General features: G+C 44.4%; 2 protein-coding genes across 4 annotated transcripts; one reads left to right on the forward strand and one right to left on the reverse strand.

The window, feature by feature from the left end:
- The first annotated feature begins 602 nt into the window (after window positions 1–602).
- On the forward strand, window positions 603–54,360 carry WASHC1 (WASH complex subunit 1). 3 transcript variants are annotated; one of them, XM_077468968.1, is made up of 11 exons: window positions 603–694; window positions 10,171–10,327; window positions 23,915–24,026; window positions 32,386–32,532; window positions 33,588–33,724; window positions 34,985–35,120; window positions 39,265–39,469; window positions 40,458–40,619; window positions 40,817–40,975; window positions 49,259–49,327; window positions 53,862–54,360. In XM_077468968.1, the coding sequence occupies exons 2-11, from the start codon at window positions 10,188–10,190 to the stop codon at window positions 53,999–54,001; spliced, it is 1,407 nt and encodes a 468-aa protein (XP_077325094.1). In that variant the 5' UTR covers window positions 603–694; window positions 10,171–10,187; the 3' UTR covers window positions 54,002–54,360. The 3 variants fall into 3 exon arrangements, with proteins under 3 accessions (XP_077325094.1, XP_077325095.1, XP_077325096.1); XM_077468969.1 differs by having other exon boundaries at window positions 624–694; window positions 10,174–10,327; XM_077468970.1 differs by having other exon boundaries at window positions 690–710.
- Window positions 54,361–71,068: 16,708 nt separating this feature from the next.
- On the reverse strand, window positions 71,069–232,199 carry DDX11 (DEAD/H-box helicase 11). The gene is made up of 27 exons (XM_077468971.1): window positions 231,975–232,199; window positions 212,453–212,623; window positions 205,822–206,046; window positions 183,096–183,182; window positions 181,375–181,520; window positions 175,276–175,318; window positions 173,014–173,121; window positions 160,825–160,912; window positions 155,713–155,912; window positions 152,758–152,910; window positions 139,502–139,548; window positions 135,985–136,064; window positions 120,692–120,736; window positions 119,760–119,827; window positions 117,807–117,845; window positions 114,853–114,973; window positions 110,793–110,924; window positions 105,553–105,665; window positions 98,702–98,774; window positions 91,267–91,370; window positions 86,653–86,802; window positions 84,966–85,034; window positions 82,620–82,720; window positions 77,602–77,686; window positions 76,853–76,928; window positions 74,581–74,735; window positions 71,069–71,200 (listed from the first exon to the last, which is right to left on the reverse strand). Exons 2-27 carry the CDS (start codon window positions 212,591–212,593, stop codon window positions 71,159–71,161), a joined length of 2,691 nt encoding a protein of 896 aa, XP_077325097.1. The 5' UTR covers window positions 212,594–212,623; window positions 231,975–232,199; the 3' UTR covers window positions 71,069–71,158.
- Between the last annotated feature and the right edge of the window lie 47,069 nt (window positions 232,200–279,268).

Here is a 279,268-nt window from a genome sequence, read left to right on the forward strand (position 1 = left end):
TTGCTAAGCTGCATTATGTTCAGTTTTTGCGTTTGGGTTTATTACCGCTTTAAATACTATCAACAGAAAGTTCTATCTGTTAAAAAAAAATATATATAAAATTAATTTTGGTTTTGTGTTGTAGGAAACAGAAACCTGCACAGAAAACTGAAAAAAATAAATGGTTAACTTTTTTTTTTTTCGTTTTTTGGTTGACCCGATGGACATTGCCTTTTTTTTTTGCCAAATTGTGAAACTAGTTTTAGTCATCACACTTATTACATGTTCTATAAATTCCTTTTCTGACAGATGAACATCCAACAGCCCCCCTCTCACATTATTTATAATAAACACTCAACTCATTACAATGTATTCATTAGCTTTACACATCACTTATTTTTATTATTATTCTTCCCAATATATCATCACATGGTATTTACCAACATCACCTAATGTAACATAATATATATTCCTAATACGTTTATATGTTTCGCTATATGCACAGTGCTGGCAGCCATAACATAAGCTGATCTATCCTCTATGCTCAGTGTGACATGACAGACAGCACAGGAGGGGAGGGGTAATCCTCCATTATGGAGGGGGGGGGGTCACATGAGGGATATCACGTGACCAGGAGGAGGCGAGTACAGCCAGGCAGGACGAGGAGGCTGTCATGTGACAGTCACATGACAGCCAGGAAGCAGAGCTGGAGGAGGTGAGTTTTGTATGAGGTGTGTGTTCATGATTTGTGTTGATATGTGTGTTATCATAGTGAGAATCCCTGGCTGCTTTTTGGAAACGCACACATACAGACTTAAACCCAATACATCAGACCCAATAAATCTGGAAGAGGCCACATTGTGTCTACTGAGGGTCACACTTACCTAATTTCCCTTGGGGCTCATTTACAGTGGCAGGATTGTGCAACTCGTGACAAAGAAAAATAGCTTTTTTTTTCTATTGTTTTAGCTCACACCAGTACCTTGCATTAGGGCTCATTCTACATCCACCTCGGAGCTGCCCATAGTTGTGGATGCAGGCACAGCGGCTAGACACAGTCACATGTCAAGATCTGACATATGGGCAGGAGTGGCTGCAAGGATCCTAATACAGAGCCTGTGTGTTTGGAGCTATGCACCTGTTCTTGTTACATACATAGTAGGTGAGGTTGAAAAAAGACACAAGTCCATCAAGTCCAACCTATGTGTGCGATTATATGTCAGTATTACATTGTATGTTGCAGTCGTTCAGGTGTTTATCTAATAGTTTCTTGAAACTATCAATGCCCCTCGCTGAGACCACTGCCTGTGGAAGGGAATTCCACATCCTTGCCGCTCTTACAGTAAAGAACCCTCTACGTAGTTTAAGGTTAAGGTGTCTGTCTGCATGTAAATTTTTTACATTTACTAAAGGCAATTAGACCGGGCACTTTGCAAAATGCAGTTGCACTCTGCAAACGCAGTCGCTCCAGAGTTTAGTAAATTGGGTATACTTTGCAAAGTGAAACTTTACCTAATCACATGAAAGGAAAATGGGAAAAAAAGAAAGCATTTTTGCTTGCACATGATTGGATGATGGAAGTAAGCGGAGCTTCTGCTCATTTACTAAGCTCTGGAGCAATGCATCCATATCTAATGACTGGTAAGCTGCAATATGTAAAATTTTTGCTTTTGGGATTAAAGCGGTTGTATGCTTAAAGCGGAGGTCCACCCTAAAGTGGACCTTCCGCTCATCGGAACCCTCCCCCCCTCCGGTGCCACAATCGGCACCTTTCAGGGGGGAGGGGGGTGCAGTTACCTGGATAATCCAGGTAACTGCACCCACTTCCGGGATAGCTCTCTGCGGAAAGGGGCGTAACTTACGCCCCTTTCCGCAAGTGCCCGCCCCTTCCCGCAAGTGCCCCGCTGCCTGCTGGGAAACACACAGATCCCAGAGGCAGCGGGGACCGTCCTCATTGCGCAGCGCGGCTCGCGCGTGCGCAGTAGGGAACCGGGAAATGAAGCCGAAAGGCTCCATTTCCTGATTCCCATACCCAAGATGGCGGCGGCAGCACTCGAGTGTTGATCTAGAGATCGGCTTCGGGTGCCGACATCGCGGGCGCGCTGGACAGGTAAGTGTCACTATTTTAAAAGTCAGCAGCTGCAGTATTTGTAGCTGCTGGCTTTTAAAAAAAAAACAAAAAAACGCGGAGTCCCGGTGGACTCCCGCTTTAACCAAAAAAAAAAAAACACCTGTAAGGCAAAGGCATAATGAGCTAGTATGTGTTGCATACTAGCTCATTATGAAATACTTACCTTAGAAAGAAACGCCCATACCGCTGAGGGAGCTGACATATTCCCTCGGCATTTCTTCCAGGTTTGCGGCTCCATTACTGTGAGTGGCCAGAGCTGCGATTACATCACTCCCGCTCATGCGCGGGAGTCCTCCGTTCTGGCAAGGAGCTCTGATTTTCCGGCAGCATCTGCCGGACCTTCAGGGCACACACGCTGCTGACGTCAGCGGCTACATGCAGGGTGAATATCTCCTAAACTGTACAGATTTAGGAGATATTAATTTTACCTACAGGTAAGTCTTATTATAGGCTTACCTGTAGGTAAAAATGTGCATGAGGAGGATACAACCACTTTAATACCGCTTTGCGCTGCCTGCATGCAGCTCTGAGGTGGATGAAGACACAACAAAAAAACAGCTCAGCACAGAGGACTCTCAGCACCTGTCTAAATGAGCATTTCATTTATGCTGGAAAAAAACGAACAAAAAAAAAAACAAACCACATTTTGCGTTTCTGTGCAGTTTTGCCATTGCTGGGCCTCATTTGAAAAGTGCAACTTGCCTGGCTTCACCAACAAGATAAGCCTGCTGTGACTGAGTTCCAGAATTCCTTATCTCTGTACTTGCAATGAAGCCAGAGCATCAGCCTGGGAACCATCATTCTCAAAGAAGAGTTTTAGCAGTGGCAGCCCACAAACTTTTTCCCTTGACTGAGTCACTTTGAGAAGACCCTGCGGGGTCTCTAATATACAAGCATTACTCCCCTGCAGCAGAAGAATTAGTATACTCATCTCACCGGTGGCCCATATTCCCTACATTTCCTCCATTCAAGTGCTACAGCCCCGTTAAAGTATAACGAAACGAAAAACTTTTTTTTTCCCATTTTGGCTAGGGAAGGTTACAACCCCTGTACAGTTTGTTTACACCATGTATGTCCTATAGAGGAGGTTTTACTTCCTGTCCCATAGCCAAAACAGGAAGTGAGAGGACCCATTGGGAGATTTATCCTCTGTTCTTGTTCCGATTTTGGGACAACCCAAAATTAGGGATTTTCTTTTACTTTCACCATAGCCAGCAGCACTGATCAGTGTATTCTGACTGTGGGGAAGGCTCCCTACTGTCATAATACAATTAAAGGGGTTGTAAAATCTCAAGGTTTTTCACCTTAATGCATTAAGGTGAAAAACCTTCTGTGCTGCAGCTGCCCCCCAGAGCCCTTCCTTGTTCGTACCTAAACCCGATCATTCCAACAATGAGCACAAGCCCAGCAGCTCCAGCCACTGTCTCTGTCCTCGTTGCATAGATTGATAGCAGCGGGAGCTATTGGCTCCTGCTGCTGTCAATCAAATCCAGTAACACAAGAGTAGGGGAGCGGGACCAGGTCCTGCTGTCTGTGTCAATGGACGCAGCAGCGAGACTCGTGAGCGCACCTGCACAGATGCCCCCATGGAAAGCAGCTGTCTGTGGGGGCACTCGATGAAGAGGAGGAGCGCTGCTGGGGTACCCCAGAAGAGGAGGATTGGGGCAATGGTTTTGCACAGAGAAGGAAAGTACTGTATAACATGTTTGTTATTTAAAAAAAAAAAAAAAAAAAAAAAAAAGCGAACCTTTACAATCACTTTAACTTAGAAAAGAGTTATTCCTCCAACCGCAGGACAGCTGGGGCCATGGGGGCAACTATAGTGACCGCAGACTTTGGAGCCCAGATACACAAGGGGGCTCAGCTACCTCACTATAGGACAGAGGGTGCAGTGGGCCTTCGCAGGGGGACCAGGCATCTAACATTCCTGTAAGTGTCAGATGCACAGCTACATTAGCTGAAATATCTTCTGCAACAGAGTCACAGTGAGCTGGTTGTGGTAAATCTTTTACATTTTTTTTTTTTTTTTTTTTTGAGTATTCTTCCCACTTACCACCAATGTAGGGAATGCTTCCCACTTATCCCAAATGTAAGGATCATTCTTCCCATTGCCCCCCCCCCCCCAAAATGTATGGAGCATTCTTCCCATTGGCCCCCCAAATGTATGAGGCATTCTTCCCATTGACCTCCCCCCCCCCAAATGTATGGAGCATTCTTCCCTTTGATCTCCCCCCCCCCCAATGTATGGAGCATTCTTCCCATTGAGCCCCCCCCCCAAATGTATGGAGCATTCTTCCCATTGCCTCCCTCCCCCAAATGTATGGAGCATTCTTCCCATTGCCCCCCCCCCCCCAAATGTATGGAGCATTCCTCCCATTGCCCCCCCAAATGTATGGAGCATTCTTCCCATTGCCCGCACCCCCCCAAATGTATGGAGCATTCTTCCCATTCCCCCCCCAAATGTATGGAGCATTCTTCCCATTGCCCTCCCCCCCCCCCCAAATGTATGGAGCATTCTTCCCATTGCCCTCCCCCCCCCTAAATGTATGGAGCATTCTTCCCATTGCCCTCCCCCCCCCCCAAATGTATGGAGCATTCTTCCCATTGCCCTCCCCCCCCAAATGTATGGAGCATTCTTCCCATTGCCCTCCCCCCCCCAAATGTATGGAGCATTCTTCCCATTGCCCTCCCCCCCCCAAATGTATGGAGCATTCTTCCCATTGCCCTCCCCCCCAAATGTATGGAGCATTCTTCCCATTGCCCTCCCCCCCCCAAATGTATGGAGCATTCTTCCCATTGCCCTCCCCCCCAAATGTATGGAGCATTCTTCCCATTGCCCCCCCCAAATGTATGGAGCATTCTTCCCATTGCCCCCCCAAATGTATGGAGCATTCTTCCCATTGCCCCCCCCAAATGTATGGAGCATTCTTCCCATTGCCCCCCCCAAATGTATGGAGCATTCTTCCCATTGCCCCCCCCAAATGTATGGAGCATTCTTCCCATTGCCCCCCCCAAATGTATGGAGCATTCTTCCCATTGCCCCCCCCAAATGTATGGAGCATTCTTCCCATTGCCCCCCCAAATGTATGGAGCATTCTTCCCATTGCCCCCCCCAAATGTATGGAGCATTCTTCCCATTGCCCCCCCCAAATGTATGGAGCATTCTTCCCATTGAGCTCCCCCCCCAAATGTATGGAGCATTCTTCCCATTGCCTCCCTCCCAAATGTATGGAGCATTCCTCCCATTGCCCCCCCCCCCCAATGTATGGAGCATTCTTCCCATTGCCCCCCCCCCCCCAATGTATGGAGCATTCTTCCCATTGCCCCCCCCCCCAATGTATGGAGCATTCTTCCCATTGCCCCCCCCCCCCAATGTATGGAGCATTCTTCCCATTGCCCCCCCCAATGTATGGAGCATTCTTCCCATTGGCCCCCCAGATGTAAGGAGCATTCTTCCTATTGGCCCCCCCAAATGTAAGGAGCATTCTTCCCATTGCCCCCCCCCCCCCAAAATGTTAGGAGCATTTTTTCCAGGGACCCCAATGTAAAAAAGCACTATTTCCACTGATCACCAATGTAAGGAGCATTCTTCACACTAATCACCATTGTAAATAAAGCAAATTCCTCTTACAGAATAATCTGTATTATGAGTTCCCCACTTACGTTAGAGTCCACTATAAGAGCCACCCTTGCGTTAGGGTCCCAATCATATTCCCCATCAGAGTCCTCCCTTCCATCAGGGTCCCCATCAGTGGAGACGGACTGATCTGTATCCTCAATCAGTGCACATCTGCTGCAGACTGGATAAAATCTTGTAGTGAGCTTGAGGTGGCCTTCGGGCCATAGTTTGGAAACCTCCAAAGTAAAGGATGCACCCTTTGTATCACTGTTGTGATGTTGTTGTGCCGCTTTTGCATTTGTGTATTATGGGTTATAGTTCCTCAGTTAAAAGACTCTCTGCTATCATTCACAGGGGTGATTAATAGGGATGGGCCAAACGTACATGGGTTCAGTTAGGCGTGGCTGTCAAGTTCAACAATTAAGTCTGAATTCCAATGAAGTCAATAATAGCGAAAACTTTAAAATCTAGTCCATTTTTAAGGCTAATAGATAGGGAATTTGGTAAACATCTGTCTTCGGGAGTCCCAAATATTAAGTTATAGTGTAGCGCTATAAAAAAGAAAAGTAACCTATTTATAACTACTTAGTGATATAACAATATTATATAAGTGTCAAAATTAAATGACATTCAATGATGCTTCTCAGACTGCACCACACTTGCATAGATTCGTGAAAAAAATACAGTGAATGTGAAAAAGTCCAAAAAAATCAATAAATGATATACAAAGAAAGTCTATTATTCGATTTAAATTGAATCCAATCCACACGTGAGAGGGAAAGAACCATCCACCTTCTTCTTATGAAGACCACATGCAGGCACCCTGTGGCATTTCCATCACCAAATAGGATGTAAGCTTACCAAATTAAATGGATCCAAACGAATATACATTCGAAGGATCAATCAGGCTTTTGAACACTCTTGTATAGAGCTATCCAACATAAAAGACTCTCCAGGGAATTTTCAACCAGGTACTCAAACGATGGGAAAATCTTCCGCTTTAAACTCCAACGCACATTGTAGAACTCATACAGGAAGAAAATGAGGGCCACAATAGTGTAAATCCGTTTAAAATTTTTTTTAATAAAATAAGTAATGAACTTACATGTATCCAATGAATTAAGCGCTTATATCATAAAAATAGAGCTGCAGTAGGATCTGTCTTCGGGAGGCTGAGCAATGCCCTGGGGGACACTTGCCAAGGAAAAAAAAACCTTTTTTTTAAAAAAAAAAATTGTTTTGTAGGGTGCAGCCCTTTTAATGGTACTTAAAGTGGTATTAAACGTTGCTTTATTATTAATATATAAATAGGCCCCTAAGTGGTTGATGCTATAGTGTGCTATGCATTTAGCACATTATGACACGTGCCTGACAAACAAAACCCCTCCAGTGCTGAGCTGCCACCCCTCCCTGCGCTTCCATCTTTGCCTTCCTCCTTGCTCTCCAGTCACTTGAATGGTCAAGCCGCGATGATGTCACTCCCGTGCATGCTCCAGGTCACCATTGCAGCACAGCGCACTCTGCAATAAAGGCACAGCCTGTGAATGCAGAGGTAACTACATGTGCAAGTGATGTTATTGTCCATAGCCGACATCACTCTCTACTCAAGGGCACCGCTTTAGATCATTACCAAGATGCCTACAGGTAAAAAGTATCAGCTTAAAGGAGTTGTAATGGCAGAAGGCATTCAGATAAAAAAAAAAAAAAACTATGTAGCAGCCATTCCAGAACCCCCTAATACTTACCTGAGCCCCCTATCTGTCCAGCCATGTTTAGGAATCCCTCTGCCATCTGGAACTTTCCATCATGATGGACTGAGACACAGCAGTGGCATTATTGGCTCCCACTGCCGTCAATCATAGCCAGCCAATCAGGGGAGAGAGGGGGTGGGGCTGAACGGCAGCTCCTTGTCTGAATGGACACACGGAGCTGCAGCTTGACTCAGGTGCCCCCATAGCAAGCTGCTTGCTGTGGGCACTCAACAGCAGGGAGGGGCCAGGAGCAGCAAAGAGGGACACGAGAAGAGAAGGATCCGGACTGATCTGTGCCAAACCTACTGCACAGAATAGGTAAGTATAACATGTTTGTTATTTAAAGTGATTGTAAAGTCTTGTTCTTTGTTTTTTAAAGGTGGGGCAAAGTGAAAAAGTGGAGGTAAAAATGCATTATTCCTTTAAAAAAATGGCAGATTCCCCAAACCCGCCTGTGAAATGACAAATCTACCTGATTTATACAGTGTACTTCAGCAAAACTGATTTAATTAGAACTTTTAATATATGGACACTTACCTGTCCAGGGTAGCCCGCGATGTCGACACCCCAGACAATCTTCAGATCAAATGTGTCAGCCCACTGAAATGAAGCCAGCCTTGGTTCTACTGGCCGCAGTGGGGTTTAATGCAGCGATGTGATGCGCTGAAAAAGGCTTTTTGCCCTGTTTTGTGTTAGAACTGTGCTGGGCAAGGGTGTCCAGCACAGTCCTAGCACAACAGGTATGAACTCTTCCTTTAAATGGCCCTTTGTATAGGAAGAGGTTAGAGAGATTTTGATTATGGGACCCTCTGATTAACCTTCTCCCCCCTGGGATATATTGCCTCTTTTCCTTTATGTTTACACTACCCATCTCCCCCACTTTTCCTCCCAATAATCAGTTCTTCTCATTAAGAGTAGTTCTGCAGCACTGATTACCTCCTCATAATTGCATATAATTACTGCCATCTCATATGGTGATTGCACCTATTTATAGGGCACGTGGAGGTTGCTCCAAGTCCTCTACTCCTGTCTCGCCGAGCTTTGAAGACGTGTTACTTAACCCAAACCTGTACAAAGAGAACTGTGTAACATGCTATAAAATGCTAAATGCCTGGCTGTCTGATCACAATTCATTCAGAATCACTTGCCTACAAAAAGCAAACCGATAAAGTCAAATCTCTCAGTTACTTGTTCCAGGTCATTGTCCCATAAAAGACTAAAGCTGAACTTCTGTGACAAAAACTTTCATTCAAATATACACTATATTGTCAAAAGTATTGGGATGCCTGCCTTTACACACACATGAACTTTAATGACTTCCCAGTATTAGTCTGTAGGGATCAATATTGAGTTGGCCCACCCTTTGCAGCTATAACAGCTTCAACTCTTCTGGGAAGGCTGTCCACAAGGTTTAGGAGTATGTCTATGGGAATGTTTGCCCATTCTTCCAGAAGTGCATTTGTGAGGTCAGGTGCTGATTTTAGATGAGATGGCCTGGCTCACAGTCTGCACTCTAATTCATCCCAAAGATGTTCTATCAGGGTTGAGGTCAGGACTTTGTGCAGGCCAGTCAAGTTCCTCCACCCTAAACTTGCTCATCCATGTCTTTATGGACCTTGCTTTGTGCACTGGTGAGCAGTCATGTTGGAACCGGAAGGGGACATCCTGAAACTGTTCCTTCAAACTTGGGACCATGAAATTGTCCAAAATTTCTTGTTAGGCTGATGCCTTAAGAGTTCCCTTCGCTGGAACTAAGGGACCAAGCCCAACCCCACACCACAACCCCCCCTCCACCAAATGATTTGGACCAGTGCACAAAGCAAGGTCCATAAAGACATGGATGAGCGAGTTTGGGGTGGAGGAACTTGACTGACCTGCATAGAGTCCTGACCTCAATACGATAGAACACCTTTGGGATGAATTGGAGTGGAGACTGCGAGCCAGGCCTTCTCATGCAACATCAGTGCCTGACCTCACAAATGCGCTTGTGGAAGAATGATCAAACATTCCCATAGACACACTCCTATACCTTGTGGACAGCCTTCCCAGAAGGGTTGAAGCTGTTATAGCTGCAAAGGGTGAGTCAACGCAATATTGAACCCTACAGACTAAGACTGGGATGCCGTTAAAGTTTTATGTGCGTGTAAAGGCAGGCGTCGCACAACTTTTGACAATATAGTGTATTCTTCAATAGTCAGGTTATGACCACTTTGTGTGTTTACCAAATACCTTTCTTGCAAAACTGTGTCATCTTTGTGTGGCACAGAGCAGAGTGGTGGGAAGCACCCGTCAGGCACATTCTCTACAGGCTGCCTGCAGAAAACTATATGAGGGGGTGGATACAAGACCAGTCACCCTGCATACAGAGAGAGAGCACAGGAGGCTGGTCTTTATTAGATGAAGCTCCCATAATAGAGGCAACGTTTAGGAGTTGTTTTGTGATGGATTGGTGCACAGATATGGAATAAATAACAGGATACCAAGATTTATGTAAGAATACGTATGGCTTTTATATTTAGCCAATCTTTGTTTACCCTGGACTTCTGTTTAAAATTCACTGCATCAATATGACAGCCGAGCACCATAATTTTCAGGAGGAGGTCGGTGATGGCAGCATGCATGTATTTCTTGTATTTCTTTGTTTGGGTCTTGCTTTATATTTAACAAGATGTGTTCTCTTGTGTTTCCAGCAGGAGGCGCTGTCACCATGCCTCAGAGGCTCTCTGTGGAGAAGCAGGCCTACTCTGTGCCTCTAATCCAGCCAGACCTGCGGAGGGAAGAAACCATACAACAAATTACAGACACCCTGCAACACCTACAGACCGTGTCCAATGACATCTTCAACAGGTACGGTATTGCAGAGCCCCCCACCCACCCTGGAGTTATAGAGGATGGGTGGAGACCACTGTGGTTCTTCTGCACTGCTCCATACAATTACAAGGCATTATTCAAAGCAGAGCTGCAGTCAAGTAGCTACATACCATTGAAATACATATACTGCAAATAAACTATTTTAACTGGCAAAAAAAAGATTTGTAATTCTGTTTTAACTAGTCCTGAGATCCAGGTGTAAGCAACCCAACCAGGTCCTTCTTCTCCCAGGCAGACTACACAGCAATTGAGCAACACAGCCAGGCCTGTGACTGGATAGTGAAGGAGCAGCAATGCATTCATGAGGTCACCTCTCCCTTCCTATAAGCTTGTTGCCTGTGTTAGATTACTTGCACTGTGCAAAGTTAGAGAACCTGATGAATTCAGACTACTGACAAATCCCCTTTCCTGGTCTAAGTGCTGCTGTACAGAGTATTACAGGAGGGCAATCACGACATACCCCTCACACTCCTCTCCTGCATATACAGCAGACAGCTGGTATACGCTCTGCACTTCTCTTCTACACATACTGCCCACCCTTATACAGTGGAGCAAAAAAGTATTTAGTCAGCAGCCAATTGTGCTAAATGCTTAAGTTCTCCCACTTTAAAAAAAAAAAAAAAAAAAAGGTGAGAGAGGCCTGTAATTGTCATCGTAGGTATACCTCAACTATGAGAGGCAAAATGTGGAAACAAATCCAGACAATCACATCTGATGTCTGATTTTATTTACTATTTATTTTTTTTCACTCGGGACTGTGAGAGCCACCCAGAACGTGCGAAAGCCGCGAGAGCGGCCGAGAGGCTCCCAATAGGCAGGGGATTGGCGTATAACACGCACCCACGATTTTCCCCTGATTTTAAGGGGGAAAAGGTGCATATTATACGCCGATAAATATGGTATATATCCTTTGTTGGCAATGACAGAGGTCAAACGTTTTCTGTAAGTCTTCACAAGGTTGTCACACACTGTTGCTGGTATGTTGGCCCATTCTTCCATGCAGATCTCCTCTACAGCAGTGATGTTTTGGGGCTGTTGCTGGGCAACACAGACTTTAACTCCCTCCAAAGGTTTTCTATGGGGTTGAGATCTGGAGACTGGCTAGGCCACTCCAGGACCTTGAAATGCTTCTTACGAAGCCACTCCTTTGTTGCCCAGCCACGTTCCATCTTCAATGCCCTTGCTGATGGGAGGAGGTTTGCACTCAAAATCTCACGATACATGACCTCATTCATTCTTTCATGTACACGGATCAGTCGCCCTGTTCCCTTTGCAGCGAAACAGCCCCAAAACATGATGTTGCCACCTCCATGCTTCACAGTAGGTATGGTGTTCTTTAGTTGCAACTCCAGCATTCTCTCTCCTCCAAACAAGAGGAGTGGTGTTTCTAAAAAACAGTTCTACTTTGGTTTCATCTGACCATATGACATTCTCCCAATCCTCTTCTGGATCATCCAAATGCATTCAAGCAAACCTCAGACAGGCCCGGACATGTACTGGCTTAAGCAGGGGGACATGTCTGGCACTGCAGGATCTGAGTCCCTGGCAGCGTAGTGTGTTACTGATGGTAGCCTTTGTTACATTGGTCCCAGCTCTCTGCAGGTCATTCGCTAGGTCCCCCTTGTAGTTATGGGATTTTTGCTCACCGTTCTTGTGATAATTTTGACCCCATGGGGTGAGATCTTACGTGGAGTCCCAGATCGAGGGAGATTATCAGTGGTCTTGTATGTCTTCCATTTTCTAATTATTGCTCCCACAGTTGATTTCTTCAAACCAAGCTGCTGGCCTATTGCAGATTTAGTCTTCCCAGCCTGGTGCAGGTCTACATTTTGTTTCTGGTTTCCTTTGACAGCTCAACTCTTCACCATAGTGGAGTTTGGAGTGTGACTGTTTGAGGTTGTGGACAGGTGTCTTTTATACTGATAACAAGTTCAAACAGGTGACATTAATACAGTTAATGAGTGGAGGACAGAGGAGTCACTTAAAGAAGAAGATACAGGTCTGTGAGCCAGAAATCTTGTTTGTAGGTGACCAAATACTTATTTTCCACCATAATTTGCAAATAAATTATTTAAAAAATCAGACAATGTGATCTGGATTTTTTCCACATTTTGTGTCTCAAAGTTGAGGTGTACCCATGATGACAATTACAGGCCTCTCATCTTTTTAAGTGGGAGAACTATACTATACACATATCCTTCACACTTCCTCTTCCATGCATAATGTCCTTTTAGCATACCCTCTGACCTCCTCCTACTGTACATAATGCTCCATGTCATATGCTCTGTACTTTTCTGCACATACCACCCATCCTTATATTTTCTCCACACTACTCTTCTGCATATACTGCCTGCTGGTATACCCTCTGCACTCCCCCTCCTGTACATAATGTTATCTATCATACTTGCATCTTCTCACCTGTACATAACGCTCCATGCCATACCCGCCACATCCCTCTCCTGCATATACTGCCTGTTGGTATACCCTCTGCTCTCATCTCCTGCATATACTGCCTGTTGGTATACCCTCTGCTCTCATCTCCTGCATATACTGCCTGCTGGTATATCCTCTGCACTCCTCCCCTGCATATACTGCCTGCTGGTATACCCTCTGCACTCCTCTCCCTGCATATACTGCCTGCTGGTATACCCTCTGCACTCCTCTCCCTGCATATACTGCCTGCTGGTATACCCTCTGCACTCCTCTCCCGCATATACTGCCTGCTGGTATACCCTCTGCACTCCTCTACTGCATATACTGCCTATCATGTCCTCCACACCCCTCCCCTGCATATACTGCCGGTTATCATACTTCTAACATATTCATTTTTGTATGCCTTTTTAGCTGAGCATTCCTGTCTTGATGTGATAGTCTTCCCATGCTCTGTGCTCTGGTTTTAATATAGAACCCCACATAGTTAGTTTTAGTGTCAGGTCCTGCCTATTGTTGAGATTCAGATCAGCTCTAATGATCATTAGTGCTTGTTGCCACACCTCAAGAGGTCTCAATTGCTGCAAGTGGTGCTGAAAACTACTGCCTTGCTTGCGTTTTATCTAGCTGCTTAAGGCACAGGGGAACTGCAGTCTGTTCTCCCTTCCTGTCCTGATAAGGTCACACATCCTCAGTTCCTGCACTTATACCTTCTCCAGATATGCTAATAATTTCTTATCTCAGGCTGTAATTAGCATTAATTAGCAAAATATGTCCTCTGCAGAGCTGAGGATGGATTACCAGGGAGTCGGGGAGGGTGAAATGCAGACACAATGTTCCCTCGATCGGGGGCTGTCACTGTCAGATGTGCGAAGCTTATTGTACAGAGTGCTTAAAAATATTTTACAACTATTAAGACAAATTTATACACTACGAGAACATTTCCTGGCAGTGAACAATCATGTGGCTCTTTCTGTATTCCTTGGTGCCTGTATTATGCAACTCTGTTTATTTGCTGTTAAAAAGAAAAAGAAGGAAAAAAAAAAAAGCTAACAAAATGGGAATTTGGTTGCTCACCGTGTGTCATAAACAATAGCTTTTTTATTTATTTTTTGTAAAATTCTTGTTTTCACTGTATTTTTACTTTGTGTGTAGCTAGGAAGTGGCTGCAAAGGGGATCAGCAGCCCTGAGATGTAACAATTTGGCAATGGCTACAGGACATTTCTGGGGCATGCTTCCTCATGGTGACCCTAGTGGACCATACCTGTGTAATGTGTTGAAATGGCCACTATAATTGGAATTGTCTCTATTGGAAGCCAGTGTGGCACAGGAGCACATTTGGGCAGGGACAGAGCACTGTCATCCTGTAACAGGAAATGACTGAACAAGGATCTTCATAGCAGGATCAAAAGGGATTATTGTACTAAAAGCTGCAGATGTAAGAATTAGACATACACTGTGTGCACAATTATTAGGCAAGTTATATTCTTGAGGATTCATTTCATTATTGAACGACTACAGTGCTCTTGGTCAGTCCAAAATGTTAATAAACCTCAAACCTGAATATTTAAGAAAGTAAAAGTGAGGTTTTGTCTTTCTTAGGAGAATATCTGTGTGCACAATTATTCAGCAACTATTCGTATGCATAATTATTATGCAACTAAATGAAAAAAAAAGAATTCCCATCTCAATTGTTTATTTTCATCTGTTAAAGTGAGAATAATAAACAAGTAATTAAAAATGTACAAATAAACATTTCTGGCACTTCTTAAATAATCAGTGACCAGTATAGGCACCCTTCTTTTCAATTAGGCAGCTTTCACACTGAGGCAGGTTTCTGGTGCCCATTCTTTGTAATGAATGCTTTCACACTGGGGCGGTGCACTTGCAGGATGTTGGGAAAAGTCCTGCAAGCAACATCATTGGGGAGGCTTGGGTGCGCTATAAATGGCCCTCCCTAAACGCCCGTGCCTATTGAAATGAATGGGCGGCGCTTCCAAAGCGCCTTAAAAGCACAAAACTGGTGTTTTTATTTTTTATTTTTCTTAGGTCCTGTTGGGCTGTTTTAGCAGCACTGCAGTATGAAAGGCGTCTAACAGTTATAAGCATTCCATTCATGGAGTCTGTCACTTTCTTTATCTGTTGGCGATCAACTTTTTATGCAGCAGCAAACACAGCCTCCTAGACACTGTTGAGAGAAGTGTACGGATTTCCTTTACTGTAAATCTCCCTTTTAAGAAGGGCCAACAAGTTCTCAAAAGGGTTTAGGTCAGGTGAGGAAGGGGGCCATGTCATCATTCTTTCATTATTCTTTCAGCTTTAAAGGGGTTGTAAAGGTTCGTTGTGTGTGGACTTTTTATTTTTATTTTTTATTTTTTTTAACCTACCTCCTCTGTGCAAGGGTTTTACACAGAGTGGCCCCATTCATCCTCTTTTAGGGACCCGCATTCTAAAAGGGCGCCTATGCGGATTCGGCCCCACCACTTGCTCTTATGTCACTGGGAGCCAATGGCTGTGCTGCTATTTATCCAATGAGGACCCTAGACCGCAGCTGGAGCTGCTGTGCTCGTCCCCGTCGATGGACCAATTGGGTTCAGGTAAGTAAAAGAGAAAAACTGCCAGGGCATTACAAAGGCCAAAAGGCATTACTAGGTACTCATAATGGCCTTTTCTGGTATTAAACGCAGTTTTCCACTCTTCGCCTTCCTTAATCCTCACAAGATTGTATGCCCCTCTCAAATCAAGCTTTGTGAAAACCATTGCTCCCTTGAAGCGGTCACAAAGAAGAAACCAGCACCAACAGGAGATGAGGATTTGTGGATGAAACCTAGAGAAAGTGCTTCTGCAACATACTCCTCCAAGACCGACAAAGGATAAACCCGGCCACGAGGGGGTATGGCACCAGGTTGAAGGTAAGTTGTGCATTAATACGACCGATGTGGAGACAAACTACTGGCTTGATCTTTGTCAAAGACATTGCTAAAATTGCGGTACTCCTCCAGCAGGGAGGAGAGTTAAGAGGTGCACAGGACCTTGGCTACCTTCTGGAAGCATGTCTTACTGCATTGTGGCAACCAGGAGAGAATCTTGGCACAGAGCCAATTAAAAGAGGGGTTGTGGCTCTGTAATCAAGGATAACCAATAACCAGCCAAAACTTAGGCGAGGAAATAACTTGTAATTGAATTATCTCATGGTGAAGAGCCCCTACGGCTATGGACAACGAAATAGTCTCATGAATCACATGGGCAGGCTGTAGAGGTCTCCTGTCAAGAGCCTCAATGGCAAGTGGAGTATCTCGCAGTTGCAGTGGAATCAAGTGCTTTGATACAAAGGCAGCATCAATGAACAGGCAGCCCCAGAGTCGATTTAGAGCCTGTATCTCGACGGACAACTCAGCCCAAGAAAGGGTAACCGAAACCAGGGGCTTATCCTTCTGGATAACTGGGGATGAAACAACGCCACCTAAGGTCTGTCCGTGGCAGGACCTCGAAGTTCAGGCGTTCCCTGGACGGGTAGAACAAGACTTAAAAAAGTGACCTGCCTGGCCACAATAAAGGCACAATCTCTCCCTCCTAAGGATTCTCTCATCCACAGAGAGACGTGTGAAGCCCAAGTGGATGGGTTCACCTTCACTGACCGACTCAGTACCAGGAGGCATGGGAGGTGAGCTATCTTGGGCTGCTATCTCATCCTTGATGGTATCCGAGAGACCATGAGAAAAAGCAGCCACAAGGGCCTCATTGTTCCAAGCAACCTCTGCTGCCAGGGTACGGAATTCAATGGCGTAATTGGCAACAGTTCTCGTACTCTGATGGACATGAGGCACTTGGCAACAGAAGTGGAGCATGCAGGAACATCAAATACCCTTTTAAAAAAGCCACAATCTCAGGGTAACTCAAGACAACAGGTTTTGCGTCTCCCATAGAGGGGTTGCCCAGGATAAGGCTCTCTCATAAAGCAAAGATATAATGAAACCTAGTTTGCTTCTGTCTGTGGGAAACGCCTGGGGCAGCATCTCAAAGCATCTCAAAGTATATCTCAATCTGGTTGAGAAACCTTCTGCATTGGACTGGATCGTCCCCAAATCACTGGGGAAGCAGAGCGGAACCAGACATACCTCTAATAGAGGTAATACTCGAGGCGGGTGCCTGCACAGAGACTAGAGCAGCAACAGGGACGGCCTACAACACAGGTTGTACTGGAGCAGCCACAGTGGGAGATTCCAGGTGAGCCGTGCCACTTAAGAGTGTTTGTAATGCCATGGCAAACTGATCCATGCGGTGATCCTTCTCATTCAATCTGGAAAAAATATTACCAATAAGTGGATTGACTGCATCTTCTGAATTCATGGCCTTCGTCTGCTGTCAGAAACCATGAATCAGACCGAGACAGAAGTACAGTTAAATCACACTTGTTTAATAATAAAAGTAAATGGAACAAATGTAGTCAAAACGTAGCCAAAGTTCGGTAACCTGAACAGATAGTCAGACAAGTCAGGAAGCCAGAGATCAGCGTAGTGGAACAGCAAGCACGATCTGGAGCCAGAAGGAATGTTAGCCAAGCATGTCTTTAACAGGAATGCAGCAGAGTCTTTGCGATGTTGACCACAAGTTTGCAAGCATGTATGCTACTCTGCACCTGCCTACCGAGGAGTCAGCAACACTTTAAAGTGAACTGCTAACCATCCAGTGGTGTATCGACTTACAGTTGTACAGTCCCGTGCGATGGCAGGAGAGGACAACACACTGCAAGCACTATTTGGGATCGCTGAACGAGGTATATATTTATGGGAATGCTGCCTTTCATTGTGGTTCGCTGATCTATGAACGCAAGTTCTAAGGAGGAGGACACAGATGATTTGCATACAAGGCTCTGATCAAGCTTCCATCTGGTAAGGGCACTACCTTCTTGGTGACGGGCACTTGTGTGCTGTTTTTGAGTGGAATCACTGTGGTGTTCTGGAAAGGATTGCAACTGAGGACCTTTTTATGAACTTTGTTCGTTCCTCTTAAGCAGATGAATTACAATTTCTGTTATTTCATTCATTGAATTTGTATGGAATGTGATCTACAATATTCCATTTACACTTATTCATAATTTTTCTATTTTTGCGTAGTTAGTATATATGGTCTTTTGGCGCAGCTTTTGAAATTTTTCTAGCTTCTTTGAGTGTACATATCCCACTTAGAGCTGCGGCCTTTATCTTAGATTATTTTGTGTTTTTACTATTTATTTTTACTCAAGCGCGGTTTATTTTCCTAAGCAGTAAATATGCAGCATATAAGCATGACTTGTCTGTCACACAGTTCTCCCATAGTAAGTACTCTCACCACATCCATGGGCTGCTGCTATGTCTCCAGAGACCTGTTGCCACTGTAGTGTCACAGTTTGCTGCCTATCACAGGATGCTGCGGAAGTGACGTTGTTGCGTACTGCGCATGCGCGATGCGTTCCAAACACTCGCGCCGTGCGTTCCAACATAGTTTCGGCAATACAGTTCAGCAAAACCATCACATAATGTTACGGAAGTGAAGTTACACACAACACAAACACTGGGCCGTTCGTTACAACACTAATACTTCCCTTGTTACCTAGTAGGTTTTGCATTGCTGGGACTTGTAGTGCCTATCCTGAGCTACATGCTTCAATGTTCAGTGTCCTCATCCCTATCCCCATGCTTCAATGTTCAGTGTCCTCATCCTTATCCCCCAGCTTCAATGTTCAGTGTCCATCCTTATCCCCGTGCTTCAATGTTCAGTGTCCTCATCCTTATCCCCGTGCTTCAATGTTCAGTGTCCTCATCCTTATCCCCGAGCTTCAATGTTCAGTGTCCATCCTTATCCCCGTGCTTCAATGTTCAGTGTCCTCATCCTTATCCCCGAGCTTCAATGTTCAGTGTCCATCCTTATCCCCGTGCTTCAATGTTCAGTGTCCATCCTTATCCCCGTGCTTCAATGTTCAGTGTCCTCATCCTTATCCCCGAGCTTCAATGTTCAGTGTCCATCCTTATCCCCGTGCTTCAATGTTCAGTGTCCTCATCCCTATCCGTGAGCTTCAATGTTCAGTGTCCTCATCCTTATCCCTGTGCTTCAATGTTCAGTGTCCTCATCCCTATCCCCATGCTTCAATGTTCAGTGTCCTCATCCCTATCCGCGAGCTTCAATGTTCACTGTCCTCATCCTTATCCCTGTGCTTCAATGTTCAGTGTCCTCATCCCTATCCCCATGCTTCAATGTTCAGTGTCCTCATCCCTATCCGCAAGCTTCAATGTTCAGTGTCCTCATCCCTATCCCCCTGCTTCAATGTTCAGTGTCCTCATCCTTATCCCCGAGCTTCAATGTTCAGTGTCCTCATCCCTATCCCCCTGCTTCAATGTTCAGTGTCCTCATCCCTATCCGCGAGCTTCAATGTTCAGTGTCCATCCTTATCCCTGTGCTTTAATGTTCAGTGTCCTCATCCCTATCCCCATGCTTCAATGTTCAGTGTCCTCATCCCTATCCGCGAGCTTCAATGTTCAGTGTCCTCATCGAAGCAGGGGGATAAGGATGAGGACACTGAACATTGAAGCTCGCGGATAGGGATGAGGACACTGAACATTGAAGCAGGGGGATAGGGATGAGGACACTGAACATTGAAGCATGTAGCTCAGGATAGGCACTACAAGTCCCAGCAATGCAAAACCTACTAGGTAACAAGGGAAGTATTAGTGTTGTAACGAACGGCCCAGTGTTTGTGTTGTGTGTAACTTCACTTCCGTAACATTATGTGATGGTTACGCTGAACTGTATTGCCGAAACTATGTTGGAACGCACGGCGCAAGTGTTTGGAACGCATCGCGCATGCGCAGTACGCAACAACGTGGCCCGTGTTTGTGTTGTGTGTAACATCACTTCCGTAACATTATGTGATGGTTTTGCTGAACTGTATTGCCGAAACTATGTTGGAACGCACGGCGCGAGTGTTTGGAACGCATCGCGCATGCGCAGTACGCAACAACGTCACTTCCGCAGCATCCTGTGATAGGCAGCAAACTGTGACACTACACCACATGGCATGGCCGCCCTTCCACTTCCTGTCTATATAAAAATAGGCCATACTGAGCGAGCCTGCACCCTCTAGTGGCTGGAGGAGAAACAGCCCACATAACCAAGAAGTACATAGCATGATTAAACAGTACACTGCTCCCAGTGGCCCTGGGAGAACATACAGTCAGCTCTCTTGCTCCCAAAAAAAAAAAAACTTCAAAAAATGCAGACTTGCCATTCCTACTGCAGGACTCTGAACATAACAGGAGTCCAACCTTCACACATCACGGCAAGCTTTGTCATAAAAAGACCTTCAGAGACTGAGTCCCACTCCCCTGGACCTGTAGATCACCCTGCACGAAAGCACCTTGGTCAGAACAAATACTGTACAGGGTTCAATTACGAAGGGTCCAGTGCCAAAAGGGCTGCATTACAGACAAACCTTGAGGAATCTTCTCTTCTTCCAATGAGGCTCTGGTACCATCCATTTTGGCTGACAGCTTTTTAGAATGGATCCAATTGAAGTACGTGATTCTTAATAGAACCATCCAGATCTTCAAATATGCTCCAAGAGCACATATATCACATCAGTGACCACCACCTTACAGACACTGTATCGGAGGGGTATCCCTGTATGGGAGGGGTTTATATTGAGGGGGACTTCCTATCTTTTTGGTGTGCCAGTGTCCACGCATCTATAGGTGGCGTATAACCCAGATAGTAATTGCTATAGCTGTTCTGTGTCCCATGATGCACGATAAAGAAAATATGCAAAGTGGTTGGAGGAAACCGTCAGATTGGCAAAGATGTTTTTATTACAAATTATGTGAGCAGGCTGCAGTTCCTCTTTAAGGCCTTCCTTGTTTCCCCTTGGATCTCAGTCTGGTTCTTTTTGGTGCTTCGGTAGCCACCTTTTGAACTGATTAGGAATATTCCTTTGTATGACCCTACCTATAATATGGCTTTTTTTTTTTTTTTTTTGTGGCTGTCATCTCTTTGGGGAATGCTGAAAGCTAGCAACCTTATTCTGTAAAGAACCTTTTTTAGTGTTGCACAAAGAAAGGGTTTTCTTGAGGTCTAAGGCCTCCTTTCTTCTAAAAGTGATCCCTGCTTTCCATCAGAATATTGTCCTTTCCTTCATACATTTTGCTCTGAAGCATACTAAGGAAATTTTCCTGCAATGCTTGGATTTGGTGCATGCTGTGAGAGTTTACCCCTCTGCTACTGCTTCCTTTAGGAAATCAGATTTCCTGTTTGCTTCCTAAGGGCTTCTTGTAAGGATCTCCATACCACCACCACCCATTGAATTAGAATTAGGATAGAGTTCCTCCTAGAATGTCCTTAAGGCACAATCTACCAAATGTTTCATGGCTTTTTGACATTTTAAATCTGTTTCTCAGATTTTCAAGGCTGCCACCTGGGCTTCTGTCCACACATTTTAAATTCTACCTGGTGGATGTTCAAGCTTCCTCCTGTGGTAGCAGCATATAATCCAGACATAGTGTCCTGTACTGTATTGTACTGTATACAAGGTTTCACAACCTGAAACCAACATATTTAACAGATTTGGTTTTTACCATTTGCTAGGTACCAAACACGAGGTTGATTACATGCAACTGCCTCCTAGGAGGTTTACTGTGACTTGTTAGCCTTCTGGACCTTGTAAATTAGGTAAATGTCTAACTGATATCATCTTGTACATTACTGTAGCCACTTTTTAAAATGATTATCCCGGTACAGATGTGTTAGAAATTCTAGAGATCGTTTTGAAATTTATCTTAGTTCAGCTGCAGGTCGAAAAAACCTAGCATTGCAGATGTGTATTCCTGAACTGCACCCAGACTATTTACGGCAGGGCCTTATTATTTATTTGCAGATCCTAGGTAGTGGAGGTTTGAGATATTTCTGCTTTCTGACAAATGCGTCTAAAGTTGGGCTGTGCTTTTTTTTTTTTTTTTTTTTTTTTTTTTTTTTTTTTTTTACCAAATGTAACCTTCCATGAATGCCTAGCACAGACATGAGATTTAAATCCTGTTTTTGGTACCAATTTTAGAATTTTTAGGAAAATTAGGATGGTAAGTGTCAGGGCTGGGCTCAGCCCTTCTTTCTCTGAGCTGGCCGCTCAGCTGTTGGCTAATTGCCAGCTCCTATCTCTCCACTAAGGATGAGCTCTGGTGTGTTCACACAGCCCACATGCAGAGCCCGCCAGGAAGTGTGCACTGTGCTGCGCTAATCACAGGCAGTGAGACATAGTCCCGATGCAGACAAGAGATCGGGAAATGTCTCGCTGCCTGTGATTAGCACAGCGCAGTGCCGACTTCCTGGCTGGCTCTGCACGTGGGCTATGCAAACACACCAGAGCTCATCCTTGCTCTCCACAGTGACTCACCTGTTGATATCCTGCTGGTCTGTCCAGCCCAGATGATCTCTGCCTTCGCCTTGGTCACAGCTCTAGAAACGCTCTCCTACTGTTAAAGACTTGCTTGCCTGATTTTCCTTCTGGCTCCAGATCCTGCTTGCTGTTCCACTACACTCATCTCTGGCTCCCTGACGTTTTTGGCTTGTCTGACTATCCGTTTCAGTTCCTGAACTCTGGCTAGGTTTTGACTACGTTTACTCTGTTTTTACCTTTTTTTTATTATTATTAACCACTTCAGCCCCGGACCATTTTGCTGGCTTAAGACCAGACCGCTTTTTGCGATTCGGCACTGCGTTGCTTTAACTGACAATTGCGCGGTCGTGCAATGTGGCTCCCAAACAAAATTGGCGTCCTTTTTATCCCACAAATAGAGCTTTCTTTTGGTGGTATTTGATCACCCCTGCGGTTTTTATTTTTTGCGCTATAGACAAAAATAGAGCGACAATTTTGAAAAAAACACATTATCTTTTACTTTTTGTTATAAATATCCCCCAAAAATATATTTAAAAAAAATAAAAAAAATTTCCCTCAGTTTAGGCCGATACGTATTCTTCTACATATTTTTGGCAAAAAATTGCAATAAGCGATTATTGATTGGTTTGCGCAAAAGTTATAGCGTTTACAAATAAGGGGATCGTTTTATGGCATTTTTATTAATAATTTTTTTTTTTTTTTACTAGTAATGGCGGCGATCATCGATTTTTATTGTGACTGTGACATGGCAGACACATCGGACATTTTTGACACATTTTTGGGACCATTGTCATTTATACAGCAATCAATGCTATACAAATGCAGTGATTCCTGTGTAAATGACACTGGCAGTGAAGGGGTTAACCAGTGGGTGGCAGTGTAGGGGTTAAGTGTTCCTAGGGGCATGTTACTAACTGTTGGGGGCTGGGCTTTCTTTTAGTGAACACTGATCTCTGCCCCAATCTCATGGAGCAGAGATCAGCGTCACTTGTTGCTAGGCAGAACTGGGAGATGCTGTTTACAACGGCATCTCCTAGTTCAGCCGCCCCGTGAGACGATCACGGGTATGCCCGCAGCGATCGAGTCTGCGGGACCCGTGACCGGACTAACGGGGGTCCCGACTGGCACACGGGCAGGGCGGCAAGTGGTTAAACAAGTGAGATTTAACTGTACTTCTGTCTCAGTCTGATTCATGGTTTCTGACAGTAAGGGGTTCAGTCATTCTTCCCCATTCACTCAACATAGTTTGGGGCAGAGTTTCTCAACCCTGTCCTCAAGTACCCCAAACAGGCCATGTTTTGGGAATTTCTCTTCGCTAAAATAGCTGTTCAAAATACCAAGCTATTGACTCTGACTCTGATTTAAAGCACCTGTGCAAGATAAAGGAAAACCTGCAAACATGGCCTGTTGTGGGTATTTGAGGACAGGGATGAGAACCACTGGTTTGGGGTATGTCAGACCTCACTATTATCATGGCTTTTGATCTCCATCTGAGAGCTGACATGGAAACCGATGGAATTTTTTTTATTAACATGAATTTTGCAGAAGCAGTCCACATGGCAACATTTGAGGTACATTTTTACCAAATGTAGGAAATAATTAGAAATTAGTCCACTCATCCCTGTTGATGACTGAACTGAAAATGTAAATTGTGTGCATAGTGCAGATATTGCCCAGGTACTGGTGTGTAATTGGGGATTGTCTGCCTTTTCAGGATCCTCCAGAGGGTGGAGACCAACAGAACACAGCTCAGAAACATCAACAATCGAGTCAGCCTGGCACAAGCCAAGATAGAGAAGATCAAAGGCAGCAAAAAGGCTATTAAGGTGAGAGACGATTTAACTGAGCACTGGATCTTCATCTTGCTGCAGTGGCTGCACAAGCTGGGAGAGGCCATGTAATGACATATACGATGACCCATCGTAGTTTGCTACGGAAGTCACATTCCGTCGCCGCCATTTTGCTACACCCCACACTCATCCACAGTAAGGATACACTAAGAAGGGGGGAAAGCAGACATGTTGTTACACCCACCGGAGTTTTGCATTTTAGACGTATTTATAACAGTAACGTGAGTTTATATAGTGAAATACAGGACTTACAACTCCGTCTGACTGCTTAGATGTTGAATTTTAAAAGCAGCGAACTTCTGTCAGATTATCAAACCTGTGAGATGAGCAGGGTTGCCGCTACTATTAAAATTCAAGATCTAAGAAGTCAGATGGAGTAAGTACTGTATTTCACTATATAAACTGACTTTACTGTTATAAATACGTGTAAAATGCAAAACACCGGTGGCCGCTTTCCCCCTTCTTATTGTATCCTTACTGTGGACGAGTGTGGGATGTAGCAAGATGGCGGCGACGGACCATCACGTCCATAGAAAACTGCGATGGGTCGCCAAATATGTCGTTACACCAGTTGGCGCATTTACTGTGGTGGGTGGATGCATTTACAGGTGCATCTTATAAGTACAATTAGAATATCATCAAAAAGTTAATTTATTTCAGTAATTCAATTGAAAAAATGAAACTTCTATATTTTATATAGATTTACACACAGAGTGATATAGTTCAAGCATTTATTTATTTTATTCAAATGCTAACCCTGGTTCCACCCAATGTTTATATGGTTCCTCACACTATATGTAAGAAAGCTGCTGCCTCCACTAGAAAACAACAAGCAGGGGGGGGTTTTAGTGTTGAAGAAAGGACTTGTGGGTGTGGCGTTGCTTTGTGATGTAATGTTGCCAAATAAAATACATAAAAAAATAATATAGCTTATACTATTGTTTTCAAATGTTTAATCTCTTCTTACCTGCTTGCTTTGTATGTTATCGTCCATTTCTGTTTTAATGATGTCACTGGTGCATGCGCCGTTAACCCTAATTTTTCCGCAAGCTTATGCTGCCAGAAAAATGCTGGGTCTATGCCGGGGCTGCGTAATTTCCTAGTGTTGGTGTCAGCCCAAGATCCTGCAATGCTCCTTCCCAATTGAGAAGCTAGGCAGCAGCAGGATCGGTTCCTATTGGCTGGGCACGGTTTCCACAGCTCTGGAAAGAAAACATAGCTTGGTTTTGAGGAATGCACGTGCGGGATTATGGCCACAGATACATAGTGAGGGCGTAAATAAACAACTGTACAGATGCAGAAGGCATGAGTTATAATGGCGGCGAGATACAAGCTGGAGAGTTCACAAAAACGTTATTCTAACAAGAAAGAAGGTTTATTTGTCATACTAAATGCAACACTTTGAAAACAGCAAAAATAAGTTATATATTGCTGTAGTTACACTCTCGGAGTTTACTACTGCTTTAAGATCATGAGGGTGGTAGAATTGCGATCTCGATTCTTTAATGATTATTCGTGCAGCTCTACTTCAGACCATAAAATGGGCATAAAGGTAAGCAAATCATGTGAAAATGAATTCAGTAGATCAGAGTAGATCCCAAATGCACTTACATCAAAGAGATGTTTAAACAGTATAAAACAAGGAATTGAGCTGCTAGCTCCGCCCAGACCTGGGGCAAAGCTACCAGCGTCATTTCGTCACTTCTGGTTAAGGTCCGTAGAATGCATCGTGGCCTGGACTTCCTTGATTTATACTGTTTAAACATCTCTTTGATGTAAGTGCATTTGGGATCTATTCGCAATAAAAAGATTTTACAGTATGAGTATTATGCTATGGGGTCTTGCCTTTTACTATCGCCACATGTGAAACGATGGGGCAAGAGAATTAAAGGAGAGAGGAACACCAATCGGTTGTGAATCAAAGGTCTACTGTTTCATCCGCTGTGAGCTGTGAATGCTGGCTACCCCTGGAGGAGAGCGCTCTCTGGTGAGTGCTGTGAAAGAGGGGGAGCATGAGTTGAGCACCCAGCACAATTTTACCACATTTGAATATTGGATCACCTGTCACTTTATGAATTATTGATGGACTTATGAATGTCAACTTTTGAGGATATATATTCATAATTTTTTTTCGTTTTTTGTAATACATGTTTCTCCAGTCATCTTCCAGGATGGCACACCTGAGAGATGACTGGTCCACCTGACAGGAAACACAATCAACGACAAAGTTAAAAGTCCCCACCCCTCCCTCAGATCCTCAGTTCTTGATTGTGTTTCCCACGAGTGGCAGTGAAACCAAGTTTCTCCAATTTTTTGCTTAAGCTGGAAAGGTCTGGGACTTTTTCCTTCAAATTCCCCCAGCCTCTGAGGCTCTGAGCAGGCAGGGGGTCTGCGATGGTCTCAGGAGGGGCTTGGCTCCTCCAGGGGGTAATCCTTAGCTATTCCAGGAAAACACCTGAAAACAGGCATTAACCTCCCTGGCGGTACGATTATTTCAGATTTTAGGTGCTGAAAGCGGTACAATTATTTTGCATGAAAGTTTGGCGTTTTATATTGTAGGCCTGTAATTCTTAGGAATAACTCTCTTAAATGTGTTCAAACCAGAGTCTAGCAGACATCCCGGGTATGATAAAGTTTGAAAAATGAAATCATAAATTATAATATAATAAATAACTATAAATAATTATACCAAATAATAATTTAACAATAATAAAAATTATTCAATAATGTAATCAAATCAAAAACACTGAAATTTGCTCAGTTGCAGAATTGTCACGGTCATTACTTTTCAATATTTGATGACGGATCTCCGCACAAATCGCTATTGCTCAATTCTGCGAGTGATTCCAATTTATTATCGCTGTTTTCTAGCTGGTCTAAAATCATTTTTGATGTAAAGTGACAGTTTTGGTTGCTATGGACAATCTCCAGTTTCCAGGCATAAAGGAACAGTTTTTATAATATAAAACTGCATGTAGGACACTGGACAGAACACTAGGGACAAAGGGGATGTGAAATTATTACATACAGCAGTGTAATCTGTAAGATTACATTATACTGTATGTATACTGTGTGTTTCACTTTTTGAATTTGGCGCCGATCTCCATCCCCATGCGTCGCAACGCTCGCAGGGAACGGAGATCGGCTCCGTGATAGATCTGGCGGAGGACGAGTTGCTCGTACAGCGGGGGGACATCGCTGGATCCAGGGGAGAAGGTAAGTAATCTCCTCCTGCATTCAGCGATGCGATCCCGAGTCTGGCTCGGGGTTACCGCTTTTGGTACAAAACTACCACCCTGAGCCAGACTCGGGAACACACCGCCAGGGGGGTTAAGACAGGGGAGTTGTCTTAAGTAGCACTGCTCCCCATTTGTACTGTTGCTCCCCCTTACCTGAAGTAGTGTGGGGGACCGCTGGGGCCTGGTTTTACTAGCATCTGTGGTGGAGGGTGGTGAGCATCCTCTTTCCCCACTAAGGGCGGCGGTGGCTTTGCGCTCGGCTGAACGGCGTGCGTTCCATCATTACTGCACATGACCGGAAGTCCGTCGCGGCCGCCTGACGTCATTTCCGGGTGACGGACTTCTAGAAAATGGCGCCGATCACCGGAATGAACACTGGAGAGGTGCAGTGGAGAGCACCCAGACAGCACTATCCTATCCGGAGGCGCAATAGGCACTGAATCCAGCCGCAAAACAGGAGGGGATCCTCAGAACAACGCCTACGTCCACATACAGCGATCCTGCAGGGCAGTGAAGATGCCATGGACAAGGAAGGTGCATCTGAGCAGACAGCCAGTTAGGTCGCTACAGGGGGTGAGTGATCCGGCTGTATAATGAAGGGGCAGGATACTCCTGACTGTTGCAGATCCCCCCTCCCCTTAGGACATGGGTAGTTAACTTTACCTCTTTACTTGTTCCAGGGACCGAATGCTCTGCCCAGGGGTCGGCCAGTAGGTCCAAGGGGAAGGCTACCTCTAAGTCCCGGCGCTGTGGGTATTGTAACGCCAAACTTCCACAAGACCACAGCAAGCCCTTTTGCGATAAGTGCATTTTTAAGCTAGCAGGCAAGGAGACCGCTCAGGTAGTAAAGGAGTGTCGTGCCTTGCAGTCTGAAATGCTAGCAACCCTCCAGTCCTTCCGGACCACATTTGAGAAAAGTCAAGAAGAGGGTCCCTCTGGTAGAGATGCCCCCCTTTCACAGGAAGACCTGCCCACGTCCTATACGGGGTCCCAAGACCAGGTCTCCTATCTGTCAGAAGTGGAGGAAGGTCAGGTTCCAGACTTGAGTTCTGGGGAGGATGATTCGGACCAGGATAGTCAGGAGGAGGCTAAGCCTGGGGGTCTCCTGTTCTCAGCAGACGACATGGAGGGTTTACTAAAGGCCATTTATGCCTCGGAGGATATACAGGTACCCTCTGCCCAGGTATCAGCCCAAGATGGGGTGTATAGGGGCCTGGGAAAGATGCAGGCCAGAACGTTTCCTGTTCACCAGTCCCTGAAGGATATAATCCTCAGGGAATGGAGAGAACCTGAGCGAAAACTTCTTAGGCTAAAGGCCTGGAAGAGGAAATGTCCTTTTAGGGATGAGGAGGAAGAGACATTTTTTAAAACACCTCGCCTAGACCCTGCCCTAGCACAGTTGTCCAAAAGATCCAATCTGTCCTTTGAGGATTCAGGACCAGATGGACAAGAAGTCTGAGACTTTGCTCAGGAGGGCTGGGAGGCGAACGCGGCGGCAATGGCCCCCGTCCTAGCCTTGGCTTGTGTAGCCAGAAATGCAGACACTTGGCTTGGTAGATTAATGGACCACGTCTCGCGTAAAAGAGAGGCTAAAGAAATAGTACACTCTCTAGAGCTAATTAGCAGAGCAGTAGCATATGTGGCGGACGCAGCAGTGGAGACTATCAGAACCACAGCCAAATCTGCAGCACTTCTAAACTCCAAACCAGAGAGTCCTCCAATTTCAGGGAACTTCTGGCAGTAGGCAAAGCGCTAGACTTCTTCCAACAGCAGCTTCAGGGCAGAGAGGTACAGGTCCTCTCGGACAACCTGGTTACTGTATCCTACCTGAACCGCCAGGGAGAGACAAGGTCAGGCAGACTGAGGAAGTTAGCGCAAGAGATCCTAAAAAAGGTGGAAGGGAAGATCCTTTCACTCTCGTCGGTACATATAAAAGGGTCGCTCAACCTTCAGGCAGATTTTCTAAGCAGGCAACCCATCCTTCAGGGAGAATGGGGGTTGAACAAAGAGATTTTTGCCCTGGTGTGCAGGCATTTCAGCAGGCCAGAGGTAGATTTATTTGCTTCCCGGAAAAATGTGAAAGTCTGCAGATTTTTTTCCCCTCTACAATGAACAGGGGGCAGAGGGGGTAGATGTCTTTGTGCAAACGTGGAGTTTCAAGCTAGCATATGCCTTTCCCCCACTAGCACTCATACCCAGGGTACTACAGAAGTTGGCTCAGACAAGGACAGACCTGGTGTTGATAGCACCCTGGTGGCCAAAGAGGGTTTGGTTCCCCACCATTCAGAACTGCTCAGTGGCTCCCCCACTGCTTCTGCCGGTACGATACCTGCTCAGTCAAGGTCCAGTCTTTCACCCCGACCCGGACCGTCTCTCTCTGACAGCATGGCTCTTGAGTGGGAAATCCTCCGTGACAGGGGTTGCTCGCAGAGAGTGATAGATACTCTCCTCCTCGGTAGAAAGGGAGTTACCAGAAAAATGTATGCAAAAGTCTAGAAAGTTTTCTCCCACTGGTTACAGTCTAAGGAGGGGGCTCTCCAGATGATGCCTACCATCCTAGATTTTCTTCAAGAGAGGGTGGACCAGGGGTTGGCAGTTAGCACCCTTAGGGTCCAGGTGGCAGCCCTGTCTGTGTTTTTTGACAGGAGGCTAGGACAGGAAGCCCTGATAAAAAGATTTCTATTGGCCAGGGAAAGGGTAGTCCCAGTCAGGTCGGTCAGGTGCCCTCCGTGGGACCTATCTCACGTGTTAGATGCCCCAATAAAAGGGCCTTTTGAGCCGGTGGCTCAGATTTCTGTTCGATTTTTATCATTTAAGTTAGCCTTCCTTCTGGCCATTACCATGGCCAGAAGGGTTGGTGATATACAAGCTCTTTCGATCAAAGAGCCGTTTCTGCGCATCCTAGAGGATGGGGTAATCCTCAGGATCCCCTTTATTTGCCAAAGGTAGCCTCTGTATTTCACAGAACACAAGAGATTATTCTCCTGTCCTTCTGCCAGAATCCTAAGAACGAGAAAGAGGAAAGGTTCCATCTATTAGATGTCAGGCGCTGTCTCCTCGTGTATTTAGAAAGAGTGAGAGACTTTAAGAGATCCAGTCACTAATCACCTTCTCAGGGAAGAGGAAGGGTCTGCAAGCTTCTAAGCCAACAATAGCTAGATGGATCAGACAGACCATAACTATAGCTTATAGGCTGGCAGGTAAACCGGTGCCAACCCACCTTAAGGCGCACTCAACCAGATCCCTGGCGGCCTCCTGGGCAGAAAGGGCAGGCGCCTCAATCGACCAGATCTGCAGGGCAGCAACATGGACGGGCCATAAGACATTTCTGAGGCACTACAGAGTGGAGCTGTGCCATCCTGGAAGATGACTGGAGAAAATTACCAGTTACACTTACCGGTAACGAGTTTTCTAGGAAATCTTCCAGGACGGCAGGCCTACTTCCCCCTACCCTTTATGTTGGTTTGGTGTATTCACTCCTCACCGAATGTTCCCTCTGAAACTGGTGTGGGTCTATCCTTTGCCATAACTGAGGGTCTGAGGGAGGGGTGGGGACTTTTAACTTTGTTGTTGATTGTGTTTCCTGTCAGGTGGACCAGTCATCTCTCGGGTGTGCCGTCCTGGAAGATTAAGTGTAACTGGTAATTTTCTGGAGCACCTTTAAAGAGCACCTGTCACTTTATTAGGGATGGATTTACCAATGTGCTATATTTGAGTTTATGTATAAATTGTTTCCTGATACAAGTTTTATGAATTAATTTTCACATGATTTGCTTACCTTTTATGCCTATTTTATGGTCTGAAGTATTTCTAACACCAATGAATTTTATCACATATATTAATTGTTTAATTTATGGTTTGAAGCACTTTAATTCAGTATATCAGAAAATTTGACTTTTACATGAGACCAATAAAAAATAGATTTTTAAAATAGAAATGTTGGCTTACTGAAAACTGTCAATGTACATTATCGTATGCACTCAACACTTGGTCGGGGCTCCTTTTGCATGAATTACTGCATCAATGCAGCATGACATGGAGGTAATCAGCCTGTGGCACTGCTGAGGTATTATGGAAGCCCAGGTTGCTTTGATAGCGGCCTTCAGCTCGTCTGCATTGTTGGGTCTGGTCTCTCCCATCTTCCTCTTGACAATACCCCACAGATTCTCTATGGGGTTTAGGTCAGGCGAGTTTGCTGGGCAATCAAGCACAGTGATACCATGATCATTAAACCAGGTATTGGTACTTTTGGCAGTGGGGGCAGGTGCCAAGTTCTGCTGGAAAATGAAGTCAGCATCTCCATAAAGCTGGTCAGGGAAGCATGAAGTGCTCTAGAATTTCCTGGTAGTACCCTTACTTTAGACTTGATAAAACACAGTGGACCAACCCCAGCAGATGACATGGCTCCCAAAACCATCACAGACTGTGGAAAATGTTGCACAGAGTTGCATGAGGTCCAGTGTGAAGTTTACAGTCAGTGATGATTTGGGGAGCTATGTCATCTGCTGGTGTTGGTCCACTGCGTTTTATCAAGTACAAAGTCAGCGCAGCCCTCTACCAGGAAATTCTAGAGCGCTCCATGCTTCCCTCTACTGACCAGCTTTATGGAGATGCTGATTTCCATTTCCAGCAGGACTTGGCACCTGCCCACACTACCCAAACCACCAGGGCTCCCACTGGTCAATGTACTGGCGATCTCAGGCATTAATCAAGTCCTTTCTGTAGATAGTTGGTTCTACAGTCTTCAACTGCCTTAAAACAGATCGAACAGGGGCATATGTTAGCTTATGTCACAGCTGCTTGGATTTCAATTTTGATCAATTCTAACAAGGAGCAAGTGAATTTTTTAATTACAAAAATGTGTTTGAGGACATATTTGGTAAAAGAAAAATGAATGCACAGAGTGAAGTGGTGAATATACTGTTATGAAAAAAAAAAAAAGTTTTTAATAATTACATTTTTGGCTCTCAGCACATTTTGATGAAAAGAACAATCATTACGGCAAATGATACTTGTTGAATTGAACTGAGCCTATTGCCTAATCCACTTGATATTGGCTTCTTTGATCTAAATGGCCCATTTCTCTGCCTGTTCAGGTTTTTTCCAGTGCCAAGTACCCAGCCCCTGACCGCCTTCAGGAATACACATCTATTTTTTCTGGTGCAGAGGATCTGTTTTCTGAAAAAAGACCGCGGCACAAAATCCAGAGCAAGCACCGTCCTTTGGATGAGCAAGCCTTGCAGGTGAGCAATGTCTTTAAAAAAATATTGCCGTTATGTGTAGTAAGGGTAAAGTGGTGAGAGGCTAGGGTGGGCAGCAAGCCACAAAGTGAGCAGTTGGTAAAATTCTGGATCTTGCGCATGGTACACCCAAAAAAAAAACTTTGGCTGGATCTAAGTGGGTGCTAGATTGGGCCCTGTACACTGTCCTTCTTGACCCCCCTGTACACTACTGTGTTGACCTCCCATCCTCTGCCCCCTGACATTTTGCATTATTGCAATCCCACTTCGGACATGCTGGATACTGCCCTGTGTTAAAGACCTGGGGCACCCACAGAAGTATGAGGTGGCTTACATAGTGCATCTTGCCAAATGGTGCTTGCAGTGGGAGGGGCATTGTTAAAAAAGAAGGGGGGAAGCAGCTTGAATATACTCAGTCGTTACACAATGAAAAAGGAAAGCGTTCCATCATGTATCCTTTTTCTGCACATAGCCTACCTTGAAGAAGGAGTATATAATGTACTCAAGAGTACAGTGGTTGGGAGTATCTCATATGAAGCGCAGCGTACAAAGTACAGTGGTCAGGAGTATAAAATGTACAGCATAAATGGTACAGGGCTCAGGAGTGAGTAATGCACAGGATGCAGGGAACATGGGTGGGAAATATACAACAATCACCCTCTCTTTGCCAGGACTAATCTTACGCCTTCAAGCCCAAATCTTATTTAACACAGACCATCCCACCCTCAGAAACCTTCCCCCTTCCTCCCTGAATACCACTGAACAAACGTCAGATGCATCAATTCAGAGTGAGCAGAAGTCCTCATGTCATGTAACCAGGGCTGAGGAAGGAGCTGCTAAGGGAAGCTTGCCTTAGCTCCAAACTCCTGCACTGAAACGCGGCATAAAAAATAAAACCAGGCAGTTAGGGCCGCGGGACAGGGCACATCCCCTGGAGACCCATGAAGGTAGACTTTTTTTCTTAAGATTATACTGTTTCCTGTATATTGTGACATGCCAGGAATTTATTCATATAATGTTATGGAAAGGTCCACTGTAAGCTTTTATGTTTTTTACAGGAGAAGTTGAAGTATTTCCCAGTATATGTCAGCTCCAGGGCTCAGGAGGAAGAGGGAGCAGAGGAAGGACTGGGCAGTCTGCCTCGAAACATTAATTCTGCTAGCTCTCTTTTACTCTTCAACACAACTGAGAATCTGTGAGTGAGGGTGTATTTTATAAAGGGTGATGGTTGAAAATATTTGTAGAAGAATGAATAAAGAGGGGAAACCTGTACATTGTGATAGATACAGAAAATGTTTTAAGATGTACACTGTGTTAGCTTCTAATCCTTTTATTATGAGGCCTAGTATAAATCTTGGTTGAGGAGGACCAAACATTAAGCATCTTGTTTTAGTTTAATAAAGTGAACCAGGCTATAGGCATTTAAGCATTAGAAGGCTGTATGAGTTGCTGCTGGGGAGTAGGGGGAGTTGATCTTAGCTGTTGCGTAAGGGCTGAAAAAGGGAAGCTGAGCTGAGCCGAGTCCCTGCTGATCAGGGGAGCTTGGGGGGGGACTGAGCGTCCTTGTCACTTGTTCTTTCATAAAAGTAAAAGATCATTCAGAGCTTCGGCTCTGTGTAAAGTATCTGCCCTCTGTGTGCACAAGCAGCTGCAGATATTTTACACAGAGCCCCAACTCTGATTTTTTACTATTATAATTAAACAATCGGCGCTGCATTTTCATTTATAACCATGACAGATCGCTCAGAGCTGTGGCTCTCAGTGTGCCTATTAGGGCTACTTGAACACATACACAGCCCAACAAATGGTTCACAGTGCACTGCAATGCTGTGTGAGCTTTCAATATTCATGAATGAGAGATTAGCATTTTGTTGGGCTTTAGTGGTCTGATCTGGCACCCAAAGGAGTCTCAGTTTTAATGTTGGCATTTGAAGCATTTAAACACAGAGGTGGAAGAGTCGTTAGTATATATTTTTTTTTTTTTCCCACAATCTCATCGCAGCCAATTTTATTCATATGTGTTATTAAAGAGACTTTATCTGTCTTTTTTTTTTTTTTGGCAGCTGCTGTTTTATGTAGGAAAATGTAATATTTTTTTTTTTTGGCACAAATGTTAACGTGGATATTTAAGGTGTAAAAGTAGCCCTGATAGAAACAGAGCGCTGCCGGTTGTGTGGCATTTTTTGTGACTAGCAGCGCAGGTCTTTTGAGCAGCCTCTACTGCCAGAGACCAGAGCTGTCAATAACAAATGTATCTTCCTCCTAGCAGCTTAGAAAGGAAGTGAGATTTAAAGAAAAAAACAATTAAAAGCATAATGATAAATCTTCTTCTTTAAAGCGCATTAACAGCTTGACACCGATTCACTTTAAGGCTGCAGCAATGGTGCTAACATCCTACCTTAGTAGATCTATTTGGCTCCTCCTATAATAACCGAAATTCTATCTTTGCTTTCAGCTATAAGAAATATGTCTTTCTGGACCCCCTGGCCGGGGTGGTCACCCGCACTAACCAAGCAACTGAGGGTGAAGATGGGGATCGGCTATTTGATGCACCTTTCTCTATCACCAAGAGAGAACAATTAGAGCGACAGGTAAGTCTAGTGTATAAAGTTCATATGCAACACTAGGGTATGAGTGAATGAAACCCAGATAAAGCAGTGGGGAAACAATGGAAGGCAGAAACCTCACACCAACTTCAGTGTGTGAAGCCACACACACCACACCTCCTGCGCTATATCAAATCTCCTTACCAGAGAGTCGATCATAAAGGGCTTCACTTGGATCACAAACATCTCCAGTATTCAGCAATCGATTCAACCGCTGGGTCAGACAACGTGGTTAAGTTTGCTAAGCTGTAGGGTCCCAGTGACAGGTTTCCGACAGGATATGACAGGAAATCCACATACCATATGCAGCATAAACTCAATAAGTCACAACCCCAGGATAAGAATAAAATGGCTCATGGTGAAGTATGTTTTGGTTGATTTATTACACTTTATTAAAATCTATTTCTTTATCGTACATCTCGGGACACAGAGCCACAGTAATAACTTTATGGGTTATATGGCACCTTCAGGTGATGGACACTGGCACACCCTAAACAGGAAGTTCAATTCACCATATAACCCCTCCCCTTACCGGGAGTACCTCAGTTTTTTCGCCAGTGTCTTAGGTGTTGGTCACAAGTAAAGATGTTGCTGGAATATTCCTTGCAACAAGTGTTCCAGGCCGAATTGAATGGTACTCAGGCCTTGGGTCCGAAGAAACAAGGTTTTACCTGTAACGTTTCTCTTTTTAGAGATCTGGACTCCAGTATCCAGTATTTGTTTTTTTCAGCCATATTACTGGCGGGGTGCTTTTTACAGGCCCAGGGCTGTGGATCTCCCGATAAAAAGGGGGCCCAGTTCCTGAAGGGTTTTTTAACGGAGCCCACCATGAGTGGTGAAGATTGGGTCTGTTACCACAAAACCCTGCAGCTGGATAAGGTAAGGGAGATTCCTGAGGAATTTTTCTAATTCTTGTGGGTTTTTCTCCTTTAAGTAAATGTTGTCATGCCTATATTCACCATCAGGGGCTGTCAAGAACATGTACCTGTTCTATGCTTGTCAGTCTCGCTCTGTGTACAAGTCGCATGCTTCCTCCAGCCCAACGAGCCAGGTAAAGTAGTGGGAACAGGGTTTTTTTTTTCTCCTAGGAATGTCCTCCCCACCTGTATAGCTTTACTCCAGGCAGAGGGAGCATGGCGTCAGATGGCTGTGTGCCGCGCCACTCCAGCCGCCATTATGGGGGTTTGCTTCGGCAGCTCTCTCCTCTACCCCAGCCTTCTTCCATGTGGTCCGGTCAGGATTGGATCCCGCTTGCATGGGAAAACTATCTATTTTAGATTGGGGCGGTGAGTGGCCGAAGCTTAGCGGCATTGGCGTGCTTCAGCGTCCACATCGTGGGCTGTATAGCTATAAAATGCACCCTTTTTTCAGGTGCATACAGCTAAAGGAGGGACACAGAGTGGATGGGTGGTATGTGAGTGGGTGACACAGGCATATTTATTTAAGCATCAGGCTGCACTTAATAGCAGCGGCAGTTGCTGGACTATTGCTCAGCAGTGGATGCATTTTTTGGTAGTACCTCTGCATTTGTGCTCAGCACTATGACCAGAGGAGGTGGTTCAAAAGCCACAAAACCAAGGACATAAAGGGTCCGACAACGCCACAGCAGTGGCTTATATCAATCACTAAGGGGGCACCACAAGTCAGGCAGCCCAGGGAGAGGTAATTCATATCCTAACCTGGGTAGAAAAACATGTGCTATGCATTTTGACAAACTTCATTCCAGGGGTAGAGAACTGGCAGGCAGACTACATAAGTTGCCCGCAGTTGTTCCCGGGGGAATGGTCCCTTCACCCCGACATTTTCCTGACTATATGCCAAAGATGGGGGATCCCGGATGTAGATCTGTTTGCGTCCAGGTTCAACAACAAAGTCGACAACTTTGTGTCAAGAACAAGGGATCCACTCGCATGCGGAACAGATGCGTTGGTGACCCCATGGGATCAGTTCTCACTGATTTATGCATTCCCTCCTATTCTGCTGCTACCTCAACTTCTTCGCAAGATCAAGCGAGAAAGGAAGTCTGTAGTTCTTGTGGCCCAGAAGATCTTGGTATGCAGAAATAGTAAAGATGGCGGTAGGGCCCCATGGACCCTATCACCATGTCTAGACCTGCTATAGCAGGGACCAGTGTTCTATCCTACTTCGTTGGCTTTCAGGCTCAGTGATACCTACCTTGATTAATGCAAGGAAGCCAACTTCCAGAATTAGTTATTAGAGTCTGAAAGGCATATGTTTCTTGTGTGAATCCAGGGGTTGGCATCATAGGAAGTATGTCATAGGTAGAAACTGGCCTTGAGTACTAGCAAGTGCCAGGTCTTGGTCTTATCAGTATTGTTTCAACGTCTGCTTGCTTTGCATTCTTTGGCCTGAAGCTTTATACAGGGGGTAATGTGACTTAATCCACCGGTTGGAGCAACCCTGAAACCCTTGGGACTTGAATTTAGCTCTGTCAGCATTACAGCCTTTTGAGCCGATACGACATATTCCTTTGGTCCTTTTGACAAGGAAACTAGTGTTTCTGGTAGCCATTTCTTCTGCAGGAAGGGTATCAGAGTTGGCGGCTCTTTCTTGTAAAGAGCCATATTTAATCGTTCACAAGGCTAGAGTAGTATTGCATCCTCATCCTAGCTTTCTGCCAAAGGTGGTTTCAGGTTTTCACCTAAACCAGGATTTTGTTTTAGCTTAATTTTTTCCAGAACCCTGTTCTAAGGAAGAAAAGTCTCTACATTGTTTGAATGTAGTGAGAGCAGTCAAGATCTATTTGAAGGCGGCTGCTCAGATTCGGAAAACAGATGTTTTGTTCGTGTTGCCAGCAGGTCCTAGGAAAGGACAAGCAGCATCGAAATCCACTATTGCCAAAAGGATTCGGCAGGTAATTATTCAAGCTTATGGCTTGAAGAGGAAGGTTCCAATTTTTCAGGTCAAGGGAACTCCACCAGGGCTGTTAGTGCTTCGTGGACAGGGCATCACCAAGCCTCCATGGCTCAAGTCTGCAAGACTGCAACATGGTCTTCAGTCCATACATTCACCAGATTCAGAATTCAGGTGGATGTAAGAAGGGATGAGGATATCGCCTTTGGGTGCAGTGTGCTGCAGGCAGCAGTATAGGTGCTTAGGTCTGATTGCACCCTACTTTTGTTTTGTGTCCCCCTCCCCTCAGGTGGCATTGCTCTGGGACATCCCATACAGTGTCCATCACCTGAAGGTGCCATATAACCCATCCAATTATTACCGTGGCTCTGTGTCCCGTGATATACTCCAAGAAAAGGATATTTTGCAGGTACAAGTAAAACTAGCAGGATGTAGAAATCAAATATGCCAAGGCTCGTAGCGTGATTGTGTCACCAACAGACCACCTGTTGCATTTTGGCCAGTAGGTAGTCGTACTTCACCATGCGCCATTTTATTCTTATCCTGTGGGTGACTCTGTGACTTATCAATTTTATGTTGCATATGGTATGTGGATCTCCTGTCATAGCCATTCAGAGACCTGTCTTTGGGACCCTTCAGCTAAGGAGACTTTACCACGTTGCCTAACCCATCAGTTGGATCGATTGCTGAATACTGGAAAAGTTTGCGATCTAAGTGAAGCCCTTTATGATCGACTCTCTGCTAAGGAGATTTGATATAGCACAGTGATGTAGTGTGCGACTTCACACACTGAAGTTGGTGTGAGGTTTCTGCCTTTACATTTTCCATTGTTTCACCACTACTTCATCTGGGTTTCATTTACTCATACCCTAGCGCTGCATATGATCTTTATACTTCCCATATTGCAATCAACAATCTTTATGCTGGCTGTTTTTTCTAAAGTGAAACTGCTTGGTTTTATTATGGTTAATCATCATTATTTGTGAGTGTGGATATTTCCTACAATTTAAGTCTAATGTATACCTTTATTACCTTTTGAATCACTTGCCCTCCCTTTTTGGTTATAAGCTCTTATGAACAGGACCCGCTGAACCTTCTTGTATTGAATTGTATGTATTGTCTCCCTTTATTTTGTAGAAAGTTGCACAAACTGTATTGAAACTTTTTAAATCCTGTATAATAATGCACGTACAATATACAGGTGAGTAGTGTATGAATATTGTGTCAAACATAATTCTTGTTGCTTTGTTCATAGACAGCAGAAAATTACTTCTATGTCCCAGACCTGGGCCAAGTCCCGGAGATTGACGTCCCGTATTACTTGCCAGACCTACCAGGAGTGGCCGATGACCTTATGTACAGTGCTGACCTTGGCCCTGGAATTGCTCCATCAGCTCCAGGAGGTCCTATCCCTGAACTTCCGACCTTCAGCACCGAGGTTGTAGAACCTTCCAAGACAGGTATGGGGAAAATGTACTACATTTCTACACTGCTGTGTACTGCGATAAAGTGCTATTCCACCCTAAACTAAGATCTAAGTTTTCGATTGAGCCTAGAGGGCTGAGTGCCTCCGTGGTTGCCTATATCTCTTGAATTTTGAATTTTTTTGTTGTCTTGTTACTGGTGCTACAACAAATAATGTTCCTACCCACATTTTTTATGTGTGTATGTGTCAACTCTTTTTACTTTTATATTCTCCATAATATAAAGTACAGTCTTAGCAGAGATGCTGGGAGCCCCCTCGTAATAGGTACAGCAGTTGTGCAGACCTGGAAACTCAGTGGAGGGATGTCACCAATAGAGTCCTTGAGAGATTGCCAAGGAGTTTACCTTTTCAACAGCCCTCTTGATGGCAACCATGTGGACAACCTTCTTGATGACCACTGCACATGTCCCCCTGTACACTGTGTTTTATGTTACATACTCTAGAAAGCTGCACTCTGTTACATGTATTACATAACAAACACTGCCTCACTCTCTACAGCTGCTGTATGTTACATATTCCAGGCAGCTGCAGTGGGTACACTGTGATCTGTACATTACACACCGACTGTTTAGGTTCTGCACTTTATATCATTTACATTGTTTTTAGCCCTCTCTTTGGACTACAGAACACTTCCTCTCTGTGTTATAGATAAGTGAAGAAGGAGCATTTCATGTAGTCTTGCCCTAGGGTGACAAGGTTGCTCCTCCTCCATAAATACAGTACGGTGAGTGTTGTACCCTTGGGACAAAGTGTTACTGGCAGGATCATCAGGTGAAAAGTAAAAAAGGAAAAATAACTGAACAAAGAAAATGAATGCAGCCAGAACATCTAAGTACAAGTAAGCTGCAATATATATTTTTGTTCATGGGTTTTGATGAGCCTCAAACAGTATCTTGCTTTCTGTTAGATTGGAAGAAAGGAGAAGCGCAGCAAAATTAAATGTCATTCTAAATTATTTACAGATGGTCAAGACGGACATCTCCTCCCACCGCCACCACCTCCTCCTCCGCCGCCTCCCCCTCCACCACCTGCTCCCCCTTTGTCACCACCTGCTCCACCGCCAATGCAGCCAATCATCAGAACGCCTGCGCACACAGGAGCAGAAAGCGCGAATGACAATCAAGGTAAGGGGTCGCAGACTTCAAATAGAGCCTGTCATGTGCACGCTGCAAAAGCACCTTTATGTATGTTTGCTGATCAGTCAGTCTATCCTCTCACTAGGATTTTTGCAAAAATTCTCATTCCTAGTGATCTGAGTGGTTGCGTTCATACTGGGGATACTTTAGCTGCCTGTTAAACCCTTTCTGTTCTCCTTCACTAGCTGCGGTTCAGGGAGCACCAAGTGAAGTAGTCAAACCATCTGATGGAAGGGCATCGCTGCTGGAGTCTATCCGTCAGGCGGGAGGAATAGGAAAAGCCAATCTGCGTAATGTCAAGGAGAAGAAACTGGAAAAGAAGAAAATGAAGGAGCAGGAACAAGGTTAGCTCTGGATCCAAAGTGACAGCCACTTTCCTAGGGCAGGGCTCGCAGCTTTGTTCTAGTCGGGAGATTAGAGGTGTTGGGTGTAACTGGCAGGCTGGTGCCAGGCGGGTGCCAGACACAGCTTTGGCTCCCACTCTTGGCTGCTTGGATTTGGCAGCAGATTCCTCTCTGTACATGCCTGCCAGTCACTGATAACGCTTGTGGGGCGATGAGGTGTACACAGTGCTGTTTGTCTCAGCTGTGAAATGAAATCACTGCCATTACTTGAGTATCCAGCAAAGGGTGCTAATGGGTGCAGATATATGAGACTTGTGAAGTATACTTACTAATACCGCTGCTTTTTTTTTTTTTTTTTTTTTTTTTTTTTTTTTTATAAATATGGCAGATTTATCAATAAACAGCTGCTGCAGTGCTAATGTGTGTTGCTGCCATTGCTGTTTTTTAAAGTGTATACAGCTAGACATATATGTTTGGTAGTATGTCTAGCTGTATAGAGTTTTTATAGGCAAATTGTTGAAAGTTTCTTACCTAGAAATCCTGCCAGCAACAACACTTCCTGTAGCACTCTGACAACACTAAGCCGCTGCCTTGCAATTAGCAGCCTGCAATGTATACTTAGTTTGTCATTCTGATAGATGTAGGAAGCCCAGCAGCCATCTGATCACACAGCAGGCGAGCTGCTGCAAATTGTGAGACCATGGCTTGGCACTGTCAGCCTGTTACCTCAAGTGCGGTTGTTATTAACGGGACCTCCAGGTAAGAAACTTTGCAACCGACAGAAAACAAATTGCTTAGGAAAACTGTATATAGTGAGATATGATGTCAGCTTCACATATTTAATGGGGAAACTCCAGCCAAAACGGCAACTGTAGGATAAGCTCCCTAATAGTTACAGAAAGAATCTGACAAATGTTTGAACAGTTGTCTGGTTTTTATTGCAATTGCTGTACATATTAAGGACATTTTCTTTCATTGTGATCAGTGAGACAGAAAGTCAGTAGAAGCTCTTTAATGGGTACACCGACCATAATATATACAGTATCTCACAAAAGTGAGTACGCCCCTTCATTTTTGTAAATATTTTATATCTTTTCATGTGACAACACTGAAGAAATGACTGTTTGCTACAATGTAAAGTAGTGAGTGTACAGCTCGTATAACAGTGTAAATTTGCTGTCCTCTCAAAATAACTCAACATACAGCCATTAATGTATAAACCGCTGGCAACAAAAGTGAGTACACCCCTAAGTGAAAACATCCAAATTGGGTCAAATTAGCCATTTTCCCTCCCCAGTGTCATGTGACTCATTAGGGTCTCAGGAGTGAATGGGGAGCAGGTGTGTTAAGTTTGTCGCTCTCATTCTCTCATACTGGTCACTGGAAGTTCAACATGGCACCTCCATAGCAAAGATCTCTCTGAGGATCTGAAAAAAAGAATTGTTGCTCTACATAAAGATGGCCTAGGCTATATGAAGATTGCCAAGACCCTGAAACTGAGCTGCAGCATGGTGGCCAAGACCATACAGCGGTTTAACAGGACAGGTTCCACTCAGAACAGGCCTCGCTATGGTCGACCAAAGTAGTTGAGTGCACATGCTCAGCGTCATATCCAGAGGTTGTTTTTGGGAAATAGATGTATGAGTGCTGCCAGCATTGCTGCAGAGGTTGAAGGGATGGGGGTTATACAAGTAAAAGGCGCAAGAGACTAAAACGGTACATATCCCATAAACATTAGTTGATGTCCTGAGTAAGCATAATATTGTATGCACAACTGGGACACCAAGTCCACAATCTCTATGATTGGGAGGAAGTTCACAATTTAAAAAGAGGAGGGTGGGAGGGATGGGGATAATCCATGCTCAAGGCTGCCATCAGAGAGGAACAGAGACCATGTTCCCAAAAAGCTGAAAAACAAAAAGGGGAGAAGAGGCTCTGGGTGCAGATTTTTAACAAATTTTAATATGTAATAGAAGTATCACAAGAAACTCACATTTATGGAGTCAAAGAAAGGCATATAATGTCTCAAAACGGGGGTGTCCTGAGTGGAGTCAGACCCTTTTATTCTATCTTCCTGTCTGTTTGCGTTCTCTGGTATTCCTTGTACATCGCTGGATGGCGCTCAGGCCGGCTGTGGTGGAGTCTGTCCTCAACACGAGGCTTGAAGCACAAGGAAGTGTCCAGGCGGAGGGGGATGACGTCACCGGAATGCAACGCGTTTCACGAGCGTGCAGGCTGTAGATGAAGTGAACAGCCGCACTCCTTTTTCAAGCTGTTGGAGGAGGATGACTGACTCCACCACAGCCGGCCGAGCACCATCCAGCGGTGTATGAGGAATACCATAGAACGCAAACAGACAGGAGTAGAGAAGGGTGTGACTCCACTGAGTACACCCCCATTTTGGGACATGATTATATGCCTTTCTTTGACTCCATAAATGTGAGTTGCTTGTGATACTTCTATTACATATTAAAATTTGTTTAAAAATCTGCACCCAGAGGCACCTCTTCTCTTTTTGTTTTGAAGGGGTGGGGGGGTCAGCATGTCAGTGCTCAGACCATACGTCACACACTGCATCAAATTGGTCTGCATGGCAGTCGTCCCAGAAGGAAGCCTGTTCTAAAGATGATGCACAAGATTGCTTGTCTTCAGCAAACTCTCCAAAGGGAGGGGATCATGCTTGGCTTCAGTATGTCACAGGTGTATGTCACACATGTTGTCATTCATGGTTCCCTCAATGAACTGTAGCTCCCCAGTGCCGGCAGCACTCATGCAGCCCCAGACCATGCTTGACTGTAGGCAAGACACACTTGTCTTTGTACTCCTCATCTGTTTGCTACCGCACACGCTTGACACCATCTGTACCAAATAAGTTTATCTTGGCCTCATCAGACTTCAGGACATGGTTCCAGTAATCCGTGTCCTTAGGCCGCGTACACACAGGCGGACTGTTCGCCCAACCTTGTCCGCTGAACAGTGTTTGGGCGGACAGTCCGCTCGTGTGTGGGCTTTCAGCGGACAGTTTCAGCGGACAGTTGGACGGACAAAGTCTTTCGGAAATTCCGAAAAACTGTCCGCTGAAACTGTGTTTGAGCGAACAGTCCGCCCGTGTGTGGGCCTGTCCGCTGTACTTTCGAAATGAGCGGACTGTTCCCGCTCGGAAAGTCCGCCCACTTCGAGCGCGTGTACAGGTAGGCGGGGCCCGCGAAGGATACGTCGCGGGCTCCGCCGCCTGGAATGGGCTTAAAGGGGAACCCCAACGCCGAAAAAAATCGGCGTGGGGGTTCCCCCAAGTCCACACCAGACCCTTGTCCGAGCACGCTACCCGGCCGGCCAGGAAAGGGGGGCGAGCGAGCGCGCCCCCCCTCCTGAGCCGTACCAGGCCGCGTGCCCTCAACATGGGGGGGTGCCTTGGGGAAGGGGGGGGCCGCGCGGCCCCCCCACCCCAAAGCACCTTGTCCCCATGTTGATGAGGACAAGGGCCTCTTCCCGACAACCCTGGCCGTTGGTTGTCGGGGTCTGCGGGCGGGGGGCTTATCGGAATCCGGGAGCCCCCTTTAAGAAGGGGGCCCCCGGATACCGGCCCCCCACCCTATGTGAATGAGTATGGGGTACAATGTACCCCTACCCATTCACCTGTGAAATAAAGTACAAATAAAAACACAACACAGGGGAAAAAAATATTTTATTGCACAGCCGGGGGTCTTCCGTCTTCGGGGGTCTTCTCGCCGGACTCCTCCGCTATGTGTGTGTAGCTCTTTTGCTAGCGGAGGAGTCCGGCTTTCTTCCTCCCCGCCGCCGGCCTCTTCTCCCGACTTCGGGGGTCTTGTCCCCCTCTTCGGTTCTTCTGCCGGGCCACCGCGCCTGGTCCGGTGGCCCGGTCTTCTGTCGCCGTCTTCCGTTCTTCTGTCGCCGCCTTCGGTTCTTCTGCCGGGCCACCGCGCCTTCTTGTAGCTCTTTTACAGGCGGTGGCCCGGTCTTCTGTCGCCGTCGCCGCCTTCCGTTCGTGTTCTTCTTCTTCTTCTTCTTCTTCTTCTTCTTCTTCTTCCAGGAGATGTTGACACGTCGCTCCCTCCGGCCGGAATGCCAGAGCCGCCCTGCGTTGCCACTTATATAGTGACAATGGGGCGGGGTCACATGGTATATGTCACATGGGTTGGTCACATGGGTTGATGTCACATTGTGACATCAACCCATGTGACCAACCCATGTGACATATACCATGTGACCCCGCCCCATTGTCACTATATAAGTGGCAACGCAGGGCGGCTCTGGCATTCCGGCCGGAGGGAGCGACGTGTCAACATCTCCTGGAAGAAGAAGAAGAAGAAGAAGAAGAAGAAGAAGAAGAAGAAGAAGAAGAACGGCGACAGAAGACCGGGCCACCGCCTGTAAAAGAGCTACAAGAAGGCGCGGTGGCCCGGCAGAAGAACCGAAGGCGGCGACAGAAGACCGGGCCACCGGACCAGGCGCGGTGGCCCGGCAGAAGAACCGAAGAGGGGGACAAGACCCCCGAAGTCGGGAGAAGAGGCCGGCGGCGGGGAGGAAGAAAGCCGGACTCCTCCGCTAGCAAAAGAGCTACACACACATAGCGGAGGAGTCCGGCGAGAAGACCCCCGAAGACGGAAGACCCCCGGCTGTGCAATAAAATATTTTTTTCCCCTGTGTTGTGTTTTTATTTGTACTTTATTTCACAGGTGAATGGGTAGGGGTACATTGTACCCCATACTCATTCACATAGGGTGGGGGGCCGGTATCCGGGGGCCCCCTTCTTAAAGGGGGCTCCCGGATTCCGATAAGCCCCCCGCCCGCAGACCCCGACAACCAACGGCCAGGGTTGTCGGGAAGAGGCCCTTGTCCTCATCAACATGGGGACAAGGTGCTTTGGGGTGGGGGGGCCGCGCGGCCCCCCCCTTCCCCAAGGCACCCCCCCATGTTGAGGGCACGCGGCCTGGTACGGCTCAGGAGGGGGGGCGCGCTCGCTCGCCCCCCTTTCCTGGCCGGCCGGGTAGCGTGCTCGGACAAGGGTCTGGTGTGGACTTGGGGGAACCCCCACGCCGATTTTTTTCGGCGTTGGGGTTCCCCTTTAAGCCCATTCCAGGCGGCGGAGCCCGCGACGTATCCTTCGCGGGCCCCGCCTACCTGTACACGCGCTCGAAGTGGGCGGATTTGCCTCCTCCTTACGTGGGCGAGTCCGTTCATTTCAAAAGTTGAGCGAACTGTTTGCCCAACCTTGTTCGTCAAACAGTCCGCTCGTGTGTGGGCAAGTCCGCTCATGCAAATTTTGAGCGGACTGTTTGACAAACGGTTTGCCGAACAAGGTTGGGCGAACAGTCCGCGCGTGTGTACGCGGCCTTAGTCTGCTTGTCTTCAGCAAACTGTTTGCTGGCTTTCTTTTGCATCATCTTTAAAAGAGGCTTTCTTCTGGGATGACAGGCATGCAGACGAATTTGATGCAGTGTGCAGCGAATGGTCTGAGCACTGACAGGCTGACCCCACCCCTTCAACCTCTGCAGCAATGCTGGTAGCACTCTTATGTCTATTTCCCAAAGACAATCTCTGGATATTACGCTGAGCGCGTGCACTCAACTTCTTTGATCGACCATCTCTGTCTTTGACCATATGGTTCAATATTGAGTTGGTCCACCCTTTGCAGCTAGAACAGCTTCAGCTCTTCTGGGAAGGCTGCCCACGAGGTTTAGGAGTGTGTATGTGGAAATTTTTGTCTTCCAGAAGTGAATTTGTGAGGTCAGTCACTAATGTTGGACAAGAAGGCCTAGCTCGCAGTCTCCATTCTAATTCGTCCCAAAAGTGTTCTATCTGGTTGAGGTCAGGATTCTGTGCAGGCCAGTCAAGTTCCTCCTCCCCTAACTCGCTCATCCATGTCTTTTGTGGATATTGCTTTGTCCAAATTATTTGGTGGAGGGACGATTATGGTGTGGGGTTCATTTTCAGGTGTTGGGCACTGGTTCCAGTGAGGGGGAACTCTTAAGGCATCAGCATATGAAGACATTTTGGACAATTTAATGCTCCCAGCTTTGTGGGTACAGTTTAGGGATGGTTCCTTCCTGTTTCAACATGGCTGGGCACCAGTGCACAAACCAGGTCCATAAAGACAGTGATGAGTGAGTTTGGGGTGGAGGAACTTAAGTAGCATGCACAAAGTCCTGACCTCAACCTGAAGGAACACCTTGGGGATGGATTAGAGGGAAGACCTATTGGCAAGTGTTTGGCTTTAAAAGGGACTCTGGAAGACAATAAAGCTTGGTTTACACTTCTGCACGTTCCCTCAATGTGCGGCACCTAATGCAACTTGTGTTGGCGCTGTGCCATACATTCTAACCTGAGGGAGGAAGAGGGGGTCGACCTATCGCACCTTGGAATGGTGGCAACGCTGGAAAATATTATAATGGAGGATTTTAACTCAGATATCGACTGGGCAGAAGGAACTGCTCATTTGTCTAAGGCTCGCCATTTACTAAATGTCTTGCAGGATATTTTCATTCAAGATTTCTCCCACTTTATGCCATCCAGTTCTGGGCACCAGTTCTCAAGAAAGATGTGCTGGAACAGGGGAGAGTCCAGAGAAGGGCAACAAAGCTAATAAGGGGACTAGAGGATCTCGGCTAAGACTACAAGCATTGAACTTATTCTCTTGAGAAGGGGATATGATGGCGATGTACAAACACTGTACTGGTGACCCTAGCCTAAGGAAAAGACTTTTCAGTGAAGGGAAGTTTAAAAAGCCATGTGGCCATTCACTGAAATTGTAAGTAAAAGTGGTTTAACAAACTGCATAGTGGGTTCTTTACTGTCAGAGCGGTAAGGATGTGGACTTCTCTTCCGCAGTGGTATCAGCAGGGAGTATCGATAGTTTGAAAAACTATTAGATGTGCACCTTAACGATCACAACATACAGGGATATACAATGTACTTTTGACATAAACACAGGCACACTCACACATCACAGGTTGAACTGGATGGACTGGTGTCTTTTCAACTTTAGACTATATAATTCTGAATGGCATCCCAAAACACCTAGATGACAGAAGTCCTGCAGAGCAACCCATGTATGTTTTCTGGGACATTGAGGTGTATTGTCAGCCCATTCATTTTGAATGGGCAGCCTAACGCAGTGAATGTTAACACATTGAAAAAAACACATCAAATGGGTGGCCATTTCACCCAGAAGTAACATTATTTTTAGATCTTATACTATTGAAGCTAGATAGCTGCCATTGAGGGTTGAAACACACTGTTCTGTTGCAGGGAAATTTGTGCATTTTGGCGCGTTTCCAACGATATCTCAGTGCATGTGTTGCAGCGCACCACCGTGCACAGTATTGCATTACTATGTGCCTTGGTTTGCGGCTTTGCCAAAAAATTATGCATGTCCTTGTTGGACATTTTTGTGTGCTGTCTGTACATTAAAGCGGAGGTCCACCCTAAAGTGGAGCTTCCGCTCATTGGAACCCTACGGCGCCACAATTGGCACCTTTCAGGGGGGAGGGGGGTGCAGGTACCTGTACAGTACAGGTATCTGCACCCACTTCCGGCATAGATATCTGCAGAAGGTACGCCCCTTTCCGCAGAATCTACGCCCCTTTTCGAAAGTCCCCCGCTGTCTGCTGGGAAACACACGGATCCCAGAGACAGCGGGGACCATCCTTATTGGGCAGCGCGACTCGCGCATGCGCAGTAGGGAACCGGGAAATGAAGCCGCATGGCTCCACTTCCTGATTCCCATACCCAAGATGGCGGCGGCAGCACCCGAGAGACGATCGAGAGATCGGCTTCGGGTGCCGACATCACGGGCGCGCTGGGCGGGTAAGTGTCATTATTTTAAAAGTCAGCAGCTGCAGTATTTGTAGCTGCTGGCTTTTAAAAAAAAAAAAAACGGCGGACTCCCGCTTTAATTTTAAACGGGCTGTCTTAACACGCAAAAAGTAATGTTAAAATGCAGTAAGCTAACAAAATGCTCCAGGACACCAAGTTCTGAATAAGGAGGTTACCGTTGCAGGCTCCATAAATATTTTTAAAAGGGCATTTTAGTGTGTTTTTTGCACTGCCAGTGTTATTGCTGGCAAGACTTTCACATATAAATGCTACACTATGGCTGCATCGTCTAAGGTCCTTTATATCTTAAGAATGGGATCTACCCAGAATTCTCATTTGAAGAACTTTATTGGGTTAATTGTAGCTGGAGACCTGCAAGTTCCATATAAACTATGATTTTCTAGAATGATACCATGACTGGGTACAAACATCTCTTCTCTCTTCCAGTGATTGCCACAGGAGGTGGAGGAGATCTCATGTCCGATCTATTTAATAAGCTGGCGCTGAGGAGAAAAGGTGAGATTTCCTAATTTACTGGGTGCAGCGACGTGTACACTAAAGCAGTGGTCATCAACCCTGTCCTCGGCCCACTAACAGGCCAGGTTTGCAAGATAACTGAAATACATCACAGGTGATATCATTTGCTGCTCGGTGATTGGAGTATTCTAGTCTGCATCTCCTCAAGGTAATACATAAAACCTGGCCTGTTAGTGGGCCCTGAGGACAGGGTTGATGACCACTGCACTAAAGTATATGTAAACTCAGTTACCAAAATCTCATATCACCTTTTACCATGTTAATTTAATTTAAAAATATTGGCAAATCTGCAGTTTTCCTTAATAATCCCCGGTTATCCTGACTTTTTTTTTTTCTTCAAATCTTCTTTTTCTTGTTGGGGGAGCATCCCTCTTAAATGTATGTGTTAGCATGCATGCTATATGTGGAACAGTGTAAATCCAGTCTTTATCGTAATTGTTGTACCTGCTTGGTCATGGCTCCAATCCAGTGTTGACTGTTCCCACTATCAATACTCCTGGCTATAAAGCAAAGACATCTGTGCAGTATCAAGCACAGTGCTGTCCCTTCCACAGGAGTCAAGCAATGTACACGTCTGAAACAGGATGGCAGCCTTGGCTGCGCTCTCTGACAGGTACACTTTAGAAAATATAGTTCTCTCTTTTATATACATTTCCCATATGGTTGGCGAAGATGACTTACTGTCTCTAACAAACCAGACGCAGAGCCCTTCTTTCTTGCTTGGGCCTCTCTGTGCAGTGAGATGAGGGTTGAAAGGCTAGGACTTGTGACAAGCTGCCACGATTCATTGCGTTACACTCGGCGCTCCAGGACTTTCCATTCACGTCATGTCTGCTCACGCAGCAAGCGAGAGGGGAAAAGGACACAGGGGGGGCGACAATGTAAGATTGGAGGAGGGCAGCCATCTACCGCGTAAGATAATCTATGATAGACGTGCTTCCAGGCTTTAGCACTGTTGAAGGTGGTACTATAATCCAAGTCTGCTATAAGAACTGTGGCTACAGACCCAAATTTATAGACCCTTTCAGTTTAAGAACTCCATAAAAGCAAATGTAAACCCCAAATGGATGATATTGAGTTTGTCCTGTGCGCTTTTTTTTTTTTTTTTTTTTTCACAAAGTTTGGAGTGTAAGTGACACGCTTTAAGGGTTTACTTATTTAAGGTGCCACATTCGGGACCCATTAAATCCTCCTCAGGCTTTGACAATTCTTCTGAAACTCACACATTTATACACAATTAGGGCCAATTCACACTATGTGCGGTGACAGACGTTTAATGCATGTTAAAACACCTGTCACCACTGGGACATACAGGAAACGGTTGTTTGCTGTGTGTCCCACTCACACTGCAAAGCATCCTAGCACTGCGCTAAAATACAGACATGCTGCATTTTAGCATAACACAGCGTCTTGTTTCACATTGCAATGTCAGGACCACGCAGCATGCTGTTCATGAATGAAGTGTACATTTTATACAGAACACAAAAAAAGGGTGCAAAATGTGATGCGATAAATCATGCACTGCCCCAGCACAGAGAAGCTGGAGCGGTGACTTGCTCCCGCTCTGCGTTGCAGTGTGTATTGCCCCTTAAAAGAAGGAACAATATAACCATACAGGGTTTGGTAAGAAGGGAAAAAATTTAATTGAAAAGCTCCCCAAGCAGATCAGTGCATAGTCAAATAAAACCTTCTTGGAACAGAAGTTATTCACATGTTTCATTCCATCAAATATCCCAAAAGTGATGATTATTCTTTATTCTATAACGGTGGGCAGGGCTTTGCAAAAAATATATTTTTACGCCCTGTCAGCCAGATGCATATCTGGTATATGGTACAAATATAGCCTAACATATGTCCATGTATTCCAAAGTGTATACAGCTGTTCATTGGTGTGCCTGGGCACACCCTAATCACTCCAAGCACATTAGCATTATCGATCTGTGTGCCGACGAGGAGATGGAGTATATCTCCCTCTGACCAGATCTGCCATTAATTAAGTTCTACCATACTCCTTTCACTGTACCGACTCTGCCATAAGTGTGTGTGTGTGTGTGTGTGTGTGTGTGTGTGTATACATATAATATACACACACACACATGCGCGCAGTGTATTTGGCTTTTATGGATTGGGGTTTTTGGATCCAACAAAACAGTATAAGTCAGGGGTCTCGAACTCAAATTACCTGAGGGCCACAAGACAAGTTTTCATATCCCATGGGGGCCACATGCAAACTTTCAAACTTCAAAAACAACAGCACTGGTGTCAGCGGACGCATTATTAACTTCCAGCACTGGTCTCGGCGGAAGAATTATTAACCTCCCACACTCCACAATTAACCCCCCCACCACACACACTTCACAACTACCCCTTCTTCACAAATTTCAACCCCATTCACCCTACTAGGACTTTGCTCAGCCTCGGTGTAATGCCTCACTTAAGCCCCATACACACTATCAGTTTTTCTGCTGACTTTTTTCCTTCAGATTTACCAAAACCATATAATATGAGGTCAAACCTTAGGAGTTTCCATTTGTATGCAATCAGGCAGGCCCTTGTACTACATGGTTTTGGTAAATCTGAAGGAAAAACTCAGCAGAAAAACTGATAGTGTGTATGGGGCTTTACCTCTCCTGGCAGTAATCTGGTGACCTGATCTTCTGCCTCCCGAGTCCTCTCTTCCTGTTAGGTCCTGGCTCAACACAATCCTAGTGGCAGGGCATACAGAGAACCCACCAATTTCCAGGACCAGGCACAACCTCGAGGGAGCACAGCTCTGTACAATCATCAGAGCCTAGATGGACGGGGCGATGGGTGGATCCTTCCGCCGCTCTTCTCTCCTGTGCCATGTCTGTTTTGTTTGCTGCATGGGTGGTGCTGCAGCGGCATGTGGGGGAGAGGACACAGGAGACCAGACCCAGTCGCTGCGCAGTGCACCCCGCATGCCCTCCCAGCATCGGCCCTGCCGGTGAGCCATTTTGTAACCGGTCCATGGGCTGGTACTTTGAGACCCCTGGTATAAGTATACAGGGCTCTGCAGCTGCACTGATGATGGCCAAAAAACCTGAAACAGCTGTATGCAGTTTGAAACAAATGACTATATTAGGCTTCATTTGCACTGTACGCCAGCAGTTTTGGATGTGCATCTGGCTAAAGAAATGATTTGTATGGCTCTTCTTACTGTTCTGAAATGAGAAACGATCCTCTTATCTTTGGAATATTTGATGGAATGAGACATTAATACTTTTAGTTCTGAGAAGGCTTTACTGTGCCATGCTAAGGAGGAGCCATGAAATACAATCATTATTAGTACATCTATGTTTTCTTGACTTAATTACATTGACATTAACTACGACCTTTATTAAAATGCAACTATTATTCTTAACACGGCTGAATAATAGTGGCTTTTGTAAATGGGATATATCAATAGTAATCAGAGCTTAGGAGTGTTACTAGGCTAATTGAGTACAAGATAAAAAGTCTAGATACATGTCTTTATATAGGCAAAAATTTGTTTTTGTATTTTTAAATACTATTATCATGCTTTTTCCTGTGTCAGTACTGCTGATCTCGTCCAGCCTGTTTTTATACACTTAGTCTACATGCAGCGGTGGCTGCACCTCATTGCTGCGGCCTGCACAAGTGTAGTCTCCACTTGTAGCATGTGACAAGGTTACAACACAGGAGCACATTAGGGATGCAAGGACTACACTAAAGTGCTGGTTCAAGCATTTTCTGTTATAGGATAGAAACATTGCCACACTGTAACATGCAGTAACTAAAACAAGAAAGGAAAATCTGCGCTAGTTCCCAATACGTAGTGTTGCAGCGCACACAATACCTTCACACCAGGTATTCTGAAAATTGTATCCTCCTAATAGCAGTGCATATAAAAAAATCAGCTTAAGCCATCATTCAAAGCCAGATATCACCTTATTAAGGTACATCCAGATATATCAAATGTGCTATAACACTGTGCAACATACTCCCAATATATATTATATGCATTAAAAAAAGAGATGCATGTATAAAACATTAATTTCTGTGAAAAGAAAAGTTTTGCGTGAGTCCCAATTCCAAGAGGATAGAACAAATTTCTGAATAGTATGTCAGATGATGATATACCAAACTGCACACCACTTTGTGGAACCCCTGATGGCGTCACATTTTATGAAACGCATTGGGAGGGGCCAGGGCCCAGTATAACACCTCTTACTCCACACATACCCCAGGTTTGTAGCAAATCAGTTCATAGAGCATATACACAGCGGGGTGGGACCTATGCCCCGCAACGGAAACTCCTTTTTGGTCTATCTCTCCAAAAGCTTGACAAAGTTGTAATTGTTTACCCCTACTTACTTTTCCAGTTGCCTTCTCCATTATATAAATAAAAATCAAACAAGATATTATGACCCCTCATAAAGGGGGTGCTTGACCTTTTACTAGTAATAGCCTAGTTGAGCAGAGACCAACTTTAAAAAAAATTGCTCATGGCCTTTGTTTGCTCTCTATCTAGGCATTTCTGGAAAGGGGCCAGCGGCCGGGAATGCAGACTCTCCAGCAGGAGCTTTTGCCCGAATCTCCGACACCATCCCACCCATGCCCCAACCACAAGTGATGCCAGGGGATGGAGATGAAGATGAGTGGGAATCTTGAAAGCAGTTTGTAAATTTTCATTAGTAGATCGAGCCACTGGTGATTAGAGCCAGCACCAACAATGGACCTGGGATCATAACCTACATTTTCTCACTAGAAAACTATACCATAGTGCTAATCATTGGATTACATTTTGTTTGAAGCTTCCAGAAGTGCTGAAATCCAAATGTTGGCTTTTTAAAGGTTTATCATATTAGGGAGGTACAGGAGGATATTTTTTTATAATCTTGAAACATTTGCTATTAAAAACAACCACCAAGGGTCTAGCAAATGTTTTACCTTTACCTGACTGCCTTCCAGAAATGTATAAAAATGCTGTCTATGGTACATCAATAGATGGAATAAATATATGAAGTATATGTGCTTACTGTGAGTGCTGTGATTTCCTTTCTAAGGAGGGTAACTTGGAAGGATGGAGACCTGTCCCCAACAAGTCACCAAAATAAATTGACTATCTCGGTACCAGTTTGAACAGAATACACACAGTTTTTATTAAAAATATCATGTTTTACTTATACAACAATTAAAAGATAAAATGGGTATCCCAATCGATCACAAATAGTTCTACAAGTACATTTGGAAATACATCCTAATAATGTCGCTATTAATGCAATCCATGGAGGAGAACCGAGGTATAGTGGATCCTCACAAATCATGTATTCCTCAACATGTTTCGTGGAATTTTACCGCTTCATCAGGAAAATGTTATGTCTGCAATAAGTTGACGAAATACATATAATGGTCAAGTTTAGCAATTACAAATTGGTAAAAAAATACTATTACTCATTACAACGGGGAAACAAGGGAAAAAAACAAATTGCCGCTTGCCAATGGACCCACATGCAGCCGGAGTCAAAACACCACCAAGGTTCCCCTACGGTGGATGTGGTGGGCAAATACAAGTGGAAGAAGAGTAGAGCTATGATAAAGAATATAGAAAGCACAGTGGATATAAAAAGTCCACACACCCCTGTTAAAATGTCAGATTTCTGTGATGTAAAAAAAAATAGGGCAAAGCTAAATCATTTCAGAAATGTTTGCATCTTTATTGTGACCTATAAACTGTACAACTCAGTTGAAAAACAAACTAAAATCTTTTAGGAAAGGAACTAAAGATTAAAAGAATGTAGTTATATAAGTGTGCACACCCTCTTATAAATATGGATGTAGCCGTGTTCCGAATTAAGCAATCAGTTCACACCTGCCATAATTTAAAGTGCCTCTGATTAACCCCAAATAAATTTCAGCTGTTCTAGTAGGTTTTTCCTTTCCTTTTCTTAGGCCCCTTTCACACGGACGATCCGTTCAGGTCCGCCTGTCAGTTTTTCAGGCGGACCTGAACGGATGCTCCATAGAGGTCTATGGAGCGTCGGATGTCAGCGGTGACAAGTCCGCTGACATCCGACCCGCTCAGATCCGAAAAAGTAATTTTTCCATCCGTCATCAGATCGGGTGATGACGGACACTACGGTCCGTCGTCACCCGATCTCCCATAGGGGAGAGCGGCGCTGTGACAGGTCCGTCCCTGCGCAGTGTGCGGAGACGGACCTGTCATTTTTCTGCTCAGCGGAGAACTCTCTGGCGATCCCTGCTGAGCAAGCGGATATCCACGGGGTGGATCAGCACTGATCCGCCTCATGTGAAAGGACCCGAAGTCGCATCCTACAGCAAAAGCCATGGTCCGCAGAGAGCTTACAAGACATCAGAGGGATCTCATTGTTGGCCACTTGAGGACCATGGCTCTTTTTCAGACTTGGTGTTTACATGTTTAAAACAGTTATTTTTTGCTAGAAAATTACTTAGAACCCCCAAAGATTATATATTTTTTTTTCTAACACAATAGAGAATAAAATGGTGGTCATTGCAATACTTTTTTTTGACACCATATTTGTGCAGCCGTCTTACAAGCGCACTTTTTTTGGAAAAAAAATCACTTTTTTTTAATAAAAAAAATAAGACAGCAGTAAAATTAGCCCAATTTTTTTTATATAGTGAAAGATAATCTAATGCCGAGTAAATTGATACCCAACATGTCACGCTTCAAAATTGCACCCACTCGTGGAATGGCGTCAAACTTTTACCCTCAAAAATCTCCATAAGCGACATTTAAAAAATTCTACAGGTTGCATGTTTTATGTTACAGAGGATATCTATAGCTAGAATTATTGTTCTCGATCTACCGATCGCGGCGATATGTCACATGTTTGACTACCGTTTTCATATGCGTTCGCTTCTGCACACGAGCTCGTCAGGACAGGGTGTTTTTAAAAAAAAATAAAAAATGATTTTACTTGATTTTATTTATTTTTACACTGTTTGTTTTAAAAAAATGGATCGCTTTTATTCCTATTACAAGGAATGTAAACATCCCTTGTAATAGAAAAAAGCATGACAGGTCCTCTTAAATATGAGATCTGGGGTCAAAAAGTCCTCATATTTGGACTTAAATGCAATAATAAAAAAAAAAAAGTCATTTGAAAAAATGACATTGAAAAAATGTTCCTTTTAAGAGGTATGGGCGGAAGTGACATTTTGACATCACTTCCTCCCTCCTATCGTATAGAGACAAGTGGGAGCTATCTTAGCCTCACTCGTCTCCATACCCAGCAGTGTGCAGGACCTGATCTCGCCGCCGAAAATGGTGATCTAGCAGTGAACCTGCCGTGCAGACCACCATTATCGTAAACAGGACCGCCTCCTGTAAAGATGGATATCTCGGTTGTGGCAGCAGCTGCTGCTGTTACCGAGATATCCCTCTTCAAAATACCGACATATATGTACAGGAGGCGGTCCTTAAGTAGTTTAAAAGGTATCAGTCAGGAGAAGAGTACAAAAGAATTTCCAAGGCATTAGCTATACCATGGAACATAGTGAAGACAGTCATCAAGTGGAGAAAATTATGGCACAATAGTGACATTACCAAGAACTCTACATGCCTCCCAAAATTGTTGAAAATACAAGAAAAAAACTGGTCAAGGAGGCTGCCAAAAGGCCCACAGCAAAATTAAAGGAACTGGAATATCTGGCAAGTACTGGCTGAGTGGTACATGTGACCACAATCTCCCATGTTCCTCATATGTCTGGGCTATGGGGTAGAGTGGCACTACAGAACTCTTTTCTTAGGAAAAAAAACATCCAAGCCTTGCTAAATTTTGTGAAAACAAATCTCCCAAAAGCATGTGGGAAAATGTGTTCTGGTCTGATGAAACCGAGCTTGAACTTTTTGGTGCAAAAACACTGCACATCACCAAAATAGCACTACATCCATAGTAAAGCATGGTGGTGGCAGCATCATGCTTTGGGGCTGTTTTTCTTCAGCTGGAACAGGTACCTTAGTCAAGGTAGAGGAAATTATGAACAGTTCCAAATACCGGTCAATATTGGCACAAAATCTTTAGGCTTCTGCTAGAAAGCTGAACATGAAGAGGAACTTCATCTTTCAGCATGAAAAAGAACCAAATCAAATGAATGGCTTCACCAGAAGAAAATTCAAGTTTTGAAATGGCCCAGACCTGAATCCGCTTGAAAATCTGTGATGGTGATCTGAAGAGGGCTGTGCACAGGAGGTGCCCTCGCAAACTGACAGATTCTAAGTGTTTTGGCAAAGAAGAGTGGGCAAATATTGCCAAGTCAACTGTCTCCAGTTTGTCTGCGTACTCCTTCCCAGCTTGGCGCTGCACATATCGAGCTTCAATCTCTTTCTTGGTCAGGGGGATGCGATGCTTTTAAATGCAGCACCGCGCGATGATGAATGTCTGGATGAAGATGGAAAAGACACCAATCACTTGCCACAGCCGCAGTCCCCAGAAAACCACAGTCTGAGTTCACTGGGTTCTGCTTCGGGGAATCTGTGGGGGCTTGTTGCTGTGTCCCTTCAGTTTCCTCAGCTGAGGAAATATTTATATAAAACTTTGTGTATTCTGTCCAAACTGGTACAAAGATAGTCCATTTATTTTCTTTTGGGGACAAGTCTCCATTCTTCCAATTTACTTAACACTTTTTGGATGATGGTACCTTCAAATATGCCTATATAGCATATTTCACATGACAGTCTGTTCGTGCTGCCAGAGGGCTCCCAGAAGGAATAGGTTGCCTCTTGATCTACAATTGCTCAGTGCATTCAAGAAAAGATTACTCGTGTCTAGGCATCCTCCCTTTCTTGTGAAGGCCATTCCACCCAAAACCTTAATGCTTTGTGGGCCTGTAAGCATTAGGCCCTGGTTTCCCAGGTCTATAAAGCTGCCACCTGGACCTCTGAACCCATATTCACCAAGTTTTTTTTACCCAGTGGAAGTGCAAGCCTCGGCGGATGACATCCTTGGCTGGAAAGTCTTCCAGGCGGCCCTGTAGACGTTTTTTCTGTTTATTTATCTTTTATTCTTGTTAAAGAGGTTTTTTTGGTGGGCCAGTTAGCTGTCTTTATTGCTAAAACAAAAACCCTTTGAGCAATCACTATTCCTTTAACCAAAATATAATGCCAAAGTGTTAATGTGTATATTTTTGTTATGTTTGCTGTTGCCGCTTAAATCTTCCAGTGTTCCACACACTTCTAATCATATACACTATTAGTCCTTAGGATTCTATATTGAGCTTGCCCACCCTTTGCAGCTATAACAGCTTCAACCCTTTTGGGAAGACTGTGCCACAAAGTTTAGGAGAAAATGCTTAGCATTTCAGGTCTAGTTCATGTGGTTGCGAAACTACAAGCACCCTACCCCCTCTTTAGCAAGAAACAAAAAAGTTCAAGTTAGACTTACCGGTAATTTGTTTTCCAATAGACTTTCAGGACAGCACCCAAGAGATCATGGCTCTTCCTCCCAAAGTAAACACCTCCTCCATCAAGTCTTTAAAGGAAAGCCTCCACGCAGCATCATCATCATTTTGAGTTTCCTCCAGCTGGAGGAACACCTCCGATGGGCGCCATGATCTCTCGGGTTTGTCCTGGGAGACACTGGTTCTCATCCCTTGTTTTAGTCTTTTTTGCGAGACTGACCCTCCCACCTGAATCCTACCTTGGATGGTGCTGTGGGCTCTCTCTCCCCCTTCTGTGTTCGGAAGAGCCCGTACGTCCGGTTGCGCCTGTCCCTTTTTTTTGTGCTCAGACAGCCACAATGTTCAAAATTCCCATCTGCAGTATGCGCTGCATCGCGGGAGTCGGCTGGCGGCTGCCATTGTTCTGGTGGCCAGGAGAGCCCCTGCCAGTCCTCTGGGGAAGGGGTGGGACTTCCGGGTCGGCGCACGGTGTCATGTCCAGCCGCAAAGCGCAGGGCGAGAGAGGACGGTCATCTGGCACCTTATTTCCGGTTCTGGGTAGACGCAGCAGCATTTTTAAAACCCGTAACCGGCAGTATTCACCTACCACACGTCTGCTAAGCAAAATGGAAAGCGTTGCAGATAAGGGGACAAGCCAAGGAGCCAGCAAGGTGAAGGTAGGAAGCTGGGTCTTTCTGATGTCCTGAGCCATTTCTCCTGTGGGGGAGGGGAGTTGAATCACCCTATTTCTCCCCCCCCCCCCCATTTCTACTGCCTGTAATGCACTCCTGACTATTGCGGCATAAGATGAAGGGGCGGTGTTGGCTTGCTGGGCACAGGGAAGTGTGCGTTTCTTCCTAGGTGCACCTAGGTGTCACTTGCGGTGAATCGCAGATCTTTAAAGCGTGGTTTGTTTTCTTGTCTCTTTTCTGTTTGTCCAGGCTAAAAGTGCTGCCCAACCAGTTAAGAGAAGGTGCCCTGTTTGCAAGGAAAAATTAAGTGAAACATGGGCTAAAACCCTCTGTACACCTTGTAATTCAAACTTGGTTAGGGAAGAGTCCCCATCCATATGTGGCGATTTGGTGACAACCATTAAGGATGAACTCAGGGCCACATTCCAAGCGTTCAGATGTAATTTGACAGAAGATCTGGGAACGTCAGGAGAGCCTAGAATCCTGCAGCCATCCCTGGAGTCCCAAGGAAGCTCTCAGTTGATGATGGGGGGTACAATATCCCAGTACGCTTCTCAAGAGTCCATCTCTATGGCACTAGACAAGTCGGATTCGGAGGCTGCTTCTAAGTATAAACTGTCCTTGGAAGAAGTGGGAGGGCTCCTTTAAAGTGATTCATGCAACTTTAGGAATAGAGGAAGAAAAGAATGAACTCTCCCTGCATGACCGTATGTACGCAGGGCTAGGGGATTCTAGAGGTCGCACATTCCCGGTCCATTCTATAATTTCAGATATGATAAAAAAAAAAAAGAGTGGCTGGAGCCCGAAAAGCCATTTTTTTTTCCAGGGCACACAAAAGGTTTCCTTTTGAGGAAAATCCGGAATTTGTAACAAAGTCCCAAAATTGGACTCTGCTTTTTCTCAAGTCTCAAAGTGTAGGGACTTAGCATTTGAGGATATGGGCACATTGAAGGAGCCCATGGACAAAAGGATGGACCTCTTTCTCAAAAGAGCCTGACAGTCGGTAATGAATAATTTTAAAGCCGGCAATGTCAACGACCTGTGTTGCAAGGAATTTAGGCCACTGGGTTAACACAGGCGCACATTACGGCAGATCTCCAAAACAGGAGATCTTAGACCCCTTTTCTACTTTATCGGCAGCGATTGCCTATATTGCGGATGCCTCAGCAGAGTCAGTTCGCAGGACAGCCAGATCGGCAGCCCTGACTAATTCGGTAAGAAGGGCTTTGTGGCTGAAAACATGGCCATGGGATGCAGCATCTAAAAATAGACTATGTAGTATCCCCTTTGCAGGTAATCTTTTGTTCGGCTCAGAATTAGAATCTATTCTTGACCGGAAAGTGGACAAAAAGAAAGCGTTTCCGGTCAAGAAGAAACAGGTGCAAACCTGTATGTGTTTTTTTCGGATCCAAAAAGGGCAACAGGAAGAGAGAGCACAGAAAAAAAAGGAAGCTTTGGGCTGCACAGAAACCCAAGGGTAGGGGTGGAGTGCTCCTCAGTCCTGCGACCACCGGGAAACCACAATGACTTGCCCCTCAAGGTGGGAGGGAGACTCCAGGAGTTTCTTCCTCAGTGGAGAGCCATCACTCAAAACCTGTTTATTGTGAACATGCTCTCCCAGGGTTACGTAATAGAGTTTACGGAGGACCCTCCGAAAAAGTTTTTGATTACAAACATCCCAAGAGATCCGGTCAAGGCTTTCCCTATGAAGTCCCTGATTCAGGAGCTGAAAAATCCCGACAGGAGAATAAGGTCAGGGTTTTACTCGCATGTTTTCCTGGTTCAGAAGCCTTCAGGAAAGTTCTGCCTCATTTTAAACCTCAAAGTACTGAACAAATCAGTACAGTACAAGAGGTTTCGGATGGATTCCATCTTTTCTGTAAGGAACCTCCTGAATCAAGGGTGCTACATGGCATCAATAGATCTACAGGATGCCTATCTCCACGTTCCTATTTCTGCCAGATAGCAGAAATATCTGAGATTAACACTAAAGGAGGGGAACAAGGTAGTACAGCTACAATTCAGGGCACTCCCGTTCCGTCTGTCGTCATCCCCAAGATTATGGCCGAAGCATTGGCGCCCCAACGCCTAGAGGGAATCTCAGTGATTCCTTATCTGGGCGACCTGCTATTTTTTGCCCAATCCAAGGAGGGTCTGCAGAAAGACCTGGCCAGAGCCTGCACTCACTTAGAGGCGGTGGGATGGATTATAAATCTCCAAAAGTCAAATATGGTTCCTGTTCAGAAAGTGATTTTCCTGGGTTTTCATATCAGCTCTTTGAATCAGAAGATCTTCCTACCAGAGGAAAAAAAGGAAAAGTTGATACAATTAGTGTCTCGGCTACAGTCCAAGAAGCCGTTGTCCATCAGGAAAATTGTCAGTATGGGGAGCCCTGACTTCTTTCATACCGGTGATCCAGTGGGCGAAGCTCCATTTCAGGCCTCTGCAAACTTTTCTGTTGAAGGTTTGGGACCACCAGCAGAGTTTGTTAGATTCTCTGGTAAGGGTCCCCACCACTGCCAGTGAAGATGTGTTCTCACCTTAAAATGACAACCTGTGCATTATAGAGGTAATTTAAAGTGGAAGTAAACCCTCCTATTATTTTCAGCCATGGAAGCTGCCATCTTGGCCTCTGTTTAATCTTCAACTGCCATGATGCTGCACATGTGATCAGTTATGACACCAGCCATTGGATGGTGTGACAGTTTGGTTGAGAGCACAACCAATGTGACAGTTAGCATTTACAGCATGCCGGGAATGTAACTGTTTTTTGGAACTATTAAATTGTTGGGTTTACTTCCGCTTTAAAGCATTTTTCTCCTTCCTGAGGTCCAGAATTTGCTGGCAATATTCACTTCCTAGCATCACTCAAGACAAATGAAAAACCTACTACAGTATACTGCTTTAAAACACATTAAAAAACTCCTAAAACCACATCCACATTATTCAATGCACACAGGAAAACTGGATCACAATAACCCTTTTAGCTCTGTATAAAAGCTTTATTCAGCATAAAAACCTTTAATTCTGGCTACTTCCTGGTCCATGTGTGATGACGTCACTAAGCCCCACCCTGATTTTTGTAAAAATTGTATATGTTATGTGACATGGAAGGGGGTAGTGCTGCACTTATGGCCTAAAGGAGTTGTAAACCTCAGACATGGAAAATGAGCAAAGCATATTCCTCTATAGTGTGTAAAATTTGAATTAAAAGCACTAAGACCCCTTTCACACTGAAGCACTTTACAGGAGCTACATCGCTAAAAATAGCGCATGTAAAGCGCTGCTCCTGTCTCTCCAGTGTGAAAGCCCGAGTGCTTTCACACTGGAGCGGTGAGCTTGCAGGATGTTAAAAAAAAAAAACAACTCCTGCAAGCAGCATCTTTGGAGCGGTATATACTGCCGGCATATACAGCGGTATATACTGCCGGCATAGCGCTGCTGCAGCAGCGATTTGCAGTGTTTTTTTTTACCCTTTCTTGGCTGCTAGCAGGGGGTAAAAGCGCCCCGCTAGCAGCCGAATAGAGGCGCAAAATTAACGGTAAAGCAGCGCTTTACCAGCGCCTGGCATCCAATCACAGTGCCTGTTGTGTCAGCCAATCACATGACGGGTAACGGATCTGAGCACATGATTGGCGCAGAGGCGGTTTAGTGTTAGGAAAGCGAATATTCATCCTATGGCTCTAATCAGGTGCTTCAAAACCGCCCGTGCCCGAAAAGGGGGTGGTAGCAGCGGCCATAGATTCATGCACTGAATGAATCTATCTATTGGTGATAGAGGGGTGGCAGGAGAGAGGGGGCAGCGACCATATGGACGCACCGCCACTGGTTTGGGATCATTGTCTTGCTCAAATGTCCACTCTCATTTCATCTTCATCATTCTGGTAGGTGGCAGCTGATTTTTATCAAGAATGTCTTGGTACATTTTTTCATTTATCCTTCCTTCAATGAATTAACGGTTGCCAGTACTGTGTGCTGAAAATCAGCCCCACACCATGATGTTCCCACCTCCAAACTTCACTGTTGGTATGAGGGTGTTTTTGGGGTGATGTGCAGTGCCATTTGACCTTCAAACATTGTGTGTATTATGGCATCCAAAGAGTTCAATTTTGGTCTCAGCTGACCAGACTATATTTTCCCAATATTTCAGTCTTGTCTAAATGTTGTGAAGCAAACCTGAAACGAGGGTGGACATTTCCGCAAATCTGACCAGATGAGACCAAATTCAAACTCTTTGGATGCCATAATCCACACCATGCTTGGAGGTCAAATGAAGGAGGCTAGCATCAACTCCAGCATCCTCATGCTATGACAGATACAGGGATCCAAAGTATTTTTGCCAGGTGGTGCAATGGCTCAAGGGTTTTCATTTTTGAAAACAATCTCTCAACCTATTCACAAAGAAGAATAATGCTACAAGGAAGGGCTGAAAGCACTGCCTAGCTAAGGAATTTGAATTAAAGGGGTTGTAAACCCTCAAGGTTTTTCACCCTTATTCATTCTATGCATTAGGGTGAAAAACCACCTGTGCTGCAGCAACCCCCCAGCCCTGCCCTTTTCTTACCTGAGCCCAATTATTCCAGCGAAGGGGATGAGCGCAGCAGCTCCAGCCGCTGTCCTGGGTCCTCATTGGTTAGATTAAAAGCAGCAGGAGCCATTGGCAGCAGGATGCGCATATATCTATTTTCCACTTAACGTGATGAAGCAGTTTGCTATGGGGGCACCCGAGCCAAGCTGCAGCTCCGTGTGTCCAGACACAGCCGCGGCCCAACTCAGCCCCCTCTCTCTCCTCATTGGCTCACTGACAGCAGCGGGAGCAAATGGCACTTCGCTGCCGTCTCTGCCAAGTCTCTCAAGCAACATCACTGGATCGGGATGGGGCTCAAGTAAGCATTAGGGGGGCTGCTGCACACAGAAGGCTTTTTATCTTAATGCATAGGATGCATTAAGATAAAAAACCTTCTGCCTTTACAACCACTTTTATTTCTATCACAGCGGATCTAACACACTATGTGATTGCATGGACAGATGGGGGTCAATTAAACGCCCAATATCCTCTACAGCTAATCAAGCACATATCATGCTTGATTAGCTGCTATCCTGGCTACATTAGCCAGAGAATGACGGCTCTGAATCTGGAAATAACATAATACATGTCTCTTCTGGGTTCATTATTGGCTGAGAGAGACAGTAGAATGGATGTTCCCTGTTCTCCTCCTGCTCACAAATTTAATGTGGCCCTTGGCTCACCAAAGATATGAAGTAGCCTGGGAACCATTGCAAGCGCCAGCAGCAAGATGGTCACACATTTAAAGCCCCATTATGTGAGCCGTCCAAATCACTTTTACCTAAAAGCCGATCATGGGCTGTAAAAATCCATACCAAGCTCATGACTGGCTTACTGCCCACAAACCGAGGCGGTTTGTTGTTGAATCTGGAGGCTAGAAGTCCTCCATTCCTGACATATCAGATTGAAGATCTATTTCCCTTGATCCAGGTGGTGGCGGCTGAAGTAGTCCCCTTTCCAGTTGTCCACTACTGGGATGTGGACCACAGAGTTCGCTTGACAGCACATTTCCTTCCATGGGATTATCTGGCTTGCTTCTTTCAAAGCTGCATGACTCCTGGCGCCCCCTTGATAGTTGATGTATGCCTCAGCAAGGGTATTGTCTATCTAGATCAGCCTTTTCTAAACCAGAGTGCAGAGTTAATCGGTGGTTGAGAAATTGCTCTGCACATTACTTTTAGCTGTCACAGAGCAGACATACAGTTCAGTGCTCCACTGATCTCAGTCTAGACTAGGAAGAATACCCCCATTGGGCTTTGATACCATGAACAGGTTTGAAATATAATCATTTGAACTGGTCTTGTAGGGGTACTGGCATAACTACTCCCTGGGACATGTGATGGTTCAGGGCATTCTACAAATCTCACTGTCCTTGGAGAATTCTTGGTTGATTGGAGAGAAGAAAATTGATAAAGTTTTGAACTCATTGCCTTTGAAACCATTGATTAATTCCATTGGTCTGTGACCCTAAGAGGGGCAAACTGTAACAGATGTCCCCTCACTCTTAGGAGTGAGGGTGCCCCTTCATTGGGAGGAAAAAATGGTGGGCTTTGTGGCCCAAGTCTTGGTTGAAAGAAGGGCTGAATTTAGGTTTGGGTAGAGCGGTTGGCTCTGCATTTTGAGGAGGAGCAAGCTACTGAGAATGGGGGTTTTAGAATCTTCCACTGTGGAAGTAAAATCTTCCCTTCTGTGACATCTTTGAATTGGTCAAGTGACTCCCCACATAATGAAATTACTGTGAGAACGTCCCCAAACTTTTTATCTGCATAATCTTTGAAAGAAGGAACAACTTCAACTGGTACAGTGAGATGTTTAGGACTGAGATGGCATGATCAACTACAGGAACAGACTACTTTTTTTTTAGTGAACTCCTTTTTCGCTGAATAAGCAACGTTTTTTGGAGTGAAAATATTTTCTAGGAGTGATCCAATTGGATTAAACATTGTTTTTTTTCATGAACAGGGAATATGTTTATATAATTTGTAGGTCTCGTATTACTTCGGGGTAAGAGAAATGTATTTTTCCAAAGCCTTCTAATACTGCTTCTATATCCTCCCCATTGCCTTCTGTGTCTGCCTCTTCTAGGGCAGGCGTTTCCTCAGATTAGGCGACACGTTCGGACACTGCCATCTTGCTACACCCCACACTCGTCCACAGTAAGGATACAGTGAGAAGATGGCAAGCGGACATCTTGTTACACCTACAGGAGTCTTGCATTTCACACTTATTTTTAACAGTAAACACAGCTTACATAGTGAAATTCTGTATTTTTAAAACCGTAAGACTGTTTTGATGTTGATTTTTTTCAAAGCAGCGGTGTTCTGTCATATTAGCAAACCTATGAGATCAGCCAATGCTTTTAAAATTCAACATCTGAACAGTCAGACGGATTTTAAAATACTGTATTTCACTATACCCCCCATCCAGACACTTTTTTAGGGAAGTCCTTGCATTTTCAGCACGACAATGCTAAACCGAACATTGCATCTATGACAACAGCAGATTGGTGAACCTCTGCCTATCTTTACTTCTGAGACACTTTGGGTATAAAAAGAGCATCTTAGAAAGTCAATCAAGTTACTGACCTGTTGCCAAGTACCATAATTAGTTGCAAAATGTTCTTCCAGCTCTTCCCCCGTAGTACCACTTACTCTGACAGCTTTTTGTTGCCCTGTCCCAACTTTGAGACGTGTTCCTGCCATGAATTTCCAAATAATTATTTTCTTAAAATGATTTCTTTTTTTATTGTGAATAAGATATGGGTTTGAGATCTGAAGACCATTGCATTCTGTTTTTATGTCGATTTTTCAGTGTTCCAACTTTTTTGTAATTGAGGTTCTACATTGCGTTACACAAAGTGCCAAGGTGAGCGTCTGTGCAGAATCCAGTGCACAAAGCAACATTACAGGCCGTTCTCACAATGTGGAGTTAGGGTACAGTTCTGAAGGTTTACCGAGGTTGTGCTAATCTGGATGCACTGCTTTTGTTTTTAGTATTAGAAGGCTGTGAAGGAGATAATTAATTAAAGAATCTGAAGTTAAAATAAACTAGGTAAGCCTAGGGTCATTTCTCTGCATAGGAGAAGAGATCCATCACCTTAGGACACTAGCAAAAAAAACAGAGGACTTGCAGAGTGGGGTAGAGTTATAACTGCCAGTGTCCAGTCACCTGAAGGTGCAAGCCTGCACTAGTCAGTCATAACATTACCACTGATATATAAAGTGAATAACATCAATTATGTTACAATGAAAGTGAGTCGGATACATTAGACAGCAAGTGAAGCGATATTGTCCCTGAAGTTGATGTGTTGAAAGCAAAAAAAATGGGCAAGCGTAAGGATCTAAATTAATTTGACAATGGCCAAATTGTAACGGCTAGACGATGGGGTCAGAGCGTCTCCAAAACGGCAGCTTGTGTGCAATGTTTCTGGTCTACAGTGGTCAGCACCTGCTAAAAGTGGTCCAAGGAAGGAAAACCAGTGAACCAGTGACAGGGTCATAGGCTGCCAAGGTTCATTGATGCATGTAGGAAGTGAAACCTGGCCGTGTAGTCAGATCCAATAGAAATTGCTTAAAAAGGTAATGCTGGTTCCGATAGAAAGGTGTGAGAACACAGTGCATCGCAGTTTGTCACGTATGGAGCTGCTTAGAAGCAGACCTAATAACACAAATTAAATGAACGAAGTAGCTTAATCATACATAAAAATATCAGGACCGGAAAATGTGCACACTTATCAGCATTAAAAAAAAAGACCTGTCAGGGCTTGTTTACACCTGCATTCTTTGAAGAGTGATCCATGGTGGCTCGCTTTCCAAAAAGTGGTGCAGGTGCATTTTTTGTTTTTTTTTTGCAGCCAATTGGCCTTTATAAATGGGAATACTGTGCCTCACAACCCTAAGCATATTGGTTGTGATATAACCCCTGGCCTTAAATAGTGGCTGTTGTGGCATGCATAATCTGCTGTCTTTAAAATGGTTTAAAATGTAGCTCAGTGGCCTATTTTTTTTTTTACCTCCCCCCAGCCACAAATACCAACCAAGCCTAAGAAAAAAAAAAAATTAATATGAAAAGCACAGATAAAAAAAGCGTTTGAAAACCTTGCATGCTACATATTTACTTTTTCACATAAATGTGTAATTTGTTTCTGTTTTAATGTGCATAACAGGAGCAGGAACTGTCAAATTCCCTAGCTATCTCAGCAGCTGCTGGCTCCTTTCTAGGCAGTCGCAAGCTGCTTGGTTACATGGTCATGTGTCATGGGTATGAGGAGTTACCATGGAAAATGACTGTAAGTGTGCTCCCTGCAATGCCTGCTGGGCACCATTGCCATCCAGAACAATATGGCTGCATGCAGCAGCATTTCCAAGGAGTTTTGTCCCATGTGGAAGGAGGGGTCTTTGAGGCAATAGAAGACAAACCTAATAAGTTACTCTTGTAAAAGTAAACAATAGCAGTGTTTAACCTCTTGCTAACAATAATCAGGAGCCAGCAGGATTGACTTCAAATCATGTGACTACTGTAATAGCCAATCACAGTAATCGCATAACCAGGAAGTCCATCCCGCCCCCCAGCTTAAAGAGGACATAAACCCTGATGGGTTCACTTCCTCGTTGTCTCCCTGCAAAGTAGTGATGGGAAGTCCGGATCTTTAAAGTGAATCGGTTCATTTCGAACTGCTCACTGAGATGAACCGATTCAATGAATCGATTCTTCGGTTCACTTGCTGAGTCTACTGACAAGCAAGTGAACCGAAGCTCTGATTCAACCACATTAAATGATTAAAATCAGAAGAGTGATTCACACAGAAGGTTGGCAGGTCCTGGGGAGGTTTACTTTGATTTAGTTGATTGGCGCAGAGCACAAGCCTATTGTTGTCACATTAGCTCAGTGTCATGAATGTTGGTGATACTCAAACAGCTGTGTTAGGCTGGGTTCACACTTGTGCGATGAGGGAACCCTGCGATTCCACTATGGGTTCCTGCATCGCACCCGACTCGCACGACAGTTTACAATGACATATGCGAACTGCTGGGGAATGTCATACAATGTTAATGACACCCCCATTTCAGCTCGAATGTCGCACTGCAAAAGTGTCAGTTTGGACATGAATCGCATTACATGGGTGCCAATGCGATACGATTCTGGTGCGGACCAAAAAAAGGGTCCTGTGTGAGTTTAGTCCAAATGCGATACGATTTCAGCCATACTATCTGTATGGCTGAAATCGCATTGCACGGACAAATTGCATGCGATTTTGCACGATGCAGCAGTGTGAACTGGCCCTGTGCCTAGGTTTCCGCAAATTTGATGGATAGCAATGTTAACTGTGAAGTTGCCCCAGAATGCAGTTCACATGCACACAAACCCCACTTTTTATTTAGGCTCTGTTTCCACTTGTGCAACTTGTCCTGTGACTTGGGACTGCAAAGTTGCATGACAAGAAGTACCCAATTTCCAATGAGTACCATTCATATCTGTGCGACTTCAATTCACAGCGACTTCAAAATAGTCCCTGCACTACTTTGGTCCCATTTTAATGTGACTCGAGGTCCCTAAACCTCCAGAATACACAGGCATTGCTTGAAGTCGCGGCAGAATCGTGCAACTTTCAGGCTTTTTAGGCTAACGCAGCCTGAAAGTTGCACAATTCTGCCGCAATTTTGATGCGACTTTAAAGCAATGCCTGTGTATTCCGGAGGTCTATGGATCTCAAGTTGCATCAAAGTGGGACCAAAGTAATGCAGGGACTACTTTGAAGTCGCACAGATATGAATAATACTCATTCGAAATCATAGAGTACAAAGTCGCAGGACAAGTTGCACAAGTGGAAATGGAGCCTAAATGAAAAGTGGGTTTTTGTGCATGTGAACTGCATTCTGATGTGCCAACTTCACAGTTAACATTGATAGCCATCAGATTTGCCCGTAGCCTTTACAGCGCATGCGCAGTAATGATGATCAGATTTTACTACCACTACCATGGGCGAAGTACCCCTGGTAATAAAATTCAATCATTAAGGCTATTTTCACACTTGTGCGACTTGAAAGTCAAGTGCTTTTGCCATGATTTTTGCCATGACTTGAAGCAATGTCTGTGTAATCTTGAGGTCTCTGCCACAAGTCGCATCAAAGTCGGACAAAAGTAGTACAAAAACTACTTTGAAGTCGCACAGATATGAACTGAACTCGTAGGAAATCATGGGTTATGACTTGTCATGTGACTTTGCAGTCTCAAGTCGCAGGACAAGTCGCACGAGTGTGAAAGGGCCTTAGGCTGTCCGTACCACCTTATCACTGCTGCTACCTCATTGGTTTAGTGTATTGTTTTACTGGTGGTGACTTGTGGTTCTTTCAGTGTACTGGGTTCTAAAAACCGATATGATTCTTTAACTCGGTAACTTGTATGATTCTTAAACTCAGTAACTTGTATGATTATTTAACTCGGTGTCCTGTGTACTCCTGACTCTTATATTAAGTTTGTATCCAGTTCCTGAGTGTCACTGTGCTGTGAGTCAGCTGATTGGTTGCAGGGAGGGGCTGAGGTCTCTCACTCTAGGATCATATTACCAGGCCTGCTCTACTGTGTACTGAGTGCATAGTGAACTGTTTCAAACGAATCAGTTCACTCAGATGAATCGATTCATCCAGTTCACTGAAAAGAATCGATTCAAAAGAACGATTCGTTCATGAACTGGACATCACTACTGCAAAGTTAAACCATAATGGACTACTATGCATCACATAGTAGCCCATTATGTGTCACTTACCTGACACAGGAGCCAGCAAAGTCACTGCTGTCCTCTGTAGCACGGAGCGTCCATCTTCTTCTGGGTGTCGCTGCTCCAGCCACTCACAGTGCCGAAGCAGCGATGACGTCACTCCCGCGCATGCACACGGGAGCTGCCACTAACGGCATATTGCCGTTAGCAGTGGCATGCTCAATGCGCCTGCACGCCGCTGTCTACGATGCATGCGCCTGTCTTTTTGTAAATATCTCCTAAACCATGTAGGGGAGGGGGGTTGGGAGTTACAGTTTAAAAGACAGGAACAGGTTCACTAAGTCTGAACAAAACCATTTATTGTAATAAATAACATATACACGTTTTTGTAGAAAGAGAACAAAATATAAAAACTTGAAATCAGCAGATCAGGATGTCAATGTAGGATTTGTCTTCTTCATCTGGAAGAACTACAAAAGAGACAAATGAGAAAAGTCAGCAAGCTGATTGAGAATCAGTCCTGGCATGCTGTTCTGAATATAGGAATTCTAATACAGTATTTTTTTCATAGAATAAAACATTTTCTCTAGTGGTTCTAAGAAGCAGGGGAACTCAGAACATCTACATTTTATGCTCCATTCACACCAATGCGTTTTTTCACGCTTTTTGCAGAACGCAGGACATTATTTTTAACATGGGTTCCTATGGAACACATTCACATCAATGCATTTTGTGCCTCTTTGGGGCACCTAAAAAGTCCATGTGATCTTTTTTGTAATTTCTGACTAAATTTTGGATGTGGTATCTATACAGTATAAGGTATGCAATGAAAATGAAAAGGTTTCATCTGAAATATTTCAGTGATAGCCAACATTTCCATTATGATCTTTGTGTACCCTCCTTCAAGTGGATGTAAACCAGATTAATGAAATCTGACCTAGGCACGTATATCTGTAGTGTTTTCTTATCTCTCTCCAAAGCTCTCAGTCCTATGCGTTTCTGCTGTTCCTTTCTTCTGTTATCAGCATAATAACTTCTGACAAGTGCTCTGAGTTGGGAGATAAAACCAGCCTGAAATGTGTGTTGTGGAAGGTTGCTATAAATAGATTAGCAGAGAGCTTGTCTAGTCACAGTACAGCTCTGAAAGTATCTTTGTTCTGCCTGGGGGGGGGGGGGGTGTCTTTCCTCGAATCAGCTGTCTCCCAGTGTAAGCCAAGACTGCACTCCTACTGCTGAATGAGGGAGTGAACATTTTAATACGATGTAAGAATTCATATACATGTAAAACTTGTTTCATCCCTGTGTATAAATCTGAGGCTGTTCACTTCACTGGGTATATGTGAGGGTTTACATTCACTTTTTCTTTTTTGCTGAAGCTGACAAGAGCTGGCTAAAGATTTACAAATGTTTATGTAAAATCTGCATGTGTCAACTGGTTGAATGCTTAGAGCCCTTTCACTGCCATGGCCCTTTGTAAACACGAGTTAAAATTTTAATTTAAGGCCTGAAGATTTCTTGAAACCCCCAAACATTATAGATTACAGTACAGGGCACAGACATCTTTAATTCTTGACCATAAGTTATATGCTGCCACCTAGAGGTGAGGACCAAGGTTGTTAAAGCAGAATTCCACCCAAAAGAGGAACCTCTGCTTATCTGACTCCTCCCCCCTCCAATGCCACATTTAGCACGTTTCCAGGGGGCAGCGGGTACCTGTTTTTGACAGGTACCTGTCCCCACTTTCGGGACATCGCTCAGAAGTTCGCCCCCCTCCTCCTCCTTCCCCCCCAGGCCATTCAGAAAGCACACTTCTCCAAATGCTTTACTGCCAGGTTGCCTTACTACGAATGGGGGTGGCAGCATCCAAGAGCTAATAGAAACATCGGGGTTGCGCACATTGCTGAATTTCACGACAGGCAAGTGGCCTAAAAATAAAAGTCAGCAGCTACAGTTTTTTACATAGGCAGGCGGAAGAGTGTAAAAGTGAAAATGATACCCCTCCACAGTTATATTGAAAAGAATAATTCCAGAGCACAGCTGTGTCACAACATAAGTATGACGTCTGCTCTGAGGTCCAACATTCTGGTAAGCCTTGGTCAATACATGCATAAGTATGGTACAATCCACATACAGGATGTGTCAATGGATCACAATCGCCTCGCCCACTTCCAGTGCCACATTAGGTCACCAAAGCTAATAAGGAACAAGAGCACATTTCAACTGTAGAATACCAAAGGCTCATTTATTATTAAAACCTAATCTCCCCGGCATCGGCATTCTAACTGTGGGCGCCCGGCTGTGGCATGCACTGAGTTGCGAATGGGCGGGCAATCTTCTGGGACCTGCGACATGTCCCAGAAGATTGCAGGGAGGGAGAGGGGAGAGGTGATCTTCCTTCCCGGCGCCAGGGAAGGAAGTGGGAACTGGATGCCTATAAAAACAGGGTACCCGCTTCCCCCCAAAAAAAAATTACATGCCAAGTGTGGCATCTCAGGGGATCACCAACACTTAAAACGGAAGTTCCATTTTTGGGTGGAACTCCGCTTTAAGTCCAAAAAAGGCCTCTACCTGTGTGACTGGCATCGTGATGACATCAGCATCCAAAAGCTCCACATAACTATTGGAGTGTTCTTTTTTTCCTCATTGACACTGGTGATCCAATTCATTACTGGAGGCGACTGTGGTCCATTTGCACATCCTGTATGGGAATTGTACCAAACTTATGTGTATATTGACCTATTTGCTCCAGAGTCCAACCTGCAGTGGCAGTAATTCACAGAAAAGGCTTTCTTATGTAGCAGAAATCTTGTGCCAGTTGCACTTTGGATTTATTCTTTAAATATTGCAGTGGAAGATTATTAAGGGTATTGGCTGTGGAGAAGTATCACTACCAATGTTGCACTCTTATGTACATTAGGTAGTCTTAAATCTTCCAGAAATAACAGGATTATAACAGAACCTGCTAGCAGTAGAGAGGTTGTCCATCACCTAAGGAAACTAGCAAAAAACTGGATTGTTGGAGAAGGGAGGGGATATATGGGCCATCCTAACAGTTTCATTTGCCAGCGTCTCCCACCTAAAGGCAGCAGCATATAACTTATAGTCAAGACTTGAAGAAGCCTGGGTCCTGTACGGTACAATTAAGAAAATAGGGATAGTTGCAATATTTGGGTCACATGATGGGGCACATGTTTCTTAAACCTATATCTCCAATTATTTTCTTCTTTTATTCTCACCTGGTGATGCTGCCAGTAACACATTTCCTGTCCTAGAGTGACAACGTTCACTTTACTGCATCTATGGATTAGCAGAATTGTCATCTTAGGACAGGAAGCGTGTTTATGAAACACAGCCCCATCTCCAAAACATAAGGGGAAGGTTTTCTCTACACCACAGAGCTGAACTGCACAAGACTGATAACATTGCTGGAGATAAGACAGCTGAGTCCACATGACAGCACTGAATTTCTGGAGCAATCAAGTGTATTGCTTTTGCACTTATCAAACAGATATGGCCTATTAGTCCCAAAAAACATGGGTTAGGCGAGAAGTTCATTACCATAAAATAAGGTTATATAACCAGTGGCGGCTGAATCACCCCCAGCCAGCCTGAAACCGCGCCCCGAGCCCACCATTTTTTTTTTAAGACAATTAGAGCCTCAGGCTCTAATCACATGCTTAAAAACAAAACATTGAAATCCATGCATCCAGCACCCTGCATGTAGATTAGGGGCCAGACACATGGATTAGCAGCCACCACTGGTTATAACCCCCTCACCACTCAATCCAAAATGAGAAAAAAAAGGGGGGGAGGGTGTTCTATTTTAAAGCAATCATAAACAGTCACAAACCTTGCGTATTGATGCAAATGCAGGCCCAAAAGTTGGTTTGATTTCTGTGCTGTTGCGAATCCACTGGGGTAGCTTGGAGAGGATGGCAGGCTGGGAGTACCTGTGGTCTAGGAGTACAATGCTGGCATAGTCACCGCGGTGCCGAATGGCCCGACCTAAGGGGTAAGGTAACACACTGAATTCCCAAGAAATCTGACAGACTTTTTTCCCTGGCAAGAAAATGTGAGATATTTATCTGATGAAAACGTGGTATTTTATCTCATGATGTGATATTCAGTGGAATGGATACAGCAGAGAAGGATTAGAACCCCTGTCGGTTTTTATTGCTAATAAAGAGGTAAAATGGTTTAAACTGTAGAAATATGCCAACTCACCAAGTCAGTGTGGTCCCAGCAGCATATGTATTAATACACAAGAAAAAAAGGTGACTGGAATACCAGACAGTCAAAGGGAACCTGCTTTCCCAGGACACATGTAGCGTATCAAAAATAAATAAGTCATGAAGTAAACACAAAATATCTCTATCAACGTCAAATATTGACTATAAAAAAAACACACACCCCCTTCTTCCACCAATAAAAGACAACGTTATCACTGGGGAGATTTCCCTTCACTTCCTGTCACATAGCCAAAACAGGAAGTTAGAGGAAATCCCTACAAATTAAACGAATACCTTGGAGACCCCCAGGTCACCAGAACCAGTGTCCCCATTGGAAGATTTTCCCCATATTACTTTTCTTGGGACAATCCAAAATGTGGGATTTTCCTTTACTTTCACTTTCAATGATAAAAGGTAAACAAGACAAGTAGAGAGGGTGAATCTCCCTAATCGGGGCACAGACAGCAATAAAAACCTGACGGGTGTTCAAATCCCTCTCCACTCCAAAAAAAAAAAAAAGTTGTTTGCCTTTAGTTATACTTTAACCACTTCCCGCCCGCCATATAGCAAAATGACTTGCGCAAAGTGGTAAAGTTATCTTGACTGGACGTCATAGGATGTCCAGCAGGATAAACCACAGGGGTGTGCAGCACGGCGATCAGTGGTGTGGTGCATCAGTCTGACACACCACATCTCCGATCCCACTAAAGAGAAAACGTGCTTATTTACAATGTTTTGTAACAGAAACGAAAAAAAAAAATTTTTTTCAAATTTTCTGTCTTTTTATTTGGAGCGCAAAAAAGAAAAACCCCCAAATACCACCCAAAAAAAGCTCTATTTGTGGGAAAAAAATGATAACATTTTTGTTTAGGTATAGTGTTGCATGACCGCGCAATTGTCATTCAAAATACGACAGCGCTGAAAGCTGAAAAGTCGCCTGGGTAGGAAGGGGGAAAGTGCCCGGGGTAAATCAGCCCCAATGATTCTGTGTTTTTCCATATTTAGGTTACTGTTGAGATGAGAAATGATACAAAAAAGGTAGAAACTACTCAAAATCGGCTATTTTATTCTTTACATTCCTTAAATAGCTCATGTCTGGACCACTACTTATTTAACTCATGCATTCTTTTATTTCCTTTAGTGAACTGACACCGTTTTATGAAGTATTTCCTGAGTGTTTTTGCTTTTGCGGTAAACACCTCAAAGGGTGATAGTGAATTGACATTTTCATTATTTCATTGGAAAAAAATGTGTCACATGATCAATTATCTCATGAGATATTCTTTAGTGAATTGGACCCTTTATTACAAAAAAATACCCAATAAAAAGAATTTATCAAAACAGAACTTTTTGCAGTTCTGGAAGAAAACATGTATGGGTGGATTTAAACTGGAACTAGCATCAGATATATTTTTTGAGAAGAAATGTGCGAGTGTAACCATTCCAAATATTTATTTAATTTGTTTTACACAGTGCTCCCCCTGACAATACCTTCAACTGCTTTTTTTTCTCCAGAAAATAAAAATCTCAGCCTAAATAAAATGACAGATTGGAGCTCAAGGACAACTTGTTAATGATAAAAGGTGGTGCTTTCTTAACAAATTATACATTTGCTGTATTATTGTGATATGTCAGCAAAGTATCAGTGCAGCCTTTTAAAAAGGTACCAACAGGACCACATTAATAAGGTAATTAGCAATAAATGTTCAGCCAGCAGAAACCAATTAATGAACATATTTCAATGTTCTGATTACTGTAAACAAAAAGTGCAACCTGCTGGGCAGGCCACGGCATGTGGTACATGTCATCTGGAAATGAGGATCAAAAGCAATATTTCGGTCTTCACAGAAATGTGAAATTCCTAATACAAGTCCACGTGTGTGTGACACTTACCGATGGACTGATTGACAGATTTCATGCACAGGTTCTCCAAGAGGGCTCTCCCTGCAGACACTCCACTTGTCTTGGGCTGAGAAATTGGAAAAATTATGAGACAAGGAAAGAATATCCTTCCCACCTCTCCCCTGTGTAGTATATTCCACCCTCATACTTGGCTATAATCCAAATAAATAACACCGTAAGACCCCTTTCACACTGGGGGTGTTTTGCAGACGCTATAGCGTTAAAAATAGTGCCTGCAAACCGCCCTAAACAGCTGCTCCATTCACTCCAGTGTGAAAGCCCGAGGGCTTTCACTCTGAAGCGGTGCGCTGGCAGGGTGTCAGAAAAAGTCCTGCCAGCAGCTTCTTTAGAGCAGTGAACTCACTGCTCCTCCACATTGACATCAATGGGGCAGCACTGATATACCGCTGGCAAAACATCGCTATGGCATTTTGTGGGCGAATTTAACCCCTTTTCAGCCACTAGTGGGGGCGAATAGCGCCGCTAAAGTAGTGCCAAAAATAGTGCCGCTTTACCGCTGACGCTCTAGGAGGCACAGTGTGAAAAGGCTCTAAGTGCACATGTACAGAGGCAAGTGCTTGTGCCAAAACTGCTTCGTACCCTTACAAGTTAATGGAAATACAGAAGCAGCTTAGCTTAGAATGATGTCAGAAAAAACAAACAGAAGTGAATGCACCTGAAAGTATACTGTATTTGCCCATCTGCACAAACTCTAATCAGGGCAATCTGGCTCTCCTTACCGCAGTCTTATCAAGATAGGCCATTTTTTCCTGGAGCTCCGGTGATCGGATATTTGGGTACGGCATGCCGACCATCACAACACACCTAAGAAAAGGCATATAGATGATTTAGAAAACGGTCATAAGACAACTGCATCCAAAGCCTTTCCCTTTTGGGGAAAGTGACAGGTTCTCTTACTAGCCCACCCCCACCAATACTTTTCCCATGCCCTGTTCTTCTGTTGGCTCCCTATGTATAACTGCTGTGTAAGCTCTGTAAGCTGCATCGTGGACAGTGTCCCAGTTTACAAAGGGTTAATGAACTCCCCCCCCCCCCCCCCCCCTCCTCTGCCAATGTTTAAAAATGTAATCTATGTATATTTCTCAATAACCACAAAGGATATAAATCCACTCTGCATGCACCAAAATAGGATTATTGTACTCATTCTAAAATCCCTTAGAGTCCGCCGTACCAGACACAGAAAGCCCTAAATATTTGAAATATACTGCTACCTATGGGAGGATTGGAAACAAACAAAAAGAAAACTGTAGTCCAGCCCTGGTATAACCCCTCCAACTACCGTAGTGTTGCCCCCTCATCCCTTTAAAACCAAACACATTAATTACACAGGTTCTGTAGCTGATTAAGGTGGTAATTAAACTCACTTGGTGCCCTATCTGCACTAGATTATCCTCAGAACCTGTGTAATTCACATGTGTTTGGGGTTTAAAGGGTCTAAACTACCATCATGCCATTTGTAGCAAAGCAGTGCCATGATCAAACACAGACCCCCATTCCTCAATGGACTCCAAGAAAATCATTTTACAATGAGTACAAATCCTATATTCTTTGTCATCCATGGATAAACACACAAAGTCCTACATTTTCAGGATGTCCAAAAGCAGTCCAATTGAGGAGACTGAAGGGTCGGTTACTCAGAAAACAATCGCCAGCACATTCAACATAAACAACAGAAATTGCAGACTTTGCCTGCAGCTCAAACAGCTGCCTAAATCCTCCACCTGGTGGAACTTGGAGAGCCAAAGCATGAGACCAGGCAGCAGCCATACAAATCTGGCAAACAGTGGCCTGTTTGAGAAGCCAAAGTGCCCTTCTGGTGCCCATTCTGGATGATAACAAGGGGATCAGTTTTCTAAAAGAGAAAATGGATGAGCGATAGACTCACAGAGCCTGAACCACATAGAGGCAAAACATCCAGACAGTATACAATATAAGTTCATTGTGATGAACTGGAGCCGGAAAGAGGGACTGAAGAACAATAGACTCTTTGTAAGTGATCTGACTAGTCAGACATGGTTTAACATAGTAAATTCACAGCCAGAATCGGGTGCGGGACTTGCCAGTGAAAATGGATCTCTAGAAAGGACTTCCATTAGTTGTTTCCTAAGGCCTCATGTACACTGCTGCTGGTAAACGGACATTTAGGGGCAGTTGGGTGTTTTTTTTCAGCTGCCCCTGAACTCTCCTCTATGTTATCTTATCAGTAGATGTACACAGGGTCGTTTATAGTCGTTTATAGGCAGTTGAGTTTAGAAGCATTTTTTGGAAAAAAAATGTGTTCAAGACAGATGTTCAGAGGCATTTGAAACACGGTAACTCGCGTTTAGCCACGTTTTGTTTACAGGCATTTTTAATGGAGATATATTTTTGACTATTTGAAAAAATATATATATTTTTCTAAACGCAAACACGGCTTAATGCGGCAAAACAGATGTTTTTAAATGTTGTTTACTACCTGTCAAGTTAAATCGTTCAGGAGAGGTTGTAAAATGTCCCGTGTACCTTAAAGTAGGAACTACACTTCATCTGAACACCACAAACCAAAAATGCTACTAATTTAATTTATTTAAATTAGGTGACCAGCACACCATCCTGGATGTGACACTTGCGCTCTACCTAGAAGTGCTTGCAGCGTCTGCAAAGGAATGCATGCTCTCCTCTGACGGCTGGACATGGCCACAGCGCCCTCTGGGTGATTTATATTTTGCTTGTTGATGATTTATCTGATGTATGTAGCAAGTATTAAGGGGGCTTCTGCTGTATGGGGAATTGTATCATAAATAAACAGAGTTACACTACTATTCTTGTATTTTATGGTACGTGTTTGAGCCCCTGCAATGGTCGTTTTCTGGGTTGGTGAGGACCAATGATTAAAGCAGCTGATGTATACCAAACCTAAGGCTTCCATATTAGAGACATCTGGTGAGTTTGACACCTTGGGGGAGTGTGGTGCACATGGTGGAATACGGATCTCTTTATTCTCTGGTGGAAGGCACGCTTGGATAACTATAGATTACCTTTAAAACCTCAGATATTTTGAACCGTCCCTAACACCCTGAATGCTTTTACTGCTTTGAACTGTTCTACCTTAACCGTCTGCTACATATTCATTTATAACTAGGGTGTTTGCCACTGGTTTATAATATTACCAAATTATTAATTTATTAGCGCTGTTTTGAATGTTTTTATATTTATACTACCTGTTGTCATATAGGCAGTGCACCTGTTTATATAAACAATTCTTTCAGTTTCTTGTATTCAAACATTCAATGAGCTGTATCCAGACATGCACTGAGCACAAAAACTCTCTCTCTCTCTCTCTCTCTCTCTCTCTCTCTCTCTCTCTCTCTCTCTATCTATCTATCTATCTATCTATCTATCTATCTATCTATCTATCTATCTATCTATCTATATATATATATATATAAAAATGGAGGACATCCTGTGACTGTAGGGCAAAAAAGAAAAAGATACTGCTGGGGAGACCTCCATTAGGTGAGCCCAGAGTTGGGCTTTAACTCCATTTATTTCTTCATAGCCTTCAAACATATGACTTGCTCATCCTTTTACTGGCTACTTGTTTGGTGCAGATCAATAACATCACATAGTGAAGGATGAGGATGTTTATAGCCCTGATGCTTTTATTTTAAAAACCAAGTCTGCAATGGCAGTCTTCATATTGTGACAGGTTCCCTTTAAGACCCACTATAGCTCTTCTCCGACTCCATGCTGCATACCTGTTACCATGACAATGCTAGAAAGATTAGGCGTGAAAGACTTGATTTTCTTTCAACGTCTCAGAACATCACTATAAGCCGGATTGAATGAATCCCAAGAGCCAACGTGCTCATAAATATTATAGCCAGTTCCCTTTTTACCCTTTCCTGTTCTTTAGATAGTTCAGAATAGTTAGTCTCCCTCTCAGTTGCTGTGTTCCATTGGGGGTTTTCCCTTTTATTTCCTTCTTTTCAGCAAGATAAAATGTTTGTAAACCTCAGACATGAAATATGGACAAAGCATATCCCTCTATAGCGTGTACTTGTCTTAAAGCGGAGGTCCACCCTAAAGTGGACCTTCCGCTCATCGGAACCCTCCCCCCCTCCGGCGCCAAAATTGGCACCTTTCAGGGGGGAGGGGGGGTGCAGGTACCTGTACAGTACAGGTATCTGCACCCACTTCCGGGATAGCTCTCTGCGGAAAGGGGCGTAGATTACACCCCTTTCTGAAAGTCCCCCGCTGCCTGCTGGGGAAACACACAGATCCCAGAGGCAGCGGGGACCGTCCCTATTGCGCAGCGTGACTCGCGCATGCGCAGTAGGGAACCTGGAAATGAAGCCGAAAGGCTCCATTTCCTGATTCCCATACCGAAGATGGCGGCGGCAGCACCCGAGAGACGATCAAGAGATCGGCTTCGGGTGCCGACATCACGGGCGCGCTGGACAGGTAAGTGTCACTATTTTAAAAGTCAGCTGCAGTATTTGTAGCTGCTGGCTTTTAAAAAAAAAAAAAAACGCGGAGTCCCGGCAGACTCCCGCTTTAATTAAAAGCACTGTGTCATTTCTTTGTCTCTTTGCTATCCGCACAAGTCACTTCTGACAAGTTTTCCTGACACCAAGAGAAAAATGGTGACAGATGAGGGAACTCCAGCAGATTAAAGCCTAGTACAAATGATGAGATTATTGGACGAATGATCGTTCATTTTTTTTTCGTGCTAGTCTCCATATCGAAAACGAATAGGTTACTAAAGTACCAAAATTCTTGTACGACAGAATAAAAATTGGGAAGTGATGTAATGTATTTGTATTGTATTATCAGACAAAAACTGTACTGATCAACCCCCTGATGCTGGCCGCAGGCAAACATGCGGCCTCTCAGCAGCTGGTCCTTGCGTGAATTTCTGTCAATACAGAGTTACTGGCGCCTAACCGAAAGCTCCTGATCGCTGCTTGCGATTGGGAAATTTTAGCCAATCATGGCAGTCATGTGATCTTAAGCCTAACCTGTCTCCCAGCATCATAAACCTCCTAAAAGGGCCTGTAAAAATCAAACGCTGGTATCATACGAGATAAATTTTCATGTTTGTTCCTTTGGAAAATTTTGGATGAATGCTGTGTACGAACAATCAGATTATCGGACGATCGCGTTGAAAGGAATTTTTTGTATGATGTTCTAATTGTGTGTACTGAGCTTTACAGCCTTAGCTCTGTTTCTGTGTGTGTCTCTTCCCTCCAATCAGCTCTCCTCACTGAGCTTTGCAAAGTGTAACTTCAGCTCTCTGCCCCCTTTTTTCAGAACTCTCAGACAAGCTTATAAATTGTGCACTTTGAATGGATGTAGAGAAAAGAATACTGCAGATAAAGAGGTACAACTTATGTAGGGGGATTTGTTTAATCTGTGTGTATGGCCTGAGGATCGTCCCTTCACTGGGTGTATGTAAGGGTTTATAACCACTTTAAGGTGTGTAAAGACTATGTGGAGAGCAGCACAGCATGTACACTACAACTCCGATTTGCAGCAGAAGCTGGAGTTCAGCTTTATTATCATCTTTCCATATACACCGAAACCTTCATAAATGGAAAACAGGGCAGGCCTGTGTTCATTCCTCCTATGGCAGAGTCCTTTAATGCATCAGAAATGCAGGTAAGGAAACAGTAAAGTGAGATGGGGTCATCTTCTCTATAGAAGAGGTGTCTACAAAAGCAATCAGAAATAGGATCTCGGTTTTTAGCACACATACCTGCCCAGGTCATCAGAAAAGTTGATTCCTTCACTCATCTTCCCTCCGACAACAGAAAATAGAAGGGCGCCAGTTAAGGGCCCTGCAGACTGGCTGGAGATCTAGCAGGATAATATGATAATTAGCAAAAATTCATAATTTGAGGCTGTGCAAGCAAAACAGGTTTTAAAGTTTTCCACAACCATAAGTACTACATAAAACTAAAATTTTATGTAGCACCTAGGGATGAGCTTCGAGTTCGAGTCGAACTCATGTTGGACTCGAACATCGCCTGTTCGGCGACCAGTGAACAATTTGGGCTGTTTGCGGCAAATTCGAAAAGCCGGGGAACACCCTGTACAAGTCTATGGGAGAAATCTAAAGTGCTAATTTTAAAGGCTAATATGCAAGTTACTGTCCTAAAAAGTGTTTGGGGACCCGGGTCCTGCCCCAGGGGACATGTATCAATACAAAAAAAAGTTTTAAAAACTGCGTTTTTTTCGGGAGCAGTGATTTTAATAATGCTTAAAGTGAAACAATAAAAGTGTAATATTCATTTAAATTTCCTATCGGGGGGTGGGGGTGTATAGTATGCATGTAAAGGGGTGCATGTTTCCCGTGCTTAGAACTGTCCCTGCACAAAGTGTCATTTCTGCAGGAAAAAAAGTCATTTAAAATCACTTGCGGCTATAATGAATTGTCGGCTCCCCGTAATACAGAGAACAGTCATTGAAAGTCATTGATAAAAAAAAAAAAAGCGTGGAGTTCCCCCAAATTCAATTACCAGGCCCTTCAGGTCTGGTATGGATATTAACCGGTTCCCGACCAGCGCACGCCGATGTACGGTCGGCAGAATGGCACGGGCAGGCATATTGGCGTACAGGTACGTCCAATCTTCAATGCCGCCCTGCCATCGCTCGCGTGCCGCCGGTGGCGCGCTCGCGTGCCGGTTGGGACCCCCATGAGTCCGGTCGTGGGTCCCGCGGACTCTATCGCCGCGGGCATACCCGCGATCGTCTTACGGGACGGCTGAATGGAGAAATGCCGTTGTAAACAGAATTTCTCCATTCTCCCTAGCAACTAGTGACGCTGACCATCAGTGTTCACTAAATGAAAGCCCAGCTCCCCACAGTTAGTAACACACCCCTAGGAACACTTAACCCCTACACTGCCACCCACTGGTTAACCCCTTCACTGCCAGTGCCATTTACACAGGAATCACTGCATTGATATAGCAGTGATTGCTGTATAAATGACAATGGTCCCAAAAATGTGTCAAAAATGTCCGATGTGTCCGCCGCAATGTCGCAGTCACAATAAAAATCGCTGAGCGCCGCCTTTACTAGTAAAAAAAAAAATAATAATAAAAAATTATTAATAAAAATGCCATAAAACTATCCCTATTTTGTAAACGCTATAACTTTTGCGCAAACCAATCAATAATCACTTATTGCGATTTTTTTTTTACCAAAAATATGTAGAATACGTATCGGCCTAAACTGAGGGGAAAAAATGTTTTTTTTATATATTTTTGGGGGATATTTATTATAACAAAAAGTAAAAAAGAATGCGTTTTTTTCAAAATTGTCGCTCTAATTTTGTTTGTTGTTAGCGCAAAAAATAAAAAAAGCAGAGGTGATCAAATACCACCAAAAGAAAGCTCTATTTGTGGGAAAAAAAGGACGTAAATTTACATAAACGTAAATGTTTGGGAGCCACGTCGCACGGCCGCGCAATTGTCAGTTTAAAGCGACGCAGTGCCGAATCGCAAAAAGTGGTCTGGTCTTTGACCAGCAAAATGGTCTGGTCTGTAAGTGGTTAAGGGGAACCCCGCGTCAAATTAAAAAAAAAAATTAAGTGTGGTTCCCCCTAAATATCCATAGCAGACCTGAAGGGTCTGGTATGGATTTTAAGGGGAACTCCATGGCAAAGTTTAAAAAACAAATGGCGTGGAGTTCCCCCAAATTCAATTACCAGGCCCTTCAGGTCTGGTATGGATATTAAGGGGAACCCTGCGTCAAAGCATTATTAAAATCACTGCTCCCGAAAAAACTTTAATTTTAAAACTTTTTTTTGCATTGATACATGTCCCCTGGGGCAGGACCCAGGTCCCCAAACGCTTTTTAGGACAATAATTTGCATATTAGCCTTTAAAATTAGCACTTTAGATTTTGAACGTTCGAGTCCCATAGACTTAAAGTTTAGGTCTGTTCGCAGGTTCTGGTGCGAACCGAACCGGGGGGGTGTTCGGCTCATCCTTAGTAGCACCTATGCAATTTGGCTGCACTGGCGATCCTGAACTGCCAGGAAGCTTTGAAATCTAAAAACAAGTAATGAAAATAAACCAGTGGCACCCCTTTGCCTTACCTTGATGCAGCGCGAGTACTCGGACAACACTTGTTCTACCTGGTTGGCTTTCTTTGGCTCCTGAAATATCTGAAAAGTGTTCAAATACAAATCAATGGAACCATTCTCTGCATCTTCTAAACTTCACATCTTCTAGAGGAGAAAGTCTGGCCTGCAGGATACTGTATTAAAGCTAAACTCCAGCCAGGAGAAGAGCATCATTATAAAAAGGTATCTACCGTGTGTCAAAAACACTGGCCGTTGTTTCCTTAGGTGCGTTTTTTTTATTCTTCCCCTTCAGGCTCAGGCACACTAGGCATATATAGCCCCTGTGTGTCCAATCCTGCTATTTTCATGCTCCTGGGAGGCACACGTGCAGCATCCAGCCCAGCATCCTGCAGCCCATCAAAGTCTATGATGAAATAACTGGAACAGGAATACGCCCCTGAAGACATAGTGCCCTAAACGCAGGTACCACCCATTATACTGTCAAGCTGCACCATACAGCGCATCGGGAAAGTATTTATAATGCTTCACTTCTTCCTCATTTTGTTATGTTACAGCCTTATTACAAAATAGATTCATTATTTTCCTAAAAATTCTACAAACAATACCCCATAATGACAACCTGAAAGAAGTTTGTGTGAAAAGGAAGTGGTTACTTCAAATAATTTTATGTATTCCCACTTTTGAATGTTATTATAAATGCAACTAAGCAAACAGCAAAAATAAAACACTTCAATAAAAGAGTACCGTATATACTCGAGTATAGGCCGACCCGAATATAAGCCGAGGCCCCCAATTTACCCCCAAAAAAACTGGCAAACTTATTGACTCGTGTATAAGCCGAGGGTGAGACATGCCTGTCCATCCCTGTGTGTGTGTCCGTCCATCCCTGTGTGTCCGTCCATCCCTGTGTGTCCGTCCATCCCTGTGTGTCCGTCCATCCATCCCTGTGTGTGTGTGTGTGTCCATCCATCCATCCATCCCTGTGTGTGTGTGTCTCCATCCATCCATCCATCCCTGTGTGTGTGTGTCTCCATCCATCCCTGTGTGTGTGTGTCTCCATCCGTGTGTGTGTGTGTGTGTGTGTGTGTGTGTGTGTGTGTGTGTGTGTGTGTGTCCAGCCTACCTGTGTCCCGAGCCTTTGTCCCGAGCCTCCGTCCCGTGCCTTGCCTCCTTGCCTCCGTCCCGTGCCGTGCCTTGCCGCCGTGCCTTGCCTCCGTCCCGTCCCGTCCCGTGCCGTGCCTTGCCTTGCCTCCGTCCCGTGCCCTCTTCGTCGGCGCCTCGGCGGCCATTGTAAAATTCAAAAGCTGCGCCGCCGCCTTCGCCTGTGATAGGCGGAACACTGAATTTCCCAGCAGCCTGTGTTCCGCCTATCACGGACATCGTATCATCCTCGTCCGTAGTACGAGGATGATACGATGTCCGTGATAGGCGGAACACAGGCTGCTGGGAAATTCAGTGTTCCGCCTATCACAGGCGAAGGCGGAGCCGGAGGCGCGGCTTTTGAATTATAGAATGGCCGCTGTCTGTCTGCTCGACACGCTGATCGAGCGGGCAGACAGCGATGACTCGAGTATAAGCCGAGGGGGGCACTTTCAGCCTCAAAAAAGAGGCTGAAAATCTCGGCTTATACTCGAGTATATACGGTACATAGATAGAAGAACTGCCTCAGGTTTTGTTACCGCAGTGTCACCCCACAGACCTTTTTCTTGGCCGCCAGCCGTTTCAGCTGCCCAGTCTTCTCCCAGTGATCCAAGACGAGCTTCTGGTAGTCGTAGGAAGGAAAGAAACACACAAGCCCTCCCGGGATGACATTACACAGGTTCACCAAGATCCTTCCAGTCTCATCCATCTGCAGGGATAAAAATACACAGTCTCTAAATGACAAGAGATGATAAAAGCCTTGCTGCTTTCCAGAAGGGAAGGCCTGGACCATACATGAAAGAGATAAGGGGCCACCAGGACTTACAATGTTTGAAAATCATTCTGTTGACCATGGCAAGCCATTCCTTTAGTAATTCTATCGGGAGTAAAACATGAAAATGGACTAGAACCCATGGTAGTTAGCAATACAGACTATTTTCAGACAACATTAAACTCATTAAATTTTGCCTTCGTGACAGAATTGATTCAGGTTTCTTTTAATAGTCTTTTTGTTCCTTAAACAATGAAATACATAAATGAGAGATGGTATATCTGCCAAAGGAATTGCATTTCTGTCCATCCAGTCCTGAGATTTAAAGAGGAGCTGCAGTCTCCTCACATAATTTGTAATAAAAACATCTATGCCATTCTGAAGCTTCCGTCCAACCACTTTGCATATTATTTTATATATACTGTCATTCTGTACTTGCCAAATATGCTGCAGAAATCTCCCTCCACTGAGTCTGGCTGCAACCTTTTTAACTGTGGGCAGCTGAAGCTGCTGCCTGTTCACTTCCTGGATTTACACAGACACACAGCTCCAGCTCTGCAGCTCTCATTGGCCCTCTTATGTCTCATCCCTCTTCCCTTTGTGAGAAAACTCTCACAAGAGTGAGAGAGAGAGCTGTGCATGATGTCATAAGCCTAGCCTTTTTACCAGACAAGAAACAGGAAGTGGGCTGTACAAGGTATTTACTGGCAGAATTTTTTATTTTTAACTATCCAAAGTTAAAACAAGGCAGAAGATTTAATAGATGGAAAGATGAAAAAATGATTGAAGGTCCGCTTTAAAGAGGATTTCCAGGTATGGATATTTTATACATAGTTATATCGGTCCAGTCTGAAGTAGACACCACTACTCCAGTAATCTCTACTTGATCCCAGGTCCCGTGCTCAGCAGCTGGCCTCCTGCATTCTGAACACAGGAAGTCGTCCACTCAGCATGTCCACCATTCATTTTCTGAATGAATGCAAAGCCTACTCTGACTGGACGAGGTGGAAAGCTTGACATCGCCCTCCCACCTTTCCAACTCATCTAGTCACCAAAGAATTCTCTGAATGGAGCCCATGCAAAGTGGACAACCTCTTGTGTTCAGAAATTAAGTGGCCAGTTGTTTAGCAGTGGACTTGGGTTTAAGTAGAGATTACTGGAGTAGAGGTGTCTACTGCAGTGATTTCCAGTTTGCAGGGGTATTGGCTGGGTATGGTATATACTGTAAATTGTTACATTGTTTCAGCCTGAATCAATGTAACTATGTATAAAAATACCCATACTAAAAAATATTCTGACAGTACAGCCATCCCGGTGACTTGCCTTTTTTTTTTATCTACTGCAATTAAAGTGGTAGTAACGTCCAAGAAGAAGGCTACTGAAGCCAGCGAAACGCGTTGACGTCACACCACTACTCAGTCCTGACATGACGCTGTGACCAGCATCTGACTTGAGCTGTCTTCTGAAATAGCAGCTGATAATCGTATCTGTTCATTTACATCAAAGACTAGTAATGTCATTCTGCCTTGCTACTTTGTCTGCCTAAATAATCAAAGAAGTTAATTTGTTGCCAGTTGTTGAAACATTATAAGTCGGCCGGGCGCTTTGGAATGTCCATTGGAAGTGTGGTGAATTGACTAAATAGAAGGCTGTTACAACTAAATGGCACAGATTGAACGGGATCCCCCACTGTGCATCGGCTTTTCTATCGTTACACGGTTGCACATTGTTTGACCTCTCCAGCCCTAAGGGATGGTGAAATGTGGCTATCATAGCAATATTAGCACCAATTGCAGATAGGAATTCAATTCAGACAAATCCTAACTTTGCAGCTATCTACCTCATCCCCCTTCCCACACTCAATATTGATTTAGTCCATTGATTAACTGTTTAGTTATTGGAAGAAATAAGGAATTTTGACCCTGTAATACTCAATAGGTAATCGAATAAGTGGGTTGCAATGGACTAAAGCAATGTGTCCGGACTTGAGTAGTGTTTTATGTTTTATGTATGTCCTGTTTGTCTTCTTGTCTGTGGGCACACAATTAATTATATTAGATTGAGAACCATCACTTTTATGAACTGCACAGGTTTTTTCTATTTTTGATACTTTGATAAAATTCATTAAGTTATTTAAACTGCGATCAATTAATTTAAATCTATTTATTGTCGCCAATAGTAACCCCTTGCTAGCCTGCTCTTAGCGGGCTAACATTCTCTTTTTTCCTACATATGCTTATGGTTACGGCCACAACGCCCTGAATGGGTGAATGATCTAATCTTGGTCATAATTAAGCTTATGTATAATTAGTAACTTGCTTTCTCCTTTCCTTTTTCCTAATATTTCCCCAAAAGTGGTAGTAAACCTTATATATACTCAGTGAAGTGACTGGCCACGAATGATACACAGAGATGAAATAAAAATCCTCCTAAGTTGTACCTGTTTATTTGGGGTCCTCGTTTCTCTACAACTATTTAAACTGCAGACTATCAAGGTTGTCTGAGTGTTCAGAAAGCAGGGGGCGGAGAGCTGATGTCACACACTGCAGAGCTCAGTGAGCACATCTCTGAGAGCTGATTGGAGGGATGGGACACATCCCCCTTCATAAAGCCCACAGGAACCGAGCTGAGGCTGTCAATCACATGCTGTGTACGGGGGCTCGGTCCCCTGCCACCTTTTTACTCTTGGTGTCAAGAAAATTTGTCAGAAGTTATTCATGCTGATAGCAGAGGAATGGGGCAGCAGAAAGAAATGACACTTAGCGCTCTGGACTGAGAAAAGTACGCACTATAGAAGGATCTGCTTTGTTCATATTTCATGTCTGAGGTTTACAACCACTTTAAGCAACACAGATCTAGGCTGGGGCGGGGAGCTGACCTGAGTAATAAAGAGCAGTGAAAGAGCAGCAATAAACTGTTAAGCTTAAAGTGGAGTTCCACCCATTTAAAAGCTAGCTACAAAAGTGTAGCTGCTGACTTTTAATAAATAGACACCTGTCCCCCAGTCCAGCAATTCGGCCACCCGAAGCCCCGCTTCTCTCCCCCGCCGGCATTGCAAGTGTGGGCATCCGTCTGTGTCCTCACAGCTGGGCGCGAGCCGCATGCTATAAATGGCTGGGCAGTCTTCTGGGACCTGTGACACGTCCCAGAAGATTGCAGGGAGGGAGGGGGGAGAGGTGAACTATCTTCCTGCATCGCGGCGCCAAGAGAGGAAGTGGGAGCTGGGTACTCATCCCCCCTTCAAAATGACAAGCCAAATGTGGCATCTCAGAGGGTCACGAGTACTTAAAGCGGAAGTTCCATTTTTGGGTGGAACTCTGCTTTAACTCCCTGCTCTGAATGCTGCTGTGCAGGAGGGTACATTAACAATTGAAAGTTTTTTTTTATAAATATATAATTGCATTCACGGAATAGTTTTATACCTTCTTGGAGTTCAGCTTTGAAGCCAAACTGACCTTACATTTTAAATCAGCTAAATACATTTCAGGTGCATCAAAACAAAGGGTGTGCAAAGTCTGATGTCAGGTACACACGATCGGAGATTCGGCCAGCAAAAGACAGATCAGAGCTTTTCATTGGAAAATGCGACCGTGTGTATGCTCCATCGGACTTTTGCTGGCGGAATTTCGGCCAGCAAAAGATTGAGAGCAGGTTCTCAATTTTTCCGATGGAAAAAGTTTTTATCAGAAATTCCGATCGTCTGTGTCAATTCCGATGCGCCAAATTCCGGCACATGATCGGAAACAATTTGACGCATGCTCGGAAACATTGAACTTAATTTTCGCGGCTCGTCGTAGTGTTGTACGTCACCGTGTTCTCGGCGGTCGTAATTTGGTGTGACCGTGTGTAGGCAACACAAGCTTGAGTGGAATTCCGATCGTGTGTACGCAACATTACAGTTTGTTTTCTTTATAAAGGCAGCCGCAGCGTGAGCAGAAAAGCTTGTGCCCTGCCAACATGCTGTAGAGAAGGACCTTTGCTCTCTGTGTGTGGACGCAGGGGTCCAATACTTTCTTTTCCGAGTCAGAGCTAGAGCTCTCCAATAAGCAAAATTCAAGCTCCCTACTGATTGGAGAGCTCTAGCTCTGCCTCAGGTTGGGTGTCTCAGAACTCTACAGACAAAGCACAGGTTTCCCAGAGAGCAATAAAAATCAGTGTAAAGTGCTCATGCACTGTATAGCAGGGTGTCTCGTTCTCCGACCTTTTACTGCAATCGTCCAGCTCATCTGTATGCTGGTGTGGAAAGGTCCAACTCATCAGGAGGTATTTAATAAAGCACAATGCTTGTGTTACTTTTACTGGCTAATATGTAGTCAATATGTCAACTCTTTTTTTTTTCTCTTATTCATTAAAAGCAGTTTTTCTGCTGTCTCGAGTGTAAATGTTATAAGCTGTGCTTACCATCTCAGGCAAATCCCTTTTCCGATAGGTAAATTCCAACTGCTGATTGGTGGGCCCACTGCAAAGCACTATGGGTAATATGTTCTCAGGCGGGATGACATGTCCTGTTGGGAGGGCACAGAGAAGAGGTCACAACTATAACTTATCTTAGGTGGGGCAGGTGGTTTTCTATGTATAACTGTCACATGTTATCAGCTGAATGGACAGATAAATACTCTCTTTAATATTTTAAGTCGCTAACTCAGAAAAAACATGCAACCAGTGAAAAGAGAGCAAAGAGCCAGAGCAGCTAACTTGTATACTTGTGACAAACAGCATTGATACCATTGGTTTAGCATAGAAGTCAGGCAATCTGTATTTTTAGGAGAGACTGGTAACAGCAGCCTGTAGAACCCTAGTGCAGAGGTATCTACCTACTGGCAGAAAAAGCCTAGAATTTCAGCTTATATGTCACAGGCTGAATGTGCTCTCAGTTTATTTCCATGAAGAATCCATTAAAGCGTGGAGGACTACATAGTGTACAGAAGCAACACGGTTTCAGTTTGGTCTTCACTGTCAGTTTCTCTACATATTTAGAATCCCATTTGGGTTTAACTGGTAATAGGACATATCTTGTTATTAGGGATGCACCGAAATTTCGGCCTCTGAAACATATCGGCCGAAAATGGCCTTTTCGGCAATTTGCCGCAAGAGAAAAAACGCCTCATAATGGAGCCGCTAATGGTGTATCGCCTGGGTGGGGGCAGGGCTCCACCCCGCGCCCCTGGTGCCGCCCATCATGGGGGTGTCCTATAGTGCAGGAGAGCCACCTCCGACGCCTGTTTGATCACAGTGCCGGGAACATCACAGCTTTCATTTCAATAGCTGTGTGTTCCCAGCTGCGAGCCGTCACATACAGCCCCTCCCCCTTGTCCGGGCACTTTGATAGACAGATCACCCGCGGGATTGGATGGGTGATCTGTCTATCAAATTGCCCAAACAAGGGGGAGGGGCTGTATGTGACGGCTGTGATGTTCCTGGCGCTGTGATCAAACAGGCGGTGGAGGTGGCTCTCCTCTCTTCCCTTCACACTCTGGCTGCAATGGGGGACACTCTGGCTGGCTGCATCTGATGGGCACTGGTGAGGCTGCATTGATCTCCTGTACCACGTCCTCTGTCCCTGACCATCTCCTGTACCACGTCCTCTGTCTCTGACCATCTCCTGTACCGCGTCCTCTGTCTCTGACCATCTCCTGTACCACGTCCTGTACCATGTCCCCAGTCTGACCATCTCCTGTACCAAGTCCCCAGTCTGACCATCTCCTGTACCAAGTCCCCAGTCTGACCATCTCCTGTACCAAGTCCCCAGTCTGACCATCTCCTGTACCAAGTCCCCAGTCTGACCATCTCCTGTACCAAGTCCCCAGTCTGACCATCTCCTGTACCAAGTCCCCAGTCTGACCATCTCCTGTACCAAGTCCCCAGTCTGACCATCTCCTGTACCATGTGCCCAGTCTAACCATCTCCTGTACCATGTGCCCAGTCTAACCATCTCCTGTACCATGTTCCCAGTCTCCGATCATCTCCTGTACCACGTCCTCTGTCTCTGACCATCTCCTGTACCACGTCCTCTGTCTCTGACCATCTCCTGTACCATGTCCCCAGTCTGACCATCTCCTGTACCAAGTCCCCAGTCTGACCATCTCCTGTACCAAGTCCCCAGTCTGACCATCTCCTGTACCAAGTCCCCAGTCTGACCATCTCCTGTACCATGTCCCCAGTCTGACCATCTCCTGTACCATGTCCCCAGTCTGACCATCTCCTGTACCAAGTCCCCAGTCTGACCATCTCCTGTACCATGTCCCCAGTCTGACCATCTCCTGTACCAAGTCCCCAGTCTGACCATCTCCTGTACCATGTCCCCAGTCTGACCATCTCCTGTACCATGTCCCCAGTCTGACCATCTCCTGTACCAAGTCCCCAGTCTGACCATCTCCTGTACCAAGTCCCCAGTCTGACCATCTCCTGTACCATGTCCCCAGTCTGACCATCTCCTGTACCAAGTCCCCAGTCTGACCATCTCCTGTACCATGTCCCCAGTCTGACCATCTCCTGTACCATGTCCCCAGTCTGACCATCTCCTGTACCATGTGCCCAGTCTGACCATCTCCTGTACCACGTCCTCTGTCTCTGACCATCTCCTGTACCATGTCCCCAGTCTCTGACCATCTCCTGTACCACGTCCCCAGTCTCTGACCATCTCCTGTACCACGTTCCCAGTCTCTGACCATCTCCTGCACCACGTTCCCAGTCTCTGGCCATCTCCTGCACCACGTTCCCAGTCTCTGACCATCTCCTGCACCACGTTCCCAGTCTCTGACCATCTCCTGCACCAGGTCCCCAGTCTCTGACCATCTCCTGTACCATGTCCTCAGTCTGACCATCAGGGCTGCTGATAGAAACCATGGGGCCCCGTACAGCCTACCTGATGGGGCCCCCTTCTGCCCCAACCTCAACCCCACCTATCCATCCAGCGAAAGGGCTGATATAGGTGGGAAGGGGTTAATGATGCCAAGAGGTGCCCATGTCTTACTTTGTAAACTTACAATCTTTTTTTATTTATGTGCATTATATTAAAATATGCAGCAAAGTCAGTATAACTGGCAGAAGATGCGGGGGGTATGTCAGTAGAACAACGGACAGAGTCCCCTCCATCACAGAAGAGCCCCCTCCATCACAGCAGAGCCCCCTCCAGCAGAGCCCCCTCCATCACAGCAGAGCCCCCTCCATCACAGCAGAGCCCTCTCCATCACAGCAGAGCCCTCTCCATCACAGCAGAGTCCCCTCCATCAGAGCCCCCTCCATCACAGCAGAGTCCCCTCCATCACATCAGAGCCCCTTATATCACATCAGAGCCCCTTGTATCACATCAGAGCCCCTTGTATCACAGCAGAGCCCCCTCCATCACAACAGAGTCCCCTCCATCACAGCAGAGTCCCCTCCATCACATCAGAGCCCCCACCATCACAGCAGAGTCCCCTTATATCACAGCAGAGTCCCCTTATATCACAGCAGAGCCCCCTCCATCACAGCAGAGCCCCCTCCATCACAGCAGAGCCCCCTCCATCACAGCAGAGTCCCCTCCAATCACAGCAGAGTCCCCTCCAATCACAGCAGAGTCCCCTCAGAGCCCCCTCCATCACAGCAGAGCCCCCACCATCACAGCAGAGCCCCCACCATCACAGCAGAGTCCCCTTATATCACAGCAGAGTCCCCTTATATCACAGCAGAGTCCCCTTATATCACAGCAGAGCCCATTATATCACAGCAGAGCCCTTTGTATCACAGCAGAGCCCCCTCCATCACAGCAGAGCCCCCTCCATCACAGCAGAGTCCCCTCCATCACAGCAGAGTCCCCTCCATCACAGCAGAGTCCCCTCCATCACAGCAGAGCCCCCTCCATCACAGCAGAGCACCTCTCAACATCAGTCCCCATTTCAGGTTGGTGGGGGAGGGGGCTTCTCAGGAGGTGTTAGGATCGTTTACATTACAAAACATTTCTGACTGTTCGTGTTGTGTCTGTGCTGGCAGGCCAGATGCAGTGTCAGTGGGCCTGTTTTAATCTGTGCCAACATGAGAGAACTCTCCTGCACAGCAGCATGTCTCTTACCTAAGAAGCTCCCGTCCCGGGCTGCTAATTAGACTTCTCTCCTCCAACCAATGAGAGCAGCGGAGGGGTGTGGTCTTGGGTCTGTGGAGAAGGCAATCTAGAAGCTCTGGACTGGATTACAGAGCTCAGCTGAGGTCCTGGGAGGCACAGATTCCTGGATTCTGTTTCCAGGATTTTGTAATGGAAAGATCCAGTGTGTAGTGTACAATGAGCGCAGGGAGCCACTTGTAAATTAGAAAGCGTTTTTTGGGTTTTCTCCACTGAACTGTCTTTGAAGCTGCACAGGCCCCCCCTGCTGGCCGGGCCCGGTACAACAGGGCTGGCTGTACTGGCTTATCAGCGGCCCTGCTGACCATCTCCTGTACCATGTGCCCAGTCTAACCATCTCCTGTACCATGTTCCCAGTCTCTGATCATCTCCTGTACCACGTCCTCTGTCTCTGACCATCTCCTGTACCATGTCCCCAGTCTCTGACCATCTCCTGTACCACGTTCCCAGTCTCTGACCATCTCCTGCACCACGTTCCCAGTCTCTGACCATCTCCTGCACCACGTTCCCAGTCTCTGACAATCTCCTGCACCATGTCCCCAGTCTCTGACCATCTCCTGTATAAACATTTTTAAAAAAAATATGTTTCCGTATCGGTGCTTCGGTAATGGTTTCGGTTTTCGGCCTAGTGTATTTTTCATTTTCGGTATCAGTTTCGGCACCAAAAAACCCATTCGGTGCACCCCTACTTGTTATTGTGATTAAAAGGGGTTGTAAACCTTCGTTTATTTATTTTTAAAAAACAAACATGTCATACTTACCTCCACTGTGCAGTTATTTTTGAACAAAGTGGCCTGAACTACCTCTTCTGGGGTCCCTCAGCGGTGCTCCTGGCTCCTCCCCGCATCGAGTGTCCACGTTGGAGAAGCGCTCTCCTTGGTGGACACCCATGCGGGCGCTTTCCCGGGTTTTGTATCTGTGTCCATTCACAGTGAATGCAGGACTCAGCCCCGCCCCCCGACACTGCATCATTGGATTTGATCGACAGCAGCGGGAGCTAATGGCTGCACTGCTATCAATCTATCCAATCAGGACACGAGACACGCGGTAGAGCTGGTGTGCTCATTCCCGGCCGGAGAAGGATCGGTGTGGAGTAATTAAAATGGGGGTGGGGGCTGCAGCACCACAGAAGGTTTTCCACCTTAATGCATAGAATGCATTAAGGTGAAAAACCATTAGGGTTTACAACCCCTTTAAGTATAGCCAGTATTTGTGCAGGAGTGAGCTTTGTTTTGAACTCCTGTGTCCAAGATTCAGCCGACAGCAGGCTACATTTTCCACATTTTGTCATGTCACAACCAAAAACGTAAATGTATTTTATTGAGATTTTACGTAATAGACCAACACAAATTGGCACATAATTGTGAACTGGAAGGAAAATTATAGTTTTCAAACTTTTTTCTGAAAAGTGTGACGTGCATTTGTATTCATCTCCCTTTACTCTGGTACCGCTAACTAAAATATAGTGGAACCAATTGCCTTCAGAAGTCATCTAATTAGTAAAAGAGTCCACCTGTGTGTAATTCAATCTCTGTATAAATACAACTGTTAAGTGAAGCCCTCACTTAAGGATTTAAGAGAACCTTAGCAAACAAACAGCATCATGAAGGCCAAGGAACACACCAGACAGGTCAGGGATAAAGTTGTGGAGAAGTTTAAAGCAGAGTTAGGTTCTAAAAAAATATCTCACAGAGCACTGTTCAATCCATCATATGAAAATGGAGAGTATGACCCAACTGCAAACCTACCCAATATATGGCTGTCCACCTAAACTGACATACCGGGCAAGGAGAGCATTAATCAGAGAAGCAGCCAAGAGGTCCATGGTAACTCCGGAGGAGCTGCAGAGATCCACAGCTTAGGTGGGAGAATCTGTCCACAGGACAACTATTAGTCATGCACTCCACAAATCTGGCCTTTATGGAAGACTGGCAAGAAGAAATCCATTGTTAAAAGAAAGCCATAAGAAGTCCCTTTTGCAGTTTGTGAGAAGTCATGGGGAGGACACAGCAAACATGTGGAAGAAGGTGCTGTGGTTAGATGAGACCAAAATTTTACTTTTTGGCCTAAAAGCAAAACGCTATGTGTGGCGGAAAACTAACACTGCACATCACCCTGAACACACCATCATCACCGTGAAACATGGCATCATCATGTTGTGGGGATGCTCTTCTTTAGAAGGGAGACAATTTCATGCTCCCAACTTTGTGGGAACTGTTTGGGGATGGCCCCTTCCTGTTCCAACATGACTGCGCACCAGTGTACAAAACAAAGTCCATAAAGACACGGATGAGCAAGTTTGGGGTGGGGGAACTTGACTGGCCTGCACAAAGTCCTGACCTCAACCCGATAGAATACCTTTGGGATGAATTAGAGAAGACACTGCGAGCCGGGCCATCTTGTCCAACATCATTGCCTTACCTCACAAATGCACTTCTGGTTAAACATTCCCATAGACACTCCTAAACCTCGTAGACAGCCTTCCCAGAAGAGTTGAAGCTGTTATAACTAAGGGGGAGCCCTTTTGACAATATAGTGTAGCTTAACCGCTTGCCGGCCAGCTGCCGTTGTTTTACTGCGGCAGGTCGGCACGATCCCCACGTAGCCATACGTCGGCTCGTGGGATCGGGATAGCAGGCACGTGTGGTGCTGATGCTCGTGGCCAGAAAGGTCACGATGACTGCCGGTCACGAGAGATCGTGGGCACGAGAGGCAGAACACGGAAGTGTGTGTGTAAACACTCAAATCCCTGTTCTGCGAGGAGAGACAGATCGTGTGTTTCTAATAGCTAGGACCCACGATCTGTCATTTTCTCTAGGTCAGTCCCCTCCCCCTACAGTTAGAAACACACCTATGGAAAACAGTTAACCCCTTGATTGCCCCTAGTTAACCCCTTCCCTGCCAGTGCCACTTTTACAATAATCAGTGCCTTTTTATAGCACCGATTGCTGCATAAATGCCAATGGTCCCAAAAATGCGTCAAAAGTGCCCGGTGTCTACCGCAATGTTGCAGTCCCGATAAAAATGGCAGATCGCCGCCATTACTAATAAAAATAAAAATAAATGCTATAAATCTATCCCCTATTTTGTAGACGCTATAACTTTTAAGCAAACCAATCAATATACGCTTATTGCTATTTTTTTATTTACCAAAAATATGTAGAAGAATACATATCGGCCTAAACTGAGAAGAAATTTGGGATATTTATTATAGCAAAAAGTACAAAATAGTGTTTTTTTTTCAACATTGTCACTTTTTTTGTTTATAGCGCAAAAAATAAAAACCGCAGAGACGATCAAATACCACCAAAATAAAGCTCTATTTGTGGGGAAAAAAAAAGATGTCAAGTTTGTTTGGGTACAGCGTTGCACGACTGCGCAATTGTCAGTTAAATCAATGCAGTGCCGCAAAAAAACGGCCCAGTCATTCAGCAGCCAAATCTTCCGGGTCTGAAGTGGTTAATATGATTCTTAGCCAAAGCTGAACTTGAAAGAACTATTGCTCTCTTCCCTATTTCTTTAGTTCGTTACTACAAAAAAACATCTCCTATTCTTCAGAAAGCAGCTTGTGGAAATATTGGCATTAGACATACCTAAATAAAACCATATTGATCTCTAAAAGATGCAGCCCTTCTCATTACCCCCTCAGTTTGTCACAACTTTTATCTAATGTCTATAGGTATATAAAACATCTTCTGATAGAAGGTTCATATAAAATATGGAAAGGCCCAGACTCACCGCAGGAGAACTCCACTATTCGGTCTGGGCTGAGTCCCGCTGATATCAACAGCTGCTGCTTAAAATCCAAAACCTAGAAGACAGATGCAAGGACAGGGATGCATGTGACAGCTGTGTATATACGGAAGTTGTACTCAATAACAATTTGTAGGTTGTCACTAGCTAATTGTTGTTCTGTCACAAAAGACAAGAGGAAATCTGGCTGCAGTACACAAAACACACAAACAAAGCAGAGTACAGGCGCGTGGCATAGCTGTCACCAGCCAGTCAGCATCTGGGGCATCTGTCATTGTGTCTTCAGCAGGATGGTGATACATGCTTGTTTTAATAGTTCTTCTCTCTTTCGGTGTATATTGTGAAAAGTGCAAAAGTACTTAAATATACAAAAATCATTTAACACTGAAATTGATTTTAAACTAATTTAGAAAAACTATAGTAAATTTAGCATTTTTATATATATAGATATGAATGATAATCTAAACGTGCATTTATGACCATTTATTTCTTACATTTGGATGAAGGCTTAAAATTCATCAGTTTCTTTTGCTGTCTGTCAGGTCAGGGAGGTATTCCTTCACTACCTGTCCCAGAAACACAACAGAAAGCAAGAAGAAATCTCTTTAAAGTGAGAGAAACCCTCCCTAAAGTCGGCCAAAGATGGATGGAAAATCAGCTGGTTTAGCAGGGAATCCGCAAATTTCAATTCACCCAAGGGCAAGATGGTTGTACAGAAATCAGGCCTCTCGATCGACTTCTGTTCAACCAATTTTCACTCAATCAGTGCCGCCGGCTATAACCGACAGTCCTGATGAGTGTATTCTAATGGCGGGCAAGCCTCTTTCAGAATACAATAACTCCACATACACCTCAAATGTGTACAATAATGATTGATGTTATTTTTATCAATGTGTAAATACTATTGGAGGTGTATATTTAAAGTCCCATATTTTTTGTTTCTGTTCTGGTTTTAAATGTCCAGCAATAAGGCATTTAAACTCTGTATATAGCCTACTCACTGCCAATGTGGTAAATCAAAGAATATATATAATAATATTTATATAACAAAAAATATTATATATATATATATATATATATATATATATATATATATATATATATATATATATAGTGATCTTGCGGTTTCTGAAAAAAACACAAATACTAAAGCAAAAAATGCACCATAGGTAAGGTATCAGTAACAAAATATTAAAGTGCAAAGTGATATGGTAACCACAAAGAAAAGTGCATAACATGTATAAATGCCCAAAAATGTGCCAAAAATATATATACCGTATTTATCGGCATATAACACGCACCCCAAGTTTTAGGAGGGAATTTTAAGGAAAAAATCCTTTTCCAGGAGTCTTTCAGGAGAGCCACCATAGAGAGACCCTGGCTCCTCCCATCTTAGGAATCACCGCCATCAATCTTAAGATTTAGGCCTCATCCTCCCGCTGGCCCCTCAGTTATTCACGAGTACCTCCGGCCAACTGGGGAGACACAAGAACACGACAAACCAAACATTTTCTCTTACCTGACGGTCTCATGCCATGAGCCCTCCATAAAGTTCAAATCTGGGTGGGAACCGGTACTGTCTTGAAAGACTCCTGGAAAAGGATGTTACCAGTAAGTAACTCAGTTTTTCCCAAAATTGTCTTTCAGGACAGCCACCATAGAGAGGATAAGCGAGCACCTTACCTTAGGGTGGGACTACCGCCTGCAGCACCTTACGACCATAGGCTTGATCCTTAGCAGACAGCAGGTCTAATCTGTAGTGCTTCACAAATGTAGAAAAACTGGACCATGTTGCAGCCCTACAAATCTGCTCAGGAGAAGCATCAGCCCACTCTGCTTGAGAAGTCGCCACTGACCTGGTAGAGAGTGTGCCCTAATCCCCACTGTTGGCTCCACCCCCCCAATCACATAGGCCTAACTAATCACTATCCTCAACCACCTGACAATTGTACACCTTGAGGTTCTGCATCCTTTCTTGGCCCCTGAAAATAACACAAAATAAAAGAGTCAGACTTCCTAAACTGACTTGTACTCTCTAAATATTGCAGGACACACCCTCTAACATCCAAATTATGAAAAATATGTTCCTGTTCCCTCACAGGATTCGAACAAAAAGTAGGTAAAAACAATTTCCTGACCTCTATGAAATTTAGAGGCTAATTTTGGCAAAAATCCGGATCCGTTTTAAACACTATACGGTCCGGAAAAACCTGAAAAAAAAGTGCCCTCACCGAGAGGGCTTCAAGTTCACTTACTCTCCTTGTCGTAGCGATCGCCACCAGAAATACCATCTTGATCAATTTTAACGTGCAGGTTCCCAATGGCTGAAAAGGTCCCCCTGTGACTGCCTGTAAGACTAAAGAAAGATCCCACACAGGGAAAGGGGAGATTATGACTGGCCTCTGTCTACTCAAGGCCTTAAAAAAACCTCCCTATCCATGGATCTGCTGCTACCATAGCTGTTTTTCTAGAAAAACACTTAAGGTGGATACCTGTCCCTTCAGGGTACTAAAGGTTAGACCTTTATCTGCCCCTGCCTGCAGAAATTCCAACTCTGCTACAGAGCTATGTACATCGAAGGAGCTTTCCAAGCACCAACTATTGAAACGCTTCCACACCATCCGGTAGATAGCCTGCGTTTCCTTCTTTCTGCAATTCAGAAGAATGGCCACTAAGCGATCAGAAAACCCCTTGCCCCTCAGTAACGCTTCCTCAGAAGCCATGCTGCGAGGTTCCACCGTTCTACCTGAGGACAACAGATTGGCCCCTGGGAAAGAAGATCCTCCTGGACTGGAAGCATCCAGGGAGATTCTGCAGCCAAACCCTTCAGAATGGAGAACCATGGTCTCCCGGGCCAGTCAGGCGATCAAAATGAGAGTTGTGTCCTCCCCCTGGAATTTCCTTAAAACTGCAGGAATCAGGACAGGAGGGGGGGAAGGCATAACACCTGGAGAACCCCCAGCTCTGAGCCAGTGCATCCACTCCTAACACCCCGTCCCACCTGCTTAGGGAAAAGAAAAGACGCGATTTTGTGTTTTCCCTTGAGGCAAACAGATCCACCTCTGGGGACCCCCATCTTTGGGTGGTCATTTCCAAAGATCTCCTGTTTCAACACCCAGTTGCTTTCCCTCAGAGTTTTCCTTCTGAGGAAATCTGCTACCTGATTCTGTTCCCCTTTCAAATGTAACGCAGGGAGAGACAGAACGTTGGCCTTGGTCCATTTGAGAATGGATTCTGCCAGAATCCAAAGGGTTCTGTTCTTGGTGCCCCCCGTCTGTTGACATAGGCCACCCCGAGGAGTTGTCTGACCGGACTCTCACGTGTTGTCCCTGAAGTTCCCCTTGAAAGGTTCTGAGAGCCAGATCTACCGCTCTCAGTTCCTTCCAATTCGAGGACCTCATCACTTCCATCTTCCCCCAGGTATTCTGTACCATCCGGGAATCTAGATGTGCTCCCCAGCCTGAGCCTCTCGCATCGGTTGTGACAGTCCTGGACACCGGTAAGACCCACTCCAGGCCCTGTGACAGATTTGCCCCCTTCCTTAATCACCAGAGGGACCTATTGACCTGGGATGGAATTGAAACCAGAGAGTCCAAAGACCCCCGACTGTGATCCCAGGCCTTCAAAATGAATAGTTGCAGAGGGCGAAAATGCAACCCCGCCCACTGCATTGCCGGAAGCGTGGATGTCAGTAAGCCCAGGGCCGACATAACCCCTCTTACTGAGACCTGAGAGTTGCCCTGGAGAAGCAACATTGCCCTTCCTATCTTCTGAACTTTCTCAAAGGGAATGAAGACCCTTTGCTCTGTCGAATCCAACACAAAGGCCAGAAAAGGGGACTCTTTGGGACGGAACTAAATTGGATTTCTCCAGATTCAAGAGCCAACCCAGGTTTTCTAGGATGTCTCTTGCTACCCGAAGATCCTGAGCCAACTACTCCGAGGAAGGAGCAAACAGGAGAAGGTCGTCTAGATATGCGACTATCAAGATGCCCTTGAGTCACAGGAATGCCAGTACCTCCACCATAACCTTGGTAAAGATAGAGGACAGACCAAAGGGAAGGGCTTTGAATTGGAGATGAAGTACCCCTTCCACCATTTTTACTGCCAGCCTGAGAAATTTCTGATGGCTCTCCGCTATGGGAATGTGCATGTATGCATTTTGAAAATCTGTTGATGCCATGAAACAATTTGGTGGAAGAAGTGCCTTCACCGAGTACACCAAATCCTTCCGGAATCTCTTGTAGGTGACTAAAACATTTAGAGGCTTTATATTCAGGATAAGCCTGAATTTTCCCGAAGGCTTGCGGACCACAAAGATGTGGGAATAGAAGCCTCTGCCTATTGGGACCCATACCACCACCTCCTGTTCTTCCAACTCCTGTAGGGAGGACAGAAGAGCACAAGATTTTTCTGTGCACTTTGGCATCTCTGTGAAGTCTGAGTGGGGGAGGATCTGAAAACTCCAACCGATAACCTCTTCTTATGATCCCCAGCACAAACTGATTGGAGGTGATCATTTCCCATTGTGGGAGGAAAGCCCCCAACCTTCCTCCCACCGTAACCCTGTCATTGGGTCTTTTTGGGCTGTTCAGGACGGCGAAAAATCGCCCCCCCCATCTGCCTGGAGTTTGCATGTTCTCCCTGCGCCTGCGTGGGTTTCCCCCGGTTTCCTCCCACACTTTAAAGACATGCTGGTAGGTTGATCAGATCCTGTCCAAATTGGCCCTAATATATGTATGAATGTGAATTAGGGACCTTAGGCTGTAAGCTCCTTGAGAGCAGGGACTGATGTGAATGTACTATATGTAAAGTGCTGTGTAAATTGGCGGCACTATATAAGTACCTGCAATAAAAAAAAAAAATAAATGAGGACACCGATAACTGTTTGTTTGTTTTTTTGCACAGAACAGGTTAAGCTTTTCTGTAATTACATCGGCGTTATTTTGTGCGGTCAGTTTACATGCCAATTGTGCTTAGCGGGGTTTTTGGAGTGTTTAGCAGTGAGCACTACAGATCGCCCACCCAGACAGTACTCCAGCTGTTCAGAAATTCTTATCTGGCCTATTAAGAGTTATAAAATGTATCATAATTTAGGGATCATGTGGCCCTCCTCTCCCTGGAGACACCCCCAAACCCCCCCCCCCCCACCTTCCTGATCCTACTATCAGTATGTAATCCCCTGGAAGCAGACTGACATTTTAGGTAATTTGAATGTGGCATTTGCAGCCTTTTCAGTGAATGTATGGCTGATTGACTGTGACTGTATCAGAGCCCGCCACAATCAGGCTCATCAGGTGCTGTGTGATGTGGATAGGAAATTAATTCCTCCCTTCTGTACACTGGGATTTTTTTTTTTTTTACTATTCAGAAAATGGGGCAAGTTCAGCTTAGCGCAAAGATGAAAAACATATGCAGAACTATTTTAGCTGCCAAAAAAATTGCAATGAGGAGCACATACACCTGTGCATTAAAGAGAACCTGTCAGGCAACAGCATTTGCAGCAATCTGAATCTACATTCTTAAAGTGGTATTAAACCCAAAACCAAAAATGTATTATGTTGCAACTTACCAATCATTAATGTGGTGGCTGCATTCGTTTTCTTTTTTCTTTTGATCTGGACAGTAACACATCTCCTGCATTATAGTGCCCCCACTCTGGATGAAGGAGCACAGGGGGGACATCTGAACAGCGCCATTGTCAGTTTGGGGGGGGGGGGGTTAGATGTACTAATTGAAGCTGAACTCCAGCTAACTTTTTTTTTTCTCTTTTGGGATAAAGGTTTTACACAAATAAAAAAAAAAAGCTGATCATTGTAAGAACCGTTGTCAGTGGTAAATGGTTTGTCGCAACACTCTAATACATCTGCAGGACAGCTAATTTTTTTAAAAAACAACAACAACAAACTTACTGGTTGGATCGTTAGATGAAAAAAGAAAGAAAGCCTAAAAAAAGAAAATGAATGCAGCCATCAAAGCTAATAACTGGTAAGCTGCAATATAATAAATGTTTATTGTTGGGTTTAATACTATTTAATACTATTAAATTAGGGTGACCTCAGCTAAATGTGTGTGCTGTTAACCCTTCATTTTTGCAGAGGTTTTCAGCCGCTAGCGGGGCACTTTTAACCCCCGCTAGCGGCTGAAAAAGGGTTAAAACCACCCGCAAAGAAGTGATGCTGCAACTGCGCTACCCATTGATTTCAATGGCCAGGGGCATTCAGCACTGCAAAGATGCGGCTTGCAGGACATTTTTTACCGTCCTGCCAGCGTACAGCTCCAGTGTGAAAGCACTCGGGCTTTCACACTGGAGCAAGAGGAGAAGCTCTTTACAGGCACTATTTTTAGCGCCTGTTCCAACTCCTTTCTATCAATTTGCCTCTCAAACTGCAAGCCTGATATCAACCTGTAGAGTAGCAAGTTTCAATTAGGGCCTGACATTTTGCCAACCATTTACACTTTATACAGAACTTACTGTACTCTGCCCAGGAAGGCTTTTTTATGGAGAAAGAAGCACGACAACTTCACATTATGAAAGATGCAAAGAAAGAGAGAGAACATCTCAAGGTAAGTTGCTATGCAAATCAAATGTTATAGGTGGGCAGCAACACAGGATCTACGGAAAGAGATCTGCCCAGTGGAATTTCCATGAGAGATAAGCAGCTGACCCCATTATATCTCATCTTTTTTTGTTTTTGTCCCTATTCTAAAATAAATATGTAGTCTACTATACAGTCTCTTTGAAATATAAACAGCCTTCCCCATTCTAAAGAGAAGCACTATAATGACAGTAACTTGTAAGGCAGAGACGATGCAGGGACAAGGTGCCTCTCTCACCGGCTGCATGGTGCCTCCAGCGATGATGATAGAACGACACTCCTTTAGGACCTCAGCAAAATGCACAGCAGGGTTTAGCATGAGAAATTTCAGGCTGCTCTGTGCCACAGTACCTGCAGAGACACACACATTTTCCATCACCTAAGGTTATTCAGCCATTCTGTTTACATACCTGCTATCAGACAAAAGGACCAATTTTCTAAAACCTACCAGTAGCACAAGATTTCCCCTTGAGAAAACAAAATTAAGCCATTAACTTTTTTTTCTGGATAGACTGCAGAAGGGTTACAACCCCTGTCAACACTTCACTGCTGATCTCTATAGGACACGTTTTGCTTACTTCCTACCTATGTGATAGATTTCGTGCAAAACAAGAAGTGAGGAAGTTCATCTCTCTGTTTATTTGATGGATACCAGGCAGAACAGAAAGTGAGAGAATTCTCTCCTCTTCCTATTTGATGGGCATCAGACAGATAGAACAGAAAGTGAGGAAATTATCTCCTCTATCTGATGGGTAATAGGCAGAAGAGAAAGTGAGGAAAAATCTCGCCCCTACCTATGTGATGAATACCAAAAACAGCAGGAACTAGGGAAATTTTTCCGTCTATTTGTGGCAATCATCTGGATAAGTACCCAGGGTGCAGACGAGTAGCTTAAGGGCAAGACCACAAACTGGTGATGAAGGGGCTAAAATAAAATGTGGGAATTGCTGATGTTCTGGAAAGATGATGACATGTAGGTAAGCATCTTTTGATATCCACACAAAGTCCCCTCGGAAAAGGGCACAAGTAATAGATTTATCTAGGTCCAATGTGATATTTCTAGGCCGAATGAAGACATTCAGAGCTTTGCGATCCAGAACGAGGTGAATGCCTTCTTTGAGCTTAGGAGCATTCAGTAGATTATAGTAAAACCCCTGAATCCATTCTACAACATAAACTGGGGCAATGACACCTTAAAGTGTTTATTACCCCAGCATTCCTAATATGTGTCTGCTGTACCATGTACTTGTATAAAAAAGTATCCCGATCACTTTGTATTGCTTCCTTTATGTGAAACCCCTGGTGTTCCTGCCAGTCCCTCTGTTAAAAACTGACCACAATATGCAGGAGAACACACAATGGTTAGTTCTCTAGGTATGCTGGGAAACTGATAATTGGCATGTGTGTATGTATTCACCCCCTTTGTCATGAAGCCCATAAAAAGCTCCGGTGTAACTAATTACCTTCAGAAGTCACATAATTAGTGAAATGATGTCCACCTGTGTGCAATTTAAGTGTCACATGATCTGTCATTACATATACACACCTTTTTGAAATGCTCAAGAGGCTGCAACATCTAAGCAAGAGGTACCACTAACCAAACACTGCCATGAAGACCAAGGAACTCTCCAAACAAGTAAGGGACAATGTTGTTGAGAAGTACAAGTCAGGGTTCGGTTATAAAAAAATACTTAACCTAAAACGGGGAGGGGGGGATGGGGGTAACCGGATCCAGTGAGTGACTGATGGTACACGAGAGTCACAAACTGAAGTGCCTACTTCATCTGGGCCCCAGCTAAATGAGGTTAGCAACGTAATGTGGATCAGAGTCCACAATGGACAGTGAGAGTCATCAGGCTGATTGGAGTATCAAGCTCCAGGTAGAGTGGGCAGCAAGAGTATCTAAGACATCCCAGGCGAACCTTGTCAACTCTGTCAGCCATTGGGCACATCCTGGAAGCGTTGAGCTTGGAGGGAGCGACGGGCTTGAGAGCCTTGTTGAGACATCTGAGAAGGCCTGCCATGTGGCTGGGAAGATCTTGGACGAGCGGATGAAGATGGCGTCACCTTTTGAGAGCCAACTGCAGTACCTGAAAGTGCCGCCACAGATAAGGTAGGGAGGAAGCATGGAATTGGCAGCCTTTATGAGAGAATGAGAGCTTAAGGGGGAACTCCCATCTGTACTGGATCCCCTGGGTTTGCAGGATTTGCAGATAAGGCTTTAGATTCCTCTGCTTCGCAATAGTAACCGGGGAGAGGTTGGCAAAGAGTTGGAGGGGGTTACCCTGGAAAGAGAGGTCTTGGTGGTCCCTTGAGCCTCTCTTTAGTGCGGTAAGTTGAACTTGATGACATCCCTGAGAGGGCCCTCAGTTGGTTTAGGAGCCAGGGACCTGTGTATAAGGTCAAATTCCAAGCGCTCATGGGGGATATCAGGTGCAAGCTCCTAAAGAAAAGCAATTGCGGTTCTTTGCAGATCAGTGGTGGTCTCATGGATTCCACAGATGCAGAGGTTATCTCTGGGAGCTCTGTTCTCTGCATCCTCTAGCTTATCCTGCAGACTCTCAAGTTCAAAATTAAATTCATCAACCTCCTCCTCATGTCCCTCCAGCACTGTTGTAGCCAGGTCCATGTATTGCTCCAACTGATTAGTGCTGTGGCCTAGCTCTTTAAGACCTTTAACTAGGTCAGCAGAGAGCTTGTGGGAGGCTGTGGTGATTTCATCCAGCACTATTGAGTGGAACTTGTGAAGCATGACATCAGAGTCTATGTTCAGGGGGCTGACTAGATAAGAAGGGAACTGGTGCAGGCTGTCCTCAGAGTCGCATGAGGTCATCTGACTCCGGAGGCTTGGGCGCCATCTTGCCCTTACCTTTTCATTTTTCTGGAGTGGGGGAAGCTTTCTGATGGGAGCAGTAGCACTGTCGGTTCTGGGGCGTGCAATGTATACCCAGAGGATCCTGGTGGTATCCACCATCTCAGGAGCTGTTTCAGCCGTGTCGGAGAGTGGGCTGTGCCTTATCATCCGAGGAGAGACATTCCATCAGCGCTGAGCGAGGAGACCAAGTGTCCATCTTCCTCGATCCCATGCATGCGCCCCCTATTTATAATGTTTTTTTATATCTATACACAAATGTTTGCCTTTCATTTAAAAAACTGAATAGGTTGTTTTGCAAAGTGACTGTCTACAATCACTTTAATCCAGAAGACACAAGAGGGCCTAATGAAGATCTGCTAATCAGTGCGATGCCACAGGAAGGTTACTTGGAACTCCAGGTTCCAGCCTTGTAATACAAACTCCTGCACCCAAATGTCAGGAATGCAAGCTGTACAAGCATCTGGAAAGGTTAACATATCTCCCAACTCTGGAAAGTGGGGGGATCACCTTAATACAGAGGAAGACTTGTCTAAGGACTCTGCCCCTGTGTCTAGAGTCTAGACATGTTGCAACTGTGTGGTGGTAAGGCATGGTATGAAGCATGGCCTCAAATACTCATAAAATCTGGACAGCAGGCAAGAGTCCGATAGGTGGAGGTAACCAGCACTAATCCAAGTTCCATGTTGATCTTGCAAGCAGAAGCAATAGCTTCATCCATATTGTATGATGAGAAAGCGCACACAATGTGCACCTTTGACATGCCACCCAGTGCCATTAGCACCAAGTGACACAGGATTGAATACCTTCTGCAGTAAAACTGCCAGTGACAGGGAAAAAATGGCACCTAGAACTCAAGTAAATGAGGCAACTCCCTGCATTCAGCCTGACTTGCCAATTCACTAAGTAATGTGAGGTGGATGGAATAACCCCCTTTGCTGGGACACTGTATTCTGACAGTGCCTCCTGCTGCTGTCAGAATACACTAATCAGTAGCTGCAGCAGAGAAAAGTTTTCTAGAGTGCCTGTTCTACAGTATTCTAACAATTGACTTCTGTCAAACAAGTGAGGGCCACACACAGCTCCAAATTCAGCCAGTCTCTGCTGAACTGGCTGAATTTCAATCTAGCTTTGCCCAGCTTTAGTCTTCAGAGAAAGGGCAAGGTTGAGGTAATGCAAATAGCTCTGGACCTGTCTGGATATAGTCTGGAAAGCACCACACAGAGAATCCAGTGTCTGAAGGTCACTTCTGGGCATCCCCTGCAATGGCCAGTCCAGTGGGGTTCTGGTACAGAACTCTAAAATCAAGTAGAGGAAAAGTCAATCCTGATTGCTGCTTAGAGAGAAGAGCTCAGCAGTGATTTAGTAGCAATTTTGACTGAAGAGAATAAAAGTAGTTAAAGGTTTAGACTTTTCTCAGCAGATTTAGAGACAGTACTACAAATGCCAGACTGAGGACGACTGGGTCAGATAGCAGCAATCACAGAGGCAAAGATCCAGCAGTGATGTAGAGAAGAGTATTGATTGAAGAAAAAAAAAAAATCAAAGAATGCAAAAAAACATATCAAAAATAGGTTACTGTTTTACACAGCAGAGCAGAAAAGGCATCTGCCCCCCTATAAGACTAACACAAAACTAAGGCATGCTGGTAGTAGGAGGGACTATCCTTGACAGCAGTATAACTCCAAAATATAGAAGAAAATAAAAAATTTAGACTGGAGTCAGGTTTTAAGATTTCAATTTTGAAAAAGTCCCTTTTAGGTGCCCTGACCTCTGTAAGTGAGTGTTCAGTTCATACAGTCCAGTCTGCTTTCTTGTCAAGGTGCATTGACAATTTCTTTACATCTGTTAATAACTACAATTCCTTCTACAGTTCATTTTAGCATCAACAGTCACCTCCTTGTTGTGGTTTACATACTTGGTAGATTGTAGTTTGTCAAATTAAAATCAGGCACACAGAGCAACATAATATCTTAGGCCGCGTACACACGGGCGGACTGTTCGCCCAACTTTGTTCGTCAAACAATCCGACAAACAGTCCGCTCAAAATTTGCATGAACGGACTTGACCACACACGATGAACGAACAGTCCGCTGAAAGCGTGCGCGATGACGTGAACGGCACGTACGACGGGACGAGAAATACGACGTCCAATACACTGCAATGCCGTGTAAATCCTTTCTGAGCATGCGCGAAACTTAGTTTGTCGAACAAGCCTACACACGAGCGGACTGTCCGCTGAAACCAAGTTTCAGCGGACTGTCTTACGGAAATTCCGAAAAACTTTGTTCGTCAGACTGTCCGCTGAAGCCCACACACGAGCGGACTGTCCGCTGAAACACTGTTCAGCGGACAAAGTTGGGCGAACAGTCCGCCCGTGTGTACGCGGCCTTAGTAGAACGTGCTGCAGTTTCAGATACAACATTAGGTAATGCTGAAACCAAATTGTGATATAAGAGCTACTGGTATAGATAGAAAAGATAAACAGCAGGTAGTTTGGATGCCCTGGTGTTACACTTGTCTGAATCTTTGGGGGAGGGTTTGGTCAGTTTAAATCTAGAAGAAAAAAAAATACTTTTAAAAGGCAATATAAAGTCAGGATGTACCTTGTAGCTGTATTATAACTCGCCCATCTTGGTTAGCATTAGTAAGTGCAGACAGCAAACCTTCAATCTGCATGAGTGGAGATGCAATACGAGGATGTCCGTTCTCACTGCCCTCATCTAGGATTTCTGCAGCTGTCATAAATACACAAAGATAAAATAAATCAATTTAAATCAACATTCAATTGTAAGTATGCCACCTACATCAGTGTGACGAAAAATGTTTTGTTTTCAAAGAAATTGAACGTGACGATTTTATAACAAAAAAATCTCAGTCTCAATCACGAAAAGGTTTTTTTTTTTTTTATAAACGAAATGCTTTAAACTACTTCAGTAGTGAGAAATTAACATCCTGCAACTCCACACTTCAGATCAGCCCCAGTTCATGCAACTTCACACCCCAGATCACTGTACCCCCTGCAAATCTGTTTCACCACTGTATCCCCCCTGCACATCTGCCCCGCCACTATAACCCCCTGCACATCTGCCCCGCCACTATAACCCCCTGCCCCGCCACTATAACCCCCTGCACATCTGCCCCGCCACTATAACCCCCTGCACATCTGCCCCGCCACTATAACCCCCTGCACATCTGCCCCACTACTATAACCCCCTGCACATCTGCCCCAAGACTGTACTACCCTGCACATCTGCCCCACCTCTTTACCCCCTGCTCATCTATCCCACCACTGTAACCCCCTGCACATCTGTCCCATCACCGTACCACCCTGCTCTTCTGTCCCATCACTGTAACTCCTTGCACATCTGCTCTACCACCGTACCCCTCTTCTGTCTCACCGCTGAACCCTCTACTCATCTGTCCTAACACTGAACCTATCTGCTCATTTGTCCCACCTCTGTACCTCCTGCTCATCTGCCCCACCAATGTACCTGCCTGCACATCTGCCCCACCGCCGTACCCCCATGCTCTTCTGTCTCACCTCTGAACCATCTTCTCATCTGTCCTAACACTGAACTTTCTGCTCTTCCACTGCACCACTGTAACCCCCTTTCTCATCTGTCCCACCACTGTACCTCCTGCACATCTGCCCCACCTTTGTTTCCCCTGCTCTTCTACCCCCACCACTGTCACCCCCTGCTCATGTGTTCCACCAATGTACCTTCTTTCTCCTCTGTACAACTTCCCCACCTCTGTACCCCCCCTGCTCCTTTGCCCCACTGCTGTAAGGCCCTGCTCATCTGTCCCACCACTGTAACCCCCTGTACATCTGCCTCATCACTGTAACTTCCTGCACATCTGCTCCACCACCGTACCCCTATGCTCTTCTGTCTCACCGCTGAACCGTCTACTCATCTGTCTACTATACCTCTTGTACATCTGCCCCACCTCTGTGCCCCCTGCTTATCCATCCCAGCAATGCACCTATTTTCCCATCTGCCCCACCTCTGTACCCCTTCTCCTCATCTGTCCCACCACTGTACCCCCCTGCTTTTCTGTCCCACCGCTTAACCCCCCTCTCATCCCTCCCACCACTGTACCTCCTGCACATCTGCCCCACCACTATACCCCCCTTTTCTTCTGTCCCACCACTGTAACCCCCCCTGCTCATCTGCCACATCAATGTACCCGTTTTCTTATCTGCCCCACCACTACTTCCCTGCACAGCTGCTCCACAGCCATATCCCCATGCTCTTCTGTCTCACTACTGAATTACCTTCTCATCTGTCCTAACACTGAACCCATCTGCCCCACCAATGTACCTCCTACATATCTGTCTCACCTCTGTCCCCCCTGCTCTACTGCCCCACCACTGTAACCCCCTGTTCATCTGTTCCGCCAATGCACCTCCTTTCACATCTGCCCCGCTGCTGTACCCCCCCGCTCTTCTGTCCCACTGATGAACCCCCTTCTCATCTGCCCCAACACCGAACCCCCTGATCATCTGCCCCATCACTGTACCCCCCTGCTCTTCTGTTCCACTGCTGAACCCCCTTCTCATCTCTTCTACCACCGTACCTCCCTGCATGTCTACCCCACTTCTGTACCCTTCTTCTCTTCTGTCCCACCTCTGAACCCCTTCTGCTCATCCGCTCCACCGCTGTACCCTCTTCTCATCTATGATATGTGTGATATGCAGAGTGGGGAAAGGAAGCAGAGATGAGACACCTATACCTGTCCTGGCATACTCATGCTGCTGATCCCACCCCTCTTACATCCAGCCCACGTGCTTGTATGTGATGTATGTAATGTCACATACAATCATCTGGAATGGATGCACAATGATGAGCTCAGGTCAGGGGCATTTTCTGAAAGCAGTGGGCCTGTGTGCAGGATCATAAGTTGGGCCCCCGTAGCTGAGAAAAAGTGTGGCGTTCTGCGCCGCAGCAAAAGTTGGGTGTGATTTTCATTGCGCTGAATACTGGCTGTGGCTTAAAGGGACACAGAGTGACGGGGTTAAGTAGTAAGTGACGCAAAGGTTCAGGAATAATTTCAAAAAAATTCCCAGAAGCTCAACAGTAATTTCACAAACTGTCACCTGATTGTGGTTTTCTCAATCACAGTAAAATACCTTCTTTCTGAAATCGGTAGTGGCAACCTAGTGAGTCATCTTCCTCTCAGATGGTGGATTGGGCTAGCAGGATTGTGATCTCCTCCCTATCACAAAAGCTGACAATCGCAGCTATAGCAAAGTTAGAGAACCAAACAATGTTTCCCATCTTTTAACAATGTGCGTGGGGCACAGTGCCTCCCTCTCAGTGCAGGTGTGGCATGGGGAATTCTGAAATTGGAATGCATTAGTGTCTCTCTGACACTTCCCTTCTGATGGGGAGGGAGTCGAGTGCTGGTGTCCTATCAAATATGGTCCCCCATTGGATAGTGTCCGCTGTGAACTGCGCATGCGCAGTACACAGCACACACAGATTCCGAAAATAGCCGAGGATGAACAGCGCCTGCACCGTGAGTCCAGGTTCTATCCCCACCATCCAAGTGGACATAGAGTTAGAATATAAAGAGCCGAGCGAAGCGAGGCCGAGCCCGAAGCGCAGCGAGTGAAACTCGCCCGCGAGGGGCCCTCTAATTTTCCCAATCCTATGTCCGCTTGGTTGGTGGGGCTAACACCTCCGCAGGCGCCGTTCATCTTCGGAGATTTTCCGAAGCTTCGTCTGCCCCATACTGCACATGCGCAGTATGGGGCGGACACTATATGATGGCAGGACACTATCTGCCAGAACACCAGCAAAGAGGCTTTGTGATGTAGCTCAGAAGCCTGTCCAGGCCAAATGCAAAGACCAACACTTTGTATGAACCCCAACAACCAGATTTCAAAGTTCATGAGTTTACAGTGATGAGGCCAGTAGCAAATCACTGAATGGTCGTTGGCCTAACTTTAAACATTGCACTTTTATGATTTAAAGTACCCTGTAGTGCAAATCCCTGGATATTTAAAAATCAAACATATTTAAAACATTGTTAGTATACTGTAATTACCCTTACATTATCTTTATATTAACATTCCTTTGTCTCCACATTGGCTTGCACACTGTAAATCAGAGTGAACATGGCAGAACAGTCAACCAGGCAAGCTCTATTGCAAAACTAGCTATACACAAAATGTCTTCGACATAACTGGTAGGGACTTGCTGTTGCTTCTTGTGCAATTAACCTTATGGACCTAAATGGCAAAAGGGACGGTTGATATCCTCCTTCCTTTTCTGTGAAAAAGAAGATTTTTCCAGCTAGTCAAATGAGAAATCTCTTCAATAAAAACACTTGTCACGCCTGATTGTCATTTAAGAGTCAGCATGGACAATCATATGTTTACAGTAAGCCTAACATGTTTCAGGCCTTGAGAGATGAAGTATTTAAACAGGAATGACTTTCAGCACTGTGGTGGTGCTTACTCAATCTAGTATGCAGGCTGGAGAGGTGAATGGAGGATACATGGGGGGAAAGGTGGTGGGGAAGAGGGGGGGGGGGGCATAGGGCTCTCAGAGTTAAAGTAATGGTATGTGCCAGTAACTCTCAGTGACTACTGCTTATATTCTTGCCTAAAATTATAGTCTGAGCCACAGGCCTACACTTTAAAGCCCTATGACTCACCTCCAGCCTGGCCCTTCTGGTTGAGGTTTTGTAAAAACTGCTGCAAGCCACCTGGCTTTTGGTTCTCTTTGATGGGAATGCCAACTTCCAAGCCTTGAAATTTCTCCATGAAGCCAAATAACTGAATTGAAAAGAAAAATATTAGAAGAGAATATATTAATCATCAATTTAGAAAAAAAAAACTAAAAAACTTACCAGTCTGATGGGCTTAAAAAAAAATGATGATCTAATTTCAACAAATCAAATATGAGAGACTGTCTAAAGTTAACTGTTAAGTGGTGAGAGTCATATTCTTCTCTAGGAGATAGGCAGACGGTGGCATCCAAACCTGACGGACTTGGAGGAAGTGCCAGGTAAATAGAGCTGCACAATCACAACTTTCACTCAGGCGGCATATCATCCATGCAAATTACAAGTGGCCAATACGCAAAATGACAGCAGTTGGCTGAACAAAATCAAGCAATGCTCCAGATTTCAATAATTGGGCTCTTCCTTCATTTATTAAATATGTGATTGCCTATTCAGGACAAACCAACAAAGTTGTTTAAATCCCCTAAACCCGAGCAGCACATATTTATTTTTCTTTGCTCCCCCGGCGATCCAATCAACACCAGAAAATCCCGGTACGTCAAGGCTTGGAAGAACATGCGGCTCACTCCACTTGACAATGCTGTGCCAATCACCACTGTCGCACATGGAGTACATAGTGCCAAGATTTCGCTCAGCAAGAATGACAGAGGTCCAGATGTTGGATTGTGTTGAACAAGGGTGAACAAATATCTACCTTTGTGTCGTTCTTGGAGAAGACAGACTATTGGGCCAAAAATATGTGTTTCCCTCTCAAAATTACTGCATTAATGCGTTTCCAGTGTATTGTTAATACTACAGTATACAAACACATTTAAGACAATTGTGTCCTTCAAGCCTTGTGGTAAAATATTTTAAGGTCCTTTAATGTTTAAACATGACTGTGCCTCTCTTTACAAAGCCAGTCCCATAAAGAGATGGTTTGAACAGTTTGGTGTGGAGGAACTTAAGTGGCCTGCTCAGAGCCCTGACCTCAACTGTACTGAACACCTTTGGTATGAGTCAGAACACCAACTGCGAGTCAGGTACCCCAGGAAGAAGTCATTTTTGACGAAACGACGTAGGGTGAGCGGCGTGCTGACGTTACCGCCATTCCCCGTTGACCAGGAAGGACGGGCAGTGTTAATAGGAGAGAGCCGGCCGGCTCGTGATTGTACTTACGCTTGTAGTCAACTGGAATTTGTGAGTTTGTTTTACTTTTATTTCGTTCGGATTAAAACTTTTATGCGGAATTACGCTATGGGAGCCTTTCTTTCTTGTTTTACCCAATAATTTCGGTGGAATGTGAGACGTTGTAAGAAAGAGACATAAGAGGTGGAGACGCCAGCAGAACCCATCGGAGAGACCAGGAACGATCGTTTTTTTCTTCATGCTTGTATGATCTCCCTAAAAAGAGATCTTGGCAGCTGGTAAGCCTCATTGAAATAGGTGGTGGATAGAACTTTCTCTTTGGGCGCACCTGCTATACATCTGAAGGGTGTTTGTAAAGAGTCACTTCAAGGGACTAATTGCATACCTTCGTGCTTCCCTCCTTTTGGGCTTTTTATGTGTTTCAAGTTTGATGACTTTATACACAAAATTTTTTTGATAATACACATTGTCTAGTATTTAATACTAGAATTTAACATGTCACATTGTGAATATTGTAATGTATAAGTTTTAGCGCAGCTTTATTTTTTGGTGAGTCAGGTAAGTACCCGCACCTCTTTTCATCAAATGCGCTTTTGTCCGAATGGGCAAAGCTTCCTACAGACGTACTCCAGAAGAGTGAAGGCTGTTACAGCTGATAAGGTGGGGGGAGGGGGGAGCAACTTAATTATTTTTTTGGCCAGGTTTTGGAACTGAATGCCCAGCAATCTCCTATAGATATGATGGTGAGGTGTTCATAAGCTTTTGGTAAATTGTTCTTAGAAAAGTTGTTTGGATGGGATTATTTAGGCACCAAACATAATATAATACAAATAATTTTTAGCTTGCACAGTGCAGTACGGGTAAATGCTTTGGTTATGTTTCCCCCCTCTTTTCCACAAAACTTTTAGATTGAATAGTTGAATTTTTTTATATACCATTTTTCATCCTTTTTAGTGTGAAGTTTCAGTGGGTTGCTCTACTCTTATGGTAGGCATCATCACTTTTCGGATCCTAAAACTTTTGTACCAGTCTGGACTCAGTAATGACAGTCTGTATCATTTCCTCTTCACCTTCAATGTAAGTGATTTTAAGTTTTACATTTTTTTTTTTGAGTTGTATACATTACTTGCTCTGCTGTTCTTTGCATCCATTGTATTCATTCACTAAATGCTGTGGGGCGAACCTGGATGGGGAAGTTCCCGTTCTCATCTCTTCTCGTTACGATTATAGATGCTATTAGATTTAGGAACATCTCTTGCAAATTATTATTTTTCTGTAGTTTCTGATTCTCGGATTCGGATTCTTGTTCACACTGTAGAATTCAACATGTTGTTTGTTCCCTACTGAAGACTCTCTGGAGTTAAAACGCGTTGGAGCCTCCATGCTACATATAAACAATGGTTGTTGATTTTTATGATTTTGTCATACAATTACAATATCTAGTGGTCTGGTTTTAAGGATAGGTCACTTTGTATGATATGGTCGTGTTTTTCAACCTTTTGTATCAATAAATTGAAAATGATTTTTATTATATTAGTACGCTTGGTGCCTAAAGAGTCCACATCCAAAAAAACTTCTCAGAATACTCTACATTATTGGGGATGTGGTGTCATTTTCCCAAAGTCTAGCATGAGCTTTTTGTTTTTGGACCATACAGGGTATCTGCACACAAATGTATAGCTATGGGAGCCATTAATACCATGGAATGTCAGAAGTCATACACTGCTCCAGCTCACCTTCCGGCTGATCATACTCCTCACACAGTACCTTTGCACCTAAGTGGAAAACAGAAGACAACAAATCAGGAAGGGGCACAGGTGCAAAGCAGAGAGGAATTTCATTTCTAATTCACATTTCTGTAAAAAAGTTCTTGAAGACGACAAAGATTTATAGCAGTGTGAAAAAAGAATGATGGGACAATAACAGTAATCGGACAGGTGGACACATGTGTATGTGAAGTACACTGACAGGTAAGATAAATGCAGCGGTAGAGAAAATGATCAATAAAGTGTCAAGGACAAGTTGAGTCATATTTAAAAGGCCTTTCAGGGTTAATTGAACATTTCAAATCTACTGTGACGTCAGCCGACAGCAAGCTTTAGCCTGCTGTTGACTGATTCTGGGTCACAGGAGAACACAAGTAAGATAAATTCCTATAACCCACAAGAGAAGCATTGCCAAAAAAGCTTTGGCCATACTTCTATTTTATAAAAGAAACTATAAATGGCACAGAAAGACAACTCCTAAATAAAGGGGTTAAGCCCTTCACGCTACTGCAAGAAAAAGAGCCCGCTGCACAGTGAACTCTTGATATTTACCGCAAAATCACTTTCTGCAAGCCAAAGTCCGCTATCCAGAGAGACCCAGGTTGCTCAATCCAATTTATTTTCTATACTCTCAACGCATAGCTCCCTTCTCCTAGCAACTTCCTACCTATACTCATAAATGTTCATCAAATCTAGGTATAGAGTTGGATGCCAAGGATTGGGTCCAAATTTGGGAGACAACTAAATCCTGCTTCACTAATGACCTCTTGACTTGAAGTAGCACGATTTCAAAGTAGCAAGGTCAGCTCGATTTCAGGTGCAACTTGATAGACATCCGTGTGGCTTCACACACAGATGTCTATTAAAGTCCCATCTGAAATCAGGAAAAGTAGCGCAGGAACTACTTTTGCAACACGGTACACAGCACCACAAAATCGGTGTTGCACCGATTGGAACAGTGCCATTGCTGCCAATAGGCTGCGACTTGTCATATGATTTGATCTCTCAAATCACATGACAAATCGCTCCAATGTGAACCTAGGCTTAAATGTAAAGTTTGGCTCCCTAATAGGGATTCATTAGTGCTCTGTAACATGAGCGCTGGGAGAACACGATTATTGCTAGTGGCTATAGCCGCTGACAATAATCGCATGCTTAAAATCCGACATGCTGGCTGTACCCAAGTCGATCGAAGGATTGACTTGGAGACAATCAGCCTGCCCATAGATGGATCAAATCTCAGCCAATCCCTTCTAAACCAGCTGATGTTCATTACATCTATGGCGGGCTTAAGTGTAATTTCTGTCTGCTGCCTCATTCCTCTGCTACCTGCACGAGTTTTCCTGTCACTAAGAGAAAAGGGTGACAGGCAATGGAGCTCCAGGACACAGACTGTGACTGACAGCCTCAGCTCTGTTCCTGTGGGTAAGGCGGTGTGTGCCTTTCCTCCAATCGGCTCTCAGAGTACCCCTTACTGAGCTCTGCAGAGTGTAGCTTCAGCTCCATGCCCCTGCTTTCTTAAAGCTCAGACAAGCTGTATAAATTCTGGATTTCGAACGGCTGTCAGAGAGAAGACAGCAGATAAACAGGTGCAACTTATGTAGAAGGATATGTTTAGTTTCCACGTAACATCTGATGCCAGTCACTTCATTGGGTATATTTAAGGGTTTTCAACCACTTAAACACTTTTCTGCTTCCAACTAATGCCAACATAGGTATGCAGAGTACTGAATAGACATCTATGGCCAAACCTCAATTATTCACCATCCATCCCTGCACAGCTCAGACTTCACACTATTCTCATCTATCTTTTGGGTACTAATGAGCTAAGGGATGCAGACTAATGAACAAGCTTCCTTTATAAGTGGAAAGAGTTTAAACAGTTGGGGGTCCTGTCAAAATCATTCCTTTAAATGCAATTACCTTGAAGAGGTTGATGTTATCAACCTGACTGTAGAACAGGAAATCGTTGATGGATTTCAGAGTGGTGCCTAAAGAAGGAACATGGCATGTCAATTATGTTCACAAATGAATGCTTTGGTCTTTATGTAAAATAGTGAATTTGCATTACCTCCATAAGATTAACCCTCTCCTTTGTCCTGGAGACCAATGTCATGGGTACAGAAAGTGATGGAAAATCAAACTTATTACAGTTGTCACCAGAACAGGATGTAAGGGGGAAATTTCCAGTGTAGAAACCGGTTACAGTGACAACTGTCTTAAGCCTTGTACACACGATCGGATTTTCGGCAGGGAATTGTGTGATGACAGTTTGCCTAAAATCCGACCCTTAGTACGCTCCTTCAGACAATTGTTGTCCAACTTTCGGCCAACAAATGTTGGATGGCAGGCTAGTACATTTTCGGTGGACAACGGTCTGTTGTCAGATTTTCGTATTGTGTGTACACAAGTCTGTCAGGAATCAATGCTCCCCAAACACGACATTAGCAGAAGGTGCCCAAAGGGTGGCGCTCAAGAGCTGAAATTCCCTGTAGTACATCACTATATTCGTGTATGTTGGTCGTTAGTATGCAAGACAAGTTCCTGGCACATGCCCTTCGGACAAAAGTCTGACACTTGGTTGGCCAACAATCGGATCGTGTATACGAGGCTTAAGAGAGGATTTCTACTCACTTCAGGTTTTGTCTCCAGAACCAAGATAAAAAACAAAAATGCACAGAAGGGGTTTAAACTTTTTCCCACTCTATCTGTTTCAAAAGAGACAGTGTTGTATCCAAAGAGTTCATCTTTAAATACCATATTAGTACATATTTTATAACTATCATAAAGGCTTTTGTCAAAATCTACAAATCTCAAAATATTTCATGACATCCATTTGTTAGTTTCTCACTCACCGTCTTGAGGAACTTTTTGAAAGTTTGGGTTCTGTTTTACGTTACCTGTAAAGGATAGGAGATAATGATAATAGATACATTAACTCAGAAATGTGCATTCAATGTGCTTTTATACGAATAGATAACATGCAGACTGAAATACTGCTGGAACAAGTTAGAGGTCATAAATTAAACACAATTGGCTCCTTCATTCGATCTACTTTTGTCAAATGGAGGCAATGGTGCAGCACTGTATTATATAAAGTCTGAATTGAAATCAAAAGTTCATAAACATTTAGCAGCTAGCACAGTATTGCTGGGGACAATAAACAGTAAGAAGTGGTGCAGCCCCTGACGTCATCCGATGACGAAACGTCAGGCGCTGCACCATTACCACTTGTTACTTTTTATTATCCCCAGCAATACTGTGCTAGCTGCTAAATGTTCTCTGTTAGGGAGAACTCCGGGAGGAGTTGAAACGTGTGACGCGATTACGTGCTGGGACACAGCAGCCATTTTGTTGATTGGAAGCGCTGGTCATTTCTTTATGCCTGTCTTATACTATGAACATGTAAGTTTTATTCTTTGTTGTTAAATAAACATTATTTGGAATGTCTGCACAATGAGGTTTGTTCCATTTATGGTTGAGAATATCATTGCCCTTGTGAAGAGTTCCTATTGACATTTCATTTGGGCTGTTGATGGAATATATCTCTGAAAAGGCATCCATTATCTGATATTGATGCTAATCCTGCTTAGAGAGAGTTGATATTCTTGGAGTGAAGGACTGTTGAGATTGCCATCAGATGATTCTTGATGCTTATACGATATTACCTTAGGGTAAGAGTCAGTGTGATTGAGTGTTGGCGACTGCTTCCACCTATCACTGTTACACAGCTTAAGAACAGCTATTTGAAGTTTATAAACTTTTAATTTCAATTCACACTTTATATATTACAGCGCTGCACTATTACCACTGGTTATTGTCCCCAACAATACTGCGCTAGCTTCTATATGTAAGTTTTTAAGTAACCCAAGCGCAATACATTTGTGTTTTTTTTTTATTACTTTTGTCAAATGCAGCAATTTAGGCAGGGCCACACACTATGTAAAATTTGTACAGCCAACTTTTGGGTGGCTTTCCTATCTATGAAGGAGCAACAGGAATATCCTTAGACCCCTTTCCCACTGAGGTGCTTTTCAGGCGCTTTCACGCTAAAAGAAAGCACCTGAAAAGCTCAAGAAAACCTATTTCCATTAACCGCTTCAGCCCCGGAAGATTTTATCCCCTTCCCGACTTTTTGCGATTCGGCACTGCGACAATTTAACTGACAATTGCGCGGTTGTGCACTATTCGCCAACTAGCGGGGCGGTTTTAAACCCCTGCTAACGGCTGAAAAGGGGTTAAATCCGCCCGCAAAACGCTGCAGGTATCGCAGCACTGCCCCATTGATTTCAATGGGGAGCAGCGGTGGAGGAACGGTGAGTTCACCGCTCCTTCACCGCTCCAAAGAAGCTGCTGGCAGGACTTTTTGTGACGCCCTGCTAGCACACCGCTCCAGTGTAGTGAAAAAAAGGTGACAATTGTAAACACACCTGTCAATTATATATGGTCTCCACTCACTAATTGCCAATTTTCCTAGACAGCTTGACCTATTAACCACTGCAGTTCCTGAAAGTTTTACTCCCTTCATGAACAGACCACTTTTTGCTATTTAATACCGTGCTACTTTAACTGGTATTTGCGCGGTCATGCAACACTGTACTGTAGAATTTTAGATCTTTTTTTTTTAATCACACAAATAGAGCTTTCTTTTGGTGGTATTTGTGCAGTATTTGTGCACAGTGTGAAGTGAAATCAAAGTAAGTAATTTTAGTGCAAGAGAAGAGCCTGTACAACTGTGCAAGACTGATGAGAAGGCTGTAGTTCAGCTTTAAGAATTAATATTCAGATTTTTCCTCAAGTCTAATAAGGGCCATTATACTGCGGGCACAATCTGTCACCAGCTATGTACACTGGACACCGCTGATGACAGATCAGTGTACTGCGCTTCTGCCGGTACCATGTGATCGCTGTGACCAATCACAGCAGATGACAGTTGTAAACAATGGATGACTTCCTTTCATGCCATCCATCATGTACAATTGTGTTGCTAGCGGTGATTGGTCACAGTGATAACATGGTACACACATGGGCAATCACAACCCATCTATCTGTATAATGTGATTAGTTGTAGCCAATCACAGTTAATCACAACAATGCACACTGAAAGAATCAGTTTCATGCAGTAAAAAATGTTGCCTATACACTGGTAGGTTTATTTTAACAGTGAAAGACAGAATAACAACAAAAATATCGAGAAAAACGCATTTAAAAAATAAAATAAAAATTGATTTGCATTTTGAGTGATTTAAGTATTTGATCACCTATCAGTTAGCAAGATTTCTGGCTCCCAGGTGTCGTCTATACAGGTAACCTCTCTCATGCCGGGTTCACACTTATGCAACAAACGCTCCGACATTGGGAGCTCATGTCGCATAACCTGTGAAAATCAATGTTTTCCTATGGGAGCCGTCTTAACTAGTTGGTCCGACTTTGAAAATGCTCCCTGTACTACTTTGGTCTCCGACTTTGATCCTACTTCAGCCCATTGAATATCATTGAAGTCGGATCAAATTCGGATCGCCATCTTGCCTAATCCGACTTTGGCATGCGACTTGTGCTCTGATGATCTTGAGGGGGAATGTCACGCCAAATTTTAAATAAAAAATGGCATGGGTTCCCCCTCCAAGAGCATACCAGGCCCTATATAAAAGTCGATGCACACCGCGCACGTGGTATTACAGCAGGAGAGTGTTGTGTCAACATCGGAAGAAGACCAGAGGGAAGAAGACAGAGAAGACCAGGCCAACGCTGGCAAAAGAGCGGCAAAAGAGCAGAAGATAGCAGAGGAGCCCGGCAGAGGAGGCCAGAGAGCGGGAGAAGAGGCCGGAGAGAGCAGAGAATTCAGAAGAGACCCCCGGAGCTGCCTAATAAATTACTTTAAAAACCGGTGTAATGGGTGGGGGGCCGGGATCTGGGAGCCCTTATTAAAGGGGCTCCCGGAATTCGATAAGCCCCTCCCACCCGCAGACCCCAACAACCAATAGCAGGGTTGTCGGGAAGAGGCCCTTGTCCTCATATCAACATGGAGACAAGGTGCTTTGCGTCCCCCCCCCCCCGCCCCAAAGCACCTACCCCCATGTTGAGGGCATGTGGCCTGGTACAGTTCAGGAGGCGCTCGCTTGTCCTCCACCCCCTTTCCTGACCGGCCGGGCTGCGTGCTCGGATAAGGGTCCGATATGGATTTTGGGGGGATCCCCATGCCGTTTTTTCAGCGTAGGGGGTTCCCCTTGAAATCCATACCAGACCGAAGGACCTGGGACTCTTCTGGGGGTGGGGGGGGGACTATTTTCAAATTGAAGAAACACAAAATAACTGTTACTCTCCCTTGGTCTGGGGCTCCATGCAAGGTCTCACCTCGAGTTTCAATAATCATGAGAACTGTGCGGAATCAGCGCAAAACTACACGGGAGAATCTAGTCAATTATCTCAAGGCAGCCGGGACCATTGTCACCAAGAAAACAATTGTTAACACACTAAGCTATGAAGAACGGAAATCCTGCAGCGCCCGCAAGGTCCCTCTGCTCAAGAAAGCATATGTACAGGCCCATCTGAAGTTTGCTAATGAATATCTGAATGATTCAGTGGAGAACTGGGTGAAAATGTTGTGGTCAGATGAGACCAAAATCGAGCTCTTTGGCATCAACTCAACTCCCCATGTTTGGAGGAGGAATACTGCCTATGACCCCAAGAACATATCCCCACCGTCAAATGTGAAGGTGGGAACTGTTTTTCTGCTAAGGGTACAGGACAATTTTCATTGCATCAAAGGGACGATGGACGGGGCCATGTAACATCAAATTTTGGAACCTCCTTCCCTCAGCCAGGGCACTGAAAGTGGGTCATGGATGGGTATTCCAGCATGACAATGACCCAAAACACACAGCCAAGGCAACAAGGGAGTGGCTCAAGAAGAAGCACATTAGGGTCCTAGAGTGGCCCAGCCAGTCTCCAGACCTTAATCCCATAAAAAATATGTGGAGGGAGCTAAAGGTTCGAGTTACCACACGTTAGCCTCGACACCTTTACCACTTGTCGACCAGCCGTCATCATTATACTGTGGTAGGTTGGCTCTATTGCATGAATCACCATAGCTGTATGTCGGTTTCTGCAACAGATACAGTGGGCATGCGGGCTGTGGCACCGGAGCCGATGTGTGTGACCGGCGGCTGCAATATCCGCCGGCCACATACGATCGCTTCACAGAGAGAAAGAACGGGGATCTGCCAATGTAAACAAACAGATCCCCATTCTGATAGGGGAGTAGAGAGAGAGATAGTCTGTTCCTAGTGATCAGGAACAGCGATCACTCTCCTCCTCCAGTCAGTACATCCCCCCCCCCCCACAGTTAGAAACACTCCCAGGGAACACATTAAGCACCTTGATCGCCACTGTTAACACCTTTCCTGCCAGTGTCATTTATACAGTAATCAGTGCATTTTTATAGCACTGATCGCTGTATAAATGTCACTGGTCCCAAAAAAGTGGTGATCAAATACCACCAAAAGAAAGTTCTATTTGTGGGAAAAAGGACATCAATTTTGTTTGGGTACAACTTCCCACGATGCAGTGCTGTATCGCAAAAAATGGCCTGGTCATTAAGGGGATAAATCCTTCCAGTCCTTAAGTGGTTAAAGTGGTTGGTAACCCACAAAGTTAAATTTACAGTATCCTATCAGTTTATTCATGTAATATGCCTCTGTGTCTGTGCCTTATAAAAAATGCAGCTATATACCTGTTTTCAGAGCACTGCAGCAGCGGGGCCAAGGATCCCACTGCTGATGTCAATCAGGAGGGGAGGAGGAGAGAGGAGGCGGGTCACGTGAGCGCCGATCGGCACTATGAAAACAGGTATATAGCTGCATTTTTTTTATAAAGCAGAGACACAGGGGCACATTACATGAATAAACCGAGAGGATCCTGTAAATTTAACCCCAATTTCAGCAGCAGGAGGGGAGGGGGTGGACACGGAGCTGACAGGCAGGGAGGCGAGGGGGGAGAGGATGGAGGAAAGCACAGAGGAAGACAGAGGAGAGACTGGATGACGGAGGCATATAATGACTCCGGTGTCATGCTCAGCCGCCATGATACACCAGGCAGGATCAGCCAGTTATTTCAGGGGTTACAGGGAGCCAAATGACACAAGACAAGCACTGTGTTGGAACAGGATTTTTTTTTTTTTTTTTTTTAAGGTTAACACACTTTAATGACTTGGAGAAGATCTGCAAAGAGGAGTAGGACAAAATCCTTCCTGAGATGTGTGCAAACCTGGTGGCCAACTACAAGAAAACGTCTGACCTCTGATTAACAAGGGTTTTGCCACCAAGTACTAAGTCATGTTTTGCGAACGGGTCAGATACTTATTTCACTCATTAAAATGCAAATCAATTCATAACTTTTTTGAAATTGTTTTTTTCCACATAAGTGAGGGAAAAAACACAACAAAAAACAAAAAAATAACACTTTTTTTTTTAATTCTTATTTGTTCTTTCCTGGCATTTTCAGGCCTCAAGAAATGAGCTACAGTATCTTAAAAAAAGTGAGTACACCCCCCACATATTTTTAAATATTTTATTCTATCTTTTCATGTGACAACACTGAAGAAATAACACTTTGCTACAATGTAAAGTAGTGAGTGTACAGCTTGTATAACAGTATAAATTTGCTGTCCTCTCAAAATAACTCAACACACAGCCATTAATGTATAAACCGCTGACAACAAAAGTGAATAGCCCCTAGTGCTGTGTTTTGGCCTAGGGCGGCACTTTGCAGGGGGGGTACAGTAAAAAAAAAAGCCGCCCCACCACATGAGAAAAAGCCGAGTCCGGCGGCCGCCTCCCGCACATACGCAGCCCATGGCGGGCGGCTTACTGTAGTGGGTAACTAACAGTATGGTGTGTATGGGCGTGCTTGGCCATGGGGGGGGGGGGGGACTTGTGCCCCCATAAGCGGCCAGTGAATGACTTGGAATGAATGAATGGTTGTGACATTAGGTGGAGGAGAGAGAGGAGCACTAAGGGAACCCCCAGGCCAGGACAGCAGGTAAAATGGAATTATATTACTATTACTTTTGTAATGTGAGTGTGCCAAGCAGCCAATCACATAACAAGTGCTCATAATGGAAATTTATATAGAGATCATGATATTGCAATAAAAAGATCCATGCTACAAACTCATTAAACCATCCACATTTAGCGATAGTTCATGTACTGCAATCGTTGCAGTACATGAGCTTTCACAGAATGTGAACTATTATTGAGTTTGCATTGATTTCAGCGTGCATGGAGCACTTCATTGCAATATCATGATCTACATATAATGAACTTTCACTGAATGTAGACTGTTTAAGGAGTTTGCATGTGCAAAGTTCTCCATGCATGCTGAAATCAATGCAAACTCATTACACAGTCCACATTCAGTGAAAAGTTCATTAATATGCAGATCATGACATTGCAACAAAGTGCTCCTAGCATGCTGAAGTCAATGCAAGCTCAATAAAAGAGGAGTTCAAATATTGTAGCTGCTGACATTTAATATTAGGATGCTTACCTGTCCAGGGTTCCCGCAATGTCGACATCTCAGCCGATTTTTGGATTGGCTCTCGGGTTTTGACACCGCTAATCCATGGCTGGTTCCCTACTGCACATGTGCGAAGCACGCTGCGCCTTCTGAATGGCCCAGCAGCAGAGGAAGGAGAAGGAGGGGCCAAACTTCCGAGGGGCGGGACAGTCTCCCGGAAGTAGAGAAGAGTACCCGTCAAAACTTTTTTTTTTTTAAATTGTTGTTTACAAAAGTGCAACAATGACAAGCATGACAATTACTCCAGCTAGAAGTGACCTATTGAAGTGGCCAAGTTAAACTTGGCTAGGAATATGAAAAATTTAAAAATATAAAAAAAATAAAAATTATGAAAAAAAATAGTCAAGATTTCTTTAGTTCCCACAAAATAAATATAGGCAGTAGCACAGAATTTGGCCAAAAACAGAACAATATGGTAAAGAGCACTTTCAACAGCTCTAGTATGCTATATATTTCCCCACAATTTTTTTTTCTAATGAATGTTTGGGATGATGGTTTTAGTAAAGAAACGCAACAAAGCTTAACAGCTATTTTCAGGTAACAGATCCACATGAAAAAGACACAGCTTGGACTGCTAAGCATCAGGAGACATACAATGACATACACTGTAACCATGTGAAATTTGTATCATTATCTTCACACAAATAGAGCTTTCTTTTGGTGGTATTTAATCACTGCTGGGATTTTTTTTTTTTTTTTTTTTTTTTTTTTAGGAAAAAAATCAGACCACAAATGTTAAAAAAAAAAAAAATACATTCTGTGAGTGAATTTTGTAAATAAGTAATTTTTCTCCTTCACTGGTGCACTGATGGGCACTGATGAGGTGGACCTAATATTCCGCACTTATACGCACTGATAGGCGGCACTGATAGGTAGCACTTAAGGGCCCCGATAGCCGGCACTGGTGGGTACTGATAGGTGGCATGGATAATCGGCACTGATGGACGGCACTAATGAGCACTGGTGGGTGTTAATGGGTGGCACTGATGGTCATCACTGATAGGCGCCGCTGAAAGCCAACACTGACTGGCATCACTAATGGGCACTTATTTCTGGCTGTGGTGGGCACTGATTGTTGGCACTTGTGGGCATTGATTGCTGGCACTGGTGGCGCTCTAATGTAATCAGGGCACTGATCACCAGTGCCCTGATTACATCTCTCACTGTCCCCTGCGAGGAAATGCCGCTGATTGGCTCTCCTCGCCACACACTCGGTCAGTGCGAGGCAAGGAGAGCTGTTTACCGGCACTTTCTTGTTTACATGTGACCGGCTGTGATTAGACATAGCCAATCACCTGATTAAAGAGCCGCGTCAGTGGCTCTTTACAGAGATTGTGGTCGCGCCGTGTCCTAGCAACTCAGCGCACCTGCCCTACACCCGCGCCGTCATATGACATCCACCCAGAACCAGAGCTGCACCATCCCGCTGTTATTTGACCCTGGGCGGGCGACAAGTACTTAAAAAATAGTTTTTTGCAAAAGAAAAGTAACAAACGTGTTCTAACGTAAAATATTATAAAGGCAACGACCTTAAACAACCATTAGCCACCGACGCGTGCAATAAATTACTGCATGAGAAAATGCGGTAGTTACCGAACAATCGAAAAAATACTGCATTCCTTATTTAAAATGATTGTAAAGTCTCGTTTTTTTTTTTTGTTAAAAATAACAAACATGTCATACTTACCTGTCTCGTGTAGTGGTTTTGCACAGAGCAGCCCAGATCCTCCTCTTCTCGTGTCCCTCTTCGGTGCTCCTGGCCCCTCTCTTCCTGTTGAGTGCCCCAACAGCAAAAAGCTTGCTATGGGGGCCAGGGTCGCTGATAGGGGGGGCCACCTGTGCTCTTGTAGGGGGCCCGAGCACACAGGGGGATCCACACAGATGATCTCATCTTCATTTTTATTAACTCAGTTTTATCTTTTAGATTTAGCAGGAATTATGTGTGGTATGTTGTATTTGTGTCTGCTAATAATGATTTTATAATATTTTAGCGAAATATAGCCTTAATATTTTATTGGGGGGACCTGTCAGGTAGTCTGTATGGGGCCCACATGATTTCTATACAGCAGCCCTGATGGGGGCACCGCAGCCCAGTCTGTCATGCGATGTCACTGGATCTAGAGAGACCACAGGTAAGTATTAGGGGGGCTTCTGCACACAGAAGCTATTTTTACTGCTTGAAGGTTACACTTCAGGCTAGCTGGCTATACACCTATAGATTATCTGCAGATTTTCTATGGTTAGATGGAAAAAGTGGGAGATTCCTCCATCCACACAGTTTAGCAAACATGGAGAAATCTGTTGCACTTTTTTCATCTAACCATAGAAAATCTGCAGATAATCTATAGGTGTATGGCCAGCTTTAGAATCACTAACATTTCTAGGTGTTCCCCACAGGAAACTTAATTTTCTGAATTCAGATTAAAGATTCACATAAGCTGGAAAACAGGTAAAATCTGGGTACTTTTTTTTATATCAAATATAAAACTCTAATACAGACATTGCAGGTTTCTACAACACAATATGCAGAAAATGGCAGCTTTTGCATATTTCAGTGAACCAGCTTCCAGAAATCACCATCTGTCGTGTCAACCCCAAATGCATACCGACTAGAGCTGCTCCCCTCTGCAGGATTATAGGATTCCAAATCACATCGCTTCCCCAGTGCTAGGAGCTCCAGTGTACTCTTGCCAGGTATTTGGTGCCAGGTTGCATGGAAGCTAAGTGGGTCTGCTAGTAACAACTGTTTTCAGCTTGCGCTCATATACGGAGGCAATAATAATTTACTAATTAGCAGCAAAGGACCATATGAAGAGGGTACGTTGGAAGATTGAAAAACATATGTATGATTTCTCTGTGTAAAGCTGTAACATAAACCTATTTCATTCATTTAGCGGCTTTCCTTAAAGTAAAATTGTACTTTGTACTTTCCTCCCCCTGTCACCTCCTTACCTACCTAGCAGAGCCCCATGAAAAAAATAAAAACAGCACTTTTAGCTAAGGGGCAGAACATAGAACTCTCTCCTCTGTTTCCTGCAATTAGGTATTTAAAGTTTTTTTTCTTTATAAATAACAAACATGTTATACTTACCTGCTCTGTTGCAGTGGTTTTGCACAGAGCAGCCCAGGTCCTCCTCTTCTTGGGTCCCAGGCCGGAGCTTCTGGCCCCTCCATCCTGTCGAGTGCCCCCACAGCAAGCACCTTGCTATTGGGGGGGGGGCACCTGAGTGGAGCACCAGCTCCGCATGTCTACTCATGGAACCGCGGTTCAGCCCCGCCCCCTCTCTCTCCTCATTGGCTGACTGATTGACAGCAGCGGGAGTCAATGGCGCTGCTGCTGTGTCTCATCCAATCAGGAGGGAGAGTCCCGGATGACCGAGGCACTTGTGGGCATCGCTGGATCGAGATAGGGCTCAGGTATTAGGAGGGGCCGAGGAGGGCTGCTGCACACCGAAGGTTTATTACCTCAATGCATAGAATGCATTTTAAGATAAAAAACCTTCTGCCTCTACAACCACTTTAATGCAAATAGCCAGACCTGAGCAATGTCATTTCTAGTTCAAGTCTTACCCAGGTTATTTAAGTGTCACCCGGTGTATGCACACAGAAAAGTCCATCCTGATCAGGGTACCTTTCACTTTGGCGTGACAGCGCAAATTACATTTATAGGTAAAGTTGATTGAGAGGATATCCGATTGCCTCTCAGGAGATCAGGAAGGAATTTTACTAACTATGTAACGATATACAGTTGTGCTCATAAGTTTACATACCCTGGCAGAATTTATGATTTCTTGGCCATTTTTCAGAGAATATGAATGATAACACTTTTTCACTCATGGTTAGTGTTGGGCTGATGCCATTTATTATCAATCAACTGTGTTTACTCTTTTTAATTCATAATGACAACAGAAACTACCCGAATGGCCCTGATCAAAAGTTTACATACCCTGGTGATTTTGGCCTGATAACATGCACACAAATTGACACAAAAGGGTTTGAATGGCTATTAAAGGTAACCACCCTCACCTGTGATCAGTTTGCTTGTAATTAGTGTGTGTGTATAAAAGGTCAATGAGTTTCAGGACTCCTGACAGACCCTTGCATCTTTCATCCAGTGCTGTACTGACGTTTCTGGATTCTGAGTCATGGGGTAAGCAAAAGAATTGTCAAAGGATCCGTGGGAAAAGGTAGTTGAACTATATAAAACAGTAAAGGGATATAAAAAGATATCCAAGGAATTGAGAATGCCAAATAGCAGTGTTCAAACTCTAATCAAGAAGTGGAAAATTAGGGGTTCTTTTGAAACCAAACCACGGCCAGGTAGACCAACTAAAATTTCAGCCACACCTGCCAGGAAAATTGTTCTGGATGTAAAGAAAAACTGACAAATAACTTCAGGTGAAATACAGGACTCTCTGAAAGCATGTAGTGTGGCTGTTTCAAGATGCACAATAAGGAGGCACTTGAAGAAAGAGGGGCTGCATGGTCGAGTTGCCAGAAGTAAGCCATTACTACACAAATGCCAAGTTTCCCGCTTACAATACACCAAACAGCACAGAGACAAGCCTCAAACCTTCTGGCACAAAGTCATTTGGAATGATGAGACCAAAATATAGCTTTTTGGCCACAACCATAAACACTTCATTTGGAGGGGAGTTAACAAGGCCTATGATGAAAGGTACACCATTCCTACTGTGAAACACGGAGGTGGATCACTGATGTTTTGGGGATGTGTGAGCTACAAAGGCACAGGAAATTTGGTCAAAATTGATAGCAAGAAAGTAATCCATACACTAATAGTGGCAAGGCTCCCTATAACCAGCCTCTGGATATCCAGGGATGCACCCAATTTATCGATAGCTATAGCCAGACTAAATATTCAAGCTCAGTACGAACTTATGCTTGCTTATAAAGGCGACTCCACCATCACATTAAAAAAAAATGGAATACCTGGCTATCCTATCCTAGAGCATCCAACTATTTAACCACCTCAATACAGTGCATTTTAACCCCCTTCCTGCCCAAGCCATTTTTCAGCTTTCAGCGCTTTTTGTCCCCACAAATAGAGCTTTCTTTTGGTGGTATTTGATCATCTCTGCGGTTTTTATTTTTTGCGCTATAAACAAAAGAAGAGTGACAAGTTTGAAAAAAATATATATTTTTTTAAACATTTTTTTTCCCCTCAGTTTAGGCCAATATGTATTCTTCTACATATTTTTGGTTAAAAAAAAAAATAAATAAAAAAAAAAAAATCGCAATATCGTATATTGATTGGTTTGCGCAAAGGTTATAGCGCTTACAAAGTTTTATAGCATTTTTATTATTTTTTTACTAGTAATGGCGGCGATCTGCGATTTTTATCATGACTGCGACATTGCGACAGACATATCGGAATCTTCTGACACATTTTTGGAACCATTCACATTCATACAGTGATCCGTGCTATAAAAATGCATTGATTACTGTATAAATGTGACTGGCAGGGAAGGGGTTAACACTAGGGGGTGATCAAGGGGTTAATATGTTCCCTGGGAGTGATTCTAACTGTAGGGGGAGGGGATTCACAAGGGGGGAGACCGATCGGTGTTTCTCTGTACTGAGAACACACCATTGGTCTCTTCTCATCTGACAGGACCGCAAATCTCTGTGTTTACATACACAGATCCACGGTCCTGCTGTGTTACCGGGCAATCGCGAGTGCGCGACGGACATCGTAGCCGCCGGCACGCACATCGAGTTCCCAGTGACATGGCGGCACGCGTGTGCCCCCCTGGTGGGCCCGGAAGGCGAGGGCGTCATATGACGCCCTCCCGCAACGAGAGCTGCGCCGTAGTCAGCAAGAAGTTAAAAGAGTGTAACTTGCAACTTATTCTCAAGTTTGAAGTAATGTTAAGCCATTTTTGTGCATATCTTTGATGTAGTCTAGCAACTTGGACCTACCTTTTCAATCTGATTTGTAAGTTTTGTTTACGTTTTCATTTTTTGAAGCCAACTATCTAGTTAATTTGGTGGCCATGCCTACAGTTTGAACCCATTAGGGGTAGACTGGTACAGGTTATCAAGTATTTTATACTTATGCAAAACCTTTTTAAATCAATGTAACCATGTTGGATACATATGACAAAAGTAAATGACAATTTGTATTGTTAATTAATAACTTTCAATAAAAAATGTATTGTTGATGGCAAGATGAATGCAGTATGTTATCAAAAAACACTGGAGGAACATTTGCATTCATCAGCCAGAAAGCTGCACATGGGATGCACTTGGACATTCCAAGATGACAATGATCCAAAACACAAGGCCAAGTCGACCCGTCATCGGCTACAGCAGAATAAAGTGAAGGTTCTGGAGTGGCCATCTCAGTCTCCCGACCTCAATATCATTGAGCCACTCTGGGGAGATCTCAAACGTGCAGTTCATGCAAGACAGCCCAAGAATTTACAGGAACTGGAGGCTTTTTGCCAAGAGGAATGGGCAACTTTACCATCTGAGAAGATAAAGAGCCTCATCCACAAATACCACAAAAGACTTCAAGCTGTCATTGATGTTAAAGGGGGCGATACACAGTATTAAGAACTGGGGTATGTAAACTATTGATCAGGTTCATTTGGGTAGTTTCTGTTCAGATTATGATTTAAAAAGAGTAAACACAGCTGATTGATAATAAATGGCTTCAGCCAAACACTAACCATGAATGAAAGAAAAGTTTCTGTGTTATCATTTATATTCTCGGAAAAATGGCCAAGAAATCAAATTCTGTATGTAAACTTATGAGCACAACTGTATACAAGTTTACTTAAGATTATATTTGCTGCAAAACCATTAACCTGTTAGCTGCCACAGCTGTTTTTGCCTTATTTTTGCACACAAAATTTAATAATTTTATATATGGAAGATAAAATGGTGGTAGTTCTAAATCTTTACGTCACACAATATTAGCACAAACATTTTTCAAGCAAAAAAATACATTAAGGTTGAAGTGATTGTAAAACAACCCATTCAGTTTAAAGTTGAAACGATATAGATATAATGTATATAGATATACAAGTACATGGTACAGCAGGCACCTATCAGGAATTTGAAATGCCGGGGTAACAAAACACTAACTTTAAGGCACACAAGGGCAACATATTAACCATTTTTTTGATATAATATAAAGGATGAAGTTACACCGGGGAAATATATACCTAAGATGTTAAACCTTTACAGCTAGAACGTGGTGTGGGAGAACCTGGGTTCTGTGAGTGCTTCCAGCACCATGTTCAAAACACACTGCAGTTGCGATCTGCAGCGGGTGTCAATATTAATTTGACACCCCAAAACGCAGGTCACAAATGTAGTGAGTTTGCCTGCACCAGATCGCAACAGCAAGACTAAGTGAAAGCATCAGGAGCCATTGGCTCCTGCCAATCAAATCTCATGAATAGGAAGCAGGAGGCGGGGCCAATTTACACTGTGTGTGTCAATAGATGGACACAGCCCAGCTCGGGATCGAGCCCACATGTGTGCCACCACTGGAAGCGGCTTCCTATGGTGACACGCAGAGAAGAGCGGGAGCTAAGAGCACCAACAGGGGACCCCAAAAGAGGAGGATCGGGATTGCTATAGCATGTTTGTGACAAAATGAAAAAAAGAAAGAGGAGCCTTTACTATCACTTCAACCATGAATAATAGCCGTAGAATTACTAGTGGGCTGACATTTTTTTTTTGGGGGGGGGGGGGTTAAGTGGTTTTTGAGTAACTGTTTTCCACTAAACTTTTTTCCCCATTACATAGGGGACCAAAAGGTGAGTATATCAGGGGTGTGTGGAAACAGTTGACCACTTCCATCTGACAGCAGAAAGGGAGTGTGGATGAATAACATAAAAGGTGGAGCTTTTCTGCCACTGCTGTATCAATAAAAAGCCATCCTTTAGCACCAGCCCAGTGACTTTTTCTAGGCTGTGATGATACCATTAGTCTGCTGCAGGCAGAAGAAAGAATTTCCTAAGTTTCTAGGTAGGAGCAACAGAAACTGATCTGTGTTAGACATTTGTGAACATGATTTGCACAGGCACCAGGATGTACACAATTGCGTGATCTCTGAACTGGCATTCCAGTTGAGGAAGTAGATGGTAACCCCTGGATGGTGCCTAAAAAAAGATGGCACCATCCTTATAGAGAGAAAAAGCAGATGAAGGCGTTGTCAGAGGAAGTACTGTAATCTCTGTGAGATGTAATAAATACCTGGAAGTATTACACTGACACATTAACATTGCATAATTGCACTAAACATGAAAAATATATCTGAGGCTTGGTCCACTTTAAAGAGGCCTCCCTAAACACCATCACCATGTTTTCTAGCGATGTCAGGCTACGTTCCCACAAGGACTGGTTCAGCTTAGTTCACTATGAAGACATTCCCCGCTGTGAACTCACTGTATAGAACTAAAAACAATTAAACCAAGAAGAAGCAATATATACAAGACTATAAAACCACAGAAAACGACATGTCCTGGGGGTTTATATATAAATTAAGACGACATATTATTCTCAATGAGATTCCGGAAAAGAGCCTGGCGACACTCACCTCCCAGAGTGCCCACAAACTTCTCCAGAAGGAACAGAATCTGTTTTATGTACATCAGGTTTTTAGCTTTGAGGCGACTCCTGGGAAACAGAAAAAAACAAGGAGAGAGAATGTAACTTGCTAAATCTCCATTCATAATTCCAAACCAAGCTCTTACCTAAATAATGATACACTGAGCAAAGGAGGGTCTAAATGTATTTTTTCTATGTCTGCCTCCTTCACTACCAAGTTTTTTATTTTTTATTTTTATTTTTTATAGTACATTAACCCTTTCTGAATAGTGGAGGCTGGCCCTTTACACATTTTGCAATTATAGAGGTGTGGGCTTCCCAGTCATGTGATCACTGCGATTGGCTGTCACAACGATCATGTGATCAAGAGTCTGGGCTCCCACTCAGAGTGACTAGGAGCTCCAGCCGGTTATGTTTTATGACTGGGGGGGGGTCATCGATAATTTCAAAAAACTATTAGATAGGCACCTGAACAACCACAATATACAGGGATATACAATGTAATACGGACATAAAATCACACACATGTGTTGGACTTTGTGGACTTGTGTCTTTTTTCAACTTCACCTACTATGTAACCTCTGCCAGATTTTTTTTGTTCGCCATTTCTGTCCCATTGTGGAGATTTCCCTTTACTTCCTATCCCATAGCCAAACAGGAAGTGAGAGGAAATCCCTGCAAATTAAGGCAATTCCTTGTGGACCCCCAGGTCACTGGAACTAGGGCCCCTATTGGAAGATTTGCCCTCTATTACCTTTTCTGGGGACAACCCAAAATGTAGGATTTTCTTTTACTTTTAATAATGGTAAACAAGACAAATGGAGAGGTTAAATCTCCTTATGGGGGGGGGGGGGCACAGGCATGGGCGTCCGCAGGTAGGGGCAAGGGGGGGTCAAGTGCCCCCCCTTGGAGATGAGGATCAGATCTTAAATTCAGCACAGTTGCGTCGCTATCTGGGCTTCCTGCCTGCTCTGGTCCTTCCCTATTGGCTATAACTGAGGGCCAATCAAAGGAGACTAGGAGAGGAGAAAATCATAGGACATGTAGTCCCAAAGATTGGCAGCCCCATTTTCCACAGGGAGGAGGCTACAGCTCGATCAAGAGAGAGATTGAGAGACTGTAGCCTGGAAAAAAGCTGAGGGAGAAAGTGCTACAGGACAAAGAATGAGGAGTGTACCGGGTGGAAGCCAGAGAGACCAGGGTACAGACATACTACACTACTGACCAGTCGCCCCCGGGGGACCCAGAGTAATCGATCGTCCAGCCGAAGGGATCACTGCTGTAGCTTTGCTGGGTGTGGTAAGAGGGCCTGTTGGTCATTATCCATTACTTATCTTAGGGACTGTACTATGTCTGCAGTCTCTGACCATGATAATGTGATAATGACATTGTTGAAAAGGGGCGGTGCATGGGTGACCCTAAAATGATGCCCCCCCCCCTGAAAAAAATTTGGCGGACACCCATGGGCACAGGCAGTGATAAAAACTGACAATCCGTCTCCACTATCTATTCTTTAGTTAAACTTTACAGTAACTAGAAGCAAACTTTTTTTTTTTTTTTTTTTATAGAGCAGAGAGGGATTTGAACATCTGTCAGGTTTGATTTCTGTCTATGTCACCGTTAGTATAATTCAGCCTCTTTAGTGAACGTAAAAGAAAATCAAAATTTTTGGTTGACGTCAGAACACTAATAGAGGGGAAATCTTCCAATGAGGACACTAGTTCTTTTGACCCTGGTGACACAATGGGGTTCCCTAACTTTGGAGGGATTTCCTCTCACTTCATGTTTTGGCTATGAGACAAGAAGTGAAGGAAAATGTTCCCAATAGAACACAGATGATAAAAAACCTAAAGGGTGTTATAACTCTCCCTTTATCCCAAAATGAAAGAAAGGTTTTTCCTTTAGTTACACTTTTAATTACTATTTCCTCTCAGTGAAAAACACTTTACCGTTCTCTATCTCCAATGTTTTGTGCTGCTAGAACTGAGGAACAAAACTTAGATGATCAAGAGCTTTATTGTAATAGAGATGATTGAAGGCTTGGCTATATTGTAATATAGATTATTAAATGGGTTCTTCAGTCACCTTTCGAAAAAATTAAAAGCCAACAGCTATGAAAACTGTAGCTGCTGACTTTTAATAAACAGTTAACTGTCCCAGGATGTCCTCACCCGGCCAGTTTCATCACCGGATTTCGGTCCCCAGCACCTGTGGGCAGCCAGATGTGACTGCTTATAACTTCACAGCCGCCTTCTCACTGCGCATGCCATGCTACACTATCTGAATGGTTACACAGCTTTCTGGGACCTGTGACGTGTCCCAAAAGGCTGAGGGGGTAGGGCCAAAAAATTACCGCGGCCATCCGACCGGAATTGGGAGTGGGTATCATAACCAGGTACCCGCTCCCCAACCCCAAAAATTAACAATGTGCCAAATGTGAAGGAGGAGGGATAGCGGAATTTCCCCTTTTGCGTGAAGTTCCACTTTAATGGCTTGGCTATATTTTATTGTAGATGATTGCGGGTTTGCCTGCATTGTAGCCTAGATGAAGGAGAGAGGCTTGGCTGTATTCCAATATGAAACAGAATACACTTTATAGGAGCAAAAGACAGTCTGGCCCCTTTCATACGGGCCAGATCAGTTTGTGCTCAGCAGAGGACCTGCCTGCTGAGCTAAGTGAAGTGGTCAGGTGACAGGTCTGTGCACGCTCCACTTATGCAGAGCGGACACTGACACAGCCTGCTGTACTCTATGGGCAGCCGGAGGTAAATGGATCAGCTGTCTGGTTACACCTGGCTGCCCTTAGATCTGATCAGGGAATGGATCTCCTTCTGTTTTTTTTTTTTTTTTTTGGAGCGGACATGGAGGTAGCCGGGTGTAAAGGAACACAAGTTTGTTTATATCTGGCTCTCCATAGAGGAGAGTAGTGGGTATGGGTGAAGAAAGGACAGCCGGACCCGATCCGACGTCTCATTTGAAACGGATCTTACAGTGAAAAGACAATGAACTAGGCAGGGCTGAGAACAACCTTCACGATAATGCAAAAGCACAGGACACAATGAGTTCACTGGATTTCTTTCAGGATTAACAGCCATTTTTTGTACATACTGAACAAATAACAAAACACTTCTAATGGTATATTCAGCAGACCAAAAGGAAGAAAAACAAGAGCAGTTCACTGTTTGGGTTTACGTACACTTTAATGCCATCTTCACATAAGAAGGCCCTTCAGATGTCTGCCAAATCTATTCCATGAGTGTGTATATGTTCAAGCAAAGCCCTGCGAGCTGGCAGGACATCAGTGAAGTAGCGACATCAAATAGGCTTTATACAGTGTTAAAAGCAGGACAAGCATTTGTGCACAGCAAACAAAATAGCTTAGCCATCGCAGCTGGAACACGAGCGGAGAGATGTCATCTTCAGTAATGGAGGAAAATAACTAGGGAAATGAACATGTTACAGGAAGCAGATTACAGAGCCAATTACAGTATCATTATAGAGAATACCTGTATCGCTCCATGTACTGGGCCAGCTGGGAGTGAGCCTGACACAACTGTAATGAGAGAAAGAGAGAGAGCGTTCAGTCCTGGGACCAACCGAGTTAGCAGGGAGTCCAGCCAAAAACAGCATTTAACATAAAAAAATAAATTAAAAAAAATCGCAATTATTCTGTGCTTTGTGGCATATTGGTAATCTTTGGCAAGATTTGTGTGCGGGGAAATAATGAACAAGTAAGGCTGAGTACTGTGCTGCATTGCCCCAGCATCCCTCATCTTTCAATACACGCTTTATACAAAGCAAACTAATTCAGCTGTAATCTAAAGACACCATAAAGAGGAGCAGTAAAATGGGTTGTGCTGTGTATAATCACACACACACGTTTTGGAGCTGTTTCAGCTAAATTCCCTGAATCTGCTCCCTTTGGGGGTATGTACAAAACAGTTAAAGCGGTTGTATACCCTGACCAAAAGAAAAAAAAAAAAAAAACCTAGGTAAGGCAAAGGCATAATGAGATCGTATACATCACATATTAGTTCATTATGAAATACTTACCTTGGAACGAAGCGCCCACACCTCCTCCCAGTCACCGCTGAGGGAGCTGGCATGCGCGGGAGTCCTCCGTCCCAGCAAGGAGCTCTGATTTTCCGGCGGCATCCACTGGACCCTCAAAGCGCATGCGCTACTGACGTCAGCGGCTGCATGCAAGGTGAATATCTCCTAAACCATAGAGGTTTAGGAGATATTCATTTTACCTACAGGTAAGCCTTATGTAAAAATGTGCAAGAGGAGGATACAACCGCTTTAAAGCAGTATAAAACCGCAAAGCAAACATTTATTATATTGATAATTGAAAACCCCCTAGGAGTGGGATTTTCATTTATTATATTACAGCATTAGATGTGATGGTTGTATTCATTTCCTTTTTTAGGCTTTCTTCCGTTTCCATCTGGTAATCCAGCCAGCAAGTCTGTTTTTCACAGCACAAACTCTCTAACAGAAAGTATCAGTTTACATGGATGAGACAAACCTCTAAATGCCCAATTCAAGGAAAAAAAAAAAAAAGTTTCCCCATGCAGTGGGGCTTTTGCTCGCACCGCATTGGTCAACTGCTCGCTTTTGTCTAGAGCAGAGGTCTCCAAACAACCCATTGTTGCTGTCAATAGGAGGAATAGTGCCCCATATCATTGGTGTCAGAGGAAGAAATAGTGCTGGAAGGAATAGTAACAACATATCATTGATATCAGTGGGGGGGGGGGGGGGGACAGTTCCCAATCATTGGTCTTAGTGTGGGGAATGGTGCCCAAATCGTGGTGTCAGAGGAAGAAGCTATGCGCCCATCATTGGTGTCACTAGGAAAAATATTACCATATTGTTGATGCCTGAAGGAGGAACTATGCTCAGCTGTTGGGTGTCCATAGGAGGAATAGTTTCCCATGGGCCGCAGTTTGGAGACCACTGGTATAGAGGATTGGAGAAAGCTTGCACTCACCCAATCCTCAGCTCCACCTGCAAACAGCACTCATCCAGGATCCAGTGGTGAACGGTTTGTGACATCCCAGGTCCAGAACAGGTCTGATGATATCAGGAAGCATCCCCCACACAAGATCGTTAGACCATGGGGGAAGGTGATTGGCTCAAGAGGAGGCATAGGGACCAGTCCTCTGCTGGGGGGGATCAGAGGATAAGGCAATTCTCTGAAGCCCTACAAAAAAAAAAAAAATAAGCAGTTGACCCATGCATGGAGGGCACAGCCCCCTGCGTGGGAAGACCTTTTTTTGCCCAGGGTTGAGCTTTGACACTGGCAGGGGTGATTAAAATCATCAGCTTTTATTTAGTCATGCCTTTATCTCAACATGAAATACAACTTTGGAGTTTAACTTCAATTTGTTAGTGGTTCTAAATCTGCTAATAAATTTAACACTACCCTTCCAACCAAACTGACAATGCTGCTGTGCCTCCTATGCTCATTCCTCCAGAGTTGTGTCACTAATAAAAGTGGTGTGTTAATGGCCAGATTACCAGGTGAAAAAAAAAAGGGGGAAAAGAGAAGGAAAATGTATGCAGCCACAGCATTTAATGCAGGGCTCGACAAACCCCAGGCGCCAGGTCGCCAATGCGACCAGAAATCGCAACCTGGCGCCTAAGCTGCCACCAGCCCACTCACTATTGATGCCCCAGACATGCAGAGCATGAACACTGACTGCCGTCGTCCTCCCTCCTCCACACTCAGCAGCGCCGCACTAAGTGTGTGAAACTGACAAGCAACAGAGAGAGGAGGAGCTGTCAGATTTCAGCTTGATGTCAGGGTGGGCGGGACCCGTCCGGGGTGGGACCCAGCAGCTATCAAACACCAGCCAATGGGATCTGGGCGGCTGCTACGTGTATGTGACCCCGCCCCTTTTCTTAAGCAGCCCAATCGTTGGCTGGTGTTTGATAGCTGCTGAGTCCCGCCCACCCGGCCGGGCCCCACCCACCCGGGCCAAGTCCCGCCCATTCCGACATTAAGCTCAATTCTGACAGCTCCTCTTTTCCATTTCAGTAACAGAGTGCTCCGTGTGAAGCCTGTCAGTGCCACCTGCCAGCGCCAACCACCTGCCACTGCCAATCAGTGCCACCTGCCAGTGTCAGTTCCACCACCAGTGCCACCTGCTAGTGCCAACCAGTGCCACCGCCAATCAATACCACCTGAAACCACCAACCAGTGCCACCTGCCAGTGACAATCAGTGCCACCTGCCAGTGACAATCAGTGCCACCGTCAGTCAGTTCCACCTGCCAGTGCCGAGTGTCACCGCCAATCAGTGGCACCTGCCAGTGTCATCTGCCAACGTCAATCAGTGCCACCTGCCAGTGCCATCTGCCACCGCCAATCAGTGCCACCTGCCACCGCCAACCAGTGCCACCTGCCAGTGCCACCGCCAACCAGTGCCACCTGCCAACACCAACCAGTGCCACCACCAATCAGTGCCATCTGCCAGTGACAACTAGTGCCACCGCCAACCAGGGCCACCTGCCACTTCCAAACCAGTGCCACCTGCCAATCAGTGCCACTGCCAGTGCCAATAGTGCCACCTGTTAGTTCCAAACCAGTATCACCTGCCAATGCCATCTGGCAGTTCCACGTGCCTGCCAGTGGCAACCAGTGCCAGCCAGTGCCACCTGCCACCGCTAATCAGTGCCACCTGCCAGTGCCACTGCCAATCAGTGCCACCTGCCACTACCAATCCGTGCAACGTGCCACCTGCCAGTGCACCCACCAATCAGTGCCACCTGCCAGTGCCACCGCCAATCAGTGCCAACTAGTGCCACCGCCAACCAGTGCCACCGCCAACCAGTGCCACCTGCCAACACCAACCAGTGCCACCTGCCAATCAGTGCCATCTGCCAGTGACAACTAGTGCCACCGCCAACCAGGGCCACCTGCCATCACCAACCAGGGCCACCTGCCACTTCCAAACCAGTGCCACCTACCAATCAGTGCCAATAGTGCCACCTGCCAGTTCCAAACCAGTGTCACCTGCCAGTTCCAACCAGTGTCACCTGCCAGTGCCATCTGGCAGTTCCACGTGCCTGCCAGTGGCAACCAGTGCCACCTGCCAGTGCCAGCCTGTGCCACCTGCCAGTGCCAGCCTGTGCCACCTGCCAGTTCCATCTGTTGCCAGCCTTACTCTTTCTGGTCAGCCCCTAACCCTGATCTAACAGCGTTTCATTGGAGTTATTGACTGGGTGCTCCATTGTGAGTTAGGGATAGGAGGTGAAAATGAGTGGCCTTACCCCGGGAGCTGACAATCCATATCACTCTAAAAAAAAGAAAAAAAAAAAAAACTGGCTCCTAAATTCAAAGCAAATTTGTAACCCCTGGTTTATTATACATCTCCATTGGATAAGATGTCCATTGTCTAAGAACACTAGCAAAAAAACTAGAGTCCCACTAAGTGGGAAGAGTTATAGGAGGCATACTGGGGACGTTCCCAACAAAGCCTTTGATTTTGCAAACAGTAGTGGCATATAACCCATGGTCTATACATTCCAGTCCTGCACTGTCCCATCAGCTCATCCCCCATAGTTATTACCTTTTGTATCCCTTGACCTTGCCAGGACAGAAGGAAGAAAAATATGTCTTTAACTGTACTCCAAGACAAGGATTTTATAGACAAGTCAAAAATCCTTTTTTCGTAATCGTAGAACACAGTACACAGACTCCTTTAAGTTTTGACCATAAGACATCCCAAAACAATATAACTAGTAAATGGCAACACAGCAAACATTGTCAACAGACTTCAAAACAAGAGATATAGGTTATCAAATCAAAGAGCAGAGTTAAGCCGCGTCACAATACAGTTTTTTTGGGTTGCACGAAAAAAAGAAAATTGACAGTTCAGATCGGAGTCGCTGTACTAATCATGCAAGGTTAGTTCAGCGATCTCCCCTGCTGAGCTGTTGGGATGGTCCCCCTGCCAAAACACTCTGATCAGAGCTCTCTGCCATTGGCCAAGAGTGCCGATCAGGAGTCGGTCGGCTGCTGGTTTTCCAACATACACATCCAACAGAAGTCGGATGAACGGCCGACTTCTGACAGAATGGCATACATACGGCCCAATGTCGGCTGTTTTTTTCTTTTTTAACCGGCCGTTGTCTCCCGACATTCGGCCCGTGTCTGCAGCTAGCATCATCAGAGACCTGAACATCCACCTGATAAACCTTTATAAAATAACGTGTGAACAGAGGACCAGATGACAGCACTGCAAATTTGAGAAACTGACACCTTCTGCTGAAAAGCCAAAGATGATCGGACGAGTCATATGAGTCTCTATAGGTAAAGGAGCAGTCCCATCTGTCGAGGCACAAGCATTAGTTGCCAACAGGCCAACAGGAAAGAACTAAGATCCCAAGTTGAGACAGGTGAACGAACTGGAGAGCACCACCCCTTGAACAAAGGCCTTAACCAGGAAATGAGTGGCTAGCAGCCTCTGAAAGAGAATGGCCAACACTGAGACATGACCCTTTAGGGTGGTTAAGGCCAAATGATATTCAGCCCAGATTGAAGAAAAGACAGCATACATGCTTTAAAGTATCATCTAGGACAGGGATATGTAATTAGTGGACCTCCAGCTGTTGCAGAACGACAAGTCCCATGAGGCAATGCAAGACTCTGACAGCCACAAGCATGACACCCAGAGGCAGGATGGGAGTTGTAGTTTTGCAAGAGCTGGAGGTCCGCTAATTGCATATCCCTGATCTAGGGTGAAACTTGTGTGCCTTGCACCATGTGAAGTAAGCCTTCTAATTGCAGCGACAGACTGTCTAAAGCCAGTAACCGTGAAGCAGGATGGTAGACTGTACATTGAGACAGCAGGTTTGGTCTGTCTGAAGTGCCCAGCGAGTGTCTCCCAGGAGTCAAAAGAAAGACCAAGTATACTGGAGACTAAGTCCAGCAGGTGGCAATGGTTCTATCTGGAAACAGGAGAACACCTCGCCTACCAAAACTTTGTTTTACTTCAGTTTGGGAGGGGGGGTAGGGGGAGAGAGAGAGAGAGAGCGAGAGCGAGAGCGCCATCCATCATCTTGTCCTTTCTCCTATGAGATTTCACATTCCACATCTTCCTCTCTTCCCCCCTCATCTCCACTGGAAAGCAATGCTGCCGAAATTGATTAGTTAGGGAAGTAATGTGTGTCAGAAAGAGGCAAAGTACCCAACTCTTCATGACAGGGATCAGGCACCATCATAGGAAGGGCATACCCTCTCCTCCATTAAGAGAGCCTTCAGGGACTGGAACTACCAGGACTTGGAATACCACAGCCCTGGACTTGTAGAGCACTCTGAAGCTAACTACACTACCATGTACTGTTGGACAGCATCACACCCAATGTGTTCAGTGCTAGGAGGCAATGTTAAAGACTGCCCTTAGGCTTCAATTTCTAGATATTTCAAGCAGAAGATTCCAGGTACAGATTCTGGAGACGCTGCTTGGAAGCCACATATGCAAAAGCTGCAATCATATAGTTTTGTGGCATTTATACAACCAGGGGCTTCTCTGCGTGAAGAGCCAAGTGAAGACCTCAATCTTCCAGTAATTTTGGAAATATATCAGAAGAGAGAGGTTGTCACCTAAGGGCAATAACAAAAAAAAGGGGAGAATTGCTGGGAAAGCAATGGGTTATATTGGCTGTCTTAAAGTGTTCTAAAGTTTTAGAATAATGGACAAAATTCTGCGCTCGGTAAAAAAAAAAAAAAAAAAAAACGAATTATGTGAAAAAAATATATTCAAAACGTTCAAAATAATCAAAGTAAACCACAATGGGGACAGCTGCAATCAAATATTGCACACAATGAAAAAATTATAAAATAAAAAAGGACGTGCTGTCCATATACAATAAATAAATACATTTCATGTGTATATTATTAAAGTGCAAAAAGTGCTAAAATAATATTCTCAGTGCAAACGATATCAATAAAAAATACATAAATGTAATATACTGATGTATGTTATACTGTATGTAAAACTCTGATATATATATATATATATATATATATATATATATATATATATAGAGAGAGAGAACTGCGTGCGGCCACTTTCATGTTTTCTGATATATAGAAAGATGAACCAGTGCAAAGTCCCATGCAAAAATGAGTGAATCAGAAAATAGTCCCAACAGCCGGGCAATTGCAGTGCATAATATCCACCAAATATGTTCCAAAATAAGTGATCACCACCTCGTGCTCCACTGCAAACCAAAGGGATTAGCCTCTTACCAGAGAGTCTGACCCTTGCAGGTCAGCAAACGCCTCTTGGCAAACAAGCCACCCTCAGGCATGTGTTGGTATTCCGCTGGCACCTCTATATATCCTTATAGCAATGCTCTCCATGTCTCCTCCAACTCCCAATCTGTACTCAGTCCCAAAGAAGGGGCATAATGTAGACAGAGAGGGGAAGGAACAGGCTCATTGTGCAACATCCATAAAACCAAGCTTTAATTAGTAAAAAATGCTACTCACAAGGAGGAAGTAATTATCATTGCATCCAGTGTCCTTGCAGATGAACTGACATCACCACTACTCTCGACTGCCCAATGTACGTTTCGTCCTAATGGACATTGTCACTGGGGCAACTTCTACAGTTTTACCTCAACGTACTCTCTGCATTAAGGTAACAAATGTAATAGTAGCAGTATCGCCTCCCCTCCTCACTCTATTCCACGTTGTGCCTATCTGTAGTGGCACTCTACTCTTTCCCTGCATTCACAGGACACAGAGGCAGCAGTGGGAGCCATTGGCTCCTGCTGTTGTCAATCAAATCCTGTGAGCGGGAGGAACAGGGTCCAGCTCTGCTTTATCTGTCTATAGATGCACACAGTCCTGCTATATTCAATTACATAAAAAAAAAGAGAAAATAAAAAAAAATAAAACATACATTCTCTTTACAGTTTTACACCATGATGTTGGTAAAACCAGAAGCCAATAGATCGCTAGACATAAATTTAGGACACCTTTGGAAAGTGGTAACCATGGAACTTTTATACACTACAACTGGCAGTTTAAAAAGAAAATTTGCTTTAGATTTACAGAGCTCACCCAGCCCAGAGGGGGGGAACTTAGAAGAGGCTTTTCACTATAAAAGCAATACTGCATTAAAGTCACTAAAAGCAACTTGAGGGTGAAAAGAAGAATTACGCACAGGGTGCAAAAATAAAACGCATAAATAAAAAATAATCGCCACCTAAGAGGCTGCGTTCCCAGTGGGGAAGTTAAAAGCACTGCTCCCTCCCTGCTCGAAGCTGAGCCAATTACACAGCCACTCTCTCTCTGTGCAGAGAAGACTTATGATAAAAACAGCACTCTGAAAATGTCACCGCATGTTTTAAAAATGAAATTTACTGCCTCTCTGCATACACTTTCATCTCCATCCGCTGCTTGTTCTGTCTGAATCCTTAAAAGTGGAACCATATAGCCTTTTTCTTCTGAAAAATAAAAAAATTCTCACTGCTTTAATTCAGGCATGATGAAATCAAAAGGAATTTCTAGAAATACAGCCAGCTTGTAGAAAGTGAGATACAAAAGAGAAAGAACAAATACATACTGTTAGCCATGACAAAATCAGAACTCAGCGGGATTCCCTATGTAAATTTGAGGGCTGCAGAACTGGTAAAGTGTAAATATGGCCAAAACAAAGAAAAATCTATGTATAATGCAGTCTATCAATTGTACGAACAACAGTATTTGCTTTTCAGACTGTAACATAGGTTTGTTGCCTATTGACCTCGTCAGTAGATCGTTGATTTTCCACTTCAATTACAGTGACAACACTTTGGGTGCTGCAGTAAAATCACTACAGCAGTGTCACCCAGAATAGTTTAGAAGTACCGTAAATTATAACAACCGTTGTACCGATACCGTTTTTTTTTTTAACGGCGAGTACAGATACTTTTGGTCAAGTACTCATCGATACAGAGTACCGATACTTTGCGATGTGCGTTTGTACAAAATAATTCGGCACATATCGCACTGCAAAAAATACCATGCAATTTGAACAGGAATGTAGTGCGATTCCTGTGTATGTGTGTATAAAACGGGAAAGCGCGCCATCTAGTGGGCAGTTTAAAAAAATGTTTGAACTCGGAGTACATATCTGGCCACATGCAAAATAATCTACATAGGTGTCCCAGTCTGCTGATGGTAGCAAATCAGGGCAGCTGGGAGGATACGTTTTAAGACCCCATGGGTATAGGGCGGAAGTGATGTCAGCTTGGAGGCACAACGGCTCTACATCTCCTCCAATCCTGTGAGCACCTCCTGCGGCGTGTGCATGTAGGCTCTATGTACTATGAGTTCTAACATTTTTTAACTAACACACACACACACACGAGTAGTTGGTGAAATCGCATGCGATTCAGACTGGAATCTCACCACATTCCTGTTCGAATTGCATGAGATTCACGCAGTGTGATTCACGCCCATTCATTTTGTATTGACACAAATCGCACCACAAATAATCCCTTTTGGTATTGAGAGCATTCGGGTGAGAACCAATACACTCACAAATGCTTGGTATCGACACCCATACCTGTATGGGTGCATCCCTAATTATAACTAATCCCAAGAACAAAATGTAAAATAATGCAGCTTACCAACCCTTTACATGTGGTTGTTGCATTACGTTTCATTTTTCAGGCCAAGAACATTTTCAGCAAGTACAGAAAATACTGGTTGATCCTGCCAAAAATGCAGTGTCTGTGCCACATTGTTTGAGCTGAACTGAAAGAAAAAAATAGGATTTTGTACTCACCGTAAAATCCTTTTCTCTGAAGTTCATTGACGGACACAGCTCCTTTAAATCTTGACCATAGGGTTATGACGCCACCTTCAGGAGAGGACTATCCTCTCTTGAAGGTGGCGTGATAACCCTACGGTCAAGATTTAAAGGAGCTGTGTCCGTCAATGAACGAAAGAGAAATATTATTATCTTTGTTCTGTAAACTACTAATCTCATCATTCTCCCATGTAAATGCAATAAACAAGGACAGATATCCTTCTAGTCCAGCTATGTCTTCTTCCACAAATCTAGTTTCTTCATCAAATTAGGCCAATATATATTCTGCTACATATTTATGGTAAAAAAAAAATAAGCATATAATGATTGGTTTGCACAAAAAAAAAAAATAGATGCGGTGTGGGAGGATTATTATTTATTTTATTTTTTTGAGACGTGGAGATGGACTTTAAAGCGGGATTCCACCCTAAAGTGGAACCTCCGCTGATCGGATCCCTCCCCCCCTCCGGTGTCACAATTGACACCTTTCAGGGGGGGAGGGGGGTGGAGATACCTGTCACTTCCGTGCATAGACTCCCGTGGGAGTCTACGCCATTTCCTGCCCTGCCGCACTGTCTGCTGGGACACACACGGGTCCCAGTGACAGCGCGGAGATTTCCTATTGCGCGGCACGGCTCGCGCATGCGCAGTAGGGAACCGGGAAGTGAAGCCGATTCGCTTCACTTCCTGATTCCCTCACCTATAATGGTGGCGGCAGCAGCCGAGAGCTGAGCGATCGATCGGCCTCGGCTGCCGGCATCGCTGGAACCCGGGACAGGTGAGTGTCCATTTATTAAAAGTCAGCAGCTGTAGTATTTATAGTTGCTGGCTTTTAATATTTTTTTTTTTTGGTGGAATCCCTCTTTAATTAGAATTTTAGTTCTGAATGATATTAAAAACAAAATATTTTCAACCAAATAAAAAAAAAAAAAAAAAAAAAAAACAAAGGACATCAATCACCTCCCCCATGGCTGAAAATTCAAACTGCATCCAAAAAATAAATAAAATCAATGCAAAATAGATAAGCGCATGGCCAGCAAGAATGAGACTAAAAAAGCTGTAAATTGTAATCAGGTGAAGGACATTATCTGGGGAGAATGTAATCGTATCTGTTACTGCCGCATTCTGGAAGAAATTATCGATAATAACCTACAGCGCTATTCCTGGCAGGTCTGAGCATGCGACCCGATTAAAATGCATCTCGCAAATCCAAATCCGTGGGATTATATTAATGTAAATGAATGGACAGACGTGACTGGGTGGCGTGCAATGTCGGGCAGCTGCGCTGATATGGTCGAAACAAACACAATTGGTCAAGGAGAAAAGCACATTGTGATCACTCAGCCAGAAAACCAATTACCGCGTTCATCAAACATATATTGCTTTTTCAGACAGGGGCCAGGGTATTTGTTTTCTTATTTAACATCCAGAAGGACAACAGAAAAAATATTTGGAAGGACTAGAGCTAACACAGCTACTGAAATCACTTAAAGCTTAAATCATTGCAGCTCTGCATTCATTAATACATCATTAAATGTATTTTTAACGCAAGCTGCGTAAATATCTGAATATAACCTATTATCAGCCTCTTGCAGTTTCTATAAAGCAGCGCTCAGACTGTTATGCCCTGAACACACGGTCGGACTTTCTGAAGGAAAATGTGCGATCGGAAAACAAAGTTTGAGAGCGGGATCTAAAATTTTTTCGACAACAAAATCCAATCGTTTAAATTCCGATTGTGTGTAGACAATTCTGAGCCACGCATGCTCAGAATAAATTACGAAACAAAAGCTATTGGCCCGTTTATAGTCCCATCGTACGTGTTCTACGTCACAGCATTCTGAACGATCGGATTTTCCGACAACTTTGTGCGACCGTGTGTGTGCAAGACAAGTTTGGGCCAAAATCCGATGGATTTTGTTGTCAAAATGCCCGACTGTGTGTACAGGGTATAAGAGGGATAAGCAGCACAGGAAGAAAATCAGCTGTACTTCAGTGCTCATGAGCTAATAATGGGCATGCTGATAGGAGGAGAGTGCCTACAGTGTCAGACAGAGAAGCCCATCAGTCTGCTGCTTCTCCTTTCACGGTGCTGTAGGAGATACTTAACCCTTTCATGACTAAGCCTATTTCTGACATTTGTTGCTTGCAAGTTAAAATCCGTATTTTTTACTAGAAAATTACTTAGAACTCCCCAAACATATATATATATATATATATATATATATATATATATATATATATATATAAAATTTTTAGCAGAGAATCTAGAGAAAAACACGGCGGTTGTTGCAATATTTTATGTCACACTGTATTTGCGCAGCGGTCTTTCAAACGCATTTCTTGGTGGAAAAAAAGACACTTTCATGAATAAAAAAAAAACTAAAAACAGTAAACTTAGCCCATTTTTTTTTGTATAATGTGAAAGATGATGTTACACCAAGTAAATAGATACCCAACATGTCATGCTTTGAAATTGCGCACACTCGTGACATGGCGACAAACTACGGTACCTTAAAATCTCCATAGGCGACACTTAAGAAAAAAAATGGTTATCAGGTTAAAGTTACAAAGGGGATCTAATGCTAGAATTAATACTCTGACGATCTCGGTGATACCTCACATGTGTTATCTGAACACCGTTTACATATGCAGGCACGACTTACGTCTGCATTTTCTTTGATGTACAAGCTTGCAGGCACGGGGGTCGCTTAAAAAAAAACAGTAATAGGTGGTGACAGGTACTCTTTATGGAGGGATTGGGGGTAAAAGACCCCAAAATCCCTCCTTTGCACTTTAAAGTATTCAGATCACCAAAAATGGTGATTCTGAATACTGTCATTTGTTTTAAAAGCGGCGCCATCAGCAGCCGAGTAAACCGTAAGTGACGTTGTGACGTCGCTTCCGTGTTTACAGAAAGACTGGAACAAAGCCGTTTCTGGCTTTGTTCCAGTCTCTCTCTAGCCAGCGGAAGTGCCGGATAGTGTCTCAGGTCTGCCGGTGGGACGGGAGGCCTAGGAGGAGCAGAGGAAGGTGGCGGGAGGGAAGGACGTCCCCTCTCGATCCTCCGGTATAACAGTCGATTGGCTTTTAGCCACATCGGTGGATATCCCTGAAGAGCCGACCTCCCCCGCTCAAAAAAAAAAAAATGGTCCCGGGATGATGCCTGCTTCCCCGTTTGGGTGAGTTACGCTTTATCTGTAAGGGCCAGTTCACACTGCTGCGGTGCAAATTTTGCGGGAATTTGATCCGATTGCATTGCAAATTCTTTATGTGTTCTGGCAAATCTATACTGCGATTCTACAGCAAATATTGCATTGAATTCGAATCGCACATGGATCAAACTCGCACAGGATCCTTTTTGTATGCAGCTTAGATTCACAACACATTGATGTAAACGGCACTAATGGAAAACTATGTTATTTAAATGAATTGCGAATCTGAGCAATCGCAACGGCTCAAATTGCAATAAAATTCGGAGGCTTGGTTCGAGTTTAGCTTTGGTGCAGATTATCTTATCAATTTATGATCATGGTTTACATCTTGTTTTTCTTGTTTTTTTTTCTTGTTTTGTGCATTGTTTGTAAGTATATAAAAACCCAGGAGGCAGCCACATTTCACTTTACACATGCAGGCTCCGCTTCCTTACTGTCGCTTCCTTACTGTCGCTGCCCATACATTAGTCAGTTTTCTGTTCAACCAGTGAATGAACGGAAAAAAAATGACCCAATAACCCCATCCACACTATTCAAGGTGGATTTCTATTATGACAGCGGGACTCCCCCATCATCAGAAAACACAGATGGTAGATCAACATCTGTTCAACATCAGTTGCAACACTTCAATCGAAATTCAGCTGGGTTCCTGATGAACCAGTCGAATTTCAATCCAAGTATGGCCACGCTTTAGTGTAGTTTCCATATAAAAACAGGAGAGAAGTCAGGCGACTCACCTGGGCTCCGGTGACTTGTGAACTGTGTATGCCAGTAATGGTGTCTATCAGGTTATGGGCCTCATCAATAATCACCACTTGATCTTTTAACTTAATGCCAGAAGCACGCCGAGTGGAATCATGAAGCAGCATTTGGTAAGGTAATACAACCAGCTGGAAAAAATACCAGAAAATGGATATCAATTCATTAGGCAGCTACTTTGTACAAACAGATGTTCAATATGTGCTTAAAGTGGTATTAAAACACTAAAGCAAACATTTATTATACTGCAGCTTGCCATTTCATAGATGTGGTGGCTGCATTCGTTTCCTTTTTAGGTGTTTTTTCACCTGGGGAGCTAGTCATTAAGTCTATTGTTTATCAACAGAAAAAGCTGTTCTGCAGATGTAGCAGGAGTGGTTTGGCACAAATAATTTACCACTGACAGGGGTGCTTACAATGGTCAGCTTTTTAGTTTATGTCAAACCCTTTTCCCCAAAAGGAACAAAACTGTTGTCAGTTATGCTTAAAAAGTGTTGGTTGGAGTTTGGCTTCAATTTATTTAGTGTATCTAAATCTGCTCGTGCATCTAACACTAATGGAGGGAGCACTGGACCAAATACTTATATTACTTTAAATGAATTAAAAAAACAGCCAACTCATTTAGTGGGGCAGAAAAAAAACTGCCCCTTCATCAGGGCTACAACAAAACACAATATCATGTAAATGAGACCAACAATAAGTCTAATAATCATAGGAAATCATGGATAACATACAGTATATACACTATATACAAATGAGTACACCCCTCACATTTTTTGTAAATAGTTTATTATATCTTTTCATGTGACAACACTGAAGAAATTACACTTTGCTACAATGTAAAGTAGTGAGTGTACAGCTTGTATAAAAATGTAAATTTGCTGACCCCTCAAAAAAAAATAAAATAAAAAAAAACTTAACACAATAATTAATGTATAAAAACACTGGCAACAAAGATGAGTACACCCATAAGTGAAAATGTCCAAATTGGGCCTGATTAGCCATTTTCCCTCCCTGGTGTAATGCGACTCGTTAGCGCTACAAGGTCTCTGGTGTGAATGGGGATCAGGTGTGTTAAATTTGGTGTTATTGCTCTAACTCTCTCATACTGGTCACTGGAAGTTCAACATAGCACCTCATGGCAAAGAATTCTCTGAGGATCTGGGAAACATAAAGATGGCCTAGGCTATAAGAAGATTGCCAAGACCCTGAAACTGAGCTGCAGCATGGTGACCAAGACCATACAGCTGTTTAAGGTTCCACTCAAAACAGGCCTAAGTATGGTTGATCAAAGAAGTTGCGTGCACATTCTCAGCGACATATCCAGAGGTTGTCTTTGGGAAATAGACATAGTGAGTGCTGCCAGCATTGCTGTAGAGGTTGAAGGGGTGGGGGTCAGCCTGTCAATGCTCAAACCATACGCCGCACACTGCATCAAATTGGTCTGCATGGCTGTCATCCCAGAAGGAAGCCTCTTCTAAAGATGATGCACAAGTAAGCCCACAAACAGTTTGCTGAAGACAAGCAGACTAAGGACATGGATTAGACACTCACCTGTCCCGCGGTCCAGCGATGCGGCCGCCTGAAGCCTCACTCCTATCCCCACCTCTCTGTGGTGACGGCATTGCAAGTGTGGGCATCTGGCTGTGACAGTTTGTGGCTTCACAGCCGTGTGCACACTGTGCATGCAAGAGTTGCGCTTCGCTTTCTTAGTGGCCAGGGATTCTTCTGGGACCTGTGACATATCCCAGAAGATTGCAGAGAGGGAGGGGGAGAAGAGTCGCCGCCTAGGTGGTGAGAACAAGAAGTGGGAGCTGGGTACCTGTCAAAACTAGGTACCCATTCCCCCCCCCCCCTCAAAAAATGACATGCCAAATGTGGCTTATTGCTTAAAGTAGAAGTGCTTAAAGTAGAAGTTCCACTTTTGGGTTGAACTCCCCTTGAAGGGCGTAGGAAAGGCTTCTGACTTCTGACTCCGGCTGTTTTATTTTGATTATTATAAATTAACAAATTAATTTGGAGTTTTATCCTTTGAACTGGCACTCCCTCCATTAGTACATACTTTTTTTCTGGTAACCTGCTGGGGTACTCACTGTATGTTCTGAGCAGCCTAACCTGAGCCAGTGGACTCTCCAAATGTTTTTGTCCTCTCACTACTATTTATGAACTCACATCAAAGTCCCAGCACCTCTTGGATGCTTTCTTTTTTCTTCACTGGAGTCCACAGAAGGGCATTGTATGAGCAACCTAAGGGAAAAGGGTATCTTCACTCCACTCCCACACACAATGCCAGCTCCTCATACCTACCCGCACTTCTCTCCTGCACATACAATCCACTCTCATACCCTCTGCACTCCTCTCCTGTGCACACGCTCCACTTTTATACTCTTCTCACTCCTCTTCTGCAAATTCTGCCTCTATTCTCGTGTCCGCCTGCAAATACTGTATGCTCTTATACCCTCTGCATTCCCCTCTTGTACATACTGCCCACACTCATACCCATATACTGCCACCATCAGTTTTTTTTCTATAGAAAATATTTGTTTAACAAATAAGCATTTAACACACAATAAATTATTACCAGACCACTTGGGTATATTTAAGACGAGAGCACAGCGTTAGTCATCTCTATTCAAGAACGATGTCCTTACTTGAAACCTCTGACTTCATTGTACAACAGGAGGGGGGAGAGTCACTGCTTTAACTAACTTTAGGCTTGAGCTATTGATATTTGTAAACAAAATATTTTTCAGAAATGCATATATTTCTAGTCTAAAAAAAAAAAAAAGCAATATTGTAGATGCACCTAAAAAATAAAGAAAATTACTTTTCTAAAACTTGTATTTTATTAGTCTTATCCATAACAAATAAAATACAAACACAACTATCATGCATTACCTATAAAAACAATAATTCCAGCACGCACAGCTCACCTGGGCAGCTGGGATGGCAAAGCGGCTGGCATAGTATGGACAGGCTTTAACCTCTTGAGCCCGTACGACAAGCTGCTCAATGTCCTTCACCTCTACAAGAATCTCATCCCGTAGGAACTGCATCTGCTCATAGGAATAGTATGGACAGGTAAGTCGGCTTTCACGTTTCTTCTTCCCTGTGGGCTCCTCAGTTTTCTTCTCTTGAAAGAAAAGAGGGTAAAATGTTACTGCATGATATATGCCATGAACCAGGACCTGGTCCAGCCAACAAATGGCAATACAACACAAACCTGAGTTTTAAATATAAAAATATGCTGAGTAAATCCTAGAGCCCCTGGACCCAATATCTGACAGGTGATGCTTGGGTTACCTCTGTTTAGACAGTGTTCAGGGTAAGGAGGGTTGGCAGGCATTTCCTCAACTCTTTTCCCTTTCCTTCCTTTGTTTTCTCCGGTCTGTCCTTTCCTTGGGAAGTGAGATGTCCCCATATGAGTTAATGGGGGGCCCACTTCTTCTACCACTTCGGCTACAAGGCACACACCCCCCCCCCCCCCGAAGGTTGTTGGGGACTTTGAATACAGCTTGTGAACCTAGTTTTAACTCAGATACCTCATTTTGTTATTTAATTGTAGACGGCACATCAAGCCTTGGCATTTTTGACATTTAGTTCAGTAAAGTCGTTTTGATTATTGGTGTGCTTGACCTGTCATATACCAAGGCTATACCACGCCTTTACTGTGTATTCAGCTAGATGTATCTAAACCATGACTATAGAAGTCCTGTTACTCTATCTTTATGTGTTCTTTATATGTATGCTTGTAGAGGCATGTGGCCTTGTATGTTTTCATACATTACTTTGCAATGTTTTTTTATTTGTACTTTTATTCCTTGAAATTTTCTCAAAAGAAAATTATTGGAAATTAAAATATGAAGAGTAGCCCATTTGGGGTGAAGTGACAGCTCCTTGTGATAGCCCAGCCCTCATATTTTCGTTTTCAATCATTTTCTTTTGAGAAAAATTTGAAGGAATAAAAAGTACAAATAAAACATTGCAAAGTAATGTATAAAAACAAAGCCACATGCCTCCAAAAGCAAAAATAAAAAGAACACATGCATATAGATCTCTGTAAAGAGATTTTTTGATCATGGACCTGTCAATTTAATTTAAGCACCACATTCCCAAATTTAGTCAATGAGCAAGAAGGATATATGGGATTTTTTAGGTGCAGAATAGTTTATAAAGCTATCAAATTAAATGCAATCCATGGAGAAGCATGTGCATGTGATATGATGTTATGTATTTAGGTGAATTGGGTACAACAAAAGTAAATTTATTGATAAAATTTACATCACATCAGGTATAATTCGGTTACCTGAATTATACGTGATGTAAATTTTATCAATAAATTTGCTTTTGGTTGTGCAGCAATCCCTCTTCTGCTATATATATATATATTATATATATATAAATAAATGATATGCAGTTCTAGATTGACTGATTATAATACACACATGTAGTTGTGTTTTTATTTTCTTTGATAGAAGGCTTGTACCTCAAGGCCAGATGGCATCCCCTGAAGAAGCCTGACATACGGGCGAAATATGCTGGGAAGTCCACCTTATATGTGGTCTTGTTAACATTGTGTTGCATTGTACTTGCTACTCACTACATCTTCTAAACTCAATTATTTTTACATAAAAACTTTTAATATTATATTTGATATCTTTGTAATCTATTCTGCACCTAAAAAATCCCATATATCCTTCTTGCTCTGTAAAGAGATCTTTAACCATGTGATCGGCTGTGTCCAATCACAGCCGGTCACATGTAAATACAGGAAGTGCCGGTAATCGGCTCTCAACGCCTCACACACAGTGTGCGGCGAGGAGAACCGATCAGCGGCATCTCCTCGCAGAGTGGGGAACAGGTAATTTAACTGATCATCAGTGCCCTGATTACAATAAAGCCCCAGAAGTTCCACCAATCAATACCCATGAGTGCCACCAATCAGTGCCCATCCGTGACACAAATCACTGCCCCTTACTGGTGCCAGTCAGTGCTGCCTTTTAGTGCCTGCTCATCAGTGCTGCCCATTAGTGCCGCTTATCAGTGCGCCATAATAGTGCCTCCAGATCAGTGCCCATAAGTGCCACCTCATCGGTACCCATAAGTGCAGCTCATCAGTGCTGCCACCTCAGCGCACATCAGTGAAGGAGAAAAAATTACTTATTTACAAAATTTACTGACAGAAACTAAGAAAAACCTTTTTTGGTTTTTAATTTTCAGTCATTTTTTATTTTTTTTTGTAAAAAAATGTAAAAAAAAAAGCAGTGATTAAATACCCCCAAAATAAATCTGTTTGTGTGAAGAAAATGATTAAAAATTATTTGGAGTACAGTGTAGCATGACTGCGGAAGTGTCATTCAAAGTGTGACAGCGCTGAAAGCAGAAAAATGTCCTGGGCAGGAAGGGGTTAACGTGTCCAGTATCGAGGTGGTTAAACAGACACTGACCAAAAAATAAATAAAAAAAAAAGGACCCCCAAAAAATTACTACTCCTTACCCAGTTTGACAGATGACAATTCCCATCTATGCTCTCTTGCATAGTAGGAACGGGCAGAAAATCTTGCGCATTCAGGCTGCATTCACACCTGAGCGTAGCATTTTCAAGCAGAAAATGAATTTACCGCAATTTTGCGGCGTTTTTTACTGCGATTTTGTGCAGGGCAAAAGGTCACCAATGTTAAAAGAAGAAAAACGCCCAAATCTGCTCAATTCGAGTGACAAAAAAGGGTCCGAAACTTTTTTGAGCTTCAGGCGTTTGGCTTCAGGCCGACATGGAGTGGAGATGTGAACCATCTCCATTGAGAATAATAGATTTTTTCCCCTCTAGCGATTTGTAGCTTCAGGCTTCAAGCTACAAAACGCTCAGGTGTGAATGGGGTCTCAAGGTCTCTCAGATGCCTGGTTAATCTGCACTCTGTGGTTCCATCTGCTAACTGCTACATTATTAAAGGATATATTAGTGGCACAGCCGCAGGCATAGTGGAACCAAAGTGTGCTGTGGTGGACACAGCATCCAACACACCCAAATGTAGCTGAATACTGAAGATGCACTGCTTGTTGGAGCTCTGAAAGGGATTCAAGATAGGAGTCACCAGCCTCTGAACTGGTTTGTTCATCTTCTTTTGAAGAGTCCATGGCAACATAGTTGCTTTAAAGTGGTTGTAAACCCTTACAAACCACTTTGACCTACAGGTAAGCCTAGATTAAGACTTACCTGTAGGTCCAAGAAATACCTCCTAAACCTATACGGTTTAGGAGATATTTGCCCGAAGACAGGCACCGCTGTCTACGGCGCATTTCCAACAATGGAGCTGCCACGCGTGTCGGCTCCCGTGCACATGCGCGGGAGTGACGTCATCGCGGCTTCGCCGAATGACAGCGGCGGAGCTGCGAGACCCCACCGAGAAGATGGAATGCGCCGGACTACAGGGGACAGCGGTGACTTCGCTGGCTCCTGTGTCAGGTAAGTGACACATTATGGGCTACTATGCGATGCATAGTAGTCCATTATGCTTTGCCTTTGCAGGAAATGAAAGAGGAAGTAAACTCATCAGGGTTTACTTCCTCTTTAAAGTCTTGTATAAACAGAATGAGTTATAATGAAAAGCACAATTCTCCAAAAACTAAACCTGTAGTACCTTTATTAACAAGAATCTCAAAATATTGCTGCAGCCTTTTTTTTTTTTTCTGATAAACCATAAGATCCAATGATACAGATGTATGTTATCTTTTCCCCAAGAAGAGAGCAATAAAAAGTAAATTTCCCAGGTCAATAAGAAATCTGACCACTCGGGCAGAATGAAGAGATGTAGAAATCTGGGTTTGTCAGATATCACAGGCTAGGAGCTATAGAAGAGTCAGTCTGTTTCATGATTGACTTCATTCATCACACTCCATACAACTATACTGCCTGTTTTAGTATAAAACTAGGTTTATTTTTCAGATCTGTATGTCAGCATTTGCCTGTGCTCACCAGACGTATCCACTGCTGCTACTGAAAAAAATAAAATAAAATTATAATAAAACATGTTCACTGAAGGTTCTGTCCCGTCTTTCATATACAAAAAGTCTTTTAAGTCAATGGGGTCAATTTACCAAGGGCAAATAGACTGTGCACGTCACAAGTTCAGTTGCTCCACAGCTTAGTAAATGAGATGATGATTCACTTTGCAAAGAATACCCAATCACATGCAAGGAACAAAAAAAAACAGCATTTTTGCTTGGACGTGACTGGACGATGGAAGTCAGCCGAGCTTCTCCTCATTTTCTAAGCCCTGGAGCAACTTGCAAAGTGCACAGTCTAATTTGCCTTTAGTATATCCAAAGACATGCAGGTAGGTTAATTGGCTTCTGTCCAAAATTGGCCCTAGTATATGAATGGGGACCTTAGATTGTGGGCTCCTTGAGGGTAGGGACCGATGTGAGTGTGTAATGTACAGGGATAGGGACAATTGTAGACACCTCACTTAGGTTGAACTGGATGGACTGGTGTCTTTATTCAACCTTACTAACTATGTAACCATGAAACTATATCCACCCCAATTTGTCAATATAAAGTCTCACAGTCACAGATCACATTCAGATTTGTCTTGCAAATTGTGATATGACTGATAATACATAAGCAGAGACTTCAGGAAACAGAGCTACTCACTTTACAAGTGAGGATCCCTCGAAGACCTGTCTGACTTGGTTTACAAAAGGATCAGATTAAAGCCAAACTTCATGAAAACAACTAAAACACAAAGAAATAAACTTCTAAAGTTTCGAAGGATTTGTGTGTCTGTCCATGCAGTCCTGATATTTAGACAGCTTTGCTACTGAGCATATTCAGGTGGATGGTATGACTTACAGTTAAGAAATGCAGGTATCCACCCTACTCTGTACGGATACCTCATAATGTATTGTTTGACATGATTGCAATACATTGTGCATGTATGCCTTCTGAATTGTTTTTATCTCTTGAATAATGAATTTAAAAAGAAATGTTATTATGGATTGTCTATTTGTACTTGTAAGCAGTTTATTGGTCATGGAACACCACCTACCATGCTTCTTTTTCTGCATCTCCATGCAGCGATCGTTAATCAGCTGCATCGTACCCAAGCGCCGAACCTCATCATTGACACATGCGTTCTGTAGACACAACAAAGGCAGAGGTGAAATGTAGGTCTACTTGTTTTAAAGGATTTACTCTGTACTGACCCATTAATGCTTGGCATGTCCCTTTTAAATTAGGAAAACAAAAACTCAAGCTCGTTAGGACAGCCATTACCTGTTATAAATAAGGATCTTCAGCAGCGCTTGAAGCGATCATTGTCCGACTCCCAGAAGGAATGCTAGTTCCAGAGCAGAACATACCCATCCTGCATCATGCACAATGACTTTTCTACCCAAAAACTAGCACACTCTGGGCTTGGCAGGTTCCAATGCTGAAAAGGAGCCACGGCTGTGAAAGAGTTAACAGCCTAGGTCACATGACTAGCTGTCATGGGATACAAGAGCAAAACAGTCCCTGCTACTGGATGGAAAACCTTGGCAGGGGCAGCTGATGGCTGTCACAGCATCTTCCCTTTAAAGAGTATATTTTAATGTCGTCACATTTTAAGTTAATGTTGTAAAGTTAGTGAACAATCCTCCCTTTCAGTAAAGATCACATGGCCAAACGCCAAGTCATTTTATCACATGTCTGTCATTGGATCCAGAACAGCAATTTCTGCAGTGAAAATATTTCTGATCTTCATAAAACCCTTTAATCCAGTTATGTTGTTAAAAATAAATAAATAAATTTGCATGCATTTTATAATATAGATACTAATATAGATAAGTACATGTCAATAGCATAGCATTCTTTAAACCCAATACGGAGGAGCAGCATGGTAAGTTAATCAGGCCTGGGTGTTCTCAGTGTAATACTGAGAGCGTGCTGCCAGGAGAGCAAAAAGAATATCATTAAAAAGTTTATTTCAGTAATTCAATTCAAAAAGTGAAACGGATATATGGTATGGATTCATTACATACAGAGTGATATATTTCAAGCATTTCTTTCTTTATTTTTGAGGATTATGGCTTACAGCTAGTAAAAAAAATAAAAATAAAATTAAAGTATCTCAGTGTCAGGGCTGGCTTAGCCCTTCTTTCTCTGGGCTGGCTGCACAGCTGTCAGCTAATTGCCAGCTCTCATCTCTCTCCGGTTACCCAGCTGTTCCTGATCCTGCTTGTCTGACCTGCCTACTTAAAGCTGTCCAGCTCACTTCATCTCTGCCTTTGCCTTGGTCTCATCACAAGAAACCATCTCATGCGTTCCTGTTTAAAGACTGTCTTGCTGACATCCCTTCTGGCTCCTTATCCTGCTTGCCATTCCTCTACTAGGATCCCTGACTTCTGGCTTTTCTGATTACCCAGTTTGGTTACTGAACTCTGGCCTGGCTGACTACTTGATCCGGTTACTGGTCTCTGGCTATGCTTTGACTACGCTTACTCTATTTACCTTTCTATTTTTTATTAAAAAACAAGTGTGATTAAAATACTACATAAGACCAATAAAAAAAATAATAAAAAAAAATGATTTTCATTACAGAAATGTTGGCTTACTGAAAAGTATGTCCATGTACAGTATAGTATGCACTCAATACTTGGTCAGGGCTCCTTTTGCATGAATTACTGCATCGATGTGGTGTGGCATGGAGGCGATCAGCCTGTGGCACTGCTAAAGGTGTTATGGAAGCCTGACAGCCGCCTTCAGCTCATCTGCATTGTTGGGTCTGGTGTCTTTCATCATCCTCTTGACAATACCCTACACATTCTCTATGGGGTTTAGGTCAGGCGAGTTTGCTGGCCAATCAAGCACAATGATACTATGATCATTAAATCAGGTGTTGGTATTTTTGGCAGTGTGGGCAGGTGTCAAGTCCTGCTGCATAATGAAATCACCATCTACATAAAGCTGGTCAGCAGAGGGAAGCATAAAGTGCTCTATAATTTCCTGGTAGAGGGCTGTGCTGACTTTGGACTTGATAAAACACAGTGGACCAACACCAGCAGATGACATGGCTCCCCAAATCATTGCTGACTGTGTAAACTTCACACTGAACCTCATGCAACTTGGATTCTGTGCCTCTCCACTCTTCCTCCAGACTCTGGGACTTTGATTTCCAAATGAAATGCAAAGTGTACTTTCATCTGAAAAGAGGATTTTGGACCACTGAAGAACAGTCCAGTCCTTTCTATCCTTAGCCCAGGTAAGACCCTTCTGACCTTGTCTCTGGTTTAGGAGTGGCTTGACACAAGAAATGCGACAGTTGTAGACCATGTCCTGGATACGTCTGTGTGTGGTGGCTCTTGAAGCAATGACACCAGCCGTAGTCCACTCTTTGTGAATCTCCCACAAATTCTTGAATGGCCTTTGCTTCACAATCCTATCAAGGCTGCGGTTATCCTTGTTGCTTGTGCATCTTTTTCTACCACGCTTTTTTCTTCCCCTCAACTTTTCATTAATATCCTTGGATGCAGCACTCTGAACAAAGAGCTTCTTTAACAATGACCTTTTGTGACTTTCCCTCCTGGTGTCAATGACTGTCTTTTGGACAACTGTCATGGCAGCAGTCTTCCCCATGTTTGTGTAACCTACTGAACCAGACTGAGAGATAATTTAAATGTTCAGGAAGGCTTTACATGTGTTTTGAGTTAATTAGCTGATTAGAGTGTGACTCCATGGGGGAGATTTACTAAAACTGGTGCACACAGGGGTGTGGCTTGATGTCAGAGCGAGCGGCTGCTTAGGCTCTGGCTCTATACGATCATCCTGAAGGCATCCGGTGTCCAATCTTCTACCTAAAAGGTACTGTGTCTTTCCTTACAGCTGTGGGAACATTCCAGTGCAGGAATGATGGCAAAATATGGGCCACCTGCGCCCCAGTCTGTGGTAGAACTGGCTAGGTTCTGCAGACAAGATGGCGCCGGTCCCTCAGCCAAGTCACGCTGCAGCCTTCTCTCTCCTCAGCATAGATCTCTACTCCTGGGGTGAGTGCCTATATTCCTGCTGCCTTTTCTACCCTGCTTGATCCTCTTCTGTCCCAGGACTCCCCTGCCTGTTCGGAGGACAGCTATGCTTCTGACCCTTCTCAGGCAGAGCCTGCACTAGCACAAATCATGCTGACTATACAGGATTGCAAAGCTTCCCTCACAGCCCAAATGGAAACTATCCATAATAATCTTTCCCTGCTAAAACAAGATGTGCAAAACCTCTGGGAGAGAACAGGGGCCGCTGAGAAACACATCCATTTTCTGGAGGACACTGTGCACACCTCACCTACCACAATGCAACGAATGAACTGGTGACACTCAAAGCCAAATTGAATGACCTGGAGAACCATTCCCGCAGGAATAATCTCCGCTTTGTAGGATTCCCATAGAATTCTGAGGGATCCCGCACTGAACGGTTTGCCCATTCCTGGCTGCATGCTGTCTTTGGGGCTGATGCACTTTCACATGCCTTCGTTATTGAGCGGGCACATCGCACCCCACCTTGTCCCCCTCCCTTGGGGGCCCCTCCATGCTCCCCGATTGCACAGATCCTCAACTTCCAAAACAAAGTCACTAGCCTACATCTTGCTAGGGAAATAGGACCGCTCAAATGGAATGGCAATAATATATCCGTATATCCTGACTTTTCCACTGAGGTCCAGCGCCAACATATCTCCTTTGCAGCAGTGAAAGATCGCCTGCGTACTGAAGGCCTGCAATAGGCTATGCTCTTCCCTGCTAAGCTGAGAATTATCTATGATGGTAAAGCTCACTTTTATTCTAGTCCAAGAGCAGCTATGGCTTAGTTGGATGACCGATTTGGGGCGGAATCTAGACACCGGCGCATCTAAACATGACTGGCGATGCACCGTCATCCTTCCCTGTCCTTATGCACAACCTTCTATGGTATCTATATCTGAGTGCGATAACGGGCATAACTGCGGATAATACTTAAGCCCTAATCACTTTGCATATCCTATGGAAGACATTTTTCATATCCCTTCATATCTTTAGCTATATACTGTGACTGTAACGGGCCTGGAAGTAGGCCTTGGCCTGCTTTGTATCCTGTTATCTCCTGCACTCTCTCCAGATCCGACTCATGTGAATGTTGAACTTTGTGCCTTATAATACAGATCCTTCTACATGAACACCTAATGCTTTCCTATAAGCCTCTCTGGACTTACTACCTCCCCCATACCAATTAGTGGCAAGGTCACGGGTTATTTACTTGCCTACCTGACTGCACGCCTATAGATATCCTTCGGATCCTGATCTCTCAAGGTCGGATCATTGAAACCCCTCAGGATATAGTAGAGGCTTTTCGATCTTTTTATAAAGACTTATATGCTACCAGAGCTCAATACTCTGAAGGTCAGCTAGATGAGTATTTGGTACAGGTACCTCTCTGTCAGGGCTGGGTTCAGCTCTTCCTTCTGTGAGCTGGCTGATCAGCTGTTGGCTAATTGCCAGCTTCTATCTCTCCACAGTTACTCAGCTGTTGATGATATCCTGCTTGTCAGTCCTGCCTACTTAAGCCATCTAGTCCAGAGGAGCTCTGCCTTCGCCTTGGTCAACATCACAGAAACAGATGCTCTTCTGCAATCCTGTTCAAGACTTGCTTTGCTGGCATCCTTTCTGGCTCCAGATCCTGCTGTCTGTTCCACTACATAGATCCCCGACTTCTGGCTTGGCTGACTATCCGTTCCAGTTACTGAACTTTGGCTATGTTTTGACTATGTTCGTTCTTTTTACATTTATTATTAAACAAGTGTGATTTAACTGTACTTCTGTCTCGGCCTGATTTCATGGTTTCTGACACTCCCCATTTTGACAGACCATAACTGAGGAGCTGGATGCGTCTCTCTCTTTTGAGGAACTCACTCCTGCAATTTCGTTGCAGCTGCCACATAAGACACCGGACCTAGACGTCTGCCCAGCTGAGTGGTATGCCCACTTTTGATCATCTCTTAAGCCCCTTCCTTCTCAATACATATAACAAAGCTCTGGAAGCCGGGATCCTTCCCCCCTCTATGCGAGAGGCACAAATTATTTTCATAATAAAACCTCGTAAAGATCCTCTCAAGTGTGATTCTTATCGCCTGATATCCCTTATCAATGCGGATGTTAAGATCCTAGCTAAAGTATTGGCCAACCGTCTTAACCACTAGAGGACCGGCCACCAAAGTTATACTGTGGCAGGATGGCTCTCCTGGGCATACGTTGACCGCTTTAAGACCACTAGGGGGCGAGGCACCCGCGATCGCTCCTCAGAGAGACATAAAGGAGATCTGTCAATGTAAACAGACAGATCTCCGTTCTGCCAGGGAAGAGGCGACAGATCTGTTGTTCATAACAAGTATGAACAATGAGCACTCCCTAGGACACACATTTAACCCCTTCCCTGCCAGTGACATTTATACAGTAATCAGTGGCTATTTTTATAGCACTGATCGCTGTATAAATGTCAATGGTCCCAAAAAAAGTTTCAAAAGTGTCCGATCTGTCCGCCGCAATGTCGCAGTCCCCAATAAAAATTGCAGATCACTGCCATTACTAGTAATAAAATAAAAATGTCATAAATATATCCCCTATTTATTAGACGCTATAACTTTTGAGGAAACCAATCAATATAGGCTTATTGCAATTTTTTTTTACCAAAAATATGTAGAATACATAACAGCCTAAACCGAGGAAGAATTTTTTTTTCAAAACGGTTGCTCTTTTTTTTGTTTATACGCAAACAAATACTGCAGGGGTGATCAAATACCACCAAAAGAAAGCTCTATTTGTGAGGAAAAAAAAGATGTCAATTTTGTTTGAGTATAGTATCGCACGACCACGCAACTGTCAGTTAAAGCGACGCAGTGCCATATCGCAAAAAATGGCCTGGTCATTGAGGGGGCAAATCCTTCTGGGGCGGAAATGGTTAATACAGTAGTTGCAAAATTGGTTGGGAGTGACCAGGTCGTTTTATACCCAGCCGATCCACCAGGATTAATATTCATAGACTGTTCTACAATTTGCAATATCCCCACGATTGCTCTCCCACTCATGTCATTGTGTCTTTGAATGCATGCAAAAGTCTTTGATAGTGTAGAGTGGCCCTATACAGCTATACGGGTTTGGTCCTATCATAGCATGTATACAACTCCTCTATGCTTCACCGCTGGTTCGTATTAGGGTTGACTCCCATGTTACTAAAGCTTTCCCAATAACCAGGGGCACTAGGCAGGGGTGTCCTTTATCGCCACTCCTATTTGCCCTAGCTATGGAACCCCTTGTATAAGGGTTCATAGCGCCTCCTTAAATAGAAGCCTTCCCATTTATACTATAGAGCAACTTATTTATTTATATGCAGATGACACTTTAGTATACCCGGCTGACCCCCGTGACTCTCTTAAAACCATCTGAAATTAACATCTTTGGAGAAATTTCTGGGTTCCGGGTGAACTCTGACAAGTCCATCCTTTTTTCTTTAGATTAAGCTGCTATACCCCTAATCCACCCGGACTCCAGACTACAAATTGCCCCTTCCTTTAGATATTTGGGTATTATAGTTCAACTACCTCTATCTTTGTATATTACGAACAATGTGTGTCCACTACGGTCGCAGATACAAGTACAAACTAAACAGTGGATCGATCTACCCCTGGATCTCATGGGAAGGACCAATGTCATTAAAACGATTTATCTACCAAAACTGCTTTATGTTATAGCCAATTCCAAACATATTGATACAATATGTATAGGGGAAATGCACTCTCTGGATGTTAGCACAAGTGCCTTGATGCAATGACACCTCATTATTAGAAACCCTCCACAATGTAATCTATAGAGTTTGTGTACCGACCCATCCAGGTATGTTAATTACGCACCTCTCCCTCCCTATTTCAATCTGCAGTCGCAAAGACCTCCAAAGACTCTTGGATAACATCCCCTAATAATCCCTTGCGGTTCAACCCTACCCTTAACCACTTAAAGAGGAAGTAAACCCTGATGGGTTTACTTCCTCTTTTTTTCCCTGCAAAGGTAAAGCATAATGGACTACTATGCATCGCATAGTAGCTCATTATGTGTCACTTACCTGACACAGGAGCCAGCGAAGTCGCCGCTGATCCCTGTAGTCCGCCGCGTCCATCTTGCTGGTGGCGTCTCGCAGCTCCGACCAATGACAGCGGCGAAGCCGCGATGACGTCACTCCCGCGCATGCGCACGGGAGTCGCGCCTCGCAGCTCCGCCGCTGTCATACGGCGAGGCCGCGATGACGTCACTCCCGCGCATGCGCACGGGAGTCGACAAATTTGGCAAATCCATTCTTGGACTTGCCGCATTTAGTGCGCATGCGCGCCGCTGTCTACGGCGCATGCGCCGTAGACAGCGGTGCCCATTTTCGGGCAAATATCTCCTAAACCATATAGGTTTAGGAGATATTACTTGGACCTACAGGTAAGCCTTAATCTAGGCTTACCTGTAGGTCAAAGTTGTTTGGAAGGGTTTACTTCCATTTTAAGGACCGAGCCTCTTTCTAAAATTTGGTGTTTACAACCTTAAAACTGTTTTTGTTTGCTAGAAAATTACTTAGACCCCCCAAACATTATATATATATTTTTTCTAACACCCTAGAGAATAAAATGGCGGTCATTGCAATACTTTGTCACACCGTAATTACGCATCGGTCTTACAAGCGCACTTTTTTTTGGAAAAGATATACTTTTTTTCATTAAAATGTAAGACAACAGTAGTTAGCCCAATTTTTTTTTTTTATATTGTGAAAGATAATGTTACGCCGAATAAATTGATACCCAACATGGCGCGCTTCAAAATTGCGCCCGCTCATGGAATGGCGACAAACTTTTACCCTTAAAAATCTCCATAGGCAACGTTTAAAAAATTCTACAGGTTGCATGTTTTGAGGTACAGAGGAGGTCTAGGGCTAGAATTCTACCGATCGAGGCAATACCTCGCATGTGTGGTTTTTCACACTGGTTTCATATGCGAGTGCTGCTCATGTATGTGTTTGCTTCTGCACATAAGCTTGGCAGGATGGGTGCGTTTTAAAATATGATATTATATATAATTTATGTATTTTACACTGTTCTTGTAAACAAAAACAAAAAATTGTGTCACTTTTATTCCTATTTCAAGGAATGTAAAAATCCCTTGTAATAGAAAAAATACATGACAGAACATCTTAAACATGAGATCTGGTGTCAAAAAGACCTCAGATCTCATATTTACACTAAAATGCAATAAAAAAAAATGAAATTAAATTTTTAAAAAACAAAACAAAATGTCTAAGAGCTATAGGCGGGAAGTGACGTTTTGACGTTGCTTCCTCCCTGAAAATGGTATGGAGACGGGTGGGGGCCATCTTCCCCTCACTTGTCTCCATACCAAGCCAGGGAGAGGACCTGATTGCCTCCGCCACTACCGCCGGCTCCGGTATGCTGCGGAGGGCACTTTTCCAGACGCCGATAAAAGTGATCTTGCTGCGAATCCACCAGAGACCACGTTTATCCGAAACCGGACCGTTCACTGGTTACGGTAGCTAGCTGCTGCCATAATAACAATATCCTTCTTCAAAATTCCGACGTATATCGGCATGAGCCAGTCCGGAAGTGGTTAAGAAGTTATATTCCCTACCCAACCCCCTAAGATGGTCCTCTGAATATTTATGCCATATTTATACGCCACTGAGTTTTGAAGTGATTTTAAGCGTTCGTTTGTTTTGTTTTTTTTAAATAACAAACATATCATACTTGCGTCCACTGTGCAGCTCGTTTTGCACAGAGTGGCTCCGAAGCTAGTCTTCTGGGGTCCCCCCGCGGCTCCTTCCCACATCAGATAACCCCCTAAGAGAAGGGGGGTTACCTTGCGGGCCTGCTCCTGAGTCCAGCATTCGGCATCCATAGCTGCCGAATGACTCGGCCCCGCCCCCCAGGTCATTGTTTTTTTTTTTATTGACAGCAGCGGGAGCCAATGGCTGCGCTGCTATCAATCTATCCAATCAAAAGCCGAGAACCCTGGGCAGAGAGACAGCGCGTCCCCACCGGGTCAAGTTCCAGGGCTCAGGTAAGTAAGATGGGGGCTGGTCTCTGCCAGGTGTTTTTTTGCAATCTCAAGCCAGAGACCAGGGAAAGCTGGGGAGGGATCGTACAGATAGCGCAACACCCTGGTCAGGAGATGGTGGCTGGAAGTCGGATGTCCTCGGAAACCAGCATGAAGCGCAGGCAGCAGGGATGTTACGCATCATCCGAACACTCAGGTAAGCACTTTCAGCCATTGGCTGACATTGCTGATCTTATCGGAAGCCAGTCAGCACACCTTTTTCTGTGATGACCCTTCAACAGACACACATGGGCCGAATGTCGCACAGTTTCTATTGAACCGGCTGATTTCACTCGACATACGCCTGTGTGTTCTAGGCTTTAAGGTGGGCTCACACAGGGACTGTTTTATGTCAACTTTGCCAGGGTCCACCTACCTACTCCCCAGCTGGCTTGCACTCACACTGGATTGTAAGGAAGTGGTCCCAGGAAAACGTACATGTGTTCCTGGGCACACTCTCCTGCTAATTAGACCAGTAACCCGTTTCATTACACACTTCTCTATGGAGAGAATTGTAGTTTGGCATGGTATACACGCACACTGCAGCAAACTGTACTGGATTAGAAGTGAACTGTGTTCACAGGACCACCTGTGCCACATGGGTGCAGTTCAATTAACCAGTTCGGGCGCAGTTTGGAGAACTCACACTACTTCAGATTGCAGATAGACAGATACACATTTTGTAGGAATATTGGTTTCATCTCTGCGCATCACCTGAGGATAATACCTCCCTTGGGTATATGTAAGGGTTTGCAACTACTTTAATGTGCCCCAAAAAGTGTTTTCGATAAATAGACAAAACAAAAAAAGAGTGGGTTTTATTCTTGTGACCAGAGTCCCTCATTAATTCCCCTCACATTGTGCTATACTCTGACAAAAACAAGCTGTTCATTTTCCATCCTGCAGAAAATCTAACCTCTGCTTCTCCTTCAACCATAATAATCTTTTGTCCTCGGATGATCAGAGCATTCAATTTAAGAGTATAGCTATTAATAGAGCTGTGTGCACCATTTCATATATTACAGGGGAGGTGATATTTGCTGGCGATGGAGCAGCAATGCCAAATGGGACTTCTGTACTGAGCCAAAGACCCATCTCTGCACATCCTGCCCAGAATGGGGACATTATGTAAAAATGTGCCAGGCAGGCGGCATGGGTGACAGAGTCTCACAGGGAGATCCATCACTCTGTCTCACTGAAACTGTCAGCATTTTATAAGTTTCATCAACAAACCGCAACCTAAAAAACATAATGTCCTTAGCAGCTAAACTTTACTGGGGGTTTTTTTCGGTCATCGGAAGACAACCTGTCAGTTGCTCAGTTCAGCCTTGACAGCTCCACAAAAGACTAAGCAAACTTATATAAAAAAAGAAAAAGTGATAATAACCTGAAAGTAGAATTATAAAAAGGGATTGCACATACCATTCTGAGAATAAACATTTTTGTAGGTCATGGTATAGCTTGTAGAGGTTTGTCACATTCTGCTGGACATTGTTAGACATTACATAGCTTATCCAGACCACTTCTACAGTTCCAATGAGTGATAGGAACATACCTTAGCATTTTTATCCTATCAGATAGCAAAGGCACCTTAATCCAATCACCATGGACTGGATCAAGGCAGATGTTAACTGTCCAAGAACAGGTTGAGAAGTGTGAAGTTTGTGGAACATGTCATTATGACCAATTTCTGTAACTCCTTAACGACATGGTAAGCGTATCAGGGCAGAGTGACAGTTGCAATGGTGATGGTACACTTCCGGCTTTCAGCCTATCGACTCCAAGTACAATTAATAATAATGTGACAATCATTTTGTTTATTGGAACTATTTATTTTGACTGTGCCCTTGAGAGACAAACTGGACTATTTGGATACTTGATCAGAAAATTGTATGAAAAATACTGCTTCTTTAGAAGCAATCATACGATAATCTGATCTTTAGTACACAGCTTTCGAGAGCTGATCACGGCGGGTTATTTGATAGTATATGATCGGACAAGCATGAAAATTTTTCTCAAACGATACCAGACTGGTCGAAAATACAATACAAATACACTACAACACGTTACATTAATTCCGAATTTTTATTGTGTCGTACTAGAATTTTCACAACTTTAGTAAACTCAGCATGCAAAAAAAAAAAAAACGGACGGACGATCATCCATCTGATAATCTCACTGTGTGTACCGGGCATTAGGCACTAACCACTGAGTGTTTGGGAGGAGTCTCCTATTGCTTCTTGCTACTGTATATTGAACTCTGGCTTTTACTTCCATTGTCACTGTCTGTTTGAAGAGGGGACTAATGAGGGGCTCTGAAATGTTGATTATGCTTCTTTGCAACTAACAAAATGGCTCTATTTTGAGTATTTGATGTGCTAGGGGTACTCCGTTTTGGGGGCTTAGTGATCCACCTGCATAAGGGCTTGGGGATCCACCCCTTTTAACTTTTTTTTTTTAAGTGGTACTAAAACGCTATGTGACAGCTGGGATTTAGAGGCACCAGCCACACAAAGTGAAAGCTGGCGGCTCTCAAGGAACGGGTGGTTTTTAACTTATCCCCATTACAGGACATCGTGGTGGGGATTTTTAATGCATATCTACAGTAAACCCAAGAACTAAGATGTAATATAATCCAACCCATAGATAGTGGCTGCATTAGTTTTCCTTTTGTCAGGCTAAGAACATTTTCCAGCAAGTAGAGAAAATATGTGTTTATTCCGCCAGAAATGCTGTGTTCTTTTCAATTCCTGTAAGCTGAACTGAAATTCCAAACAATGTCATCTTGCTTCCAAGTTTTATAGTGTAAACTACAAATTCTCCCACCTTCCCATGTAATGGAGATGGAGAGCAAGGCGTGTTTGTATTTCAAATCAGGAGATCAGCCTACTGTGACAGTTCTGCACCTCTACACATCCAGTACATCGAGTAATGTCACTTGTCATTCTAAGGACAGAACGTTCAATGTTGAATACATTTTTGTTCTTGAGTTTATAGAAGCTTTACAATAAATGTTTTATATAGATATATAGTTCTTTTAACCCTTTAGCACTTTCACTCAAGGGAAGATTTAGAAATTGCACAGAAATGTGTGTAAGTACCTGGCGAGACCCCAGAGAAACCAGCCTAGTCTCCTTTCCAAAGGGGCTTTTCTGAAGCTCGTGGACAAACTGGGAAAGCTGAGAATGAGTGCGGCTGCAGTAATAAATCTGTGAAGAAAAAAAAAAAACGCTCACCTTAGTGCACTGTAGACAGCTGACAACCATAAGATTAACCATTATCGATCTTAGTCAAAACCGAATAAATGCTTTGTCTATGGATACACATTGGCTTCTGGTAACCTCAGCCTACATCATCTAAGATGCAAAAATTGCAGAAATGCAATACCCTTATATTTTGTAACTATTATGTACTGCTGTCAATCTTTATTATAGTTTACAATGTAAGCCCACTCAAATTTGTTTTCCTTTTTAGTTTAGATTAGAGTGGGGAAGATATGAATGTGTTTGGGCTTTTACTGCTGTCTGTGGCCTTGATGGGGAGATCTGACCTGACTTCCTCCTGTGTTTCTAGTCTTCCACTTTTGTCCTTGTTGAAGGTTTCCCCATTCTCCTGTCCCAACATTGAAACCTGAACAGAAAGTGAGGTATAATAGAGACAGAAGAAAAAAACTTGATGTGGGCAAAGTCTCTAACATATTGGTGTACAGAGTTTAAAGGGGAGACCAGATGCTTGTCTCAGATGCTAGAAAATTCATGATTCAGGCATTATATTTTTATTTTTCATTTTGTATGAGCTCAAAAGCATGTTTTTTCTTTTCTGTGCTTTTTCTACACACTCGGCAAGGACTGCCGCACCTCAGAAAATGTCACTTTGTCTGTTTTAACCCCTTATTGCTGCAATACTTTGCAGGCTGTTGTGGGGTGGTTGAAGCATGGCCCCATTCAGTTGAATGGATGACATAACATTACAGGGGGTATGATTGCTGCTGTAGCCCCAAAGCAGGGGATCGCGGCCACGCCACGTGTAGACCCCCCACCACTGTCTTTGCAGCTTAAGGGGGATTAACTGGAGAGCAGTAAAAATGTTTTTCAGCCACATGTTGTTACCTCCCCCAACCACAAGTGTAAGGAAGTCCTCAGACAGCCGTCACCAAAATTGGAGTCCTGATTGGAAGATTTCCCCTCTATTGACAACTCAAAACTTGGGATTTCAGACAGCAATAAAAACCTGACAGAAGTTCTAATCTTTCCACACTATATCCACAACTTAAAGTTTTGCTTTAGACCAATTGTCTTCAACCCCCAGGCAACAGCCTTGTTCCTGCTGGGCTGTGGCTTGACAACTGCCAGGAGCCCGCATGGAATGCTTCCGCACACCCTGAGCCACTGCTAACACAGTTCTGGAAGTGTGGCACTGCTTGTTTATAATGTGTTGGCTAGTCTGGTGGGCCGAGAAGGATGCAGGTTGTTGAGGAGCTACAGTGCTAAGTGAATTAATCGCTGACCCTTATTACGGCAGCAGCCTGCATAGAAGCAGAACTGAAGCAGCAGGAAAGTTCCAAATAACGAGGATTAAATAAAATATATAAGAAAGATAAAAAAGGGAGAACTAAAGAATATTGGAAAAACAGTGTGGACCTAGGAATCAATTGCAATAAAAATGTAAAAAAGTTGTGCAAACTTATTTTAATGTTTACTGCAATGTATTCATAGGCCTCTTCTGTATGTCGGACATTAATTTTACTTGATAATTATGTTTTTATTTTTTTTTCTTCAAAACACGCTTCAGTTAAAATTCTCTTTCTGTCCTCCCTTTCTTCATTAACATTAGTAGGTTTCCCCTATTTCTTTTACATATGCGTTGGTTTGGTTTTTTACTTGTTCATTCATTCATTCATTCATCATTGTAGCTGTAGATTTTACCAAGCCCTGGTTTTACAAGGGTTGAGAAGCACTGCTTTGGACACACTTTAAAACAATTTCCACTTTCTATTTGCTTGTACATATCTATCAGCAGTTTTTGATGTTCTATCCCCACAAGGCTTTCAATTAGTATCCTTGTTATTTATATCAGATGCACTCATTTTAGTTGCTCTGGGATATGACTCAGCTCTGCTGTGCTATTTAAAATGCAAATATTTGCAATGTGGTAATAGCAAGATCTCAATCAGTGAGCTGACAGTAAAGAGATCTTGTTGCTTACGGTTACAACAATTTCTACCTCAGGTTTTCTCTCCGCATGGACTTACTATATAAGCTAGAGAGACTAAAAGTACTTTAATTGACTAATTGTACTGTACAACGTGACCTGTGACATTTGTGGTGCTCGAGGCCCAATGTGATCTGCAACTGCTTACTAACCTTGGTCACATGCTCTTCTTCCAAATCATCTTCCTCATCGAGCCTGCAAGCACACAAGGAACAGGTATGTTTAACAAGGCATCGTAGTTAAAAATAGGTAACGATTATCATGGCCACCATCTAGGTATAAAAAATATTTTATCTACCCCTTGCAGCCATCAGTGTCTCCTATGCAATACAATTGCCCTACCCACTCTACACCAAGACAGTAAAGTTCTCTAATGCCGTGTACACACGACTGGACTTTGACAGCAAAGTTATGACGGAACTAATCCGGACAATTCGATCGTGTGTGGGTTTCATCGGGCCTTTTCTGTTGAAAAATCTGACGGATTTTAGATATAGAACATGTTTCAAATCTTTCCGCCAGAACCAGTTCCTATCGAGAAAACCGCTTGTCTGTATGCAGGTCCAACACACCAACAACGACGCAAGGGCAGCTATTGGCTACTGGCTATTGAACTTCCTTTTTCAGACTTTGGTGTGATCATGTGTAGGCAAGTCCATTTGAGTGGAACTCCATCGAAAAGTCTGTTGAAAAGTTCATTCCGATAGAAAGTCCAGTCGTGTGTAGGCGGCATTAGAAGCCTTCCCTCTACTTCTGCACACAAGGGTTTACTCTGCCTTAGCTTTCTATGCTGTCTAGTCACCTGCTTAATCTCAACATCAGTGCATGTAATATGGCACTAATAGAACTGCAGTTACAAAAGACTAGATATGAATTATATAATTTCTTGCTGTTCTATGTATTTTATTCCTATTTTAAGAACTTAGTGGAAACCCTACAATGGTCAGCCATAAAGTGGTTGTATAGTCTATTTTTTCACTTTTACTTGCAGGTAAGCCTATAATAAGGCTTACCTGTAGGTAAAAAAAAGATCTCCTAAACCTGTATGGTTTAGGAGATATTCCCCTGGCAATGAGCCGCTGACTGCAGCGGTGCATGCGCACAGGGGTTTCTCGGCTGGAAGCCCGGCAGACGCCGGACCCTGCCGGAAAGAAATCTCTTGCGCGCATTGCGCAGGAGTGACAATATCGCCACTCTGGCCACTCACAGCGCCGGAGCCGCGATATCCAGAAGATACGCCGAGGGAACATATCGGCTCCCTCAGCGTGTATCGGGCGTGATGTCGGGGCCTCGTTCTAAGGTATGTATTTCATAATGAGCTAGTATGCGGTGCATACTAGCTCATTATGCCTTTTCCCTTGCAGGTATGAAAAAAAATAATAATAATTCAGCGGGTTTACTACCGCTTTAAGTGACGTGTTATATGTGTAGCAGAATCTTGTGGTTCCTTGAGCCCTAATGGGGACCTCCAGAGTTAGGGACAGCTGACATCCTTCTGTGTAGAGTGGGTTGCAAGGCATGATGAGTGTACTGCAAGACGAAATGGTAGGTGCCAGCCACTTTTTAAATGCAAAGGAATTTATTGTCTCTTGAACAGAACTGTGGGAGAGAGGATTAGGGCCAAGGCACCCTTAAGTCGATGCAATGATAACTGACACACTCCTAGACAGGTAGACGGCTATACAGTGGAAGGCCTCCAGCTGGACACAACTTCTGTATAGGTAGGACCATTGTTTCCTCTGGCAACAATCTTGTAGCAGTTACTAACGGTATTTGTATTCAATTATTGGCAACACAAAGTTCTCCACTTACTCCACAGTCATTTACTGTGGGTCTTCACTCAACAAACTCCCCGTCTTTCACTACACAACAGATCCCATAGCCACTGGATCCCTTGAGCTCTTCCACTTTTAGCACTCAGTATCTTCCTCAAGCATCAACACCCCCCCCCCCAACTTCCCTGCTGGGTCCCTGGCTTGGCACTCACAGATTCTCTTCAAGCTTCACCCCCACTGACCTGCTAGGTCCCTGGCTTGGCACCTGCTGATGCTCCGCAAGTGTCACCTCTGCTGTCCTGCTGGGTCCCTGGCTTGTTGCTTACAGAAGTTTTCCCGCTTCTTCACTGTCCCTGGCTGGTGAGAAGACTGCTCAGGTACTGGCTTCAGCTTACTCACAGTGATCTCCAGTAACAAGGTGGATGGTCCCTTAGTGGCGAAAACTTCCCCTACTACCTCCAGCCACAGTTGGTTCCCCGTCCGGCTGAACCGCTACTTCTGGATGGACTACAAGCCAGCAGTCCCAACCCTACGCTGCTCTCCCACTCCTGGAAAGGCCCTCAGGCAGCCTAGCAGCCAAATGTCCCTGGGATAGGCCTCAGGCTTCTGGCCTAGCAGCCTGGGGCAGCACAACACGCGTCCACCCAGACAGCTGTCCAGGTGGCATTTAACTCTGATCACCTGACTCCACCCAAATAAAATAGGTTCTCCCAGCAGGTCAAGGGACCAAACAAAATCCCTGCCCATTGGCTGAGATACCCCGTCTATTCATGTCAGAGCTTGCATAGCCCCTGTCTTATCCAATGTTACTAGCATAGTTCGACCCAGTGACAGAAGAGAAAGGGTGCAACAAGTCCAGATTTAGAGAGGAATCAATTGATCTAACAATTGGCCAAGACAACCATCGCCTGGCAACTAAATTTGATAGCAACCATGCCTAAACATCAGGGTGCTACATCTGGAATGTTACAAAAAGAAAATGCAGGCGATCATACAAAACAGTTATATATATTAACCACTTCAGCCCTAATGATTTGGCTGCTGAATGACCAGGCCATTTTTTGCGATTCAGCACTGCGCCGCTTTAACTGAAAATGTATGTCCTTTTTTCCCCCACAAATAGAGCTTCCTTTTGGTGGTATTTGATCGCCTCTGCGTTTTTTATTTTTTGCGCTATAAACAAAAAAGAAAAGCGACAATTTAAAAAAAAAAAAAAAAAAAAAAAAAAAAAACACACATGATTTTGTACTTTTTGCTATAATAAATATGGCCATTTTTTTTTTATTATTATAAAAAAGCCAATTTTTTTCTCAGGCTCCCAAACAAAACTGACGTCCTTTTTTTCCCCACAAAGAGTTTTCTTTTGGTGGTATTTGATCACCCCTGCGGTTTTTATTTTTTGTGCTATAAACAAAAAAAAATAAAAAAAGAAGGAGCGTAAATTTTGGAAGAAAAAAAAACGAATTTTTTTACATTTACTATAATAAATATCCTCTACAAATATATAAAAAAAAAAAAACACTTTTTTTTCCTCAGTTTAGGCCGATACGTATTCTTCTACATATTTTTGGTAAAAAAAATAAAAATAAAATTGCAATAAGTGTTTATTGATTGGTTTGAGTAAAAGTTATAGCGTTTACAAAAAAGGGGATAGTTTTGTGCCATTTTTATTAATATTTTTTTTTTTTACTAGTAATGGTGGCGATCAGCGATTTTTATCATGACTGCGACATTATGGCAGACACATCGGACATTTTTGGGACATTGTCATTTATACAGCAGTCAGTGCTATACAAATGCACAGATTCCTGTGTAAATGACACTGCCAGTGAAAGGGTTAACCACTAGGTGGCAGTGTAGGGGTTAAATGTGTCCTGGGGCATGTTTCTAACTGTGGGGGGGGGGGCGTGGCTGTGTGTGACATGTCACTGATCTCTGCTCCGATGACAGGGAGCAGAGATCAGTGACACTGTCTCTAGGCAGAATGGGGAGATGCTTGTTTACATTAGTAGCATCTCCCCGTTCTTCCTCCCCATGAGACGATCAAGTCCGAGGGACCCATGATCGGACTCACGGAGGTCCCAACCGGCTTGCACGCCATGGCACAGCAGCAAATTTAAAAGGGACATACAGGTACACCCATTTGCCTATCCATGCCATTCTGCTGACGTATATCGGCATGTGCTGGTCGGAAAGTGGTAAAGCGTATATTGATTGGTTTGTGCAAAAGTTATAGCGTCTACAAAATAGAGAATAGATTTTTTTTTTTTTTTTTTATAGTAATGGCAGCGATCTGCGATTTTTAGTTGGGACTGCGACATTATGGTGAACACATTGGACATTTTTGACATATTTTTGGATCAGGATTGATGCTCAAGAGTTGCCTGTTTACTTTTTCTTTTATTTTTTGATAATGTACAAATGTGCACTCCATTCAAATCTCTGAGCAGCATGCTTGTGCAATCCGACGAGTGCAGAAAAGTGCCACATATCTGCATTTTTCCCCACACTACACATCACATTCACAGGCACATAAAAAAAACAAATCTCTTTTTAGTTTTCTATGTACCCTTGCAGTGACTGGTATTATTGCAAGGGTACAAAGAATAAAAACTGAATGGCATTCTTTAGATCAGCTTGGAATTCTGCTTTAAAGTTTACTTTACATCTGCCTTGAGAATCACTTTATGCACAGAGAACAACGCAAAACAATCACTTTTCTCCCAGCTTGATTGTTGGGTCACTGTGCCACAGATGGCCGACTCTGCAGCTGACAGCATGTCACCAGGAAAAATGTCACCCACTTGAAAGGTAAATGTCTATCAGTTTGCTTTTGAAGGGAGCTAAAGCCTCATTAAACAAAAAAGCCGGGTAAGCTGTGTCAATAGAGATATGTCAGCCAGGCGTTTTAAACCCGCAAAAACATTCTACTGCCATGCATGCCCTTTTACAGGAAGTGACAAGTGAGTCAGACCAAATACTCATCTCACATCACAGGGAACCGCCGAACGGCTCCATTAGAACGTCAGGCAGCGGTGTATCTGCAGTACATGTTGGGTGTCTCATATTGACCTAATGACAACAGGCTGTGCTGGCAATACCAGAACAGACAGAAAACAGATCTGATACATTTTCAATAGTGTTAATAATAATGACCTGTCATACTGTTTAATAGAGAAGGATAGGAATGATCTTTTTCCAAGACTGAGAACCAGACTGAGAAATGAGTGATCAATGACCGCTGATCGCTCGACTCTCAGAGCTCTGTGACCTGGTGAGAGCTGGTGACTGTCATTTACCGGCTCTCTGCACTACCCCACCCCCACTCATGGGAACGCTGGGCTCTGAAGGGGATGGGAGCAGGTCACTGAGAGGCTGAGCCAGGTGCTGGTTCAAGCATGTGGGGGGATCCCAACCACATGGTCGCGATCTTTCTTGAGCCCAGACCGGCTCTGTGACATCAGCCAACAGCGGACTTTAGCCTGCTGTCTGCTGAAAATGGATCACAGAAGTGCAGAACGAACTGCACTCCTGTGAACCATAGTGATCCATAGGAGACGTACAAATGAAATTCAAATGAATGGGCTGCTGTGCCTGAGGAAGCGTAGGACACACAGCCCATAGTGTGAACCAAGCCTAAGGCATCATGAGCAAAACATTTCCATCAGGTGCACCACAGCCTTGGGCCTGTAAAGCACTCTGTGGCCAATAAATTATGTCAAGGAGAGCACTTTCAAGTTGAAAGTGCTCTCCTTGACATAATTTATTGGCCACAGAGTGCTTTACAGGCCCAAGGCTGTGGTGCACCTGATGGAAATGTTTCAACAGTATCTCACTCTGAGGACACAATACAGACTTCCTCATGGTATGAACCAGGTATGGCCTCCGAGGCTATGTGGAGGATCAGCCAATCTGGAAAGCTGCAAAATAAGCCCCATGGCACTGCAGCAACTGAAGAAGACCTAAGGCCCGGTTCACACTTGTGCGATGCCAGACATTGCATGTAATTCACAATGCATTGCTGTTCACATTACATGCGATGTCTGTGGGGTGCGATATCAGCCATACAGATAGTATGGCTGATATCACACTGCATTCGGTCCAAACACGCACAGGACCCTTTTTTCTGCTCGGACCAGAATCAGATCGCATGTGTGTTCCCACATATGCGATCCTATTCATGTCCGAACTGTCAGTTCGCAGTACGATATGAGAGCTGAAATGGGGGTGTCCTTAACATATTACACTCCCCAGCAGTTCGCATATGGCAGTGTGAACTGCCGTGCATGTCCGGTGCAATGCGGGAACCTGCAGTTGATTCGCAGGGTTCTCACATCGCACAACTTTTTTTTATAGGCAGCAGGAAAGTAAAGCTCATTGAAAAATTTAAAAAATGTAAATTTTTATGCATAAGTAACTGGACTATTTTGACACTATTTGGCTACTCCAAATACAGGCGATAACATATTTTCATACTCTGCTTGCTTCTTTGTGTCCTCATCGCTCTCATATTCAGCGAGAACCAGCTCTTCCTCTCCATGCTCCAAGTCCATGCCGTCTCCTCCTGAGAGCATCTGCCGACTGAGCTGCAAGAGGCGCATTGTCTCATCTTCCTCCTCTCTCTGGAGATACGAGAAAAGCAGCAGCAGATAAAAGCCTGCACACTCACATAGAATATCCCGCAGGACCAGCAAAGCATCCAGGATGCATATTTTAACAGGGGTACTACTGCAGGAGAAAGATCAGAGCTTGCATATTCATGAATAACTGTATATAAAGCAAAGATTAAAAAACTGACATTTAACAGATAAGACAAGATACTAAAAGTGTAATAGGTGTAATCCTATGCTGACATCAAACCATTAAAGTAGATGTAAACCCTAACTGAATGACATTTAGTTTGTTCTGTGCATGATGTATTATGAACAATTTACGCTTTTTTTCACCTCAATTTATTTTTTAATTCTTTGTTACATCTCTTGCAGTCACTTTCTGTCCACATGCACTCCAGCAATGGCTGCACAGGATTCCTGATGCGTCTGTGTGTCTTAGGTTTCCAGAAGACACACAGAGTCGACTTGGCCCCACCGCTCCCTCATCACCAGCAGAAGCCAATGGCACCTACTGTTGTATCTGAGCCAATGAGAAGCAAGAGACCTGAGAGAGCCTTAGCTTTTGTGTACACTGCTGGATCAAGGTCAGGCTCAGATTTGTATTTAGGGTGGGGGGGGGGGGCTGCAGGGGAAACTGCATGCAGAAGGTTTTTACTTTCCTGCATAGAATTCCTTTACAATCACTATTTTTCATTTTAATATCTCTCCTCAAAACAATTTTAGTTCAGTACCAGTAACATTGGTTCTTTGTTTTATATGGGCCCCTTTGGGGAGATTTTCCCTCATTTACCGGCCCTATGATGCCCATGTAAGAAATAGATGCTGTGTTGGCCACTGGGCAGAAGGCATGGACAACAACATAAACACTTTTAGAAGTTCTCATTCTTCCTAATGGCCAGTACACATAATCAGAAAATCGTATGAAAAATACCGCTTTTGAATCAATCGTACAATAATCTCATTGTTGGTACACAGCTTTCAAGAGCTGATCACAAGTAATGCAAAATTATCTGATGGGATGCACAATGTTTCTAATACGATACTAGATCGTACAATTTTTGTTTCATTGGTATGGTTGTTGTTCAAAAATACAATACAATACAAATACACTACAACACATTACATCACTTCCAAATTTTTATTCTGCCGTACCAGAATTTTCGTAACTTTAGTAAACTCTTCATTTTTGAATATAAGACTATAGCACGCAAAAAAAAAAAAAAAAAAAATGGACGCTCATTCGTCTGATATTCTCATTATGTGTACCAGGCATTACTCTGCTAAAAATATGGTTTTGTCCTCATTGGAGACATTTCCCATTACTTCCTCTCCTCAAAGGAAGTGAAAAGATATCTCATAAGACACACAGATTTCAATATAGATGTCAGCTCTGGAAAGGAACATCACATTGCACGATACTGCAGAGCGATGCCGTACAAGTATCACCATTTGCAGGCGCTAGGCCACGGATGCTTCCATTTCTGGATGGAAACCCATGAGCGCCAGGTAAAAGCGGCTTCCCTCGAATCTTTGGCAGAGATTTGCAGTAAATTTTATTTTTCACCATTTTCCTAAAGTTCTTACCTTTCTCTTTGAGGCAAACTTCAGTTGAATGTTATGTCGCATCTGCTCCAGCCTTTCCTCTTTTTTCTTCCGCTGTATCTGATCCTCCTAAACAAAGAATGATAATCTCATTGTCATGGATTCTATTAAGAGGTCAATAACCTTTGTGATCAATGTGCCCAATGCACAGGAAACTTTTCCCTTTGCAAATAAAAACAGTTATCTCAGTACATGCAGCTTAAAAATATATACAGGGTCATCCAAAAAAAAAATCCAAGACTGTCACCACACCTAGTATTACAGGTTCTAAACAAATTCTATGTGGACAGTTTGGGGCATATCTGGTAAAATTGTAATTACAAAATATGGTTTATATTATATTCAGGGTCTTGTTATGACAACCTCACTTTAAATGGACCTCCAGCCACACGGCAGAGTACGGTTCATCCATAAGAATGTTAGGGCTGCTGCACTATGAAGACAGGCTGGTGGGGGACATTTTCAATGAAAGGCCGTCAGGCGCCAGGAATAAAGGTGAAGGATTGGAAAATATCTGCAAACCAGGGGACGTTCCCCCCCTTGGAATTTTTGGTCTGGGGTCTCATACCAAGATATATACATAAAGTGCTAAGCAAGCACTGGAGGTTCCTCCTATGATATAGTGATGACACCACCATGTTTGTATAGACTTCAGGTTCACTTAGTAGGCAAAGTCAAAATTAGAGGTGAACTTCATGCAGATGGAAGTCACAAATGCATGCAGCTCTGTATACTTTACTAAATGTATGTTTAAATTCAAGCACCTAAAATTGACTTGGTATTAGTTTCTTGCAGTCCCTGTACAGCAGAGCTCAGACTGGGTGAGGGAGAAGCAGGTCAAGGAGCCAATCCTTTCTGTTGCAGTACTCATATGAAACATGCTGGTAAGAGGAGACAGAAGATTAAGATAGAGAAGAGCTCATCAGTCAGAAGCTTCTCCTTTCACTGTCTAGTAACAGGGTGGAGGCAAGACAAAGAACGTATAGGCAGGCTAATCACACCCAAGTTGATAGATCAACTTGGGTACAACCAGCATAATCTGATTTTTCTACATTTGTTACAATCAACCATTGGAAATGGTACTATTTGTACTAAAATAAAAAATATGCAACGTAAGTTTGCAAAATGTAACAATGAATTAAAGTGTTTGTTCACCAATGCCAGAAGCCAAGCAAAATAAGCAAGTTGGAAGCTCTGGTTCACAAGGAGAACTATGATCTAATTGGTATGGCTGAATTTTGGCTTCATTTTTCTCGTGACTGGGCTATTAATATTCCTGGCTATGCTCTTTCGGAAAGACAGGTAAAACGGAGGGGTGGCGGGGTCTGTCTCTATGTGAGAAGTGATCTCAAAGCCAGTGTGAAAGAGGACCTAGTTGATGGAGAGTGTGAGGAGTCTAAAGCATTATGGTTGGAACTGTGCATGGGAGTGCATAATCCAAAGGTTATCATTGGAGTTTGTTATAGACCTCCCAGTGTTAGTGAGGAAGTAGAGTCTCAGCTCATTGCACAGATGGGAAGGGCTGCAAGGGCTGGGACAGTGATAATAATGGGGGATTTTAACCACTTCAGTCCCGGAAGGATTTACCCCCTTCCTGACCAGAGCACTTTTTGCGATTCGGCACTGCGTAGTTTAACAGACAATTGCGCGGTCGTGCAACGTGGCTCCCAAACAAAATTGACGTCCTTTTTTTCCCACAAATAGAGCCTTCTTTTGGTAGTATTTGATTACCTCTGCATTTTTTATTTTTTGCACTATAAACAAAAAAATAGCGACAATTTTTAAAAAACGCATTATGTTGCTTTAATAAAATATCCCCCAAAAATATATAAAAAAACATTTTTTTTCTCAGTTTAGGCCAATACGTATTCTTCTACAGATTTTTGTTAAAAAAATAAATAAAAAAAAATCGCAATAAGCGTTTATTGATTGGTTTGCGCAAAAGTTATAGCGTCTACAAAATAGGGGATAGTTTTATGGCATTTTTATAAAAAAAAATTTTTTTTTTACTAGTAATGGCGGCGATCAGCGATTTTTATCGTAACTGCGATATTATTGCAGACACATCGGACAATTTTGACACATTTTTGGGACCATTGACATTAATACAACGATCAATGCTATAAAATTGCATTTATTACTGTAAAAATGTCACTGGTAGTGAAGGGGTTAACTCCTAGGGGGCAGGGGAGGGGTCAAATGTGTACTGCGATATTATTGCAGACACATCGGACAATTTTGACAAATTTTTGGGACCATTGGCATTATTACAGCGATCAATGCTATAAAATTGCATTTATTACAGTAAAAATGTCACTGGCAGTGAAGGGGTTAACTCCTAGGGGGCGGGGGAGGGTTCAAATGTGTACTGGGCAGTGATTCTAACTGTCTGGGGGATGGGCTAGCATTGTCACGACACTGATTGCTGCTCCCGATGACAGGGAGCAGACGATCAGTGTCCTATTACTAGGCAGAACGGGGAGATGCTGGATCTGGTAAATCGCAAACCATGCAGAGCTTATTACTAATATTCATATAAATGAGCATCTAGGTAGCAGTGACCATAACGTGATTTAATTTATTATTAGCTGTAAGCAACAAACGCATACGGGTAAGATAAATACTAGGGATGCACCAATACCATTTTTTTTACAAGTACCGATACTTTTTTTAGTACACGCCGATACCAATTACCGATACCGATACCTACCGCAACTGTTCTGTTTACACTTCAACTGTCAGCAATGGTAAAATGCATTGAAAAGTCTTTTACAAATGTAATAAAGTGATTTTGTTTTTTCATTTTGTGCTTAATGTGAAATGTGTAAATATATGTTAATATATATGTGTGAAAATATTCACTAACAAAGCAAAAAAAATAAAAAAGTTTTAATTGTTTATTGCTTATATCAAAAAAAAAAGGCAGGAAAATAATAATTAAATGGAGTAGAATAGGGAGTTAAGGATGATTAGAGTAAATTAAGGGTTAATAAGGGGTTAAAAATAGGATTATTTGTTCATCCCCACTGACAGCTTAAAGAACAGAGCCCGAAAGTATCAGTTTCAGGTATCGTTGCATTTGCACGAGTACCGATACTTGTGCAAATACTCGGTATCGGCACAATACTAGTATCAGTGCAACCCTAATAAATACACAAAATTTTAAGAGAGAAAATTTTCCAAGGATGAGGGCTGCTCTCCAGGTCTTAGACTGGGAGAGAATATTAGCATAAATGGACACAGAACAGAAATGGGAATTCTTCAAAGTGAATGTATGTAAACTCACTGCAAAGTATATTCCCATGGGAAATCCGTTTAAAAATAAAACCTACAGTGCCTTGCGAAAGTATTCGGCCCCCTTGAACTTTTCAACCTTTTGCCACATTTCAGGCTTCAAACATAAGGCTCGGTTCACACAGTACGCGGCACGACTTGCAGCGCCGCGACCTCAGCGGCGACTTGCAAAACGACTTCTGTATAGAAGTCAATGCAAGTCGCCCAAAGTCGCTGCAAAAGTAGTACAGGAACCTTTTTTCTAAGTCAGAGCGACTTGAGTCGCTCCTATTAGAACGGTTCCATAGTACAGAACGGGGAGCGACTTGTCAGGCGGCGAAGTCGCCTGGACAAGTCGCCCCTGTGTGAACCGAGCCTAAAGATTTAAAATTTAAATTTTTTGTGAAGAATCACCAACAAGTGGGACACAATTGTGAAGTGGAACGAAATCTATTGGATATTTTAAACTTTTTTAGCAAATAAAAAACTGAAAAGTGGTGCGTGCAAAATTATTCGGTCCCTTTACTTTCAGTGCAGCAAACTCACTCCAGAAGTTCAGCGAGGATCTCTGAATGATCCAATGTTCTCCTAAATGACTGATGGTGATAAATAGAATCCACCTGTGTGTAATCAAGTCTCTGTATAAATGCACCTGCTCTGTGATAGTCTCAGGGTTCTGTTGAAAGCGCAGAGAGCATCATGAAGACCAAGGAACACACCAGGCAGGTCCGTAATACGGTTGTGGAGAAGTTTAAAGCCGGATTTGGATACAAAAAGATTTCCCAAGCTTTAAACATCCCAAGGAGCATTGTGCAAGCAATCATTTTGAAATGGATAGAGTATCAGACCACTGCAAATCTACCAAGACCTGGCCGTCCCTCTAAACTTTCAGCTCAGAAAAAGGAGAAGACTGATCAGAGATGCAGCCAAGAGGCCCATGATCACTCTGGATGAACTGCAGAGAACTACAGCTGAGGTGGGAGAGTCTGTCCATAGGACAACAATCAGTTGTACACTGCACAAATCTGGCCTTTATGGAAGAGTGGCAAGAAGAAAGCCATTTCTCAAAGATATCCATAAAAAGTCTCGTCTAAAGTTTGCCACAAGCCACCTGGGAGACACACCAAACATGTGGAAGAAGGTGCTCTGGTCAGATGAAACCAAAATCAAACTTTTTGCCCACAATGCAAAGCGATACGTTTGGCGTAAAAGCAACACAGCTCATCACCCTCAACACACCATCCCCACTGTCAAACATGGTGGTGGCAGCATCATGGTTTGGGCCTGCTTTTCTTCAGCAGGGACAGGGAAGATGGTTAAAATTGAGGGGAAGATGGATGCAGCCAAATACAGGACCATTCTGGATGAAAACCTGTTGGAGTCTGCAAAAGACCTGAAACTGGGACGGAGATTTATCTTCCAAAAAGACAATGATCCCAAACATACAGCAAAATCTACAAAGGAATGGTTCACAAATATACGTATCCAGGTGTTAGAATGGTCAAGTCAAAGTCCAGACCTGAATCCAATCGAGAATCTGTGGAAAGAGCTGAAAACTGCTGTTCACAAATGCTCTCCATCCAACCTCACTGAGCTCGAGCTGTTTTGCAAGGAAGAATGGGCAAGAATTTCAGTCTCTCGATGTGCAAAACTGATAGAGACATACCCCAAGCGACTTGCAGCTGTAATCGCAGCAAAAGGTGGCTCTACAAAGTATTAACGCAAGGGGGGCCGAATAATTTTGCACACCCCACTTTTCATTTTTTTATTAGTTAAAAAAGTTTCAAAAATCCAATAGATTTCGTTCCACTTCACAATTGTGTCCCACTTGTTGGTGATTCTTCACAAAAAAAAAATGTTATATCTTTATGTTTGAAGCCTGAAATGTGGCAAAAGGTTGAAAAGTTCAAGGGGGCCGAATACTTTCGCAAGGCACTGTATGTGGCTCACGGCCAAGGTTAAAATAGCTATAAATAGTAAAAAAAGCTTTTAAAAAAATATAAAAATGAGGGAATGCTATCATTGTTTAAAGTGTTACAAAGAAGATAACAGAATATGTAAAAAAAAAAAATCAAGGATGCAAAATTTCAATAAGAACGACAAAGAAAAGATAGGACAAACCCCAAAAAAATCTTCAATTGTATTAATAGTAAAAAGGTCAGGTCTGAGCATGTAGGCCCTTTACAAAAAGAATCTAGAGTGGGTGACTGGGGACAAAGAGAAGGCAAATGTATTAAATAGATTCTTCAGCTCTCTGTATACAAAGGAGCACGGGGGAGCTCATGTCCATAATGGGGGTGGTATTGAAACAGCCCCACATGATCCACAGTGGCTCAAAAGGCCTTTACCAAGTAACTATAGACCTGTTTAACTTCTATAGTCGGGAAGATACTGGAGAGTTAAATAAAAGACCACATAGACGAGTTCTTGTTGTAAAAAAATATTTTAAGCAACAAACAGCATGGATTCATGAAAGACAGAAGTTGTCAAACCCTGATTTCTTTTTATGAGGTGGTAAGTAAAACCTTGGACATAGGAGTGGATGTGGTATACCTGGACTTTGCAAAAGCGTTTGACACAGTTCCCCACACAAGGCTCATGTGTAAGGTAAAATCTACAGCAGGGGTCTCAAACTGGCGGCACTCCAGCTGTTGCAGAACTATAATTCCTGCTTGGTAAAAAAACAATTGGAAATGTATAGAAAACTGGCTAAAACTCCCATAGGGTATTAAAACAGGAGAAAAGGAAAGGGGGACTGGCTGTCCCTGATCTGTACTATTATTACCAAGCAGCCTTATTGTGTAGAATAGTCGAATGGGTAAGGGAAAAAAAGGAATGAAAAAAGGTGGGTGAATCTTGAATGTATATATAGCAAGGTACAACTTAGGGAGATAATATGGAATCCCCCGAAATATAGGGCACTGGATATAAACAAAAATGAGTTGACACGGATTGTACTTAAGATTTGGGATGGGGTATATAAAAGATTAAATGGACACTATAACTCACCGATGATAGCTTTAAAAGATAATGAATACTTTCCCCCAGGTAAAAAGGGAGATAGGCGGGAACTGGATTAAAAAAGAAGGGTCACAATTAAATGATATAATTAAAAAACGGGAAACTTATTCCACTGGAAGAATTAGTACACACTGGATTTATGGTGAATGATAGATGGCGATATCTCCAACTGGTACATTTTATACAAAGACTGCCTCAGCCAATTAGAGTTGAAAATGAATTCACGGGGTTAGAGCAACTCTGCAAGGCAGACAGAACTAAGGGCACAATATCAAGGCTATATGAGCTGTTGATACTGGCCAGCCAGAGGGAGATACCACCATATATAAAAAAATGGGAACAGGAATTAGGGTCACAAAAAGATAAAGAGACGATAAACAAAATACTGAAAATAACACATAGTTCGGCAATAGATAATAAGACAGCCGAGATGAATTATAAACTCATCTCTCGGTGGTACAATACTCCAGATAAAATGGTGAAATACCAACAAGGAACAACGGCTGAGTGTTGGCGTGGATGTAAAGCTATAGGAACAATGACATACCTATGGTGGGGATGTGCAAAAATTAAGACATATTGGGACGAGATCCTTCAAAGGATAAAGGAAATAACTCAAACAACCATAAAACCGGATCCCTGGATAGTGCTTTTTCATGGGACTGAGGGGGGAGTTAAACAATACCAAGATACAATTATTCCACATCTCCTAAACGCCGCAAAAAAATTGATTCCCAGGAAGTGGTATGAGGCCGAATGCCCAACGATATGGGAATGGGTAGACGCGGTAGAGGCAATATTTAATTGCGAAAGTTTATGCATGAATGATGAAGATGAAAGAGCAGCATTCGAAAGAAAATGGAAAGGATGGAAAGAGTTTAACCACTTCAGGACCGCCGTATTGCCAATGTACGTCAGCACAATGGCACAGGCAGGCAGAATCACGTACATCTACGTGATTGCCTTCCAGCGGGTGGGGGGTCCGATCGGACCCCCTCCCGCTGGTTACGGCAGTCCGATTCGGTCCAGGAGCGCTCCGTGATGAGGGGATGGCCGTTGGTTTTCGGCCACCCCCTCTGGATCGCTCCTGGCCAATGAGAAGCTTCCTTCCCTGTGTATTGTTTACACAGGAAGGAGGAAGTGATGTCATTCTCCTCGGGGCGGTCTTTTTGACCGGACTACGAGGAGAAGAGTAAAAGTAAGTGTGCACCAACACTACACTGACATGTAGGTACACACAGGCACACAAACCCCCCCCCCGATCGCCCCCCCTCCCCCCCCAGTCACAGTGTCACTGATTGCATTGATCATTTCTTTACTGATCAATGCATTCAGTGTCAGTTGTGACAGTAAAAACTGTCAGGACAGTTAGTGTTAGGTCCAGGGTAGCCCCCTATCACCCCCCAATAAAGATTTAACCCCCTGATTGCCCCTAGAGTTAACCCTTTCACCCCCTTTTGCCAGTGTCACTAAGCGATCATTTTTCTGATCGCTGCATGTGTCGCTAGGTAGCTAGTTATTTTTTTAGGTTCACCGCCAGGTTTTTATATCGCTAGGTACCCCGATATACTACCCAATAATGGGTTTAACCCCCTGATTGCCGCTAGTTAACCCTTTCACCCCCTTTTGCCAGTGTCACTAAGCGATCGTTTTTCTGATCGCTGCATTAGTGTCGCTACAGTCGCTAGGTAGCTAGTTTTTTTTTAGGTTCACCGCCAGGTTTTTATAGCGCTAGGTACCCCGATATACTACCCAATAATGGTTTTAACCCCCTGATTTCCGCTAGTTAACCCTTTCACCCCCTTTTGCCAGTGTCACTAAGCGATAATTTTTCTGAACGCTGCATCAGTGTCGCTAGTGTCGCTAGGTAGCTAGTTATTTTTTTAGGTTCACCGCCAGGTTTTTATAGCGCTAGGTACCCCGATATACTACCCAATAATGGTTTTAACCCCCTGATTGCTGCTAGTTAACCCTTTCACCCCCTTTCACCAGCGATCACAGTATAAGTGTCACTGGTGACGCTGGTTAGCCAGTTAGTTATTTAGGTTCCCCGTCAGGTTTTTATATAGCGCCAGGGACCCCCATATACTACCTAATAAAAATTTGAACCCCCTGATTGCTCCTAGTTAACCCTTTCACCACTGATCACCGTATAAGTGTTACGGGTGACTCTGGTTAGTTTGTTTTTTATAGCATCAGGGCACCCACCATTTATTACCCAATAAAGGTTTAACCCCCTGATCACCCGGGCGGGTGATATCAATTAGGTTTTAGGGTCAGGGTCTGCGTCGCCCCAGGCAGCGCTAGGTTAGTGCCAGTACCGCTAACACCCACATGCAAAGCATAAACCTCCCGTAGTGGTATAGAATCTGAACAGATCAATATCTGATCTGATCAGATCTATACTAGCGTCCCCAGCAGTTTAGGGTTCCAAAAAAACGCATTGTTAGCGGGATCAGCCCAAATACCTGCTGGCACCTGCGTTTTGCCCCTCTGCCCAGCCCACCCAAGTGCAGTATCGATCGATCACTGTCACTTACAAAACACATAACTGCAGCGATCGCAGAGTCAGGCCTGATCCCTGCCATCGCTAACAGGTTTTTTGGTAGCATTTTATATTCAAATCCGGAAGGCAGTGCTTGGTTTTCGGGGTCCCGTACGTGGCTAGGCTCCCAAAAAGTCCCACACATGTGGTATCCCCGTACTCAGGAGAAGCAGCAGAATGTATTTTGGGGTGTCATTTCACATATGCCCATAGCATGTGTGAGCAATATATCATTTAGTGACAACTTGGTGCAAAAAAAAAAAAGTTTGTAATATTCCCGCAACTTGTGGCAAAATATAAAATATTCCATGGACTCAACATGCCTCTCAGTAAATAGCTTGGGGTGTCTACTTTCCAAAATGGGGTCATTTTGGGGGGTTTTGTGCTATTTTGGCATTTTATGGCCTTCAAAACTGTGATAGGTAGTGAGGAGTTAAATCAAAAATTTGCACCCTTAGAAATCTTGAAGGTGGTGATTGGTTTTCGGGGTGCCGTGCGCGACTAGACTCCCAAAAAGTCCCACACGTGGTATCCCCGTACTCGGGAGAAGTAGCGGAATATATTTTGGGGTGCAATTCCACATATAACCATGGCATGTGTGAGCAATATATCATTTAGTGACAACTTTTTGTAAAAAAAAATTTTTTTTTTTTTTTTGTCATTATTCAATCCCTTAGGACAAAAAAAATAAATATTCAATGGGCTCAACATACCCATCAGCAATTTCCTTGGGGTGTCTACTTTCCAAAATGGGGTCATTTGGGGGGGATTTGTACTGCCCTGCCATTTTAGCACCTCAAGAAATGAGATCGGCAGTCATAAATTAAAAGCTGTGTAAATTCCAGAAAATGTACTCTAGTTTGTAGACGCTATAACTTTTGCGCAAACCAAAAAATATACGCTTATTGACATTTTTTTTACTAAAGACATGTGGCTGAATAAATTTTGCCCTCAATGTATGACTAAAATTTAGTTTATTCGATTTTTCTTATAACAAAAAGAAGAAAATATCTTTTTTTTTTTCGAAATTTTCGCTCTTTTTCCATTTATATCGCAAAAAAAAAAAATCGCAGAGGCAATCAAATACCATCAAAAGAAAGCTCTATTTGTGGGAAGAAAAGGACGCAAATTTCGTTTGGGTGCAATATTGCATGACCGCGCAATTACCAGTTAAAGCAGCGCAGTGCGAAATTGCAAAAAGACCTCTGGTCCTTAAGGTATTTATTGGTCCGGAGCTGAAGTGGTTAAACAGGAATGGAGCTATGTAGCACAGCTGAGATCAAAAAGATAGGTATTAGAGGAAGATATTTAGAAGAGGAACACTACTGACATGGTGGGGTTGGGGGGGGGGGGTGATGGGGAGTTGGGCAGAGGGTAAATAATTATAATAGGAAGGGAGATTAAATAAGTTATACATTTTATGATAAAGAAATAAAGTTATATCCGAAATCTATTTTTATTTTAAAAGGGGGAAAAAAAAAAACTGGCTAAAAGACAGAATTCAGAGAGTAGTGGTTAATGACCCGTACTCTGAATGGTCTAAGGTTATCAGTGGTGTACCCCAAGGTTCAGTGCTGGGACCCTTACTTTACTTTTAAATGATATTGGGTCTGGGATTAAAAGTAAAATTTCTGTCTTTGCAGATGACACCAAGCTATGCAGTGGAATAACGTCCTTACAGGATGTCTCCAATTTACAAGCCAAATTCAATGCTCTGTCTAATTGGGCAACTATGTGGCAAATTAAGTTTAATGTTGATAAATGTAAAGTTATGCACTTGGGGACTAAGAATATGCATGCATCATACATACTGGGGCAGCACCACTGGGGGAATCAATGGTGGAGAAGGATCTGGGGGTTTTGGTAGATCATAAGCTCAATAATAGCATTCAATGTCTAGCTGCGGTTTCCAAAGAGAGCAAAGTCCTTTCATGTATTAGGAGAGGTATGGACTCCAGAGAGAGAGAGAGAATTTTGCCCCTGTACAAATCATTAGTAAGACCTCACCTGGAATATGCAGTTCAGTTTTGGGCACCAGTTCTCAAAAAGGATAATCAGGGAACTGGAGAAAGTGCAGAGAAGAGCAACCAAACTGATAAGAGGCATGGAGGAGCTCAGCTATAAGAAAAGATTAGAGGAACTAAATCTATTCCCTCTTGGGAAGAGGAGATTAAAGGAGGGGGGATATTATCAACATGTACAAATACATAAGTGTCCATTTTGTGAACTTGGTGTTGAGTTATTCACTTTAAGGTCATCACAGAGGACTAGGGGGCACTCTTTACGTCTAGAGGAAAAATGTTTTAATCTCTAAATATGGAAAGGTTTCTTCACAGTAAGAGCTGTGAAAATGTGGAATAGACTCCCTCCAGAAGTGGTTCTGGCAAGGTCAGTAGATTGCTTTAAAAAAAAGGCCTGGATTCTTTCCTAAATCTACACAATATAATTGGGTAATAACATTTATAGGTAAAATTCATCCAGCGAAAATCTGATTGCCTCTCGGGGGATCAGGAAGGAATTTATTTCCCCTGCTGTAGCAAATTGGAGCATGCTTTGCTAGGGTTTTTTGCCTTCCTCTGGATCAACTGTGGGTATAGGTTTGTTGGGATTAGATTTTTTTTTTTTTTTGCTTGAACTTGACGGACTTAGATGGACAATGTACCCCCTACTCATTCACATAAGGTGGGGGGGGGGGGGGTCAGGATCTGGGGTCCTTCTTATTAAAGGGGGCTCCCGGATTCTGATAAGCCCCTAGCCCGCAGACCATGACAACCAATGGCCAGGGTTGTCAGGAAGAGTCCCCTTTCCTCATCAACATGGGCACAAGGTGCTTTGGGGTGGGGGGCCGCAGTGCAAACTCCTGCCCCAAAGCACCCACCCCCCATGTTGAGGGCATGCGGCCTGGTACGGTTCAGGTTAAAATCCATATCAGACCGAAGGACCTGGTATGCTCTTGGAGGGGGAACCCATGCCGCTTTTTTATTTAAAATTTGGCATGGAGTTCCCCCTCAAGATCAGAGCACAAGTCGTATGTCAAAGTTGGATCAAGCAAGACAGCGATTTGACTTTGATCCAAATTCAATGATATTCAATGAGCTGAAGTAGGATCAAAGTCGGACCAAAGTAGTGCAAGGAGCATTTTCAAAGTCGGACCAACTTGTGTCGGAACAGTTAGGACGGCTCCCATAGGGAAACACCGATTTTCACACGCCATGTGACATGAGCTCCCAATGTCGGAGCATTTGTCGCACCAGTGTGAACCTGTCCACAAAGAAGTCAGCACAGCTGAAGACGATGCCGGCAGCACATAGAAGGCTGGTAGGCCACAAGTTGGGGTGTAAATGGACAAAGCACAGGTCTGTCCACCTAAGAATGATACAGTGCCTTGAAAAAGTATTCATACCCCTTGACATTTTTCACATTTTTTCATGTTACAACCAAAAATGTATTTTATTGGGATTTTATGTGATAGACCAACACAAAGTAGCACATAATTATGAAGTGGAAGGAAAATGATCAACTGTTTTCAATTTTTTTTCCAAATAAATATCTGAGTGTAGCGTGGACTTTTACTCAGCCCTCTTTACTGATACCCCTAACTAAAATCTAGTGGAACCAATTGCCTTCAGAAGTCACCTAATTAATAAATGTGTGTAATTTAATCTCATTATAAATACAACAGTTCTGTGAAGTTCTGTGAAGCCCTCAGAGGTTTGTTAGAGAACCGTAGTGAACAAATAGCATCATGAAGGCCAATGGACACACCAGACATGTCAGGAATAAAGTTGTGGAGAAGTTTAAAGCAGGTTAGGTTCTAAAAAAAATATCCCAAGCTTTGAACATCTATCGGAGCACTGTTTAATCCATTGTTCAAAAATGGAAAGAGTATGGCACAACTGCAAATCTACCAAGACATGGCCGTCCACTTAAAGTGACAGGCTGGGCGAGGAGAGAATTAATCAGAGAAGCAGCCATGGTAACTCTGGAGGAGATGCAGAGATCCACAGCTCAGGTGGGAGAATCTGTCCACAGGACAACTATTAGTCTTGCAGTCCACAAATCTGGCCTTTATGGAAGAGTAGCAAGAAGACATTGTTCAAAAGAAAGCCACAAAAAGTCCCATTTGCAGTTTGCAAGAAGCCATGTGGGGGCAACACCGCAAACATGTAGAAGAAGGTGCTCTGGTCAGAGGAGAACTTTTTGGCCTAAAAGCAAAATGCTATGTGTGGTGGAAAACTAACACTGCCCATCACCCTGAACACACCATCGCTATTGTGTAACATGGTGGTGGCAGCATCATGTTGTGGGGATGCTTTTCTTCAGCAGGAACAAGAAAGCTGGTCAGAGTTGATGGATTGAGCCAAATACAGGGCAATCTTGGAAGAATGCCCCGTACACACGCTCGGATTTTCCGATGGAAAAAACGTGGATGTTTATTCCGATGGAATTCCGCTCAAGCTTGGCTTGCATACACACGGTCTTTGAACTTTGGACCGTCAAGAACGCGGTGACGTACAACACTACGACGAGCCGAGAAAATTAAGTTCAATGCTTCCGAGCATGCGTAGGAATTTTGTGCGGCGGAATTTGTACAAACGATCAGAACTTTTTCCGACCAAAAAAAACATAGAACCTGCTCTCAATCTTTTGCTGGCTGGAATTCTGGCAACAAAATTCTGATGGAGCATACACACCGTCCGAATTTCTGACCAAAAGCTCATATCCAACTTTTGCTGGGAGAATTTCTGATCGTGGGTATTGGGCTTTAGAGTCTGTAAAAGACTTGAGACTGGGGCGGAGGTTCACCTTCCAGCAGGACAATGGCCTAAACATACAGCCAGAGCTGTAACTGCAGCAACAGGTGCTTCTACAAAAGTATTGACTCAGGGGGGCAGACAATAAATGCACGCCACGCTTTTCACATATTTATTTGTAAAAACCAATTGAAAACCATTAATCAATTTCCTTACACTTCGACATGTGCCGTTTTGTGTTGGCCCATCACATAAAATCCCAATAAAATACATTTACGGTTTTGGTTGTAACATGACAAAATGTGGAAAATTTCAATGGGTATGAATACTTTTTCAAGGCACTGCATTTCAGATAACAGTGAAAAATTGGTGGCATCTTGTAAAGCCTGGTAACACCAGTGACGTAATCCTCTGGTCAAAGTACCAAGCTTTTTTTCCCCACCAACCTTGCAGTGTTCCAGCTTTGTGTTCTTCAAAACATACAATGTAGAATCCCACCAATCCCACCCCAACCGCCATGAGAACCCTCAGGTGATAGAATAACCATTTTGGGTGGACTGCCCCTCTTACATATCTCCAATTCTTAATCAGTACAAGGGGTTTCATTTTGAAGTTCAAACTACACTCTAAAATCTCTAGACGGTTTGCAGTTGGTTTCAGGCAACATTTACTTTTTAAAGAGTTTGCAGTTTTTACAAGTTAAAATGTATGAGTTCTAGAAAACCACTTCCCCAGCTGAAGGCAAGACTGAACTCTAGTAATGAGAGTGATAAAGTGTGCGCACTATTAAAAATAGATTGGGGAAAAAGTGGAACTTTGCCATTAAAGATGCATTATTCAACATTTTCAGCATCAGGGGTCTGAAACACTTTATAACAGAGACCCCCTCTGGCAGAAAGGGAAGAGAATATCGAAAGAAGAGCTAAAACGCGACAGAAGTCAAAAGACAGATGTTCCAATTTACATGCAGCCGCTTTTTAACTCGCTCCCCCTATAAAGGGCACCTGTCAGAATAGAAATATGGGAACAGAAACTGCCAACTAGTCTTTAACATGCAGGCTTTGGGCTTTACTTTATGAGTTAGTGCTGAGAACAAGCACAGAGGCACTGAACTCATAACTCCTAACCCGCATACATATTTCAATTCCTGATCTCATTAAAGTGGACCAAGTATGTTAAATATCTTTTCCAGATAAGTGCTGAATAATGTGTAACACTCAAAAAGGTATTTAAATTACTGGTTACAAAGATCACCGTACTCCTTTCTGACAATGCCTTCATCTGCTTTTATCTCCAGAAGCACGGAGTCATCTTTGTTCAGGCATCATCTAGGATCACCATCTACTGGACTGAGATGGCAGCTTAGAAATGACAATCATGCAAATCTCTGTGCTCACAAATGTCTAACACAGATTAGCCCCTGCTGCAGTCAGTCATTCACCTTGAGACTTGCTACAAAGTTCCAATTTTGCAGTCTAATGGTTTTGGGGGGGGGGGGGGTGTAATCTAATGATTAGGATGCGGTAGACTGCAATTTTGCAGTCTACCGCATCCCTGCAGCAGACTGATGCCATAATTTCAGCCTAGGCAAAATGCGCTGTCTGGAGCTCTGGATTTTTATTGATAAAAGTGAAGCACTGCTGATATATATTTTGGCATGTTGGGAATGCATTAAAATTTATTTATGCAAACTTGTAAAGTTAGTGACAGATTTACTTTAACCAGTGAAGCAAGTGTGGCCATGACAGGTCTGGTGCGTTTGAAAACAAGTCAATTACAGTCTCCACATAACAGTCCTGACAGGTTCCCTAAATAAAGCAGAAATGTTATAAGGTAAGGCTGTCTGGCATTAGAAAGTTTTTATTATTATAATTCTTTTGTTTTATTCAAGTTTATCATTCAAAGACTTTATCAAAAAATAATTCTGTACTGGCTGCATTATTGAAATTCAGACACCTTCAGTTTACCGCATTACATTTTTAGTGTCTTTTCACGTAGCCCAAGAACTCGAAAAAAAAAAGAAAAAAGTATGTTTCAGGTGTAGAAGGTATCCTTTAAAAAAAAAAAAAAAGAAATGTAAAATTTGAAATTCGTATCATGTATCATATTAAGAGTAATTCAAATTTTGTGAAACAGAAATCCAAACAACAGCAAAATTTTTTGCACTTTCCAGTGGCGTAGCGTAGGAAGGGCCACAGGGGCACTTGCCCTGGAAAAAAAAAATAAAGATCTGGGCAGAGGCACACTAGTGCTGGCCACCCAAGCCACCTGCCCTGCATCTTCTTCAGGACGCCCCGGGTTCCCCAGCAATGTGATCTCAACCCCTGCAGCAGACAGCATTTTTCTGGCTGCCTGTAATAATAATACGTGAGAGCTGAGAAAGTATAGAAAGTATAGGCTCCCCCTCAACTCTGACAAGGATAATGTGGGATGGGGTGTTGTAGCACGAGGATTTGGGATTGCCTTGCCGTGGGTTCTGGTAACCCACTCGATGCCCCCGACACTTCCTAAGCTGCATAACAGATAGGAAACTTAAGGCCAGCTTGTAGTATCTCAAAATCAAAATCTTATAGGGAGCAACAGAAAATTTGTGGACAACATTCTTGGACCATTTGTGAAAATCTTGTATAGAAGATTCCAGAGCTTTTGTAAAGAGATTGAATAACCCACAGTGAGGGAAAAAAGTATTTGATCCCCTGCTGATTTTGTAGGTTTGCCTACTGACAAAGAAATGATCAGTCTATCATTTTCTTGGTAGTTTTATTTTAAGATTGAGAAGCAGAATAACAGAAATATCCATAAAAACGCATTTCAAAAAAGTTATTATTAATTGATTTGCATTTTAATGAGTGAAATAAGTATTTGACCCATTCGCAAAAAACAAGACTTAGTACTTGGTGGCAAAACCCTTGTTGGCAATCACAGAGGTCAGATGTTTCTTGTAGTTGGCCACCAGGTTTGCACACATCTCCGGAGGGATTTAGCTCCCTTCACATATTTTCTATGGGATTAAGGTCTGGAGACTGGCTAGGCCGCTCCGGGAACTAGGCTGCTTCCAGACATAGACTCCCACGGGAGTCTATGCCTCTTCCCGTCCCGGCGCGCGGTCTGCTTTGACACACACGGGTCCCAGAGACAGGATGGACCATTTAAATTGTGATGCGCGACTCGCCTATGCTCAGTATGGAATCGGGAAGTGAAGCCACAAGGCTTCATTTCCTGGTTCCCATACCGAAGATGGCAGCGGCAGCATCCGAGGGACGATTCGGTCTCGGGTGCCAACATCGCTGGACCCTGTTACAGTTAAGTATCCTTATTTTTTTAAAACTATTTTAAAAGTCAGCAGCTACAAATACTGCAGCTGCTGACTTTTAAAATAGTTTTTTCGTGGGTCTCTCGCTTTAATGTGCTTCTTCTTGAGCCATTTTGTGTCTTTGTCATGCTGGAATACCCATCCATGACCCGTTTTCAATGCCCTGACTGAGGGAAGGAGGCTCTCCCCAAAGATTTGACGGTACATGGTCCTGTCCATCGTCTCTTTGATGCGGTGAAGTTGCCCTGTCCCCTTAGCAGAAAAAAACACCCCCAAAACATAATGTTTCCACCTCCATATTTGATGGTGAAGATGTTGTTCTTGGGGGTCATAGGCAGCATTCCTCCTCCTCCAAACACAGCAAGTTGAGTTGAAGCCAAAGAACTCGATTTCGGTCTCATCTGACCACTACACTTTCAGCCGTTCTCCTCTGAATCATTCATATGTTCATTATCAAATTTCAGACAGGCATGTTCATGTGATTTCTTGAGCAGGGGGACTTTGCGGGTGCTGCCGGATTTCAATCCTTCACCTTGTAGCGTGTAATAAATTGTTTTTTTGGTGACTATGGCCCCAGCTGCCTTGAGATCATTGACAAGATTCTCTCGTGTAGTTCTGGGCTGATTCCTCACCATTTTCATAATCATTGAAATTGCACAGTCAGACCAAAGTAGTGCAGGAACCTTTTCCAAAGTCAGACTGACACAATTTGGACCGGTTAAGATGGCTCTCGTATGGAAACATTGATTTTTACATGTCATTCGACGTGCTCTCAAAGTCGGAGCTCATGTCGCACCAATTTGAACCAGCCTTTATTGCAAAAGCTTAACTGAACAAACTGAAGTTGTAGGCTGATTGGTTGCTATGCATAGCTGCAGCAGATTCTGTGTGCACAGTTTTAGTAAATCTCTTCCAATGTCTCAAAAACAAAGAGGCAAGGCAATGAGTATTTGTTGTGCACACACATTTGCAAATCTATTTCTAGGCTGGTGGGAGGAAAATGTAGTATCTGGTGAGAAACTGAGACAGCACACATTTTATACTGCTATGAGTTCATTTCATAGACAATGTTTATCCTTTGCAACGATGAGATATCCATGTATTTCACAAGTGAAGCCCAAAACAGAAGAAGATCCAAAGTGGAAGAGAAACTGTATGGCTAAATCCACAATCATTAACGTACCAAAAATCAGCCATATGCTCCAAAATGCTAAAAATCGCTGTTCTACTTTTTTGTGTACTATTCACTGCCCGTCACGTGATCGTAATCGCTCTTCTTTCTGATTCTAAGGGTGGCCGGTGGGCATGAGTAGTAAAAGCTAGTGGAGGGTGAAAGTCCGGAGCGCTCTCACGATTTGAGGACACTTGTGCATCTTCATTCATGATAAAGCATGTGATATCATGGAAGAGGCCGGACTGGATGATGCTGATCAAAGCTGGGAGGGGTTGGGACAGAGCTGTTAGAGCAGACACCAACAACGGTACTAGAAGTTCCTGTGAGAAGCCACATTCAGCTGCACAGGGCAACCATTGTCGGCAAAGGAGTGGAGGGTTGCTCAATATCTGAATTTAATAGAAAAGGTTTTTTTGGGGGGGGGTTTCAAATAAAAAGGTTTTTTTTTTTTTTTTAAACTGGAGTTCCACGTTAAATGTCCTCAGTCTTGCTATCTATAGGGATATGTGTGGAACTCTACAAATACACAGCCACAAATCCGTTCCTACACTGGTAAAGTCATTATCTAACTACCTTCAAAAAATGGGATCCCAGAGGGACAATATATTAGGGAAAATAGGAGCTGCTCCATGGTGGAGAATTTTGAAAAAGACTAAACGTCCTATGCAACAGATTCAGGGGTTACCCAGAAAAAAAAAACCTAGGAGGAGGGCAAGCTATAGCGCTAAAAATAAGAAACAAGAACATCTACTGGTATACCCAAACGGACAGCTCAAGAAATTTCACCTGTACAGGAAATTACTCGACACAATCAAGTGAGATTTATAGCGTTTTGAACAAATACTGGTCTATTCTGACAGAGGACAAAGACCTGAAAAAAATATTGGATGAGTGCCCCATAACGTAGAAGTAGAAACCTCTGGGATAACTTGGTGCAATGGATGCTTAGAGACGATGTAGGTCATACCAATACAAGCCTACTGTAAAAGATTTTATTAACCCCAAAAATGTTGAGAGAGAGTAAAATGGACTACTTCATAAATTGTAGTTCAACAGGAGTAGTATTTCTGGTGAAATGCCCCTGCACTTTACTGTATGTGCGTAAAACTATTAGACAGGAGAATCTTGGTGATATAAACCTAAAAAAAAAGGTAACCTTCACCAAATGTAGGAAACTGCTATCACTGCCAGATAAGAAACTGGAGGGCGGTGGAGCGCAAAGCGTCACTGCAGAGCTGTTGTGCTGGTCACGCCCTGAGAGGTTTCGTCATCATAGACTTCAACAGTCTGTTGAAGTCCATGATGACGAAACCAGTCAGGGCGTGTCCAGCACGACAGCTCTGCAGTGACGCTCTGAGCTCCACCACCTTCCAGTGTCTTATCCGGCAGTGATAGCAGCTTCTGAAAGGAAACCTGCATTCCATGCAAGTCCCCCTCGGATCTACCGTGACTTTACATTCAAGTGCACTTGCAGTGCAAAGTGGATTTTCCTTTAGTAAATAACCCACATTGTGATATTGGAGTAATATGATTTTTAGCGCCGTTTTAGTAACTCTTTTCAGCAATTGGACTGAATATTTTTACTAATGTTTTAACATGTACTTTAAGGCTCGTATCACATCTATCATATATCTATCTTCATGGGAAACCATGTTAAATGGGCTGAAGTGCAAAGCCGCAAAATGCAATAAGCACTAAAAATGCTTATATATATAGAATTTCCACTATGGTGAGAAAGGAGAAGTAAAATGAACGTAACACTTGATTTTATGTGAAGCTCTACTTTAACGTAAATAGAGAGGTGTGAATGTGCTATAAAAGAACCTACTGATATTAGGGCCGACGTTCACTGACTCCTGAATTTTACATTATGTCATCCTTTCCTAATGCACAAATATATTGACATTTAAGATTTTTTCCTGCTTTTCTAAGGCTTACAGGTTTGTTAAAGGAGAACAGCACCACCTGGTGACCGATACAAAGTATTACAGACACAAAAAGGTGGCCAAAAGTTATAGTAGTTTTAAAATCTAACACCTTCACAATCTTCACCTTTTATAGTATGTTACATCCATATTTATGTGTAACATGTAACATGACAGTGTGCTAGAGTTCCCTCTTCCCAGCAGTAGCTGTCAGACTTGAAATCAGCAGGGCTCAGTCTGCACCGCCACAGAAATCAGAGATCTGTGAATGAATGAACTATGCATACCGTCCACTGACACTTCCTGCAGTTGTCTCAACCGAAGTTCACACTGACTGTGGGTTAGAAACCATGCGAGTTCAGCTGAACTGGCACAATTTCAAACCCGCAATGCAGTCCGACTTCGGGGGCGATTTGAAAGACATCTGTGCAGGTTCCTGCAGAAAGGTCTAAAGGTCTATTCAAATCACTTTTGAGCAACCGTGACATTATCACTGGGTCTGTATACTACTCTTTCTTTGGTGGGAGGGGCCAGCAGCCTCCTGTAATTTTCAATGCACCCTGCCTCAAATCTTCTTTCAAGAGTGTTATATACAACCCCAATTTAAAAAAGTTTGAACGCTGTGTAAAATCTACAATAAAACAGAATGCAATTGCAAATCTCATTAACCCATATTTTATTCACAATAGAAAACATATCAAATGTTGATGGCAGCACCAGGTCTCAAAAAAGTTGGGACAGGGCCATGTTTACCACAGTGTATCCCTTCTTCTTTTAACATGCTGTAAATGATTGTGAACTGAGAAGACCAGTTGCTGGAGTTTTGGGAGAGGAAGGTTGTCCCATTCTTGCCCGATATAAGATTCTAACTGTTCAACAGTCCTGGGTCTTCTTTGTTAAAGTTTTCATTTCAAGATAGGCCAATAATTTTTTTATTTGAAAGCTGAAAACTCTAAAGCATTGCGCCCATGACCAGTGGCTCAGGGGTACAATGTGAGGATCCTGCAGACAAGCCCTGCAGCTTTCAGCCCTCATCTCAGATAATGGCTTACTCTTTACAGGCTGCAGGGCTTGTGAATGAACTACTCCACTGAACTACAGGTAGCAATAGCCAACAATACTTGTAGCGCTTTCATTCACAGATCACTGTGAATTCTTGAAGTGTCCATGTGGGTGGAGGCCTGCACGGCCACACTATTTTAAAAATGTGACATCAGGTGTGGGGAGAAGATCCCCTGTCCACAGGTTTGGGAAATCAGGAGTTGGTCTGGAGCATGTTTTACATTACACCAGAACTAGGTTAATTGATGCTCTTCCTTGTTAGTACCACTTACTTTACCAGCCTTTTGTTGCCCTGTCTCATATTTTTTGAGACATGTTGCTAACATCAATTTTCATTTTTTTTTTTTTTTTTTTTTTGTAAATGATACATTTTCTAAGTTTAAACATTTGATATGGTTTCTATTTTCTACTATGAATACAAAATTGGTTTATGAGGTTTGCAAAGTATTGCATTCTGTAGTTTGTTGATTTTACACAACATTGCAACTTTTTTTATACGTGGGGTTGTAAAAGAACACATTTCTAGCATCCCTTTAGACCCACATGCTCCTCACTGTTGCCCTGTGTGGTGAATACTTTAGCTGTGCAATCTTCCAAACAAGTTGAGCATGCAAACATGAAGGGATGCCATATATGTATTTTTTTTATATAATGACTGAAACAAAATGGATTGCTTGATTGATTGGCAGAGAAAGCTAAATGCTGCAAGAGGCGGGCAGCAACAGTAAGGATCAGGAGGGAAGATAACCGAAAATAGGAAATAAATATGTGATTTTCAAAAAGCAAGCAAGCGCACGTCAGACTAGACTTCACACCATAGATGCAAGAAAATCTCTCAAGTTTGTCTCCACTTACAATCCTCAGTTTAAATGAAGCAAAATTTAGTAAACCAGAAACCAACATAAAATCCACTTTATTAACGCCAATGGTCCCTAGTACTCACAGCTAGATTCCTTTGTAACACGTTTCACCCGGTAAAAGGCCTGCTCAGAGAGGTACTACTTCTGTATATTGTCGTGAGGTGCTCTAGTAGTACAGGCAGCAGGAAAGAAGCATTTACATTTTTATTTTGCAGGTTCAGTTGTTTCTGAAACGTATGTAATGACAGGGTCACTTTAAAGTGCTGCCATACCATTCATTTCAACAAAAAAATTCCCAGAAGACTGTATGTGCATTTAATGTGGTTTGTAGTCATGTAATTTATCTGTAAAAGCATCCCTTCTGTAGACATCCAAAAGACCTGAGAGACTACTGCTGGGTGCCACCATCTTGGATGTCAGCAGCCCCAGCGTTGTCACTCAAAGGACACTCTACAGCACCCTCCACAAGTACGCACACAAAAATACCAGATTTTTCTGTGCAATTTTTTTAAACAGGATCTTTGCCCAAAGAGCCTCCCGGGATGTGTGATGTGTCCCAGGAGGCTGCGGGTGGTAAAGGGGTCAGGACAAGACAACGTCATCCTCCCCTTCCTCCCAAAAAAACTGCAACTCGGCTACAGGCTGGGAGGGGGGGGGGGGGGGCATAATGAGTGGCACTTCACTTTTTGAGTAAAGGTATGCTTTAAGTTAGTGACAGGGTCTCTTTAAGAGAAGGAAGAGGTTTGGCTATTACCAGCAAATAAAGGTGAAGGTGGCTTACCCTTATCTTGTTTTTCATGTCCATCTCCTCCTTTTTGTGCAGGAATTGTGTGATCCAGTCGGGCTCTGCAGATGATGCAGTTGCCGATGTCGAGTCATTTGTCCCTTGGATTCTATTCTTTTCAGAATCCCCAACAGACAGTGCTAGTAACTCCTCCTGACGCTTCTTCTCTTCAAAGTCTCTCAACCAAGAAAGAGAGCCACAAATCAGGCTCAAAGACTTGCCCTGAAACAGTGCAGAACACGTTGTTAAAGATAATCCTAAAGTCAATGTACAAAATATGGTGGTGCCTGCCATCCATAACAATCAAACTCCTCTTTTCATTTTCTTACTACAAAACAGCTGGATAAAAACGCTACTCTAAATGATTCCCCACCTTCAGATAGCATCAGGATTGTTGATCTCACTTAGAACCCACCAAACATTTTATATTATAATAAATAAAATAAAATAAACAAAATATATATATATATATATATATATATATATATATATATATATATATATATATATATATATATATGCTCATACGTTTACATACTCTGGTGGAATTTATGATTTCTTGGCCACTTTTCAGAAAATATGAATGATAAAACACAAAAACTTTTCTTTCCTTTCATTTATGGTTAGTGTTTGACTGAAGCCATTTATTATCAAACTGTTTACGCTTTTTAAAATGGCATTAGAAACTACCCAAATGACCCTGATCAAGGTTTACATACCCTGGTGTTTGGCCTGATAACATGCACACAAGTTGACACAAAGGGGTTTGAATGGCTATTGAAGGTAACCATCCTCACCTGTGATGTGTGTGCTTGTAATGTGTGTGTGTGTGCTTGTAGTGTGTGTGTGTGTGTGTGTGCTTGTAGTGTGAGTGTGTGTGTGTGTAAAAGGTCAATGAGTTTCTGGACTCCTGACAGACCCTTACATCTTTCATCCAGTGCTGTAATGACGTTTCTAGATTCTGAGTCATGGGGAAAGCAAAAGAATTGTCAAAAGGATCTGCAGGAAAGGGTAGTTGAACTGTATAAAACAGGAAAGGGATATAAAAAGATTTCTAAGGAATTGAGAATGCCAATCAGCAGTGTTCAAACTAAATCAAGAAGTGGAAAATGAAGGGTTCTGTTGAAACCAAACCATGGTCAGGTAGACCAACTAAAATTTCAGCCACAACTGCCAGGAAAATTGTTTGGGATGCAAAAGAAAAACCCACAAATAACTTCAGGTGAAACACAGGCTGTTTCAAGGTGCACAATAAGGAGGCACTTAAAGAAAGATGGGCTGCATGGTCTAGTCACCAGAAGAAAGCCATTACTACGCAAATACCACAAAGTATCCTACTTGCAATACGTCAAAAAGCACAGAGACAAGCCTCAAACCTTCTGGCACAAAGTAATTTGGAGTGATGAGACCAAAACTGAACTTTTTGGCCACAACCATAAACACTACATTTGGAGAGGAGTCAAAAAGGCCTACGATGAAAGGTACACCATTCCTACTGTGAAACAAGGAGGTGGATCGCTGATGTTTTAGGGATGTTTTAGCTACAAAGGCACAGGAAATGTTAAAAATTTCAGGCTTCAAACATAAAGATATAAAATTTTGATTTTTTTGTGAAGAATCACCAACAAGTGGGACACAATTGTGAAGTGGAACGAAATCTATTGGATTTTTGAAACTTTTTTAACTAATAAAAAAATGAAAAGTGGGGCGTGCAAAATTATTCGGCCCCCTTGCGTTAATACTTTGTAGAGCCACCTTTTGCTGCGATTACAGCTGCAAGTCGCTTGGGGTATGTCTCTATCAGTTTTGCACATCGAGAGACTGAAATTCTTGCCCATTCTTCCTTTCAAAACAGCTCGAGCTCAGTGAGGTTGGATGGAGAGCGTCTGTGAACAGCAGTTTTCAGCTCTTTCCACAGATTCTCGATTGGATTCAGGTCTGGACTTTGACTTGGCCATTCTAACACCTGGATACGTTTATTTGTGAACCATTCCTTTGTAGATTTTGCTGTATGTTTGGGATCATTGTCTTGTTGGAAGATAAATCTCCGTCCCAGTTTCAGGTCTTTTGCAGACTCCAACAGGTTTTCATCCAGAATGGTCCTGTATTTGGCTGCATCCATCTTCCCCTCAATTTTAACCATCTTCCCTGTCCCTGCTGAAGAAAAGCAGGCCCAAACCATGATGCTGCCACCACCATGTTTGACAGTGGGGATGGTGTGTTGAGGGTGATGAGCTGTGTTGCTTTTACGCCAAACATATAGTTTTGCATTGTGGGCAAAAAGTTCGATTTTGGTTTCATCTGACCAGAGCACCTTCTTCCACATGTTTGGTGTGTCTCCCAGGTGGCTTGTGGCAAACTTTAGATGAGACTTTTTATGGATATCTTTGAGAAATGGCTTTCTTCTTGCCACTCTTCCATAAAGGCCAGATTTGTGCAGTGTACGACTGATTATTGTCCTATGGACAGACTCTCCCACCTCAGCTGTAGTTCTCTGCAGTTCATCCAGAGTGATCATGGGCCTCTTGGCTGCATCTGTGATCAGTCTTCTCCTTGTCTGAGCTGAAAGTTTAGAGGGACGGCCAGGTCTTGGTAGATTTGCAGTGGTCTGATACTCTTTCCATTTCAAAATGATCGCTTGCACAGTGCTCCTTGGGATGTTTAAAGCTTGGGAAATCTTTTTGTATCCAAATCCGGCTTTAAACTTCTCCACAACAGTATTGCGGACCTGCCTGGTGTGTTCCTTGGTCTTCATGATGCTCTCTGCGCTTTCAACAGAACCCTGAGACTATCACAGAGCAGGTGCATTTATACAGAGACTTGATTAAACACAGGTGGATTCTATTTATCACCATCAGTCATTTAGGACAACATTGGATCATTCAGAGATCCTCGCTGAACTTCTGGAGTGAGTTTGCTGCACTGAAAGTAAAGGAGCCGAATAATTTTGCACGCACCACTTTTCAGTTTTTTATTTGCTAAAAAAGTTTAAAATATCCAATAGATTTCGTTCCACTTCACAATTGTGTCCCACTTGTTGGTGATTCTTCACAAAAAAATAAAAATTTTATATCTTTATGTTTGAAGCCTGAAATGTGGCAAAAGGTTGAAAAGTTCAAGGGGGCCGAATACTTTCGCAAGGCACTGTATAAGGCATACATTCCTAAAACATAATGTGCACATTGGCCTCCATCATCCATAAATGGAAGAAGTTTGGAACCACCAGGACTCTTCCTAGAGCGGGCCAACCGGCCAAACTGAGGGGATGGAGGCGACCAAGAACCCGATGGTCACTCTGACAGAGAAAGCTCCCTGCAAAAGAAGAATTATTAGGCGGTGTTAAAAAAGCAAGTTTTTTAGCATTTTGCATTAGCGTTTTTAAGCTTATTTTTAGCAAAACTATACTCCCACAAAAGCTTATGGCTCAAAAACGCTCAAGGAAAAGCTGTATTTTTCAGAGATTTTACAGCTGAAAAACTCCTCTTCAAACACACTGGGAGGGTTGTTCCAGCCAGAAAACAGCCCAGCCAAAAATTGCTGATGGACACATAGGATAACATGCTGGAGAGTTTACGGCCTGTATAAAAAAAATGCCTGAAGCCAAAAACAGGAGCTGTAAAAAACGCTGAGGGTGCAGGAGGCCTTATACACACAACCTCCCATCTGTTTAAGCAATGCAACTGGCATCAGGGTCTTCGGCATTCAACCATTCTGGATTGTCAGAAATCGGTATCCCCCTTCGAGTGCCACGTTTCCTTCCCCTCACCTCTTGTCACTACAGAACTCTGTGGCGACTTAGGAGGTCAGAGGATGGGAGCCACAGCATGCCTCAAGGATCACAAGCATCCAATGCTCCTGGAAGTGTCAAAGAGACTGAAGGAAGCAGTCCAGGGAATAAAGCGAAGCCAGGATTTCAAGAGCTGCTCCAGAGAAGTGCAGGACACTAAAATCATTCAGACTCAGTCTCGTTACACAGAACACACTCCTCCGTGATTTATGCTATATGAGCCAGAGGAGTGTTCTGTGAGTGGTGTCTCTGCATTGTCCTTTGAGGTGCCTGAACTGGACCGATGATATGTATATATGCTTTATTTCTGCATTTTTAAACTTTTATTTTATACAATAAAACCATTCATGTATTCATTCATTCATTCAATGAGCACTATAGAGTTATTTTCTCTCATACATGGCTCTCAAAAAATTCTGAGGTGATTGGCGCAGTTACAGCTGGAGAACTGTAAAGGGACCTGATTATCGGTTTATTCCCATGTGGACATCCATGCCAGATAGACATCATGATTATATAGAGGGTGATTTGTAAAGGTGAGCAGTTTGGAGTTGCACTGGGTAAATAGTGAACCTCTGAGTGTAAAATTTAAAGAAGCGCACTGATCACATTATTGGATTGGGATTTATTCACTATCATTGGTTATTTCCTCACAGTAGTTTGTGTGATTCTTTTCATGTTTGTGTGTATTTGAATATTTGTTGCACATTTATTTGTATGTACTGATGTGTGATGCACTTATACTATACATTAAATATCAGTTGGGGAAATGACTGTTGATTTATAATGGGGTGCACAAAACATATGAGCTTGCTGCATTTTTGGAAGGATCAACAAGTATTTTTTGCACTTTTCGAAAAGGTATATTTTTGAACAGGACAAAGAGAAAAAAAAATAAAAAAGTACAAGACCATTATACATTCCCTTTAACTACTTCAATACAGGGCACTTACACCCTCTTCCTTCCCAAGCCATTTTTCAGCTTTCAGTGCTGTCACACCTTAAAGCGGGGTTCCACCCTAAAGTGGAACTTCCGCTGATCGGAACCCTCCCCCCCTCCGGTGTCACAATTGGCACCTTTCAGGGGGGAGGGGGGGTGCAGATACCTGTCAAAGACAGGTATTTACACCCACTTCCGGGCATAGACTCCCATGGGAGTCTATGCCTCTTCCTGTCCCTGCGCGCTGTCTGCTGGGACACACACGGGTCCCAGAGACAGCGCGGACAATTCCTATTGCGCTGCGCAACTCGCGCATGCGCAGTAGGGAACCAGGAAGTGAAGCCGCTTCGCTTCACTTCCTGATTCCCTCACCTAGAATGGTGGCGGCAGCAGCCGAGAGCCGAGCGATTGATCGGCCTCGGCATCGCTGGACCCCGGGACAGGTGAGTGTCCATTTATTAAAAGTCAGCAGCTGCAGTATTTGTAGCTGCTGGCTTTTAATATTTTTTTCCGCAGTGCAGTCCCGCTTTAAATGACAATTGCACGGTCATGCTACATTGTAACCATGTAAAATTTTATCATTTTCTTCACACAAATAGAGCTTTCTTTTGGTGGTATTTAATCACTGCTGGGTTTTTGATTTTTTCCCCCCCCAAAAAAAAAATAAAAAATACTGAAGATTTTGAAAAAAAATAAAAGTCTCTTAGTTTCTGTCAGTAAATTTTGTTAATAAGTAATTTTTCGCCTTCACTGATGGGCGCTGATGAAGCGGCACTGATGGGCAAGGATAGGCTGCACTGATGGGCACTGATCAGATGGCACTTATGGGCACTGATGAGGCAGCACAAATATGCCACACTTATGGGAACTGATGAGCACTGATAGGTGGCACTGGTAGGCACAGATACGCGGTACTGATGGGCATTGATGGGTGGCATTGATGCGCAGCAGTGATAGCCAGCACTGACTGGCATCACTAATTGTATTGGTTGCTGGCACTGGTGGGCAATTACTGCTGGGCACTCACTGCTAGCACTGCGGGTGCGCTAGATGTCCTCTGTGAGGAGATGCCGCTGATCCGCCCTCCTCTCCACACACTGTCAGTGTGAGGCGAGGAGAGCCAATTACCGGCATCTCTGTGTTTACATATGACCGGCTGTGATTGGACACAGCCGATCACATGGTTAAAGAGATCCCTTTACAGAGATCAGGGTCACGGCGTGTCCTAACAACAGAGTGTGGCCGCGATCGCTGCACCCCCCCGGGGGCACTCAAGAGCTGCCGTTGTGGGTGGATATCATAGGATGGTGCCCAGAACGAGAGCCGCACCGTCCCGCCTTCATTTGACTGTGGGTGGGCAGCAAGTGGTTAAAGCGATTTTTTTTTTTTTCTATAAAAATAACAAAGACTTTAAAAACATGTTATACTTACCTGCTCTGTGCGGTGGTTTTGTACAGAGCAGCCTGGATCCTCCTCTTCTCAGGTCCCTCTTCTGTGATCCTGGCATCAGCCAATCAGGAGAGAGATTCTCAGATGGCCGAAGAACTCGTGGACATCACTGGATCAAGATGGGGGTCTGGTAAGTATTAGGGAGGCTGCTGCACACATTAGGCTTTTTGTCTTAATGCATAGAATGCATTAAAATAAAAAAAAATCTTCTGACTTTTCAACACCTTTAATGGTTTGAATATGAGAACTTATAAGGCATACTTTCCTAAAACATAATGTGCACACACCAATGACAGTGTGGGAGACATGTTGGCATCTTTGCCTTGGGTGCCAGACTTAATACTGTACAGACTGACATTAGTTGAAAGAGGACATAACTTGTTAGTAATGCCTAATTACTTGCCATAAGAAATAAATATACAACGGTCATGGGACTTCATTTTTATCCTTACCGTTCCTGTGGGACTTTCAAAAATGCCAACTTTCCCGGCCTCTAGCACACGGTACAGCTCTGACATGAACTGCTCCTGGATGGGATACGGAGGAAAGGGAAAAGGGAACTTCGGGGCTGTGGTCTCAGAGGATACATCCATTCCTTAAAAATGAAAAAAAGTAACCAATGCCTGTAATAAAATAGAAAAAAAGAGTAATTAGCAATTTTTTATTTTATTTTATTTTGCTCTTTGTGAAAGAGCCAGCATTTTTACCACACTGCTTATAAATACACTCACATTCAGTGGCAAGACAATGTTCATCTTTCACATGCAACCAAGATTCAGGCACTTGCTGAAGTACACAATTCCGATGACAACTAAAAGAGAATCAGGACATGCTGGGTCCAAAGAAACAAAGCAAGGCAAAACGCAGCCTTTGAACTACCTGGTGTCCTGTTCAGCTAGAATAAATGGAAGTTTGCTAAAATGCAGTTAGCATGCACATCAAATGTAGGAAAACAATGTTAATGAGTTCATTTTCTAAAAGCCAATAGACTGCGCACTTTTTATTTGCCTTTAGGCTCAGTTCATATTGGTGCGATGCGAGAACCCTGTGAATCCACTACTGTTCCCGCATCGTACCCGACTCGCAGGCAGTTCACACTGCCATATGCCAACTTCTGGGAGTGTCAATACAAAGTTATTGACACCCCCATTTCAGTTTACCTATATCGCAGTGCGAACTATGAATTCGGACAGGAATCGCATTGCATGGGTGTTCAATCCGATTCTGTTTGGACCAAAAAAAGGGTCCTGTGCAAGTTTGGTCCGAATGCGATGCAAATTCAGCCATACAATCTGTATGGCTGAGTTCGCATCGCACAGATATCGCATGAGATTTGCACTGCAGTGTGCTGCAAATCACATCCGATGTCGGACAGCACACCAGTATGAACCGAGCCTTAGAAAATGAACACCAGTGATCAACATGAGCCCTAAACCAGCTGAACACATTCCTGGTGTAACAAACAGGTATGCAAAGTCTTACAGTCGGCTTTCTTTAGAAAGCAGTCCAAGTAGAAAAGCCTGTCCTATAACAATGTGCAGCAGAAAGGGACCTTTGCTCACTGTGTAGAAGCAGTGGTCTTTCTGTAGAGGTCCGACACATACCCATTCATCAGCTTTGAGTGCTCTAGTTCTGATCCAGTAAGGAGCATATAGGACTTCTGTAGATAGACCACTGCTACCACCAGTGCTGCCAATCAGTGCCCACCACTGCCGCCAATCAGTGCGGCATATTAGAAATTAAGAAAAAGTAGTTTGTTTTTTTGTAAAAAATAAAAAACCCAGCAGTGATTAAATACCACCAAAAGAGCTCTATTTGTGTGAAGAAAATGATTAAAACTGAATGTGGTTACAGTGTTGCATGACTGCGCAATTGTCAAAGTACGACAGCGCTGACAGCTGAAAAATGGCCTGGGCAGGAAGGGGGTGAAAGTGCCCTGTATTGAAGTGAGTAAACAGCAGCCCGACTAGCAAAGTCTGTGCCCTGCCAGCATGCTGCAGGAAAGGTCCCTTGTTCTACATGGGAAAGCAGCAGTCTCTCTGCAGATGTCCAGCTTGCTCCCTGAAAGGACAGAGCTAGAGCTCTCTAATACCAGGAAGCTTGAGCTGTATTGATCTCAGATTCAGCAGGGGGGCATATGTTGAACCTCTGCAGAGAGCGAATGGATTCCAAATGGAAAGCAAGGGCCCCACTTTGCAGCTGCTGGCAGGCTGTGGCTGTTTTTCCAAATGCAATACACTAAACGCCTTTTTGTCATGATGCACCTGGAACATACAGGATTTTGCTGATTTAAACGAAATGTTAATTTGGGTTTTAATGGAGTGGCAGGAGAGTGCAAGGAATGAGTGTATGTGCACCTGAAGATGGCGGCAGTAAAAATGTAATATTACAGTTTACCAGTCCTAAGATGTGGTGGCCACGTTCGTTTTCATCTGATGATCCTGCCAGTAACATACTTCCTGTCCTAGGGTGCCAAAGTTTATTTGCCGGACTGTATGGAAAAGCATCATAGATACCCTTAGGCAAAAAGTGTGTTAGGACTATAGGACACCCCTTCCCGATCTTCATAACATAAGGGGCAGGTAATCTGTAGTCTATAGAGGAGACCTCAGCAGGGCTGACAATAATGCTTGAGGTTTCAGTGCAGCAGAGGCACAGAGCAAGGGAACACACAAGCTTAATGGATTTCTGGCAAGGATAAACAAATTCCACATCTTTTTCTTGTTTATTTTGTGCTGAAAGTGTGAGATCTTCCATCTTATTGATCTCTTCCACTTTATATAGCCAGCACCCGACAGTTGGGGGTTATGAGTTTTTCCATTTGAGAGGGATACAGGAGGTCCCAGAGTTACGAACCTCCGACTTACGAACGGCAGGTGGCGCCGGCGGGCACGCCGGAAAACATTGGAAGACGCCGTTCTGCGAATATGCGTCCGAATTACGAACAAACCTGTTCGTAACTCGGGGACTGCCTGTACATGCCTTAATAGCATTTAGCAGATGTGGTAAAATTGATTTCTTATATTTTTAGCTGGAATATTCGCAACATGTAATAAGAAAAAGGCCAGATCGTCCAGAATCTCGTAGTCAGTGAATTTTTGGACAATGTTCCCAACTTTCCTCCAGTATGATGCCATCTTTGGGCATAACCAAAAGATGTGTAGCATTGTGCCCCACTGCATCTCCAGCCCTGATGCTTTCCTAGCCAATATCTCGGCTTTGTTTATTTGTGTGGCCCAGACGTGACATCATAACGTCCCGCTCGGGCCTCCAAGGATCATAGAGAATGCCGGGGACCATCTGTTTCTCTATGCCTCTCTGTGCCAGCCGATTTGTTCTCTGGGTTCCCGATCGCATGGGAGAGCCCGGAGAAGCACCTGAGGGCGACGGGCTCTACCATAGCGACGGGCTCCCCAAGAGCGACTGGCTCTCCCACCTGAGGGCGACGGACTCACCCATCGCCGCTTAGAATCAAGTGGCTGAACAGCCACTATGATCATTCTTATTGTGCTCAGAAACGCCGGCTCTAAAAAACGATATCTGGATGATGCCTGTAGCTGCATGCACCATTCAGATATTTTCACTGAAAACCAAGGACGTCATATGACCTTTGGCAGTATGGAACTGGATAAACAAGCATAAACATGCACCAAAAAAATTCAAGTTAGGACAGCACGTGAGAGAGTGGCTCCACCCACTAGGAAACAGGAAACACAAACTCCACCACATTTTCAAAGGAGGCTTCTCCCCACAGCTCATCATTTGTAGTACAGTAGTAGAGTACCTCCAGCCCAAGCTGGAACACAATCATAATATGGTTAACCACAGCATATATTTTTATATATACATTATAAACACGAAGGGCGGGTATTTTTCTATCCTGAGACTCCTTGAAAACAAGCTACCGGTAAGTCTAACTTGAATTTTCCCTTATCGTCTTTCAGGACAGTACATGAGAGGATAATCAAGACTTACCAACTAGGGAGGGACAACAGCCTGCAGGACCTTTCTGCCAAAAGCCTGATCACCAGCTGACAGAAGATCCAGTCTCTAAATGACGGACGAACGTTAGATAACTTGGCCACGTGGCCGCCTTACAAATTTAGTAGGGGTGGCACCAGCTTTTTCTGCCCATGTGGTGGCTAGAGCTCTAGTAGAGTGTGCTTGTATTCCCAGCGGAGGAGACAAACCCATTTCAGAATAAGCTTCTGAAATAGCCAATCTTATTCATCTGGCAATTGATCCCTTTGATGCTTGATGTCCCTTTCTGCTGCCAGAAAACAGAACAAATAAAGAGTCTGAAGACCTAAAGTCCCTTGTTATTTCCAAGTAATGTGATAAAATTCTTCTTACATCTAAATTATGGAATCATGCTTCCGTACTTCCTGAAGGATTTGAACAAAAAGTTGGCAGGACGATTTGCTGCGATCTGTTATGAACTGACGCCACCATTGGCAAAAACCCCGGATCTGTTTTAAGCACAATCTTGTGAGGGTAAATCAACATAAAGGGCTCTTTAACTGAAAGGGCATGTAGTTCACCAATTGTTCTCACAGTCTTAACTCCAACTAAGAAAACTGTCTTAAGAGTCAAATTCCTTAATGAGATTGTCTGTAACAGTTCAAAAGGATCTTTTGCGAGTGCTTGCAAAACTACTGACAGGTCCCATTTTGGAAAATGTTTAGTAGGAACTGGTCTGTACCTAGTAAGTGACCTAAAGAATCTCATAACCAAGGGAACTGCGGAAAAAGGTTGTTCCAGGTATACTCCCAGGACAGCCACTTACACTTTAAAGAGGAAGTAAACCCTGATGAGTTTACTTCCTCTTTCATTCCCTGCAAAGGTAAAGCATAATGGACTACTATGCATCGCATAGTAGTCCATTATGTGTCACTTACCTGAAACAGGAGCCAGCGATGTCACCGCTGTCCCCTGTAGTCCGGCGCATCCATCTTCTCGGTGGGTCTCGCCGCTTCACCGATGTCATTCGGCGAAGCCGCGATGACGTCACTCTCGCACATGCGCACGGGAGCCGCTTATATCGCTGTTGGCGGCGCGCTCAGTACGCCTGAGCGCCGCTGTCTACGGCACATGCGCCGTAGACAGCGGTGCCTGTCTTTCGGTAAATATCTCCTAAACCGTATAGGTTTAGGAGATATTTCTTGGACCTACAGGTAAGCCTTAATCTAGGCTTACCTGTAGGTCAAAGTGTGTTGTAAGGGTTTACAACCACTTTAAGAGTGATAATTGCAAAACCTCTGTCCACTCCATTTTGTAGAAATTCCAAAATTGACACAAATTTCCTCTAAGGTTCGGTTTGCCGAACGACATCAAAAGTTGTAGACTCTCCAAACTTTAGCGTAGGTATCACTTTCTTTCTACTGGCGAGTTAAGTGGAAACTAGACAACCCTTGTTTTTTTAACAGCTGCTCCTCAGATACCAAGAGGTGAGTCTGGCTACATCTGGATGATATACTGGGACTTAAAGTAGTAAGTCCTGTCTGAGGGGAAGCTGACAGAATGGTTTGATCGACATTTGTAGAATGGAGGAAAACCAGGCCCTTTTTGGCCAGAACAGAGTGACCAAGATTACTGACAGCATTTCCTTTTGTATTTTCCTCAATACCAGAGGTATTAGCTGAAAAGGATGGAAGGCGTAGCCCAGGTGAAAGTTCTAGGGATGCGCAAGGGCATCTATCCCCATCAATACGCTGTCTCGGTGCAGAGAGAAGAACTGAAGGAGCTGATTAATGTGAATATTTCCGGATTCAGGCTCCACTCTGCTTCCTGAATTTTTTGTCTGCTCAAGAAGTCTGCTACTCTGTTTAGCGTACCCTTGAGATGCACTGCTGACAGGGAGAGTAAATGCTTTTCTGCCCACTCCAGAATCTCTGATGACAGTAGTAGAAGAGTCCCGCTCCTTGTGCCCCTCCGCTTGTTCAGGTATGCCATGGAGGTGGCATTGTCTGAAAGGATCTGCACATGGGACCCTTGGAGGCTTGGAGAGAAGGCAGCTAAAGCTAGAGCGACTGCTCTTAACTCCCTCCAGTTTGATGACCTTCCTGGTTCGGCTTGGTACCAAACTCCCTGTGCTATGTTTTGACCCCAGTGGGCACCCATTCCCAACTGCTGGCGTCTGTCTGACCCTTATTTCTGTCTGGAAGGACCAGAGTAGGCCCCTTGACAGAACAGTCTGACTTCTCCACAACCAAAGAGTCCTCTTTACTCTGGTGGGAAGCTTTACCTTTGTGTCTAAGGTTTCTGAACTGTGATCCCAAACTCTTAAGAGAAAACTCTGAAGGGGCGTGAAATGGAGTCTTGCCCATTGGAGGGCCAGCATAGTTGAGGTCAAGGTTCCCATGACTGACATAATCCTTCTGATTGATACCTCCTAATTTGTCTGAAGGCTACCTACTACACTTAAGGCTTTTTCTTTATTTCTTCTCTTCTGGAAGGAAAACCCTCTGCTCTACAGAGTCTATCACATAACCTAGAAATTGAACGCTTTGTGCTGGATTGAAATTAGATTTTTGAATGTTCACAATCCAGCTCAAGGCCTCCAGATGACTGCGGGCCTTGTCCAGGTTTACCTGCAACTTCTCTCTGGAAGGGGCAAAGAATAGGAGGTCGTCCAGATAAGAGACGACCGCTATTCCCTGCAGCCGGAGGGGAGCTAGGGCTTCTGCCATAATCTTGGTAAATATTCAGGGGGCAGAAGAAAGACCAAAATGGGAGGGCCCTGAATTGAAGATGCAGCACTTCCTTCCTCATATTTATTGCCAGCCTGAGGTATTTTTGAGACTGAGGAACATGTGAGGTACATGTAGGTACGCATCACTTAAGTAGATCGATGCCATGAAGCATCCCTTGACTAAGATTTCTTACGGACAAAGATGGAGTCCATGCAGGATCGCCTGTATTGGATTGATCTGTTTAACGGTTTCAAATGGAGGATGAGGCAAAAGCTTCCTGATGGTTTCCTTATCAGGAAAATATGGAAATAAAAACCATGGAAACGTTCCTCTGGAGACACCTGAACCACAACACCGTTGCATCAATTCCCCTAACAGGTTCTTCATGGCTAGGGCCTTTGTAGTGTTCTTTGACAGGTCTTTTACACAGCATCTCTCTGGAGGAAGGTCCAAAAGTTCCATTTTGTACCCCTGGGCCAGCATGTCCAAAATAAAAGTTTTTTTTGTCATGTTTTCCCAAAGAGCAAGGAATTTTTGGAGCCTTCCTCCCATCGGCAAAACAAAGTCGTGTTTTATTGGCTGGCGTAGAAGGATTGAAAAGGACCAATTCCTTCTCTTTTCTTGGGGCCTGTTACCCTGCTCCGGATTTTTTTGAGGTTGAAAAAACCTCTCCAGATCAGGACCCAGTAAGAGATCCCCCAAAAATGGAACTCCACACAATTTATTTTTTGGAATCTGCATCCCCAGGCCGTGTTTTCAGCCGTAGAGCACTCCTAGCCGAATTAAAGCGGGGTTCCACCCTAAAGTGGAACGTCCGCTCATCGGAACCCTCTAAGATTAGTATTTGCACCCGCTTCCGGGCATAGACTCCCATGGGACACACGGGTCCCAGAGACAGCGCGGACCATTCCCATTCCGCTGCGCGACTCGCACATGCGCAGTAGGGAACTGGGAAGTGAAGCCGCAATGCTTCACTTCCTGATTCCCTCACCGAGAATGGTGGCGGCAGCAGCCGAGCGAACAATCGGCCTCGGCTGCCGACATTGCACAGATGTAGTATTTATAGCTGCTGGCTTTTAATTTTTTTTTTTCCAGTGGACTCCCTCTTTAAGGCCCCGGATCTGGCTGACATCCTTATTGATTCTGCAGAGGCATCAGAAATATAAGCTTCAACTGCTGTTAGAGTTGGAAAGGAATCCAGAATCTACTGTTCGGGTGAATCCACTATAATGTGTGCTTTTAGCTGATTCGGCCAGAACTCCATATTTCTAGAGACGCAGGTGGTAGCCATAGCCGGTTTAAGATTTCCCATAATGGATTGCCAGGTTTTTTTACGTTGCTGATCCATCCGCTTGTCCATGGCATCCTTCAGAATACCCATGTCCTCAAATGCCAAATCAGTTGATCTGGACACTTCAGAAAAAGCTGCATCTAATTTTCGAACTTTGTTCCAAAGTGACTCTGGGTCTTCATTAAATGGAAAACGCCTCTCATGAGCTCTTGGGAAAAAGGGTATTTTCTCTGGATCAGCCCATTCCTTCTTAATGTTCTCCGAGATTACCGAATGTACAGGTAAAGTGTGCCTTTTTGCTTCACTAAACCCTGCGTACATTCGATCATGTAGTGATAAATCTTTTTCCTTCCTCTAATCCCAATGTTGCATATATTGCTTGCAACAGACTGTCTACTTGCTCGAAGGACAGTTTGTATCTTGAAGGTGCATCCTCTGCCTCTTTCTCCTCCTCCTCCTCCTCCTCTTCCCTGGACTGCGAGGGGAAACGTTCCCTTTGAGTAGGAGGGCCAGCCTCTACCATTGGGATCAATTGTGAGACTTGAGAGGGGTCTGAGGTAGTTGCTTGACTCAGGGATGGTGTTGCAAGAGAAGAGCGAAAAGCTTGAATGGTAGCATCTAGCTCTTTCTTAACTGATGCAATTATTACGCTGCATGCGGAAGAAGCCTCTTCTTTGACTAAGGAGTCAATGCAGAGCTGACATAAAAGTCTTCTTCTAACCCTCTATCAATTTTGTCTTAGCCCTTGTACACACGGTCGGAGATTCCGACAACCAAATCCGTCGGATTTTGTTCGAAAATGTTGCATACACACGGTCGGACAAAGTTGTCGGAAAATCCGACGTGATTACGTTATTTCGTTACGACGGGACTACGTTCACGCTAGTAGCCAATATCTTTGGTGTAGGAATTTGATCTGAGCATGCGTGGCACTTTGTCCGATCGGAATTCTCTACACAAGATCGGAGTATGTCCAATCGGAGCATTTTGTCAGAAAATTTTACCAACAAGTTGGAAAACTTGGTCCGTCGGATACTCCGATGGAAACAGTCCGATTTAGACCACACACAGTAGGAATCTCCGAGGCTTACATGAGGGGCATCTCTTTTTGATAGCTGGCTCAGAGCTCTTATCCTGCCAGAAAAAAAAAAAAGACAAAAAGAGAAAACACCAATCCCAGTGAGTCAAAGCTTCCTCCTAACAGGCTCACCACAGGTGCACAGGCAGAACATAAGACAACTCCCTGTGCCCAGACAAGCCCCAGCCACCAAGGGGGGTGGGGGGGAACTTTGTGAGAGAGGCACCATAGTGAATAGGGTAGACTCCCCATACCCTCTTACCTGGGCCTTGCTGGTGCCTGTGCCTGTCCCACTCGCTGCTGCCACAGAATCCATAGTGGTGCTGCTTCCGTTCGGTGGCTGCCAAGCGGCAGTTCCTTAATCCAAAGACACCGCTGCCAGACTATAGGCACCAGGACTGCTCCTCCCTTCTTTCCCTGCGCCCTTGACGTCAGAAATAAATTACTATGCGCCTGTTCCCAGCGCCACCCCCTTGCCAGATACCTCACTTCCGGCCGAGACTCTACTCTGCCTCCACTAAGATGGCGGCGTCCTGTAATGCTGTCATGCAGTTTAAAAGACCCCCCCGAACAGCTGCCGCCGTCTAAGGAGCGGCTCCAGCAACAGTCCTGCTCTCTTTGAGTTGAAAGGGAAAAAAGGAGCCCACTTACCAGCTACCCTCTGGCACGGTGGTGTAAGGAGCAGACTCTAACACCATAAGAGACCCTGGCTCCTACTAGGTGTTCCCTTCCTGGAGGAAACACAAAAAAACTGATGAGCTGTGGGGAGAAGCCTCCTTTTAAAATGTGAAGAAGTTTGTGTTTCCAGTTTCCTAGCGGGTGGAGCTATTTCATGTGCTGTCCTGAAAGACAATAAGGGAAAAGGGATTTTCTAAAGCTGTGTTTTTCTGTCGGCTCCTGGCACAAAGATTCGGGGTATATGTCCATGTGCATGAGGCCTAAGCTTTGTACAATACTGCACTTAAAAGGTCTGTGCTCACACTTATACAACAAAGAAAGTTACAAATCTAAAACCCCCAGATCTTGTATAAAATCCTATAGAATTTCTCTTTAATACTAAGAGCCCTTTCACACCCACAGCGCCCGGGCGTCGGTGGTAAAGCAGCACTTTACCGTGGTTTTAGCAGCGCACTTTTAATCACCGGAAAAAAGTGTTAAAAACGGCGGCAAAGTGCCGCTTTGCCTGTGTTTTGGCGGCGCTGCCCATTGATTTCAATGGGCAAGGGCGCTTTAGGAGCGGTGTATACACCTCTCCTAAACAGAAGCTGCTTGCCGGACTTTTTTTCGTCCTGCCAGCGCACCGCTCCAGTGTGAAAGAAAGGCCCTTTACAGGTGCTATTTTTAGCGCTATAGTACCTGTAAAGCACCCTAGTGTGAAAGGGGTCTAACAAAAATATATATAGATAACCAGAAGACAGCATTTCCTTGTAGACATGCAATGAGTTAAGCAATAAGGCTACTTTCACACTGAGGCGCTTTACAGGCGCTAGATCGCTAAAAATACCACCAGAAAAGCACCTGTAAAGCGCCTCTTACTCCAGTGTGAAAGACAGATTGCTTTCACACTGTAGCGTTGTTCTGGCAGGACGCTAAAAAAAAAGGCCTACAAGCAGCATCTTTGAGGTGCTGTAGGAGCGGTGCATACACCGCTCCTAAAGCGCCCCCTGTCTATTGAAATCAATGGGCAGCGCTGCCGAAGCACCGATAAAGCGCAGTTTTGCGCGTGCTTTTAACCCTCTTTTTTCAGCCATTAGCGGGGTTAAAAGCACCACGCTAGCGGCCGAAAGTCGCACCAAAAACTACGGTAAATTGCTGCTAAAAATAGCGCCACTTTACCGCCGACGCCCGCCCCTGTGTGAAAGTGCCCTAAGAGAGGCTTTACCTAACATGCATTTAGACAGGCACACTCTATTTTTTTTTCAAGCATCTTTTTATGTATCTCCTTCAGTTTCTGCTGCCATTGTTCTCCAATAGCATGGACTTTGGTATATACCAGAGAAGTACAGAGAATCCGTGAGCTTTCCTGTAGTGATAGATGGCAGCTGTCAGTGTACCTCAATAGTGGCGGTAAAGGATATAAAATGAAGGAACAGTCTGTATCACAATGACCATTCTCATATGATGTTTTCAGAAGACCAGTTTAGCATCTTTGAGAAAATGGGTTGACTTATGAAAACTTCAGAGATAATATAGTAAAATCAGCAATGCATGTGCCTGCAACATATACCGTAAGGAATGACATATTATGCATTAGAATAAAACACATGAAATAAACTCATGAAAAATAGCAATTCAAAATACTGTATATACATATGAATTATAACCACAGGGAAAATGATTTAGATAAAGTATCAGAAAGTCCCAGTGCTGCTCTTTTTCACGAGTAGTTTAACCCCCGTGCTTAAGCTTCACATCTGTGTTCCGCCAGTTTGTGATTCACCACCACCTTCTAAAGTTTGCACCACAAAGCAATGATTAAAACACTTCAAATATATGCCTGGATTTGTTGTTCCTTTTGTAGAGGTATGCCACGGGTTTCACAACAATTATACCAATATTTATTACACAAGTCTCCACCTTTCAGTGATCTTTAATCCTCATAGAAATAAAAATGACCATCATTTTCAATAGACACTTTTAATAGAAACTCTGCTGAAAAAAGTTATTTAAAACTCGGTTCAAAACCCCCTATTCCAATAAGCTACCATTATTATATTAGCTTAAAAACTGTAGTATGTAAACATCATAACTGCAGAATACAGAGAAAATATTCAATATTTATTACAAAATGGAAAATGAAAAGAAAAATAGAAATACATTTTTAATAAAAAAAAAAAAAAATTAAAGATTAAAATTAAAAATCTTCAATGAAACAATTGATATTAATATTAGCCTAAAAATGCTACAAGGAAAAGTCATAACTATTAAATATTTATTACAAAATGGACAATGAAAAAAATATGGCATTAAAAAAAAAAAATTATAAATCAGTCCAATTTTAAATTAAAACAAAGAAAATTCATACTGGAGGGTTTGAGAATGGCCATGAGAAACAACTTTTTTGGCATAAACACCATTACTATAGACAAATAAAGTTATGGGTATGGGTAACAAATATGCTCCAAGTGTGGCCAATATATTCCATAACAAGTGGGAGAAAGAGGACATTTTTGGACGCTATTGGCCACATATATCAATCTACAAAAGATTTATAGATGATATATTAAATTGTATGGAAAAGGAATCAGGAAGAACTAAACAAAAATTCGTAAAATATATAGGCACAAATGACTATGGCATGAAGTTTACAGTGAATGTACACCAAAGTGATATTCATTTTCTCGATTTGGAAATTTTCTAAGAATGGGAACCAGCTGAACACTTGGACACACTTCAAGACACCGATAGAAATGGTTATATCTAGAGATGCACCAATGCCACTTTTCTGACACAGAGTACCAATACTTGACATGATGAGGTGTCAGAAAAGTGGCATTGGTGCATCCCTAGATATAACCATTGTCCAACTGTTCAGCTACATGATGTACTCGCCGATAACAATTACCGATACCTGATTTTGGTGACCATTTAAAAAAAATAAAAAAAAATTACACCTTTTCGCCATAATATGAGGAATTGAAACGCAGTCAAAAAGACATTATGAAAGAAAATATGTTTATTTGCTGGTCACAAAGCTGTTAAAGCACAAATTACACAGAACATGTTATATAAAAATAATGTCAATGTCATCAATGACATGTCATGTACATTGCAAGTTCACAATGTTTAGACATGAGGAGAAGCAAGAACAGTACAGTACCATGTTAGGTAGTTGATGTAAGCTAGTAGTACTGTACCGCAATGACCAGCCGCAGGACACATAAGTAGGAAGCAAGCAACAGTTAGAAATAGAGAAGAGCACTCACCGGCCGCCATGAGGGGACATGTTGTAAGGAGGACGCTCGCCATGTGGGGCAGCCATGTAGCAGACGCAGGAGCAGCAGCAAAAACACATGTCATGAGGGAAACAGCACTCACCGCCATGTGAAGAGGCTGGAACCTTATCCAGTTCCCGAGCTCCGCCCAAGCTGACGTCACGTCCGGTATCAGTGAATTTTCACGAGTACCGAAACCCCCGAAAATGGCAAGTATCGGCGCATCCCTAGTTATATCCCTTCTAGTAGTTGCCATCATCCCCAGTGGAAAAGAGCCATACCCAAAGGCCAATTTATTAGGATTAGGCGTAACTGTGACTTTATGAAGGATTATTCCGCACGAACAGATATATTAATTGAAAGATTTGTAAATAACATTTATGCAAGGAAAGAATTGGAGCACACTAGGGATAAAGTAGGGAGTTTAGAAATTATACTCAAATAAAAACAAAAAAAGAGCAAAATGAGGTATCCATTACAGGATTTAATACGGAATACAGAGTCCTGGAGGAAATTGTAAAGAAAAATTGGCCAATTATCTGTAATGACCCTCAACTAAGTAACATTGTGCCATCTAAACCAATGTTTATTTATAGACGAGCGAGGAGAATTAGAGACAGTGTAGAAAAAAAAAAAAAAAATGTACCTGACCCACCTAAGAAAATGGTAAACTTCTTTGATCAAAAAGGTTTCTACAGGTGTAGTAAAACTTGTAGAACCACCAAAAAAGGAACCAGAAAATAACAGAATATCTAACACAACTATGCAAAAATACAAGATAGACAAACTCATAACGTGTTGCAGCACACATGTAACCTATGTGTTGGAGTGCAGCTGTGGGTTGCAATACGTAGGGAGATTAACGAGAAAACTCTCTATTAGGATAGGTGAGCATATTAAGAACATAAAGAAGGGATTCAGACAACAGTATTTCAACAGTATTTCACAACACTTTAGGATAAAAACATAATAGGGACCCACAGTACCTTAAATGTTATGCTATAGACAAAAATAGACCAAAACTGGAGAAATTCAAATCTGCGAAGGAAGATTTAACGTAATGAAACTCATTGGATATTCAATATGGACACAATGAAACCGAATGGGTTAAATGTGGAATTAGATATCAATTGTTTCCTTTTTAAATTGTATTATATTTATTTTCATTATTTTGATATATTTTTATTTTAATATTTTCTCTTTATTATTATTTATTTTTTTACCTTTATTTTAATCTTATTGTTTAATTTTTAGTATTTTTTTAATTTAAATTTTCATTGTCGATTTTGTAATAAATATTGAATATTTTCAAGTACCATAAATACTATTTTCAAGTTTTCATAACCAGTGCCGTGGTTATGACGTTTCCATATAACATTTTTAACCACTTCCCACCCGTCAGGCTTCATATGACATCCTTGACTTTGAGCGGGGATATCTGAATTCAGGTATCGTCTTTAAGGCTGGGTTCACACTGAAGCGATGCGGGAATGCCACGAATCCGCGGCGGGTTCCCGCCATCGCATGCCTCCCGCCGGCAGTTCACACTGCCCTATGCGGACTGCTGGGAGTGTCAGTGAAACTTTAATGACACCCCCAGATCAGTTCGCATATCGCAGTGCGATCTGCAAACTCGGACGATTCTGCTGCGGACCAAAAAAAAAGGGTCCTGTGCGAGTTTCTTGGCGGGTGCGATGCAAATTCAGCCATACTATCAGTATGGCTGAACTCGCATCGCACAGAGATCAGATGTGATTTGCACTGCAGTGCGGTGCGAATCACATCCGGTTCTCCTAGCCGCAGCAGTGTGAACCCAGCCTAAGAGCCAGCAATTCCCTACACCATGAGAATGATCATAGCAGCTGTTCAGCCACTTGATTGTTCTTATGGGTGGCGAGAGGGGACCCCCCCCCCTCCGTTGCTTCTACCGACTCACCCCTGCCATCGGTGAGTCAGAGAACGGATCCGCTGGCCCCGGATGTTGACCATACAGATTTCCGGCGGACCAGATGGTCCCCAGTCTCTCTATGATCATTTGGAGGCTGGGCGCAATGTTAGGTCTGCACGCCCAGCCTCTGCATTCAAACAAATGGCGCCGTCTCTGCTGGGAAGCCGAGATCATGTTTTTTATTTCAGGCTTCCCAGACAGAAAAAAAAAAGTGTCAAAGTAAAAAAATAAAAGTAAAATTAACAAAAAAAAAAAAAAAAATGTAAGTGCCCCGTCCCCATGTGCTCGCACGCAGAAGCGAACGAATGCGTAAGTCACGCCCACCTATGTAAACGGTGTTCAAATCACACATGTGAGGTATCGCCGTGAACGTCAGAGCAAGAGAAATAATTCTAGCCCTAGACCTCGTCTGTAACTCAAAACATGTAACCAGCAAACAATTTTAATGTGTCTCCTATGGGGATTTTTAAGTACCGAAGTTTGGCGCCATTCCACGAGCGTGTTCAATTTTGAAACATGACATGTTAGGTATGTATTTACTCGCCTTAACTTCATCTTTCACATTATGCAAAAAAATTGGGCTAACTTTACTGTTTGTTTTTTTAAGCATGAAATTTTTTTTCCCAAAAAAACGCATTTGTAAAATTTTTACATGTAGGAGAGAAATGTCAGAATTGGCCTGGGTGGCACGTGGTTAAGCTAATATAATAACGGTAGTATATTGGGATAGGGGGTTTTCAACTGAGTTTGAAATAAAGTTTTAACCAGAGTTTCTATTATTAAAAATGTAAAAAAGGTCTATTCAGTCATTTCCTGTGGCCTAAATAAGTCACCTATCAAAAGGTAGCGAATGAAGAAAGGGGGGTGCAACTACAGTGACCAAATGATGTCATATTGTAGAGTACAAGATTTCCTATCATTTGAGCCCAGTCTTTTGCACAAAGAGTTAATCCATCTCTGAGCAATCCTCTTTTATTGTTCAGCGAGATAAATCTTGACAAACAGAGAAAAACTTCCTCAAATCCTCCCCCTTGCTGTGAGTGACAGGTGATTTCCATATCTCGTGCACTAGCCTAAGAGACATGCATTATTTTTTAATTCCCTTCCACTCCTTTCTTCTGCTGCTCTGGCAGAATTGGATGTTCCACACCTCAGCATAATTGGACATGCTGAAGTCATGTGGTTACTTTCCTGTCTTTTCACTGGATGTTAGAGATCAATGCAGAAGTTCAGTGTAATAAATACACAGGAGAAAATACATATTGACAAGGGGAGTGTAGAGGTGGTCGGAGAGTCTACTGACATCACAACTCCACCCACCGAGCTCCAGACAACAGACCCACCCACAGAATATGCAGTTTTTCGGGTCTCATAACAGACAGAGGGGAGACATTTGACAGGTAAAGATACATGCAGGAGGCATGTTTATCCTAATATCCTAGATAGCCCCTATGGCAGTAGTTTAGAAAGGACGATATTGGGTTTACATCAATTTTAAGGAAGGGGCGAATAGGAAGTCAATAAGCAAAAAGAAGGGCAAATAGTACCAGTAACCAAAATGGCGGAAATCGCACTTCCGGTTCCGCTGAAAAAACGTTTGGCTAAATAAAATTAAAACAACGGCATAAATACCATAAGCATGTTACGCCGTGTAAATTGATACCCAACATGTCACGCTTCAAAATTGCACCCGCTCGTGGAATGGTGACACACTTTTACCCTTAAAAATCTCCATAGGAAATGTTTTAAAAAAAAATGTACAGGTTGCATGTTTTGAGTTACAAAGTAGGTCTAATGCTAGAATTATTGCTCTCACTCATCGTGGCGATACCTCACGTGTGGTTAGAACACCGTTTTCATATGTGGGCGCTGCTCACGTACGTGTTCGCTTCTGCATGCGAGCTGGGCACATGTTTAAAACCCTTTTTTTTTGCCTTATTTTACCTTTTTATTTTTACATGTTTTATGTTCTTTAAATAAATAATAAATACAATTGTGTCACTTTATTCCTATTAGAAGGAATGTAAACGTCCCTTGTAATAGGAGAAAAGCATGACAAAAAAGTTGTTTGAAAAAACAATAATAAAAATGTCTTTTTAAAGCGGGGTTCCACCCTAAAGGGGAACTTCCGCTGATCGAAACCCTCCCCCCCCCCCTCCGGTGCCACAATTGGCACCTTTCAGGGGGGAGGGGGGGTGCAGATACCTGTCAAAGACAGGTATTTACACCCACTTCCAGGCATAGATTCCCATGGGAGTCTATGCCTCTTCCTGTCCCTGCACGCTGTCTGCTGGGACACACACGGGTCCCAGAGACAGCGCGGACAATTCCTATTGCGCTGCGCGACTCGCGCATGCGCAGTAGGGAACCGGGAATTGAAGCCGATTCGCTTCACTTCCTGATTCCCTCACCTAGAATGGTGGCGGCAGCAGCCGAGAGATCGATTGGCCTCAGCTGCCGGCATCGCTGGACCCCGGGACAGGTGAGTGTCCATTTATTAAAAGTCAGCAGCTGCAGTATTTGTAGCTGCTGGCTTTTAATATTTTTTTCCGCAGTGCAGTCCCGCTTTAAAAGCAATGGGTGGAAGTGATGTTTTCTTGTCAATTCCGTCCTGCAATGGTATGGAGATGGGTGGGGTACCATCTTCCCCTCACATGTCTCCATACCCAACAGGAGACAGGACCTGACCAGAGGGGTAAAAATTTCCCCCGGGCTGAGTTCCCTGGGTGGAGCTGTGCTTTAAGTACAAATCTCTCTGGGGCTGCTTGCTTTGCTGGTTCTGTTTTGTGTTTCAGGTTACAAGCTGTCTGCTGTAGCTGGGAAGATTTACCTCAGTTGGAGCTGGGCACTGGATTGGTGACAAACCTTTTGGCGGGAAAACAGCTGTCCAATGAGTGTAACCTTTCACTTGTATATTCTCTCCTAACTGTGCAGCAGGGTCAGCAGTCAGCAGCAATTTTTGGCTGAATTCGGACATGAAACGGACCAAAAGACGCACAGGGATCATATGCAAATTCTCACCGGAGCCGCAGCAGAGATTTGTGAACCCGGCTCCATAGAGTGCCAGTCAAATTCTCCTGCTATTGCGAATTGGATGGTGTGAACCCAGCCCAAGTCTTAGCGTGTAAGCATGTTGGACTGTAAGGGGTCATTTAGATGTGCAAACAAATTTGAGTGCCAATTAGCGCATCTTATGTGTTGAGATGCATTAACAGCGTGTTTACCTCACCTTAACAAAATGCTTACCAGGCACCCCCTTTGTGTTGGTTTTTTATCATATATATTTTTGTATTACCATCTCGGTTGGTAACACTTTCTAAATGCTTCACAAATGTGCTGTAAACAGGGCATTTGCAGTGCGTTTACATTGACATAAAGAGCCCTTCCCCGGCCACTGAGCCAGTAGGAGAGAGGAGCGGGGCCTCGCGCATTCGCAGTAGGGTTCCCGGCGTGAAGCCATAATGCTGCACTGTCGGGTACCCTTACCCGCAATGGAGGTGGCAGCACCCAACCAGCTGATGGAAACATGAGCTGCGGTGTCGACATTGCTGGACTCCAGGACAGGTAAGTGTCCAATTATTAAAAGTCGGCAGCTGCAGTATGTGTAGCTGCTGGCTCTTAATTTTTGCAGCGGTGGGCAAACCGCCGCTTGGACTAGAGATACAAAATGGTGTTATCGGCATTTTGCCGATAGGAGAAAAAGGTGCAGATAAGGACACTAAAAAACGCATGTGATTTTGCTGCGAATTTACCACAATTTTACTGCATTACTGGTGGGGTTTTTTTTTTTTGTTTTTTTTTTAGGTCACGTGACTCAAAAACCGCATCAAAAAGGTAACACAGGTGCCTCAAGCCCCATACACACTATCAGATTTTCCAAAACCATATAATATGAGGTCAAACCTTAGGAGTTTCAATGTGTATGCAATCAGGCAGGCTCCTGCACTACATGGTTTTGGTAAATCTGAAGGAAAAACTCAGCAGAAAATCTGATAGTGTGTATGGGGCCTTAGGCTCCATTCAAGCCTAGGCATTCTGGATTGCGGGCGGAAACACAAATTGATTCCTAATGGCACCAGGTTGATTTTGCCTGGAATTATGGGACAGAGAACAACTTCATAATCACAACTGTGCTTTATGGTACCCATAGTAACTTATATACACCCACTGGCCACTTTATTAGGTACGCATGTTCAATTGCTTGATAACACAAAATGCTAATCAGCCAATCACAAGGCAGCAACTCAATGCATTTAGGTATCTGGATGTGCTGAATAAGACTTGCTGATATTCAAACCGAGCATCAGACTTTGTATGTGACTTTGTAAGTTATGCAGAATACCATCTCTGGACGCACAACACATCAAACTTTGAAGATGGGCTACAGCAGCAAAAGACCAAAGCGGGTGCCACTCCTTTCAGGTCAAGTAACATCCACAAGTGTTTTTTTTTTTTTTTTCAGCAGAACATTGCCCAAAGCATCAGCAGCCACATGATGTAAAAGAAAACAGGATTCATCAAACCAGGCCACCTTGCTCCATTGCGCTGTGGTCAAGTTATTACGTTTAAGTGCCCATTGTAGGCTGTAGACACGGGTCAGCACGGGCACCCTGAATGGTCTGCAACTATGCAGCCCCATACATAAACAGTGATGGCCATTTTTCCTGCCTTGAACACAACTTCAGGGATAACATGTTTACTTGCTGCCTAATAAATCTCACCGACTCCTAGATGTCATTGTAATGATATCCTCAATGTTCTTCACTCAACCTGTCAGTGGCCATAAAGTTATGGCTACTCAGTGTAATCCCCAGATACATTATAACACCCCCCACCCTGCCATTCATACAGAACCCCCTCCCTACAGAGAGGACTGAGCATTGCCTGCAGCAGACCCCCCCAATCTCCTGATCTCCCTATGTCAGCACACCATGGACAGCTCCACCTTACTGACCCCTCTAGGACCACCTAAAACTAGACTATACATTCAATGCAGGCCCCACTCATGTTTTACTTTTCCTACCACTTACCTGCTCAGGATGAGTGCAGAGACTTCATATGCTGGGGTGAATCCTCCTAGATTGGGCACCCGTGTTTGTCCTTTTATGCCCAAATGGCATAGCTATTCATTGTGCCTTTTGTGTAAATGATACTCGTTGGATATGAATTGAGTTCCCGCTATTCTTCTTTCCCTGTGCAGTTTTCTACTTCTTTACTTGTTGCCGCAGCCTTCTCCAATATGGCCGCGGCTGTACTTCCGCCCATGATTAGCATCACTTCCGGCTTCTGAGCCAGCTCGGAATACCTGCATATGCTCAGAGGAGATGTGTCAAGTGTTGCTATTACATGTTTGGACGCCCGGGGGCGTTCCCAAAACCTCTGGAGGTAAATTTAAAAAACTGTGGACTTGAAATAAAAATAATAATAAATGCACATATTTTTTCTGGATGAAAAATGTGCATTGATTATTTTATCACATGAACCTGCAAAGCATTGCAGTTGATCGCAGTGCAGTGCCCACAGTTAATATGCCGATGTCCTGTCGAGAAATGTCCCCCGTAGGATAAGTGTCCGCCATGTACTGCGCAGGGGCAGGGTTTGCACAGTACACAAAAGTCTCCAAAGATTAACAGCTGTTCATCGGCTCTACATGGCGCCTGCACACTTAAAGTGGTTGTAAACCCAGGGCGTGGCCGGGATGGCGGAGCTCTCCTGGAGTGTAATCCGATAATATATCCGTGCCTGACGACTGGGTTCAACTGAAAGACCCTGCGACCTCTGGATTCCTTCCAGGACCCCAGGGATTTAGAAGAGGGGCAAGAAGATTAAGTTTCCTCCGTATACCCCTGGGGAAACCAGTCCGACCTCCTGCGCCCCGGGAGAATCTGCGCGCCATTGCAATATGGCATCGCAGACAGACCACGAGGGAGACGCGACCTTAAACTCCCCGGGACTACCGGAGATCATGGCGGCTATCACATCATGCCAATCTGCTATGACTGCCTGCTAATCTACCCTGGCATCGAAGACTGAGGAGGTGCAGCTGGATTTGAGCCTAATCCACCAGGACCTGGACAAGATCAGGTCCAGGGTGTCCGAGGCTGAGAGGCGGGTGGGAGCAGTGGAGAATACCGTAACAGACCATGCTCCTTCTATCCGTACATTACAAACAAGGGTGAAGGCTCTTGAGTGCCGGGCCGAGGATGCAGAGAACCAGAGTAGGAGGAACAACTTCTGGATAGTAGGCCTTTCAGAGGGGGCTGAAGGACGTTCCCCGGCCTGGTTCACGGAGGATCTCTGCTACCGGCGGCTCACCTTTCCCCGTACTTCGCGGTGGAGAGAGCCCACCAAGTGCCGCCCCGGCCGGGGCCAGAAGGGGCTCCCCCCCCCATATTTTCATCTTCCGGCTGCTGAATTTCCGTGACCGAGATGAGCTGCTCAGGGCCACAGGAGAACTACCCTATGAGAATACTAAACTCATTGTCACAGATCAGCTGCGGAGCTGATCTGTGTCTCACCTTTACTGCAGTGGGTCGGCTGGCATCTGTTGTCCACTGTCAGGTGTTAAGCTCTGTGCACTCTGCAGCTATGGGCGTCAACGCCCTTCACCTGTTGCCTGATATATGTTTCCTTCCTGCTACTTCCTGTCCAGCCCCTCATGTGCTTCTCTATTTAAATCCCTTCCTAACTTGCTACCATTGCTTGAGCAACGTTTGTTTCTGAAGCTCCCCTGTGTAACCTGATTTACCTGTCTTCTCGTGAACTGATCTTCTGTGTACTGACCCGGCTTGTTCTGATTACGTTGTCTGCAGCCCGCCCTGACCTTGGCTCACTACCTGGCTTTCCTTGCTTCATCCATCCATCCATCCATCCTTGTCTACAGTGTCTTCTGGTACTTGCCTAGCGAGCAGGGTGAAGCCGGGGGTCGTGACTTGGGGTCAGCACGCAGCTAAGTCCAAACCTTCGTGAGAGGGTCACTCGCGGAACACCGGCTGACTCTTAGATTCCACGCCCTGGGGGATCCCGTGTCACCTGCTCGCCTGTGGGTTTGCTGTAAGTAGTACCATGACAGTTTGCTCAAGCCATGAGCGTCTCCGAGAATCGGCCATTGCCTGAGGATTCAATGCAACATCTAGTTCAGAGACTTAACTCCCAGCAAGCTAATCAAGAGCAAATAATGCTGGTTCTCCAAGGTCTTGCCTCTCGTCTGGATCGTCTGCAACTCGCTGCAACTTCAGCTCCTCCCATTCCTGCTCCTGCTTCAGTTGCTCCGGTCTTACCTGCTGCACCTGGCAATCCCTACCTGCATCTACCGTCGCCACCTCGGTTCTCCGGTGATCCTAAGGCTTATCGATGCTTCATTAATCAGTGTTCCATCCACTTCGAACTTTCCAGCCACCATTTTCCTACTGATCGCACCAAAGTCGCATACATCATCTCTCTCCTCTCCGATGATGCTTTAGCTTGGGCCTCTCCACTCTGGGAATCACACGCTCACCTCTGACCTCCAGCTCTTTTTGGATGCATTTCAGAAAACATTTCATGAGCCCGGCAGAGTGTCTTCATCTGCTGGGGCCCTCCTTCGTCTTTGTCAGCAAGAAATTACAGTCGGCCAATACGCAGTTCGATTCCGTACGCTGGCCGCTGAACTCAAATGGAATAATGAGTAGTGATGGCCGAACGGTCGCCCGGCGGTCGTTTCGCGGCGAATTTAGGCTGTTCACGAATCGCCCGATCGGCGGACTATTGCCACCGTTCGCCCGGCGGACTTCCGTGTTTTCTGTGTAAAAGAACTTTGACCTATGATGACACATCCATCATGGGGTACAGGACAGCCAATTGAGACATTACAGCACATGGACACTTGGACATTCCCCCTAACTTATAAATACACCCGATCCGGCGGCCATCTTACATTCTTTCTTCTATCACTATAGGGAGAGGTTGCTGTGTGGAGCAGGGAGAGATTGCAGTGACCCAAATCGCTAGCTATTTGGTACACAAAAGTTCTTTTCAGGACTGGTATAGGTGTTAGATGTATATAGGTTTGCTGTGCTACTGATTGTTGCAGCAGCCTGAGTGTCTTTTGTCAGTTTAGAGAAAAGGACAGGACGGTGTGTCTGCTGTAGGGACAGTCAGTTTAGTGATTAGCTGTTACTATCAGGTCCACAAAAGTGCTATTCCAGTTATTGTTCCAGTAGCCTCTGTTTTGTCAGTTTATATAGGGACAGGCAGGAAGCAGTGTGTGAGGCAGTGAGGGTCAGTTTAATCAGTAGCTGTTACTATATTAGGTCCACAAAGGTTCTTTTCAGGACTGGTATCAGTGGTATGGTAATAGGCTTGTACACGTATAATATTCTTTCTTCCAAATATAGAAAGAATATTATACTTGACTGCTGCCCTTCTGCTGCAGTCTGCTAATCATTCACAACCTACTTGTTCCACAAAGGTCCTTATAAGGACTGGTAATAACCTGGTGTAGGGTGCTATAGTACATAGGGTTGAGTGAGGTACAGTCTGCTATTCTATAAGGACTGGTATAGGTCCACAATACATAGGGTTGAGGTGCACTACTGCTGACCGCTGCCCTATACTGCAGCAGTCCTTCATCGGTATAGGGACTGACGTATAGTCTGCTAATCAGTCACACACAACCTACTTGTTCCACAAAGGTCCTTATTAGGACTGGTAAGGTATAGGGTACTACAGTACATAGGGTTGAGTGAGGTACAGTCTGCCATTCTATAAGGACTGGTATAGGTCCACAATACATAGGGTTGAGGTGCACTACTGCTGACCGCTGCCCTATACTGCAGCAGTCCTTCATCGGTATAGGGACTGAGAGTTTTGTCACAGGGTCATTTAAAAAATGATAGGCAGAGCAAGAGGCAGGCCCTTCCGCAGGGGTGGTAGGGGTAGGGCAGGAGCAACAGGCTTGAGCCAAAGTGGGAAGTTGCAGAAGGTGCGTTCAATTACTTTAAAGGACGCACCAGACTTGGTTGAGTGGCTCACTCAGCCTTACTCTTCTGCACCCTCCTCATCCTCTCGATCTGCACCCTTTTCTTCACTCGCTGCTATGTGCACCCCCAAAGACACTACCACCAACAACACCACCACCACCACATACCTTCCGCTTGAGTCACAGGAATTATTTTCCGATCCATATCAAGACATTTCTGATGCGCTGCCACTCTTGATATTGGATAAGGAAGAGGAGGTAGCAACAACCGCTACTCAGCAGTCTGACGACAGTATCCAGATCAGCCCAAGGAGGAGGTTGGTCCCCGGTGTTGCTGCCTACTCCGAGATCTCTACTTATAGCGGTGGGGAAGGTGACGCCGATGATGACGTGTCTAGTGATGTCACGTGGGTGCCCACAAGAGAGGAAGAGGAGGGGAGTTCAGAGGGAGATATGGACCAGCAGATAGGGAGGAGAAGCAGGAATAACTTACATTGCACAGGAGGGACAAAGCAGACTGCAAATGTTTTAGGAGCGAGTCATCGACCATGTACGGTCACATCTGGCGCTCCCAGGACACCGGCACATGGCTCCGCAGTGTGGGCTTTTTTTAACGTGTCCGCTGCTGACAATAGCGTTGCCATCTGCAATCTTTGCAGTCAACACATTAGTCGCGGTAAGCCCAACACTCACCTAGGGACGACTGCCTTAAGAAGGCACATGAGCAGCCATCACCAAGCCCAGTGGGAGCAACGGAACACACAAAGCCACACTCCAGGCTCTCACCGTCCAGCCTCGTCTTCTCCTTCTCCTCTCTCCTCACAATTGTCCTCCACTCCACCTTCCATCACCCCAAGCTCACGTTTTTCTGCAAAAAGGCAGGCTTCCGTGGGCCTAATGTTCGAGCGTAAAAAAATGATGACGCCGGATAACCCTCTTGCCCAACGGTTGACGGCTGGCTTGTCAGAACTCATAGCCCGCCAACTACTGCCATATAAACTGGTGGACTCGGAGGCCTTTCGCAAATTTGTGGCCATTGGAACACCACAATGGAAGGTCCCAGGAAGGAAGTATTTCTCAGAGAAGGGCATCCCAGAGCTATATGGCCATGTTCAGCGGCAACTGAATGCATCTCTGGCACACAGTGTTGGTGCCAAGATACATCTGACCACAGACACGTGGTCTAGCAAACACGGGCAGGGAAGGTATATCACTTTTACTGCCCACTGGGTGAACCTTCTGACGGCCATCAAGCATGTAACCAGTGGCACCCGTGTAGATTTGCTTTTACCGCCACGGATTGCATGCAGGCCTGACTCTTCTTCTCCTCCTCCTCCTACTCCATCCTCCTCGGCTGACTCCTCCTTTTCCGCTGCTAGCGTCTCTTCCGCTGCGCCGCCCAAGCTCCCCAGAACCTATTCGACATGCCAGGTGAGACGTTGCCATGCCGTGCTGCGTCTGTTGTGCCTGGAAGCCAAGAGCCACACTGGCCCGGCACTCCTTTCAGCTTTGCGTTGACAGGCAGATAAGTGGCTAACACCGCTCAATTTGACAGTTGGTAAAGTGGTGTGTGACAACGGTGCCAATCTGCTTAGCGCATTGAAACAGGGCAAAATCACGCACGTGCCATGCATGGTACACGTCTTAAACTTGGTCGTGCAGCGATTCCTTGTCAAATACCCTGGGGTCCAGGACATCTTGCGGCAGGCAAGGAAAATCTCGGCCCATTTCAGAAGATCTTACACGGCCATGGCTCGCCTTGCTGACATTCAGCGGCGACACAATCTGTTGGTCAGACGTCTTATTTGCGATTGCCCGACGCGATGGAACTCAACCTTCTATATGCTTGATAGGCTGCTCCAGCAGAAACGTGCAGTTAACGTCTACCTGTATGAACTCTGCGGCAGAACAGGTTCTGGGGAGCTGGGTTTTTTTTCACCGCGCCAGTGGCTGCTCATGCGCGACGCATGCAGACTTCTGCGCCCATTTGAGGAGATCACCAAACTGGTCAGTCGCAGCCATGGCGCCATCAGTGACATGGTACCTTATGCCTTCTTTATGGAGCGTGCATTGCGTCGTGTCATTGATCAAGCTGTGGAGGAGCAGGAGCGGGAAGATGAGGAAGTCGCAATGCTGGATGAATTCCCAGGGGGGGCTACTCTATCTGAGACAAGTCAACAACAGGAGTCTGAAGAGGAGTCAGAGGAGGATGGTGCCCGGGGCGGATGAGGAGGAGCAAGAAGAGGATGCTTTAAACCTTTCTGGGACCCCTGTTGTTGTGCGTGGATGGGGAGAGGAGACTGAAGAGGACGACATTATCCTGGATGATGAGCAGGAGCCAGGCCACCACACCGCTTCCAGTTTAGTGCAAATGGGGGCCTTCATGCTCCAGTGTTTTAATAGGGACCCCCGTATAAAAAGCATAAGGGTCAAGGACCAGTACTGGATGGCAACATACTTAGACCCCCGGTACAAACACAAAATGGCGGAAATGTTACCGCCGTCACAGAGGCCTGGCAGAATGGAGCACTTCCAGGCCTTGCTTCGAGAAATGCTGCATTCTGCCTTTGCGTGCGCTGGCAGAGGAGCAATTCCCACTCCCAGAGAAGGAGTTGCGGGTACCAATCCAACAGCACCTGCAAGAAGAGGCCGGTTTGAAGATGTGTTGGTGGCTTCGGATATGAGGTAATTCTTTCAGCCGACCCATCGACAGGTGTCATCCGGATCCAGCATCAGGGAACGCCTAGACCGTCAGGTGTCCGACTACATCGGGTTAAAGGCCGATGTGGACGCTCTGAGGAGTGATGAACCCCTGGACTACTGGGTGGGCAGGCTTGACCTCTGGCCAGAGCTTGCCCAATTTGCAATCGAACTGTTGGCTTGCCCCTCATCCAGTGTCCTGTCCGAAAGGACGTTCAGCGCAGCAGGGGGGATCGTGACCGATAAGCGTACTCGCCTAGCTCACGACAGTGTTAACTACCTCACATTTCTAAAAATGAATGAGGCATGGATCTCGGAGGAATTCAACACATGTGACCAGTAGACCATGTATATGTCTATAAACAATTTTTTTTAAACGAGCACAAAGACCTTCTTTCTTCCTTTGGCTCACTTCCTTGTCCAAAAAAAGCACACCGTATTATATGCCCGTAACCTCCTCTTTGAAGAGGTTGAGTGGTGTCATATTTCTACTGGGGCTGCTTATTATGAGGGGCTCCCACCATCCCTGTGCTGTGTTGACATCCTCCTGGGGCTGTACCTCTGCTGTGCATATTATGAGGGGCTCCCACCATCGCTGTGCTGTGCTGACTTCCTCCTGGGGCTGCTTACGGTGCAGGTGTCAGTGCTGTATATCACGGTGCTGATGTCAGTACTGTATATCACGGTGCTGGTGTTAGTGCTTTATGTCACGCTGCTGATGTCAGTGCTCTCTATCACGGTGCTGGTGTCAGATGACTCTATCACGGTGCATGTGTCATTGCTGTATGTCACGCTGCTGGTGATCATCTCCTGCACCCTCTTCTTTGCCTACCCTGGTCCCTGACCTTCCCTCTCCTCCATTGCCTTCATGCGCTCCAAAGTCCTGAATTGTCACAACAATTTCAAATATAAAAAAAGAATGCTTGTAGTTGTCGATCCCAGATTCACCTCATACATGTGTTATGTCATTGGCCATGTGGTGGGACTATGTTTGCACAGCTATTATTTTGTGGCTGCAAATTTGACCTGTAGGCTTGTGAAGTTCGCCTCCCATTGAAGTCAATGGGGCCCGCCGCGAACGTTCCGGTTCGCGAACTATCGGCCGGTTCGCGGTCCGCGTTCGCGAAACGTCCCGTCGGAAGTTCATCCATCACTAATAATGAGGCCCTTACTGCTACCTTCTGGCAAGGTCTATCTGACTGTGTCAAGGATGAACTCGCTGGATGCACCATTCCCACCACATTGGATGACTTAATCGCATTGAGCATTCAAATTGACATTCGTTTCCAGGAGCGGGCTCTGGACAAATCCAGATTCAGTCATCCCCCTGCTGGCCGTCCAGCACAGGTAGTCCAAAGATCGGTGCAATCCTCTCCGTCTTCGACCTCTCACATGTTGGAGGAACCTATGCAGCTTGGGCAAACCCGCCTCACTCCCGAGGAGCGTGGCCGACGCATGGGACTGGGTTTTGTGCCTTTACTGTGGCGATAAAGGACATCTTTTGAACTCTTGTCCAGTCCATCCAGTCCGTCCGGGAAACTCCAGGGTCTAGCTCACTCGGAGGGAGGTGATCTAGACCGATCCATTAATTTCCCTTGCTTCTCTCGTTTCACCCTTCCCGTGGCTATCTGCTGGGCTCAGAATGCTACTCTCTGCATACGTGGATTCTGGTGCTGCCGGGAATTTCATTGAACAATCTTTAGCTTCCGAGTTAGGCATTGCCTTTGTTACCTTGGCTCAACCCTTCTCCGTGACCGCAGTAGACGGCTCCTTGTTGCCTATGAGTCCAATCCAGTTTAAAACCTCTCCTATAGAGTTACGCATTGGGGCTTTGCATAGGGAGGAGATCTCTTTCCTAATATTGCCTAAATCCTCCAGTCCCATCATCCTGGGCCTTCCATGGTTGCAGAAACACTCTCCACATCTTGACTGGAATTCTGGACAAGTATTAGCTTGGAGCCCTCCATGCCAACAACTGTGTATTTCCAGGGTGCTACCTCCTCCTTCCATTCCTCTTGCTGCGACCTCCACAACTCCCATGTTGCCTGCCCAATATCAATCCTTCCAAGATGTCTTCTGCAAAAAGGCTGCCGATCGCCTTCCTCCTCATAGAGACTTTGACTGCTCCATTGAGCTTTTACCTGGGACCTCTCCTCCCCGTGGCTGAGCCTACTCTCTATCTATCCCCAAGACACAAGCCATGTCTGAATACATTCGGGAAAACCTGAAAAAGGGTTTCATCAGGAAACTCACCTGCTGGAGCCGGGTTCTTCTTTGTATTGAAAAAAGATGGTTTATTCCGTCCATGCATCGACTACAGGGGTCTTAACGCCATCACCGTGAAGAACCAACCGATACCCTCTTCCTTTAATTTCCAAACTCTTTGACAGACTGCGAAGTTCTCATATCTTTACTAAATTGGATCTTAGAGGGGCCTACAATTTAATAAGAATCCGGGAAGGAGACGAATGGATGACCGCCTTTAACACCAGGGATGGGCATTATGAGTATCTTGTGCTGCCCTTCGGCTTATGCAATGCCCCAGCAGTCTTCCAAAATTTTGTTAACGAGATCTTTCGCGACCTTTTGTATGTCTGTTTTTGTATATCTGGATGATATTCTAATTTTCTCGCCAGACTTACCTACCCATCGTCTTCATGTAAAAACTGTGCTACAGCGTCTATGGGATAATTGTCTATATGCAAAATTGGAGAAGTGTCTATTTGAACAAACACAAGTTCCATTCCTGGGCTATATAATCTCGTCACAATGTCTCCTCATGGACCCAGCCAAACTTCGAGCCATCTCTGAGTGGCCTCAGCCCTCTGGTCTTAAAGCCACCCAACGCTTTTTGGGCTTCACCAATTACTACCGCCAATTCATTCGTAACTACTCCACCTTGGTGGCTCCTATTACATCGCTCACCCGCAAAGGTGTAAATGCTCGGCTCTGGTCCCCTGAAGCCATTGAAGCTTTCCACAAACTCAAGGCGGCCTTCTTCTCCGCCCCTATTCTTCTACGTCCGGACATTACTAAACCCATTTCTTTGGAGGTAGATGCCTCTTCTGTAGGAGTCGGGGCCGTTCTACACCAAGCTCAGCAGGGCAAGTCTCAACCTTGCGGATTCTTTTCCAAGAAGTTTTCTGATGCTGAGAAAAACTATACCATTGGGGACCGTGAGCTACTCGCCATTAAACTAGCTCTTCAAGAATGGCGACATCTTCTAGAGGGTTCTCCCCATTGTATTACCATCTATACTGATCATAAAAATCTGCAGTATTTACAATCCACGAAACGCTTGAACCCACGTCAAGCTCGCTGGGCCCTCTTTTTCGCCTGCTTCAATTTTAACATTACTTTACGTCCAGGTGCCAAGAACCTTCGAGCCGATGCCTTGTCCAGGTCGTTTGATGTCAATGATTCTGAGAATCACCTAGATCCTGGTCCCATCATTCCTCCGCATCGTATTCTAGCCACCACTCAGCTCCAGTCTACGCAGCCTCCTCCTGATGAAACTTTTGTAGCCCCTGCACTTCGTCCCAAACTCCTTGCTTGGGCACATGACTTAAAGTTCTCTGGACATCCTGGCATACCTCGTACTTGTGACCTTCTTCAGCGTCATTATTGGTGGCCCTCTCTTCGTAAGGATGTCAAGGAATACATTCAAGCTTGTTCGGTTTGTGTACTTTCCAAATCTTCCACGTCTGCCCCTGCTGGGTTGCTTTTGCCCTTACCAGTGCCCGATGCACCTTGGCGTTGTATTGCCATGGACTTTATCTCAGATCTGCCTCCCTCAACAGGTTCTACAGTCATCTGGGTAGTGGTGGATCGGTTCTCCAAAATGTGTCACTTGATTCCTCTCCCAGGTCTACCTTCTGCTCCCAGTCTTGCCACAACGTTCATTAAGGAGATCTTTCGTTTTCATGGGATGCCTTCCCATATTGTCTCTGACAGAGGAGTTCAATTTACTGCCCGGTTTTGGAGAGCCTTGGCCAGCTCCTTTGGGATTAAATTGGATTTTTCATCTGCCTTTCAACCCCAGTCCAATGGGCAAACGGAACGTGTCAATCAAAATGTAGAAAGTTTTCTCCGTGCCTTCATTTCTGCTCACCAAGATGACTGGGTGGACCTTTTGCCCTGGGCAGAGTTTGCCTTAAACCATCACGCCAATGCCAGTTCTGGGAAATCTCCTTTCTTCACAGTTTATGGGCAGCATCCATCTGTTCCCTTTCCTGTTCCCATTTCTCCTGTGGTACCAGCAGCAGCCGAGACCGAAAGGTCCTTCAACTCAATCTAGAAAGACGTTTCTGGGAATCTTCATCAAGCTGCTTCCAGGCATAAAATGGCGGCAGATCGTCATCACCGTCCGGCTCCTAAGTTCCTGCCTGGCGATAGAGTTTGGCTCTCTACCAAGCACATCCAACTCTGGGTACCCTCGATGAAATTTGCTCCTCGCTTCATTGGTCTATTTCCTATTCTCCGCCAGATCAATCCACTGGCTTTCAAGCTCCGTCTACCCTCTCATCTCAGGATACCCAACACCTTCCATGTCTCCCTGCTCAAGCCACTGGTCCTCAATCGCTTTTCTTGCCCTTCTTCTCACCCCGCTCCTGTGGCTGATACCTCGGATCAGTTTGAGATTAAAGTAATATTGGACCCCAAGTACTCCCGGGGGAGGTTATTCTATCTCATTGATTGGAAGGGCTATGGTCCAGAGGAGAGGTCTTGGGTCCCTGCCACAGATGTCTCTGCCCCATGTCTGGTGACCAGATTCCATCAGAAATTTCCCTCCAAGCCAGCCCCCAGACGTGTAGGGAGGCCTCGTAAGAGGGGGGGTACTGTCACAGATCAGCTGCGGAGCTGATCTGTGTCTCACCTTTACTGCAGTGGGTCGGCTGGCATCTGTTGTCCACTGTCAGGTGTTCAGCTCTGTGCGCTCTGCAGCTATGGGTGTTGACGCCCTTCACCTGTTGCCTGATATGTTTCCTTCCTGCTACTTCCTGTCCAGCCCCTCATGTGCTTCTCTATTTAAATCCCTTCCTAACTTGCTACCATTGCTTAAGCAACGTTTGTTTCTGAAGCTCCCCTGTGTAACCTGGTTTACCTGACTTCTCGTGAACTGATCTTCTGTGTACCGACCTGGCTTGTTCTGATTAAGTTGTCTGCAGCCCCCACTGACCTTGGCTCACTACCTGGCTTTCCTTGCTTCATCCATCCATCCTTGTCTACAGTGTCTTCTGGTACTTCCCTAGCGAGCAGGGTGAACCCGGAGGTTGTCACCTGGGGTCAGCACGCAGCTAAGTCCAAACCTTCGTGAGAGGGTCACTGGCGGAACACCGGCTGACTCTTAGATTCCACGCCCTGGGGGATCCCGTGTCACCTGCTCGCCTGTGGGTTCGCTGTAAGTAGTACCGTGACACTCATGCTATTCCCAGACTACACCGTGGAGACTCAGGCCGCGTACACACGCAGGGACTGTTCGCCCAACTTTGTCCGCTGAACAGTGTTTCGGCGGACAGTCCGCCCGTGTGTGGGCTTTCAGCGGACAGTTTCAGCGAACAGTTTGCTGAACAAGGTTTTTCGGAATTTCCGAAAAACTGTCCGCTGAAACTTGGTTTCAGCGAACAGTCCCCTCGTGTGTAGGCTTGTTCGTCAAACTAAGTTCCGCGCATGCTCAGAAAGGATTTACACGCCGAAAGTTGTAATGCAGTGTATAGGACGTTGTATTTTCCGTCCCGTCGTACGTGCCGTTCACGTCATCGCGCACGGTTTCAGCAAACTGTTCGTTCGTCGTGTGTGGGCAAGTCCGTCCATGCTAATTTTGAGCGGACTGTTTGCTGAAACTGTTTGACGGACAAAGTTGAGCGAACAGTCCCCGCGTGTGTACGCGGCCTCAGCGACAATTGATGCAGTCAAAGCCGGCCTGCGAAGAAAAGGGATTAAATACAGCGTCCTGTTCCCTGCCAAGCTTCGGGTGGTGGATGGTGAGTCAGTTTGATTCTTTACCAGCCCTAAAGACGCTTAAGCTTGGCTAGAGACTCTTCCGTCGTAGAGGGATCACTATACCCTGCCTATACATTTAGACCGCTCGGGATGGCTGGCTCTGATGGTCTGCCAGGAGCTCAGGTAAACATGACTGTAATATAACTCTATATTTAGCAGCTCCTTGGGCCTCTATCTCCTCTTGTTATGATCAGTGCTAACTCTGCAGAAACCGGACTGTGCTGAGGAGCCCTTAGTAAAAGCCTGGTCCAAGAGAGGGGAATCCCCTCAGGGGATTACGGTACATGGACTCAGTAGGATCCTATAGAAGGGAACATTCTTGCCCACAGTCCTTGGATGGGCCGTATCCCCGGGGAACTAATGATTTGACTCTAATTGTCCTTTATTTGCGTTGCAAGTTCTTTACCAGACTCTACAAGAAGTGCCTCTGCTTTAGTCAGGTGAAAGGCAGACCCTATGATTGTTTTATCACTGCACCAAGCTCTGGCTATAGACTACATTGTTTCATGCCTAGCCCAGTTGGTATGGCGATGTTGGGGTGATGAACCCATTCCAGCTACACGACCCTAACTTAGGTTACTAGTCACTGGACAATGGGTGTTTTGGGATCCAGGTGCTCTTCACTTTATGGGGTGCACAGGGTGGGGTGGCCATTGCTACCCACAGTTGTTGGTTTATGTCATTTTATTTTTGCTTATGTACTGTTGGTCTTTTTGGGGGAAATGTGTGGTACACTCTCAATGTTTCCTGAATATCTTTATACTGTTAAGGGCATGGGACGTGAGGCTTCCGGAGGCGGCCGAGGGATAACCTATATCCCCAGTGACTGCTGCCTGCAGACATTGCAGCAGGAAGGACCCTCTCGCATGGATGTGTTATCTTTGACATGGCTCGGTGTTTACTGGTATCGTGGAATGTGCGAGGGCTTAATTCTGAAATTAAACGGTCACTAGTGCTCAATTATCTCCGCAGGTGTGTCTCCTGCAGGAGACACACTTGATGGGGTCTTGTGTTCTCAGTTTAAAGAGGGCATGGATAGGTATGCATTATCATGCCCCATACTCTAATTATGCAAGAGGAGTCAGTGTGTTGGTTCACAGGGCCCTGCCATTCCAGCTGCTGGATGTTAAGACCGATCCTGGGGTCAGGTATATTTTTCTTCATGCTTTGATCTCCGAGATCCCCTTTGTGCTGGTGGGAGTATACCTGCCGCCCCCTGCCGATGTAGATGTTCTACATGGGTTAATGCAAAAAATCACGCTGTACAATGTGGAAAAATGTTCTAATCGCAGGAGACTTTAACAGGGTGCCGAATAGGGACCTTGACAGAATGCAGGCCTCTGGTCCTCAGCAGCATGATCTCTCCCACTGGGCCTCTGTGTTTGGTATGACTGATTTGTGGCGCCACTTTCACCCCTCCGATAGAGAATTTACGTGCCTATCTACTACACACCGGACCATGTCCCGCATAGACCTGTTTTTTGCCTTCTCGGACCTACTCTGAAGGGTGTTCTCTGCAGAAATCCTTTCACGAGGCATCTCCGACCATGCTCCGATGTCTGTTGGCATTCAACTCTCTCATGTGGAGGGGGAGAGGATATGTCGCCTATCCAAATACTGGATTATGGACCCGGAGATTCAGGAGGAGTTGCCTGGGGCGATGTGCAGTTTTTGGATAAATAACAAGGAGTCTGCTAGTCCTCTGGTAGTATGGGACACTTTCAAATCTTGGCTCGGGGGGAATATATGACCTGGATAGCTTCAAGGAAAAGACATTCTGGGCAGACTCTGAGGAACTTAGAGGAGCAGGCGAGGTTGAAGGAGGTCGAATATGTGCGGTACCCTGATCAGGCTCACTATGTTGCCTGGCAAGATGCCTTGCATCATTGATCAGGGTGGACTTTACCAAAAAATCAATGCTGGATAGTGCCCAATGGGTGTTCGAGTTCGGTGACCGAAGAACGGTAGGTTATTGGCCTGGTTGGCCAGGAGACAACACAGTATGACTCACATTGCCAGGCTGAGGGACTGAGAGGGTAGACTCTTGATGACTCCTGACAAGATAGGGGCAAGATTCCTTGAATTTTACCAGAACTTGTACTCCTCCAGGGCGACCTATGATGAAATGTAAATTCTGCAACCCACCTCAGCGCCGACTGTGATGCGGAGACTTTGACCCGTGCGTGCAATTGCTCCAGTACTTGGACCGGATCATGCTCCCCACTCTAGAGCCAGAAAAGAGCGTGGAGTTGGATAGGGATATCTCCCTGGAGGAGGTTCAAGAGGCTTTAGGGTCTATGCAAATGGGAAAGGCCTCGGGGCCGGATGGCATACCCATCAAATTCTATTCCGTTTACCAGGAGTACTTAGCCGCTAGACTTACGTTGCTTCTAAAACAGTTCTATGAATTGGATTCTCTGCCGGAGTCGCTGTCTGATGCGATTGTGATATTGGTGCCCAAGCCCCATAAGGACCCAGAGGATTGTGCCTCCTTTCGGCCCATTTCTCTGATTAATACAGATGCCAAAGTGCTGGTGAAAATTCTTGCTCTTAGACTCCGTAGAGTAATAGACGATCTAGTACATGTGGACCAGACCGGCTTTATGCCGAGCAAGGGCACTGATGTTAATATTCGCCAACTATTCCTGAACCTGACTACTGACCATCCAACCTCTCTTTACAATTACAGTCACTTGTCAATATAATTATATTTTACTAAAAATGGGTAATATATTGCATTTGCATATACTAAAATTAACTATAGTTTATTTTTTACTTTTGAGCTTGCTAAACTGTTGCTCTAATATTGTGTGACATAAGTATTGGAACTACCAACATGTTATATTCTTCAGGCCTAAAATAATTTTTAAACATGTGTTAAAAAAAAATGCACAATTGATTTTAGCAGTGGGAAGGTTAAATAATTAATTGAGGAGCAGCAGGAGGAGTGGAAAAATATGGAGATCCCACGCACCCGCTCAGCCAATCCCAGACTCACACTCGCACTACCACAGGTGCCAATCACCCAGCACACCTATGCAACACACCTCAATCAGCCTATCCAAGATCAGCTTGCCTTGTCAGCTAATAGTGGTGCTGGGAAGGAATGCAGTAATGTCAGTGTTGCTAGATAAGGGAGGGAAGTATAGATTTTCCTGCCTTGACATGAGCTAGAGCTTTCAGGAGCCGGAGGTATTCACACAGCTTAACACATATCCCAAAAATAAGGGGATCATTTCTTATTTTAGGACAATGGGTGGAACCATCAAACTCATTCCTTAATACCCAAATACACATAACCTTAAAGTGGAACTAAAGTTCTGCTATGATACACCTATGAGCATGTTGTCATTTGTTTGCAGAAGAGACATACAATGTCTTTTCTGCAAAAAAAACATACATACCTGCATGTTCACTGCAATCCCCAGATGTCTCTTCTGCACTAAACATTAACCACCTGTGTGCTCACTGGGATCCCTAGACTGTAAACTGAGCTGCGCATGCACAGATCAGCTTACAGCAGCCAGGGTGATCCTGTGTTCCAGGATGACTACAGTAGCTCCTATGCATGGACACAGGAGAAGATGCTGGCGAGGAAGCATTAGGAAGGTGAGTTTCCTCCAACTAATGCCCTGTACAATGAACAAAAACACACCTGCCTGTTCGCAATCTTCTACTGAATGTACATCGAGTTGCATGTGCGCAGGAGTCACCTTATCCCTGCCAATCAAGAGGCAGAAAAGCTTTGAGCTTAGAGCATAGCACAACGCACAGTAATGCTGGCCATACACTATACTAAAAATCGTTCTAACACATTTTCCAAAAATTTACATTCGGCCTTGAGAGCAAACGATACTGCCATCATGTAATGACCAATGAATCATGAAATGGCCATAAATGAATATGTTTTGTTTGTTTTTTCACATATACCTAGTGCAAACAGTTTGGATGGGAAAAACACATTAACCTTTCAATTTATCGTTCGTTCGGCAGAAAATTTCCAAACTTGCTCAAAAAAACCCAACTGATTACCGATTTGTGCCCATTAACTGTCCGAAAAACAAACTTTCTAAATGACCGAATTTCGGACGATTTTTCGTATAGTGTATGGCCAGCATTACACACTTCTGTGTGTTATGGTGTACTGTGTCCGAAAAAATGCTGCGTGTACTTTTTTGTAAATTGTGATACGTCAACAGTCGATTAAAAAATCTGCATACTTTAAGAATCCATAATTGCCCCATCTCCAACGGTCTAAAGTCCACAATTGGTCCCTTACCATTCCTGCTCTGATTTCCCAGCTCTGTACATCCACTGTGCCTATTATGATGGGTTCCCACCATTTTTTTTTTGTTTGCTGATTTCCTTGATCTGGGCATGTTCTGTGCCCAGTCACTCCATCCTCACTGCAGCTCAATAACATTGCTCTCTATACCATGTTGCTGAGCTGGTTGCCAGGATACTGCCAACTGAGCTGCACTGTGTCATTGGTTGTTATGGTGCAGGTGGTCACCCCAGGCAGCAATTAATTTAAGCATGCCTCTGAGCACATCAATATGCAAAATGTGCATCAGCAGGACCTAACTCCATGCACTGAGCAGCATCACAGCTCATCTATTTTTATAAGTGCACTATCCAGCTATACTGCTGGCAGCCTGGTAAACTCTATGAGAGACTGATAGCTGCTGTGTCTGGATGCACTCAGTAGTACTTCCATTTAGGGCAGTTTGTGCCCAGGTCTGAATGCTCAGAATGCTTTTTTTATTTAACCACTTGAGCCCCAGAACTTAGTTTTTACCCCCTTCATGACCAAGGCAGTTTTATACTATTCAGCACTGCGTTACTTTAACCACTTAACCGCTTGCCGAGCAGCTGCCACAGTTGTACTGCGGCAACATAGCTCAGCTGCGCGAATCGCCATTGTGTTACGTCGCTCCCTCTGGTGGCCACTAAGGGCATGCACCCGCAGCTCGCCCCCGGAGCCAATGCGAGAGACAGAGATCCCAGTTCTCTGAGCGGAGAAATGACAGATCGTCTGTTCATACAAAGTATGAACTGCGATTCGTCATCTCCCCTAGTCAGTCTCCTCCCCCCTTCATCGCCCCCTAGTGTTAAACCCTACACTGCCAATGACATTTTTACAGTAATCAATGCATTTTTATAGCAATGCCAATGGTCCAAAAAATTTGTCAAAAGTGTCTGATGTGTCCACCTTAATGTCACAGTCACAATACAAATCGCAGATCGCCACCACTAGGGATGAGCCGAACACCCCCCGGTTCGGTTCGCACCAGAACTTTCGAACGGACCCAAAAATTGTACGAACTTTAGAACCCCATTGAAGTCTATGGGACTCGAACGTTCCAAATTAAAAGTGATAATTTTAATGGCTAATATGCAAGATAGTGTGCTAAAAAGGGTTTGGGGACCTGGCTCCTGCCCCAGGGGACATGAGTCAATGCCTAAAATGTGTTTAAAAATGGCCGTTTTGGCGGGAGCACTGATTTTAATGACGATAAAAGTGAAAAAAAAAATTATTCCGTTAAATATCATGCCTGGGGGTGTCTATAGTATGCCTGTGAAGTGCCACGTGTTTCCCATGTTTAGAACAGTCCCTGCACAAAATGACATTTAACGGAAATAATGTCATTTAACCACTTGACCACTGGGCACTTAAACACCCTTAATAACCAGACCAATTTTCAGCTTTCGGTGCTCTCGCATTTTGAATGACAATTACTCAGTCATGCAACACTGGACCTATATGAAATTTTTGTCCTTTTTTTCACACAAATAGAGCTTTCTTTTGGTGGTATTTAATCACCGCTGGGTTTTTTATTTTTTGTGCTATAAAGGAAAAAATACCGAAAATTCTGTAAAAAAAAAATGAATTTTTCTTTGTTTCTGTTAGAAAATTTAGCAGATTAGTAATTTTTTCTTCATAAATTTTGGCCAAAATTTATACTACTATATATCTTTGGTAAAAATAAGTACAAATTGGTGGATATTATTTGGTCTTTGTGAAAGTTATAGAGTCCACAAGCTATGGTGCCAATATCTGAAAATTGATCACACCTGAAGTACTGACGGCCTATTTCAATTCTTGAGACCCTAACATGCCAGAAAAGTACAAATACCCCCCAAATTACCCCTTTTTGGAAAGAAGACATTCCAAGGTATTTAGTAAGAGGCATGATGAGTTTTTTGAAGTTGTCATTTTTTCCCACAATTCTTTGCAAAATCAAGATTTTTTTTTACTTTTTTTTTTTTTTTTTTTTTCACAAAATTGTCATATTATCAGGTTATTTCTCACACACAGCATATGCATACCACAAATTACACCCCAAAACACATTCTGCTATTACTCCCGAGTATGGCGATACCACATGTGTGAGACTTTTACACAGTGTGGCCACATACAGAGGCCCAACATGCAGGGAGCGCCATCAGGTGTTCTGGAGCACCCAGGACAATTCTGACATTTCTCTCCTACATGTAAAAATCATCATTTATTTGCTAGAAAATTACATAGAACTCCAAAACATTATATATGTTTTTTTAGCAAACACCCTGGAGAATACAATGGTGGTCTTTGCAACTTTTTATCTCGCACGGTATTTGCGCAGTAATTTTTCGAATGCTTTTTTTTGGAAAAAAAAAGTTTTGGGCTTAAAAAAAAAAAAAAACAGTAAAGTTAGCCCAATTTTTCCATAATGTGAAAGATGAAGTTACGCTGAGTAAATAGATACCTAATATGTCACTCTTCAAAATTGCACACGCTCGTGGAATGGCGCCAAACGTCGCTACTTAAAAATCCCCATAGGCGACAATTTAATTTTTTTTTTACTGGTTATATGTTTTGAGTTACAGAGGAGGTCTAGGGCTAGAATTATTGCTCTCGCTCTAACGTTCGCAGCGATACCTCACATGTGTGGTTTGAACACCGTTTTCATATGTGGGCGGGACTTACGTATGCGTTCGCTTCTGCATGCGAGCACATGGGGACAGGGGCACTTTTAAAAAAAAACATTTTTTTTATTGTTCATTTTAGTTTGACATTTTTTTCCCCAAAAATAATTTTTTTGATCACTTTTATTCCTATTACAAGGAATGTAAACATCCCTTGTAATAGGAATATGGCATGACAGGTCCTCTTTACAGTGAGATGTGGGGTCAATAAGACCCCACATCTCACCTCTAAGCTGGGAAGCCTGAAAAAAAAAAAAAAAAAAAAAAGATTCTGTCTTTGATCGTATTAGCGATTCGATAGAAGCACCGGAGGGCGGCGGGAGGGGGGGGGGATGTCTATAGCTGGGTATTGCAGGGTATCACCGACTATGGCTGGGTATCTCAGAGTATGGCGTTGCAGAGTATTGCATTGCAGGGTATTGGCGGGTGTTGCAGAGCATTGCAGAGTGTTGCAGGGTATTGGCGGGTGTTGCAGAGCATTGCAGAGTGTTGCAGGGTATTGGCGGGTGTTGCAGGGTATTGCAGAGTGTTGCAGGGTATTGCAGAGTGTTGCAGGGTATTGCAAAGCGTTGCAGAGTGTTGCAAGGTGTTGCAAGGTGTTGCAAGGTGTTGCGGAGCGTTGCAGGGCATTGCGGAGCGTTGCAGGGCATTGCGGAGCGTTGCAGGGCATTGCGGAGCATTGCAGGGCAATGCAGAGTGCTGCAGGGCAATGCAGAGTGCTGCAGGGCAATGCAGAGTGCTGCAGGGCAATGCAGAGTGCTGCAGGGCAATGCAGAGTGTTGCAGGGTAATGCAGAGTAATGGGGGTATTGCAGAGTAATGCAGAGTAATGGGGGTATTGCAGAGTAATGCAGAGTAATGGCAGGGTATTGCAGAGTGTTGGCAGGGAATTGAGGGGTTAATTTTCGGTGCGCAGCGATGTGGGCACTGCAGATGCAGCCCACATCGCTGCTGACACTGATCTCTTCCCCCTCCGCTGTACCGATCGGTACAGAGAGGGGGAGGGAGGAACCGGCGTCATAACATGACGCCGGTTTGTTTACAAGTGATCACTCCGTCATCTGACGGAGCGATCACGTGGTAAACGGTTAAACAAGGGCTGAAAAATTGGGCTTTAGGCACTGGTGCTGGTGCCACGACACTGCAACCTCTCCCATATACTCTAATTGTAGTGCAGGAATTAGCCCTGCTACAGAGCATTGCATCAAAAATTGTAATTAAACGCCCCTGCTAAACAAGGGCTGAAAAATTGGGCTGGTGGCATCACCCAGAACCAAAAATGTTCTTCCAACATATCAGCGGAGGAGGAAGAGGATAGACAATCAACATAACAGGACAGTCACTCAGCATAGGCAGTCTTGAAGGGATGTGATATTTTAAAAAAAATTATTCAGTTACATCAGCTTCAGGTGCTTGGTAGCTGTGGGTGATCCAAGACTGAATCATCTTGATGAAGGTCAGTCGATCAACTGAGTCGGTGGACAGGTGCACCCTGTGATCGGTAACAAAGCCACCAGCAGCACTGAAGGTGCGTTCCGAAAGAACGCTGGATGCAGGACAGGCCAGTAGCTCAATTGCATACTGTGCAAGCTCTGGCCAGTGATTCATCCTCAAGACCCAGTAAGCCAGAGGATTTTCGGTGGGGAAGGTGTCCAAGTCTGACCTTGCCCCTAGGTATTCCTGCACCATGTAAATCAGACGCTGGCGATGGTTGCTGGAACCGATCATACCTTGGGGCTGCGGACTAAAAAATTGTCTGAACGCAACGGTCAGACGGCCACTTTCTCCACCGCTCCTTCTGACCGATGCCTCAGCAACACGTTGTCCAGGACCAAGAGTTTGTAACCTCCCAGTCTCTGGGAACGTGTTGCACAGACCTTTCTGCAAGGCCTTCCGGAGATTTCTCATCCTCTGCTCCCTCTGCGATGGCAAGATAAGGTCGGCAACCTTACCCTTGTACCGTGGATCAAGGAGAGTGGCCAGCCAGTAATGGTCCCTCTCCTTGATCCGAAGAATACGAGGATCCTTCCGCAGGCTTTGCAGGATCTGGGAGGCCATGCAGCGTAGGTTAGCTGAGGCATTCGGTCCGGAGTCCTCTGGGTCACTAAGGACAACATGATCCGCAGCTACCTCCTCCCAGCCATGTACAAGTCCACGGGTTTCTTGGGACTGTAAATCATCCCTACAAGACTGCTGCTGCTGCTGATGCTGAGTGCCAGCCTCCACCTCCATGCTGACACAATCATCCACCTCCTCCTCATCCTCTTCCTGTGTGATGGGTGGGACAGTAGGATCACTGTCTGGATAAAGGGGGCCTTGAGAGGCAAGGAAGTCCTCCTCTTCCTGCCTCTGTTCTGCCTCAAGTGCCCTGTCCATTATTCCACGCAGCGTATGCTCCAAGAGGTGGAAAAAAGGTACAGTGTCACTGAAGCATGCACTGTCACTGCTCACCATCCTTGTGGCCTCCTCAAACGGTGACAGGACAGTGCATGCATCCCTGATCATGCCCCACTGGCGTGGTGAGAAAACCGAGCTCCGCTGACCCTGTCCTGGTGCCGTAGTCGCACAGGTACTCATTGATGGCCCTCTGCTGCGTGTGCAGCCACTGCAGCATGGCCAACGCTGAGTTCCACCTGGTGGGCATGTCACACATAAGGCGGTTCTTGGGCAGGTTCAACTCCTTTTGGAGCTCAGCCAGCCGAGCACAGGCATTAAATGATCGGCGGAAATGCACACAGACTTTCCTGGCCTGCTTCAGGACATCCTGTAAGCCCGGGTACCTGCCCAAGAACCGCTGCACCACCAGGTTAAGGATGTGAGCCATACAGTGCACATGGGTCAGTTGTCCCTGTCGTAGGGCGGAGAGGAGGTTGGTGCCATTGTCGCAAACCACCATTCCTGGCTTAAGCTGGCGTGGCGTCAACCACCTCTCGGCCTGCCCCTGCAGATAAGACAAAACGTCTGCCCCAGTGTGGCTGCTGTCCCCCAAACAACCCAGCGCAAGCACGGCATGGCATCGTTTTGCCTGCGTACTTGCATAGCCCCTGGAATGCCTACGGAGCACCGCTGGTTCTGAGGACAGAGCACTAGAAGAGGAGGGAGTGGAGGAGAGAGGTGTGTCACAACCAATAGTAGCATTTTGGAGGCATGGTGGCGGAACAACCTCCAACACTACTGCACCTTGTCCTGCATCCTTCCCAGCTGCCAGAAGAGTGACCCAATGGGCCGTGAAAGACAGGTAACGTCCCTGTCCATGCCTGCTGGACCATGAGTCAGCGGTAATATGCACCTTACCGCTGACCGCCCTGTCCAGCGAGGCAAGGACATTGCCTTCCACATGCCGGTAGAGAGCCGGAATCGCCTTCCGTGAGAAAAAGTGGCGTTTGGGGACCTGCCACTGAGGAACCGCACATTGTACAAACTCACGGAAGGGGGCCGAGTCTACCAACTGAAAAGGCAGCAGTTGAAGTGCTAGCAATTTAGCCAAGCTAGCATTCAACCGCTGGGCATGTGGATGGCTGGGAGTGAACTTCTTTCGGCGGTCCAGCAGCTGGGGCAGGGACATTTGCCTGCTATAATCGGACGTGGGTGTACTGCTAGCAGAGTGCCCGGAAGCACTTGGCTGTGACACACCTAATTCTACACCTTCATTCCTCTCAGAGCAGGTTTCAGAGAGGACTGAAGGTCTAGTGGGGTTGGAGATCCCAGCTGATAAGGAGCAAGGAGAGGTCTGTTTTGTTCTTTGGTGTGGGTCTTTGAGGTACGCTTGCCAACGAGCTGCATGGCAGGTCAACATATGTCTGGTCAAGCATGTGGTGCCCAAGCGGCTGATGTTTTGGCCACGCGAGATACGCTTGAGACATATGTTGCAAATAGCAGCGGTGCGATCTGATGCACTCGTCTCAAAAAAAGCCCACACCAAAGAACTTTTAGAATAACGCACAGAGGCAGCGCCCTGCACAGGCAGAGCTCTGCGGTGTGATTCAGTCGGTGTGCTGCCCCTAAGCTGGCCCCCAGAGGGCATCCTGCCTCGTTGGACATGTGCCGCCTCCTCCTCTCTCCTACCAGGCACCCACGTGGAGTCAGTGCCCTCATCATCTCCTCCCTCTTCATCGCTGGAGCAAACCTGGCAGTATGCTGCAGCTTGTGGAACATGACTGCCAGAATGCTATCCTTGAGCATCCCCTCTCTGCGCTCATGCTACTGCCTTCCTCTAGCTAAATATCATCATCAGAGCCTACAAAACACTGGGCATCCTCCTGGAGCATGTACCCAACACTGTGCTCAAAGAGTTCAGGAGACTCCTCAGGAGGACGTGGTGGGTCTAGGGAAGGAGTCACTGATGATGACATTGAGAGGAGGGAAGATGATGCGTTGGCAGCTGCTTTGCTAGTACCCTGAGCTTGGGTGAGAGAGGATGAGGAGGATGAAGAGGGCTTGGTCACCCACTCTACCAAGTCTTCGGCATGTTGCGGCTCAACATGTCCACCTGCCGAAAAGGACAAGCGTGTCCCATGGCCACGTGCTGATGATGACGATGCACTGCATCCACGACCAGCACTGTTGTCTCTAGACACAGAGCCTGCTTGCCATCTTTTATCGACTCATGCCTGTCTGCCTCTCCTTGCTGGCCTTCCAGACATGGTAATGGCCTGAAGGGAGATGGGAAAACCAACAATTGGGTAGTGTATATTGTGCTGGAGGCACACACAACACCCATTCCTGCAGATGGCAGATGGCTCAGAGAAGAGCTATGTAGGTGGATATAACGGTGTATACTGAGGTAAGGGCACGCAGACAGCACGCACAATCTCCTACAGCTGACTGCAAGCTCTATTTAAAAAGAGCAATATAGCTAGCTATATAGGTGGATATAACGGTGTATTCTGTGGTCAGGGCACGCAGACAGCACGCAGAATCTCCTACAGCTGACTGCAAGCTCTATTTAAAAAGAGCAATATAGCTAGCTATATAGGTGGATATAGCGGTGTATTCTGTGGTCAGGGCACGCAGACAGCACGCACAATCTCCTACAGCTGACTGCAAGCTCTATTTAAAAAGAGCAATATAGCTAGCTATATAGGTGGATATATCGGTGTATTCTGCGGTCAGGGCACGCAGACAGCATGCACAATCTCCTACAACTGACTGCAAGCTCTATTTAAAAAGAGCAAGATAACTAGCTATATAGGTGGATATAATGGTGTATACTGCACTAGAGAAGAGCAAGAACGCAAAATCGGCCGATAACGAACGGTGTATACTGTGTTGAAGGTACACAGAACACCCACTAACTCCTACAGACACCAACACACTACACAAGGCCGCCGTGCTGGCGGCCTTATATAGTGTGGGGCGTGTACTACACAGCCTGAGCTATGATTGGCCACAGGCATCCTGCCTGTGGTCAATCATGGCTCTCCTCGCTGCCGGCGCTGTGATTGGCCAAGCATGCGGGGTCACAGTGCATGCTTGGCCAATCATTTGCCAGCAATGCACTGCGATGGCGCAGTGCATTGTGGGCCGTGAGCGGCACGCGAATTTGGCGCGAATGGCCCATAACGTTCGGTAATCGCCGAACGGGCGAACAGTCGATGTTCGAGTCGAACGTATGTTCGACTTGAACACGAAGCTCATCCCTAGCCACCACTAGTAAAAGCAAAAATAATAATAAAAATGGTATAAATCTATCCCCTATTTTTTAGACATTTTAACTTTTGCACAAACCAATCAATATACACTTATTGCGATTTTCCAAAACGTCTTTCAGGACAGCACCCGAGAGAACATGGCTCCTTCTCCCATAGGAAACACCTCCTCCTTCAAGTCTTTCAAAGGAAAGCCTCCACGTAGTTCCATCAGTTTTTTGTGTTTCCTCCAGCCAGAGGAGCACCTCTGGTGGGAGCCATGATCTCTCGAGCCTGGCCTGGGAGACACCAGTTCTCACCCCTTTTTCTTTTCCAAGTCTTTTAGGAGATTGATCCTCCCACCTGCCTCCTACCTGGATGGTCCTGTGGGCTCCCTCTCCCCCTTCTGTGCTCCCATTTTTTCTTCAGACTGGTGACCGCGGAGTTCAAATTTCCCGCTGATGCAGCGTGTGATGTATCGCGGGATCAGGACAGCGGCTGCCATTGTTCTGGTGGCCAGGAGAGCCTCGGCCACGTCCTGCTGGGAAGGGGCGGGACTTCTGCGTCAGCACGTGGCGTCACTTCCGGCTGCAATGCGCAGGGGGAGAGGGTAGGGTCATCTGGTGCCTTTTTGTTCCAGGGTCGGCGCATCAGCGTTTTCAAACCCGGAACCAGCATTTTTCTTCTTACCATGTGTCTGCTAGCAGCATTGACAGCAATGCAGATAAAGGGGCAAGCCAAGGCGCCAGCAAGGCTAAGGTAGGAAGCTGGCTTTTTCTGACATCCTAAGCCGTTTCTCCTGCTGATTACCTTATTCCCCTCCCAGTTTTCCTCTCACCCCCCCATTTTTTCTGGCTATTTCAGAAGCCTATTCCCTTACAGGCCAGAAGAGTCCACTAGGTATCCGGGCTCATTCTACAAGAGCTTCGGCGGTGAGTTGGGCAGAAAAAGCTTTGTAAGGCAGCTACTTGGACAAGTCTGACGACCTTTGCCCGCCATTACAGATTAGACTTTATGGCTGGGGATCAGGCTTTCGGAAGGAAAGTCTTACAGGCTTTTGTCCCAACCTAATTGGATTAAGTCTTGATAATCCTCTCGGGTGCTGTCCTGAAAGATGTTTTGGAAAATTTCAAGTTGGACTTACCGGTAACTTGTTTGCCAATAGTCTTTCAGGACGGCAGTAACCCGCCCTGTTTATGCTATTGCTGTAATACTATGATATAACTGTCACTTATGTGTTGCAGCTGGGGCTGGAGGGTCTCTAAAAACAACTGATGGAACTATGTGGAGGCTTTCTTTTTAAAGACTTGAAGGAGGAGGTGTTTCCTGTGGGAGGAGGAGCCATGATCTCTCGGGTGCTGTCCTGAAAGTCTATTGGAAAACAAGTTACCGGTAAGTCTAACTTGAATTTTTTTTTTTTACCAAAAATATGTAAAAGAATACATATTGACCTAAACTGATGAGAAAATTTTTTTTATATATTTTTGGGGGATATTTATTATAGCAAAAAGTAAAACATAATGCATTTTTTTCTAAATCGTCACTCTTTTTTTTGTTTATAGTTCAAAAAATAAAAACCACAGAGGTGATCAAATACCACCAAAAGAAAGCTCTATTTGTGGGGAAAAAAAGACGTCAATTTTGTTTAAGTGCAACGTCGCACGACTGCGTAATTGTCGTGCAGTGCAAAAAGTCACAAAAAGTGCTCTGGTCAGGAAGGGGGTAAAATCTTTTTGACACTTTGACAAGTTATAATAATTTTTTTTTTTTTTTGCTAGAAAATTACTTAGAACCCCCAAACATTATATATTTTTTTCAGACACCCTAGAGAATAAAAAAAATGGCGGTCATTGCAATACTTTATGTCACACCATATTTGCGCAGCGGTCTTACAAGCTCAATTTGTTTGGAAAAAATACACCTTTTTGACTTAAAAAATAAGACAACGGTAAAGTTAGCCCATTTTTTTTATATTGTGAAAGATAATGTTACGCCAAGTAAATCGATACCCAACATGTCATACTTCAAAATTGCGCCCGCTCGTGGAATGGTGACAAACTTTGACCCTTAAAAAAATCCCCATAGGCGACAATTTTTTTACAGGTTACCAGTTTTCAGTTATAGAGGAGGTCTAGTGCAAAAATTATTGCTCTCGCTGTAATACCTCACATGTGTGATTTGAACACCGTTTTCATATGCAGGTGTGACGTACGTATGCATTTCACTTCTGCGTGCAAGCTCGGCTGGACAGAGCGCTTTAAATGTTTTTTTGTTTTTTTTCTTATTTTACTTTTTATTTAGTATTTTTACACTGTCCTTTTAAAAAAATGTTTTGGGTCACTTTTATTCCTATTACAAGGAATTTACGCATTGTAATAGAAAAAAAAAAGCATGACAGGACCTCTTAAATGTGAGATCTGGGGTCAAAAAGATCTCAGATCTCACATTTACACTTAAAGAGGAAGTAAACCCTGATGAGTTTACTTCCTCTTTCATTCCCTGCAAAGGCAAAGCATAATGGACGCATCGCATAGTAGCCCATTATGTGTCACTTACCTGACACAGGAGCCAGTGAAGTCACCGCTGTCCCCTGTAGTCCGGCGCATCTATCTTCTCGGTGGGTCTCACTGCTCTGCCGCTGTCATTCGGCGAAGCCGCGATGAAGTCACTCCCACACATGCGCACGGGAGCCGCCACACGCGGCATATCGCCATTGACGGCAGCGCGCTCAGTGCGCCTGTGCGCCGCTGTCTACGGTGCCTGCCTTTCGGCAAATATCTCCTAAACCATGTAGGTTTAGGAGATATTTCTTGGAGCTACAGGTAAGCCTTAATCTAGGCTTACCTGTAGGTCAAAGTGTGTTGTAAGGGTTTACAACCACTTTAAATGCATTAAAAAAATAAAAATTCATTTTTTTTGCAAAAATAAATAAATTACCCCTTTAAGACTGTTTGACTTCGCTTCCGCCATTCAATGTTATGGAAAGTCCAAAGTCCCATTCATCCAGCATCCGACAGGCTCAGGCTGATGGCCTGGGTCTGAAGAGGCAGAGGCTAATGGATTTTGAAAGCTCTGTGAAGCTTGTGAATACGAAACAAGAAAGGACATCGCTAACCGCGCCTATAGTAGAATATGTCATAAATTCCCGGCATGATTGCTGATCAAGATTTTAAACCGGACTCTGCAGAAGTTGGTTCTGAAATTTCTGCAGGTGTGGCTTGATTTAGGTTTATGCGTAAGTGTGCTATAGGCACATATTTCGGCTATCTCTGCCTTCAGTGGGTATCCAACACATAATTATACTGTTTTTTCAAGATGCAGTTTGGTTGAAACTTCAAATTGTTTCCGAAATGGGATCTCCCATTGCTGTTGGCTGTTATTGCATCAGATGCCTTCAATCCTTTTTTTTTTTTTTTTACATACTGTCACCAGCACAGTGCAGCGTCATCATATGACTGGTGTGACAGTGATAAGGGACACTGACTGGTGACATTATGTTTTACATACTTTCATCAGAGTAGTTTAGTGTCATCATAGTAACACTGTACTGTACTGGAGGGGTGATCAGGGTAGGATTTTTTTTTTTTTAACATAGTTACATAGTTGTTAAGGTTGAATAAAGACCTCACATCAGTCCATCCAGTTCAACCTGTGTCAGTCTGTATTTAAGTATTACAGTGCCTTGAAAAAGTATTCACACCCCTTGAAATTTTCCACATTTTGTCATGTTACAACCAAAAACGTAAATGTATTTTATTAAAAAATATAGATTTGTGGTGTTTCCGTTTAGCAACTGAAGTCAGCCGACCCACATCCCTGAATTACATAATCAATCACTAAGAAATTCTTTCCTCTAAATGGGTTCACACTGCTGCGATGAGATCGGATGTGATTCGCACCGCACTGCAGTGCAAGTCGCATGCGATCTCTGTGCGATGTGATTTCAGCCATACAGATAGTATGGCTGAATTCGCCACACATCCGGCCCAAACTCGTACAGGACCCTTTTTTTGGTCCGTAGCAGAATCGGATTTTATGGGTGTTCACACCATGCGATCCGATTCCTGTACGAGTTTGCAGATCGCACTGCAATATGCAAACTGATTTGGAGGTGTCACTTAACTTTGACACTCCCAGCAGTTCGCATAGGGCAGTGTCAACTGCCGCCGGGAGGCGTGCGATGCAGGAACTCGCAGTAGATTCGCAGCATTCCCGCATCACAGCAGTGTAAACCTAGCCTTAAACGGGACACTGCTTCAGTAGAGTCAGGCAATATTATTATCAAAATATTAATTATTTATTGAGTAGAGTAAAAATATCACAATTGTGCAAGACATGAAAATACAGTACGCAGATGGGCAATACAGAGTTAAGAATTACAATGCATGTGAACCAAAACTCAATTAAAACAAATATGACAAAAGAGTCAACGCGTTTCAAATCTATCATAATAGTTCTCTTCTTCAGGGGTAAGTGGTTACCTCAAGACGATAATACGTCTACAATTGAAAAAAAAAATTATGTAAAAATACATAATCATGACATTGAAATAACAGCAACAAGGATTAGGTAGATTGCTAGGTCTGTATTCAAAACTGGTTAAAAATTGACCCTGCACATTGCATCGCTATTGGCCAAAATTTTTGAAGCCAGTTTAAAAACAAATTGAAAAATGCTGTGGCCTTAGGACGACCAAAGGAGCTCAGAAAGGATGGACACACTCTGATGGAAAAGCCTGACTGCTCAAAGAACTGTCAATTCACAAAGGGCACTCTGAGCAGCACCCCCAGCCTAGAGAACCCAGATGTTGAGCCCGGCAGATGGCCCAAGAAACTAAAAATAGAATAAATAATAAATGAATAAGAAATGAAACTGAAACAAAACCATGCTTCGGGTACCAAAAAGTAGACTGTCCCCACTCTCCCTGAGAGAAGGAACAGAGGACTGCAAATGAGTGAAAACATAATAATGGATACTAAGCTACTACAGAAGGATACAGGGGCTGGAAAAGGAGACATAAATATGGACCCCATGAAAGATGTCTCTCTTCCTCGAGTGCATTCGTCCCCCACACAGTAAGAAAACACATAGGGAACACAGTTAACCGTTTGATTGCCCCTGATGTTAACCCCCTTCCCTGCCAGTGTCATCTATACAGTGTCAGTGCATTTTTTTTTTTAGCACTGTATTGGTGTCATTGGTCTCCAAAAAGTGTCACCAAGTGTCAAATTTGTCCGTCGCAATGTCGCAGTCCTGCTAGAAAAAAAAATGCTGATTGCCGCCATTACAAACAAATAAAATTAAAAGTCCATAAATCTATCTATAGTTTGTAGACGTTATAGCTTTTGCGCAAACCAATCAATATACGCTTTTTGGGATTATTTTTTACCAAAAATATGTAGCAGAATACATATTGGCCTAAATTGATGAAGAAATTAGACTTGTTTTTTTTTTTGAGAATGTATATTGTGTGTTGCTTCATAGCAACAAGTAAAAAAATATTGTTTTTTTTTTTCAAAATTGGCAGTTTATTGTTTATAGCGCAAAAAATAAAAATCGAAAAGGTGACCAATTATTAATTAAACATCCATAGCTACTAAATAATGCATTTCCTAAATTTAGCAGCTATGGGAATTTGGTTAATAATGGGGCATGTATATATACATTTAGTCAAAAGACTAAGCCCACGTACACACGGTCGGAGATTTTGGCAACCAAATCCGTCGGATTTTGCCCGTCGGATTTAGTCCGACGGATTGTGTCCGAAACTGTTGCATACACACGGTCGGACCAAGTTGGCGAAAAATCCGATCTTTCAGAACGTGATGACGTAATTTCGTTACGATGGGACTACATTCAGGCTAGTAGCCAATAGCTTTGATGTAGGAATTTGATCTGAGCATGCGTGGCACTTGGTCCGATGAAAATGCTCTACACATGATCGGATTAGGTCCGTCCGGCCCAGTCGGTTGGGAAATATTTCCAACATGTTGGAAAATTGGGTCGGACGGAGATTCGGACGGAATCAGTCCGATGCATACCACACACAGTCGGATTATCTGACGACACGGTCCGATAAGACTCATTCCGACAGATTCTCCGACTGTGTGTACAAGGGCTAAGACTAAAACAAAATCAAAATTTGCTGCCAAAATTAACACTGCGTACAGGTTATGTAATTTTGCACTTAAGAGCTGATCTGCCACAGATAATGCACGTGGGACAGTCCTTAAGTGATTGAACTTTACTACAACTTTATCCCTGACCTGTCTGGTGTGTTCCTTGGCCTTCAAGATGCTGTTTATTCACGATGGTTCTCTAACAAACCTCTGAGGGTTTCACAGAACAGCTGTATTTATACTGAGATTAAATGACACACAGATGGACTCTATTTACTAATTAGGTGACTTCTGAAAGCAATTGATTCCACAAGATTTTAGTTAGGGATATCAGAGTAATGGGGGCTGAATACAAATGCACACCATTCTTTTCACATATTTATTTGTAAAAAAAAAATTGAAAAACATTTATCATTTTCCTTCCACTTCACAATTATGTGGCACTTTGTGTTGGTCTATCACATATAATCCCAATAAAATACATTTACATTCACAAAATGTGTAAAATGCCAAGGGGTATGAATACTTTTTCACATTCTTAAGGTTTTAACAGTAGAAATCCCTTACGCAGTTTAAGGTTGAACCTTTTCTCGTTCAACGTCATTGAGTGGCCACGTGTCTTTGTGAGTGACCTGAGACTGAATAGTTTCCTGCCAATGCTGGAATCGCCATTAAAAGAGAAGTATAGTTTTTTTTTTTTTTGTTTTTTTTTTTAAAGAATTCTTTGTTACATAGTACATTACTTAGAGCCGGCGGGGGACAGATGCTGCATCTGTTCCCCGCTAGCTCTAAGACTGAGAACCGATCAATCAAATATCTTTGATTGCTCAGCTCTCACAGCTTCGTGAGCAGAGAGCTGGTGACTGTCTGCTCTGCCACCCCCCCCCCCCCTCCCACACACACACACACACACACACACACACACACACACACACACACACACACACACACACAGGAGCGCTGGGCTGTAGAGGAGATGAGGGTGGCTGGCTCAGGCTCTCAGTTGGCTCGCTGAGAGGCTGAGCTGGTTGTCGGTCCAGGGTTCTGGGTGGATCACGACCACAATGGTGATCTTTCCCCAGCCTGGACTGGATCGGTGACATCAACTGACACTGAGCTTTAGCCCGCTGCTGGTTACAGAAGGGCAAAACAAACTGCACTCCTAAGATCCACAGGAGAAGTACAGCCAAACAAGCTTTGACTCTACTTCTCCTTTAAGATATTTATATGTCGCTATCATATTCCCTCTTCAGCTGCCCTTCTCCAGGGAGAATACGTTGAATGCTTGTAGTCCTTCTTCGTAACTGAGATCATTCAGCCTTGTTATCAGCTTTGTTGCCCTTCTGGCTCTCTCCAGTTCCAGCACATCCTTCCTAAGGATTGGTGACCAGAACTGAACGGTATACTCAAGGTGTGGCTGGAGTTATAGTTTTGTCTGTTAAGTACATACCTTTCTTAAAGAGGAAGTAAACCCTTCCAAACAACTTGGACCTATAGGTAAGCCTAGATTAAGGCTTACCTGTAGGTCCAAGCAATATCTCCTAAACCTATATGGTTTAGGAGATATTTGCCCGAAAATGGGCACCGCTGTCTACGGCGCATGCGCCGTAGACAGCGGCGCGCAGGCGCACTAAATGCGGCAAATCCAAGAATGGATTTGCCTAATTTGTCGACTCCCGTGCGCATGCGCGGGAGTGACGTCATCGCGGCTTCGCCGTATGGCAGCGGCGGAGCTGCGAGACGCGACTCCCGTGCGCATGCGCGGGCGTGACGTCATCGCGGCTGCGCCGCTGTGATTCGCCGGAGCTGCGAGACGCCACCAGCAACATGGATGCGGCGGACTACAGGGGACAGCGGCGACTTCGCTGGCTCCTGTGTCAGGTAAGTGACACATAATGAGCTACTATGCGATGCATAGTAGTCCATTATGCTTTACCTTTGCAGGGAAAAAAAAGAGGAAGTAAACCCATCAGGGTTTACTTCCTCTTTGATGCATGCTGCTAATATCCTGCTGGCCTTTACACTTTGATGATCAAGATCATTGTTCAAGCAATGCTTTGAACTGTCATAAATGAGTTTCATTCATGACAGCTGTGATTACTAGTGATCTGTGATTGGCTACAGCTAATCACATGGTACAGGGTGCTGTGATTGGCCCAAGTACCATGTGATAGCTGTGGGTCAATCACAGCTCACTAGTATAGGAAGCAGCTGTTATGAATGAGATTAATTCATAACAGCTTTGTTGACATTATGACCATGTGATTGCATAGCAGCCCGGTACCGTGAGCGTACAGCGCCCCCCTTAGCCCGAGCAGGCACAATCACGTACATGTACGTGATTGTGCCTGCATGTGCGGCCCCTCTGCATTATATGTACTGTGGCGGGTTGGCAAATGGTTAAAGGACTTGTCAAAAAGTGTGTGTGTGTGTGTATGTGTGTGTGTGTGTGTTTATTTATCACTGACTGTTTTTGTGAATGAGTAGAGGTACTATGTACCCCTTACTTTTTTTGTAGGGGAGCCTGGTATCTGGGGGCCCCCTTGTCTTTAAAGGGGGCTTTTAGACTTCGATAAGCCTCCCACCAACAGACCCCCACAACCACTGGGCTATGGTTGTGGGGAAGAGGCCCTTGTCCTCATAAACATTGGAACAAGGTGCTTTGCCAGCGGGTGCCTCTCAGGGCAAGGTACCCCCTCCCTCCACTGTTGAGGGCATGTGGGCCGTTATGGACTCTCCGGCTGACAACTAAATGTGCTGGACAGGGATAAGTCACTGAATGCCATCGGGTGCTGGCTCCCCAACAACCAGCAGAAAGCTGTCAAATTTATTAGTATTAATACAATTGTCAAATGTATTACTTCACACTGCAACTGGAGGTTTGTTCGGCTGAACCCAGCCACTCATTCGGTCCTTCACACAAGATTTTCCATAGACCACAATTGTCAAACTGATTGCTCTCCAGCTGTTGCAGAACTACAATTCCCATGAAGCATTGCAAGGGTGACCGTTACAAGCATGACTCCCACAAGCGGGGGATGATGGGATTTGTAGTTCTACAGCTGGAGTGCCACCAGATTGACACCCCTGCCATAGATGGAGCACAGTGCAGACACCTCCCGTCCTTTATATTATGTCCCCTGCTGGTTGAATGTTCTTAGACTATAGTGTTAGGCTATTTTCTCTGATGAATAACTCTCATTTTGAATGTTCTTATAACTATTTTTCTTATTGCAAACATACAGGATGTAATATTTTCCCAGGGAAAGGCAGCAAGGAAACTAACATTGCAGGTACAGTATTTGTTACTCTTGCACCAATGTTTAGACATTTGCAATGTAAATGTTTTATAAATGGAGCCCTTAGTATACAGCATGCTTTGAGCATTATGTTCAGCATATAGAGGAAGAGTACAATACAATCAGTGGGTATGCTCTGTGTATTATACTCAGTATACAGAGGTAGGATACTGTATATTACAATCAGTTCTGTGTATTATACTCAGTATACATAGGTATGGTACTGTATATTACAATCAGTTCTGTGTATTATACTCGGTATACAGAGGTTGGGTACTCTATATTACAATTATTGGGTATGTTCTGTACATACCTCCCAATATTTTGAGATGGGAATGAGGGACACCTACTAGCAAATGTATGTAGGCATAGGATATGTCCCCTGCCACACACCCTTAAAGGAGCATTAAACCAAAAAAAAAAGGTTAATTAAAAAAAAAAAAAAATTTAAAGTCAGCAGCAACAAATACTGCAGCTGCTGACTTTTAATAATCGGACACTTACCTGTCCCAGGGTCCAGCGATGCGGGAGAACGAAGCTCCCCTCGTTCCCCCGCTCTGCTCGCGGCGCCGTCATTCTTATTGTGGGCACCCGGCTGTGGCTTCACAGGGTGCCCGGCTGTGGCTTCACAGCGGGGCACCCACTGCGCAGGGCGCCGTGATACGCCGCACAGTCATCTGGGACACGTGACAGCTCCCAGATGACTGTGCGGCGCGAGGGGAAGTGATGTCACCAGCCCGAGCAAGGAAGAAGGCAGACTACAAGGGACCCCCTAGCAACAGGTATTTAGAGGTGAGTAAAAAAAAAATTCCCAATTATTTATTTTTAAGAATTTTAAACTATTTTTTTATTTTTTGGTGTCAACACCACTTTAAATGCTTTTTTTTAACCACTGCTTTTCCTTTATATTGGCTTTTAAAATGTACAAATGCAGCAATTTAGAAATTGGATGAAAGGTTTAGCGCTGGGAAACACTTTTTGAAATATAAAAAGTGCATTTTATATACAACTATATAGATCAGGGACAGTCCCTCGAAATCAGGGACAGTTGAGAGGTATGCTCTGTGTGCTGTGGGTAGTAGAAGAGTATATGGGGACACATGGAGTGTAGGAGAGTGGATAGGAAACATATGGAGTGTGTCATGGAGTATAGGAGAGTATATAATGAGTAGGGATGAGCCGAACACCCCCCGGTTCGGTTCGCACCAGAACTTTCGAACAGACCCCAAATTCGTACGAACGTTAGAACCCCATTGAAGTCTATGGGACTCGAACATTGGAAATTAAAAGTACTAATTTTAACGGCTAATATGCAAGATACTGTCTTAAAAAGGGTTTGGGGACCTGGCTCCTGCCCCAGGGGACATGAGTCAATGCCTAAAATGTTTTTAAAAATGGCCGTTTTGGCGGGAGCACTGATTTTAATGACGATAAAAGTGAAAAAAAAAATTGAAATATTCCTTTAAATATCATGCCTGGGGGTGTCTATAGTATGCCTGTGAAGTGCCACGTGTTTCCCATGTTTAGAACAGTCCCTGCACAAAATGACATTTAACGGAAATAATGTCATTTAAAACTGCTTGCGGTTTTAATGTTATATCTGGTTCCGGCAATATGGATGAAAATCATTGAGAAAAATGGCATGGATAGCCCCCCCTGCCCATTACCAGCCCCTTTTTGTCTTGTACGGATATTAAGGGGAACCCCGTACCCATATTAAAAAAAGGAAATACGTGTGGCCCCCAGGCCCTATATACTCAGAACAGCAGTATACAGGCCAGGGACTGTGTAGGTTTGTTGTGTTAAGTAGAATCTGTTTGTAATTTTCAACTGGTACATTTTTAAAGTGTAGCTCCAGTCAAAAAATCTATTTTTAAGCTTTTTGGAAAACATAAGGAAGGGTTATCACCCCTGTATAATTTGTTTTGCCGCCCGTCTTTTTTCATCTCACTTCCTGTTGTCTCCTTCCGTTTGCAAGTAGGAGACATTTGTAAGTTGGATGTTTGAAAGTAGGGGCCTGCCCTATATGTTCTGCAGAAATGGTGGAACAAGGTGTTGGTGTTGCCACAACATTGTAAGCCCTCAAAGTGACTCTTAGTGGGCGCTGGAGCGCCCTGCTGTGAACGATTATATCAAGAATTGTAATTACATGCCATTGTTGAACAGTGGTAGAAAAATTGGGCCTTTGGTGGTTGTGGTGCTGGTGCCACAACACTATAAGTCCTCACAGTTACTCTCGGTGGGCACAGGAACAGGCCCTGCTGTGAAATATTTTATCAAGAATTGTAATTACATGCCCCTGTTAAACAGGGGCTGAAAAATTGGGCCTTAGGCACTGGTGCTGGTGCCACGAAACTGCAACCTCTCCCATATACTCTAGTTGTGGTGCAGGAATGAGCCCTGCTACAAAGCATTGCATCAAAAATTGTAATTAAACGTCCCTGTTAAACAAGGGCTGAAAAATTGGGCTTTAGGCACTGGTGCTGGTGCCACGACACTGCAACCTCTCCCATATACTCTAATTGTAGTGCAGGAATTAGCCCTGCTACAGAGCATTGCATCAAAAATTGTAATTAAACGCCCCTGCTAAACAGGGGCTGAAAAATTGGGCTGGTGGCATCACCCAGAACCAAAAATGTTCTTCCAACATATCAGCGGAGGAGGAAGAGGATAGACAGGGTCAATGCCTAAAATGTTTTTAAAAATGGCCGTTTTGGCGGGAGCACTGATTTTAATGACGATTAAAGTGGAAAAAAAAGTGAAATATTCCTTTAAATATGGTGCCTGGGGGGTGTCTGTAGTATGCCTGTGAAGTGCCACGTGTTTCCCGTGTTTAGAACAGTAACTGCACAAAATGACATTTAACGGAAATAACGTCATTTAAAGCTGCTTGCGGTTTTAATGTTATATCTGGTTCCTGCAATATGGTTGAAAATCATTGAGAAAAATGGCATGGGTAGCCCTCCCTGCCCATTACCAGCCCCTTTGGGTCTTGTACGCATATTAAGGGGAACCCCGTACCCATATTAAAAAAAGGAAATGCGTGTGGCCCCCAGGCCCCATATACTCAGAACAGCAGTATACAGGCGGTGCAAACAAGACAGGGACTGTGTAGGTTTGTTGTGTTAAGTTGAATCTGTTTGTAATTTTCAACTGGTACATTTTTAAAGTGTAGCAGTCAAAAAAACAATTTTTAAGCTTTTTTGGAAAACATAGGGAAGGGTTATCACCCTTGTATAATTTGTTTTGTCGTACATCTTTTTTCATCTCACTTGCTGTTGTCTCCTTCCGTTTGCAAGTAGGAGATGTTTGTAAGTTGGATGTTTGAAAGTAGGGGCCTGCCTTATATGCTCTGCAGAAATGGCGGAACAAGGTGTTGGTTTTGCCACAACATTGTAATCCCTGAAAGTGACACTTGGTGGGCGCTGGAGCGCCCTGCTGTGAACGATTATATCAAGAATTGTAATTACATGCCATTGTTGAACAGTGGTAGAAAATTGACCTTTGGTGGTTGTGGTGCTGGTGCCACAACACTATAAGTCCTCACAGTTACTCTGGGTGGGCACAGGAACGGGCCCTCCTGTGAAATATTATATCAAGAATTGTAATTACATGTCCCTGTTAAACAGGGGCTGAAAAATTGGGCCTTAGGCACTGGTGCTGGTGCCACCACATTGCAACCTCTCCCATATACTCTAGTTTTATTGCAGGAATTAGCCCTGCTGCAAAGCATTGCATCAAAAATTGTAATTAAATGCCCCTGTTAAACAGGGGCAGAAAAATTGGGCTGATGGCATCACCCAGAACCAGAAATGTTCTTCCAACATATCAGCGGAGGAGGAAGAGGATAGACAATCAACATAACAGGACAGTCACTCAGCATCAGCATAGGCAGTCTTGAAGGGATGTGATATTTCAAAAAAAATTATTCGGTTACATCAGCTTCAGGTGCTTGGTAGCTGTGGGTGATCCAAGACTGATTCATCTTGATGAAGGTCAGTCGATCAACTGATTCGGTGGACAGGCGCACCCTATGATCGGTAAAAAAGCCACCAGCAGCACTGAAGGTGCGTTCCGAAAGAACGCTGGATGTAGGACAGGCCAGTAGCTCAATTGCATACTGTGCAAGCTCTGGCAAGTGATCCATCCTCAAGACCCAGTAAGCCAGAGGATTTTCGGTAGGAAAGGTGTCCAAGTCTGACCTTGCCCCTAGGTATTCCTGCACCATGTAAATCAGACGCTGGTGATGGTTGCTGGAACCAATCATACCTTGGGGCTGCGGACTAAAAAATTGTCTGAAAGCATCAGTCAGACGGCCACCTTCTCCACCGCTCCTTCTGACCGATGCCTCAGCAACACGTTGTCCAGGACCAGGAGTTTGTAACCTCCCAGTCTCTGGGAACGCGTTTCACAGACCTTTCTGCAAGGCCTCCCGGAGATGTCTCATCCTCTGCTCCCTCTGCGATGGCAAGATAAGGTTGGCAACCTTACCCTTGTACCGTGGATCAAGGAGAGTGGCCAGCCAGTAATGGTCCCTCTCCTTGATCCGAAGAATACGAGGATCCTTCCGCAAGCTTTGCAGGATCAGGGAGGCCATGCAGCGTAGGTTAGCTGAGGCATTCGGTCCGGAGTCCTCTGGGTCACTAAGGACAACATGATCCGCAGCTACATCCTCCCAGCCACGTACAAGTCCACGTGTTTCTTGGGACTGTAAATCATCCCTACAAGACTGCTGCTGCTGCTGCTGATGATGCTGAGTGCCAGCCTCCACCTCCATGCTGACACAATCATCCTCCTCCTCCTCTTCCTCCTCCTCATCCTCTTCACTGTCTGGATAAAGGGGGCCTTGAGAGGCAAGGAAGTCCTCCTCTTCCTGCCTCTGTTCTGTCTCAAGTGCCCTGTCCATTATTCCACGCAGCGTATGCTCCAAGAGGTGGACAAGAGGTACAGTGTCACTGATGCATGCACTGTCACTGCTCACCATCCTTGTGGCCTCCTCAAACGGTGACAGGACAGTGCATGCATCCCTGATCATGCCCCACTGGCGTGGTGAGAAAAAAACGAGCTCCCCTGACCCTGTCCTGGTGCCGTAGTCGCACAGGTACTCATTGATGGCCCTCTGCTGCGTGTGCAGCCGCTGCAGCATGGCCAACGTTGAGTTCCACCTGGTGGGCATGTCACATATAAGGCGGTTCTTGGGCAGGTTCAACTCCTTTTTGGAGCTCAGCCAGCCGAGCACAGGCATTAAATGATCGGCGGAAATGCACACAGACTTTCCTGGCCTGCTTCAGGACATCCTGTAAGCCCGGGTACCTGCCCAAGAACCGCTGCACCACCAGGTTAAGGACGTGAGCTACACAGGGCACATGGGTCAGTTGTCCCTGTCGGAGGGCGGAGAGGAGGTTGGTGCCATTGTCGCAAACCACCATTCCTGGCTTAAGCTGGCGTGGCGTCAACCACCTCTCGGCCTGCCCCTGCAGAGCTGACAAAACATCCGCCCCAGTGTGGCTCCTGTCCCCCAAACAAACCAGCGCAAGCACGGCATGGCATCGTTTTGCCTGCGTACTTGCGTAGCCCCTGGAACGCCTACGGAGCACCGCTGGTTCTGAGGACAGAGCACTGGAAGAGGCCATGGAGGAAGAAGAAGAGGAGGGGGTGGAGGAGAGAGGTGTGTCACAACCAATAGTAGCATTTTGGAGGCGTGGTGACGGAACAACCTCCAACACTACTGCACCTTGTCCTGCATCCTTCCCAGCTGCCAGAAGAGTGACCCAATGGGCCGTGAAAGACAGGTAACGTCCCTGTCCATGCCTGCTGGACCATGAGTCAGCGGTAATATGCACCTTACCGCTGACCGCCCTGTCCAGCGAGGCAAGGACATTGCCTTCCACATGCCGGTAGAGAGCCGGAATCGCCTTCCGTGAGAAAAAGTGGCGTTTGGGGACCTGCCACTGAGGAACCGCACATTGTACAAACTCACGGAGGGGGGCCGAGTCTACCAACTGAAAAGGCAGCAGTTGAAGTGCTAGCATTCAACCGCTGGGCATGTGGATGGCTGGGAGTGAACTTCTTTCGGCGGTCTAGCAGCTGGGGCAGGGACATTTGCCTGCTATAATCGGACGTGGGTGTACTGCTAGCAGAGTGCCCGGAAGCACTTGGCTGTGACGCACCTAATTCTACACCTTCATTCCTCTCAGAGCAGGTTTCAGAGAGGACTGAAGGTCTAGTGGGGTTGGAGATGCCAGCTGATGAGGAGCAAGGAGAGGTCCGCTTTGTTCTTTGGTGTGGGTCTTTGAGGTACGCTTGCCAACGAGCTGCATGGCAGGTCAACATATGTCTGGTCAAGCATGTGGTGCCCAAGCGGCTGATGTTTTGGCCACGCGAGATATGCTTGAGACATATGTTGCAAATAGCAACTCGTCTCAAAAAAGGCCCACACCAAAGAACTTTTAGAATAACGCGCAGAGGCAGCGCCCTGCACAGGCGGAGCTCTGCGGTATGATTCAGTCGGTATGCTGCCCCTAAGCTGGCCCCCGGAGGGCATCCTGCCTCGTTGGACATGTGCCTCCTCCTCCTCCTCCTCCTCTCTCCTACCAGGCACCCACGTGGAGTCAGTGCCCTCATCATCCCCTCCCTCTTCATCGCTGTAGCAAACCTGGCAATATGCTGCAGCTTGTGGAACATGACTGCCAGATTGCTGTCCTTCTTGAGCATCCCCTCTCTCTGCATTCACGCTACTGCCTTCCTCTAGCTGAGTGTCATCATCAGAGGCTACAAAACACTGGGCATCCTCCTGGAGCATGTACCCAACACTGTGCTCAAAGAGTTAAGGAGACTCCTCAGGAGGACGTGGTGGGTCTAGGGAAGGAGTCACTGATGATGACATAGAGGCGAGGGAAGACGATGCGTTGGCAGCTGCTTTGCTAGTACCCTGAGACTGGGTGAGAGAGGATGAGGTGGATGAAGAGGGCTTGGTCATCCACTCTACCAAGTCATTGGCATGTTGCGGTTCAACATGTCCAGCTGCCGAAAAGAAGGACAAGCGTGTCCCATGGCCACGTGCTGATGACAATGCACCGCGTCCACGACCAGCACTGTTGTCTCTAGACACAGAGCCTGCTTGCCCTCTTTTATCGGCTCGCGCCTGTCTGCCTCTCCTTGCTGGCCTTCCAGACATGGTAATGGCCTGAAGGGAGTTGGGTAAAACAGCAGTTGGGTAGTGTATATTGTGCTGGAGGCACACAACACCCACTAACTCCTGCAGATGCCTTTATTATAGAACACCAGAGATAAAGGGGTATATACAGATGTATACTGTGCTGTGCTGGAGGCACACACAACTTCCAATAACTCCTGCAGATGGCAAGTGGGCTCAAATAGAGAAGAGCTATGTAGGTGGATATAGCGGTGTGTACTGGGTACAGAGCACGCAGACAGCACGCACAAGCTCCTAACACTACTGACTGCAAGCTCTATTATAAAAGAATAGATCACTAGCTATATAGGTGAGGTGAATATAGCGGTGTATACTGCGGTCAGGGCACGCAGACAACAACCACTGCACAACAGCAAGATCGAAAATCAGCCGATAGCGATCGGTGTGTACTGTGTTGAAGGTACACAGAACACCCACTAACTGCTTCAGACGCCAACACACTACACAAGGCCGCGGCGCTGGCGGCCTTATATAGTGTGGGGCGTGTACTACACAGCCTGAGCTATGATTGGCCACAGGCATCCTGCCTGTGGCCAATCATGGCTCTCCTCGCTGCTGGCGCTGTGATTGGCCAAGCATGCGGGGTCACAGTGCATGCTTGGCCAATCATGAGCTAGCAATGCACTGCGATGACGCAGTGCATTGTGGGCCGTGAGCGCCACAACTCGACTCGACTTGAACACGAAGCCCATCCCTAATAATGAGCACACAGGGGGTGTTGTAGGAGATGGGATGGGTTCCGGGTTTCCTATCAGCCCCCATATTTTAGCTATAGATGAGGGGTTAAGGTGATGGGGGGAAAATAAAGAGAAGTTCCTGGATGGCCGCACGTCAGAGAAATGGCATCTTTATTGGTCAATAAAATATCAAATAAGGAAAAACAGGATAAAAAAAGCTAGCTATGTAGCTTTTTTTATCCTGTTTTCCATATTTGATATGTGACTGCATTTGGATTTTATTGACCAATAAAGATGCCATTTCTCTGACGCGCGGCCATTCAGGAACTTCTTTTTATTTTTCTACACTGCGCAGAGCCAGCAGCTGAGGCCGCGTACACACGGGCGGACTGTTCGCCCAACCTTGTCCGCTGAACAGTGTTTGGGCGGACAGTCCGCTCGTGTGTGGGCTTTCAGCGGACAGTTTCAGCGGACAGTTGGACGGACAAAGTCTTTCGGAAATTCCGAAAAACTGTCCGCTGAAACTGTGTTTGAGCGAACAGTCCGCCCGTGTGTGGGCCTGTCCGCTGTACTTTCGAAATGAGCGGACTGTTCCCGCTCGGAAAGTCCGCCCATTTCGAGCGCGTGTACAGGTAGGCGGGGCCCGCGAAGGAGACGTCGCAGGCTCTGCCGCCTGGAATGGGCTTAAAGGGGAACCCCAACGCCGAAAAAAATCGGCGTGGGGGTTCCCCCAAAGTCCACACCAGACCCTTGTCCGAGCACGCTACCCGGCCGGCCAGGAAAGGGGGGCGAGCGAGCGCGCCCCCCCTCCTGAGCCGTACCAGGCCGCGTGCCCTCAACATGGGGGGGTGCCTTGGGGAAGGGGGGGCCGCGCGGCCCCCCCACCCCAAAGCACCTTGTCCCCATGTTGATGAGGACAAGGGCCTGTTCCCGACAACCCTGGCCGTTGGTTGTCGGGGTCTGCGGGCGGGGGGCTTATCGGAATCCGGGAGCCCCCTTTAAGAAGGGGGCCCCCGGATACCGGCCCCCCACCCTATGTGAATGAGTATGGGGTACAATGTACCCCTACCCATTCACCTGTGAAATAAAGTACAAAAAAAAACACAACACAGGGGAAAAAATATTTTATTGCACAGCTCCGGGGGTCTTCCGTCTTCGGGGGTCTTCTCGCCGGACTCCTCCGCTATGTGTGTGTAGCTCTTTTGCTAGCGGAGGAGTCCGGCTTTCTTCCTCCCCGCCGCCGGCCTCTTCTCCCGACTTCGGGGGTCTTGTCCCCCTCTTCGGTTCTTCTGCCGGGCCACCGCGCCTTCTTGTAGCTCTTTTGCAGGCGGTGGCCCGGTCTTCTGTCGCCGCTGCCTTCCGTTCTTCTGTCGCCGCCTTCGGTTCTTCTGCCGGGCCACCGCGCCTTCTTGTAGCTCTTTTACAGGCGGTGGCCCGGTCTTCTGTCGCCGCTGTCGCTGTCGCCGCCTTCCGTTCTTGTTCTTCTTCTTGTTCTTCTTCTTCTTCTCCAGGCGATGTTGACACGTCGCTCCCTCCGGCCGGAATGCCAGAGCCGCGCTGTGCGGTCACTTATATAGTGACAATGGGGCGGGGTCACATGGTATATGTCACATGGGTTGGTCACATGGGTTGATGTCACATGGGGACTATGACATCGTAAGGGGGCGGGGACTTTGGGGGAACCCCCACGCCGATTTTTTTCGGCGTTGGGGTTCCCCCTTAAGCCCATTCCAGGCGGCGCAGCCCGCGACGTCTCCTTCGCGGGCCCCGCCTACCTGTACACGCGCTCGAAATGGGCGGATTTGCCTCCGCCTTACGTGGGCGAGTCCGTTCATTTCAAAAGTTGAGCGGACTGTTTGGCAAACAGTTCGTTGAAACAGTCCGCTCGTGTGTGGGCAAGTCCGCTCATGCAAATTTTGAGCGGACTGTTTGCCGAAACTGTTTGACGAACAAGGTTGGGCAAACAGTCCGCGCGTGTGTACACGGCCTGAGTGTCTCTGTTGGGGTCATACATTGGTGGTGTGTCTGAGAGGCTGGAGCGATAATCCCTTTTTGTTTGATCTTCACCTGGTGTGACGGGGGAGGAGAATGGATGGAATAGATTTCAGAGTTAGTACAGAGTGGGGTGTACATGGGGAGAAATACAAATATGGATATATGGATGGGGGGGGGGGGGGGTAGGAGACCTAATGGGTTGCATTGTGGAGTGTAGAAGGCATGGGGGAGTTGTGGTGGGTTTAGAGCCATTTGCAGAGGATTTATAGTTGGAAAGAGAGAGGGGTGGGAAGGAGAAATTTTCAAATTTTTGCTGAAGACAAATTGGTAAAATAAATAGTGTCCAGTCCTGTTACCAATCCTTAGATGTGATATGTGATGGTTGTATTAGTTTTTTTTTTTTAGACCTTTTCTTTCTTTATTTTATTTCCACCTGGTGATCTGGCTAATAAGTCTGTTTATTTTAAAAAGAACAAGCTTTCCAGCTGAATATATCCCTTACAGGGATGAAACAAACTATTTACTACTGACAGGAGGTGCTTATGATGATCAGCTATTTTTTATGTAAAACCTTTTTTTCCAAAAGGAAATACGATTTGCTGTAACTGATTATAAAGTTTGTGGTAGGATTTGGCTTTAATTTGTTAATGTATTTAAATCTGCTAGTATATTTAACACCCCCCACCCCACTGAAAATGCTAATGTATTTTGTGCCTCCTCTGGAGTTGTGTCTCACTAATACAGCAGGTGTGGAGCTACTTTGGAAGAATCTCTTGCATTGTATGTCTCTCCCAGCTTTGTTCTGTGCTTCCTCCATTGTTCCTGATTTTGCTTGACCTTTACATGACACTGGCTTTCAGAAGCGTCCCCTCGCTGTTTACCAGTGTCTCTCGGGCTTACCGTTCCCGATAATGCCACCGGCTGGTCACAGAGGCGATCAAAGACTAGATAGTCTTTGATCGCCTCTATAGCCTTAGCCCTTGTAAACACGGTCGGACATTCCAACGGAAAATGTCAGTTCGGACCGTGTTGTCGGATAATCTGACCGTGTGTGGGCTTCATCTGACTTTTTCCGTTGGAATGTCTGACCAACAAAGTTTGAGAGCTGGATATAAAAATTTTCCAACAACATGATCCAATCGGACTTTGTCCGATTGTGTGTAGAGAATTCCATTTGGACAAAGTGTCACGCATGCTCAGATCAAATTCCTAGACCAAAGCTATTGGTTACTAGCCTGAACGTAGTCCCATCGTAACTAAATAACGTCATCACGTTACGAACGATCGGATTTTCCGACAACTTTGTCCGACCGTGTGTCTGCAACACCAGTTTCGGACAAAATACGACGGATTTTGTTGTCGGAATGTCCGACCATGTGTACAAGGGCTTAGAGGACTGGAGCAATGTCGTTGTGTCACTTCCGGTCCAGGGTGGAAGTAAACAAATTTTTTTTTTTTGATCTAAAAGGTAAAGAGATTTGGGGCCTTTTTGACCCCAGCTCTCTCCATAAAGAGGACCTTTCAGCCTTATTTTTAGTACAAGGGATCTTTACATTCCTTATAATAGGAATGAAAGTGATCAAAAAAATGAAAGTAACAGTGTAAAAATTAAAATAAATCAGTAAAAAAAAATGTGCAGAAGCGAACACACACATTTTCCCATTCTATTTGTTTTCTATTGCTAAAAGAGTGAAGGCAGTATTCCGTCTGGTTGTTTGTTTTGTTTTTATTTTGGACACTATGAAATATCTCCCTCCCATTTGTATCTAAATGTTTATCTCATGTCTTGTCTAATCATTGTTTGTATGTAGTAATATGAATATGTTGAATACCATGGCAGCCCTCCTTCGTGTCGCGGGCGTTGTATTTTTGTAGGAACGTGAAACTAAAGCCCCATACACACGGTCGGACTTGTACAAACTTTTCCGTGGACTTTTGTACAAAGTGTGTTGTCCACAAGTTTGTATTGCATACACACGGTCGGACTTTTTTGACAACAAACACGAACGTAATGACGTCACAACGTACTGACGCCGCTTCAAAAGAGGACGTTCAATGACTCCAGCGCCACCTTTGGTCAACTTCTGTATTGTAGTCTGATCGTTTGCAATGGTTCTGAGCATGCGTGTTTGTACCTTGTACAAAAGTCCGATGCTTTTGCGTACACACGGTAGGACTTTGCTCCATCGGACTTTTGTTGCCAGAAAGTTTGTCCGTTCGCACAGCCAACAAAAGTCCGATGAAAACAGAAAAAGTTTGTCCGATGGAGCGTACACACAGTCGGATGTTGCTCCAAAACAGCTAATTTGCATGTTTGTTGTCAAAAAGTCCGACCGTGTGTACGGGCCTTAAGAGTTACAGAGGGTTTCGTTGTTGTTGGTAAAGTGACAATTTACCAATGTACAGGAATACTGTATTGTTTGCCATTCTTTGCAGGTTAAAGATGAAGGCTAGAGTAATAACTTTTGTTTATAAGTATATTTTCAGGTCCAGTGAGTTTTCTGAAGGTGTATGCAGATAGCTGTACACGTGCATAAATACACACACCTAAAAGAGGGTAAAAGTGTAACGGGCTGTTTCATTGGGGGTTTTTTTTTATGCACCATTCTAAACCTCTTCCTCCGGTTTGTAATGAGAAAGAAAATGGGAGAATAATGGTGAGAACTAATTATACTAACCACTCTAATTCTAACCAAGTTTGTGACCTAGTAGGATGACGTAATCTACGACTGTCTTTTTTTGATGAAATTTGAATCAGCAA

Source organism: Lithobates pipiens, unplaced genomic scaffold, assembly GCF_037356315.1.
Source record: "Lithobates pipiens isolate NorthernLeopardFrog02 unplaced genomic scaffold, aLitPip1_a1.2 Scaffold_8, whole genome shotgun sequence".
In the NCBI taxonomy this organism is placed as follows: Eukaryota; Metazoa; Chordata; class Amphibia; order Anura; family Ranidae; genus Lithobates; species Lithobates pipiens.

Bases quoted from the DNA above. Each gene is read 5' to 3' on its own strand.
- WASHC1 (XM_077468968.1), top strand. From the start codon at position 10,188: ATGCCTCAGAGGCTCTCTGTGGAGAAGCAGGCCTACTCTGTGCCTCTA. The intron at 24,027-32,385 runs GTGAGAGACGAT...CTGCCTGTTCAG, and splicing joins GCAGCAAAAAGGCTATTAAG to GTTTTTTCCAGTGCCAAGTA. The intron at 40,976-49,258 runs GTTAGCTCTGGA...TCTCTCTTCCAG, and splicing joins AATGAAGGAGCAGGAACAAG to TGATTGCCACAGGAGGTGGA.
- DDX11 (XM_077468971.1), bottom strand. From the start codon at position 212,593: ATGGATGTATCCTCTGAGACCACAGCCCCGAAGTTCCCTTTTCCCTTT. The intron at 181,521-183,095 runs GTAAGAACTTTA...TCGTATCTCCAG, and splicing joins AGTTTGCCTCAAAGAGAAAG to AGAGAGGAGGAAGATGAGAC. The intron at 105,666-110,792 runs GTACATCCTGAC...GTGTCTCTGCAG, and splicing joins AGTTATAATACAGCTACAAG to GTACTGTGGCACAGAGCAGC.